Source organism: Sylvia atricapilla, chromosome 9 (genome assembly GCF_009819655.1).
Source record: "Sylvia atricapilla isolate bSylAtr1 chromosome 9, bSylAtr1.pri, whole genome shotgun sequence".
NCBI lineage: Eukaryota > Metazoa > Chordata > Aves > Passeriformes > Sylviidae > Sylvia > Sylvia atricapilla.
The window spans coordinates 10,058,688-10,278,989 of NC_089148.1; the positions used below are offsets into that span (position 1 = coordinate 10,058,688).

A 220,302-nucleotide genomic window follows, 5' to 3' on the forward strand; every position below is an offset into this window, starting at 1 on the left:
CTCCTCCTTTTGCAGAAGGGCTCCTTCTTGTGTCTTTGCAGGGGAAACTTCCACATTCACAAAACCCTGATGGTGATGGGGAGCAGGGTGAGCTGAGGGGGATCTGCTCTGCCCAGTCATGTAGGATCTGCTGACTTGCTCTGAATCCCTGCCTCTCCCACCATCTCTCTTTCCCTTGAAATAGCAGCCAGGAATCTCACTGGGAATGGTGCTTTGGGGTGGCCTGGACTTGGAAGTGTCTTCTCCCATGCTTCCAGGACATGGGAAAGGCAACTTGGGCTGCCAGGGGGCCAGGGAGAGAAGGGAATCACCTGTATCTCAATTAAATGATACTGACATGATATAAAGCAACTCAGCTGGTGTAGCTGAAAGGAGGATGGTGATGAGAAGGTGATATAAGGAACTCTTGGCGTTTCTCTGGTTTTTCCTGCCTCCCCTTCTCTGTAGCAGTGAGGAGTGCCCTGAGGGTGCTCCAAGTCCTGGGAGCTTCTCTGTGCAGCACTGGAAACGTAGCAGAGAGGAGCCATTCGCCCCAGGGGGATCATTTTCCTGCTTGCAGATCACAAACTGTGAGTGGGGTGTTGTGGGGATGGGATGGGGGGAGTTGTTGTGGGGTGCTGCTTGGTTGGAGAAGGGGATGTTTTGGGAATTCTGCCTGGGCTCCTTTTGCTCTGGTCCATGATGCTTGACTAGTGTTTTCCAAGCATGTGATATTATCCTCCTTGCCTGTTTGAAACTGTTGGCTTCCCTGCTCAGAGGTGGAAGAGCATTTGGTGTAATTCATGTTTCTCTGGTTGGGAGCAGTGTGTGAGCCTGCTTTGCTGGAACTGGGCTGGGCAATAGGGGCTGCTTTAGCTGAGGCTTTGAGACCCCCAGAGTGGAGGAGCAGCTCAGATTCGGAATGGAGAAGGGCAGAACCGACCTGGTTTGCCAGGTCAGCTCCAGGATTTTATCACTGCTGCTCCCCACAGGCAGGCTACAATGTGAGAGGCTGGTTTCCCATTTCTCTCCCATCCCAGTTCTGCTCACCCAGCTGCCAGCGGACACCTGGGAGAACCTTGTCACCACAAGTGGCTTTGGTCACCTCCTCTGGTGGCTCCTGGAGGAAAAGGCAACACATTTTTTGGTTGTTCAATCATTTTGCGTGACCATCATAGAGGGGTCGCTGCTGTCTCGTGTCCCTCCTGTGGTGGGAGGCTCTGTCCTAGTGCCATTTGTCTTCCATACATTCCATTTATCTCCGGTGAGAAGCTTCAGGCCCAAACCATCTTAAGTGATCTCCAAAAGACAGTGATAAGTACCTTCCCCCATCATTACGGCTCCATTTTATCACGGTGGTGATAGCAATAATGGCGGTTGTAACCCCCATCAAGTCCACTTAACATGGTTCATTTTCAAAAGTCACTCAATGCCTCCTGACAGTCCGGCTGGGCGGTATGAAAAGATCATTTAACCCTGATGATCCGAGGGAGCCGGTGAGCGGGGAAAGGAGCCCCGGCAGCTGGAGAGGAGCCGGCATGGGGCGGGCAAGGGAAGACCATTGATTTTGTGACAAGGGGCAAAACCACTGTCAGTGCAGAGCAGCGCGGTGCAGGGGGACGTTTCAATTAGCGCTGCCGGGAGAAATCCCAGAGAAAGCAGAAAAGCCTGAGCCGCCTCACCTACTATTTTAATTTTTTTTTTTTTAACGGCACAAAACGAACCCAAAATTAGAATCCCTATTAACAATTAGCGTAATTAAAGGCGACACGTTGTAATTTCAGCAGAAAGGCGCTTTCTGATGGCACGGTGGCCTGAGATAATTGCAGCCAGCACTCTGCTGAGGCGCGCGGTAAATGGACGGCGCGCTGGCCCACCTGCCACTCAGGCAGCCCTGCTATTATCCTGCCTGATGCTGCCTCACCATCCAAAGTAAAGCCATCCTCTGGTGATCTCGGAGCCACTGGGAAATTGCCCTTGGAGCATGCTGGGTTCCAGAGGGTGGGCAGGGGAAGGAGCGCTCTGCTTTGCAAAGGAGGTGCCCCAGTGGTGGTTGCTGCCACTTGGGCTGTGCCCATGGCCGGGTTTGCAGCTGTGGAGGAGACTCCAGGGCAGAGATGAGCTTCCCTTCTTCCTCCCCCACATGGCTATGACTCGCCGCCATGCTCAGCGCAAGCTTCTCCATCCAGCCCTCTCGCCAAATCTCAGCCCCAGCATTGCTCCCTGTGCGTGCTGTTCTTCCCCAAACAAAGAGGGGGTAAAGCCAAGCCCTAGGTTATGAGCTGTTCCTCTTTTCCTTGTCTCTCCCCAGGCCCCCACTGCCCACCAGGGACAACTTGGGGACAATGGCAGCTGTCACCTGTGGCGGGGGAAGCGTCTACCAGTGCTTTGAGAGCAAAGTCGCTCAGATTTGGCAAAGGACTTGCTCACGCTCTCGCTTTCAGGTTAGCTTATCTGAATAATTACATGAGCGAAGCTATCCCAGAGTGTCTTGGAATATGCAGAAATACATTCCATCTGTGTATGCCACAGCATCAAAGTCAAAGAGCTCTTCGAAAGGAGGTCAGTCTCACTAACATCTTTATTCGGGGTGGAGAATGGGGGAAGAAACACTAAAAATCAGAATTATATGCTGCCAAAATGACCCATTTGGGTCTAGGCCCAAAAGCTTGAATTTATTTTGGATTATAGTTTACACAAGACAATGCGACGCTTGAAAGTGTTCAGCTGGAAGCAGAGCTGTCAATTGTGTGGCAAAGAAGTGCTTTGATCACGGGGAGAGGAATCGTTAGGAGTTTTTCCTCTACTGCAGATCTAGAACTTGCCGGGGAGGTTTCACCCCCTGTTAGGAGGGTAGTCAGGAGAGTGGAATTTTGCAGCCCCCGAGTCTGTAGTCGCCTTCCCTGGGCTGCAGGAGGATAAATACTGGAGCTCACAGGAGAATCACTGACAGCAGCACCTCTGCATGCCGGGGTGGGGAGTGGGACCGTGCTGGGGCTGCAGCAGTTTGCTCCTGATGGAAGGCAGTTACTGGCAATTTACAGCATGTTCGAGGAAGTCCCTCGGAAGAGGGCTTAAGAGTTGTTGAGTCAACACGAAACAATATATCAGTTAATGAAGCTTAATAGCACTGAGTAAGAACTGCACTGCGGCTCTGGGATCCTCTTGCAAATGCAGTTACGTTCTGGAAAAGCGAGGCTGGGAAAGCAGTCCCTTGCTCCTGTCCATATGTTGTTCCCTCCGTGCTTTGCAACTCAGATGCCTTTAATCACAAGCCAGTCCCACAGAGGTGATAACAGGAGCTGGCTGGCATCTCTCCTGCTCCTGCAGCATCAGCAGGATGATGAGCCCTGGGCATTTCAGCCAGGCCTTCTTCAAATTAGTTCCAAACCCCAGCTTTCCCAACTGTAAGGCCCAGGGCGGGGCTCTGATCTCTTCTCTTTAATCCCTCTGGAAGTCTTTGAGTTTTGCAGGAAAGGGATTTTTGTGGAATTGAGGTTTCCCCCAAACATGTGCACTCGGGAATGAAGGGTTTGGCATCACAGAGATTTGCTGGTGCTGGTGGTAATTTCTTCTTCTTCTTTTTTTTTTTTTTTTTTTTTTTATATAATCTAAAAATATCTTGGGACACCTGGAAAACTAGGGAATGGGAGGAGAGGAGAAAGAGAGAGACTACAAAAAAACTACAACAGCATTCCCAGGATGGCAGACCCTTTCTCTATGTCCCATACCCTTGCCCTGGGCTGTCCTACACAGCTGCTGACTGCCACGATACCAAAGGAATGGGCTGGGTGGCACCAGCTGGGGTAGGAGGGCAGGGATGAGCCTTAAGCACAGCCTCGGAGTTTTCCAATTTAATTTTTTATTTTGATCTACAGTAAAGTGATAAACAGCAAAGGGGTTTTGGAGTGTGTTGGACTGTGGAGCTGGGCAGGAAGGGAGTGTTCCTGCAGGCCATGTTTCTGGGACTTGCTGGGTAGGCAGTGCCTCTCCTGGAAGCACCAGCCTTCCTTGGAGCATCTCTGGCTGCAGAGAGGAAGAGTTTATCACATCCCCTCTCCCCCTGCTCCATTGTGTCTGGCTTTCCTGATGGCAGAGCCCTGCCATCCCTGCTCACCTCCCACCCTTGCTGGGATGCTGCTCCAGGAGCACGGAGCTCCTGTCTTTAGACAATCCTGACTCAGTTTTTTCTGGAGCACTGGGAGGCAGGACATTTCAGGAGTGCTGTGTCCCTGCCAAGCTCCTCTGCCAGCCTGAGCACCTTCTGGGCTTCAGAAATCCCATCAAGAATTTGTGTGGCTTGAGGAGGGCATTGCCTCTCCCAGCCTGGCCTTGGCTATGGCAGGACTGGGCTGTTCCTGCAAGAAATGCAACCAAAAATACCCCATGTCAGGCAGGTCTAGTGGGGGTGGGAAAGCCACGAGGAATGTTTTGGGTTGCTCTGGTTTTGGGAGCACCTGGGACTCGCATGCATGCAGGTGCTCTTTCCAAAGTCTGTAGCTTGTCCTGAAGTTCTTTTTTCCCTCTCATTGCTCCTGTTCTCTGCTCTGTGATCTCCCTCAGAAGGAAAACTGGGCCTGGTTCATCACATCTCTGTTCAAGAGCTGGGGAGGTGATGGTGACAAGGCCATGATGGTGACAAAGCCAGTCCCCTGAGCAGTGTCCCTGCTTGGGAAATGCTGACTGAGCAGGTGCTTGCAGGGGCTCACAGGAGGTGCCCAGCACCCTGGGCAGGGCAGGAGCTGACTCTGCTGCTGCCCTCGGGGTGTGGATGAGAGCAGCACCTGCTCCAGCACCTCCTTGTACCAGGGGTTCCAAAGTCACCTGGCCATCCCCTGATCACCAGGACAAGGAGCCACCTCCAAACTCACCTGGCCGTGACCTTGACCCTACTCTGTCTTGTGAAATACCTGCAGTGGGTATTGCAAACTGGCAAATACCTGCAACTGGCACCGGTCTGGAAGGCAGGGTGGGAAACCCAAGAGGGCTGAAAGGCCCTGGATGTGTTTTGCTGGTGCTGCATGGGCTGTGAGAGCGTGGCAGAGCTGAGGGAGGCTGTGGCACATCCAGCAAACCCATGGATCAGAGGGGGAAAACACCCTCTGGCGCTCTCAAAGTTCAAATATTGAGAATAAATGATGCCTGACCCTTTCTCCCTCTCTTCCCTTCCCTCTCTCGCCTTCCCCAGTGCCAGTTCCCAGTAACCCAGGTCCAATAATTCGGTCGTAATAAAATGTGACTGCTGGGGCTATTTTTACGGAGCTGGCACTCATTTGCATGCCGGCTCTGTGTGGGGCCCCAGGCAATCTTTTTTTTCCCTCTCTCTTCCCCCTCCCCTTCCCCCCCACTTCCCTCACCCCGCTGGCATCCCTCTGATCAGAAGTGACAACAGAAACACAGCCGTATTTCCCGGAGATTTACAGAGTTAGACGATGAAAGCTCAGAGGAGCAGTTACAATAGGAAGGGGGACGCGAAGGAAAGCAGCGGGGGAAGTTCCTAAACTGATCGTTTTCAAATGTCAACTCTGCTCTCGGGGGCTGTGGCGGCTCCGGGAGCCAGCCTGTGGCTCCAGGAAATGCCAGGAGGAACCTGAGGTAGAGGGATGAGGATGGAGGAGACCAGTGTGGATGGAGCAGGCCAGCGCAGTCTTACTCATTCCCCGGGGCTGGAGAGCCACTGCTCCCTCTGGTGGGGTTTTATCCTTGCCCCTGTGCTGGTGTTGCCACCCCATTTTTGGGGGGTCACTGGGTGCTTCTGGGGCTGCTGCCCCTCTTCCTTTGGATCAATAGATCTTCCTCTGGATCTGTCAAACAGCGAGGAGCAGCTCCTTGCTTGGGAGCTCTGGCCTCCCTCCCTCTTCTCAGCTCTGGGGTGTCCCCTGGGCCCTGGAGGAAGGAGAGGGGTGGGGACCAGGAGGGAACACAGCAGGAGCAGAAGCTACAGGATGGACAATGGCTGATTTTTTTGAGAAATTTACAGTTCGCTGTGATTTCTTCCCTCCCAGCCTGGACAAGCCTCTTGGGCTGGGAACCAAATAATGCCCAGGTAGGCTTGGGAGATAAGTGCTACTACTCTCCTGATGCCCAAAGCATCTTGGAGCAGGGCTTCAAATCCACATGTGAAGGTGCCAAGAGGCTCCCTGAGGTGTTGCTGTCACTGGGCTGCAGGAGGTGAGAGGTGGGGAGGCATTTTGGGGGTCCTTGATGAGGACTGTGGCCAGGAACCAGCTGTGGTGGCCAAAGACTGCTGGTAAACGGGGCCCTGGGCACACAGTGCTGGGGATCCTGGAGGAATGGGAGCACGGTGGGATAGCCATGCCCTCTCCTTCCACCCCTCCAGCTGCACATGGGCACCCAGCACCCTCACACCGGCTGTTCTAGCAAGCAGCTCCACTGGAGATCGGGACAAGTGGGACCTTCCCAGCTGGGGGCTGCAGTACAGGTGCTTGGTCTCCCCATCCTCTGGCCTGTCCTCGCCCCCTCTCTGCCTCCCTCCCTCTCTCTCTCTCTCCTCTCTGTTTCTCTCCTCAGCGCCACTGTCAAGCAACTTGATCACCTGCCAACCCGTATTGATTTTTGCTTCCCAATCTCCAAGCTGGATGGAAGGAAAAGATTAAAAACAGTTTGTCAGTTTGAAGTTGAATAAGAATTCAGCACAAGGGATATCACAGCGGTTTTGGGGGGGCCCCGAGGGGTCAAGGCCAAGGATGGTGTTGGGGAGGGTGTAACCCTTTGGCACCTTGTGCTCCAGAGGGGACCTGATCCAGCATTCCTGACACCTGGATGTGACCTCTTGCCTGCTGCTGGGGGGCTGCCTGCATGCCTTGCCCTCCAGGTGTTTTTCTGGGGGTGCTAGCAGCCCCCAGAGCAGCATGTGGGCTGCCTCTCCCTCCTGGTGTCCCTGCTGCTCCGCCGGCAGTGCCCAGCCCCGGCACTCCAGTCCCCACGTGTCCCCTCCGCCGCTGCCATTAGTATTCATGTGGTGGGTCCCCTGCTGTCCTTGTCAAGACTGAGTGGGCAGAGTGAGGAAATTTGCCCTTCAAAAAATGAGAATCATTTGAGTCAGGGAAGCTCTTCCCTGGTGCGTGTGGTTTCTTTGCCAGCCCTGGGGATGACGAATGGTTCGCAGACATCACTTGGTGGGGATTGGGAAGGGTTGGGGGTGCCCTGGGGTGGTTGGACTGTGGCAAAGGGACAGTTGGTGCTTGCCCAGGGTGTGACACTGCAGCACGTGATGAAGAATGCTCTGAGGCAAGAGAACCTCTTGGCTGCTTGGTTTCCACAGGCTCAGGGCTGCACTTCTTGCCAGAAATCTCCTGAAAATTCCCCACGGGGTGGGACAAGGTTGGCAGGTGAGGCAGGAGGTGCAGTCCTTGCTGATGTCCAGACAGCCACAAGCGTGTGCTGCTGCCCTGGGTGAGGGCTGCTTGCCCCATCACTGCTTTTCCTCCCTGCTTCTTTAAGGGAAGGTCAGAGCTGGAGGCTCAGGACTGTCATTGCTGCTACTATTTCTGGTCAGTGTCCAGCAAGGAGCTGCTGAGATGTATTTGCCTACTTCAAAAGTAGGGTGGATTTACCTCCATTTATACCTGCAGGTGTATTTCCTTACCTAAATAATAGATGGTGATGTCCTCAGGATCAGCAGAGCTGTGCTGGCTGACATCCAAAGGAGAGGGCCTGGTCCTTCCGAGGGGGATGTGCAGAAGCTGTGTAGAGGGAGCATGGAAAGGAAGGTGGGCCTGTTCCCAGAGGTCTGGATTGTAGCTCCTGCCTCTGTCGCAGAAGACATGGGGACAAGTTACCTCAGCCAAAGCTGTGCTCTGCACCTCATGATGGAAGAGCTTAATTTGGTAGACAATGAGCAGAAACTGGCACCTCCTGCAGGCCCTTCTGCCTGCTCTGGGTGGTGTGGGAGCTGGGGAAGCTGCTGGCAGTCGCCTCTTGGTCTTTTGGTCAGAGAGCACTGCTTTTCTCTCTGACTAAGTCGAGGCGGTCTTTGGGGAGCTTGGGACAATGGTCCTGAGAACAAGTTCTCCCCTGGTCCCATCTCTTCCCTGGAACCCCTGGATCTGTCACCCACCTCCTCAGATCTGAGTCCCAAGGACACTGTGGCATCTCCTGGGCAGGGTGAGAGCAAAGGAGAAGCCCTGCTCTTGCCAGCATCCCAGGTGAGCACGTCAGCTGATGTGCACTGACAGGCTGAGGGATGCTTTGGCCAGGGGGAGCTGCAGGGCATCCTCAGCACTCAGTGCTGGCACCTGGGAAGAGGCAGCTGGACCTGCTGCTGGCCTTGGCCACCCTCTGCCCCTCTGCCTGCAAACCAGGGTGCTGTGCAGGCTGGCTGATGGCCAGGAATGGCCGGGGGACACCAGCTGGGCTCAGGCTGTGCTGGGGAAGGCAAGCAGTGAGGTGGTGGCCACCTGGCCCTGGAGTAAGAATGCACTGGATCACGGAGGTTGGCTCATCCTCCCTGTGCTGCTGGCAGCCCACAGGTAAAGCTGGACCCCAAAAAGCCAGGAGTGGCCTTGGTGGATGGAGCCTGTGCTTCCCCTTCTCCTCAGGGTGAGGACAAGGTGCTCTAGGGGAGCGGCAGGCAGGAGATGCCAGAACAAGTGAAGCACGAGAGGCTCACAGGGAAAGGTCATGGGAAGTTTTAAGTAGAAATGTCACTGCTGCTCTGTCACAAGGATCAGGGAGCCAGGGCGCATGCGGCCCAGTGGCTGAGGGCAGGCTCACCCAGCTGTGCTTCCCTGCCCCTGGGGAAGGGCTGGCTCGGATCCCCTCCACCCATCACCTCCCTGACTATGAGCTCCCTTTGCCCTCTTTTCCTTCTCTCTTTACCCAGTGCTCATCAGCTCATCACTTTCCACTCTGGTACCATCGAAGGTGAGATTGTGGCACCTCACAAGCAGGTGGAAGGGCAAAGGGGAAATCCTGCATTTCTTAATGCCAGCCAGGCTGTGCCTCGAATTTCTGCCCGTGCAAAGCATGGCCAAGTGAGCCACTGCCCTTTGCTGTGGTTGTGGCTGCAGGTGCCAGCCTTTGCCCATCCCTCTGCCTGTCCTGGAGCCCTCTGTGTGAGAAGATGCCATCATCCCACCACCCAACGGCAAGGATGGAGCTGTGGAGCTGCCACATGGCCAGCACCAGCTCTGGAGCCTGCTTCTGATTTTTTTTTTAAATTTATTTTTTTTCCCCAGCCTTAATTACTGAATTTCCATATCATCAATTCCCTGCGAGTCAGCACTTGACAGGGAAGGCTGTGGCTACTGTCCTTGCTGCTGCCATCAGAGAGCACCCGCTCCGTCCAGGGGACAGCTCTCAAAACGTTATTTTTATCTCTGTCTCATAAAGCCTGTTCTGTATAAATATATTTTAATTAATTAATAAATGGGATGTAATGAATTCTGGCAGGGTGACATTTGAGCATAAAGCAAGGCTTAAACAGATCCTGACATGTGTTAGCTGGGAAAACACAACACACCCCCATGTGCACCACACACACACACAAAAAATATATATATATATAATTTTTTTTTTTACTCATCGGGATGGTTATGCAATGTAGAGGTTTGTGAGGGTCACTTTTGGGTGAGAGGTGAGAGTCACACCTCCTTCCTCTGCTAAAGAACCACGTAGACAGTCCCCTGGGTTGCCTCTGTCCTGAGCTGGAGAGGAGGAGGGAATAGATTGCTTCTTCTCCCAGAGACTGATGTCTCCAAAGAATATAGCAAAAGCTGGAAAAACCCTGTCTCATCCAGCCTGTGCCATTGACTCTGGAGGGCCTTGTGCCTCTGCTGCACACTGGAGGAGAGAGGACCTAAATTTGTGACAATATCTTGGATAGGATCCTTGGGTTCTTGCTGGCTTGTCACACTCCAACCCAAGCCATAAATAAAACCAAGTGCTGCCACATTTGCCTGGGGAGGTGATGATGATGATGCTGTGGTACACTGTTGAGTTTGGGGTGGTCTTGTTTCTCTAAAAGAGTATTTTGATAAAGAAGACAATATAGATAGGACAAGGAGTAACAGATTCAAATAGGAAGAGAGAAAATTCAGGTTGGATATATGGCAGAAATTCTTGGCTGTGAGGGTGGTGAAGCTCCAGCACAGGCTGTCCAGAGAATCTGTGGCTGCCCCATCCCTGAAAAAAATACTAGTCTGGATGAGACTCTGAGCAGCCTGGCTTAGTGCAAGGTGTGCTGACCCACGGCAGGGAAGTGGGAACAAGATAATCTTTCAGGTCCCCTCCAACCCAAACCATTCCATGATTGTATGAATACAAGGAAAAGCACAGAGCTATGCTGGGGCTCCCTGCCAGCTCTGGCACTGATGGGAATTTCTTATGGATCTGAGGGGTGGGGGGCACTCCAAGGGTGGCCCTGTTTTGGACCAGGGATTAGAAACTTGAAAGAATAAGGATGATCCCATGACTGGCTTGGTGTTTCAGGCCTAACTTGGTTCTAGTGGCACCATCTGGGGGAAACATCCATCCCAAGAAGTCCTGTGCTTGCAGGATGGGTACAGGATTGTGACATGGTGGAGTAATGAAAACTTCACCCCTTTCCTTCCAGTACCTCTGTGCATTTAGAGGCCGCATTCCTGTTCCACTGAGATGCAGGTCTGGATCCAAAAGTGAAGGATCTTCTCAAAGCCAGTCACTGCCATCTGAGTACAGCCCACCTGGAGGAAGAGTAGGGTCTAATGGTGAACAATTTCCAGTCTCAGATCTTTACAACAGGAATCTTCTCCCTTCCTAAATTTGAGGCTGTGAATTTATGGCCCTGCTCTGCTGTAGCTCAGGTCAGAAAATTATGTTAGTCCCGATCACGTGTGCTCTAAAACAAAAGGTTACACATACGTATATCAGAGTATGTGAGAAGGCAAATGCAATGCAGAGAAATCCTCCAGCAGCACAGAGGAGTTGCCCAAAGACCCATAATCCTTATAAAGCTCACAATCCCTTAGGATTGTCCCTCTCCATGCAGCTGCTCTTGGTTATGGCCAGCGACTGTCCCCACTGGCTTTTCCTTCCTCTGCCCAACCCACCAGGACCCACAGTGGGCTTTTCTCAACTCTGCTCGAGGCTTTGCAGCAACTTCCCTCCACCCTGGGTTATCCCAGTGCCATATCTGCATCCTGATCTGCCTTTGGGGAATTTTGGGTGATGAAAGGGCACATCCAGGACACCTCGACCTACTACAGTTGCATATGTACACGTATTTGGTCAAATAAGAAGGGCTTGCTGTTTGCTCTTCAGCTTTAGTTACGAGTTTGGCTGCTAGAAAGATCACAGGGAATCAGATTTGAGGCTGGTCTCCATGTGGGAGGGAGTGGGTGGGTAGACTGGGGGATTTTAGTGCTTTTCCTCCATGGAACGGGTCAATATTCCTCCTCTCTCCCTCGAGTAGCTAATAATATAGTGGTTGGCTCTTCTTCGCCCAGCAGGGTTATTGTCATCCTTGCTAAAGTTTGACATTTTACACTTTAGCTAAGCACAGCCTTAGGCAAGAAGCTGCTAAGAGACAGATTTCCTTATTAAAAGAAGATGTCACCAAAAGAGCAAGTCAACAAATATGCCACTGCCCAGAAACAGCCCTGCGACTGGGAGAGCCGAGGAGGGCAGAAAGCACAGGCAGGGTGGGTGAGGGGCTGTGAAGAGACAGCCAGAGCCATCTGGGGACACAAGGGGCCTTCACCCACTGCTTGAGACTCCCCATGCAGTGGCACCTATCTGCAGTGAGGCTCTGGGGACCTCATGCAGAGCAAACCATTCCCACCATGGTCTTTTAGCTCCAGGGTGTTCATCCGGGTGTCTTTCTGAGTCTGAAAACATTTGCTGGGATTTTTTTCTCAATATTGCAGTCACAAAAATGCCAGGCACACATAGAAAGCTGCAGGCAGTTCCTTCTTGGTTTGGTTTTTTTTTTTTTTAGTGTATAATCTGAGCATGCCTGGTCATGTGCCTCTTTCCCTATGCTGCTGACAATGGGTTTTTTTTCTCCCCTTTATGGAGTTTAAGGATAACACACTTAATAGCAGTTAGTGATGTCAGTGCTCTTTGGTATAGCAAATCTCTGGTGTGAGATAATCTTAGTTAATGATCAGCATAAAACAGGTAGAGGTCAGTATTTTAGTGTCGCTATAAATCCCACGTTTGCTGTGATCCAGTCAGAAGGGGATGATCCCATTAACCTTTCCATTGTATTGACAGGATGTGCATCCCACCCTGGTCACTCGGGGTGGAGGAGCTGCCTGCTTCAGCCTTGTGGATCTGCTGCCATCCTCCTCCTCCTGCAAGGCTCAGGATGGTGTCCAGGGGGCGGCTGCCCCGTCGACCTCTGCAGCCTTATTTAGGGTGTGGCCTGATTTGGGAAGACAGGTGACTGCCAGGGAAAGCTGGACCTTCCCTTGGAATGGAGAATGTAAACCCTCTGCCTCCAAATTATTATAATTTTGCAATTAAGGGGGCTTTTCAGGCAAATATTTGGGAATGGGAATAACAGTTCTTTACTAGGAATATTTTGTGCTACAAATGTAGTACAAAAAAACAAAACAAAAAAAAAAACAAACAAAAAATCCTAGAAACACTGACAGAGCCAGAAATACAACCTGACACCCTGTTAGTCAGGGTGGTGGGAGCAGTCCAAAATGAGTCCTCCTGGAGTCACAGGTCTGGTTCTGTTGGAGTAGAGATGATCCTGTAGAAGGGTCCAGTGGTGGTCAGATGGGTCCAGCCTTCCTCTGGGAATCCAGTGGAAAACAGGCTGTCCTGGTGTTCTGAATGGCAGGTTTTATCCAGGTAGGAATGCTTGGCTCCTCCCCCTGGGCAGAGCATCTCCCAATGGGATGATGTAATTGTATCAGCCCTGCAGTGAGCCTCGATGGCCCATTAACAGCAGATACCCCTGAGGGAGGATGGGTTGTGGAAGAGATAAAGAACACTGCCCCAGCTGGTCTGAACAGCTGCCCATGAGCAGAAGGCACCTGCCCCCTTCCCCTGGAGTTATGAGGAATGGGTTATACAAGAGATAAAGAAAACACCTCCAAAAATGGTTTCAACAGATGGCAAACAGAACACACACTTTTGGTGACATATTGCAACCCAAGACAGGGTGACACCATGTGATGACACCAGCCTCTGCCACAGAAGGAGAGGGCAGAAAGGTGCTGGTAGCTTTTACCCTCTGCAGGTAGGAAAGAACAATGGGCACCCAAGCCAGGCACAGGGGTGGGGGGAGCCCCTCTGGTGCCAAAACCCTGAGATGATTCTGGATCACCACCCAGTTTGGCAGCCCCAGTGGGCTTGGGTGGGTCTGGGCAGCTGTGAGCCCACCCCGGTGCCATGCTCCGATAACCAGGAGATCCAGACAGTGTGGAGGAGGAAAAATAAGATAAAAAAAGTCAATGAAGCATCATGGTTAAGAATCAAGTTGCACAGAAGTCAGGAAATAAAATATTTAAAGGCTCCTACAGGACTGTTAAATCGGTGAACGCTACATTTTTGTACACGGGCACAGTTTTCCCTTGGTGTGGGCCTGATGGGCAGGGCCTGGGGTGAACCTCCTGCTCCAGGCACCACTGCCAACCTTGGGGTCTGTTGTGGTGTTCCCCCACACCCCAGCAGGTGTTCCCATATCAAGAAAAGAGCTTAAGCCTCACCTCCTGAACTTTTAAGGGAGAAGAACAGGAAACGTTCATGCTTTTCTCACTGTAATTGGCCCAGTGCCAGGACAAAAGGCACTCTTTGGACCCCTGAGCTGTTCCTCAAGGAATGTGGAAGATATTCCAAGCTATTTTCTATTGGGCAGCATACAAAAAACCTCTCCTAGATAGTTAATTACTTAAAAGAGAGCACAGAGATTCTCAGGGCTTTTTCAGGTGCAGGGGACTTTCTTTCTTTTGTTTTGTATAGTTTTTCTAGTTTGTATAGCTTTTATATCTTTTAGGGCTTTTGTTCTGTATAGTTTGTTATTTTCTCCTTAATTAAAACCTTTTTGCTTTTTCAAAACCCCTCCGATCAGCTGCCAATTATCTTAAGCCATTTCTGAGAGGCTGTTGGTCAACCTTCAGGGCTTGATACACTTTTGTGAAGCTAAAACCACTCTGGCCTCACACAGAACTGTATCAGGAGGGCTCGGGGGAGGACGGAAAAGCCCTGTGCGAGGATGGAGGGATGGCCAGGAGGGTCCACCACAGGTTCCCTGTGGCACCGTCCCCTCGCAAGCCCCATCCTGCCCCTCCATCCTTCTCTGCTCCCAGTTAACAGCGAGGGTTTGTCTTGCTATGTTACTCAGAGAGCCAGGGTTTTTGCTGCCCTCCAGACCACACCTTCTCCCCGCCGTCCTTGATTAGTTACCTTGGTTGTAGGGTAGCTCTAATTTGATCAGCCTTGGAAATCAGTGCAGGGCTGGAACCTTTTTCCCTGTCTCTCAACTGAATGGATAGAGAGGGCAGAAATAAAGGCTCCCTCGGGTTCTGGTTCATATGTCACCATGAACTGCATTAATGAATCACTGGTCCCAGAGCACATTTGCGGCTTGTTACCAGCAGATAATCCTGCACTGTGACCCAATTGCTACTTGGCTGCCCAAGAGGAGATCTTTCTCCAAGGCCCTGAGGAGCAAAGATGGGCTGGGCTGGAAGTCGCCTTCAGCTTTGGAGCTGGAGCTGATGCATTCATTAGGGAGGGTTTTCCTGGCTAGTGCTTGGCTTTGGTGGGGCAGGTTTTTTTTTGTTTGGTGGGGGTTTTTTTGGTTTTCATTTTGGTGGTTTTTTGTGGGTTGTTTTTGGGGTGGTTTTTTTTTTTTTTTTTTTTTTTTTTTTTTTTTTTTTTTTTTTTTTTTTTTTTTTTTTTTTTTTTTTTTTTTTTTTTCTTTGCTTTTATATTTTATTTTATTTTTAATGAAGAAAGCTTGGAAAAACACCCCTGGAAAACTTGGTGCTATACCATCCTGCCACAGGAGGATGTCCTCAGCTTTGCTGGATGTCTCATGCCTTTGCTCAGCCACTGAGAGACTCTCCAGTGCTCCCAGTTGCTTCAGGCTTCTGTGGCATGGGGCTGGCACAGGAGGGGGACACCAAGCACAGGAGGGAGATGGAGGTGGTGAGGATGCTGAGGTGAGGAGACCACGGGTCATTTGAACCCCAGAGGAGCTGAGGGGACACCAGCAATGGCAACACAGCTCACCCGAGCTGTCTCCAGACTGTTTTGCTTGTGAGAGAGCTGCCATGCCTGGTGGCATGTGCCCAAACAAATGTGCTCTGGTCCCTGAGAGCTGGCAGATAATCCAAGGCAAGTCTGAGTGCTGCTCCTCCTCCCTGCCCTCCAAAAACCAGCCACACACATTCTCCACAGAAAAGAGACCATGTTTTCAGCTTAGGCATTTCTAATCCCGTAATTAGATGTTTTTATCTGGCTCCTTATTTTGCTGGGAAGGATGATGCTATCTGCAGTGCACTTCCCAGGCCTCAGGCTCCTTCTCTGACCTTGAGCAAGGTCACTTCAGCTCCTCTCACCCCAGTGCCCAGCCTGAGAAAAGAAAAGGGGCCGTGGATGCTTTATCTATAATATTTATAATATATATTTATTTATAATATATATTTATTTATAAATATATCCAGCCTGGCTGATCCATGGGCTGCCCATAAACTAATGCACCTGGCCTGTGGTGGCCATGGCTCAGAGCAAGCTCCTCCAAACCCTGTAGCCTCCCTTCAGCCAACCTCATCAGCAGGAGCTGGTGACAGGTTCCTTCTGAAGCCTCCAGGGAGGAGACTTGTCCAAGGAGACTCCTAGTCCACTAAAACCAGAGGAGCTGTGAGGAGATAAAGGTGAACAAGTGAAGATTCACTCACTGGCAGGTAAGTTAATGTTTTCTTTTATAAGAAACACCTTTGTGAGTGTTTTCTCCATGCGTGGTGGAAGTGACTGTGCAGGTCAGGAAAGTCACCAGGAGTCAGCAAATATGAGCAGTGCTCATTTACTGGAAAGTTTATCTCTGCCATTGAATTTTCACCACAGAGGGTTTCATTAGGCCCACCAGACTGGTATAAATGGGGTGCTGGAACAGAGTTTCTCACAAGTCCAGAGCTAATTTCTCACTCTGGTTTTTTGTTCCCGTTGTTCTCACACTGGTGCTGCCAAGTGCAGTGAGAGCGAAGCCTGTATTCAAGTCAGATTTTTTTTTTTATTTCCTGCATTTGAACAGGCCAGAATTTATACTGCTCGGGTCTCCTTAAATTAGTCCAAGAGGATTTCATTTTACAGGCCTGCTTGACTGGGATCCTTTTGGCACGATGGGCTCAGCTTTGTGTACAACTGAGATTCATATTTTATGTGTGTATAAAAATCCTAGCCATGAATCTAGCAGCTTAAAACTTCACCTTCATTCTTTACAGCTCAATTCAGAGCACTCTGCACATTTCCAGCCATTTGGTCTTGCAGTTGGCTGAGCTGCAGGAAAGTGGCCGGAGATGTGGAGAAGGCTCCAAAGGGATGCTTTGCTCTCCTTGGTCACCAAATGTGGCCTGAGAGCCCCAAAAGCCTCCAGCTACAGCAGGTCTGCAGTTTATAATGATGCCTTCCCTCTTTTGGAAATCCAGTTCCAAATCTGAAGTGAGACCTAGGGGATATTCTGGGGAATTAGGGACAGAGCAGCAATTTAACACTCCAGGGAGTTCCAGGGTTTCATCTGTGTCTTTGCTCCACTGGGGAACGTGTGGAGATCATCTGGAGCTGTTGTTCTTTGTTGGTGCTTGTAGCAAATACCTTGTAATCGCCTGTGACCCACCAGAGCTGGATGTGGGTGGTGCAGCAATGCAGGTGCTGGTCTGCAGAGTCCAAGCACCAAATCCCAGCCAGGGTCAACAGGCCAGGCTGGATGTCGTGCGTGGGAAGAGCGAGGTTCTCTACTGCCTGGGGCCATGGATGGCTGGAAAAATGAAGGTGCAGAGGAAATGGATGGTGGGAAGCACCAGGCTGAGATATTTGTGTAGTTGTGTGTGGACCTAAATGCTGCTGGGCTGGTCCCAGCAGAGCTGGCTGCTTTGGGCTGAAGGCAGCCAGGCTGTGCCCAGCCAGCACCCCCCTGCAATGCTGAACTCTGGGGAAGCTGCACCAGAGCAAACAGCAGCTGGACTGTTGCCAGCTGCATCTGGTACTGCATGGGTGGCCTTGGTCCCTGTTTCCCTGCTCTCCTGGTGCTTGGATCCACACAGAGGGTGCCTCTACCTTCCCCCTGCCTGAGCCCAGTGGTGCAGCTGGGCCAGGCTGGTAGTGGTGGCTCACCTCTGGAATGATGTGGCACGGCTAACTGGATTGGGGAGCAGCAGTGAGCTTAGTGTGGGGATGGCAAAGTTCCTTCTGTGTGCAGACAGCAAGGATCTGCAGGATCTGTTGGGATACAGTGATGCTCCAAGTCTGCCTGTGTATGGGATAATAGGGTGCTATGGGATGCTGCTCCACAGCTCCTGCTGCAGAGATGGGAAGAGATGAGTTCTCATCAGTCATTCTCTTAGAGGTTTTCCTCTTGGCTGTGACTTCCAGCAGGGTTCAGAGGAATTAAATTTTAAAGAAGATAGGATTTAAGAATATGGATGTCCAAATGTTGGGTTTTACTTCAGGCTTTTTTGGCAGTACCTGGTCTGCATTTGGTTGGCAAGCTTCTCTGTGAGGCTGCGCTGCCTTCCGGAGTCAGCCTGGTTTGGCTTGGGAGGTGTGAATCCCCTCAGGCTCTCGTCAGCCTCGGCAGATCCCTCCTGGTCCTGAGAGACTGCAAAGAAAACTGGAATAAGAGCGAGAAAGGGAGAGGCAGCAGGTCCCTGGCTTTGCCTTGCTGGGTGTAGGATGGCTGTAACAGGAATATTGCTGCCATGTGCTCTGGGGCCAAGCAGCTGATGGCCTAGGAGCATTTCTCCACCACGAGTGCAACATGCTGCCTCTTGGGTTGAGAATCCAAAGCACAACCACTCCCTCCTCAACCCATGTTTGGTTTTCCAGTGGTTGGGTTTTATCGAGCAGTTCTTTATTGGATTTATCATGCCAGTTGTTAAAGCTTCCAGCTGCTTAAATTTACTTTCTTGTTTTCTCATTTTCTCATCAGTCTTTTCTGTGTTCTTTACAACAAAATCCACACGGCCCCCTATATCATTAACTCCACGGGCAAGTTAATCAAATTTACTGTCAGGCTCTGCTATAGCTGCTGGAATGTTTCTAATTTCTTCAGAGGGGGATATTGGGCTTGCAAAGAATCAGACAGCGCCTCCATTTCTTTCTCCATGAGGCACCCCAATTCCCAAGCCAGCTCAGACACTCTGCTTCCCACTGTGGTCCCTCCTGTTTTTCTGGTCTCTCCACACCACAGCTGACTCAGTCCAGATTTGAGGGTTGTATGTTTTTCCACGGATGCCACATCTTGGTTGGGGTGATCCAGAAGAGTGTCCAAACTAAGGACCAACTTTGGAGTGGGAGGGCTGGGAGGTTTATCCAAACCAGAACAACCTCTTTGGGTGGAGGGAGACTCTCCAGCACTCATCCTGGGCTAACACTTGCTGTGCAGTGGCTGCATGAGGAGCACCATCGCATAATCCCCATGGCATCCTTGGGACTGCCATATTTATAGGTCACAGTGGGATCCAGAGGTGGAATGGAGACTGTCTGGAATGCTTGGCTGTTTGCTGCTTGCCTGCCCTCAGCATCCCAAGGAGTGAGGACCTGTTTGGGTGTTGTGGCAGTCACAGAAAACATGGGGACTGCTACCAAGGGGGCCTCACCCTGCTGCTGCTGCAGACTGCACCTCCCTGGGGGATCCTGGGGGTGGCTGCTGGTGTTGGGGAGGGAAATGTGCTCCTGCACTAAAGCTCAGCAGCGATTTGGGCAGTGCTGTTTTACAGAGCATGGCTGACATGGTGGTGCCTCACTGAAAGATGCTTGGGAGGCTTTCTGTACCTGAGGCTGCTGCCCAGGAGAAGGTTACTTTGAACTCACATCTGCAAAGGTGGTGGTTCTGTCCAGACAACGGGGCAGGAGCTGTGTGGTTTGGCTGGAGCTGACCAGGCTGCTGGACTCTCACAGCCCTTGGTGGTCAGCCCCCATGGAGGGGCCATCAGTCCCCAAGCCAAACCCCATCCCTGAGAGAACCCAAGCCAGGGAAAGTCTCTTTGAGTGTGAGGGCTGTGAGGTTTGAGTGGGGCTGAGGTGCCCTATGCACGGGTGGAAATGACACAGCTCTCATGCTGTGGGAGACTCTGGTGCATCTCCTACGTGTTTGAGGTGTGAAACAGCTGCTGCAGGAGTGACACCCCGGGCTCGCCTCCCAAATCACCACAGGACAGTGGGCAAGGGAGGAGCGCAGGAGGAAAGGGAGATGGGCTGGGAGTGGGTGAAGGAAGAGGAGGAGGAGGGAGAGAGGGAAGGGGGAGCATGAGAGAGAGGGCAAGGGGAGGAGGGACGGGGAGAGAGAAGTAAACAGGGATGAAATTGCAGGTAAAAATAAAGCCGAGGAAGCCCAGGTGGAATTCATGCAAAGTCTCCTCATCAACACTGCGACTCCCTCCTGTCACGGGAACTGTCATCCGGGCTCGGCTCGTAATGAAAGGGAAAATATTTTATTCAGATTTATTAATTTGAAAATGAAGCCCGCCTGTCGAGAGGGGGACAGTTCTTCTCAATCTGTCATCGTTGAACCACACGCTCCTGACACCGGGATTCATTTGTCTTGTCGGCTCTGACAGTCGGATTCTCCCAGAGCTGTTCCTGGTGGATCGCCCTGGGATTTTAAACCGGATGAAACACATTCCGACAAGGAACAGCCTCTTTATTAATGCAAATTACACGAGGAGGAAAGAGCGTAAGGGAGGGAGAGAAGGAGGGAGGGTGACGCCAGCAGACGCTCTGGTTCCTCTCCCCGTATCAGTCATTTGTTATTTACATTTATACACATTTTTCAGGTTTAATAAAAGGAGATCGGGATTTTCAGTGACATTTATGGATGGATTATTTGGGGGGAGGGAAAAAAAAGAAAAAGAAGAAAAGGGGGTATCGTCACTAGAAATGCGTGCCAAAAAAAAAAAAAAAAATTAAAAATCCAAGTATGTATATATATTCAGAGAGGCATGTGTGCAAGCTCTGTCTCCCATGGGCAGAGCTGGATTCGGACAGGGAGAGCACGTGGGCTCTCCCAGGGTGCAGGAGAGGTTGGCTCTGAGCTGGGGACGAGATGTGTGGCAGTGCCATCGGTCTGGTGGCGCTGCCGAGGTGGCCGATGGCAGGGCTGTGGCATCTCCCGGCGTATCCGTAGGACCCACCCTCGCCTCCTGGTGGGACTGACTGGTTGGAAAGAGCATTTTTGGGCTTTGTGGGGCAGGGAGTGCTGCCCATGTCTGTGCATGCAGGGCAGAGGCTGGAGGCAAGGCTCCCTTACATTATCCATGGGGATGTCTGGGGAGATATCACTGGTGGGACTGTTGCTCCTGGGCATCAGAGTGACCTTCCAGGGCATGGCTGTCCCTCCGAGCACTGCTGCTGCACTTCCATGGGGAAGACAACACTCCCCAAACAGCAGCATCTTCCAAAACCCTCTTGCCTGTCTCCTATAGGCAGCCTCAGGGCCTCCAGGACAGGATTTTGCCCCTAAGGATCCCAGCTGTGCTGAAGTGGGCTGGCTCCAGCCCCACCCTCAGGTCCCTTCAGCTCCTTGGAGCTGCATAAAACAAACGCCAGAGCGGGGAGTGTGGAGAGCCTGAATGTATGTGTGTAATGATGTCTCCACAGTCTATAGAATGAATATTTAATAGCGCTTGTCAGCAAGATCTTATACAGGGATTTCTGTCCTAAAATGCTTGTTAACTCTCACCATTTCCACGGCAGCCTCAGTGTTTATGGTGGCTTCTGGCTGGTTGGTCACCTTCTCCCTGGACTCACCATCCCTCCTCAGCCAGGGCTCAGCAAAGACCCCCACTGTCACCGTTGTCAACCTCAGCAGTCCCACCACTGGTGAAGACAGAGATGTGAGGCAGCAAATGGGAGAGCTGATGGATGCCTTTCTCCCCAAGGGCAGGCGGGACCCCCTGGTTTTGTGTCCCAAAGTCTCTAAGGTGACTTTGTGTGTCCTGCAGCCCCCCCATGGGTCCAAGACCCCTGCCCCCAAAATTCCCCCACCCTGCTAAATCTCTATCAGAGAGACGTTCAGGCTTGACTTGAGGGCTGCAAGTGATGGAGAATCTACCACGTCGTTAGGCAAATTGTTCTGCTGGTTAATTAGCTTCACTTTTAATGTGCTTGGAGCAATGAGAACAGTAATTCACGGTAGGAACAGGGATGTGCAGTGAGGGCCTGGAAAGGTGTGGGAGAGGAGAATGGAAAGCCAGAGAAAAAGGACCCAAATTAGAGCAGAGACATTTTTCAATGAATCTTTAGTCTGTGAGAAGAACAATGAGAAAAGAGAGGAGGAAAAAGAAAAGTGAAGAGAAAAGAAGGAACCCTTTCAGAGGCATCAGTGTTATTTTTGAATTTGGGTTGAGTTTTGTGAATGCTATTTTTATGACAGAAAACTAAAGAGTAGAAATAACAAAATGCCATTTGGTAGCATCCTAGAAATGCACTCATGCACTTTTTGATGTGGAATGGAAAGTTTTGAAATCTAAATCTTGGTCTAAAAACATTTTAATTTAAGGAAATGGGGGGGAGACAGTCACTTGATGCTTGAACCTCGATGCTTGAAACCTTCCTCAAAGGTTTTACCAGGGTCAGTGGACGACTCTTTTTGGCTTGCCTACCTCTTGCTTGAAATGAAGCATGCGTCTGCCCAAAGAGGAGCCCATAACAAAGAGCTTCTGCAAGTTTCTTTCTTCAGGCGGACCCACAAGTTGCTCTGAGAACAAACTCGGGGTTAATCCTCATTGTAAAGGCACACTAACCCAGCATGGTGGCCACAGAAAAACAGATCTTGCTGCCTGGGGAGCACAGGGACATGCTGGTGCCCAGAAAACAGAACGGATGTGTTTGGTGATATGTCCCCAGAGCTGCTCACTTGCAGGAGAGACCAAAGCTGGGGGTAGGGAAATGTTTCTGCAGCTGCCATGAGCCTGGGCTCACCTGCACTCAGCTGTCAGAGGTGACAGGGACATGACACCAAGGACAACCTTGGGAGCACCTTGAGGAGCCACCTGGAGCCCTGGCCCGTGCCTCAGCCCAGTCAGAGCACCTCTAGGTACTGGTTTCAAGGACCTCCCCACCTGGTCTGTGGGGACTGGCTGAAAAATCACTTCTGTCCTTGAATTCCTATTTCCTTGCAAACCCCATGGCTAGGGATCAGCCCTGGTGTAATAGGCATCTGCTTGTAGTAATCTCAACACCCCTCCCCAAACCTACTTATAAAATACTGTACCTTGCACCAATTTTATCTGTGACATCGCATAAAAAAAAAAAATCCATTAAAAGAAATAAAAGCAGGTGCAGCCTGGTGCTGCAAACACTCCTTCACTCTCATTCTCTCCCCTTCGTTCTCCCTCTCCTTCACTCCCGGTGTTTGCTAGTTTGTATGATTAATTTTATCAATTTTCCTGACCTGCTTTGCCACTGAAATAAATATGACAGCTGCAGTGCTGCCTCAATTCGTTCTCTTGCCAAGTGAGCTGCTGAGATGTGTTTTCTTGTTGATCGCAGACTTTGGTAAATATCAAGTAAATAGACTGAAGAGGATTCATTTCAGCAGCTTGGATTGTCAGGACTTCAGCCCAAGAGCACATCCTTCACCGGGGAGACAAAGGGAGAAGGAAAGCTCCTGTCCCTCCCCAAAAAAGCAATCAAGAAACCCTCGTGGTGCACCAGGCTGCTGCCAGCCAGGCCCATAATTAGCAATGTCAGCAGATGTCTTGGAGGAGACTCCTGAAGTCTAGGTCCTGAAAAGGAGCCCCATGGCTAGTCAGCCCCTGTGGGGTGTGTGGGTCAGGGTGGCAGCAGAGATGGATGTGTTAGCCACTGCCATCCCTGTCCTTTTCTCCATCTCAGAACTATCATGGAGAAAAGTCCCTCACCAGATTTTCCACCCTGGTACTGTCTCCTGTCCGTCCTCAGCAGAAGGTGGCCCAATGGACCATAGGTTTAGGGAGCACCAAAATCCTGGCTGGTGTGGGTTATGTGAGCAGGGAATTTCAGTGACATGGGGATGACCTGGCCTTGCAACCTACCTTCAAATGAATGGGCACTGTCCAGTACCCTGGTTTGTCTCTACCAGTGAAATTCACCCAGGAGTGAGCTGAAGGCTTCCTACCTTCCAAGGAGTCTCTCCTGGAGATCTCTTTCCATGGTGAGGCTGGGAGTGTGGTCGAAGCAAGTCTTCCTCCCTAGGCAGATGTTACCTGTGAGCACACACCCAGCACTGAATCCTGAACAGGGCACTGAACCCTGACTCTTGCTGCCCTTGCATGTGGCTTTTCACAGGGAGCTCTGATTGCTGCAGGGCTCTGCTGGCATGGCAGGACCCAGGCTCTCTTGAAGTCCAGGGGACCCTCATTGTTGGTTATACATATGGTGCATTGTTGTGCACGTGGAGAATTTAAAACATTAGGAGGGAAATGGTTGTGCTAGCAAATCCACCATATGGCCTGTTTAGTTGTTGTGGCAGGAGAGAGAAAGGGAAGGACTGAAATATCACTGCTCAGTGCTAGTCTTTCAGCCAGCAGTGTCTCTGATGCCACCATCTCAGTGATGGTGGTCTTTGCTCTCAGGAATTTTAGGTGCCTTTCAGAGAGATTTGGGATCAATCTCAAATCCAACCTCAAAGCATCTGCGTCTTCCCTAAATGGTGGTTGTGCATTTTTTTGGGCAGGACTCCCCTGTGTGAGTGCCTGGAGCACCAGAAGAAGATAGGGCCAGAGCATCCAACCAGATTAGAGCAATAAGGATGTGGCATGGGTTTAGTTTCTGGAGCAATTCCTAATGGTGATGAGGACAGGAGTGATGCTGCTGGGGCAGCATTCAAGCACTTTGTGCTCTGCCCTGTTTGAGCGGCTTTGGCTCTTTGAAAGTATTTAAGGCTATGCCTGTGGAAGAAGTAGTCATCCTTCCTTAGGCATAGCCTTAAATACTTCCAAAGTAGTGCTGGAGAAGAGTGCTGAGCAGAATTTACTAGTATGGAAATCCTTACCAACACTGTCTAAGCATTCAACTGCCCCAGAAGTCCCTCAGTGGGATAATGCTCCCAGTGTCACCTGCCCCACCTGTACAAAAGCCTCGAGTGTGCCTACTCTTCCCCAAGAAATTGGAATACTGTCATGACTTAGGGACATCAGAATGAATTCCAGGGGCTGTTTTGTGCCTATGCAGACTTTGGCTGCAGTTTATATATAAGCTTTATTGCTATAAACAAAAGCCTTTTGCTGATTTCTAACAGTCCTGTATCTTTAGAGACCCTACAAGCAAGGAGTGCTGCACAGAAGGTTTTGCAGTCTGGTGGAAGATGAAGATGATCCAGTGATCAGTAATTAAGCAGCACAGCCCACGGCCCAGCCCTCTGTCCGCTGCAGATCTCAGCAAAGCTGCCTTCAGTTGTCACATCCAAACACAGGGAGAGAGGGGAAAAAATAGAAACTCCCAGCCTCCAAAACCAAAAAGAGAACTTGTAAATGTGACCCAGATAAACACGATGCAGAATGGCATCTTTGAGTCAGCAGAGAGCCTCAAACACCTGCTCATGGACCTTCTCCACCCTGGCATGCTGCAGGAGGCTGCAAAGGCTGGGTTGCTGCTGCAGCATCCCAAAATCGTTCCCCCAAAACTGCCACAGCCTCCAGCCTGGCTGTGAGTTGCTGAGCTTTGGCTCAAGAGCTTGAAACCAGGGGGCAGGACAAAGGGAGCATCATAAAATACCTTTAACTGAATATAAACCCAGAGACACAGGGCTCCCCTGCTGCCTCTGCTCCAATTTCCTGCAGATTGACTGTGCTCCCATAGCTTTACCTTTTGGAATTATTGCATTATTACCATTACTAAGGTGATAATTTTTATTAACGACTTCCTGCTGGAGGCTGCAGAGTCCAGGTCTTTCCATCACAACAAAGGTCTGGCTGGCTGTAGGGACTCCCCTCTCCTTGGGGACTCTCCAGGTGGTGCACTCAGGAACCAGGAGCCAGTGAAAAACATTTCATTTGTTTGAAATGCATTTGCTGCCCTTGGATGGGGCTCCAGACACGTGGGTAAAGTGGTGTCACGCTGCTGTCACTCCTTGCATGGATTGCTCTTGGAAACTCTGGTGCAGTGTTTTGTGCAGGGGTCTGTGCTGCTGCCAGACCAGGGCTGGCCCTGGTAAAGACACTCTGTTAAGGAACAATTTTTTGGGAGCAGATGCTACAGCTCACTGCCAGGAGTGGTTGGGCCCAGGTGGGGTGAGCTGCTTTGGGAATTGTGCTGTTGTTTTCCTTGACTGTGTTATTTCATAGAATCATTTAGGTTGGACCTAAATAGAATCATTTAGGACCCCTAAAATCATCAAGTCCAACCAATAACCTCATACTGCCAGGCCCACCACTAAACCATGTCCCTAAACACCACATCTATGTGTTTTCCCATCACTTCCAAGGATAGTGAATCCACCACTTCCCTGGGTAGCCTGTTCCACTGCTTGACCAGCCTTTCAGTGAAGAGTTTTATCCTAATACCAAATCTAAATGTACCCTGGCATAACTTGAAGCCATTTCCTATTTAATCCAGCCAGGTGAGTGCTGCCCAGACCAGCCCAGCATGGAGCTCACACTCAGTGTGCCTGTGCCAAAGGTCTCCAGGCCAGCTCCAAATTTCCCCAGGCCCTGTGAGCTCCAGGGGTCCCTTTTGGCTCTAGTGGAGCAGCACAAGTGATGGTGGCACCATGGTGTGGTGTGTCCCAGGATGGATCAGCAACACTGGCCCTGCTGCCAATGCAGTGGGCTGGGATGACCTGACGGAGCTGGGATCATGAGTGCCTGGAAACATCACCACTCCACCAGGGAGCAAAGGGCAGCAGCGCTCCCCTCCTTCCCACCAAGATGTTCTGATGGCTGCTGTGTTGACTGGGCATATTTTTTACTGATGCGGATCACCTTGGTCCAGCGAGGAGCTCCAGCAGCAGCCGCTCCTCATCAATTCAGATACCCCCCTCCCCTCTTCTCAAGGACTTGTGAGAGCAAAAGGCTTGTGGCTACAAAGATTTACACCCCTCAGCAAGGGTTAACCTCATCTGGCAGCCACTATTGTCTCAGGACAACTTGTCAGTCTGTGAGAACGTGCCGTAATGGATTTGAAGTGGATTGCTTAGCCCACGGAGAGGGTGATGCTGTATTTATTGAATAGACATTAAAAAGAACATTTCTCAATTTCTCAGCACTGAACTCGAGGTCAATGGATCTTTTTGGCACTGACATGCTGAGTCAACTCCTAGCTTAAAGCTTTTAGAAGGACCAGGGTTAGATGAAAGGATTAGACTCCGTCTTTAGCGTTTCCCTGGCAAAATCGTTGGGTGCTAAATCATTTATGTTGCTTTGCTGTGCTCGGCTTGGCCTCTCGCTGTTACCTTGGAAAAGAAAAAAGAAAATCCCTTTTTTTTGTATTGAAATGACACAAGTTGGTTATTTCCCCTGAGATGAGGTGGATACAAAGTGAGTTTGGCTCCTAATGCTGTTGGGCAGCTGCTGAAGGGGCTGCAGAACCCTTTTACTGGAGAAGGAGGTGGATGTGAGGCGAGATGTGGTGCCAGCCCACCTACCTGATGTTGAGAGGGCCCGTGGCTCTCTGAGTGAAAACAAATTCCCTGTTCACCAGCAAGACAGGATTTTAATAATGAACCAGGGATTGATCACATCAGCCCTGCCAGCGGGGCTGGCCTGGCAGTCGGTCCAGAGCTGATCCCTGTGGGAGGATCCCTCCAGCCCTGCCTGTGGGGCAGGATCCAGCCAGGGCTCCCTCAGTGGCAGGGAGCTTTTGCCTGAGTGCCAGGCAGCAAACAGGATTAACTCCAAGGGGTTTGAAGAGGAGGGGATGAGGCTGTGCCCTCCTCACAGTGACGGTGAGGTGAGTCTGGAGCGTGGCACTGGCTGCGGGAGGTGTTTCCATAGATTCCAACCTCCCTGGTGTCATGCACATCTCTGCTGTTCCCCGTGGCTTCAAGCAATTTTGTTTAGGCCCATTAGTGTCACACTAAGGGCAGTGCTGGACAGGTGGGTTTGGACAAGCCTGTCTAGCCTGAGAAAGCCTTGGGAAAGGCATTTTTGGAAAGGGTGCCAGCCACAGTGGTGAGTGATAAGAAGCTGCTGCTGTGCTCCTGCTGTGCATCCCTTGTCAATCACACTGACTGCTGGGGAGAGACACGCTCCTGCATCGATTCCAGTTCCTCTCAGCAGGAGATGGGAGGACCACGGGGTGAATGGAGCAGCATTTCCTGCAGCACAAGAGGAAGGCAGCCCTCTGCCAAAGCACTGCCAGATCCAGCTCAAGGTGTCCCTGCCCATGGCAGGGGGGTTGGACTAGGTGACCTTTAAAGGTTCCTTGCAACCCAAGCCATTCTGTAATTCTCTGATTCTACCTTCTCCTGCAGCCTTTCTGCTTGCAGACAGTATACCCCATGCTGGCAGCTTGTCCATACTCCACAGAGCCCATCCCACAGCCCTTTTCCCAGGCCAAATCCCTCTTGCAACCAGCACTTCCCGATGTTCCAGGCCTTCTGGTAGCGGTGCAGCAAATAAAATGCAATCCGCCTGTATCATAAAGTCCAATAAAAATGAAACTGAACATCCACTTTGCAGACAGCAAGTACACTGTAAATTTATGAGATCATATCTCGTGGAGGACAGGGTACTTAAGGGGGGAAGGAAGGGGCTGGCAAAAATGGGAGAGAGCGGCCGAGGGGTAGTAAATATGTTTTCAATAATGAAGAGGCCCGATTACCCTCTTTGCAATAAAAACGTGCACAAGGCAGCGCTGCCGTAAAAATTACTCCCGAGCAGCCTGGCGTATTTGCACCTTGTCATCTTGTCAGCTCCGTGCAAATTTCCAAGGCGCCGGCAGCGGGTCGGCTCTGCGGGGCTCCTCCCTCCCAAAAAAACAAAACAAAACAAAAAGAAAAACAAAACAAAACAACAACAAAAAAGAAAATGAAAAAAAAAAAAAAAAAACAAAACAAAAAAAGAAAAAGAAAAGGGAAAAAAAAAGCGCCAGTTCCTTGACAGCCCCGGCATCACAGGTCCTGTCCACCGGCCCCTCCCGCCCCACCGAACGCACAGGTTCGCCCGTAACCGTGGCAACCAGCGGGATGCAGGGATGGAGGGATGCAGGGATGGAGGGAAGGATCCCCCGGGTGCCACGTGTCCTGAGTTTCTCTCCAACCAGACGAGGGTTGGTGGGAAGCACAGCGGGATTGGGGATGTGGCTCCTTGTGGGCTCCACGGTGCGTGGCCAAGAGCCCTGGTCATGTCAGCAGGTGACATTTCACTTTTTGGGGATGCTTTTCGCAGCTTCCCCATGGTGGATGGCACCACGTGCTTTCCAGGGCACACCAACAGCACTGGTGTCACTGAGATCCACGTATTTAAAAGAAAAAAATAAGCATTTTGTCTTGTGCCAAGACAAACCAGAGCGAAGGCTGAGGCCTGACTTCTTTCAGAGCACTTTCTCAAGAGGTGAGTGTTTAAACTTACTGAAAGGAGGGGATACAAACAGCTCAGGAGCAGCTTCAAGTAGTCTGAAAATCATCCTGAGCTGTCCTCAAATAAACCACTGCTGGGCCCAGAAGAAAGCAATTACACAGGGGCTTAGCTGAGCTGATTTAACAAAGCTGCAGTAATTAAACCTCATACACTTCAGGCAGGGGATTCAGCTCCGAGTGCTATCAGGATCTTGTCTCAGAAGGTAAATCTTTTTGGTGTGAGCAGCCGAGAGGATTTAAACCAAGGTAATTCTCCTTTCCCTCTTTCCTGCCTCTTGGCTGAGACACTGCCCTGGTGGCTGCCAGTGGGGTTAGCAAGGATTTCTTTTGTGGAGCAAAGACAGAGGAGAACAGAACTCCCAGCCTGGACACACAGCCTGGAGCTGCTTTAGAGCACCCAGCAGGCACCTGACTGCCGAGGACAATTTACTGACTCCATCCCGCAGCCTCAGTGTAGAAAATCCCATCCTTTGGGGTTCACGACCCCGACCGGGAGCTCGCTGAAGCTAATGGGAGCCTTTCTCCGGCCTTCAATGGGCTTTGAACCGTGCTGCTGAGGCAGAGAGAAAGTGTCGAGTGTCAAGGCCCCTCTGGGGACAGGGGGTGGCCGGGGCTCGATGCTTCCCCACCGAGGTGGCCCCTCTGGGGAGCACCAGCCCTGACCCGCTGCTGGAGGCACTGTCCGGCGTGCCGTGCATCCCCAGCGGAGCCACGGGCTGTGCGGATGGAAAAAAGGAACCGTGGTCGTGTAGCTTGACCTCTCCTATTCAGAGCGACATCAAAGGAGGTCCAAGAAAGAGCAGAGGAGGCTGTTGTGCCCAGGAGCTGAATGGAAGATGAATGGGGAAGGGGTGGGGGGGAGCTGGGGGCCTGGGGTTGCAACAAAGCCGCGGGATTCAATTAGCAGGAGGAGTTGTTTCTGGGCTCATGGCACTACAGGGATGCAGGGAAGGCAGGCAAGGGGAATCAGGGAGAAGGGATGTTCTCCATGTCAAGGGTGCAAGTGTTTGCATGGAGGGGCAGGAAATGGTAGGATTAGGGTTCCTGAAAGTCTCCAGCTGGTGGTTAAAAGGGAAATGCTGGTGTGTCTCAAGGACACTGGGTAAAGCAGGATTTAGTGAGCAGCTGGCGTATCATTGGGTTAATGTGGAGTATCTGTTTCTGGGGAAAGAGGAGTCTTGGAGGTGTGTGGGTGACCCATCTCCATCACCAAGGATGAGAGAAGAGGGGAGAGCCTGTTTCTCATGGTTACTCCTGCAGTAGAAGCTGGCCAGAGATGTAGAAGGTGCCCTGTTAGAGTTGCTGGGAAATGACTGAACTAGTGCAGAGGGTCAGGAGGAAGGAAGGAGAGCCCTGGATCTATGCAGAGGTTCCTGGACTCCAGCACTGCCTGACCCTGCCCAGGTAAGGCCCCCAGGGACGCTGATCTTGAGGGAGAAAAATCTGTTAATGAGGGGAGAGCCTGTCACAACTTCTTGCAGGCACAGCTCAGACCACGGTGCTGCAGGAGAAAGGGAGCACAAGAAAAGAGCTCAGATCTGAGAAAGAAACCTGGGGGAGATGAAAAGTAGGTCAGGCCATGAAGATCAAGTACAGAAGTGCAGTGTGCACATGCAGAGACAAGATCAGAGAAGCCAAGGCACATGGTGAGATGCAATTAGCAGGGGACATCAAGTGTAACGAGAGGCTGCTCTAGCAGTACCTCAGCAGTTGCTAGAGAACCACAGAGGTGTTGGTTTGGTATTTGGGGACAGGGAGAGTGTTCAGCAGATGAGGCCAAACAAGCAGCATCACATTTGTTTTCCCCTAAGAAGGTCGGCTCTGATCCTAATTAAGTACTAAGGAATAATACACTTCTCTGTAGAAAGGGAGAGAAGTAGAAAAGGGACGATTAAGAAGATTTCAGTCTAACTGCAGTTCCTAGAAAAGTACTGGGGCCTGTAGTCAAACTTATAAAAAACCTCGGAGAAAACAAGGCTATGAGAACAGGTAACATGTGTGGCTTCAAAGGAAATTGTGTCAGCCCAGTAGGCTCTCCTTGCCTTTGTCCAGAGAAGCTGTGGCTGCCCCATCCCTGGAAGCGTTCAAGGCCAGGCTGGATGGGGCTCTGAGCCACCTGGGATGGTGGAAGGTGTCCCTGCCCATGGCAGGGGTTTGCAGTGAGGTGATCTTTCATGTCCCTTCTGACCCAAACCATTCTGTGATTCTGAGTAGCAGGTCTGAGAGAGAAGGCAAACAGCAGAAGCTGAGCATCCTGGGTTTGCCAGATGTTACTGGCAGGGTGGTCTCATAACTTTCTCATCATGAAATTCTAGAGGCTAAAAAAAACATCCAGAAATTCAGACTAGGACTCGCACTGAAAGGATTTGTTGAACAAGTGCGCACAGGGTAACTCTGGTATCTGCTGGTGCTCCATGTCTTCATTTGTGACCCAGGATGATGGAATGGGACTGCAGTTGTTTCCAGCTGACACAAGCCTATCTGAGCTGGAGAACCAGACCAACAGGCAAATAAATGAGACAGAGGGCCTGGGGGAAAAAGGATGTGACTGGAGCAGTGTTGGTTTGGGGCTTTTAGACATAAGCCTAGTGGAAAGTTTGGTCTGGCAGAATAGGGGCTGCTTCCATGTAGGTGAGCAGAATGAGATGATGGACTGAAATACATAGAGGGGGAGGCTGGCTGGCAGAGAAAGAGGATTCTGTAGGGAGAGAAGAGCAGGTGAGAATGGACACGGTCAGCTAGCAAACAGGACAAGGAAAATGGCTCAAATATCCCACTTCAGGAAGGACTGGGGCAAAGAGGTGAAAAACATGCAGAGCATTAGGAAACGTTCAGCAGGTTATGCCTCATACTGGAGCTGCAAAAGCCTGGGCCAGGGGAGCTCTGACATTTTCTCAAGGTACCAAGGTGGTACAAGGTTAAGGGGTGGAATTCTCCCCTTTCCCATCCTGCCCTTGTCAAGTGCAGGTCCACCAGAACAGATGGAGACACTGTAGTGTAAATCTAAATCTGGGAGTGAATGCCCCCAGGAGCACTTTGGAAGGAGAAGGAGGGGAGGAGGAGGAGAAGGGGAAGAAAGAGAATAAAGAGGAGGAGAAGAAAGAGGAAGAGGAGGAGAAGGAGAAGAAGGCAGCAGCAAAAGGTTACTGAGGTGGAAGGAACAGCTTTGTGATGGGCCATGTTGGCATCTGGGCTGTGTCCCTGCTAGGTCACTGATCTCCTGCAGAGCCTTGACCTCATCCCCTGGTGTTTTCCAGTCCCCCTGCCCAAGCAAACAAGGGCATCTCCTTGCAGGGAGGAAAGGACCTGGTGTGAGGTCATCCCTTGCTTGTGGTGCACCTGGAACCAGAGGGGTCTCAGCCCCTTCTCAGGCTTTTCATTCTTAATGTGGAGGGAGCCCCAAACCCCACATTGTGGCAGAGCCTGGAGGAGCAGTTTCCACCAGGACACAGCTACTGCCCCCGTTACAGGGAGAATATTTAATTTCAAAGCCCAACAGATCAAATGCAGCTGGGGCGGAGTGGAGCTGTGCTTATCTCTCGCCTTGTCCAGAAGTTGGAACAGCAGAAGAAATGATCTGATGGTGGTTTTTATCGTGCTTCTCCCCTTCCCCTCCACCAGGCAGCCATAAAGCAGGGATAATCTGTAATTCTCCCTGCCTAATTGTGCTGCCCGGCCACCTGAGCGAGGAAATGCCTTCCCTGTTCCCGGCCCTCCGGTGCCGGCAGGGACACGGGGCCAGCGCCGGCTGCCTTCGCAGCTGGCTGCCAAATCCTGAGATCCAAGTGTTCCCCGAGGTAATCATTTGCTGGGATGCTAACTGGGCCGTCCACAGAGTGAATTAAAAGGACATTCCTCCATCGGCTCCGAAGCTGTGGGAATCCTGTGGCTGTGCCCAAAGGGAAGGGGGGGAAATCACAGAGAAGTAACTGGAGCCTGGGAGCCTGTTTGTAAGGAAATTAAACTAAAAATGTGTAGAAAAACAGCCGTGGGGCTTCACATTTCAAACTCAGAGTGGTATCCAGTAGGTCTGAAAAGCTGTTTAGCATGTGAGCTCTGGCTAACAGAGTGCAGAATCTTATTTTTGCTAAAATATTAGAGCTCTTCCCCACTTCATTATAACAAAATGAAATGGAAAAGTGACCATTCGCTTGATTCAATTCAACTAAAAACCAATTGCAAGCACCCAGTGCTAGGCAAGGCATTTCTTCCCCACTCCTTTTCTCCTCCTCTCACAAAACGTCCATTTTCAATAGGTTTAACCCAGAGCTGACTGTTTGGCTATAGGTGGCAGGGGAAAAAAAAAAAAAAAAAAAAAGCCCACCAAACCAAAGCCAACTTCCAAACCACAAGAACTTTAAAATCAATACTTTATAATGTCTGGGAATTTTTTTTAATTTTTTTTTTCCTAAGCTCAACACTTTTGATGAAAAGGTGTCAGCCCTGCCCAGCTCCCCGAGGAAGCTCCCTCTACGGGCGATGCTGCGGCAGCGTTGCTCCAGCTCCACGCCACATCCTGCTCCAGAATCCCGTGGGTCAGCCCTGCACAGTGGGCACTAACACTGCAGGGGACTTCCAGACTGAGAAACTTTTAAATTAAATCCTCTCTCTCTCTCTTTTTTTTTTTTTTTTTTCTATATAATAAGGTAAAAAAAAAACCCAAACCACCAAACACTTGCATTTTCACCTGAAGCAATAGGATGCTCTGGTGCCAGCAGAATTGGTATCAGCATGGGTGCCTGGGGCTGTGCAAAGAGGTGGAAGTGCTCAGCTCTGAATAAAAATTTGCATCTTGTGATGAAAATCCACCTTATTGCTTTGGGAAAGTGCTTCTGTATTTCTGCTCATAAAGGAAAAGGGGTTTGTTGCCTTGGTGGGGAAAGCAAAGCCATTTGCACATTTTGGTGTCCCTGTTCAGTCAAAATTTAACAGACTCATGTGGAATACACTGAATTTTCCACCTCAGGTGCTCCTGTGAGCTCTGTTAGTACAGCTGCTTGCTAGGCTGTGATGGAAAATGTTGGATTTTAACCCCATATAATGAAAACACTTTTACTCAACAAAGCCAAAGTTTTCAGAGCCACCATCAGAATGGGCATAAAATGCTATAAAGACATTTTGATTCTGAAATATTGGCACATCCTTAGAGTAAGTTCAGGGTCAAAAGGAGATATGCTGTAGCTGTGAAATCAAAAATTCCCCTGCCTTTGTGGAAGGTTTGGAGTTTGCCAGGGGCAGATGTGCCAGAGAGCACTTTGCAGTGCAGAGCTGAGGCTCAGCAAGCTGGAGCAAAACTGCTGGTGCTGGGAGCAGAGGCTTGGTCCTTCAGGGAAAAGAAACAGTTCATAGGTTTGATGGTTCTGAAGAGAAAATTGGTGTGTTTTCCTGGTTTGTTATCCTTCTCCAAAAAATTATGTGACAGCATGGGCTGGACCAGAGCTCCTCTGAAGGGTAAAACCTGAGTGTAGACCACTGCAGGAAGTGAAATAAATCCGTGACTGCCAGTCCAAATCTCCCCAAAGTTCCTGGGGTGTTAAGGGATGGGGGCTGAACCCCAGAACTGCCATAAAAATTCTTGTCATCCACTGTGGTGGGTGGTCTGTGGCCCTGGAGGTGGCAGGACAGACCAGAGTGTGTCAGGGCTCAGAGATGACAACTCTGCAAAGCTGAGTTATGTGGAGTCGTCACGTAACGTACAGCCAGGGAGAAAGACAGGAGAAATACTGCCAGGCACAGATCCATATTTTTCTCCACAGAGTAAAATACTGTGTAATTTTATCTAGTTACTATAAAACAGTTTATACTCCTTGTTTATAAAAAAAAAGAGGTGGGTGTGGGGGAAGTCCCCCATATTTCACTTCCTCTACCGACAGGCTATGGAGGAAAAAAATAGATGGCTTCTTCTGCATTTAATATTTCAAACCAAGTAGACCCAAAAGAAAAGGCAGCAATTAACCACAAGTACCAGCAATGTGTTCCTTGCCTTTCTTCTCTCTGGATCTGGCTACAAGAATCCATTTAATACAAACTTATTTCCAGTCATATTAAAGCTTTTAGCAATAATTTTCCAAGCTAGGCAGGAGAGCAGTGCAGCCATGCTTGTCTTCCAGACTTCTGAGATGGGACCTACATCTCACATTTGCTCAGGATTTAAAATCCTTTACAGGATGGCTAGGGAATGGTCAACACATATCTGACCATATGTTAGAGTAAGCTTATGCACATACGCAGGGAAGGAAATTTATAAGCCTGGCAGAACCCAAAAAAAAGGGGCCAAATGGTAAAATGGGCATTGACTGTGATGCAGGTTCTCTACCTGTGGACATCCATATTTGTGCTTGTACATGCAAGGTGATGTATTTTCCCTCTTCCTTCTGTAAATTCCACATAAGCTCTGCCCTGTGGCTCCGTGGCAGGAGGAGAGATTAAGTGAAATAACCTGAGGCTGGAGTCAGGAGACAGCTGAGGATCACCCCACCCACATCTGAACCACTTTGTCATCACTGTTGGGTTCCTTGATACCTAAAGAGCAGGGCTAGCTGAACCCTCATCAGTTATGCAGCAACGACACGGAGTTCCTTGCCTTCTTTCTCCACACAGCCTGCACCCAGAGCTGGCAGCATCCTGTGACTAACTCTTCTAGACTGGATTTCTCCAAGGGACGACGGGCGCTTAATTCGGCTGACTCCGCGCTCTGCGGGAGCTCTCATCCGTGCCAGCTTGAGTCCTCGCAAAAACCCATCATCATTAGCCCTCCAAAGGCACAGCTCGGATATTCTCCACCCCCGTTCCTGCAGGCTGGGCTGCTCTGTGCCTTCCCACAGACCGAAATTCCCCTGGTGGGCTCAATTACAGCAATCAGCCTTCATGCTCTTTTCCATGGCACCGCTGCCTCCCGCTCCGCACGGACACCCTGCTGGAGCAGCAGCTTTCCCACAGGTGTCAGGGGAGATGACACTGCTCATGCAGCTACACCAGGCCTGTGGGCAGGCTCTGTGGTCTTTGGGGGCTTGTCCCTGAGGGAGTTGTCCTAATTGGAGCCATTTAGGATGTACCCTGACTCTGTACTCTGAGGAGCTGGTTGGAGCAGAGTGCCGAGCACGGGGCTCTCCTTGGGCAGGGTCTTTGATCCAGCTTGCAGGAGATTTTTTTCTGGTGCAAGGCAGGGCTGGGCTGGGGAGGATCTGGCCAGTGTGCATTTCTCTTTGCTAACACTTTGGCAGCCTCTCAATGAACAACCACTAGAAAACAAATCTGGAGCAGCCCTTGGCTGTGGTGGCCAGACCTCGGCTGTTAACTGGGCTGAAGAGTACCAGCTGCTCTGCTCCTGCCCCAGGGAGGAGAGGCCCTTCTGCTGTGGTCTGGGGACAAGAAACATGCCTGAACCAGCTCCTGCAAACTGGGATGGCTTTTAGATTCCCACTCTGGATCCAAATCTAAATTTCATGGTTTTACATGCTGCCTGAACCAATGTCTTGCCTCCAAATATCTCTCTGCTCTAAAAGGGTAAATAATACGGTGGCGACAAACTCTTTTTCTGCCCTTGGCTCTGTGTAATGCTGACTTTGAGGTGTTCTGGCTTGGGCTTCCCCAGCTGCATTACTGCAGCCAGGACAGTGCTTGAACTGAATTCCCTTTTTCCACCCCTCTGGCAGTGGGTGCTGACCAAGCAAAGGGACCTGCCTGGATTTGTGCCTCGAGCTGGGGACGTGTGAATCGTGTTGCTTGAGCCATGGGGGCTGCTGTGCCCAAGGTGGACACACCCTCTCTGGTTGGGGATGGGGAGCCAGGATGGCTTTCCCAGCTTTCCCTGCATTGCCCATCTGAGCACTTTATCCCCACTCCCCTCCTATGCCTGTGGACCCCTTCCCACACCTTGCTGATGCTCTGTTCCTAAGCTTGGCTCCCTCCCAATCCCTACAACTTGTGTCTGTCAAGCCTGAGGATGTTGTGGAGCCAGCCTATGAGGAGATGGTTTCTGGTTTGGAAGAGCTGTGTGTAGGGTCGGTAATGCTGGGGGCTCCACTCCCATGAGGGGCTTGGCAAGGAGGAATAAGGACAGAGGAGGGAAGGTGTTATTTTGGGTCTTGCAGGGCACTAACTATCCTTTCTCAGAAAAGGACTGAGCCTGGAAAACCCCTTGCTCTCCCTGTGTTTTCTAGCAGTGCTTGTGCAACAGCAGGATAATGCTGGTGCTCAGACACCAGCTGTGGTCATGCAGGGCTCTGCATCTGCTGGGTGAAAGAAGAGATATCCCTGCTATGAATGGGAAAGATTTGGTGGAAGAAAGGTATTTTCCTATTTGAATAAACTTTACTGGTGTTTCATAGTTCAAAGGGCATCGCCCGTCTTTGCCGTGGGTTGAAGAGTGAGGGAGGAAACTACACTTTGTGTCACACAAGATCTTCTCCATCCTCTTCAAATGGGAAACACTGGGTGAGCTGCTCAGCAGCTTTGCCCTTTGTGCTAGTGGCTGGAGTGGTCCCCAGCCCTTGCTGGGCTGTGATAAGCAGCAAGAAACATCCAGGGTGCCACAACACCCCTTTCTGTCCCCTGTGGCTGGGGACATGGCCATCCCTGGACAAAAGGGTCCAGCAGCACGGAGCCATGGCAGGGTATATATTACAGATGTGCTGCAAAATCCATGGGTGGGGAAGGAGATGGGTCAGCTGAAATCCTGACCAGTCCTCAGCAGCACCTCTGAGGGGCCACCATGACCCCAAAACTGTTTTGGGAGGTGGGCTTGCCCCTTGAGCTGAGTTCCCTGATTTGGTGCTCAGCTCCCACCCTGCTGCTGTCTCCCACCTCTTCTCTCCTCCTAGGATTCCCCTCCTGAAGCCGCCTCAACCTGCTGTGGCACCTTCTGTCAAACGCTTCACACGTTTGTCACCAAAATGTTTTGGCAGCAGCAGCATCTCTAGGTTTTGACATAATCCCGACAGGAGACTTTCTCAATTATTACTAATGGAACATTATGCTCCTCTTTGGGAACTCCTGCATGAATAAAAAGGGTCATTAATGACATCTGCGCAGAGCCCGGAAATTATTAGTCAATGCTGATACAGTTTTATTTTATTTTTTTTTAATTTTTACATATATATTTTCTTAAGCTCCTGCTAATTTCCCACCTTGCCTCCCACCCCCTTCTCCAAAGTCTCCCGTGCAAAGTGGAGCCGAGTGGGTTATTGTCAACGTTCTTGCTTTTGTGCAGGTAAATGCTCTTCCCCTCCCACCCTTCCTTCCCTTTTATTCCCTCTTGGCTTCTTTAAAGACTGTAGCTCTTGTTTCAGTCCCAAGAGATCCCATCACACCTTTCTCTGGGCTAGATTTTATTGCCAGTCATGCTCAAATATTTCTTGGACTTGGAGAAATCAATACTGCCCCTGTCCTACCAAGGCAGTGCTGGAGAAGGAGCAGTAGCCTGTGTCCTGCTGCCTGTGGACCTCAGGGTGGCCTGTCCCCATCCCTGCAGAGTGCTGGTGGCACACAAAAGATGCTGGGAGAGGGGCTGGAGGTGTCCCCGTGTGCCACACAGCATCATGCAACAGCTCAGCTTCGATTGCCTTAGAGGACTTTCTAGACAGACAAACAAGTCATGGGGGTTTTTTCTGTCCTTCTGCCAAGTACTCCACATCCTCTGCTTAATACCCCTAGAAGTTACCCAGAGAAGGCTTTTTCTTTACTTTTCCCCCCAGATTTCTGCAGCAATTTGAGGAACTGTGACAGAGCCCTATAGAGATGTGACAGAGCCCTATAGAGATGTGACAAACAAAAGGTGTCTCTGCCCTGAGCCATTTCAAATGGCTCTCCAAGTCACAACTGCTGAGGAGGTGACAGGTGCATCTGTCCTGTGATGATAGCAACATGTGGGTCTGAGCTCTGGGCTGATGGCAGGAGCATGTCCAGCAGGACAAATCCCTGGGGTCATTCCTCTTGCTATATCACTCTGCCAGCACAGGAGGTTTGGAGGCACATGTAGGGTTGGGGTTTATTCCCAAAAAGAGGAAAGGGGAGGTTTGGGAGGATAGAGCTTTTGGTGGGATCTCTTACGGCATGTAGAAGAGGAGGAAACTGATGTCTTCACTGACTCAAAGTTAGTTTTTCTTTCCTGGGTTGGTATCAGTCAAACACTCAGCACAGAGGCTGAAGATGGTGTTGATCTCTACCCAGAAAGGAGGATCTCAGTGTCCTGAAGCCAGCTACAAGATTCCCAATTCTACATTGGGTGTTTCCAGTTCTTCCCAACCCATCAGCTGTGACCTCGGGGGATGTGGCTGCTGTGGGGCTGTGCTTGCCCATCAAGGCACACAAGAAGCACCAGCTGGGCAATGGGTTTGGGTGGGAGATGCAACAGCTGTCCTTTGGGGCCTGGACTCATTGCAGAGCTGCTGCATGCCCCTGGGGAAGGCCAAGCAGGGAATGCCAGCACCCATTCACACCTGGCACCTGGGTTAAAAGGTCAGTGCAGTAACTCTAAAAAGGAAACAACTAAACAAGAAATAGACTACTTCAAAAGGGGAAAAAAAAGGGAAAAAAGTCCCTGAGAGAAAAGGTATTTCAACCCCTTTTTGATTTATGAGCTACTATAGGATATTGAGACGTTATTTACAATCGATATCCGCTCCTGCAAGGCTCCCGCTGGAGCCATAGACCCCTCCTGCTGGAGTGGAGACCGGTCAGCCTGCTCCACTGGAAGGGCCAGCCATGTCCTGCTGGAGCAGGCTATAAAGCTGGAGGCAGCTGTATATCTTTCAGAAAATGGACCTGGTTACACGTGTCTTTGGGCAGCTGACACAGGGATATAGTTTAGGGCAGAGACAGCAGTTCAGTAGCAGAAATCAGCATTCCTCAGTCTGGCCAATAACAAAATCTCTTGTGCAACGTAGAGCACTCCGTGGCCTTAAAAGGTGCAAAATGGAGTTGTTCACTTGACTTATAATGGAACCAGGCCAGTTTCAGAGCAAGAGCTGGGTTTTATTCTGGGATTTTATCTTTAAAGGGGGATTTGCAAACACTTTAAGGAGGATGTGGGGGAAAAAAAATTCATTCAGCATAAAATTGCATCCTGGCCAAATTCCAGTTTGGGTAATTACATTCTCTCTCTGTAGTGGCTGCAGGACAAAGGGCCATTCATCACGCTCCAAAGTGCTGCAAAGGGCTCCCATGTTCCACCGAAGAAGTGCCCGCGCTTGAATCCAAGCGAGAAAGTTTTCTTCCCGTGCTCCGGGCCACTGTGGAGGGTAATGGAGCTTGGCACTGCTTTTTAGGATCCTTTTGGGTGAGATAGAGGGGCAAGGACCTTGTCAGGAGCCGCTCAGGCTCCAGCAAATCTGGGTAAGTAGGGCGCTGAGCAAAATAGATTCCTCGCAGCCTCCCGTGGCTCGCCTTTCACCCCAAGGACATGTTTGTCTTTGCAGAGTGCCACCAGAGCTCCAGGGGATCCCTCTGGAGCAGAGGAGCTGGATTTCCTCTCTGCAAACCTCCCGTTTTGGAAATGCCAATAAGCAAGAAACTGGGTCGCATCCAGCCGAGCAGGGCTCAAGGACTTGGGGTGTGTTCAGAAGTGGTGCAAGGGAGCCTGGAAGGACGTAGATGCTCTGCCACCTTCTTCCCAGGTTTCCATACAAACAGAGAAAAAATATTTGCAACTCTTCCCCCTGCCTTCCAGCTAGAGATGGTTATGCTTAAGTAGTGGACCACAGTTTTCAGTGGAGCACTGGATATCGGGAAAGAATTCTCAACTTTGAGGGTGGCGAGACACTAGCACAGGTTTCCCAGAGAAGCTGTGGCTGCCCCATCCCTGGAAGTGTCCCAGGCCAGGCTGGACAGGACTTGGAGAAACCTGGTCTAGTGGAAGGCGTCCCTTCCCATGGCAAGGGGGCTGGACTAGATGATCTTTAAGACACCTTCCAGCACAGACCTATGATTCCCGGACTCCTCAGCTCCCTGCTAGCTCTCTTTGCAGCCACTCCCTGTCCAGGCAGAGTGAGGCCCCACAGTGGCAGCCCCAGTGCTCAGAGAGAGGCCAGGTGAGGAGACAGCAGCAGGAGCAGCAGCATCTCCACAGGGTGAAGGAGCTTTGTCTGCATGCCCTCCACCAGCTGACCTGCCAGGGAGCATCCTTGGCCTATGTGCCTTGAGAGTGTCCCTTTAAAGCAATTTGTAGATTGTTATCCTGTATCATTAACCTAATTAGTGTAATTGCCGCCATTTATGTAATGAGTATAAATACTGGAGGAATCCCATAATTAGGAGATGTAATTAGGTAATTAATAGATGACATGGTAACAAAAATCCAGGGGAAACTTTACAAGGTGGACAGTGCCTGCATGCATTTTGTGCATGCGTGTGTGGCTGTTCTTGTCAGGGTCTGTCACAGATGTCTGTCACAGGGTCAGCCTCAGCCTGGAGCCCCTCCATATCCAAAAGGGATCTTCAGGAGATGTGAGAAGGCTCTCCTGGAGCTCTACAGACCTTGCAGAGGGGCTCTGGAGAGCCAGGATTCGCTTAAGGGGAAGAGCAGAGCTGTAGCCATTGCCTTGCCATAGGGACACAATTTGCTCTTGGCTCCAAGGTGAATTTAGCAAGGTCTGAGACGTTCCTGAGCCTCACTGGAAGGTGGCTTGAAGTCCCATTTGTCCCACAGTGTCTCTCTGCCACGAGCACTGCTGGAAATAGCATGACAGCCAGCTCCTGCACCAACAGCCCGACCAGAGGGATGATAAGGAGCCCCAGGGTGCGCTCAGCTGCCTGATAAAGTCTCATTTTAGTTCTCCTGTGGGTTTGGCTTAGAAAAGAGATTGGAGCTGGCAATTGTGTTTGTGCTGTGAAGAGCTGATAAAGTTCCTGCTGCTCCTGAAGAGCATTTTTTAGAGCGTTGTGGGCTGTGAGTGCTTGAGCTGGTTGTTGAAATGTTGACTTTTTCCTGCCGCTTTGTTTCTTGCTCCTCCCAGCCTGTTCACACTTCTACAGAACTTACATGTCCAGATGTATTCCAAGAAAATAAGTTGCAGATAAGGAAAGTTTTTGCTTTGTTGTTTTTTGGTGTGTTGTTGTTTTTGATCATCTGTTTGGCACCTGCCAGGAGCAGTCACTATCACCAGATTTCAGTACCTAAAGGGGGCCTGGAAAAACAACTGGAGGGACTTTTGGCAAGGAGCAAAAGGGGCAAGTGGTGATGGCTTCAAACTGGCAGAGAGCAGGGTTGGATTGGATATTGGGAATAAATTCTTTAGTCTGAGGATGGTGCAGTACTGGAACAGGTTTCCCAGAGAAGCTGTGTATGACCCATCCCTGGAACAGCTGAAGACCAGGTTAGATGGGGTAGTGGAAGCCTCCCCACAGCAGAGGCTTGTAACAAGCTGATAGTTAAGATCCCTTCCAATCCAAACTGTTCTGTGATAAGCCATAAGTATCTTGGTGTAGGACGTCTCCCCTGCAGAGGGTCCTGGGCTCTGCACCTTGACCAGTGTACACTGGCTTATTTAGAAGAAGCCACCGACTTTGTGGCTTTTACTCTTGGCCTCTCCATCTCCCTTCTGCAGTATGTTCTCTCCAAAGGATGAGCTATTTTGTACTTCTTGGAGGAGCACTGCAGCCAGCAGGAAGCGACCCAAAGACGTGCATCACTGGAAGTCACTGCATCACTCCCCTCTTGCAGGAGAGGTCAGAGTTTGTGCAAGCTTTGGGTGGTCAAAGGCTGTGGAGTCCCTGGGACCAGCAGCTAGAGGGAGATATGACCTCACGCTGAGGGCCAGCCTTGCCTATGCCGTGGATTCCTGTCGTGATGCCAAAGAAAATCCTCCCCGCTTTTGAGTGTTCAGGGCCCATGTAATGAACAGCCATAATGCAGACTTCATTACATAGCACAAGTAATTCTCGGGATTAAAGACTTCTGAAATGGCTGCTGCTGCACTTTCTGCCAAAGTATTTCTTAGTCCCTGTCTACCTGGGAAGTTTTATCAGGTGTATCATGATCAGTGGATGTAGGTCCAGTTACACCAGAAAGGGTCTGTCTAGACATTTTAATTCCAGTATATAAAGGGCCTTTCTTTCCTTTAGCTTGGATTTGCTTGCACATGCCCTTCACAAAATCAGGGCCTACTTCATCAGTGGAAAAGCCTCCACATTTTGTTTAAATATCTACCCTGGACTCCATCAAAGCCCCCTCTGCCCCAAGGTCAGCAGTTCCTGCTCCTGCAGTTTCCCTGGCTCAGGGATGGGGAACTGGATTGGTGCTTGGCTGCTGCTGGGCTGGAGGTGGCTCTCTGTGTCCCATGGTCTTGCAGGACACTTCCACAGTCTTTCAGCTCAACCTTCCTCTGCCCCACTCTGCTTCCCAGTCCCTTATTCTGTGCTCCCCAACCTCCCACTCCAACGGGATGTGTCCCATGGGGCACCAATAGCTGAAGTCTGATCCTCCTCCTTTGCCGGGTTTGGGGATTTGCCTACTGAGATACAAATTTGCAAGAACAGTGTTGTGTTTTGGCTCGTTTTCCACATAGTGAGCTCGGAGACCCATGTGATCTCAGCTTTAAACCTGTTTTGAGGCCATGCAGCCCCTTGCTGTCTGCAGAGCTGAGTGAAGGTGCCACGACTCCTACCCTGTGATCACGGAGGGTGACTCGGCTGCTGGCTCTCAAAGGGATGCACTGTGAGGAATATCTGCCTCCCTCTGCCCTGGACCATCCTATGGGTGAGGATTGTTGCTATTTCTACATTTTGCCCTTGTCTTTGCCCTCGCCAGGCACCAAGCACTGATTTATTCTTGTTGCCGGTCCAGCACTACTTTAACACAGACCTCCACTGTGGGTGCCGAGCAGCCATGCTTTCTGTTGCTCTCCTTTCATGAGAAAACCCCTTTTTGCTGTGTTTCTGTCTCCCCTTCAAGGTCTAACTCTGCCTGAGTCCAGCCAACTTTCATTTTGTTCCTGCATTTCTTGATTTCAGATGTGTCTTCCTTGGCTGATCTCTTCCCCCACCTCATCTTTTTTCCTTTGTAGTCCTGATGATGTGTGAACACACTTTTCCTATCAAACATTGCTCCAGGCTCAAAGCCTTGTTTGAGTGGTTGTCCCACCTGGGTTTCACACTAAAAAAAAAAAAAAAAAATTAGATTTCCTCCATGTTCAAACCCTTAATCTCTTCAGTTGTGCTGAGTGCATTAATAGTACTGCCGTTCTGCCCTAACTTTGTGCATCTTCTCTAGTGAGCTTCATTTCTCTCTCCAGGATCAATCTGAAGTTGTCTTCTAGGAATGACAGATGTTCTCCAAAGCTGTGGCCAAACAGGCATCCATGGAAAGCCACAGATGTGAGTAGAGACCTGGGTGTAAGTCACCTACTGGGAGCAGTTGTCTGGAAGAGGAAGATGGAGCAAAGCTTTAACTGGGAGCAGTAAATTATGATTCTCTTAAGATTTGTCCTGGTTCAAAGAAAAATGGATCCAAGGAAGTCACGTGGTTCATGTTAGGCAAGAAGATTCTAATGCTGTAAATTTTTTTTCCCTTCCTAACCATCTCTGTCTACAGATTTATTGGATTACAGGTTGCCAGGACAGTGTTACCAAATAATTATCCTGTGCCTCCTTAGAGTAACCTCTGCAAGAAAGTGTTTAGATAGGAAAGCCACGTGAAGTAGTCATTAATATCTTATAGGTCAGAGTTACGGATGTTGCATTGTGATGAAATATGTATTTCTTCCTATTTCTTAGGAAAATGGGCTTGTGAGACAGAGAAAGATTTATGATGATCTTAATTAGTTATTTCCTAGCTTTCAAAATGTTTGGGTTTGAGAGATGATATGATAGATAATTAACTTGTTGTCAGACAGCGACTTCAAAAATGAAATGTTTGTTCTCAAAATATTATTTATCTCAATATGCATTGTATGCATGCCATAGAGCACACACACAGGTACCTATAGATTAACATGTGGATATTTATCTGTGCAGGGATATGTGCATCCCTGCAGCTAGAGGAGTTGGGAACATGGGTTAATGCTTCCATGGAGGGCATCATTCCTGGTTCCCTATCAACCTGAGCGAAGCACGCAGGAGCCCCAGCCCTTCCATGGGGGTTGCTGCTCTTCCTGCTGTGCTTGTCCTCACCCTCCCCGCTGGAAAGGTGACCCACAGAGAGTAAAGGAACTCTTGTCCTGCCCTGCCCTTTCCTGTGTGGGGTTATGGGCTAGGGTGAAGGCCAGAGGGGTTTTCACAGCCTGAGAGATTTGGGGTTGTTCATCCTGGAGAAGGCTCCACAGAGAATTTAGAACTCCTTCCAGTACCTAAAGGGGCTAATAAAGAGCTGGAGAGAGAAACTGGGAGTGACAGGACAAGGCCAAATGGCTTAAAGCTGACAGAGGCTAGAGTTAAATTAGATATAAGGAAGAAATTTTTTCCTATGAGAGTGCTGAAGCCCTGGAACTGGTTGCCTAGAGAAGCTTTGGAAGTGTCCAAGGCCATGATAGACAGAGCTTTGAGCAACCTGGTCCAGTGGAAAGTGTCCCCACCCATGGAAAGAGGGCATGGAAAGAGATGATCTTTCAAGTCCCTTCCAACCCAAATAATTCTATGTACCTATGATAAGTCCTCCAAACCAGTAAGTTCCCGGGACAACTGCCAGTAACATGGTGCTTGTTAAGAGGTGGGAGTCTTGTGATATTTTTTGCTAAACAACTAAAGCTTAAATGAAGGGAATTATATCCTTCGTTGCTATATCCCTGAAGGACAGAGAAAGGGCTGGAGAGAACCTTCAGGGAAGGCAGAGGGCAGGATTGCATTGACCCCAAAGGATGCTGGATGTGGTCCCTGAAGCCGTGGTTGCTGCGATGCCTCGTTGCTGCGGGGGAGCAGAGCTGCTGCAGAAGAAAAGAGGTCACCTGGAAGTTGATTTATGGTTTTTTTTTTTTTCTTTCTCTTTCTTTTGCATTTTTTCACCAGAGCTTTATAAATAACAGACAAAACCCCTGGGGAAAAACCTCCCAACCAGCTGCCTGTTGCAAACACTCCAGGAAATGGGAGGTGGCGGGGGAAGAGGGAAGGAAGGCTAAATTTGGTGCCTTTTATTTTTAACGAGGGCTATTTCAATTGGCTTCAAACCCATGTAGAGAAAAAAAAATAATAAAAAAAAAAAAAACAAAAAAACCGCCCCAGAGCCATGACAAACTTTTGCCAGCACCAGAGGGGCCCGTGGAGCTGAGTACTCACTCTGGTCAGCGCAGCACAGACACGGGGTCTGTGCCAGCCCTTGCTCCAGAACTTGACAGCTCAGACATTGCCAAGGCCATCACAGGGACAGGGAGCTCAGCGACAGAGATGAGGAGATATGTTTCAAGGCAAGATTTCTCCAGCAAAGCCAAGAGAGGCTCAAAACTTTCCAAAGCAACCAAAGGAGGAATCTGCAAGTCCTATCTTTTCTGCAGGACTGCTGTACTTGGGTCCCTGGTGCAGCACAGCAAAGCTGAAGTTAATGAACCCAAACAGTCAAGCAGAAAGCAAATCCTTTCTCTTATTTTGCTTTTACAAAAAAATTCTGTGTCAACCCTTTCCCTCCATACGGGCCCTTGCTAAATCTTGCTGTTTGCAACACCTGAAGTCGAGGTATATAAAATGATTTGGCAGCATCCCTCTGACGTTCCCCTGGCACTCTTGGGAGAGCAAAGGTGTTAACCTTGGTGTCCTGGCTGCATGCCAGGGTAAGTAATTACATTCGGCCTCTATAAATTAACCCATGCTCGCAGCCAGGGAGCCACAGCACCATTTCCTCCTGCCTGTGCCATGCCCGACACGCTCCACCCGGGCACCGGTTGCATCTCAGTGGAGGACAGGCACGGGGAGCAACGTGAGCTTGCTCATGCTGATTCTCCCTTAAATTGTTCTGAGGTTACAGGTCTGGATTTTCATGCTCCTGCTCCTGTGCTAGGAAAGGAGAGCGCAGAGCTGAGCGGGATCGGGCTCGCCACCCCAACAGGGTGACCTGATAAATTGCCACCAGTCAGCTGAACCTCAGTAACAGCCTCTCGGCTCGCAGCTAAAATTAGCTGAAATGGCATGAAGAGAATTGCTGAAACCTCCACGAAAGTGATTTAAGGCGAAGCACGTGACCTTGCATTTGTCACGGGCCGGAGCACGCGCAGGCTGCTGGCACAGCGCAGGTGATGTGCAGGAGCCTGTTCAGCCCTCTAAGTCCTGAGCTGTGACTCCGTGGTTGGATCACAGGCTCCTCCTGTGACCTCGTCCCACTGTTCCCCTGCACTGACTTAGCTTAACCCCTTCTGCTGGGACCCAGCTTTAGGGGTCTACAGCTGGTGGCTGGTTATAGCTTTGGAGTGGACTTCGGAGCAGAGTTAATTTTTTTTTTTCCCCCCAGAATGAACTAGGTTGGAAAAGACCTTTTGAGATCATCAAGTCTAACCTATGATTTAACACCTCCTGATCAACTAAATCATGGCAGTGTGTGCCACATGCAGTCTCTTTTTAAACACATCCAGGGATGGTGACTCCACAACCTCCCTGGGCAAAGAATACCTAATTTAAGGTTAGGTACAATGTGTTGGTCAGCTGTGTGTATTTCCCACTGCAGACACCAAGATAACCTTGTCCAGTCTGGGCTGAGATGGAGTGTGCCTACATGGGGGAGATGATAAAGCAAACAGGGCTGGAAGGTCGAAGCAGGAGGAGATGTGGTGCCACATTCCAGACGTGTCATCATCCCTTTCAAAGGTTTTCTGCCTGGTCTTTAATTTCTGAGAAACTGCTGGATTATGCACCTGAGATGAGGCAACCCTGGATGTAGGGACAGACTAGGGAGTGAGATGAGGGAAAGCAGTGCTGCAGAGAAGGACTTGCAGGTCCTGGTCAGTGGGAAGCTGAATGTGAGTCAGCAGTGCCCTGGCAGCCAGGAGGGTCAACTGTGTCCTGGGGGGCATCAGACAAAGGCTGGGCCAGGAAGGGCATTGTCCTGCTCTGCTCTGCACTGGCACAGCCTCACCTTGAACATTCAGTGCCACAATATATGAAGGATATTAGGTGGTCGAGAGCCTCCAGAGCAGGGCAATGAAGATGGTGTAGGGCCTTGAGGGGAAGCCATATGAGGAACAGCTGAGGGCACTTGGTCTGTTCAGCTGGAGGAGACTAAAGGGAGCCCTTATCACAGTCTACAACTTCCTTGTGAGGGAAAGAGGAGGGGCAAGCACTGATCTCTTCTCTGGGGGGACCAGTGACAGGAGCTGAGGAAATGACCTGAGGTTGTGGCAGGGGGGAGGTTTAAGTCAATATTAGAAAAAGGTTTTTCTGGTTGGGCTTCTGGAACAGGCTCCCCATGGTCACAGCACAAAGCTGACAGAGCTCAAGATATATTTGGGCAATACTTTTGGGGATGGTCCTGTGCAGGGCCAGGAGTTGGACTCTGTGATCCTTGTGGGTGTCTTCCAATGCAGGATATTCTGTGATTCTGTACTCCCTGTGGCTCCTCTCCCTTGGCTGCAGCTGCCCCAGCGTGTGTGCCCTTTCCAGGCTGGCAGCACAGGCTGTGGCTCCCGTGGTTGCCCTTGGTGGAGCAGCTCCACCTCTGCGTGGCTGTTCTGTGTGTGGGGAAGGATTTCAAGAAACAATTGACCAAATGAAACCTCCGTAATGCTTCTAAATACTCAAACACATTAGACATGCCTGCCCAGCTCAGAGATAAATTAGAGCTATTATCACTAGAGCCCAGACAAACAAACGGAGGGCTCTCTCCAAACAAGCCATTCACTCAAGAGACTGGATTTACAAGGGTCATGGAAGCAGCTTGAGCTGCAGGCACCTGCTTTCTGTGGAAACCTGTTTAAATTGGCCATATTGACTGGTGCAAAAGGAGAGCAGAGAGCACACCTCTGCCCTTTGGGGTGTGGGGAGTCACCTCCAAGCAGGGACTGTGGTGCTGTGGGGTACTAACTGGCATTTTGCTGTCTTCAGTCAATGCTGGAAGTCAGAGACTGATCCATTTTGCTTTTCTCCCATGGGATGGCTGGGAGATCAAGGTGTGCAGGAGCACATCAGGGATGCCAAGGCCGCTTTGCTTTGCCCTTGGATTTTTGTGTCTGCTTCCAAGGAGGAATGGGGAGCCAAGCTGGTAGTAAGGTGGCATTGAGAGAGAGGTCAGTTCAAATCAGCATCTTGTGCATCAGGAGACTGCCTGAAAGGGTAAATGGAAGACAGAGTGTGTATTTCGGGCTGGGGTTTGCACAGCAGCTACAGGAAAAAAGAGGCAGATGCAGGGCAGAAAAAGGAGTAAGAAAAGAGATAATTATTCTGGTTGCTGGCTTTGATGGGCAGGCAGTGCCCTGGAGCAGGGTGGCCAGCACAGCTTGCCACAGTGGCCAGGAGCCCCACGCTGGGGCTGAGCGTGACTGAGGCTGTGACTCGGAGCCTGGCCCAGGCAGGGTGTCTGGAGAAGGGCCATGGTCAGTGCAGGGTTTCAGGGCTTGGCTGGGCCCCCAAACCAGCCTGGGGGAGCCTGGGGGAGCCTGGGGGAGCCTGGCTGGGAGGAGAGGCCGGGCTGTGACCGCAGCACCTCACCAGCTCTCCTGACAGTTCCAGGCAGCCACCCACGGAGGCTGCGATGAAGGTGGAATTCTCTCCTGAGGGATGCTCTTGAACACAAAAACTTGTTCCTTGACCAGAGTGTTGCTTTTTGGAAGACATCCAGTCCCCATGAGCGACCTCTGACTGATGATGAATTTGCCATTTCCCTTGGTAACTGGACCTCCTGATTAACTATCCTCTCTGCTCAAAATTGTCTTTTATTTCCCATGCAAGGTTCCCTCGCTCAGTGTTGTCAAGTCTCACTATTTATTTTGGGTTTTGCTGCTTACTGTGCCTTTTACCTGTGAGCCTAACGAACATGCCAATCTCAGCTATTTTCACTCTGTGGGTATCTGGGATCAAGTCACGACGAAGATTTTCTTTGACTGCTGAGCAGACAGAGCCCTTTCAGTCTTTTGCAGGGTTGAGCACAGGCAGAGCAGAAGCTGTGCTCGCCACTGCCTTGAGCATCTCCCAGTGCGTGGGATTTTATTTAAAGTCCCAGCCTCTGGACTTGCACCGTTACAAGGATCTTCCTTTTCTTTCTCTCTCTCTTTTTTTTTTTTTTTTCAGAAATCAGAAAACTCAACCTAAAAGATGAACAAAAATAATAATAATAATTTGGGTTTTTTGGTGGTTTTTTTTTTTAGGGCATCAGGAGATCTGTGTTGTTTTAGCTAATTGTGAGCAGAAGAGGGGGTAGACGCTGGCTTGGTGAGTAATTTACAAAGATGCAAACTTGCTGAGGAGACACCATGGGGCTCAGGGGTGTCTGCTTCCATCCTGTGTAGTTCCTGCAGGCAAGGCAAACACTGACCTGAAATTCCCACAGCTCTTCTATCTGCACAGTACCAGGGTAGGTTGAGTTAATGTCGGGGGCCTATATGGCCTTGACAGCTCTGAATTTTGAGCCTTCATCATCTGCAGCTTATTCTGTGTTGCTGGGCAGGCAGAAAGGCACAAGTGGCCTCACCATCAGCGCTGTGCACATGGAGAGAGATGGAGTTTATTTTCTGGCTTCCTTTGAGGGTCAGAGGTCCACTGCAGTGTGTCAGCCTCTCTCAACTGAGCTAATCTGCCTCAGCAATCCCATGGATTCGGCTTTCTTTGTCTTCCACTATGTTTGTCACCCTCCCCATGGGTGCCACCCACCCTCCTGGCACTCCTGGTATAAACCAGGAATGTTTCACACTGAAGCAGCAAGATGTCTTGTCTAAGAATATTGAAATTATGTGTTCTTCCTAAATTCCTTCCTCTCTTTATACATCTTCACTGGAAAGAAATTCATGAAGCTGGATTGAGAGCAATAGTAGCTTTGGTGGCTGAACCAAGCTGGTTTCCTGTTGATTTAAAGCAAGTCCTCCTAATAGGAGCCTGTCCCTCTTAAATTTCTCCAGCCTTTGCATTGAAGATCTACACCATTCACCATTTCCAAACTTCAAGATTTGGGTACCCTTATCTGTCATTTCTGCTTCTAAAAGGACCCAGGAGACTGGGAGTTTGGGAGCATTCTCCAACCCCCTATAGATTTTGTTATGTGTTATCCCTCCCGTAAAAGAATCAAGGTGGTGCTCAGGCCCTGAAATCTTCATTATTTACTGAATGAAACAAAAAGCTGCAGCAAAGAAGGCTTGTTGATGTCTTAGGGCCTGGAAAAAAGAGGGAAGGATGTGTGTCCATATGTCCCACACGAATAGAGGAAAGCCCTGTTCGTAGCATACACCTGTGGTTATTGTATTTGCTTCAAACTTATCACGAGGCCTAAATGAAGGTGTCAATAAAATATTCGAGGGTGGGCATGTAAGACAGCAGTGACTTGTGTTTTATGAAATGATCCAAGGAGCAGAGGGGAGATGGGTTGTGTCCATCTGGCACGCCTTGATGAACCACGGAGAGGCTGCTTTGCCCTCATTTTCAGAGAGGAATGCTTCAAGATGCCCAGCTCTGCTCCTGTCCTGGTACCCAGGTGCTAAGGGGCAGGAGAGACACTGGTAGGGGCTCAGCTCCTTGGAAAATTATCTTGCTTATTTATGTGATGGCAAGGGAGAAGTTTGTGTTTAGAGGCCAGTGAATTAATTAATCAGAACATAAAGAATCAAACTTGTGTTCATTATTTTCTGTAAAACAAACACAGTCTTGGATTCCATTTACTGCAGAAGCGTTTGAGAGGTTATACCAGCAGAGATCAGAGCTCCAGCCAGCGAAACCCTGTAAGAAAGAGTCCGTGCCTCAAGGCAGGAGACAGGCAGACACAGAGCAAGGCAAACAGAAGCAGTGACTGGTATTCGAGCACATTTAAAGGAGCTGGGACCGCGGGGCCAGCCCTGGGAACCCCAGGCCATAGAACAGCCCTCCTCCTTCCCATAGCAATGCTCTTAACATTGACCAAGACACGATCGTGCATTTGTTGCCCCTGGAGTCAGCGGCTGAAAAGCACTTTATGAGGCAGCAGAAACACAATGGGCTATTATTTTTAGGCTGGAGCCATTCACACATTTTCTCTGCAAAATGAGTACCCTCCCTCTTTGTTGTCTTTAGTTGTTTGTGCTCGCCTGATATTCCCTGCCCACCCGGCATCTAACAAAATGAGATGCTGATCTTGTCTGGGGAGGTAAAATAGTGCAAATTACCCTCATCTGGAAACCCTTTGGGTCTGAACCTGAGCGCAGGGCTTCTGCTGTAGCTCGGTGTCCAAAGCAGTGGAGCTAATGACCTGAGGCTGCGGGGAAGTTTGGACCCACACAGCAGCTCCTTCTCCCAGCAATGCTCTCCTCAATGGATTAGAAGAAGCTTCCCTGGCAAACTGGGAAGGAGTCCAAGCTGGGGAGCTGGTGTGATAGGAACTCACAGGGCTGGAAATTTGATTTCTGACTCTTTGTGCGTGTATTTCTTGTGAAAGAAGAGGGAGAGGGAGCCAGGGGTACTTTGAATCCTGCAATCATTAAAACCAATTCCACTTTTCCTGCCCCTGCCCACCTCCTGATATGTGTGTGAAACAATCTTTACAGCTACACAGCCATCAGATGGTATCGACCCTGCGGTGGAAATTGCTATTGACTGCTGCTGGTGCTGCTCTCTGCACTTCCGTGGCTTTTAAAGCGACACTCTTCAGGTGATTTCACTTTGCACTTGATACAGCCCGAGAAGCACTGCCTGAAACGGGATGGGAAGAGCCTGTGTGGGATTTGTGTGTGCGACAAACCCGTCACCACCCCTTGGCCACAGGGTGTTTGAGCAAGTGGGAAGAGATGCTCCTGCAGAAGCACTTGTCTAATGGGAAGATTCAGAAATTTGATTCCCCCCCCCCCCCCTTTAGTCCATCATGAAAGGATTCCTGTGTCTCACTACAGTTTGGCGTGTTTTTTTTTTTTCTGCTGCAATGCTAACACAAAGCCAGGACCATTCTCTTTCACCCCTGTGAAGGATCCATCCAGTTCCACATCAGCTGAGGACTAGATACATTGATTTCTTGTTTTAAGGGGTACTCTGATTCCATATTACAAATTCTTTCTCGTCTGCTCTGTGTTCCAATGAAAAAAATTGGAAATAATAATAATAATTGCCTTTGATGCAAGTGTTTTGTGCAGCTTAAAGAGCTCCTCTCTCTCACAAAGCTCTGCCTTTGCTCCCTGGCTTCAACCACAGGCATTGCCCAGGAGCAGCAGCTGGCCAGATGTGTCCAGTGCCTGTGTACAAGGAGTTCCCTTTCTTGTTATCTGGAACAGTGACTGCCTAAAGCTTCCGAGCCAGCCCCTTAGCTTGAATGCAAATAACCACCGCTATTAGCTCTGAGCACTCCCTGACAGCCTTGATTTCAGGTCACAAGACTGGCAGGCTGCTGAGGTGTCAGGAGACGTGCCTGGCATTTCCCCACTCTCCAGTCCATGCCCTAGGAGCTGCTCTCATTGCTTTACACTGAGCCTTGATGTTCATGTGGGGAGTGTGACTCTTCTCAGCCTGGCTCTGAATGGGAGGACGAGGTGGGAATAGAAAGGGATGGATTTTGAGAGCATTTCTTGGTGAGATTGTTTGTATTCCGAGGCCCAAGCACTGAGCAGGCTGGGAAGGGAGATGGGGTTGACTGGAATTCAGCAGACGTGGGCAGAGCTCAGAGATTTGCTGTAGAGGCAGTAAAAGGCCTGGCCTAGGAAGGGTTTAACATACCAAACACTGCCCTGCATGCCTGGGGAGAAAGTACAGGACACTTGGGGTGAGCACACGACCCTTGGCTGCTTTTACATCTGCTGCTCACCCCGGGATGGCCACAGGTCAGGCATGTCAGCTGTGAGAGGGACTGACGACCTTTGCCTCTCTCATGGCAGGTTGCATCTCCCAGCACACTGCTTCCATTTCTCTCCTCCCACCCTATTCCCATCCAGCTCCTGGAAGCCTGGTACTGCCTGTTCCATGGAAACAGTAGGGACCTGGGATGACTCTTCTCCTCCCTGCTCCTCCTTGGACTCTGTCACTGTCTTCCTCTCTGTCCAGATTCTTGTTTTGCTCCAGACCCAGACTATCCAACCAGGGAAAGAACATTTAGCTGGGAGACGGGGCTGGAACACAGGAGTTGTTTCAGCTCTTTGATTTGAGGCCAGGGCAATGTGAGCCAAGTGGGATCTTCCTGGCCTGGACCTTGAAATCCAGGTCTTCTGTGAGTTAAATTGGGACTCCTAAAAATTAGAAAGCCAGGCCTTTACTGTGAGTTATATTGGTACAGCTTCAAATGAGATTTATTAATCTACATCCTTTGAGGACCTTCCCCAGTATGAGACTGGGGAAAAAGCAGCATGTAAGAATTGCCAGTAGCTTTTTGTTGTTATGTGTCCTTTTGTCTTCCCAGAACCAGTTTGCCAGAACCACAATGCCACCATTGTTTCTCCAGCCCTCTGTCCCCATCCCTTGGACACCTTGACTTTTGTGCTTGCTAAATGGAGGCTGGGAAAGCTGAAGCTGCTGGTAAATAGGCCAGTTTGGGAGGCTGAAGTCTCGTTCCAGAGCAGTGTCCAACAGTTCCACTTCCTTTGGTTCAACAGGACCTCCTTCCAAAGCCACAATCCCAGTGAATTTGCCTTTCCATTTTGTGGCTGTGGCTTTTCCTGCCCAGCAGGTACTGAGCTGATGGGGCTGCTGTGCCCCTCCTGGAACGTGAGTGTAGATGGCTTTGGGCTCACTGCAAGATGTGAACAGTGTTTGCTCTGCAGGCTTTGCTCTGCTTCAGAGGCGGTGACAACAACCTGTCCCTTTCTGGCTTCCCCTCTGGAGAACAGTGCCTAGGAAAGGCGAGCTGCTCCCCCAGCCCAGCTTCCAGGTCCACATGTCCCACAGTAACCAGGTGCTGCTGGAGTGTACGTGTGTCCTTATCAAACAAGCAGCCTTTGATAGTTTCTCTTTCTTCCGGGCTTAACCTGCCCAAGTCTTTTTGGGGTGAGATACGATATGTGACTTGACAGCAATTCGAGGTGAGATTTTTTCCTCCTGGGAAAGCATGGCAAGAAATTAAGCTTTGCAGGTTTGCTGCCCAGTCGACCAAGCAAAGAAAAGTCCTTGGTGAACTTGGGTTGGGTCTGGGGACAGGAGAGCTACTGCTGTAATTTGTGGTTGTTCTCTCTGCAGCACTGCCTCCGTAGTCACAAGTGAGAGGCAAGTCGTTTTGACACCTCTTTACAACCTGGGCGCCACAGGGAAGTAGTGGTGACTTGTGTTCCAGAAAGACAAGGTCATTGACAAGGGTGGTGCAAGCAGCTTTGGTTAGTCTGACCATGCTAGAATCCAAATATTTTCAATTCATGGGAATTAAAGTGAACATCCTAGTTTTAGGCTGCTGGGTATTTGAAAGTGGGTGCTTCCCAAAGCGGTGTACAATACAGGGACGTCACAGGGAAAGCTGTTGATAAAAGCAACAGTGAAAATGGATGTCTGGTTTGAAGCCTATCTGTCCTACAACCTTCAGGGCCTGCCAGGGGACGTGTTTCCTGGGCTGTGAAAAACCAATATGGGACACAATCATATATCAGTGATTATATCGATCACTGTCTCAGACCCATTCAGTCCAAGGACACCAGCACCTTTTGGAGAGGAGGTGTCTCTCCTGCTCTGCGAGTCTAGGGAGGGTGTGGAATGCCTGGCAGCGATGGTGTGTGAGGGGAGGTGACTCCTTTAGGGAATGCTGGGTCCATGCTCAAACCAATTAGTAGAATGGAGCTGAGTGAAGTACAGAAGGGACCTGACTGATAATAAGCAAAACGCTCAAATATGGGAAGTTGGGGAAGAAGCCAAATGAAAATGAAATGAAAGGCTAAGGTCCAACTACAGCAGTTGTGCAAAAAGGATGGGACAGCTGATAATAGGAAAGCCTGCAGGAACAATGGGTCAACCCCCCAGCAGAGAGACTGAAGGAATCTGTGAACAAGCCAAGCAGGGACGGGGGAAGTTTATGGAAAAGTGTTTCAGCAAATTGGAGCTGGTGGCTTGCTTACCACCACGGAGACCTGCATCTCTCCCTGTGACCTCTTTGCTCAGAGCTTTGTGGTGATGGCCAGCTTGAGAGGAGCATTGAGAGGATAGCAGGGCCCTGACTCAGGGAGCAGCAAGGGGCTCCTTGGCAGACCTTTGCATGGGAGGACACTTCTCACCAAATGTAGGGCTGTGGAGGGGCTGACAGTGTTGGCTCCATCCCTCAGCTCAGGGCTGGTGAGAACTGTCTTTGGGGGCAGCCTTAGACCCCCTTTTTATGAAGGTGATACCAGAAACCTGTGCCTGAACCTCTTCAAAGGCAGCCTTCCTTCGTCTGGGAAATCCACAGAAAACTCAGGAGAGGAAAACCAACTTCTGACTGCAGATGAACTCCATGAAGACCATTTGAAGGGAGATAGTGTGGTGGAAAATATTCCAAAAACCATGAGTCTGCATCTGAGATGCAAAGAAAGTCATTCTGGTTAGCTCTAATTCACATGAGGCAGCAGGGATTTCTTTTACAAGACACTGTGACTGAGGCAGGTATTCCATGAGACCTTGGAGTGAGAACCTTGGCTCTTTCTGGTGGTTCCCAGAGGTAAGGCCCTTCTTTCTCTTGGCTTTCCATGTCCCTGTCTGTACAAGGCGGGTGGGGATAAACCTTCTCAGTAAATCACCTGAAAACAGGCTTCCCACAAAAGAGAGCCCGCCCTGATGGAGGTGAAGAGGTCTCGAGGTCTCATTAGGAAGCTTGACTTGTGAGAGCTCATGGAGAAGCTGTGGAATACAGTCATGTGTTTCTACCTCTAATGTGGCTTTTTCCCTTTCTTTAAGCACTGCGCAAATGTGAGACTCTCTAGATAAAAGTGAATTTAACAGCTATTTATATCCTTTGAGGAACATCAGTACTGGTTGAAAGCAGGTAAAAGACCTTTTTTGTTGAGTCTGGAATGGACCTGCTTTTATTGGAGGACTCTATGACTGTTTTTGTTGCTATTTCCACTGATGGCTTTTACCTGACTTGTTTTCAAAATCCTTGTTGGATTCTTCTTTCCTGCCTTGAAAAACTGCATTTTCTTGCTGAAATTCAAGTTTGGAGTCTAGAAAAAATGTCCAAAATTATTTTGCAGATGGCTTGCTGTGATATAGAAGTCCCAGAAACAGGACATTCTCTAGGGGAAGTCACCTGTTTATTTCCACGAGGGTAGACAATTTATTTTAAACAATGCCATTTTCTTTTCAATTATAGACGTTTCTGTGGAAAAAAATTGCAGCAGTCTCTAAGAAAAAGCACGTGACCACAATTAAAGGATGTGCTGTGCTCTATCAGAAGGTAGCATTTAAACCAGGGAAAGTCTGAATATTGGCTATAACTCATTGTAATTATACCATCTATTTCAAACATGTAAATATGTTTGGTAGCACTTACATGTTTATGTCAGCTATTGGGAAAAGACGTTTTTCTTTTTGGTAAACTTCTGGTGGTAGAAATTTTGTTTCTTGCATTTGAATAAGTAACAAACAATTTATATATCACGAATTTTTGTGTGAATAAGATTTGTTCCCCTCTCTTGTGGTCACAGGATTTTGTCTGTGGTCAGGTTATTTATGATAATTTCATGAATAGGTAATATTAATAAGCAATGTATTAATTAAGACACGTATTTCTTAATAGAACAGACCATGATCATGGCAGAGTTGATGCAACACACAGGTTGAAGATGAGGCTGGGTTGAGTGGGAATATATTTCTCTTCCCATCTTTACTGGGATCAGTGGCATTCAGCTCATTTTGAAAGGGCTTTGAGATTCCCAGGGTGAGATCCCTCCAGAAGGCCTGAAGACTAACACACAAACCCTGCAAAAAAACCCTGAAGGCTGATTTAACCTGGCACCTGGAGTGAAGCCATGTCTCTGCTCAAACTGATGAGAAAACTCCCTTTGCTTCTTGGGGACTGGGATCCTTCACCAGGGGAAATCATTCTGAGCCTATTTCCTGTGCCTTTGACATTTTCTGTCTTATCAAAAGCCAAAGGAGTAAGGAAGAAGGTTAATGACTAAATTGACAAATAAACAATCAGTTCAAAGCAACAAGACATTTCCAGGAAAATTTTAGACTTTCCTCTGAAAACCAGTTAGGGATGTAAACACTGCCACACTTCAGTGTAAAGGAGACCATCTATACGGCGCTCAGTGGGTTACAGGGACTGTGGCTCTCTGGGAAATAGAAAGGGCCTTGCGTTTTCCATGGAAAATTTTATGTTAGAAGAAAATTGCAGAAGAGGGAGGAAAATTATTTTGGTCTTGGTGAATGAAAAAGGGCATGACTCAAGCGGTGTCTCAGGTAGAGCCCCTCTGACGGTATGAGGTATGATCTGTGCATTGTCTAGTTCTGGGAGGTCAGGTTTGGGGCAGCAAAGCAAAGGAGTCTCTCTTCAGCAAAAATGAAATGTTTAAGGAGTCCCAGGCCAGGAAGCCACTTCTCATCCCGGGGGCTTTGCGAGTGTTGAGCGATGGTGACAGTGGGATGCTTCCCTCATGCTCGAGAACAAGAGAGTGTGTTTGGCCTTCCTTTCCAAGGGCTCCACTTTGCCACAGTAATGGTGCATTAACAACAGCTTGATATTCATTTAATAAATAATAGGAATTACGCTGTGACGCAGCCAAGATTTTAAACAAGAGGCTCCCATAAACATTTTCTGCAGGAATCTGTGATAAACCAAAGATAGCGTACGACGTACTCGGGGGGAGTGGGGACGCCAGACTTGGACGCTGTCCATCTGCTACGCCATTGAAACAAAACCACTTTATAATAACCACAGAGGAGAGGAAGCGAGGCAGCTTGGCACATACACTTACACTATGTGTGGTGGAAATGTTTATTCTTTATTTCAGAAAGATTTAGTGGGTGTAGAGATAATAGAGCATAGTGCTCACTTGTGTCTTGGGGAAGGAGGGGTGATGGTGTTTGGGTTTTAAGGGAGTCCAGTGTCGGCTCCCATGGGGAATATTTTCGGTAATACCTATTGCAATCTCATGCACTTGGAAGGCAGGAGGAGACAGAGGAATGAAATGTGCCTTTCAGGAGAGGTGTTGTAAAGGCCCCAGGATTAGTTATCTCTGACAGGAAGGATTTTACAGACTTCAGCAGATGGCAGAGGCAGAATCCTGGCCATTTCTGCACTGGCACATAGATCCTCCAAGGTCCTGTGCTGAGATGCTTCCCTTGGAGCAGCTTGGAGAGTTTCCTGGCTCCTGCTTTCTCCAACCTGATGTGCTGAGGCATCACACTGCAACTCTGAAAACAGGGAAGGATCTTCAAAACAAGAGCCAGGAGGGTCAGCAGGCCGCTGCATCCCAGAGTCCCCAGTGTCCCTGTCATCGCGCTCCCTTTCCTGCTGTGCACGCTCAGCTCTGCTGCACTGCCTGTCCTTGGAGCGGCTCAAACTCAAATCCAAAAGACCCCAGGCTGACCCGTGGGGGTGAGAGAGTCCCTGCCAGGGCTTGAGACAGCAAATGTCTAGACTTGGTATGTGAGCAAGCAAGTGAAGGGATGACTAAGTGTCTGAAAGTTTGGACCTTTGGAGAGGAGTCCCTCAGCTCTTTGTTTCTTGGATACAGTTCTGCTTCCTGTGGAGCCATGGAGATAATAATATTTTTTCTTCCTTTTTTTTTCTTTTTTTTTTTTTTCAGGAAAGTAAAAAATATACAGATAAGTCTTGGGCGAGAAAGCAGAAACCTTCGAAAAATTTTGGCAAATCAAGACACATGAAGAACGTGTTGAGTGAAACATTTCAGAGCGACAAAAATCAAAACATCTCACTGCGCCTTCAACCACTTTAAAACATTTTAATGGTTCGAAAGGAAATTTCAAAATGAAAAGTCATGTTTTGCTTAAAACACTGGAAAGTGTTTCATTAAAAAGGAAGAGCGGAAGCAAAACAGTTGCCTTACGTATTTTTTTCTCTCCAGTGAACCTGACGGGTCTTTCCCCAGCCAGTGCTGAAGTCAGGAGCTGGGACTAGACACATCTTCTGTTCTGCCTGGAGCTGGCATCCTTGGATCTGATAAAGGGACAATCTGATGAAGCTATTTGCCATGCAAGGAATTCTTGAATCACCCTAACTTTTTTATTTATTCATTTTAAGATGCAAATTTGCAGGCCAGCCCAGTCCCAGGGCCATACCTGCTGACCAGCTGATGCCTACAGAGATCCTTCCAGACACAGGACAGATTCAGATGCCAGGGAATGAAGAAAGGGGCTGGGGAAGCTCTTCCTTGCCAAACATGTAGGTTGGAATGGTGGTCTTGGTGGCCTTAGGATCTCTGCTGGCTGCTGCTGTCCTGTTTGGGCAGCTGAGGGGCCATCAAGCATGAGATGCGGCACTGCTGGCCTGCCTAATGTGCTTGGACAGGCTCCGCACCGGGAAAGGAATCACAGAAGCAGTGCTAAACTGGAAGGGACCACAGTGGGCCGTCTGGTCCAAGGTTTAGAGGGAGAAACAGCAGCATGCAAGACATGCTGGTGGCTGAAAGGATCTCACCTGGGGCCCACGGTGGCCGGGGGAACCCAGCTCGTTCCTGGGAGATCTGGGGACAGCGTGGGGAGTCAGAGCCGGCTGGATGGCCTAGAGGGGCAGCGTGGAGGCACAGAGGGTGCCTGGGGGGCCGAGGGGATGGGGAAGGCCCACCGGAGGGGAGGAAGGCTAAGGGGAGGTGGGATGGCTGGCTAAAGGCACACAAGGAAGGAGAGCTGAGAGGAGATGGAGAAGGCTGAGGGGAGGCAGAGCGGCTGAGGGGAGGTGGGGAGCAGAGGGGAGCCTGAGCAGCAGCCGGGGGCCCGCGGCGCTGCCGGGGGGAGGCGGAAAGGCTGAGGCAGCGCTGGGAGGGGCGGGGAGCGCGGGCCGGGGCCCGGGCAGGGGATGAAGGCCGGCGGGGGCCCCACAGCCCGGGCCCGGGCCGCCCCTTCCCCCTGCGGCGCCGCGCTCGGTCGGGCTCGGTCGCTTTAAGGCGCGGGCGGGGCGCGGCCCCGTCCCACCTCTGAACCCGGAGATTGACGGGCGGGCGCGCAGGGGGCGGCGCGGCCCGCGGGCCGTCCCTCCCGCCGCCGCCGCCGCCAATGGGGCCGGGGGGGCGGGCGGCGCCGCTGCCCCTTCCTCCCCCCGCCCCCGGGCTCCTCCGTGCCAGTTTGAGGAGTCCGGAGCCGAACAAAAGCAGGCGGCGAGGGCCGGAACGGTGCGCGCAGGCCCGGCGCAGGGGGGCCCGGCCAGCCCTGAGCGCGGCCCCAGGGTGGGGGAAAGTTTGGAGCCCTCCCCCGGTGCGCGGGGGTTCCGCCGCGCTCGGGCCGCGGTAGCTCCGGCGCTGCCATCGCGGGCGGCCGCTCCGCCGCGCCTCACCGCTGCCGCCTCCGCCTCCTCCTCCCCGGGCGCAGCCCCTGCCCCCGGCCCGCCCGCTGGCTCGGCGGCGCGGGGCTGAGCTGCCCTGCTTTTGGAGTCGCCGCCGTTTCCCCTCCCTTCCCCGGAACCCCCCCTCCTTCCCTCCCTCCTCCTTCCCTCCCTCCTCCCTCCTCCTCCTCCTCCTCCGGCAGCCAAAGGGATTTTTTCCCCTTTCTTTTTTCTCTCTCTTTTTTTTTTTTCTTCCCCCCCCCTCCTTCATTTTTCTCCTCCTCCTCTTCCTCCCCGCCGCGGAGCCGGGCGCCAGCGTGAAGGATAAATAAAAAGCGAAGAGGAAGAGGCTGGGGAGGAGGAGGAGGAGGAGGAGGAAGGGGGGGGAGGAAAGAAGAAGAAGAAAGCGAGCAAGAAAAGAAAGCGAGGAGCCAGGCGGCCAGCCCAGCCGCGCCGCTCCCGGCAGCCAGGGCAGGAGGCGGCGGCGGAGCGGGGCCGGCGGCCGGCGATGGATGACCAGCCGCGGCTGATGCACACGCACAGCGGGGTGGGGATGCCGGGGCACCCGGGCCTGTCCCAGCACATGCAGGATGGACCAGGCGGGGCGGAGGGGGAGGCAGGCAGGAAGCAGGACATCGGAGACATCTTACAGCAGATCATGACCATCACGGACCAGAGTTTGGACGAGGCGCAGGCCAGGTGAGAGCGGCGGGGAGCGGCTGGGGGGGCAGGTGCCGGGAAGTTTCCCCCGCGCCCCGGCCCGGCCTTTGTTGTCCGGCGGGGGCCGCGGGCGCATCGGGGGACTGGGGTCCTGCTGCGGAGAAATGTGGCTGGGAAGGGAGGGAAAAGAGAGGGGACCGCTTAATACCTCCCCACCCTTTATTATTTCCAATCTTTCTCTCACCTCCCAACTTCGTGGCGGTTTCGAGGGGTCGCAGCCTCCCCCTCCTTCCATCCATAAACTGGGCCTGGCTTTTCCCAGCCTTTTTGGGGTGTGGGTTTAGCTGCGGAGGGCGGCGGTGGTTGGGGCTCCGCTCCGGGCTCCTCCGAAAGAGCCACGAAGTGCTGCCCCGCTTTTAGGGCTGCTAATAATGTTCTTTCTTAGGCCCCTGTAGTGGTGGTATTTTTTCAGCTCATTTCTGCGCTTCGAAGATGCTCATAGAAGCTTTGCCCTTTTTTGGGGGTTGCTTTATTGTTGTTTGTTTTTTTTTTTTTTTTTTTCCCTTCTTAATTGCAGATGTATTAAAAAAGGAAAAAATAAGGGTATAAGACTCGGTATCTTCATTTCCTTGAGCTTCGGGGAGTGCGAACCCAATGCGCACCTTCAAAGGCACTACCAAAAGTTCAGGGAGGGTAGAAAGGAAAAACCTCAAATGAAGGAATTACAATAAAAAAGTTGCCCTGAATAGTCTGGGTTACACTTGATATTTCTTCTGGGCTGCAAAGCCGCTTGGTGTGTTGTCCTTCCTCCTGATATTTGTGCCCCGAGTTGAAGCAGATTGCTAGAATACATTGTTCCTGGAAAAACGCACCGCACAGCCCCAAAACTCGCTTAAGAACTTGCAGAAGGATAAAAGTACCCCCAAATCTCAGCTTTTGTCCTCCTTGCCTCCACAGCTTCTATAGAATTCTCGCCTACCAAAAAGGCTGGTTATAGGGTTGATCTTACTCATTTTCTTATGTTCTTGCAGGGGCAGAGTAGCTGTGAGGAGGAGGAGGAAATCATTCACTTTCTCCTCGGCCAGACCCGGGGCAGTGAGGGGCTCTTCCTTTGGAAAGTTGCAGGAATCATGTGTGTTCCTGCCTGGATAATTTAGTGTAGTTAATCAAATCAATAAAACCAAAGCAGAACGGAGCTAGGAGAAGGCTTTATGGGTTTGCCTTGCTAGTCTATTTCAGCTGCTTCCTCACAGCAGTTCTTTTTTTTTTTGTTTTTTTTGTAAATTATTATTATTTTTAATTCTGAGCTGGCAAACACGCCCTGTTTATCAATAACATTTGACTTTGCGTTTCCTCCTTCCGTCCTACTATTGCACGATTGTTTTGCTGCCTTTTTTTTTGTTTGTTAGTTTTTTCTTCTTCTTTTTTTTTTTAATTAAGTTTTGGGAAGATGCAAAGTGCCAGCAGTATTTGTAAGAGGGCCCTTACAGCATATGTACGTGATTTGCCTATACCCAAATGTCTGTGCCCATCTGGGTGTGCTGATAAGGGAACGCTGTGGTTCTGCAAGGGTATATACCTTTGAGAGACTTCATCAGATATATAAATCTTTTTAACATGTTGTGGGTGGTGGGGTAAGTAGTGTGAATGTTTGCCAGATGTTCACATCGTCTTTCGCATGTAATTTTGGTTGGTAAACAGAAATCCCCGTAACCCGGCGCCTGATAGCAACAGCCCTGTGTGCAACTGAACCCTTGGCTAAATCACCCTGTGGCTCAAGAGAAAAAAATGAAATCGCGCTGTTTCTTTGCCCCAGCGGGCGCGTGGTGGGTTTTGAAACCAGCCAATTAAAATGCCCCCTCCCCAAAGTCTCTCCTCAAAACCCACAGGAGAATGGTCAGCTCTGGAATAACAGCAGCCGAAAGGAGCGGCGTTGAATAGCGCTCCCTCCCTTTCCCAGAAGCAGCCGGCTGTGATTTTTAATGTGTTTACTGTCCCAATTGTAAAGAATTAAATTTTAACACCTGCAAATAAGCTGGATGTAAGTAGCATGGAAGCAGAGGAATGGGGTTGTCTCTCCATACGTCTTTCTATGCTCCAAGTTGGGCGCTGAAATTCCCTGAATTGACAGCTCTAAGCAGAGGATGTTTCCAGCACTGGGGCAAGGAGGAGTTTATTTCCCCTCTGCCTCACAGGACGAGGCTAATAAAGCACATGGCCTGGTGTGGTATTGGAGGTGGGGGACGGGGAGAGCCTGGTGCTGTGTCTGTATTGAACAAGAGAGTTGATCCGAGCTTGGCTCCCAAAAGATGCTGGCTTTGCCGTGGAGCATCGCCTGCCTTGCGCTGGCTGTGGAGCTGCTCGGTGGCAAAGGCCATTTGTCTGCCATTCCTAAACTGGTGACATTCATCTCCCTTGCCTTGGGTAGGTGGCTGTTGGCAGTACTGGGGGCTCAAACCTGCCCTCCCTACGCCAGCCAGCAGGAATTTGGAAAGTTGTTCCTCATGGTGACATCCTGAGCTCATCCTCCCCTCTTTTCTTTTCTCTCCAGGAAACATGCTTTGAACTGCCACAGGATGAAGCCGGCGCTTTTTAATGTCTTGTGTGAAATCAAAGAAAAAACAGGTAGGCAATTGATGCTGTTGGTCCTGTACTGTTCTTCTTTTTGCTCTTTGGGGATTTTATTCCCCCAAGTTTGTACCCCCCACCCCATGCAGTAGTATTTAAGTGGGGAGAAATAATTCGTTGGTATTTAATGCTTCTGGCGGTGGATTTGCATGATGTGGTTTGTGTCTAGGAGAGAAAATATCGTGGTTTAATTTCCATTGTATAGCCTTTCTGTATTTAGTGCTTTTTCTGGGGAGAAAAAAACAATCAACCCCCTTGCAATTTCTGTCTTGCTCTGGTTTCTTCTTTAAGACATGACACTGCTTAAAAAACAAAATAAAATCTGAATGCAGAGTGGATGTGTAGGAAATAATCCAAATGAAACTGCGCAGTTTTATTACCATTAGTGTTCAGGTAAACACAAAGGTTTCTTACTTTTTTTTTAAGGAAAGGGTTAAAATGCTCTTGTCTGCCAATCATCCAGGCTAGCTCATGAAAGAGCGAGTTGTCAGTTGCCTTTAGTGAAAGCAATATATTAGATTGTTAGTTACTTTAGGGTACTGTTGTTTTATGGCATGGGGTGTTCTCAGGCTTCTTTAGAAGCTAATGGCATGAGAGCGTTGGTTCTGCTGTTTCCCACTTTCCAGACCTCCTACCATGTACTAACACACTTATAACACATCCCAGGGGGGCATTTAAATTTTAAAAGCAACAATTAAAAAATAGCAGTCATCAATCAAGGGTGATCTTAAACAACAGATGCTCAGGGAAGGACATTTAGCAACATGCACCACTTATTTATGTATTTGTTGGAATCTCTTTTTTTTTTTTTTTTTTCTTTAATGTAAAACAAAAAAATGGGGGGGGATGATGGAAATTTGGGAGGTAGTTCATCTCTCCTGTTGGCTTTCTGAGCTGACCAGAGTTGATCTGTGGATTTTCCCATGCCGGTGTAGCTGCCTTGTTTTAGCACACTGCAAAGTACTTGACTTTTCCCCCCCTTCCCCCCTCTTTACAACAAGGACCGAAACAGTCAATAATTCATATCTAAGCCATATAAGCAAGGGCATGACATGAATGAAAGTGACAATAAATATGATTGCACACCCAGTTGATATACATTGATAGTTACACATAAAGGGGAACAGCTTTCAGAAACCTCAACTGGGTCTTATTTTTCTTTTTTTTTTTTTTTCCATTCGTAAATATATATATATATATGTATAAAAAACCTCCCAGCATGAGCAGCTGATTGAAAATACAGTTACTTGACTCCTGCAGTATATATAAAATGACTAAGAGGGCCCTTTGTTAAGCGTTGTTTGTGCAGCGTGTAGCCCAGACAAAGCACCTACCGATGGCATTCGGCTCTCTGGAGTCCTCGCGGCTGCGGGGCCGCCTCTGACCTTCCCGAGGAGTCCTTCCCTACAGACTTCCCATAATAACCAGCAGTGGGTTTGGTATGGGAACCTCCAGACTGTTCTTACGCTGTAACGTGAGAGAGCGTACGTAGAGATAAACGTTTTGGGATTTTACAGCGTTCCCCCGCGTGCCTCCGCAAAAAAAAACGGAGCCACCGAGTTCCTTTCCCTCTTCTGTCTTTCTCCTTCAATTCTGTGTGAGCCAAAGAACCTTTGCTTCCCTCTTCTCCGATGGTGTTTGATGCTGTATTTGATGCGCCGTGTGTTGCTTGCGCAGGGAGTAGTTGTTTAATCCCAGCTCAGCTTCGCTATCAGCCCAGTGGCAAAGTTAGGGAACGAGGAATCTGCTGGGACCAAACTTGGTGGGAAAAGCCAGGTGAGCTCAGGGATGCTGTGAGGTCCTGGTGAGCTGGGGAGGGATGAAGAACTGTGGCATTGCCACAGTGACGGGGTGTGATAATTTCTGTCTGCTAAGGAGAATAGGAAGAGATGGTACAGAGTGAAGCATGCTGCTGGAAATCAGGATATTCAGGTGTGAAATGGGGCTCTTTTACATTTTTATAAATGCTGTTTGTTGGGGTTGTGCCTGGGTTCTGTGGCTTACGGGGTCGTGTTGTGGAGATCGTCAAAGAGGTTGACTTGAGGTGGCTTTTGGAGCGTTGTTTATCTACCCTTGGATATGTTTGCGGTGAATTCTTTCACTTTGCAAATTCAAAGACCTCCTCCCCTCTCCCCTCATCCAAGTCCCCAAAAGTCACACTTCATAAGAAAGCGAACAGCCAGATGGTTTCGGTTTATTTTTATTTTTTTTTTAATTATTGCTTTGTGGGCCCAGTGCTAGGAGGAAGTTTGCCTTGTTTTTTTCTGGGGCCGAGGGTACCGCCTGCATCTGTTTGCTTACCCCTTCCTTGCAGGCAGCGGCGTGAAAGTTGAGCCAACTTCTCACTTCCCATTTACCATATAGCTTCCCAGATTTTTGCACGTGTGGTGTTTGAAATCCTGGTGATTGTTTGTGGTCACTGGTGGGTGTTTGAAAGTGTGTGCCTACATCTTCCCCCTCGGCGTTATGATGTGCAGAAATGTGCGTTCGGTTACCCCGCTGCCTGATTTAAGTGACTCCAGAGCCTTACAGAGACTTTACCACCATCTCTTGCAACATTGTGGCTACTATTTCATAGTGTAAACCTTGTCTTGAGCAAACCCAAAGTGTCCGTAAAGTTCTTAGAAAAATAGGTCATCTCTGCTGGCCAAAAAGTTGCCTTTTGCGTTTGGGCTCTTTAGTTATTTTAAAGTATTTACTATCACTTTTAAAAATTATTGTGATTAAAAAAAAAAAAAAAGCTCGGGATTGCCTTTTGTCTGCAAACCTGGGGATTGCTGCTTTTGGGGTGATGTCTGTTGAAAAGTAGTAAAAGTTGAGAGGTCAGGAGTATGTAGGGGAGGAAAAAAAATTGCTGCTTAAATATACATCGAAGTTGTCGGCGTTCATTTGGTGTGTTTTCACTTGCTGTTGGTCGCTTTGTTGCGAGGGAAGGGGCAGGACTGCCTTCAAATGGCTGGCTGGCTGGCTTTTTGGAATAATAATTATGGAAATGGGAGGCATTGTTGTCCTAAATACAATTGATTCTTCCATCAATAGGGATTGAAATCGGAAATTGCATTCCTGATTTAGAAAAAGTTTGAAGGCAGGGGTAGGGGCTCTGCCTTTATGGCTGGTTTGTTGGGGTTTTTTTCCCTTGGTTTTTTTTTTTTTTTTTTTTCCCTCTCTCATGGTATTTTTTTTTTTAAGCTGTTCTCTGCATGAGCAGAATAGCTAAGCAGAAGAATCAGGCAAGGCATACGCAGACGTGGGGTCCTTGGATGGCAAACTGGAAAATATCTGCTGTCAAAATGCAGCAGCATCTATTTCAGCTGTGAGCCTTTCCCAACTCCCATCTCGTTCGGCAGGGACCGGCGGGGAGAGGCTGAGCACAGGATATATGACCATTTAATCTGATTCCTCCTCCTTAAGAGCTTTTCCCATCGTTTCACTTTCTCTGCTCATTTGGGGGAGGTGAGGGCATCGGGCAAATTCTGCTTCTTAAAAAGACTCTGACTTTGCATTTGAAATCCCACAATTTTTATTTTCTTACCCTCCTCTCTCTCCCGTGTTTAAGGAATTCAGGATGAAAAGAAAAATGTACATAGCACCAATGGGGATTTACAAAGTGGAATATTTATAGACAGCACTGATTAGCCGTGCAATTGTTGTTGAATAATAGGTTTGTTGTGTTTTGGTGTGGGTTTTTTTTTTTTTGGGTTACAGAGCATAATAGCTATATAAGGTGTCTCTTAGCTACCTTTCCTTGTGCATTATCTTTCCCAAACTTAACTCAAATCAGATCTTTGGAGGAGGTAGGATTTTTCCCCTTCTTCTCTTCCTTAACACCCCTTTGTTCTCTCCAGCTCTGTGTTCAATTAACACCCCCATTGCAGAACTGTAGTCTTTTTTTTTTTTTTTTTTTTTGTCTGTTACTGTATTTCACTTCTGACACCTCTCTTATTATTCTTGCTGCTATTTCTCTTTAATATAGCAATTATGATACGGGATTTCTTTTTCTCTCTCCCTCCCTTCTCCTCCCTGAGAAAAACCCCACCAGGAGCAGCATGGGGAGAAGAGGGGCAGATGTGTGTGCAGTGCTGGGGTTTTTGGGGTGTGGGGCAGAGCTTTAAGAAGGGTACAGTGGCAAGCCTAGTGCCCCTTGGCTCAAGCGTTCTTCCCAGAAGGATGGGGCAGCTTGTTTTCCTTCCCCCCAGCCCTTCCCCAGGGTATCAAATCCTGTCCTCCTGCTTATCCTTCGTTTTCACTAGGAGGTTTCCCAAGGCGCAGGGGAGAGTTCAACACCCCGATTTGAATTTCAATGCAGTTCTTGCACCTAAGGCATCATTCTGCTGCTTCGAAAGAAAGCTCATCAGGAAAGTGCTCAGTGCTCCAGCCCTGCAGGATCCGGGTCCCTGCTCAGCTTTGGGCAGGTCCAGCCCTTGCCTGGCTGCTCTCCCTCCTGCGCTTCAAAGGGGAGGAAGCCTTTGCTATGGTATTTGTTATTGCTATATTTTTTTCTTCCACCTGAAAGGCTTTGAAGGCAAAAGTGATGCTTCTCTCTCCATGCCAGGCAGAGTCTGCAGGGTCCCTGGTGTGGCTGCCCTGGGGAGAAGTGAAACATTTTGGGAGAGCAGGGCCTCCAGTCCGATCCATGCTGCCTGAGGAAGCCTTGCTGTAACTCACAATTAAATTGCTTCCAGAAACCTGATGTCTTCAGGGGAAAGGAGGGGAGGGAATATGCAAGGGACTGGAAGATAGGAATGGTTTGGTAGACCTTGTCTTGGTGGAGGACTGAATTAGCACAAGAGCAATGCCTACCTCTGGGACTGGCTGGCAGGGAATGGAAACCAGTCATCCTGATGGGAGGTGGGACATGTCCCAGTAGGTCTTGGTAGCTGGGAGGAGTAGGGTCTTAAGAGCTGGACCTGTCTCTAAAACAAGTCTGTTTTCTGGGCTTTTGTCTTCTGGTATGGTGGTGTCCATCAGGGATCTGCTGGGGATGGATGGCTTTGGAGGAGCGTGCTTGTGGGGAGACTTCTCTTTTTTCCTTGTAATTTCGTATTTTCTTCTTCTCCCCTGGTAGCATGTGGTTGGAGCTTTTTGAATGGAGCAGGCTTAATTAGTTTAATCAAAATTGGCCTCCTGCAATCCTCCTGGGGGGGAGGTGGGAAGAACAGGACTGCCAGTGGGCTCTGCTTCCCACCTCCTCCCCCTCAGCCCTGACATCAAAGCAGAGAAACCAGGCCTGGCTCTGGCTTAGCATTCCTGCTCCTGAGGGACACCCCACGATTTGGGATGTACAGGAGCAAACCTGCTTGCTTTTTATTTCAAGGCTTGATTTTTGTGGGTGCCTGATGTTAAGCAAACTTTGTTGTGATTGCAGCAGAGCAGGAAGGTGCTCTCGGAGGGTCTGCTGTGTCCTGTTGCTCCCAGCCCTGTCTGTTTGCTCCTGGGGGATGGATGAGCCAGTCTTCCAGTTCTTGATCCCCATGCTCCCAAGTTTCCAAGCCTTTGCTTGCACTGGCCTCCCCAGGTTTTGAGTAGCTTTAGGTCCAGGAAGGAGGATTCCTGGAAGGTGCCATGCCAGCAGCCCACTCCTTGGGTAATTCTTGCTGACAGCACTGGAGGAGAACAGATCTGTGTTCGTTATTAATGCATGCTGGAAAAATACCTGTATTAACTAGATGTGGACATAAACAGCAGCTAACCAGAGCATTCTACTCCATGAATGTTCAGTGTCTTCCCTGCTGCCAAAGGGCTCTCTCCAGTCCATCTCCCCTTGTCTCTGCATGATCTTGGCAGCAGTCAGTTTGTGGGTGAGTCCAGGGAGGAGATCTTGTTATTGGGCCTTGTAGCTCCAAATGAGAAACTCAGAAGATCTTTCAGGCCTAAATTTCTCCTGGGAAAAGTGGTTCAAGTTCCCTTATTTGAGACCTGCAGAGGGATTTCCTCCTTGGAGCACTGAGTGTCTGTAAGCGGAGCTTTTCTAAATGCTCTCAAATGTGAGATTTATTCCTGTTAGCAGGACTTGTGCCGGCCCTGGGTTTGAGGGCAGTGGTTGTAAACAAAACACAGAAAAAACTCTGAGACAATTTCATCATGGGTTTTTTTTTTTTGTTTTGTTTGTTTGGTGGTTTTTTTTTTTGTTTGTTTTTTTTCCCTTCACAAGGAAATTACTGCATGCAGCAATCCTTGAGGGGAGTAGGGTGGTGGTTTAAACATAAATGGGTTTGTTTGCAGTGAGATATAGTAGGCTGTGCTGCTGGTGGTGCTTCTGCTGAATCAGAGCTGTGGATTTTGGCAGGGAGAAGGGAGGAAAACAGGATTCCTCCTCTGCCTTTGGTTCGCCACCTTATTCCCCAGCTCCTCCTTTAATCCAGGAGCTGCTGCCTTCTCTGCTAATGAAGCTCTGCAAAGGGTTTCGTGATCTCTTGGAAATCTGCTGGGAAGCATTTTATTACTACCTTTTTTTCCTTCCTGTGCTTGGAGTTGGGGTGCTTTGGGAGACAGGAGATCCTGTCTTGTCTGCCCTGTGCACTACAGGGGTGGTTTGCAGTTAATGCAAAAGATGAGGATCCCAATAGGAGAAGGGGGTGAGTTTTCCCCTGAAGATGTGATATTCTCTATTTTCCACCTTTTTTATAATTTGTAATTTTTTTTCTTCCTGCTTTGCATTCCCGTGGCAGTTTCCCTATGCAGTGAGTTTCTCTTGCTAACATGTTTTGCTTTGGGAGTTGCTGTGGGGAAGGTGGGCTGCACAGAACTGGTTCCATGGCCCCCAGAGCAGGATGCCCATGCCAGGCTCCACACTTTCGGGCTGAGTCTTTGGGCATTTGGGTGCCGTGCAGGGAGAAGTGATGCTCCCTTGTCATGCAAGGATTTGCCCTGTACAGCGCCTAGCACAGGGGGACTCCGTGCTGGGTCAGGGTTTGGAAGGAGGTAATGTGATTTACAGCAATGGATCTGGTTAATAATCTCCAGCAGCTTCTGTATACTCAGGGGCTGCTCGTATTCCCAGCCAGGTGTTTGCAGACCAGATCAATATGGCCCTATTTGCATGGGGCTGTCCGTAATCTAATAAACCAACCTCAGTCTCCATCCTTCGCTTTCCCCAAACATCAGCCACATCCCGATCTGCTCGGTGTGGCGAGTGTTCCCCGTGGTGGGAGAAGGTGTTTGTGAGCGCTGCCTGGCTCCTGGGCTGCCAGCCTGGGGTCACACGAGGCAGCCCAACACTGCACCCTCTGCCAGAGCCTGGGCTGTGCGAGCACCCAGGGTTTTTGGGGGTGCTGGGTGCCTGTAGGTGCTGCCTGGTGCTTTGCTGATGACCACCTCCCCCAGTGTGCTCCAGAGGCGGTGCTGTGAAATCCACATTGCTTTTGGGGCGCATCTGCTGGGAGCTCCCTTGGAAACCAAAACTGGTGGTTTTGTGGGCTGGGTGGTCAGCAGCTTCTGCTCCAAACTGCCTCGAAGAGGTGCAGCATCCCCCGGTAACTTAAATAATCCAGGGTAGCGGGTGCTATAGGGATAAATTACAGAAAGCTGTGGCCTGAGGAGGCTGTGGGCTGAATACATTAGCGTGTGTTATCAGGCCAGGCTCAGGAGGGACTCAGGTGATGCTTTCTCCCAGTGCTGGGAATCACTTGGCCTGGAATTATTGATTTGCAGCTGTGTCAAGTAAAAAAACAAGGAATAATAATATCTCTTGGCCTTGTATTTGTGAGCTGTGCCCCTGTATGTGTGTATATATATATTTTTTTTTTTTTTTTTTTTTTTTTTGCGCTGGAACAGAACGCCACTTCTCCTGGCTCCTTTTCCTGGTGGGGAAGGCAAGGCAGCCAGAGAATGGGCAGCCTAGTGGAGGGTTTGGCTGCCAGGGAAGCCATGCCTGCCGAGGAACAGAGTGCTGCTGGTGATGCTCTGTGTTCTGGGGAGGTAGCCACCATGGATAATAGAAATCCCCAGTGACACCTTGAGGGAGCCGTACATTGTCACTGTCCCCTCCCTTCCCAGCCTTTTATTTATAGGAGAAGCCTTACCCAAAATAGCTTTTCTGCTTGCCCTAAGCTGATGGGCTCTTTCCACCCCCCTGCCCTTTTTTTTTTTTCCCTAAATCTACTGACAAATGGAAAACCCTCAGAAGAGCCAGTGCTGTGAGGAGCTGCTCTAATCTAAAATGATAACTTTGCCATTTTACTTCAGCCTTATTGAAAAACATGCAGAGCTGCCTTTGCAAGTGGGATCAGCCTGCTTAAACGCTGGTTCCTGGATTTTGTTTCTTGCCTGAGTACAGGCCTGGAAACTCAGTTCATCGTTTCCACGTCCCGTTTTTGGTTTCGCACAACCCGGCTGGCCTGCCCATCCTCGTTACCGAAGAGGATAGAAGAGGAAAATCAAGTTTCTCTCCTAGCTGGATAACATTTCCAAATTCCAGAGTGATGTCGATTAGCAGAATTAGCAGTGGCAGGTTACCCGGTAGAAATACCCTTCCAGTTGTGAAGCGTTCCTTGCTGGTTGCTGCTTCTTTCCCAAATCCAGCAGTCCCAATCTCAGATATGTCTCCAGCACATGGGGATTTTTCTCTCTTAAGTCAGCGCAGTTTTTTCCTTTTGACATTTGATATTTACAAGGCTGGAGCCAAACTGAAAGTGAATCTGCCCATAACTCTACTAAATGTGCTTTTCTAATTTCAACATTAATGTTTCAAAACCCAAGCTGCTAGTGGGTGTACCTTTGCTTGTTTACACACATAATTTTTTTTATTTTTCCCCTGTGCAGTGATTCTCTGGTGAAGCATTAGGAATGATACAATATATATGATACCTGAAGCCTCTGCATGGATTGCTATCTGGCTTTTAGCTGTAAATTTGCCTTTTAACCCCTAAGTCTCTAATTTTAAAAGGTTGCAAGCGTTTTAAGTTAGGTTTTTTTTTTTTTTTTTTTTGGAGAAGCCTGCTTATATGCAAAATTATGATAAATGTATGATTCATGTCAATAATATTGCAAGAATTTTCGATAGTATGATTGATTGCAGTATTGCAATAAATTGCAAAAATATTATTTCAAATACTGCGATAATGTGATGAATTTGCAATACTCGGATTATTGCAAATCTCTAGACAAAAGGCTAGAGATTGCAGTTCACAGGGTAAAAAGAATTAGCTGGAAAGAGTTGTGGCTGTCAATCCTGACTTGACAGCACAGGACACGGGACTCCCCCAGTGGGTTTGGTGTGAAGCTAGGGCTTTCCAGAAGGGAGCTTGTTCACATTTAGGGAAGTTGCAGGCAGTGGGACATGCTCCACTGGTTGGCAGTGTGTTTTGGGGGGTTTATGACCCTTGCTTTGAAGGGATCACCTGTTTATTTCTGGCTTCATGATGCTTCTGGCTGCAGCATAGTGCTATGCCTGTGCCTGCAGAGAGCGAGGAGCCGCTCCCGGAGCGGTTGCATGGTTGAGGGGAGCAGGTGGCAGGAACGGTGTTTTCACTGAATGTCTTATTCCCCCGGAAAATCCTGGCTGTTAGATCTGGTCAGCAGATGTGAAGTGTCGATTGGTATCGGCGCTGGGAAGGGGCTGGCAATACACTTTGCTAATGGAGAAGAACCCGAGGAGCAGTTCCCTGATTTACGCTTTCAGCGATGTGAAATGAAACCGTCTGAAGCGCTTTGCTCAGCGAGCTCTTAGCAGACCACTTCTTTCTCCTTACTTCATGCAGATTTTTCCAAAGAGGCTGTTTCTTGGCTCCATTGCTGGATGGACAGCGGTGGCTGGGAGGCATGGACCCCTTAAATGCATCTGGAGGCACAAAGCATCCAGCATGGGAGCAGGGAGCAAGCAGCAACCGCTGTAGCTCGCTCCAAAGCCCCGGTGCAATTCTGTCCCCAAGTGGCTGAAAAGGTCATTTAGCACAAGAGCAAACGTTGGCTTTTTTTTTTTTTTTTTCACTCCGTCAAATAGTCAAATTAGCATCCTTCCTCTGCCACAGGAGCTGCTGGAGGGGGCATCCTGAGAAGGATTATAGGTAGGAGTGCCTGGGCCTGGGCTGTTCCTCTCCCGAAGGTCCTTGGCTGCTATTTGCACATCCCAGTGTCTGACTGCGGCTGGCATTTCCCCCGTTTGCTGGAATTTACTTTCTGCCTGGCGAGGGCATTGGGTAACATTTGCACACCTGGGCTGCTTAAGCTGTGGAGGGGCTGGAGGGATGTGTCGGAGAAGGTCAGGGGTCTCTGCTTTCCTCATGGGCAGGAGGGAGCAGGGAGAGCAGCTGCTGGTACTGTGTCCTCTCCAGAGGCAGCAAGCAGGAGGGGCAAGATGGTGTTGTGTAATGCCACAATACCTGTGCAACCATCTGGACCTGCTCTGATGTTGGGTGGACGCAGGGTCGGCCATGGCTCTGGAGAGCTCAGACCCTGCTCTGTTTCCTTTTGTGGATGGATCCATGGGGCAGTGGGTGCCTGGTTGGTTTTTGTTGTGGTGGAGGGGGCTGTGTTTCCTTTTGGAGAGGATTGCAGTGCACGTCTGGCAGGTGCACAGCCTGGGGTGCGAATTTGCCTTAGCAATAGCTCTTCTGCATCCAGGCCTAGAAAGTCATGGGATCCTTGCTTGTGAGTTCTTGAGGGTAAGTATGTGCAGCGCATGATGGCATGGCTGGAGGTTTAGTGAGACTATCCCAAGGGCAGACTGGAACTGTTTACCATGAAAAACTCACAAGTAGTATAGAAGGAAGTGAAGCCCAGCAGAGGGTGGTGGTAGGGGATATCCTTGGTCTTTCCATGTGTCCTGAGGCAAAGTCCACATGGGTAGAAGGACAGATTTTTATTTCCCTTTTTTTGGTATGTTTGGTTAGACCTTGCAGGAGTCATTCTGCAAAGGCAGCATATCCAGGAGTCTGAGAGCCAGGGGCCAGGACAGAAAGTGAGGCCATGGTGCCACAGTGCTCCAAGACCCTGTTGGGAGCAATGGGCACAGTTGGTGGAGGACACCTGTGCTGTGGGCAAGGGCTGCCAGTGGACCTGCTGCATCATCCTGGGCTGGGATTGGGAAAGGAGCTGTGCAATTAGGAGAGGTCCCTGCAGTTTATGTTTGAAAGGAGCTCTGTCAGGGTAATTTTTAAGCTGCTGTTTAATCAGAAGGCTGTCTGCTAATAGAGAGGGAAATGCTGGGTGGACTTGTGCTGTATCCCCTCTTCCTGGTTCCTTTTGCTTGTTTTTAATTGCTTTTGCTTCACCCTTTGGGAATGTTACCCCAGAGGCACCCAGGTGCTCATCAGCACCATTGGGTAGCACTTTCCAAGGATTTCCTTGGCCTCTTGCCTATTGTCTGTAGTTGTATCCTGCTGCCTTCCTCTTGCTGCACCTCCTCCCTGTGCATAGGCACTGATCCTGATCAGTGATTGCCCTTGCAGGCTCTTGAGGGTCCTGATGGCCCCATGGAGCGCTCCTAGGAGTTGGCAAGGAACATGGAAGAGACCTAAACGAAGAACAAATGAGAACTATATAGAGACAAATGGGAATCAGATTTAGGAAGCAGTTGAGACAACCCTTTGGAAGGGGCAGGGAGTATGTTTGCTTTAATCAATTGCCTTGGGTTTCAAGCAATAATAAAGTAGATTTGTTTTCTTTTACCTTTGTTTTGCTCTTCTCAAAACAGCCCTGGATTCAGCGGCACCAACATCTGCTTCCCAAGCTCCCACTCTGCAAATAGGATTGCTGGCCAATCCAGTCAACATCCTGTCCATTTTTTCCCCTTCCTTCTATCTGGTTCATGCTGGTGGGAGCTTATTGCCTTGAGACAGACTACCTTGGCTGAGCTGCTGGGTGCAGGTCCCTCCCACTGCCAGATGAACTTTTGGGAGTTTCTGAAGCGAGCAGGGGAACAAACTCTTCCAAATTTGCTGCGGTTTTCTGCGTGGAGTCGATCTGCCCTGGCACGCTCTGCTGTGTGCTTTAAAGGCGGTCCCCAGGGGTTGGCTGTGCTTGGAGGAGATCAAAGTTTCTCCATCAGAGGTCTTGGGCAATGCCTCTGAGATGCTTGAGTGACCTCCTCCCATGTGCTCCTCTGGGATATGGTGGTGGTGGCTGCAGGGGAGGACCCTGCTTTCCCAGCCTGCACAGGCAGCTTGGTTCCCTGCAGAAATGTGCTTCCTTCCCCTTTTTCTTTCATTTTTCCCTGGTCATTGTCTTGGTGCAGAGCACAGGTGGATCTTGGGAGGGCTGGGGCCATGCGTAGCTGTGAGTCAGTGAAGCTGAGCCTTTGATCTGTTCCACTTTCTGGTTCTGGTGGTGAGTTATTACCTTTCCAAATAGAGAGGCCAGATTGGAGCTGGGGTTAGTGGTCTGCAGCTCTCCTCTGCTGGGCACCACAGAAGGGATGAGATTTCTCCCACCCTGAAAGGGAGCGTGGCCCCTGCCTGCTGCTGTGTGCCTGGCTGGGGAGATCTCACCAGTGCCTTCTGCTGGGCTGCTGTGTGTGTTTTCCAGGGAGAGCTTTCTTGTGCAGGGCTGTTTTTCTATTTGCTGGTGTTTAGTTGAGGGATAAAGCATCCAGGGTTATCTCCAGCATGTTCCAGTATATTGCTTTCAAGTGTTCTCCTAGGTTTTGTAACTCATATAGTCTCTGTCTAATGTAGGCTTCCCCGTCCTGGAGAGTGAATTCACCCAGTCTACTGGGATTTGCAGGGAAGGCTGGTGGTGAGCAGCCTCCAGTGTGTCCCTCGGATTCCCAACTGCTTGTGCCTCAGGCAGAGACTTGCAAGGTGGCAGAGCTGGTGTTCCCAGCCAGCCTGTGGGGCTGAGGGTCCCCTCCGGAGTTCAGTGGGTGCAGCATGGTGGGGTGGTTTTTCTGGGACACCTTCACCCCCAGCACTCAGAAGGTCTCTCAGGAGCACTGCGGAGTTGCAATTGTTTTCCTGCCTGGCTTAGCACATCTTGTGCCAAGGCTCTGCTGGTCAATAATCTGTGTCCCATCCCAGGCAGGCATCTTGGCTGCTGGGCAAGGGCCATTCAGGAGGAAGTGTGAGGTGGCTCTGCTGCCCAGGAGGGGCTGGTTTACCTCATATCTGCAAGACTGCCACAGGGCTTTCCAAGTGGCAAACTGGTTTGGCTTAACCCTGAAAAACGGAGTGAAGCAAAGGATCCAAGTGTGCCCTGTGGTGGCTTTTCCAGGTCCCAGAGGTCGGCATGAGAGAAATCACTTCTGCCCCAATGCAGCCTGAGCCTCCTCCCTTGCTCAGAGCAGAAGAAATCGTGGTTGTAAGCCTTCACCCCAGTACGTGACTGTGCTGTAGGCAGTGTTCTCTCCCAGCTCTCCGGGTGGGTGCCAGGGGAGCTCACGGGTGCTTTGGTGCCCTGGCCCTGGCTGCATCCCAAAACTCCCTGCCCTGAACTGTGTTTCATCTTCCCATGCTTCCAGAGAGGTCTGTGTGCGAAATACTTCATGTTGCTGCCAGCAAGTTTCCCTTTACCCGTGCCACGGTGGAGCTTTTTAAAAAATTTTATTTTATTAGGAAATTCCCATTTGGTTTCTTTAAAAAGCAAGCCCTTGTGGCTGGCCCCTGGCCCGCTGCTAACAGATTTGTTTGAGAAAAGGCTGCGTTGGCATCCTGCTTTATTGAACATGCCTCCTGGGAAGGCGGTTTGAATATCCTTCTGTCTCCTCGGAGCAGGGAGCTCTCAGGACTGCCTGCCGCCATGGGGATGGGGAATGCTCTCCTCTCCCTTTCCCTCCCACCCCTTCCCCTTGTTCAAGCCTCCCTTTTTTTTTTTTTTTTTTTTTTTTTTTTTTGAGGAGAGAGAGCGCTGTGCACGGTGCGTCCCGCTCCATGCGGCTTTTCTCTTTCCCCACGGAGTTCATCCAAAGTTCGTATCCAGACGATGAACAAAGTAGCTCAGACCTTTTCCTGACTCCTCACCCTTTGTCCTCATCACTTAGTGACAGACAGGAATCAAATGCCACAGACAGGCTGACGGGACAGGGCTGTGTGAAAGTCCTTGGAGGAGGAGGAGTGGAGCAGTGCTGGCTAAATGGGGGACTCATGTTTAAGCTCATCTCCCCTCCCTGGGGAAAGACCAGAGCTACTTTTACTTTGAAGGGCAGAGAGGAGTGCAGTTATATATATATATATATATATATATATATTTTTTTTTGTCAGAAACCGGATAAATTTTTAGGGACAATAGACGTAGGGAAGGAGGACCGGATGGAGTTAGGCTCAGTGTTTAGCACTGGGTGTGCCTCCCGTTGGGAGTAGGGGAAGGAGGGGGCTGCAGGCCATTATGGATCGGAGGGATGGAGGCTGCTGGTCTGCCTGCATCGCCTCTCTGCTGGAGCAGCTTTGCCCTAGGGAGGAGAGGGTGCATGGCACTACAGCCTGACTGTTCCTAAAGGCTGGCTTGGTTTTCATTTCCTGAAGCTTTGGGGCTCTTCTCTGGGTGGTGGGTGGTACCCCACCAAGCGGGCAGGGAGCTGGGGTTTAGTGCTGGGGACCTCCCTGTGATGGAGTAGCATGTCCAGGCTGGTGTAGCTGGGCAGCTGCACAGGGTGGGCTTCTCACTGCTACCAAATCTGGCAAGGGACCAGACTTGGTGTTCTGGGTGCTCTGCAAACTTGCTTTGGCCTGTCAGGAAGGGAGAGGAGCAATTTAGCCTTTTTGTTCATTGGCACTTGTCTAACTCATTCAGCTGTCAGAACTGGGATGACTCCTGATAGGTATTTACCCATCTTCCAGATGTCCTCTCCAGAGTTAACTTTTTAAAAATGAGAAGTAATAACAAGGCCCCAGACAAGGAAAGGATGCAAGCCCCTTACAGCAGAGATTTTATGGAAGCTGGGTTGACTGTAGCCCAAGTCTGGCAGAGTTTTGGAGGATAAGACTCTCAAGCCTCCAGGGAGAGGAGGTCTCCACAAAATATGTACTGACTCTTTGTTCAGATGTGTTCCTCGTGAGGTGCTGTGATCCAGCAGATGTGCTGCTGGTGTAGAGGACACTCTCTTGTCAGGGAGATGTCAATGTCCCTTTCATAAACCAGCTCCGTGGTATGAGGCATGAGTGTGTCATTGGAAGGGAGGGGAAACTGCTGTCAGAAAAGGACTTTGAAAAGACCATTTACATTTGGTCCTTAAATCCTGGGAAGTGCTGTGGGTGAGAGGAAGTTCTCCTGAGTTGTTTGCATGTGGAGAGAGACTGCTCATGGCTTAAATAAGCAAGGTTTGTCTTCCTGTGTTGGCAGAGGAGAAACAAAATTGCTGATCAAACCCCAGGACTATGTTCCTTAGGGAAGTGAGGTGACCACGTTCTTGCCCCAAGGCATAGCAGGTTGAGTCTTTGTCCCAAGCCTGGCTGCAGCATTCCACATGCCTCTGGCTGCTCTCCTCAAGCCCACGCTTGTGGGGGTCATCTTGGAGGCAGCAGGAAGGGGCAGGGTGGTCCAGGTTTTGCCTTCTTTTGTTTGCTGATGTTGCAGAGCTTGCTGATCTGGGCCCTGGCCAGCTCGGCTGACTCACAGGGATCCTCTCACAAGTCTCCTACACCCTCCATTACCTGATCTGAGTGCTTCCTGGCGTGAAGGGAGCTGTGCATTTGTGCAGCTCGTGTCCGCCGCAGGCTGCTCCGGGCGGGGACCACAGCCTGGCTGGCCCTGTCACCCTTTGCAGTGCTCTCTCCCATCAGTAGTGACCATCTTCCTGACCCCGCAGACAGTCCCTAAGTGTCTTTACAGAGGCATTTGCTGTGCTTGAGGGGTCAAAGGAGAGACCTCCTTGCTCGTTTAGGAGGTATGTGTGTGTGTGTGAGGGGGGTGTCTAAGTGCCTCTTTGGCTTTTGTAGGGCTGCTGCTTTTCTGTTCATCAATTGAACGAGTCAGACATAGAGGAGGATTGTAGCAATGAGGGAATTTTTAGTATCCACAGGCTCCTTCCAGCACTCCCTATCTCTGGTAAATGGTCAAATCGAGTCAAAATTCCCACGTTTTGGTGCTGCAGATGCTGCAGTCCCGGTTGAGCAAAGGCGGGTGTGAGACGCTTGCAAATCCCCTACCTTGCAAGCTGGGGAGTCTCCTGGAGTTCCTGCCTTGCCAGTCGTGCCGTGAAGGTTTTTGCACGCAGCTTTACCTTCTCAGGGAAGCGGCTGGGGCATGTTCCCATCTGAAGCTGTACCCCTGTGAGGTGCTTGGGTTGGCAAAGCGCTGCTGTTGCATCAGGCTGGGCCATGCCCAGTGAGCGCGGGGGGAAGGTTCTCATGCCTGTGGCAGGAGCATCGCTCAAAATAGTTCCATATTGTGCTCCTCCAGGGGCTTGGGGAGGTCTGTGGGTTTGTGGCTTGTTTACATGTGCCACACATGAGTTTTTGTCCCATGGGTCCTGCTGAGTTGCGAGATTTGGGTGTTTGGTGGCTTTCTGGCCTGTGGCTGCCAAGTTGTGTGTGATGTTGTGCAAGTGGTTTGCATCTTGCGTGGAGTTTGCAGGCGCTTTGTGCAGAGCTGGACGACAGGAGGGTGCTGGTTTGGTACCATCAGGGAGTCACATCCCCACTGAACTGTGGAGCAAATCTCTGTGTGCCAAGGGGCAGCCTGACCTGGTACAGTGGCGGGGAGGCATTTTTGGGGTCTGGTGTGCCACATTCAGGGATGTGTGACACATCCTGTTGTGTGACGGGGCCATCGAGGGGCCTCACTTGACTATCCCTCACAGAAAGGAGAGTCCTGGATGTCCCTGGGTGCCAGAGGAGTGGGAGCAGCCTTATGCAGGACTGGAGGCTGGAGAAGCAGTGCTCTCGACTTTTGTGATGAGGTTATGCCCGTGGTGGGGTGCACTCCTCTAGGACAGTGGCTGAGGTTTAGGTCTCCCCTAGCCTGAGCTTCCCACTATGTGGAGCCTTGGTGCAGCCTGTTGATTAAAGGGGAAGGCAAAGTCCTGAAAATGCCCTCCTTGGTGATTTAAACACTGAGGTTTTATCACCTTTTCAGCAGAGCTGGAGTCCCACTGCTGGTAAAAATTAGCCACTTGTTCAAGGTTGTGGGCTCTCCTTTTGGCAGAAGTCTGTGCATGGGTACAGAAGGGGGTTTGGGGTATTGCAGGGGAGCACTGCTGTGTGCCTTGATAGATTCCCTATTCTGCATCCTAGCGAGTGCAGCGTGGTTCCCCAAGGCATGTGATGGGCTGCTGAACCAGCCCCGGGCAGAGCTGTGCTGCCATGTCCCCTGTCTCCACTCTCCTCCTCGGCGGCAGAGCCTTTGTCAGCCGGCCAGGACCCGCAGCGCACAGCCAGCCTCCCTGAAGTGCCAGCCATGCGGTGCTCGGGTCCTGGCCCCCCTCCTCGCCTCTGCCGCAGCATTTATCAGCAACCTCCCTTCCCTCCCAGCCGCCAAATTCTTTCTCCGTGCCGTCATCCTCCGGCCAGAAGCCGCCCCGTCCCACTCTCTCTCCCTCCCTCCCTCCGAAACCAGCCCAGAACTGCTAGGCAAACATTTTGCCTGTTGTTATTACAGTATTCCCATCTGCATACTTAGTCATAAACCCCTTTTAATTCCAGCCTTTTTCTAGGGCGGGGTTAAGAGTTCAAACCCATCATTTTTCTTTTGGGGCTGGAGGCTTACAAAAGCAGCCCGTGGTGAGATTGTTCAGTAGGCTGGGGCCGAGAGTGAGTTTAGGGAAAGGGGTGGGGGAGGAGGAGGGTTGCACACAGCAGTACTGGCTGTGCAGTCCCTCATCCCCAGGGAAGGCTTTGGACGAAGTTTATGTGGGGCTGGCTGGGGGCAGGGGGTGCTCTCTGCCAGCCCCCCTCCTTTTCCCCTTCCAGCAGCTCCAAGCCAGAGATGGATGGGGCTGGCCTCTTGGCGGGGAGGCGTCAAGTCGTGCTGCTGCTGGTCTTGCCTCCTTTGCTGGAGTCTTTGGATAATGGAATGCCAAAAGGAGAATTACTGACTGCAGAGAGAGGAACGGCCCTGGAACCTGTGCAAAGGTCTCTCCAGGAGAGCTCCCCAAGAGCAAGTGGATGCTGCTGATCGTTTAGTTATGTCAGAGGATGCTGTCAGACTCCCTCTGCCCAGCTCTCCATGCCCTTACTTTAAAGGGCTGTGCCCTCCTCGCTGGGGTTAGAGAGAGTCCTGCTCCACACACACTCTGGCTGCTGCTGTGCTCACCTCCCACCCTGTGTGGACACCTCCAGGCTGGATGAACCCAGATATTCCTCCATGTCTCCCAAAAAACCCCATTTGAGTCCATTGCTTGTGAGCCTACCTGGACTTACTAGGTGGCTGCAGTAACAGTTCCCTATTGCCTTTGGGGTGTGGTTGCTTTTAATTCCCTCTGTGGCAAGGGTTCCTAGGTGCTGGCACTTCCCACCAGCCCAGTGCTACCCCATGGTAAGGAATTCCTGCCCTCTGTCTCCTTCCCTGGGACCTGGGTGGTGTGGGTAAGGCAGCAGGAGGCAGAGAGCTCCTAAGGGCTGTGATTAATTCCTGTGCAAGGTTTGGTGCCTGCATCCTGCCCCTGTAGCTGCTGTTGGACCCCTAGACTGGCTGCCGACCTGGGTCTGGTGGGAGATAATCCCTTCTTCCTCTTGCCTGTGACAGATACAATGCTGCATCCCTGTGGGATGGGATATGCACCAGTTATTGGTTTGGGGCTTGAGAGGCATTGGCATCTCCCTCTCTTTGGGCAGGATAAGGTCTTGCCCTGCCCCCCTCCAAATTAAAAGGTCTTAAGGAGGCAAAGATATAAGAATGCGCATTTGGGTTGACAGAAATGTTGTACACATTTGTGCAGCTCAATTTCCCAACATGTTTCAGTAAAGAAGAATCTCCTGCTTGGATTTTGAGAAGCATTAAAAAAGATGGACACATCTCATATTTACATATTTGAAATTAAGCTTTTCCTTCTTTATTAGAAGTATTTCACTGAAATTTGACTTCAGTTTTAAATTACAAGTACTCTTAATGACAAATCCATCTCTCAAGTGAGGCTGTTGAAAACAAGTCCTGAAAGAATAGGTATTTGGGCAATTCTGTTGGAAAGTTTCTCAAAGGCAGGAGTGCAGAAACAGCTTCCACTTCTCTCTGCATATTCCACCATTCCATCTGTGGTTGTTACCCCACATGGATTATATGATGGCTTCTCATTGTAGTTTTCCTGCCCCCTCCACTGGTTTTCTTAGATGGAGGGTTTTATCCATGACCCTGTGGTTATTGACCAGCCACAGGAAAATAATCTAAACAACATGCCCTGATTTTTAGAGGATCAGGTAGGAGCTTTCTTAAAAAGCACTGCGATCTTGCAGCTCCACCCAGGTGGTGGATCCCTGGCAGGATGAGTGGTCCAAATTTGCATCGAAATTATCTCTACTGCTTGATCCCCTAAATTGCACTTCTAGGTGGAGATATTTTTTTTCTACGTGGGTGCTGAATGCTTATTAAGCTGCTGTAGAGAGAAGGAAGCTTGTCACAGGAGAAATTTGGTTTTAGTCCCCATTAATCTCTCAGACATTCATTCTGCTGGGCTGAACACTTGGGTCCCTTGATGTGATATGCCTCAGCATGTGTTAGATCTGCACTTTTCTCTTTGCAAGTGCAAGGGTGGAAGGGGAAAGGCGCTGCTGCGAGCCGAAGCAGCCTGTGAGCCTTTCCGCACGCCCATGCCTGTGCGGGGAGCAGGAGTGGGGGCTGGATGGCTCCTTCCAGCTACAAGCACGCCCGGGATTGTGTGCTCGGAGCTCTGCCTGCCTGCCCTCAGCATGCCTGGCAAGCCACGGCTTGCAAGGCTTGGCCAGGTCGTGCACACAGCCTGCCTCACTCGCTGCAGCCTCGCCCGGCTTTGGAGGGGAGCTGGCCGGCTCACAGCCTGCCACCCACTTCTTGGCCTTCCTGAAAGGGTGCTGCTCTTTCCCTGCTGCTGCGTGGAGTTTTGGGAAGCAGCTTTCCTCTCCACAAGCTGCGCTGAGCTGCGCTGACTGCTCAGAGATATCAGAGGAGAGGCTCTGCAAGGTGCACGCAGCGTTTATTAGACCTGTTTAACAGGAAGCTTGCATCTCGGAAAAGGACTGGCCAGGCTGCCTGGTGCAGGGCAGGAGAGCGGCTCAGCCCTTGTGCAGGAGCCAAAAGAGGTGTAGGTTTGGTTTCTGGGCATGCCGTGCTGTTGAGTGATACTGGTCAGGTCACTTTGCTCCCATGCTGGCTGGCCTGTGCGGCAGGGACATCTGTATCTGCAGGTCTTACGGCTCTTTGATCATTTAAAGCAGAGGAGGGAGCCCGCCTCTGCCTGCAGCCTTGCCTTGTACAGTGAGGGTTTTCTGGCAGGATACTGGGCAGGAGGGGGGCACTGATGGAGTTGGTTCTGAGTTTTCCTCATGGAGACAGAGACCACTGATCCCAGAGGTGTTTGAAACCTTTTCTGTCTTCCACATCTCCATCCTCAAGGTAGATGCATCCTCAGGATTTGGATACCTGTGGGTGCTGCTCCTTGCAGGTGCCAGCAGGGACATTGCAACACCATGTCCTGCCTCTCACACAGAACCGTTCCAGCAAGAGGGGAGCTGGTGCCCCAGTGGAAGGGCACTAGGGTTACATGATCTGTGTTTGAAGATTTCATTAAATCAGGATTAATTTAGAGCTGTTTCTTTGTACAGTTTGACATTCTTCTGCAAACGGGCACCTTGCCTGTGCCAGGAATTGGAAATGTAGAGTATGCACACCCCTCCTCTTCATCTCCCTTTATTTGTGAGAATGAGAGCATGTATGAGATTTTCTCCCCCCACTCTGTGTTCACCTGTGCCTTTTGCCTTTCTGCTGCCCAGTGCCTTAATTACAGCTGAGGAAATGACGTGCTGATGGATCTTGGGAAGAGGTTGGCCCTGGCACATGCCAGCCCTGGGACGTGGCCGCGCCATCCTGGCTCCAGCTCCCTCCCAACCATGAGCACGTTTCCATCACTGCTCCTTCAAGCTCTCTCCCTCTCTCCTTAACGTGCTGCTTGTGTAATTGTTGGCTGTTTGTCCGCTAATGATTATAAATTAGCGGCCGAGTGTATAAAAAGTTAATGAAGTTCTGTTGGTGGAACCATTACGCCTTCCCAGGCTGGCACGTACAGGTCGGCCGAGCCGGTAAGAAAAGCCAGACACCAAGTCCGGCCTTTCAGGGGATCAGGTTTCAGCTCGCTTGCTCTTTCCTGCTGTGTTTTTTCTTGCTGGATGGAGCCAAAGTTAAGCGCTGGGAATGCCAAAAGGTGGCAGGTGATATTTTCTCTGCTGTGGAGCGCAAAAAATCACCACAGTGCTCGGATTCTCCTGCCATCACTTATTTCCAGGCCTCTTGTTCCGCTGTCCCAAGGGCACATCCTCTACTTGTCTCCTTCCTGGCTATTTCAGGCCAGCGGTCTGAGGATACCCTGAACTCCTCAGTTCTGGCCTATAGCAGATTTCTGCACATAAGCTGCTTGGGTTGAACCCAACTATTTCAGACCCCTTTAGCTTCTGCTGCTTTGCTTCTTGAGCATTTAACCATGATGTGGCAGTAACAGCTTCTTTCATTGCAGAGCTCATGTACAAGGTGTAAGACGGGTGTTGGAGGATATGGCATGATTGTACAGGTATAAATCTACCTGCTGTAAACCGCCCACCCCCTTAGTTTTTTTCCTCAACACTCAGAACTTGGCAGGACTTTAACTGTGTGCACTGGCATTTCTCTGGGTGGAGGCAGGCTTGGCATAGGGCTTGCTAAAATGAGCCCAGTGGTTTAGGGAAAAAAGTGCTGATAAAAAAAGGTGTCCTCCTTGCTGTGGTGCGATTTTTGGAGGTGTCTCTTGGGCTCTGGCACCCCTTCTCTAAAAAAGCTGTGGAAACTTGGCAGTAGGACTGTCTTGTGTCATCCTCATGAAAATTCAGTTGAATTGGGAGGAGATACTTGTCTGCTCGGCAGGTCTCCGAGGAGCCCGCACAACATTTTGGCAGCCAAACCCTAGAGAGTGGCTGCCAGCCCCATGAAGCTGCAGGCTAGGGGTCCCCTCTGGTCATTCCTCAGTGGAATGTTTTCGCAGCAGCCACTGTCTGGGAAAATGCAGCTCATGTAGCTAGCTCCTTGGAGACAGAACAAGGTCTGCAGGGCCAGAGAGACGGTGGGATCCTGCCACTGTGAATGCATGACCTGTGGTGTGGCTGTGCCATGTGGTGCCTGAGTGCCTTGGAGAAGGTGCCATCTTTTCTACCAGACTCTGGTTTTTTCCCAGATGAGATGATCTGTGCTCTTGTGGTGCTCAAAGTGTGAACACCAGTCTCCTGGCCTTCTTCCAGACTGAATGATCGCTTTCAGCATCTCTTGTTTTTCCCCTGCTGGGCTGTGCTCAGCAGGGCTCCTTCCCGGGCCTGGTGGGCTTCCCTCCTCCTTCTCCCAAGGAATGTAGTTACAAAGGTGCTGGAAGGATGGCAGGAGGAGCATGAGCCTTGCCAGACCTCCACAGGGTGTTTTGGGGTGGGCTGGAGCCACTGGCCAAGCTGCCAGTGTCGATAGCCAGCACAGGGCTGGGGAGAAGCTCCCTGCAGTCAGCAGGAGCCTTCCCTTTGACTTGGCCAGGGCTCAGATAGGCCCCTGGATTTTGGGAAGGACTCAGCGAACCTCTGTGTCCAGCTGCTGGCATGGGGATTAGCAGCAGGAGGTGTGGGTGAAATCTGGAGCTGAGAGTGGTGTGGCAGCAGCCCGGTGGCCTCGGGCACGTGGTGGGGATTATGGGCAAGAGTCCTCCCCGCCGGCTGCAGCCCTGCTGCTGGCTGGCTCTCTGGGGCTGGGCTGGGGGTTTTAGGGTCTACACATCCCTCCCTCAGCAGAGGAGACCCATGGAACTCTGGGCTTGGTTGGAAAACGCTCCTCCCGTGAAGGAGATGCCAGCCGGGAGCTGCTGCTTGTTGCTGGGCAGCTGCCAGTGGTGAGGAGGGGTGACTGGGAGAACCCCCAGCCCCTGCTCCCAGGGCCGATGCCTGCCTCTGCCCAGGGCTGGTTTTCGGGGGCGCAGGCATTCCAGGAATTTGTAAGGAATTAGGAAGCGGGTGGGGAAGAGCGGGAAGGCTCCTGCAACATGAACCATCTGGCCTCTTCAGTCTCTGCGCGCGGCAGTGTCTGGGATAAAGGAACTGATCGAAAACAGACATTGTTTGAGACAATAAAACCGTATTACACGTTAATGAGAAAATACATTGGAGAGCCGAGGGCCTGGGGCAAGCTGGGTGTTCTCCTCCCTCTCCCCTCGACCCGTGCATGGCCTGGTGCTGTGCTGCCCACAGGCAGTGGCAGCTCCTTCTCCTCTGCTGTGGGTTTGCTCAGCAAGGCAGAGTGCTGCAAGCGAGCAGGGTTCAGGCAAGGCATGCTTGGCTGGGCTGCATTGCCCCTGTGTCCCTGTCTTGGAGGGCAAAGCATGATCCCAGCAGGTAGGCAAAAGGCAACCCTGCATTATGCATAGTCCAAAGAGGGGTTCTGTCTGCACCTCCTTCACTCCTACTTGCATCAGGCTCCTGCAGTTCTTCTCTCCAAGTAAATGGAGTGGGTCAAGGCTTGTTCCCTTGCAGTGGGGCGAGTGGCACAGCCTGCCTTCCATCTACCTGGATTACACTCCCTGAGTGCTGCAGGAGAGCCGCACAGCCTGTGCCTGGCCCTGCTGAATTCACAATCTCGGGGAGCCTAGCACTGTGCTGGTTATTAGGTCCTACAGGCCCCGATTTCCTTCCTGCTCTTCATCAGCTCATGCCTTTTCCTGTGGGGTGGGCAAACGCTCTCTGCCTCAGGATGTGAGGGTTCACTTGAGTGTCCATGGCTTGGCAGAGCCCCTGTCAGGCTCCTTTCTCACTCTTCAGGTCCTGGGCTCCCTGTGTTTTTCCATGCTGGAGCTGGGCGTGGGTTTCTCCATGTCCTGTGCTCCACATACCCTCCTGTGAGGGTGTTAGGTACCCTTGGGAAGAAAGTCGGGATGGATCCTCACCTGGAGGAAGCTATTTACTCATCCTGGCTTAAAGTCAGGCTTTAGTGATCCAGTGGCTGGGCTTTCAGGCTTCCTGCCACCTTTTTTTTTTTTTTTTTTTTTTCCTCCCCCTCTCATCCTAGTAATGGCAGAAATTTATAAGCAAGGGAGAAGCAGGAGTTTTGAAGGTAGGGATGGTGAAGCAGAGGGGTTTTGGGAGGTTACATGTCTGGACTCTGTACCTCCCAGCCGAACATTTTTGGAGATCTTTCTTCACCTCAGGCAGGAGCGGGAAGCTGATGGTCCATGACAAAGGCCCCTTTTCTTCTCAGGGCTGGTGTTTTCATAGTGTTGGGTTACATCCCCCTCACTTTGGGGGTGGGTGGGAAGGGGGCATTGATAGAACCTGACACAGCTACATGATGTAATGTTATTTTTTCGGTACCAAAACGAGGCAATTTTTCACTCAAGGTCAGCAGAATTTATGTCAAGCCCTGCTGGAGGGGGGGAGCCAGGGCTGGGGCTACAGGATGGGGTGTCTGACCCAACCCTGCACCCCGACCCCCCCTCTAGCCCTGCCACAAACACTGCTGCAGAGATAACAAGGACATCACCCCCAGACTTTTCCCCACTCCCCCTACCCCTCGCCTCGTGCTTGAGCTAAAATATTTTAATTAAAATGGATTCTGTTGGGAGCATGGAGCCAGGGAAGCCCACTGCAGACCCTGCTTTTGGTCACTGGGCCCTCAACATCTGTTTCCTATTGAAAGCTCCTATGGAAAGGAGAGCTGGCCCCTCCTCCCATCCCCAGTTTCAGTCCCTTTGGAGACCAACATGCAGCCCAGCTTTCTAAGGCTTTGTCCCCTACACAGCCTTCTTTAAACCCAGCTTAGCTGAAGTTTTGCTTAAATAAAAATAAACACGCAGAGTTGATTGCGGGCAGCAGGGAGTCTCGTGTCCTGTTGCATGTGTGAAGCATTACCAACATGATCCACCCCCCAGTGTTGCTGGGGGTGAAAATGGGGTCTCCACACTCTCCACGCAGCAAAGAGGGGAAAAAATCAGTAGCTTTGATGCTGGGGGACTGAAAAAGCAGGGTTGGTTGGATGAGGTGAGGATGTGTGGATTGTGGGAAAAGCTCTTTGTGTCCTATGAACAAGAGCTCTGCCTGTTCTTCCAGCTGGAGCAAATGATGCCAGTAGGGTGAGCATTTTTGCTTGTTGGTGTGGTGCCTGGCCCTGGTTTGCATTTTGGGCATCAGTTAAACTTTGTTTGCTCTTTCCAGCTGAGATGGTTCCAAGACAGGGAGAGCTCTGGAGCAGCTGTGGTCTGGGTGGGGAAGTCCCACCCAGACTGGGAAAACAGTCCCAAGTGGTTGCAGTGGTTGGTTGTGAGCCCTGCTGGCATGAGGTCTCCTGTTCCTCAGGACCATCACTGCAGTCTTCCAGCAGTGTTTTAAAACTGTTGGTGTTTTGGGAGCTGTGGCTGTGTGAATTGTGGGGAAAATCGGCTCACATAGGGGAGGGAGCACTTGGACCCCCATATGGAGGAATATGATGTGGTATCAATGACCATCTGGTTTGGCCCATATGTGGCTTGGAAAGGCAGAGCATGGACCACCTCATGCTGAACTGTCTGGGGGAGGCTGAGGCTGTGTCAAGCACTGTTTTGTTCAACAACCTGGTGAGATCTGGTGGACTTGGTGCAGCACAAGAAGGAAGAAGTCACCTAGGCTTTTCCAGAGCTCCATCAGAGATGGTCGTGGGTCTATAACCCCTTCCTGAAGGATGTACTGGTAAAGGTACTCTGCAGGGGTATAGGATTTGAATGGATTTGTTGATGTTGGTGCTATTTGCTTTAGTTATTTCTATGTCCGGCCAGTTTGTAGTCTGGATCCTCTTCTCCTTGACCTCACTTCTATCTCCTGAGCAAAACCACCCTGGATTGGGGCCTGTGGGAGCTGTAAAGGCCAGGCCTGTCAGGAGGAGCACCCCATGTGAGATAGTGCCATGTCCCCAGTGTGGCTGGGATGGAGTTCAGCAGAGGGACAGGAGATGGGTGGGTCGGAGAAGGGAGGTCAGAGGACCATGATTCCGGGAAGGTCACTGCACTGCCGGCGTTCGCCCTTGAAAGCCGGAGGTTGCAGGCATGTCCAGATGTGGAGAGGTCAACCCAGAGCCCTCCTGCACAAGGAGGGGAAAGGTTCCTCCCTGGCCATTTTAGTGGAGTGCTGCTGCCATTTGGAAGTGTGGGAGAGGAAGGTAAAGATGGTTGGAAAACTAAAGGGAAAAAGTATAAACCTGTAACCTGTGAGAGCTGATTCTCATCACATTAAAGGGTTTTAAAAAAGGTTGTTTCTCTTCCCTTTCCTGGAACTTTCTGCTGACCTCTCTCAAATTGAAAAGCTTTATCAAATGTTAGTGGTTTTTTTTTTTTTGTGATTGTTGCATTTGACTTGAAAGGCAGGAAGCCAACAAAAGCAGTTTGTGCTGTGCTGACTGCCATAACCCTCTCTCCCAAAACAGTGAATGCTTTCCAGTGTCCATATTTGAATGCAGTGTTCTGGTTGGGGTGGCAGGGCAGGGAGTCTGCTTGGGAGCGAACAAATACATCTGCTTGTTTAGGGAGACCTCCTGGTCATTCTCTGGAGTGTGGCTGACCTCCTTGCAAAATCCCTGGATGCGGGTGGTACCCAGTTGTGTGGTGACAGCAAAAGGGAGATCTGGCTGAAATGATGTCTTGGTTCTCTGATGCCATTCCATCTCCCAGCACAGGTCAGGCACCTCTAATGCTCTCCTGATTGGCAAAAGATGAGCACAGACACGCTGTGACTTTCCCAGAACTGTTCCCAGACAGGAGTGGTAGGGAACGAAGCCCCTTCCCTAGGATTCCTGTTCCTATAGGCTACCATCCTGCACTCTGCTACCCTGTATTTTATCTTCTTGGTGATAGTTTCCTGGCTGTGATGCTCCTCTGATATCGAGACCAGCTGCTGCGTGAAGGCGCGCGCATGTGCGGGATGCAAAGGTTGTGTGTATGAATGAGTAAAAACTTGGAAAGGGTCTCAACACTGCCTTTATCTCATGGAAGAGGAATTTTTTGATGAAGACTCGCAAAATCATCCATCTTCCCCCTGTTGTTTTGGCAGCGGTGTTGCCCACGAGGATGCGTTCTACCCGTTCCTTAGGGACCCGTGGGGGTCTCTCCAGATGAGCGCGTAAAAGCCCCCAGGCTGCCTTTGCTGAGTTTGTTTTATGTCTCTGTTCTAATGAAAGTTGTGTGCTGCTTCCCATTTCCAAGCTGTTGCTGCGGTGGTGGTGGTGTTTGCTCTCAGCAGCTGAAGAAAAGCTCTTGGTTGTTTCCTCCCCCCCACCTTTGCATTAACATCTGGACAAAGATAAATGCATATGCGGGCTGTTTTCACTTGCTTCGGCGTCTTCGCAGCTTTAATGAAAAGATCATTTCTACCATGGAGGAGCAGTGGCTCAGATTGCAGTGGGGTTTGCTCCCCACCTCTCCCAGACAGCGAGCAAGCAGTGTGTTGGGAACAAACTCTGCAAACTTGGCACAGGCGGGGGGAGTGTAAGTGAAAGCTAATTGGAAGCAGCCCTGACTTGCACTCTGCTGGAGCTATTTACAATATCTTTCATGTGGTGACTTATTGAGTTATTCTCTCAAAGGAAAAAAAAAAAAAAACGAAAAAAAACCTGCTTATTTATAGCAACGGTGGTAACCACTGATACATGAGCTGGCTTGGGCATGGAAGCATCTGTCCTGGTCAAAGCTTTGCTTGTTAATTCACATCTTTACCCCTCGATGCATTGGAGCACCTATGCAAATACTGCTGTCTGGGAGTCCCATTTGGTTACTGGAGATCTCTCAGGCTTTTCTTTTTGTTCTTGACCAAGGTCTTTGTGCTGCTGTATCATCCCAGGCTGTTGCATCCAGCACCTTTCATCTCCTGATGTGTAATGCTGGTGGGTGGTGGTTTTCCATCCTCAGGTTACCTGGTGTGATTGCTCAGTTTTGTGTAGTGTGAGGTGCTGGGGTGAGGCTGGTGCTTGGCATTGCCTCGGACTGGTTTTATCTTGGGGCTGGGGAGAGGGAGAGCTTAATGTTGTTTTCTGGAGGGAGGAACGTGGCTGTCTTGCACTGGGTTTTGGATGCAGGGTATCGTTGCAGGGAGCAGGGCTGGCCTGAATAGGTGTGAGGGGAGTCCTGGAGTCAGCCAGACAGGAAGGGTTCAGCTGGGGCCACAGATCTGTGCCCTGGGGCTCCTGTGGACTCTGGCCATTGATCCCATTTTACCCAGATCCTGATGGTAATGCTTCAGGTCTGTGAACCTGTCTCATCCTTGTACCTGTGCTGTATCGAGATCATGGTAATGTTACCTTAGTCTGTGAAAGACACGCAGTGTGTGTGAAGCATCTGCCTGCCTAGAGAGGCTTGTTTCACCTTCCACATCACCCTGGTTTCCCAGCAATTGGCTTCTGCCCCTGCTTCTCGCTGATCTTGTTGTTATTTTTTTTAAAGCCCGGCACTGATGCTTTTGATGTTCCCAGCCTCCTATCTCTGCACGGCTCCTGCAGTACCAGCCTCGTGCCTTTCATTACCGCATTAACAAACTCGAGTCGTGCCTAACGAGGACGCCTCATACGTTATGCTAATGATCAAGAGACATGTTAATGATATTTTAGAAGCCTAATTAGTGGAATATATAACTATATGCAATTTGGTAATGGACTGTGACAAGAAGTTGTTAAAAGGGGGCTTGACAAATCCAGTTGCATGTGGCCTCAGACAAACAGTTGCTGAGAATAGATGAAGAGGAGCGGGGTCTCTGCATGCGTGCGGGTGCTTGCGTCTCGCTTCCCCATGCTAAGGGGTGTGTTTCTTGGCGCCTGTGCTCGTCAGCCTGACTGACACAAGCTGGTTTCTTGGCTCTAAATTTTCTATTCTGCTTCTTGAACTGACGTGACCAAAGCTTCAATTTATGGGCACAGTAATTTTCTCTCTCCATCTGTCGATATCTGCACGCATACGTGTAAAATACAGTCAGTCTGTCTGCACAGGGAGGCTGCGCTGAGGACAGCCAGAGCTGTGGTTCTTCACCACTTAGGAGGAGGCAGAGGAGTTGTCAGAGCAGATCTCGTGTGCTGTATGTGGACCTTCATTTAGTGACAGCTCTTCCCAAGATGGGTACACAGCCGGGCTTGAGGGTACGTGACTGGTGGGCCATCTGAGAGACCCACAAGTTGTGCGCGACTTGGGTCAGGCAGGTCCTGGAAGCACCACCTTTGATGTGAACCTTAGCAGGAGGTGGGCTCCTTGGTTTCTCTTCCCTGAACAGTGGAGAGAGTAGTCTGGCTGAGAGTAGTCTCTCCATGGGCAATGGAAATACTCCTCAGGTGGTTTTGGCTGATGTGCTTTGTACCAACTTTGAAAGCTGGTTGCCTGCTTCAAGGCCAATGCTGAGTGTTTGGAGATCTGATGTTCAGTCTTGGCTGAACCAAACGCAGTTTGAACCTTTAAAAAAGTCAGTGTGGCTTTTTGTTTTGAAGAAGTGCTACCTGGAAGGTGTGATTTGGTGGCATCTCTGAAAACTGGATTATGGGGCCTGTCCAGTGGGGATGTGAAAAACACAAATCTGTGTGTCATGCTCTCTGTGTGTTGTGGATGGGAGCAGAGATGACAGCCAAGTAGTTGTTATCCATCCCATTTCAGGCTTGCTGAGGTTGCAGACTGTTTCTTTGTGTGTTGGACATCTCTTCTGCTTAGCAGAAAAGGAGCTGCCTTCCTGCATCCCATGGGAGAGGTGAAACCTGGTTTCTCTTCCAGCCTCTGCTCCATCACTGCCGCATGACCTGTGGCAACTCGTGTTGCTGCTGTGCTGGAGCCTCTTGTGTGGGGAGGAGGTGGCTGTCCTTGTCTGACAGCAATAGGGCAAAGGGTTAACGGTATTAATTCCCATTGCTTATGAAACAGTGCCAATTATTAGACCTTATTTCATGATACCAAGGCTAATTTTTGTCTGTCCTTAATGACTTCCCAGTTTTCCCAGCTGTATCCTGAGACCTGCACCATTTCATTACTTTGTGCCTCTTCACATGTATGAGTTATGTACCTGCCCTAAAATCAAGGCTTTAATAAGATTAAATTCCCATTAAAACTCTCACTTTCTTATTATGTGAATATATGCACTGTGCCTCTCTCTGAAAGGAGGTGGTGAATTGAAGGGACAGGAGAAGATGTACGTGGCCTCTCAAAGGATTTTCCAAGTGGAAGGCTGGGTGAGAGGAGTGGTGGGATCACATGGTCCTGCTCTGTGTGGAGACGTGCTCCCATCCCAGGTGTCTGTCTGGTCTGTGGTGTGGAGGACACTGTCTGTTCCACCCAGGAACAAACGGATCTGCGATGGGAATCTGACCCCAGAGCAGCTTACTGCCAATGGGGCTGCCTGAAACACTTGAATCGAGAATTCACAGTGGCTTTGAAGCTCAGAGAGAACTTTCATCCAGTTGGTTTTTCTCCTCCCTTTAAAATACATTTTTTAAAAAAAGATGTTAAATTTCTTTTACTTATTTGGTTTCTTTTCCCCCTGCTAATAACTAAATTATAATGAGACTCCCAGTGGGATTTAAAAATATTAAGGAAAAAAAAAAACCCACAAAAAAAAAAAAAGAAAAAAAAAAAAGAACCCTGCAGAAATTATTCCCCCCCTTTTTTTCTTTCCAGTGCAATTCGTTCTGCATAATAGCTCTTTGTCTGGCTGGCAGATAGGCACGGGGGAGGCCAGGAGCTGCGGCGACGCAGCGGTGGTGTACAGAAGAGTTCCGTGCCGTCCTCGGCCAAATGGCACAAAGTTCCCTTTGGGGGGACAGCGCCAACTCTGCACCCCCAGAGTGCAGCCATGGAGGGTTTGTGCCCCAGTACCACCCTGCCTAGTCCGTGCTGGGGCTCGGATGAGCTGACCTCACCCAACATTCCTGCCACGAGACAGGTATAATAAAGCAGGAGAATCTTTACACTCCGCAATTTCATTCCACGGATCAAAGATCAAAGCAGAGGAATACACAGTGACCATAAAATTAACTGCTTTTTCAATTTTACAATGCTTTCGGTGATAAAGAATCATATAAATTTAATATTAATTAAACACTTAGCTTTTAACCTCCTCCTGCATCTACTTTTGGCTCCTTGTTGGGGAAAAATTAATTGGGCATCTTAAATCTTGCGTTACTAAATGCTTTGACAGGGGGTTTCAAAAGCACTTAGAACTCGAGCAAAATGTATTTGCTCCATTCGTCCTTCCACTCACTTAATTGAAAATCTTAGAGGGGAAAGGGAGGGGGCAGGGACGAAGAAAGGGAAAAAGTACCATTTTATGGGTTTGTTTCTTGAAAGGCAAAAAAAAAAAAGGAGGGAAGGAGAAAGGCATAACTTATAGCTGCTCTTACGTTCTTGGCTTCAATTCAATCCCCGTCACACTTAACACCTTGCAAAATGGAAGCGATTGATCTCCTATTGCAGATGGCCTATTGATCGGGAGCTGCTGCTTGCTGCTGAGGCTTCCTTCCCTCCATCCCCAAATTCTCCTCTGCAGTAACCTCTCCGTGTGGCACATGGGTTGTGTGGGCAAGACATGAACGTAATTCCGTGCCTCTCCCTGCCTCGCGGTGTGGGAATGTGTATGATCAGCTCCCGACCATCGCAGCGCAGCTGCCTTTGGGGGAGGGCCCAGCAAGTGGCTTTTTAGTGGCAAACGGCAACACTTCATGAATGTGTGAGGAATGAATTGCAAAATACTACCCTCACGATCCAAACCGGAAAGATTCGGTGGGAGGAAAGCCCTTGGAAATCAGTAATGTTGCAAAAGACCTAAGGAGCACAGCGGAGAGCAAATTAGATGTGTTACTTGCAGTGTGGTTTGGCAAAAAGGGTAGCAGTGGGCTTTCTGGGCTGCAGAGGCCACACTTGATAGAGCAGGAGAGATCTTAGTTCCTTTTCCTTACTGGGTATGGCATGTGTCTCCAGACGTCTTATTAATGCAACGATACTGGTGAAATGAAGGGAGTTTCAAGAGCTCCAGATGTACGGAATCAGAGCTGGGAAGTTACGGAGAGCAATTCTCCCTTCATGGTGGAGTCTCATTAATTTCTATGGCAGGGCAGGAGACCCATCAACAGCCACTCTCCGAGGGGATATGAGGTGTTTGCATCTGGTAGGAAGCACCTGGATCAAGAGAACCCAAGAAAATCGATTAATGAGCAACAGGATGTTGAGTAGAAGCTCATTGGACAAATAATGTTTTACCTGTTTGTACTGATTCTTTGCACAGCACCAGAGTTTCATAGGATTTTTTGTGTAAGCAGAAGAGTAACAGCAACAGAAAACCTTCTTACAGGAATCTCTCTCACTGCAGATTATGGTCTTGGCTGCAGATTATGGAGAGTCTCTGAGTGCACATTCATGGAGCTGCACAACCATGATGCAGTAGTTTGTACTCTATTTGGGATTCTCCATCTGAGTTTTAACCCAAAATGCCCCCTTGATATTGGGGATGCTTGAAGAATTTTTTTTTTCCAAGACAAGAAGCCCCCCTCTTGCCAAGTTCAAGGAGCAAATACTGCTGGTTTACTTCTCCCTGGATGAACTTGATGGAGTGTCAGATGGTGAGGAATTACTAAATGAGTAACAGACCTACCCCTGGACTAGGAACTGGGCAGTGAAATTCTGGATGGACAAGGAATGAATTGAAAAATGGAGGCGGAAACAGAGTCTGAGTAGAATTGCTGGGTATTATACTGTGGGGGGCAGAAGCTGTGAGGGGCTGCAGATACTTTGCAGCACACTGTGTGGTTGGCACTGTTCTATGTAGCTCCTCTTCCTCAAGATCCCAATTCCTGGCAAGGTTCATTTTAAACTAGGGAAATGGAGGGAAACAGAATAACATGGTGCAGATCACCATGGACATATCCCAGGAGGATGACCTGTTTTTTATTTTTTCTCTCTCTCTCTTTTTTAATTGTTACTAAATTTCTTTGAGCATTTCCCCATCCCATGGTTGTATATTTTTGAGAGGGGAGGGTCTCATGCTTGATGCTGAGAACCATGGGATCCAGCAGAGCAATTTAAGAACTCATCATTTAAAGTGGGCAAGGCTCTTCACTGGAAGGTTGAAGCCTCTGCATCTGGCAGCATTCAGCTAGCAAGGCAGGGCCAACAGGATCTCTTCTCTTGTTGGAAAAACCACCTAAATCATGGCACTGGTTCTTTGTGGCCAAGCAGTGCCCTCTTGCCTCTCTCCCAGGCGATACACCTTGGAGAATAGGAACTGCACCTCTTTCCCCTGCTGGCTCCCTCAGTTCAGCCCTGGGAGAATGAGCTGTGATGTGTGTGTGGACTTCCCCTGACAGGGTCTCACCCTTTACTCGAGTGAAAGGGCTGACGGTCGGACTCAGTGTTTTGATGGATTGATTTACTCTAAGAAATGTCTTAGGTTAGATGGAAGGCATGAGTGAAAGACTGGGGAGTGTAGATGTTGCAGTTGAGTTCTCACAGAACGTGTTTGGGAGGGATAAGGGACATTCCCATCTCGAGGTGTGTGAGACAGTCTGAGGCTTTACGTATTTGGGATGTAGGAGTCACTCCTTACTTGCAGGCTGATTGTTGGTCTGTTTAGTAAACACGTTGCGACTGAGCATGTGTTTTCAAGCAGGAGGAGATGAAGAGTGTGCCAAAGGCACCTCTGAAGTTTGGTGCTAAGCATCCCATGTCACCGTGGGCCCTTGGTTGCTTTTGTCTTTACCCTAAAAACTACCAGTGCTGGGTTAGAGGCTGCAGTTGCTTAAATAAAAGGCTTAGGTTACCCTGGCTCTCTGTATGCAAGCTGTGGAAATGCTTTGATATGTCTTACCCTCCAGGATCCATAAGAAAAGTCATTGAGAAACAGCATTGCTCCAGCGAGGCTTTTCTAAGTAGTCCTTTGTGCTTCAGAGTGTAAGATAACGTTAAGGGGAGAACTCGGAGCAGCGCTCGGCTGCTGTCCCCAGCAGCAGCAGCAGTGAATAGAGGATAGTGCTGCTGGGCCCTGCTGCTTACCTCTCCCCAAAGGCTCCAGTTTTAAAGGTTTTCATGTCTTTAGGATTGCTGGCAGCAGAGAAAGGTCTCTCTGCTGGATTAGAGGTGACCTCAGGGCATGGGTGAACACCTTGCTGTACCCTGCTGTGGCATAGAAAATATGAAAGAACCTGGCAGGATGGCACAGCTTGTGTGGGAGCTTTGCAATGGTCAGAGGGGCAATACTGGAAAGGAGATGGCAAAATACAGTGGGGAATTGACAGTGGCCTTAAACTAGGCTATTCCTGCTGGTGGTGGAGTAGCTCTACCCATTTATACCACCTGGGACTCATCTTGTTTTTGTGCCATGTGCCCGCAGCTGCATGTGGAGCATCAGGTGCAGAACTCTTGGGCTTGGCTTGTGTTTAAACCCCTTTGGTAATGTTCTTGGATTTCCCAAGTCTTGCTCTTGGGAGAAGCTGAGAAGCTGCATTCCTAGCCAGCTTTAAAAAGGAGGCTTGGGGTCTTGAACAGCTCAAATGCTTTAAAAAATGTTGATGTTTCTTCAGGATTTTAATTCTTGAACAGAGGTGTGCAGAGTGCATGCCTATAGCGTGCCTATGTGCACGTGCAGCCTGTGGTGGATGTAACTCAAGCCTAGTAAAGATGATTTCATGCTTTAACAAAACTTTGACTAATTCAGAGTTTGTTAAGAAGAGGAAACATTTCAGCTTTGGTTGGCGCCTGAGGCAAAGCAGCTTTGGGCGGTGGATTGCTGCGGTGCCAAAGAGGCTGTGAACAGCATGGAGATGTTCAGGGTATGTTTGCAGATGCAAAAAAGGTAGACTGCAGTAAGGTTTATTAAAAACCCCCAAACCATTAGAGTTCAGCAGGAGCAGGACATAGACCAAGCCTAAACCTTCTCATCCTGTTGATCCCATGGCATGCAGTGCTCGGGATCAGTGTTTGAAAAGATGGCATGGATCACCCTCACCTTGGCCATCCTGCCAAGCTCTCCTGGCTCAACATATCCCCCCATTTTCATTCTGGGGGGCTATAATGAACCCTCAAGTGTTGAGTTTCTGCCTGCTGTGTTCAGATTCTCATCACTGCAGCACAGCAAGGGCCCAAATGCAGCTACGGCTCAGCGCCGGTCACTTTGCCAGTGCTGGCAGGAGGAAGAAAGTGTTTGAATTTGGGTCAGTCACTCAGCAGTGCTCCTCAGGGAGGCTCTGGTTTCTTGTTCCTTAGAGAGTGGGATTGCCTGGTTGTGTTCAGAAAAGCTTGGGAAACGTGCAGAAGTTCTTGTTACCTGCTCCAGCCATGGAAAATTAACTCTGCGCATGCATTTTGCTCTGGGGAACTTTGCAGTCTTTTGCTCTTAATTTATGGTATTTTTGCTGGCTTCCCCCTCTAGTCCCTTTTCTATAAAAGTAAGTAAAAGAAAAAGGAAGGCAGGCAGTGGAGAGGAGAAGGTGGCCTCGAAAAGGCTGATCCACCAGCAAGGGCCATAAACCTGTTTGTCAAGCCCTCGGTCCTGCTGAGGGCTTGAATGGGCTGTTCAGCTTTCAAAAGGGAGTTGAAACCACCCTTGTCCCAGCCCTGCCCCTTGGCTGTTCTGCATTTCCATCCCCATCCACCCGAGGCCCATTTCTCTGTGGCCCCAACACGTGCAGCATCATGTCCCTCTTGTGTTCCCATGCCTTTGTAAGGGTGTAAAAAGCTCTGTTCTGTGACCACGCACATGGAGAGGAAAGGAGACCCTGCCACCCTTCTTGGGCAGCTCATGGGGAGGTCATCTGGCCTCCCCCGTCCTCTTCTTGCCCACCCCCCTCCCCCCTTCCTGCCATCGGAAGGAGGGAAAGAAAAGGAGAAACAACCATATGAAAAAAATGTTAATTTATTAATCACGGAATATATAGCAGTTCATCTGAAATGCTGTTGCTATGCCAACACCCTGGGAGTTTATTTTCTTAATCCAGGAGCGAAGCGTTTGGTCCCCCGCTCTCCTGCTGAGCTATTTGAATATGTTGCTGCTGCCGCCATATCTGTTTAAAAGGGAGAAGGAGGGAAAAAAGGAGGAAAAAAAAAATAAAGTAGGCTAAACCACCAAAGCAGTCAGATGCAAAGCAGTAAGAAGCCTTTCTCAGTACGACTTAGTAAAAATGACACAAATTAATATACTCTACTTAAACCAGACCAAGATTAATGCTTCTCTTTCAGAGCAGCTTAGTCCAACTGTCACTCGACAAGCGTTCGTCGGACAAAATCAACACTAATCAACATTTATTCCTCTCTTGCCCTTGGGTCTGAGGAGCGTAGAGCGGGCTGCGCCATTCTCCGGCTCGTCTCGCCACGCTTTTCACCCTCCATCCAGCTTCGCCATATATCACCCTTCCTCTCTGTGCTTCTGCTTGTACGGATCCACACGCTCAGCTATCAGGCTACATTAGAGGCATGATAGATTTTCTGTTTTAATTTACATCTATTATATTACAACATAACAGATCTTGATTCAGTGGAGACCAGTATCTTCTATAACCAGACTCTTTGAGGAGGTTTTCTCATGAACTTTTTAAGGCCGGTTGCAAAGTGGCTTCAGGTGGACACTTCTTCCTCTTCTCACTTGTGAGCGCTGAGTGAAGGTGGTGTGCACCCCTGCTCAGGGAAACCTGTGGCTGTGTTGGCTGGCTTGTCATGTTGCTGGGAGGTGATTGCTTTGGAGGGGACAGGTAGTTGAGCACTGGATCCTTCTTTTTCTGTGAGCTGGCTGTCAGGCTGCTCTGTAACTGGAGCCTGGAGGAGCATTTGCTGATGCCCTGTGCCACAGACCCCCTAATGGGGCGGAGGGGAAGAGGCTTGAACCCAGCTGTTGATGTTGGGAGAATGAGGTCACAGCATACCCATAGGGCATCTTCCCATTCCCTGTGCAGGGGTGCTGAAGCCATGAGTGTCTGGCACACTAGGGTGGCAGGGTTTTGTGAAGATTCATGGCTCATTTCTGGTCACCAAGGTACTTTGGAGCAGGGAAAGGACAGATCTGACCTGAAGTCTGTGTGATTTCTCAAGGTGTTGGTGGGGTAGTGTTCCAGCTGGCTTTGCTGTTGAGCATTGGTCTTCTCTGGTTGTCTGGGGGGTCTATGGGGAAGAGAAAAAGGCAGAAGAGTGGAAGAAACTGGAGCATGTTGTATTCATTTCCTCTCTGATGAGCGGAAAACCGGTGAAGGTCGTGATGCTGCTGTGCCCAGCTCAGTGTGATTTTTGAAGACCTCTTCCTGTCCTTGCAGCATTGGGTTATTAAAATGGGAGGAAGGGAATCCCTCTTTCAACTTCCCACTTCCACATTTTGTGTTCAGTGCTCTCTTTTTTTTTTTTTTTTTTTTTTTTTTTTTTTCCCTGATTTGTTTCATAGAGCACTCATTTGGGGTTTGGGTGGTCTATATTTGACTTTTTCCAGGGCCACATAGCTGCAGGCTTGGACAAGACTTTGTCTTACAGTCACCTAGATGAGAGCATGTGAGGCTCCTGGGCAGAATAAAATCAAGATGGTTCTTGCTCTCCTTAGTAACCTCTTCTTCAGGTCTTGTGCAAGTGTAAATTCGTCTGGGAAGCTGGTAGACTCAGCTTTCCAATGGACGTCTAGTAACAGTTTAAAATATCTGTCAAGGATCATCCTGCTCCAGTGGTAGATAAAGAATCACTCCCCAGGTGTCTGCTCCAGCCCTTCGACTGCTGATTTGAGGTGTGAGGGGCCAGTGTGGTGTTCGGCCTCCTAGTCAGCCAGTGCTGATGCGGTTTCCATCCATTCTGCTCCAGCTAGTCGTGGGTAACATGCTGAGGTTGCCCTTTATATGAGTGGTGTTAAGGGTAACCCTAAGTCTTAAGGTTGCTCTTTTGGATTCTTTGTCTGGGGGTCCAACACATAATGTCTTGATTGCTATGGCTGAGCTTGTCTCCATAGCATGTTATAGATGATGGATCAGCAGTGTGAGGGATGGGATCCATTTAGGAAGTTGCTGTCAGTCTCCCACATCAAAGCAGAGCTCGATGATCTTGCTGGGAATTCCATGTCCCTCTCCTGCTGTAGGCCCTTTATACCCTGTTGCTAAAACTAGTTTGGAAAGTTGTGATTTCTCCTTTTTCCCTGGGAACACTTAGGTCTTTGCAGGCTGTGACACAGAGGTTTCTGCTGCTCATTTCTGCCCTTGTGGCCTTGAGCAGAGGCTGCTGGCTAGCAAAGCATTGGAGCGCGCTCCTTCCCAGCCTGGCTGGACTCAAGGCCAGGCTCAGGGAGCTGGTGGGATCTCTCTCTGCCTTTTCCCCTCTCTCTCTCTCTGCTGGTGTGAATGAAGATTTGATTAATGCGGGCACTTTAGCACAAGTGCCATTTTCCAGGCTGTAGCTCTTGGCACGGGGAGTGCTGCCGGACCGGAGCAGAGGAGAACTGCAGGCAGCATCTGCGCACGCCGGGCGCTTTACAGCGTGCTTGGAGGGGAGTGCCCTGCTTCCCTCCCTGCTCCTCATTGCTGAGCAGTAAAGTAAATGATGCTTGGTATAACTTTGCACTTACAGGACTGCAACTTAATTTAAAAACAACCCCAAACTCCAGGAACAGGAGGGGGCTCTGTAGCTGGCTCATCTGCAAACCCACCTCGTTAATTTTAATGGTGGGAGAAACTCTCCAGCCAGGGAGAGGCGAGGCAGAGATGCTGAACTTGGAGTGCCAGCAGCCCTCAGGGATGGGAGGACAGCAGTAAGCCCCAGCCCATGGGAGATTGGCCAGCGACAGACTTCTCTGTCAAGTTCTGGCTCTTCTGATGACTTATAAATTATCCAGGCTCCCACTCCAGCTCCAAACAATGGTCTGAAGCAAAGGCACGGTGGGAGCCTGGATGGTGGGACCACGAGCTTGCATGGGGGATTGCTTGCTCCAAGGCTGCTCCAGGCTGTGGGGCTTTGCCAGCTCCTCAGGGAGGTTTTGGAATGGAGTTAACATGTGTAGGAATTAATGCTGTTTGTGAAGCACTTGGAAGATGGGAAGAGCTATAGGAGAGCTGTAATTAATAGAGGCTGGCTAATTTAATGTTCTGCCTTGACATCATCTCAGCTGATATATATGTAAGGAAAAGCACCTCCATTAGTGCTGGGGAAAATCATTCCCCCTCCAGTGCCAAGGCTAAAACAACCAGATTTATTTCTCTTTATTGTCTCCAGGAACCAAAATCCACACATCTGAGTCTTGGAAAAGGCTGTGCCTGTGAGACAGCAAAGCTTTGCAGAACGTTTTTGCTTTGGACAGATGCCCAAGTGCCCTGTGGCTGAGGTGCTGCCACTGCAGTGGCAGAGGACAGCCCAAGTCAGGTCTGGGGGAGAAGTTTGGGGTAAGCATAATCAGTAAGCTGCATGGGTCTGGAACAAACTAGTTCTTTACTGGGAAGAGGGGACAAGTTTGTTAGGGAGGATGGCTCTGTGCCATCAGGCCAGGATGGCCACAGAAGTGAGCACTTTATTTGGGTCCTGGAGACACTGAGGAAGAGGGCATTTCCTTGGTGGCAGCATATGAGGTATCAGCTGAGCGATGATGTTTCTGCTACCCTTAGTGGGATACCCAAGGAGAGTTGGAGGCAACCGGTATGAAATGAGTGAAAGGAAATTGATCCTGTCTGCTGTGCATTAATTATTGTTGTTGCAAAACTGAAAGATTTGGGTGTTGGTTCTTTCCTTCCTGGCTGTCTTGTGTTAAGCCAGATCTGGGCTGTTGTGAATGCCTGATGCTGCAGTACGCTTACTGAGAGCTGTGGTGTTTAGTGACATATTTATACTGCAGAAAGTCGTGCTTTTGTTTTGTTTGAGGATCTAGTGTAAGCTGCATCTCTTTAATCCATGCTCTAATTTACTTTGCTGCACTGGAATGGGGTGAAGTGGAGGAAATCTCCACTTCTTGCTTTTGCTTTTAACTGCTGTAAACCCATTATCTAGTTTTCTGGTAGCATGTCCCCTGTAGCTGTGTCTCAAGAGTGCTGGTCAGCACAACACTCCCACCCTCTTCTCCCAGGGTAAGCCAGACTGGACTCAGAATCCATATATAGCTCTTGGAGAGGCTTTCTGTGATGCTGGCTGGTTTCTGTCCAGCTTTGGATGTGCTAGGCTCATCGGGAAGCCAGGCTATGCCCTGCGCCTGAATATGGCATTGGAGCCTGCCCAAGGCTGAAGCCATTGGCCTTATATGCATAGAACAGGCAGCTTCTATATAAATATTTTTATAAGGGCTGTAAACCATAGTGCTTTGAAGTGTGAGCCAAGCTGTGCACACTGAGCTTGGAAGAAACTTCCCTGTGAGCATCTCATCCCGAGCTCCTTCTCCATCGGGCTTGCTGTGATGGCATATGCAAACTGGAGAGCTGCCTGCACCAGTTCTGGGGTGGCAGGAGTGGGCAGAGGGGATGGGGCAAGGCTTGCCCCACTCCTGCTGGGTGCTGTTGGCTTAGGAAGCAGCCCCGAAGGAGCCGGGGTGTGAAACAAGACACTTCGCCTGGAAAGTTTGTGGGTGTCTCTGTGTGTGTGCACATGGCCATGGCCCCCCCAAGGGCATCAGCTCGCTCAGTAAGTGACCTTCTCCCAGGTCACTGCCTGCCAGGGTCACTTGGCAGCTCAGCTGCGTGTCAGGGATGCTTTTCCCTGCTGCTGAAAGAGCAAAGGAGAGATTCTGCTGGAGGAGGGGAGGGCTGGCATCCCCCATGGGCCGGCTGTGTCTGGACCTGGCCCAGAGGAGGTGTGAGAAGAGCTGGGGAAGGGGGGTGGCTGTGCAGCAATCAGACTGGTCAGTGCAGCATTTCACGAGCATGAGCTGGCCCCCAGGGCTGCCTGTGCCTCAGTTTCCCCAAATGTAAAGCCAGTGATCTTGCAAGCCAACTCACCCCTTTTTCTTGGTGCAGAACACTATTGAGACTTAGCTGAAAAGTACCAAGGGAGCCTGTGCAACACATAAGCCATGAGTGATGGTCTAGATCCAGAGCCTAGTTGCCAAGGCTGACTTTTTCCTGATGGGGATGCAAAGCCACTGCTGGAGCAGGTCTCCCTGCAGGAGGCAGTCTGACCCATCTGTGTTTAATGGGGACCACACAACACGGCAGCTGGCCCTGGGCCCAGAGATATTCTTGTAAGTTAATAGCGCCCTGCAGAGTCAAACAGTGCTGTAAAGGGGGTACAGATATTTTAAAAGGTATTTAGAAGCCCGGGGCTACGGAGAGGGGTCCTGTGGACTGTTTAAAAGCTGTATGCTGCCCACCTTGGTCGTCTTTATATATATTCCTGAGCCACTGGGATCATGTTCCTGCAGTGAGTGCCTGGCTCGAGCCTGCAGGGGTAACAGGTGCTGTCCTCTGCTGGGGCCTTGCCTCCAGGCAGGGATGACTCAGACCCAAAAGCTCTCCAAATGAATTGAAGTGATTCGGGGCTTGTGATCTAGGGTTTCCAGCAGGACAGGCACTTGTCTTAAGGGCTCCACGTTGGATGATTTTGTGTAAGGTGGATAGAGGGTCTTGGCCCTACACAAGGTCTTCTCCACAGCAAGCATACCATGTGTGATCTTGGAAAAAGGGGGTGATCCGTGGGGGACATTGCTCACTGCCATGCGTTTCTTCTTTTTGGTAAAGCAGAGTAGGGGAACAAGCAACTTCCTTGGCAAAGGGATCAAGAGGGTTTAACAGTGCTCCAAAGTGTGATTGGGGTATGGAGGGGAGCTGACTCTGCCTGGTGGCCCAGCACAGCTGCTGCAGGCCCTGTCCCCTGTGTGTGAAGGGGTAAGCTCTTGGGAGGAGCTGGAAGGAGATATGCCCAGCCTGCCAGGTGGATGTGTGGAGTGCTGGGGCTGGGAGCTGCAGGGACATCCATCACCCTGCCCAGCTGGCTGCTGGAGAGGTGTCAGAAGGCAACAGCTTTCTGTCGCCACTGACCTGGACTGGGGTTGAACTTCTGACCTGGAGATAAAAGCCTTTCCCCTCCCTCCCTGGCTCCTGTGCCCTTTCCCTCAAATTGCCCAGGCTTTCCAACCCGCATCCTACCAGGCTTACAATGGACAAAGGTCACTTACTGTGCTGCTGCCCCTCTGCATCCCATTCCCCCAGTACCTTCACCGTGAGACCATCTGGCTCTACGAAAGCCTACCTGCCTCCTGCTTTTCTTCCTCATCCTCTGCTTGCCACGGCTTTAGCACTCGTTTCACAGAAGCTTCACAGCAGATGCAGTGTGCCAAGGTGAAGAGAGAGAGGTTGGTGGTCCTTTGGCTCTGGTGGGAGCTGTTGGAGAGCGCTGATGGACGGCGTAGTTCCATGCTGCAGAGGCAACTTCGTGAAATCTGCAAGAGATTTTGGCTTTCGTTGGGTCCTCAGAGCCCACAGAGTGGACAGGTGCAGGCATGAAGCTGGGAGAGGTCTGCCTGTGCTTCCTCTCCCTCCCCATCCTGCAGAAGGAAGAGATGAGCTGGGGAGTGAGAAACAAGGTCCATGCAAATGTGTGTTGTGTCTGCCGCTAATTCTGTGATAGGAAACGAAGCAACAAAGGGAGGTGGTGCAGCGTGAGGATGGTTTAACCTTGATAAAACAGTGATTTCACCAAGGATGATGTTCCCCCATCTATCTTCATCCATCAAGGCGCTGCTGAAATATGCTGATGAAGCCTGTGGATAGGAGTACAGTGCAGTTAAATGGGGCGTTGCAAACGCTCTCTGTACCCCCGTGACAAGGTGGCGTTACTTACTGTCCAAATGTAGTGCTGGGAACAGCACGATCCACTGCCTCTTGCTCCATGGGCTGGGGTGGGATGCAGCCAGGGCTGTGTCCCTTCTGAGAAGAGTCAGAGATGGCAGTGGCATCTCAGCTCATGGCTTAATTCCTTCCTTTACTTTAGTGCCACAGAGAGTCAAGAGCGCAAGAGCAGTAAACAAATTCAGCTTCACTGTAAAAATGCCTTCCCCTCCCTAGCAGAGGGAAGTATTTGCTCATGAGCGATAGCAGGGGTGCAGGTAAGGCAGGCAGTGGTCCTGTTGGCTTCAGTTGAACATTAAGTGGTGGGTCTGGTCTGCGGGGGAGTCAGGAAATCCCGGGGCTTTGCTGTTTGTTCGGCTACCACGCATTTCGCCTGCGTGTGCTGTGTCGGAGTAGCAGCAATTAAGCTTTATTTATATGGGGTTTCCCAGCTTGCCGGGTGGGAAGTGGTGGTACGTGGGTGTGAGCGCTGTGTGTGAACTTCTCCTCAAGTTTGGGGATTAGCAGCACGAGCCAAGTGCCACAGTCTTTTTTGGTCAGGTATCTGGGGGTGGTTTGCTGGCCATGTGCGAGTGTAAATGTCAATAGGTCAGTGGTAAGCTGAGCCCTGTAAGCCAAGCTGCTGCTGTGCCCAGTCCCTCTGGGACTATGGCCATGGATGTGGCCTCAGCACTTCCAGCTTGGGTTTCAGCAGTGGTGTCCCCGTGTCCGAGCTGGGCTGTGCCAATGCTGAAGTGAGCTGGGATCTCCTTGCCTTGGGAACGTGGAGCTGGCAGGGGGAGAGTTGCTCCATTCCTGCCATGCTGCGCAAAAATCATCTGGTGCTGCTGGTGGCATGGGCCCATCCTGAGTCCAGGAGGAACTGAGGGCTCAGTCCTCTCTGGGTGCAGGCATGGCTCATCTCCAGCCACCTTCTCCTTTTGCAACTGGGTCTATCTTCCTAGGTTCTGCTTCCAGGAGCTGGCAGGGTGTGAGTGCTACCTCCAGGCCTCCTTCCAGACTTGAGCTTGCAGGGAGGTAAAGCTATGTGCAATGCTTCTGCAATCAGCAGGGCTCTGACACTGCTCCAGAGCTCTCCTCCATAAATAACCCAGACAGGCGGATGCCTCCTTACAGACCAGACATGTGGTGAAGGCTGGAGAGCTGGCTCTGTACCTGGAGAAGGGACATGTCCCTCCAGAACGTCACAAGGCCAGCATAACCTGCCATGAGAGGGCAGAGAGCCTGAGCAGAGCTGCCACCCCCACTGAGGCAGCGATCAGAATGCTGATTTCACACTTCCAAGTTCCCTCCATCTTGGATCTTTTGGGCATCCTGGTTTCCCTGCTCCATGCCAGCCTTGGACTGTTCTTTGAGCTCTCAGTTGCTACTCAGAATGCTGCCCAGCTACACTGAGACCATCCTCACCCTGATTACCTCCAGGTACACACAACAACATGGACACAGCAAAGACTTTCAGCACACAAGGTCTTTATCCCACCAGCAAACTCACTGCTTGTTGGTAGTGCAGACTTTGTGGTGGCCTCCCTCCTCCTCAGACATCTCGTGAGACACTTTGGGAATTGGAGTGATGTGCTGGTCAGCTCTAAGCAAGGCTGTTTCTTCCCCTCCTCAGCCTCTTGTGTTCCCATTCTCCTATTGCTGCTTCCACTCCTGATGCTTTCGGGAGCATTTGGGGGAGAAAAAAAAGTTGACAAAAGAAATGAATTATGCATAAGGAATTAATTTCCTTGATGAATAGGGACTTACAAACTCAATTGCCATTCGCTTTCAAGGAATGCTTGGAGGAGGGGGGGTGGGGGGAATAAAAGCAGGGGATGGAGCAGTGGCTCAGTGGCTGAGCCTGGAAGTGTTCCTGGCCTTTAAGTGGACTTTGGGAAACAGCCCTAGGTCATTTAAACCATATGATGGGTCTTGCATTCCCATCAACGTGGGGGGTTCTTAGCTGGAGTGAAAATCAGGGTGGCAAAGATGCAGTAAATCTAGCGGTGCATCTGTTGGTGAGTGCATTTTTGCTGTGGAATAAAAGGAGAAGAGGAACAGATGAGGATTTAGATATTTTAATAGATGGGGAAACTGAGTCAGGTGTGCACATGTGACTTGTTCAGATTGGGTACAGGCCAACAGCCAATACAGGAGTGGTACTCAGTGCTCTTGTTTTCCAGAATCTTGCCTTTTTTCCCTCGTGTGCCCTTCCCTTCTGCATGCTGCTGTGTCCTGGGAGCAGAGCCAACAACTGGGAGCACTAAAAGCAGTGGAGTGAAAATGCTGTAAAAGAGCCTTCTGGAAACTTTGCCCAGCCAGAAAAACTTGCCCTCAAACTCAAGCAGAAAATTCAGATTCCTGATGGGAAGAGAGCATCTGTCAACCCAAGTGATCTGCTGGGCATCAAGCTCTTGTGCTGCCTGTCCGTGTTCATGGGAAGCGCAGAGGGATGGGGCAGGTCAGTGCTTTGGAGGAAAGGAAACCTCTGTGTTGCTCTTGGGCTGAGAAGTATTTCACCTTCAGAGGCAGAGCATCAGAGGCATTGCAGGAAAGTCAGACCTGGCAGTTGTGCTGGCTGATTGGAAAAGTGATGGGCAGAGCAAAGGCATGAAGAGGAGCTGTGCTGGGCCCTGAGCTACAGAGAGATCCTTCTTCTAGATCCTGGAGCTTTCCTGCCCTTTGCAACTTGCATATTGCCCCTCAAACATTACAGTCTCATCAGGAATGATGTACCTGAGTAGTAATGGACTTGGGATAAGGGTTTGCAAGTGAGCAAAGTAAGGTGTTGCTGGCTGCCTGCAGCAAGAGGGCAGTGAGTGTTGGCAGAAGCTGTGCCAGAGCCATGGATTCCTGTAGCCAGGACACCGACCCTGTGACACACTGGAGCTTGCTCCTCTCGCCCTTGGTTGCTGCTGTGATGACCCCTGGGGGATTTGTGCAGTACTTGTTTCATCCTGTTTGCCCTTTCCCTGTGCTGTTTGAAGGAGGGAGAAGTGTTGCCCAGGCACAGATAGCATCCCCAGAGCCCCCCACCCAGGGACCAGGCACAGAGTTTGGGATAGTGCGGGCCAGCTGGGTGGAGGTGCAACTGCCTGGGGAAGGGTGGTTTAACCATGGGAAAGGCGGTTTAATTGTTGCTTTTCTTTTCCATCCCCTTCTCAGCCGCCCTCCCCTTTCCCCAGGCTTCGGGCAGAGGGGATCCGTGGGCAAGGGGGTTTGGAAGCTGTCGCTTTTCATTGCGCGGCTGGGGAAAGGTCTCTACCTGCCTTATTTTGCCCCTTTTGCTGTCAGTGCTGACAGTGCTCATGTTTATTTCATCCTGCGTGGCGGCTGTCTCGTTTCCCTATCCTCCGATGTCATTAGCGCGCCGAGAGCGGGCCCTGCAGTGCTCAGCCTAATGAATTCCGCTGTGGCTCCTCTCTCCCCACCTCGTTACCAAAGCTCAAGGTGTCAAATTAAACCTGGCCAGGGAAAGGGGAGAGGGAACAAGGCGCCGAAGGAGAAGGGGAGGGGGAGAGTGTGTATTCTAGGGGTTCCTTTGATTCCAGGGTTTCCTCTTTTTCCAGCTATTTTTCCTTTTAAGCTGCTTCCCTTGCAGCTGGGGTTTCTCTTAGAGGCTGGATGTGTCGTCACACCAGAGGTGGTGACTTTTTGTCCTTGGTCCTGGGTCCTCTTCTGTGTGGATGGGAGGAGGGATGGCCCCCTCTGCAGAGTACATCTTGGCTTTGAGCAGCCTGGTCTAGTGGAATGTGTCCCTGCCTGTGGCAGGGGACAAGATGATCTTTAAAGTCTCTTCCAACCAAAACCATTCTATGATTCCTCAGCCTCTACTCTGTCTTGTCTACACAGGAGACAGCACTGGGTGTCAGAGTGCTGTTTTAAAAACCAAGTGGCTGTTTCTCAGCTCCTGCTCCACCTCCTGGGCTGTGCCCTCAAGCTGGGATGAGTTTTGCAAGTGGTTTTAAATGAAAGCTGCCATTCCCTATCTTTGAGAGCTGTTGAATTTGAAGTGAGCTCCTGTCTGCCTTAAGAGTGGGGGTACTAAAAGCCACACTGGCAGTCTCCCATCAGCTCTGAGGCCATGCTCTGTTGGACCATGTTTCACTTTTCTTTAGTATTACTCATCTCTGCTTTGCCCAGCCTCTGGCACAGAAAGCTTGGGGATTCCCTGACTTCCCTAACCAGGCAGTCCAGCCCTTTGGAGATGGCTGGACCTGGAGTGATGGCAGCCTGTCCCCAGCACCCCCCTGCCCCATCCATCTTGGCTCTCATTGATTTAAAATAGTTTTGTAATATAATTATCTCCTCATGGATGGGCTTTCTCATTATATTGGCTGCTTCAGCTGTGGGGAGCATATTAATATGGGATTAGTGCCATGGTGGAGCATGTGTCAGCAGGGGCAGGGAGGGACAGCCGTCTCCACTGTGACTGTTCCTGGTGTCCCCCCAAAACTTGGGGTGACCTCAGGCTGTGCTGAGTTTGGGATCTGTTGGGGACAGAGGAGCAGAGCAAGAGCCAAAGGGGACAGGGCCTTTCTAGGATATTGGGAAGCTGGGGCCCTTTTGCAACCCAGATTTGGCTTCTCAGGACCACTGGTGGATGCTGCTGGGAAGATTTGGCTCGGACGACACCAGCTTGGGTGACAGAGTGGCCCTGGGGTCCCTCCAGTGACCTGTTGACCTGGTGCCCTCGCTGGGTGTGAAGCTGTGATAGTTTGTGGCATTTGTTTTTGCTTTGCCTTGTTTGCTGGAAGGGGAGCACGTGGTGAGAGGGGACAACAGGTTTGTCCCTCAGCGTGGGATGGAGCGCTGTCACTGCTTGCCTGGGGAACCTGGATCTTGGTCCCCCAGCCTGGAGAACAGAGGAGGGACCCCAAACCTACTCCACTGCCTACAGTAGCAAATTTTGGGTGAAAGGAAGAAGGCTCAGAGTGGGGACAAGGCAGAAGTGTGTGTCTCTGTCCTCACAGCCTGCTGGACACAGGCCTGTTTGAACTGACAGGCTCAGTAGCCACAGCCTGTCAGTTGGCTTGTGGCTTTTAACCCTGTGCTGGTGTGCAGGGCACAGCTGGGTGTGCCGGGAGGTGAGGAGCAATTTCACATACAATTGGAACTGCAAAGGGAGAGTGGAGGGAGGTGTGATTTAATCACCTCAGCTGGCCCTGGGCCAAGACCACCAAGGTTCAAACACCTCTCCGTGGCAGGAGAAGCCAGGGGAGTATTAATTGGCATAATTCATCAACTCTTTGGCACCTCTTGGTGTGTTGTCCTCTCAGTGTCCACGTGCTCTGGGCTCGGGGGAGCAGTTTGGGGAGCTTTGGCACTGTTCTGGAAAGCAGGTGAAGGTAAGTGGCCTGGGCAGCTCCTGAGGCCACCACGTGGTGCTCAGGGGTCAGTGGAAGGTTCTCCAAAGCTGCCTGCTGCCGAGGAAGGTATTCTGGGATGTATTGGTCTGTGGCTCCTGGTACACTGGGCACTTCTTCAGCAGCTTGGTTCAGAAGCTGAATGGACCATTCAAGCCTGGCTCAGACTCTCCCCATGCTTGCTTCTTGAGAATGATTTGGACCAAAGATGCTGAGGAGGCCAGACAAGCCCCTGTGGCAGTGCCTGGCTTGCCAGCTGCCATGTTTAGTTAGCATGGGCCTTGACGGGCTCCCTGGTGGTATGGAGTGGTATGAAGATCTGAAGAGGAGTTAAGTGATGTAAAAACTTGCAGAAAAGGCAGTCTGAGATAACACAGAAGTGTTTTCCCTTCACAACCGTAAGAAAAGGCAAGAGAAAAACAGATGCAAGCATTCCGTCTGATACGCCTCTCTGGTTGAAGCCTCAGTCACAGATCGTGTGAACGTACCCCTTTTTACTGTGCAGCCAGAAGGGGTAAGTGTGGCCTAAACTGGACTCAGCATGACTATCAGCCTGGTACGTGGAGGTATTGCTGCTTTTCCAGGCCACGGGAGGCACTGAAATGCAGCCAAGTCATCTTGATTTGAGTAGTTCACATTGTGTCCTCTCAGCTGGCTGGTAATGGTGCAACTGTCTCCTCTTCCTCTGAAGACCTGGGAGAGCAAAGGCTCACAGGGTCTGAATAGGATGACTTTTCTGGGAAAGCGTGAAGGTGTTGCATGGCAGGTACCTGTGTGGTGTGAGCATCTCAGGGTAGCTGTTCCGGGCCAGGCTGAAGGTGTACCCAGCTGTGCCAAAGCCTGATGGCAGCTGCTGGGGGAAAGACCATAAAAGGACAGAGCCAGAGTAAAGTACTCCTTTGCTGGTGTCCCAAATCCCAGCAGTGAGCAGCAATGTGTTCAGTGATGCTCAGCACAAATACCCTCACCCAGCTTGGGTGGCTTTTGTTTTGCTCTGTGTGTAAACCTTCTTGTGTGGCTGGGGACAGGTCCCCCTGCAACATGCCTCACTTTCCCTGTCTGGGCAGGGTTTGCTTCTGCTCTGGAGTGCAGTGGAGACAAGTTCAGTGAAGCACTTTGAAGTTCTCTGATGAAAAGCACTGGAGAAGGACAGAGGCTTATTAATTGTTGTTGAGAATTATCTGTCAGTCCCATGTGAGGAACTGCTGGCTGAATTTCTGCTGTCTGCTCTTCCTAGCAGAAGGTAGTGACAGTAGTGAGACGATGAGAGTGGGTCTGTCATTCTTACAGAAATCAGTTCTGAAGGCTGAAAACCTCCAGGTTTCTGGGAGCAGTATGTCCAGGTTGTGAAGGTAGATGTGGCTTTGTCCTGGCATACCACTGTGAAGGCTTGGCCAGCATTTCCTTTCAGGTACCAGTGGAGTCATGAAGACACAGGCACTGTTTGGCTGTTAGTGGCCTTCCTCTTCTGGGCTGGAGCTCCTGCCTGGCTTTTGGGTGCTTGGCATTTGTGTTGGCACCAGCCCATGGGAGACTTAGACGCAGATCTGTTGGCAAAAACAGGGAGTTGACATTGTGAGTGGAAAACTGATGGTTCTTTGGAAGGCTGGATTTGTGCCCGACTCAGTGACCTGATAAGCCTCTCCAGAGTATTAAAACACAGCATTCTCTGCAGCTGTGAGACCCCGTGCTGGAGCAGTGATGAACAAACCTCTTGGCTGTCTCACACTCTGGTTGGATCCACGTGGTTTCAGAGTCTGCAGTGTTGCTGGATGGGCGGTTGGGGTGCAAGCTGCAGGTGCTGTGTCCTCATTGATGATGCTGTCCAAAGAGCCTGTCCCTCACACCTTGGGGAAGGAGGCACAGACTCCTCTTGGAGAGCCATGGAGGAGATTGCTAGGGGACAGAAGGCCCTGCTTCCCTCAAGCCAGCTCATCATTGCTTTTACTCATTTGAAAGGTTGGAACATTGGCTTGGCTTGCAGAGTTCTGACCTTTCCAATGGGATGGGTTGTCTTCCTCAGCCCAGAGGGAATTTGGAGCTGGAACTTGACTGTTGCAGGTGATGTATCCTGTAGTTTGGAAGCAGGGAGATCTCCATGCTCAGAAGCTGAGACAGACAGGGAAGAGCAGAAGTATGCCCTGGTGACAAATCTTGGTAGGACAGTGCAGCCCCTGGCAGTGAAGGCCATGGAGAACTGGCTGGCCTCAAACATGATGTGCGTGGGTAAGTACTGATGTTGCTGTGATCAGAGCCTGGACGGTCCCCCTGGCTCTGCTGAAGCACCAGCTCCCTCCCTGGCTGTGGTGGTGCCAATGTGCATTCCCATCCACCCACTCGAGCCAGGCCCAGGGGTGCTCTTCTGCTGCAGACTGGGATCTCCCAAACCTGTCTGTTCCTTGCGATCTGTCTCCTTTCCCCTGCCCTGTCCTGTGCTTTCACACCCCTGCCATGACTCTGAACATCTTTCTCATGGATGAGTTTGGCAGTGCCAGGCCCAGCTTTCTTGCCAGTGTGGCAACAGACACGGCTCTCAGCTTGTTAGACTGAAAGAATGTGCCGTTTTAATTAATGATATGTAAATATCCTTGAATGGGCCGCATTTGCATATTAAGAGAGATTTGCGGAATCTGCGGAGTAATATATTTTAATTAAGGATTAATTAAAAATAATGGGAATTTCATTTCGCCTGGCAGAATCCGTTTAGATCTTCGCACACGTCTGCTCGGGAGCCCGGCCGGCGCACGCCGCCGGTGCCGCGGTCGGTCCGCAGCTGGGGCCGGATGCCGGTGCTGCTCCGCGCCGGGCCCCGGCACCGCCGGCACAGCCCGTGGCCCACGGTCCCCTCGGCCGGGCTTGTGCCTTTTCGGGCTGTTTTCTGATATTCTTTATGGCAAAATAAGCAAATGGCTGTGAGACACGGAACACTGGTTGTGTTGGCAATTATGTTAATAGCATGCTATTAGGCTATGATTCTATATGAGCAATTGGGGAGAAGAAATGCCTTACTGAGAGAGAATGATACAACAGACGTCTGTCTTATTGATATAGCTCCAGAGGAGCTTTCTGCGTAATTACACTCGGCCACTTTTCGGAGGTGGGAGAGAGGCTGTGGCCACAGGGTGGAGAGGAGAGTGGCCCCCTGCGTGTGCCCACATCCGACGCAGAGATGCATTGGGATGCCCTCATGATGCGTCCAGGAGGGATTTGTTACTCAGCTGCAGTGGGCTGGGTGTCCAGGTGTCCAGTGGGCTGCTTGGCGTTTTGCTCTGGATCGTCTTGCAGAAAGGATTTTGTCCTGCATGGCCAAAGGGTCACCAGAGAGCTCTGGGGACCTTGTCTGGACCCTGCAGCTTGCTTGTTTGAGCCATGGCGATGGAAAGCATCAATGGGGGACCTCGTGGCTTCTTCGGAAAAGTTGGCTGCCAAGCCAGGCAGATAGACAGTAGCTTTAGTGGGGCTGGCAAGGAGCAGGGTGGCTCTTGAGGGCTTGAGGTGGGTGGAGAGAGCAGGGAATGGCGGGGGTGCTGTTCCCTCCATCCCACCCGCCTTTTCCCGACGCTAAGCCGGCTGCAGCATATCGAATGCAAATGGAGAAAATGCAGTTTGTGGTAAGTGTCCGCTAATAAATAACCTCCAAGTCTTCTCCCTATCAGGCAGTGACATCCTGCATTTCTCTTCCCCGCCGCACCAGCCCAAGACATTTAATGATGTGGTGCTCCTTACGGGATGTGCCGCCCATGCTAAATATCTCCAGCCTTCACAAAATGGTGGGCAGGGAGGCCAGCCCGGCCCCGCGCCGCTCCCCCGCCGCCCTGGGCACAAAGGTCAGCGGTGGTGGCCCCGCAGCCCCCTCCTGTCCCCGGCGCCGCTGCCGACTCCTCCGCCGCGCTCGCCCGCGGTCGCTGGAGGATTTCATTAACTGCACCAAGTAAAAAATAATCAATTTCAGATGTTCCCAGTGTTTGTGGTAATGGTCTCTCTAACCATTCTGATTAGCCGAGTGAAATGGAATTTTTCTTTTAAATTACAGCGCGTTGACATTAAATATAGGGAAACTTTGTGTGTGCAGGGGGAGGGGACAGGCTTTCTACATTCATCCCTGTCCTTCTCCCTGCTCTTCCATCACTCTCCTTATCTCTCCATCACCCCCACCCCAATCATGCCGAAATCTCCAGCGACTTCTTTCTGCTGCCCAACAGACTGGATTGTTTTTCTACACTGGGCTTTGTGAAACGTTTTCTGGTATTTCAAACTGATAGGAGTGCATTTTCCCCTTTTTTAGACATGTATCTTCTTAATTTTTTAAAATATTTTCCACAATGCTTTTGGGCCTGGGGCCAGTGCCACCAGCAGGCTGGGCTTCTTCCCTCCATCCTCCTGGCTTCTTCCCTCCATCCCCTGGGCTGCACAACACGGTGTTGCTTCACTGTTGCTGCTCTCCCTTTTCGCTTTCCAGTTTCCTTTTGGATCCTGAGCAGTGCAGTCCAGAGTGAAACAGGGAGAGCCCTGGCTGTGTGCCTTGGGCATGACGCTGGGCTCCCTCCTCCTTGCCTCCCCTCCCTGCACCCCTTCTCTTGCCCCAGGCTGCATTTTTCAGACTCCAACCAAGCCTGCAGCAGCCCTTCCATTATTAATTCTGTTTTTTTAAATTTATTTTTCATGCCTTTTGCCCCCACCTCCCTCTGCTGGCCCTGTGGCCAGCACATGGTGGACGTCGGTGTGGCGGGGCTTTGGACTTCCCCTTTTGATAAGCTGTCATCCCCCAGCCTCGCGTGGGAATTTGATCAGAGCACTCTCTCGACCCCGTAGAAGACATTAAACACCCTCCCAGACCCTTTTCTCTGTCTCCATCTCTGAACCTTTCACTCTCCTTTAATGAGAATTTCTCCTAATTATTTCAGTGGCTGCAGCACAGGGACCGCAGTGTAGTTAGATCTTGATACTGGGACGTGACTGTTATGCTGATAAAGGCAAAAGATCAATAATTTAGGCCCTAGCATTAATGGCAGAGCTGAGAGCTTAAGTGTCTGTATTCAGGTTTAGTTCTGAAGGTTCCTGGAGTATTAATGATTTCCAGAGGAATTTCCCCCCTTCCCCTTTCCCTGTGCTGCTCTTGCTTTTTCCCTACTCCTCATTTGAAACCCCCTTTCTCCTCATATTTTTATTTAGTTTTGGTTTGTTTTTTCTCATTGTTTTCTCTGCTCTGCAGCCATTCAGCTTTACTTTCAGGTCACCCCTTTACCCCTTTCACAGTTTATCTGGGGACATGGCAGTGTGTTAGGAAACCAAGGGAAGGGGGGGGACCTGGGTGAGGAGGAAGCTTTGGAGAGGGATAAAAAAAATATCCATTCCTTTCTGTTTTGCTTTGGAGACTGCATCATTGCCTAATGGAGGTCTCTGTGATGGAGGTGGTGGTGCAGGTGGGGTTCTGTCTTCTTGCTTGCTGGATTTTCTCCCCCAGGCCTGCATGTCTGAGCAGATCCAGAGCTGAATAGAAGTGTTTGGAGGCCCATGGTGGAAGGGGGGAAGTCTGACAAGAGAGAGGGGTAGGAAACACTAACCAGTTTTCTAGTGGTTCATAAACACTTTCCTCATAGCTTTTTTTTTTTTTTTTTTTTTTTTTTTTTTTTTTTTTTTTTTTTTTCCCAGCCTGTTAGTACTTGAGAATTCAGGAAATACTGAGTTGATCTGAAGAAAGATGACAAATGATGAGGGGAGATTGGGGAATAAAGACTGTAACTTAGCCATGAGGAGCCCTGGCTGGGAAACACTGCTACATGCATTAGCTGGTTAATAGGAATTTTGCCTGGGTTATCTCCATCCTGATTAGGGAAGTAAGACTTAAGAGTGTGTGGGTGTTGTGGCTTTTTGGTCTGTTTGGTGCCCTGGGGTGTCCTTTGCTGCAAAAAGAATGGGAAGGCTTTCTCGAGAGTTGCAGAGCATCTCTCTTCTGCAGTTCTCCAGGCCTCTCCTGAGGACCCTCTGCTCCTTGCCAGTCCTCCACTGCCATCCCCAGTCCAAGATCTGGGCAGGAAGTGGCAGAGCTTCCTCTGTCCCAGCAGTGTCAAGAAGCATCTCGTATGTCCTGAGTGCCACAAACCAGACTCCCCAGAGGAGTTGGAAATACTAGTTTGTGTTTTCTAGGGATATCTTATAGGCTACAGGGAAAACCTCACTGCTGAGGCCTGCTCTTTCCTGAGGATCAGCACTGCTCTGTGTTATGCTTTCTTTTCTGATACTATGCGTTGTGATTCTCATGGAGCTTCGAGAAGGTAAATAAAAAGTCCAAAAATGCAAGTACTGCACTGAAGCTGGCAGCGCTGCCAATGCCACTGAGCTCTTCCTTCCAGCTGCAGAGCTGGTATCTTCTCTGGCTTGTTCCCTTTCTCCTGGCTGGCAGCTGAAGGGTCACGCTGGCATCCTGGGCACTCAATGCTCCTTTGCATACCCATGAACAAGCAGAGCAGGCTGGGCCTTGCTAAGCACTCCTGCAGCTCCACCGTCCAGCTGGCTCCTCCTCACCCGCTCGTCTTGGCAGGGCAAGCCAGAGTATAAATTAGTCTCAACTTACTGTAGTCACTGAAGTATAGAAATATTGCTGGGGACATGCGGGGAAAACATCTGGGCAGTGCAGAAGGGCTTGTTGGCTTTTATGGGACGGCATTAGTTGGGGCTGGGAGTGAGTAACCTCAACAGCAGATTTTTTTTCAAAGAGCAAAGAAGTGTTTGAGTGCTGCCTGGTTCCGTGCTGCTCACAAAACCCCATTTATGTATGGGTATATCTGTCTGTGCACACTTGTAATTGCGTGTGTAGGAATACTAACGTGGAATTACAGGAATATGAGCTGTTGGCCTGGTGTATAAGAGGCCGTGTTGTAGATGTGTTCCAGGGAGTAAAGGGACCTCATGCAGGGTATGTTGTAACAGAGATGTTGCATTTCTTCATGGGAGAGTAAGGGATGATGTGTCCTCATCCCAGATCCTTCCTTTGATTACTGATAAAAGGGAGACTGACTTAATTGGGAATGTGGCCACCAGGGCCAGCTCCCTGGTGTCACAGGAGGTCATCTCCTTTCTGATGATGACCTGTTATCCAGACAAGAAACTTGAACACCGTCTTTAGTGTCACCTTGTATTTCCTTCTTGCTTTTTTTAGCAAGTCCCCATTCATCCTCCTGGACAGGAGATTCAGCAGCCATCTGATGTTCCTGCTTGAGTTTCCTGGTTGAATTATGTGTTTACATCTGGATGTTGGGAAGCCAGATTTGGTTGACTTCTGTAAGACCTTCCTTATCTTAGGCTGCCCAAGGTGTGTGTTGGATTTGCCAGGCTCACTTGGGAGGTTGATTTCTGGGTGCTCTGGCATCAAGAGCCAGAGTATTTGAGTATTTGCAGAGCTCTTGCAGTCTCTTTGGAGAGGAGAGTACTTTTAGGGAAAATATGTGTAGCTGTAGATTTTCTGAGTCACCAAACTGGTGGTGAAGTAGGGGAGGGTTGCCCAAAGCTCTGCTGATATTTGTGGTGGGTAGCCCTGGGGAGCAGGTATTTGTATCAGAAATGTTAATAGAGAGGCTGAATTGAATCATGTGTGCTGTCGGGGGAGCAGTAAAAACCATTTACAAAAGAAGCCAAGAGAAGATCAGTAGAAATGCACACAAACCCTAAAAATCCCAATGTGACGCCTGAATAATCGACCATTTGTCTGGGGAAAGAGATTAATCCAGCCAGGGTTCAGTTTAACAGGATTATTGAATGGGGTGGGAGGGAAACAGAGGGAAAAAGGCTCTGGGATTTTTCCATATGCCTTCAGACCATGGATCTTTCTTTTCCAATGGCCCCAGCAGGATGGGGAAGTGTCAGGAGCTGGGGTGGCTTTGCTAGATGTCAGTGGGTGAGCTGTGGTGGGACAGTTGAGATCATGGAGGTCTGGCCTGGTCCTTCCCTCCATGTTGCCTCACTGGCTAGTTTGGAGCTCTTTGGGGGTGCCTGATGGACTATGCTCCTTGTGAGGAGCTGAAATTGGCAATTCAGCAGGTTTTAACCCTGCCATGAAGAAATACATATTTTATCCAACCAAGAGCATGAAGTCCAGCTGTGTCTCTGTGGGGGCTGCCATCAGGTCATTTGTGTCCTTTGCAATGCTACTGAAAATGTCTGTCTTTGGGGCAGTCAGGACAGGGAAATGGGGGGAATTTTTGGGAGGGACATAAACCTTAATTGTCGTCTGCTGAAGGGTATGGAAGGGGCTTCTGATAGGGCTGGAGTAGCCATTCAGTCACCAAGGGACCATCCTGCCTCCTGACCCACCTGGTGCTGATGAGAACCCTTTCACTGGGATCAGGTCCCACCTAGAAGGTGTTTGGGAACAAGATGTTTTCTGTCTGTCAGTTCTTGGCTGCCTTGTGCCCCTGATCATGGCAATGCTCCTGTCATAGGCTCCTTTCTAGGCATTAATGTGTTTTCTTCTTAAAGCAGCTTTTTACCCTTAAAAACAGAGAGATGCGTGGATGGAAGGAGGGAGACAGTGCTGCTGCCTCCATAATGTCCCCACAAAGCAGATCACACAAAATAGAGCAAAAGGAGAAATGTTCTTGTGTCATTGCCCACATTTATATGTGTGTTTGTGTGTCTCTGTGCATGCTTCATATTAAACAACTGCAATTGCTCTACAGTGCTCCCAGAGAGCTGTTGATGTGTATCAGGTACTGAAACTTCTTTAAAGCCTACCTTATGTGTAGGATATCTGGCATATTTGATGATCAGAAAAAGAAACAGGAGAATAAAAGTGGGAGAAAAAACAAGGGGGCACGTCTGGTCCCCTGTCGTGCAGTATCTTCCTCCCTGCCCTCCCCACCTTGGCTCTTCAGGTGAATACCGTTTGTTTGGGATCTCTGGTTTTTGAAAGAGGGAGAGCTGTGCTGCAGCTCCCATCTTTTGGGTAGTGATGGGTGTGTTCAGGCTGGGGTGGGATAGGCAAGTTCCATGGCACTCACATGAACAGCACCTCACTGTTTCCTAAAGGCACAGTTTTCCCATTTTCCTGTTTCCGTGCATCTTAATCCACAGCTTTGTTTTTCAAAAGTCTTTCTGCAAGCAGCATCGCCTCTTACAGATGTGTGAGGGGAATAACATGGTGTTGTCTTCCAACCACTCTTTCTTCAGCCTGTCCTGCTCTCCTGTGCTGTGCAGAAGAACCCTGTGTCCTTTTCCAGGCCATACTTGCTTCTCATTTTTCCTGCTCCCAGGTGTTCCCACTCCCCATGCTCTCCTTGCTCCCTCCACTGCTCAGTTTCTGCCACTCCATTTATTCATGGGTATGCAGCCATGCCTGCAAGGAGCTGAGAGCTGGGCATGGAGAGAAGATGCAGGCATCTGCATCCATATCTGCATTTCCCTGGGAACGCTGTGAGCATTTTCTCAGAGTGTAGCCTGTGTCTCCAGAACCCCACTGAGGGCTGCAGGCCACAAATCTGCCCAAATGCTTGAAGCTGGGTGAGGTGTTCCCCCAGAACAGTGATTGTTCTGGAAGGAGATACGTGTGATGGAGCCTCAGCAGCACATCTGGTGCCCTGTCCTTGCAAGGCAAGCCTTGTGGGCTGGGAAGGATGTTTGCTTTTGGTACCACACCGAGAATCCTCTGTCTTCAAGATGGGGATAGAGAGTTGGAAGGCTGAGGGATCCTGGAAGATTCAGGAGTCTTCCAGCACCAATATTGTCCTTCCATCTCTGGCACATCCCATGGTTCAGTAGTTCCTAATACTCTTCAGAGCCTCTTTCTGAGGAACGGTGTTCCCCTGCCTAGGCTGGGAGCTTTCCTTTGATGGTCCTGTGGGATGGCTGAAGGCTGTACCCCAAGGCAGGCAGCCAGGTAGGACTGCCTCTTTCCTAATGTCTGGTCCTTCTTAAGTCATTTAAATAGCAAATGAACTCCAGTAGGCTCTGCAGAAGGGTGAGGTTGAGGCTCTGCTTGTCCGTTTTTTTTTCCCCATGCCAGGGATGTGCTGAGCCAGGGATGAATGATTGGGAATCAACAAGGTGTTTAAACACCAGAATTGAAATTAATGTCCCCTCATTGCTGGTGAGGTTGCCAATACATTACAGCAAGCACCTTCCCAAAGTGAAATGAATGTTTGTTTATCCTCATGAAATATATATCAAAACATGTTGGTGGGAGAGGCTGCTAACGAGAACCGGACAGCTCACCCTTAATTCCCATCTGGGAGCAGGCACTGCTCCTCTCCTTTCCTTTCCTTTCCTCTCTGGGCCTGAGTTTTGAAGCCTAAGCCATCCACAGCTGTGTATCCAAAAGCATTAATACGGCTATAATGAAAATTCTGGTTGATCTGTCCAAAGATATTGATGAGTGGTCCTCAATCGTATTAATCTTCTCATTGCGGGAGGAAATGAAGGCAGCGAGCAGGGCCAGCAGGTGCTGCTGGAAGAGGAGGGTGAGCCGGGAGCAGGGATGGTCACGGTCAGCCTGGCCCTGCCTCCAGGCCTGCACCTTCTCCTGCTTCTGCCTGGCTTTTTAAAATATTTTTGGTTCTCTTAGAAACTGGAAATGAAGGGTGGACTGCACGACGCAATTCCAGGCCGGTACTTAACATTCAAATCATTAAATTTCCACCAATAAATCCATTACTGTTAATTATATTGAAGGGGCTAATGATCCGTCGACAGTATTCCACCATTGATTCCCATTCTTGTCCAATGGCGACCTCACCTCCAGCCCCTGCCAGGGTGTGGTTTTGGGGGGTTCCCCCCCTGCTTTGCAGCTTTCTCCGCGGCGTGGTGCTCCTGCCATCCCCTTCTCCCCGAGCGCAGGCTGCTCCTCGATAGGAACACGCTACACTTCTTTATGGCTTATGGCAAACTGCCTTGATTACTTCTACTGTTGTACCCATTATGTGAATTAAATATGTATTCAGTTGCATGCTGCTTGCGTTGTTATTGCAGGGTGACATATGGTAGTGACTCAATTAGAATGAAACTAGCATTAGATAACCCTTCTGATTACATGCATCCCAGCCCGCTCGGCAGCCTGGCTGCTGCCGCCACTGTCGCTGCCTCGCCTGAGCTCCCGTTAGCGCCCGGCTGCAGGTCCCATTAGCCATCAGCACATCCAGAGGTGGGCTTTAGGCAGCAGGAGCAGGCCGTGTGGGATGAGGCCGTGGTGCGTGGGTGCTGTTGTGTTGCCTGCAGCAAGAGGGATGCTGGCGCTGATGCTCGCAACAGTGCAGCGGCGCATTGTTTGCACGCTGAGCTTTCCCTGTGGGTTTCCATCCCAACCCACTTTACCTGTCCTTGGCAGTAGTGCCTAGGTGTTTCAGAACCCAGAAATTCCCAAGCACAGGGACCATCCACTGATGGGAAGCAGTGCCACCCTTTGCAAGCACCTGCTGGCAGCAGGATGAAGCTCCCAATGTTTGTCCTCAAAGCACTGCCAGAAAGCACCTAAGTTTAGTTTGCTACACAGCTGCTTGTGGCTGCTGAATGGCACCAAGCTTTCTGTAAAGGAAAGGGATCAAATGGTCGGTGGTGGTGTTGTTTTCCTGCCCTCTCTCTCTTGGTGAGAGTGCCTGGTCAGAACGACTTGGTGGAAGCAGGGTGTTTGGGGCTTTCAGCAGGGCAGCGCTGGGTTTGGCACTGCTGCCCTCTGGTGCCACACTGGCTGCTCCCTGGGGAGCCCTGGTAGGCCTTCATTGGAACTAGAGCATCTTCTGCTTCCTCAGTTTCCTTCTGCCCTGCAAAAAACAGCCTGAATCATGCATTTCTTGAAGCTGGGAAGGCTGGGTTTCCCTGAACGCTGCTTCCATCGCTTCTGTCCATTGGAGGGCTCTGCTGCTGGCACAGCAGAGGATGCTGCTGGTCCTGCAGGCAAGTCTCCAGCCTTGAGTTCTGGTAACCATAACCTGGAACATTTGGCTATTCCACACAACACTCAATCTGACTGTGTCTATCCACAGGGCATTAGGTCTCCCCAGAGCTTGGGGACTGAATAAAGCAAGTTGTGAGCCCTCCCTGTTGCTCCAAACCCACTGATTTTGCTTTATAGCTCTGCAGATTGTTTGTCAGCAAATCCTGATGCAAAAGTAAATAGGAAATGGATTAATTGTATAAGCATGTGTGGGTTTCAGAAACAAATCTCAGCCTGTGAGCTGTTTGCAAACATTTCTCTCCAGGGGTTGCTCTCTGGTTAGTCCCAGCGCCCAGTTTCCCCTCTCATGGGCAAAGGAAGGGCTTTTTTTTTTATTATTTTTTATTTTTTTTAATAAAGCAAATAATGGCAGCAATCAACGAGCAAATAACATACTTCCCAGTGACAGGACTGAGCTAAATACAAATTTTATCTGGGTACATACATAGCTATTGAGAGGGATGTTTATGAATGGGAAATAATACAGCTCGACAAAAAAACCCCAAACATTTGTGCGTTTTTCCACATCACAGCTCAAGAGTTTGGTTTGCACCTTTCATTGCGCCTTCATTCTTTGTATTTCTCGTGCCTGTTCCCTGTGAGCCTGTGTGGGGGTGTGTGTACACAGGGGCTGCATGCACATTATGCTGTCAGACCACTGCGGGAAGCTTCATTCTTGCTTTTGCCAAGTGGGAAGTTTCTTTTCGCAGCGGAATAAAGGCCTTTCCCAGCAGAGAACCAGGAGTCTGTGGTAAGGTGGTTGTTCCTGGAGTCCTAGTCCTTTAGCTCATTTCAGACAGGAACCCAAATCCCATTAGCATCCTTTGAGACTCAGGGTTTTTCTGAGCAGCTCGGGGGGCTTTGCAGCATAGCCCAGCTTGTGGTGCAGAGGACAGGCAGGGTCTGGGCTGTGAATCAGAACTGTAGTGGGTGCTGCTTGAGCCCCCTCAGCCCTGAGGGAATCGTGGAGAGGGTGCTCATGTGCAAACATTGCTTCTGTTTGAGCTCTTCAAATTTTGGATGCTCAGCAGAGCTTGGTGCTGGTGTTGTTCTGGGGTCTTGCTCTCCTTTACCAGGAGTCAGAGCACCGGCTTCAGTTTCCAAACCCGAAGCCTCTCTGGTTTCTGGGCGTGTTTTCCTCCCCAGGCAGAGGAGGTGGCAGGGTGAGCTGGGGGTGATATGGGGCTCTCAGTGCAGGATCCATCCCGTTATTGCTTGCCTTGCTATTGCTTGGGTTGCTTTGGGCTAGAAAACCGTCAGTTCATACAAATGACTGACAGCAGCCAGCGTCAGCCCTTGGCAGGTATGTAAACAAAAGAGGGAACCGTTTTCTGCTTGCTCTTTTCTTTTTTCCTTTTTTTTTTTTTTTTTTTTTTTGTTTGTTTTTGTTTTTGTTTACTTGAAAGTGATGTGGGGGTGATGTCACCCTGTGTGTATCCCCATTCAGCGCTGATGAGGGCCTTGCCTGAGGTCAAGCTGCACAGTATCAGCTTGATTTTAAAGCTGCTTTACACAAAGGAGTTGGACAAGCAGATAACTGAGGGGCTGCAGGGATGGTTACCTGCTGCCTATGTTTTCTGAGCCCTCCAAACCTCCCTCTCCTCTGAGCATCCCCTCCAGCCTCATCCTTCTGACTGCTGACGGGTGCATCCCTGCTGGTTTCTGTAAAGCTGCCTGGTGAGCACTGCTCCTGGATCTGCAGGCTGTCAAGGGCTGTGTCTCTCTCCAATTGATTGGAAAAGTTCTTGTGCATATAATTATTTTAAAATTCTTTTTTTCCCAGTGAAGAGCACCACCTGAGCAGGTCTCTGTCAGTCCTGCGTGGCTTGTGCAGAAGGGAGGTGAGCTTGCAAATAGGGACTTAAAATGAGCATTGATGCAGTCCTATCAAGGAAAAGCAAAAATTCTGAAAAAAGTGCATTTTTTTCTGCTGGACTTTTGCCTTCTAAAGTGCTAGGCAGTTTCTTAAGGCGGTGTTTATTATTTTTGGGTTTGTTGTTATAGGCTGGCAATACTTACTTGGGTGGGTTCCCCCTTGCCCTCCCTACTGCTGGGTGCTGGGGTCACCTGTGCAGCTGCAGACGGGAGCAGGCAAACCCCTGGCATGGCAGCCTGATTTCAACCCCAGGGAATTCCACAGGAGTGAAAGGAGATGAAAACTACTGTGTGGCCACTAAGCCACGAGCTGGAGTGGATCATCTAAGTGGATTAGGGATTCCTGACTGGGGCCGGTGTGGAGCAGATGGGGTTTTGCCTGGTGCTGCTGTGAGGTTATGGTGGCCAGTGGTAGCCTGAATCCTCCATCTCTGATATCTACAACCCCTCTCCCACTTGCTGCCAAAGCTCCATGCTCCCAAATAGCTTCTGTGACTGCTGCCCAGGCCATTCCTGCCCTTGGGTGTGGGAAGCTGCCTGCAGTCACTCACACTCAGCTGGTGTTGTTCAGTATGGTCCTCTGTCCCCCTTTTTTAAGCCATTGTGTCCCCAGGGAATCTGGGCACAGGGTGCAGGCAGTGGGCTCCCTGTTCCTTTGCACTGGAAGCACCGTGCTCATCTGTGAGGCTCTTTTAGGTGGGAAGGAAACTCAGGCTTGTCTCTCTCCACATGTAACAATGCCTGCACTTTTTTCCCCTTTTTTTTTCTCGCTCTCCTATTTTTTCCCTTTCTCAAAAAAAATAAATAAAAAAAAAATAAACTAAACCCCCAGCAGAAAGCAAGCTGTGATACTGTCGGGCCTGGCGTTGATGTTATTTATTTTCCTCAGTTGCTGCTCTGGAAGCCTGGAGTTGACAGAGCGGTTTTGTAGAATAGAAACATTATAGACTGTTACTGTCAGAGTGTTAAATGTGATGGATAGAGAAATACAGGGGAGGGAGGGGACTTTACACTAGCCATGTCTGCCAGCGAGGGTGCTCATGGGAGAATAAACCATCCGCATATAAGAAATGAATGAGGTAATGTGGCGGGAGGTAATGGACTCTTGCAACAGAGATGCGCCTTGCCGGCTGGACTTAACCCTCGCCACGCCACTGGTGGCACGGGGTGGCGTGGGGCTGCCTGCCCTGCTCGCCTGTGGCCTTGAGATCCAGCCAGTTTCGGGCCAGCATGCCAGGATGTGGTGGGAAGAGCTGGGTTGTCCCTGTGGAGCAAGGGGAGCACTGCCTAAATCCATGCAGACGCCAGTTCCTCACAGCAGCGCTTGCTGGGCTTGTCACAAGCCCAGGGTGGGGAATCTTTGGTGAGCACCAGTAGATGTGTTGGTCACCCATTATCAAGGAAACCTATGCTGCTCGGGAGGTGCAGAGAATGCAGCTGTCGGTCAGCAGCAGCCCAGTGGCTCCCTTGGGGTATATCTGGGCTTGGAGTCCTCCTGAGGGTGGATTTGGAGGTCTTGGAGTACAGTCAGCAAAGTGAAGAGCACTATGAAGGGGAGGAGAACAGGTAGCCCTTCACTGTTTTGTCAGTGGTGAGGTGCAGAGAAGCTGAGGGGCTTCACCTGCAGTCGTGGCTGGTTGTGCAGAGTGCTAAGTGGGGATCCAGAACCAAAATGTTTGCTTGTGTTTGAAATGAAAACCCATGATGTTTGTTTGTGTTTGAAATGTCATTTCTTGGGTTTGGAGGGTTGGGTTGGGTGGGCAGAACCTGTGGTGCTTGGTGCCCTCCAGCTCTGTGGTTACATCATGGGAGAGAGGGCAGGTTGTGTGTATCTCCAGCCTCTTTTTCTGGTTCACACTGATGATTTTTCCAGCCATCCAGTTAACTGACAAATTGTGTTTTGAAGGCTAATGAGTGCTTGGTGCCTGTTTCCATTGCTCCTTCTCACAGAGTCTTTCCTTAGTTTTCCCCATGAGAAGATCCCATGGATGGCATTGCCTCCTGCCTCAGGACCACAGACACAGAGTGGTCTGGGTTGGAGAAAAGACCTTGAAGATCATGTCATTCTAAGCCCCCCACCATGGGCAGGGACGCTTTCCAGGAGATCAGTCTGCTCAAAGCCCCATCTAACCTGGCCTTGAAGAGTTCCAGGGATGGAACATCCACAGCTTCTCTGGGCAACCTGTGCCAGGGCGTCCCCACCCTCACAGTGAAAAATTTCTTCCCAGTACTTAATCTAAACCTACCCTCTGTCAGTCTGAAGCCATTCCCTGTTGTCCCAGCACTGCAGGCCCTGGAATAAAGTCTGTCTTTCTTACAAGGCTGCTGGGCTTGCAGGGGGTGAGGAGCCTCAGGGCGGGGGCAGCCCTGGCAGCTCTCACTGCCCCTTCCCTTCACGCTCGGCTGGACGTCCGGCCTGACTGCGCAAAGTTTGTCGTAGTCAGTGCGTGTGAGTAATCGAATTACTTCTTTGTGCATTTTACCCTCGCTGACACCATCTTATCTCCAGCTCATGGAGCTTCATTCATGTCCTTGGAGGAGGCCCTCAGCCTTCGGGAGTCCTTGCTAACCCCCCGTTGCTCATGTTCTCGTCAAACCCAGTGCTGCTCATGCTCTGCTCCTGGAAATAAACTTATCAAGCAGCAGCGGGCAAACCTCCCACATCCCTGGTCTTGTTGAAAAAACCATTTATTTCTACTCTCTGCTGCCTCTTAACCAACCTTTAGTCCTTGCTTTTTCTAAAAGGAGGCTTAAATTTGCTAACTGATGAAACTTTGGGGGACTCCAAATGATGCCAGTGATGCTTCGTGCCTCCTGTTGCTGGGTGCACAGCCACTGTAATAGATTAGCCAGGTACATTTCTTCTTCCTTATGGGCAGTGCTAGTTAATCTCGGTGGTATCATGTCCATCTCAAGGCTTTATCCTATCTATTTATCATCTTAGCCTGTACTGAAGTGAGACTCACAAGTCGGTGAATCTGTGGCTCATCTCACTCCATTTTTTAAAAATAGGGTATGACACTTTGTGTCCTCTAGTGTAATGAGAGATTGAGCTGCTAATGAAAATATGCAATCATTTTATTTCTGAGTCCCTGCAGAACTCTAAGGCAGGTATTATCTGGTCCTGGTGACTCCTCATTTTTCATTTTCCAAACGTGCTTCACCATCACTTCTTTTGACATCTCAATCTCTGATTGAGCCTCATCTTTGCCACCTGAAAGATGGCTCACGATTGTGGATCACATGATGTTGGGCTGCTGAAGGCCAAGGGCTGGGTTCTCCTGCATCCTTGTACCCAGTGATCATTGCCAAAGCCACTCCTGCAGCAATAGGCCCTACATGGATGATGCCAAGGTCCAGCCTTGCTGTCGGTTTTTTGGCAAAATTTATCCTCATCTTCGTTTGTGAGCTCCTAGCTAGTTAAAGAGTTAAAATTTGTTGAAGAGCCAAAATTGGTTAAAGAGTAAAACCAACAGCATCATCTGTTTGGGATATGGGTGAGTTTGAGGAAATCCCTTGTATTTGCTTGCTACTTCTTTGGGGTCTGGATCAGATTTCTTGGGGGTCCAGTAGGAATCCCCAGAACACTTCTGTCCAGGAGGTGTCTGTATACTCTGGCTGCAACTACTTGAACCTGGGGATACTGGTGCTGGACCTGCCCTTGCCTTCAGATGGTGGCAGAGAGGCAGGAGGAGCTGACCTCAACCCAAAGTGTCTTTCTTGTGAAGGGGCTGTGGGAACTGCCTGCCCTAGGGGTGCAGTTTCAATGGGAGCCTCAGGGACCCCACTTCACCATCCCTTGTTGGATTGCAGCTGTTCTTACCTCAACATCTTGACAACCAGTGCGTTTTTTTGGTTTTGGTTTTTTTTGAGCTTTGCTCTCCAAATCAGCTTGATTTGGCAAAAGGCTTCCATTGCAGCACGTCACAGGTAATTTATTCCCGGGTGCTGTAATCTGAAGGAAAGCAGAGTGAGGGACCTCCAGTCGCAGCCGCGTGCGCACGCAAAAAGTTAAGTATTCTTGCTTTCGCTGACAGTACAAAGGTGTCATATACGAGAAGGATTGACACAGACCAAAGGGTCTTGTGGGAAATATGATAATAACTATAAAGAAGACAGATTATTCCCCAGTTGCCAACATTCAAACCTTTTTACAGTCAGTTCAAACATATAAAACTTTATTGCTGTAGCAGAAAGGGGAACAATTTCTGGTTGCACAGCTTTCCCAGGGCTGGGTTTATACTGTCTGTGTTATTGCTCTATAGTGGCATTTTAAAGTTTATTGAACAAGACTTTTACAATTGAAGGAAGTATATAAAACTGTAAATTTATTAGATTTTTCAGGATAAGTGCCCTTTCTAGTTGTGCTCAAGAATTCGGAGCTACAAGAAACTGCTAGTTACAAGACTTATTAATATTAAAGACTGAGAGAGCGCACATTTTATACCTTAACTGATCTAAAAAATAATATTATGATATTACTGAAAATCTGAGCTGTCACCGAGCAGGGTGCATGGAGCATTTGTATGGTTTGTGTATGTATAAATAGTTGCTACCTACATGCAGATAGAGAGGGGTGTGTGTCTGTCTGGATACACCTCCGGGGGTGTCCGTGCTCCAGGAGGGTGTGTGCACACACCACGTAGAAGCACACAAGTGCCTGTGTGTGTTTGAGCATATATGTCTTTATAAATCTGTGTATTTCTGTGCAATATTTTATTTTTATATGGGTTTGTTCCCATATCCTGTAGCACTTTCCACTATGGAGTCTTGGTGTGCACGTAAGGCTTTAGGTGGTGCATAAACACAATTAATGAGGTGCCTGTGTGGGTGTGATGGTTATATTATGCTTGGTTGATGTGGTGTTCACGGGCATCTCTGTGTAACTCAGGGATGAAGGCCTCTAGTATGTAAAACTACACAATTTATAGCATGTTCAACCGTTCACCTGGTCTTTCGTGCCTAAAATTAGTGAGTACACAAGTGGAAGTTGAGACAGTGTGCTCCTGAAGGAATGCCTGCCCCCATCCCTTCTCCTTTGGGCTGTGGCTGAGTAACGCTGATCATAAATTTGCAGGGCCTGGATTCTCTGGTCTGCACATTTGCTTGGGGCTGCTTATGCAGCAAATCTGGGCTGCAGTGCTGCTGGAGACAACCCTCGGAGAGCTCACCTGCCTGCAGTCTGAGGGGAAGTCTGGTCTTGAGGGGTTCCTGCTGTAAGCTTGCTTCTTTCAGCTTGGAGATGATCCCACCTAAATGTGCGGCTCAAATTAAAATAAGTCGTGAATCTGCTCTTCTGCCTGTGGTGCATCAGCTGCCCACTGTGGTGGCCAGTGCTGCTGGGGTGGCCATGGGGACATCTAAGAGGAGTTTGTTGTGGCCTGGGGATGCCGCTTTACCTGCTGGGACAAAAACCCTCTTTTAGGTGCCTCTCTCCAGGGCTTGGGGCTGGGAATACCTCTCCTCTCGGGAGCAGAGCTTTCCTCCCCTGCTCTGCACAGAAATAGATGTCTTCAACTTTGGCATCTGTGATGGCAACTTGCAAGGGGCAGCGGGTGCTCTGGAGGCTGAGCAGGAGCAGAAGCACCATGAACTGGCAGTGGAGGCAAGGAAGTCAATAAGCCCTGAATCTTTTATGAGACCTTGGATATTCTGATCACAGCTCTGCTGGCACTGAGATAGGAATACAGATTATCTGAGAAAGCGTCCGTGACTTGAAGCTCAGTCCTGGGTCTTCCTAAGGTTTTTAGCTTGTCTCCACGTATTAACATTTTGCTGTCAAGTTGGCTATTTTCTTTTTTTAGGGTGTTTATTTTTTAAGGGAGGGGGATTCTCCTTTTCTCCTGCTTTTTCCTGTAGGAGGAATGGGGCTCAGGTGTGATTTCTGGAAGCTAGGCCTGGCTGGAGAAGAAAAGAAGGTTAGTGTGGCTAATGGGGCTAAGAGTGCTATCTCTGAGTATTGTTAATAACAAAAGTGAGCAGCAGCACCGCACGCCGGGAATTGGAAGAAAAGGAAAACCCTTGGATCCCTTGTAATCCCGCACTGCACAGCGCGACGGTGCTGGAATTGCAAGGGCTCTCACTGAATTCATTTCAGGTTTGGAGAGAAAAGAAGGGAGGAAAAGAAGGAGGATGGGGAGGGAAAAAAAAAAAAAAAAGACCCCTGCACTGAGATGAATTTATGCCTAAGCTTGTCTTGGGAATGCAAATGTGTTTAAGACTCTCTGAGCTAAACCACCCCTTTTGGGAAGAGGGAGGGAGGAAAGGGGGGAAAAAAAAAAAAGAAGTATGACACAGAAGGGACACTGGGAGAATATGAAATGAGGGTTTGCTGCCCCTCCTCCCATGCCCTGCTGCCGAGCTGGCACACGGGCAGGCAGCAGGAAACGCTGGGATGCGGCACCCAGAGGGGATCCAGGCCCGTGGGTGCTGTGCTCTGACCTCCATCCCCGTGGAGAGGTGGGCAGAGAGGTGTCACCCCACCATCACAGCAGCCTCATGCCTCTTGCTGCCTGCTCCCACCAGCCCGGCTGTGAGGTGACACGGCCGCGCTGGTGCCACCACAGAGGTGAGGGTGCTGCCCGTGGTGCCCCACGGGAACCAGGCAGGGCACTGCCACCCTTTCCAGAGCTGCTCCTCCAGGCTCTGCACAGGCCAGGGGAGGAGCAGGGCAGCAGGGAGAGGAGCAAAGCGACAGCAAGCGGGAGGGAGGAGGGCTGCAGGAGGAGATGGAGCCCACTGCCAATTGGGCAGTTGTGTGTGTTGTCTGGAGGCTGCTGCTAACCACTCGTTACAATTAAAATGAAGTGTCCGTCAGCGGCTATCTTCGCTGTGTGGCCCATATGTTTCTGAGCTGATACTGTCCGGATTATTCTGTTTGGGAGAACGATAACGGCTGTTTATAACCTTGGCAAAGACTGAGCCCTAATCAGGCTGGAGCACATTTTCACCGACTGGCTGATAACGGGCTGTTAGCTGCCTTATCGCTGGGGAGAGATAGGCCAAAATAAGCAGATCTGTGAGCACAGGAGCCCAACCAAGAGGCACATACCCTGGCCTGGCCTTTATTTTTAGATGCTCTTTTCTCTTTTTTTTCCTTTTTTTTTTCTTTTTTTTTTTCCCCTGGCTGATTTCAGAGAGAAGAGGAGATTATTTCAGCAGAAGGGGAGGGAGGTGATGGGTTTTGTTCACTTCGGTAAATGAGGTGGCAAGAAAGGCATGAAAAAATAACACAGGGGTTTTGTATGGCTTTCCATGCGCCCCTCAATTACCTTGTGGTGCCCCCAAGCCCCTGAGGGAATCTCCTTCTTTGGAAATTAAGAGTGGAGCACATCCTTCCTTGCAGCATCCCTCCTTCCCTTGCTTTCTGATTGCTTCATCCGCTTTTCTCTGGAGCTGCCTCTCCCAGATGGAGCAATGGGCTGGTTTTGGGGTGGAATCAGTTTTGTGTGGAGGAAAGGCAAGTTGAAAGAGGGCAATTCTGCTGAGTTTTTCCCTGAAACAGGCTTATGCATAAAAGATGATTCATAGCAGCAAGACCTGGGCATTCCTGCTGCAGACACCACGTTCGACCAGAGCATCTTGAAATCACGGGTGGTTGGATACCTAAAGAGCCCAATTTCCCTGAAGGAATCCTCATGTTGAGGCTGGCTGGAGCATCTTCCCAGTCTGCACTGGCTATTCCCAGCAGCTGGATTAACCCAGTGCTGTTTGTGGGGCAGGTGCTTTATCCCAACCATGCCATCCTTTTCCTTGGCATTGTCCGAGTCTTGCTCCATCGCACCTGTGTCACTGCTCTCGAATCTTCCAAGGAAAACAGTCCAGATCTCCCAGTGCTGCTCCTCCCTCCTCCTTCCACTGCTCAGGCTCCATTCTCTGCCTTGAAGTCTCAGGCAGGTGTTCAAATAAATAATGCAGCTAAAAATACCTTTTGGCAGCAGCTGGGAGTTGTTGCGAGCAGCGCTGCCGGAGTGGTGGGAATACAGCATCCTGGCTCCACGGGCAGGTGTGTCTGTGTGCTCCGGAAAAAACGAGAGCAGGCGCTGCAGGGACCAGGCTCCCTTGCCTCCTGGGCCCCACTGACAAGGAGGTGGCATCACCTTCACCAGGGTTGGCTTCCAGTGGAAGGAGGAGACCCACCAGCTCCATCCCAGCACCTCGACAAGTGTCACACCAGCCCTGTGCTCTGGCTGTGTCAGGAAAGGATAATTTGCACAGTGGTAGCATCTCAAACCTTTTCCCCTTTGAGGAGCACTTAGGAAGCTGGATCATGCATCTGCCTCCAGGGAAGGGTGCTGAGCCCTTCCCAGTTGCCTCCAGGTGCTGAGAGACAACCAGCACCTCAGGCTTTCAGTCTGGTTTTCTGAAATTGGCTGTTTAAAAACCTTCCCCCAAAACTCTTTGTTGGCTGCATTTTGCTGGGGAGTCATCCCAGCTGAATGTAGCTGCTGGTGGCTTTTCCTCTGCCCTTCACCTGCCTGGACCTTGATCTGGCAGCCCAGGGGGTACAGAGGACTCCCATGTCCACCAGCGCTCATCTCCTGGCACTGCTTGGAGACGTTTTGAGAACTGCCCTGGCAGCAAATTGTTGGACGACAGATTTAATTATTGCAACAGAAATGTTGCTGGGGGCAGTTGGCCACAAACAAAACTGACCTTGGTTTTTCCTCTTGCCCAGCTGATAACAAATCCTTCACTGCTCCCGAAGGCCAGAGCTCCTCCCGCTCTGATGCGCAGAGGAGGAGGGATGCTTGGCTGTGATGTCCCTGTGCCCATGCCTTTTTGGCGAGGGCTGGCTGCTTTCTGCACCAGTTGTGGGCCTTTTGGTAGGTCGTCCTTGTGCTTCTCATTTTGTGAGAGCAAAGTGGCGTGTTAGTGAATCCCAGAGCAATCGTGTAGGAGCGCAAGGACAGGGATTGGCAAAGCTGGGGTGCTCCTGAGTTTCACGGTGCACCTTGAGGGCTGAGACCTGTTCCTGACCACCCTTCAGAACTTGCAAGTGCCCTTGCTTTTCTAGAAGCAGGGGAGCTGCTGGTGAGGCTGACGTGGTGTCTGAAGGTCACTGGTGGTCTGGGCAGTGCTGGAGTGATGCTTGAGTCCCGCAGTGCTGCCGCCTCATTGCGACTTTGGCCACAGCTCCTTTTGAGATCTGAGAAGATGAAGCCAAATGGCGTGTTGGAAAACCTTCCCAACTCTGAGGGAGTTGCTGTCTAGGAATTGCTGGCTGCTTTTCCATGCTTCTCCATGCTTTTTGGGTGTATTTGACCTGTTGTGACAGCAGAAATGCAATCCCAGTGCAAAATCAGATCAGGATTGGCCAACTTTTGTAGGGAAAACATGGTCTAGCTGTGGCATGGTGACCCAGCTGTGGTGTGGTGGTCCAGTGTGTGCCCCCTCAGACCCGTCTGCTGTGACTTATCTCAGTCCCCAGGGCTAGGGGGTTTGCTGTGGCTCTCCAGCCTGCTGCTGGCCCATGAAATGCAGTCAGAGCTCCGCAGATGCCACGAGCCAGGGCAAGCTGACTCTTCCCATCTCATCGTGCAGAGAACAAACAGAGCTCAAGGTAAAGCGCTGAAATTTCACCGTGACCTTTTCTTAAAGCATTATAATCAAGTTGAACGTTTCCAGTTGTCCCACTAATGTTTGCCCCATGGGAGAAGGCGTCCTGCTTTGAGGGAGGATGTTTGTGGCGATGAGCGTGCCGGCCCCGGGAGCTCGTGGCGCTGGATGCCAAGTGCCTGCTGGGGCTTGGGAGGCGGGGGGCAGAGGGCCGGGGCTGCTCCCTGCCTCCCGCTGTAATGCAGCCAGGGGAGGGAATCTGCTGAACGCTCTGCATCTGCTACAGCCTTCGCTCAGGGCTCTCCGACACATGGATTGTAAAACACGCAGCGCCTGGCGTGTCGCCGGGCACCCGCCGGGCCTCCCACGTGTGATTCCTGGGCTCGGGCTCGGGGCTTGGCAGCTCCTGCCTGGGGGGCAGGTTGGGATTGGCTTAGGGGCACCTGGAGCTGATCTGGCTCACTTCAAGAATGTGAGGGCAGAGAGAGCCTTCAGAGTCCAGTTTGGACAACAGAGGAAGTGTTTCAGGGGGGAAGGTGTGAGCTGTGTTCATGCTGCTGTGTCTGCTAGACCTGTCTTTCTTGTGGGGTCGTGGGCTCTTTCTGCTGGTGTTTTGTAGTTCTGGGTCTCGGGATACAGCATTCAACCTTCAACTTGAGCAGGCAGCAGCCCTTCCTGTGTCCCCTGGTCCGTGTGACTTGAGTGGCACAGACACTGGGGTCTCAGTGTCCCAGAAGTGAAGAAGGTGATGCTGTCTTTCCTCGATGATGACGTGTCCCAGAGTGACATAAAGGGTGACCCAAGTGCTCCATGAAGGTTGCCCTCCCAAGCACAGCAGTACGTTTCCTATACAGTTGGAAAGAGAATCCAGCTCGCACTGTGGGGGGAAGATGTTTTTGCAGACCCCATCCAGGATTCTCTCCATTTTGAGTTTGGCTCAAAACACCCATGACCACCTGGAATGTTTTTCTTGTCCCCACCTAATTTTTGAAAGATACTTGAGGGACAAAGGATGGAGACAGTCATCCCACGTGCGTGGGAGTGGTGGTGGTTTGAGCAGCAGCACCAGGGCAGTTGCACAGGGACTTCCAGACCCATCCAGGCACTCGTGGGGCTGCAGACTGCCCTTGGCTGGCACCGTGCTTCGGCCTCACCAGCCTCTCCAGCTTGCAGCTGCCTCCCAAAGCCACTGGGTGCCCACAGCCACATCCCTGCGTGGGGTGAGCCCTTCCCTCCCCTCCACCGGCCGGTCTGTGCCTGCCATATCCCAAAGCACCTCCCTTTGTCCTGGGTCCCCTCTGGCTGCGCTGGCTCCGCTGACATTTAGCTTGCAACCATGCATATGGATGAGGAGCAGGCGGGAGGGTGATGGGGGCTGGCCCCGTGACCCCGCAGACACGAAGCTGCTGCTGCTGCATGTGGCTCCGGGGGCTTTGGTCTTATTTCTAAATTCTCTCTTTGAAATGTTCCAACAATCCCGGTTCAGATTTGGCCAGGAAGGAAGGCAGGCTGGCTGGGTGGGGTGCTGCTGCATCCCAGGGGCTTCCTCCAGGCAGCAGCTCTGTTCACACAAGGCATTGGATGCAGCTGTAGTGTTCCCAGCAAAGCTCTGTTTTAAGCATGGAAAATCGAGTTCACCACACTGTTGAAGTCTTGTCTGAACCAGCTGCCATGCAGTTTTGTGGGATTTTGTGGTCTGGACGATGCTTGGGACCTTTGGAGCAGCATTATCCTGTCTGGTTGGTCCCAAATGGTGGCTCCTGAGGTGCTAGTGTTGGGGACTGTGTGGTGGGGGGGTTTCAGAGTGACATCTCCTGGGTGATGTTGCTTTCTTCCCCTCCTGTGCATACCCAGAGTGTCTGAAGACATGATCATGCCCTACTTGTTTCCTTCTAGAGGGTGGGTGGTGCTCCTGAACACAGCATTCCCTGCTGCTGCCCTTGGAGGAGAGTCCAGCCTGGCTTTCAGAGGCAGGTAGCTTCCCATCCTGGAGCTAGGCTGTGGGCACAGCAACTTGGGAAGCTGCTGCCATGCCTCAGATGCAGTCACCTCATGGGAGATGGGATGGTTGGGAAACCAAAGCTTGGGGCTGCTAGAGTTGAAAGCAGTGAGAGCCCACAGCAGGGCAGGGAGGTGAAGCGTGCCCTGGAGAACCCTGTGACAAGCAGGCAGGTCTGCTCTGTGTGTGTGTGCCTGCTTGGGTTGTTCCTCACTCCCAGCCATTAATTGCTGATGGAGCGGCCTCTCAGGCCAGTGCCTCCTCCCCACATCCCTGCCAGTCCCTGATGTGGCTCTGGGTGCCTTCCTCCCTGAGGTGACACCACTCCCTCCTCCTGGGCAGGTCTCCCTTGCACAAAATGGCTCCCTCCGAGCTCCCCCTGCTTCGCCTTCCTCCCCTTCCCCAAAAGTTTCTTGCTCTGGGGTTCGCCGCAGAGCTGTCCTCCGTCTCAGTTGTTCCCGGCTGTCAGAGGTTATATATATCTGCTCTGCTCATGCTCATCCTCTGTAACCATTTTCTGCTACAGAATCTTCTGGCTGCTCGTTGAAGCCTTAATCCGTAATGCAGCGATCAATGGGTGTGCGCCTTTACCACTCGGATGCTCATTTTTTAATCCCCACTGCCTCCTTCAATGTCATCCCTTCCCATTTTTCTTTATAGAATTTCAGGTCTACTGTACCTGCTGATTACTTAGCGGAGACCGCTGGACATCTCCCTTAATTAATTCCATCGATTTCTCAAATCCCACAAGGTTTGGGGTCCTTAGATTTCTGAAGCAGCTAAATGGAATGTCTAAATTCCGACATTTTCCCTCTATAAATTGTTTTGCCAGGGAGACGCTGGGAGGCAGCGCTCCAGCTTTATTTATTTGGAGGCAATGTTAGCCCCGGAGCCCTCCCCGTCCTTGCTGCGGGCACCGAGGAGGGCGTTGGGAGGGGGATGCTGCTCACCCCCATCACTGACTGTGCCCCCCATCCCCAGGGTGTTCCTGCAGACCCCAGTCCTCTCCTGCTGTGCATCCCAGCCAGAGCATCCTTCCAGTGAAAGGAGCGGGGTGGGACTAGCCTCGGGAAGGGAATAAAGCTCCTGGAAAGGGCCTATTAACCAGTTGGGCCCTCGCCGCGTGCGGCTGGGGAAGACTCTGTTGCTATGCGCAGGGAGCTTAATTTTATTATTACTCTCTGCTATTTAATGTCTGTCTCTCAGGCAGCTGGTGATGTTTTAATGAAGCTGGAATTGCGTAGTCTGTAGCGCTGGATAATCGTAAGCTGCCGAGTCAGAATCAAATTAATAATTCATGAAATTAAAGTGTATAATTAATTCGAACCGTGCAGATGAGGAGGGACCCGAATGCTCGGCCTGAAAGGAGCACACACATGTCTGTGAAACGTGCATGTGTTGGTCTGCAACGAGGGGCAGATCTGTCACCTCTCACCTCCCCAGCCCAAGTCCTTGGGCCGTGCTGCCCTCCTGGCCTGTATGGCAGTTTTAGCTGGTTTTATTTGGGAGCTTCCCCACATAACACATTTTATATTCAAGTTAAAATTTCTACACTAGTGTTTGGTCCAAAAAAAGGGTGGTTATTGATGTCTGGGGAATGTCAGTGGGTATGGCTGCATCTCCCATCCCCTGGAGAGGAGGAGCAAGATGTGCCTCTCGGCTTTCTTAGTATTTCTGTGATTGTATTTGTTTTCTCTGGAAATGGAGCAATCACTGGGTTGCTTTTTGAAGGGCTCCTGCAGCGAAAAGCCCCAAGGCACTGTTTGGGGTTGAAAAGATGGAGAGGGTCAACTCAGTGGAGTTCACAGTTACCTCAACACAGCAGGGATGTTTCCCATGGTGGTTTCCCAGGAATTTGTAGTGCAAAGAGTAGCCATGTGTGTTCCCAACACCTTAAGTAAAAGCCAAAGGGACTCACAGGGCCACCATGAAGAATGTAGGCTGGGAATTTTGGAATGTACCAGTTGCAAGCATGTTGGGGCAACTGGGCTGGATTTTGGCACTGGATTTTGGATGCTTTTTGACTCTGTGTTAAGTTGAATTCAGTGGCAGTGTTGTTGATCCATCTTGCAGGAGGCACTGACCCAGTCCTCACATTCCTGCGTGTCTTTGCTGGCACCGAGAAGAGCTTTACCCATGCTGTCCACTGGAGAGAGGGGTCTCGTTGCATCCTGGTCCAACATAGTTCATAATTGTCTTGGGAGCCATTTCTCTTGAGCCTCCCAGTGCACAGGGAAGGTTTTTCCTTGTGTGTTCAGGGCACCGAGTGAAACTGGAGGAAATTTGGATGTAGGACATGCGCAAGCTGAAACGGAATGTCTGCTTGGGTCTGAAATGCCAGTCTTTCCATGAGCATTGAGTTGTTCATGCACTGAAAACTTGATTATTCATCCAAGCTGAGATGTTAAATATTTTGCAGCTTTGAAGGCTGCACTTATAGCACCTGTGGTCTGAGGAGAAACAGGCCCAGCCAGGCTCTCCTGCCTCTACTATTCAATCATCCAAGGTCATCATCACTTCTGTAGCAGAGCAATGTACTGCTCTCTTTCTGCCTGGCCAGAGCAAGCTTTGCCCATTCAGTTACAGCTTCCCAATTTATGTTATTTTTGTGCAAGGCAAAATGTTGGCATTGTGGATTTGGGGCATGAATTTCTTGAAGACATTTGTGAGGTAATCTTTTATTCATACGAATTTAAATTTTTTTTAAGCCAAAAATCTGGCTGCAGCAAGATAATGTGATTTGCTGTAAATGCCATGGCTGTGAAGGATCTCAAGCACAAAGCTGATTGAATATCCACTTAGAAAACTATTGAACGAGAGCAAAATTGCACTGGGAGGATGGTGTGAGTCCATTTTGGAGATGTGAATCAGGACCCTTCCCCACTTTTTTAAGTTTGCTGCAAAATCTTTTTCCCCCTGGTAGGCACACATTGTTCTTGCTCCAGGCACAGCCATCTTGAGCAGTATCCATGTCTAGGGACCTGCCTGGGTTGGGAAGGGGAGATTTGGTGCAGCATCACTTTAGTTTGCTTAATCTTTCCTGCTCCGTTTGGCAGCTGGCGGCCCTGGCAGCTGAGGGACGTCATGTTTCTTCTTCTTGAGATAGGAGGAAAGCTGTGAATTCCCCTTTAATGCTGTGAATTCCCTTTTCTCCAACCTAAACAGGGACAGCAACGTGTATTTCTGTCCAGGCTGTTGGTAGACACTGACTGGTTCGTAGCTGTTCCAGCACAGTGGTACAGGGCAATCGTGCTCAGTGCAGAGTAAAAGCAGAGGTAGAGAAACCTTTCCTTCCTTTCTTCTTTCTTTCTTTCTTTCTTTCTTCTTTCTTTCTTCTTTCTTTCTTTCTTTCTTCTTTCTTTCTTTCTCTCTTTCTCTCTTTTCTCTCTTTCTCTCTTTCTCTCTTTCTCTCTTTCTCTCTTTCTCTCTTTCTCTCTTTCTCTCTTTCTCTCTCTTTCTCTCTTTCTCTCTTTCTCTCTTTCTCTCTTCTCTCTTTCTCTCTCTCTCTCTTTCTCTCTTTCTCTCTTTCTCTCTTTCTTTCTTTCTCTCTTTCTCTCTTTCTCTCTTTCTTTCTCTCTTTCTTTCTTCCTCTCTTCCTCTCTTCCTCTCTTCCTCTCTTTCTCTCTTTCTCTCCTTCTTTTTTTTTTTTTTTTTCTCTTCTCCTAGGCTCTTCTAGGAAGGCAGGAAATTCAAAAGGCTGCTTTTATTTTGCAGTCAGAAGTGAATGTAAGTGTTCTTCATGTTTCATTAAATGAAGTTCTTCTGATCATTTCCAGGGCCTGTTGCAGCTGTTGGCTTTGGCAATCCTGAATGGTTTTAGTTGCAGAGCAGAGACAATATTTCAGTATTGAAGGGGTTTTTAACACTCCCCGTCTAGGTTTCCTGAGCCTGGATACACCAGCCATGCACCCTGTACTGTATGATGGAAAGGCAAGATACACAGGACCTTCATGCTCATTAATTGCATGCAATTAAGCCCTGAAGCTTTTGCAATACCTATTGAAATCAGGCAATTGCTTTTGGACCGTCATGGTTGCAGTTTTGCCTTTGAAATCCCATTGGCATCTCGTGCCTTGATGGAAATCCCAGGGTTTGGGGTGCTGGTGTGTCGCACAGTTTGAGGACAAGGAGTGTATAAGATATTTTTATGAGTTTTCCTCAGTATTTTTCTAATAGCTCAGAGTCAGCCGCATGTCCTGGCCATGTGGGAGGAAGGCATGAAACCAAGTCAGGCCACCACAACTTGCTCCCTGAGCTTTTGTTTCAGTGTTCCAGCACAATAAGCTGTAGCCTGTTTCACCTCTCTGTCTTGTGCTTTCTCCATTGTAGGAAGAAAGGAAAGGGCAGGATTTCCCCTCTCCCTGTGAGCATGGCTAAACATCAGCAAAGGCACTGGGTAAATGCTGAGTGGTATTAATAATACCCTGCCCCTTTTTGCTAATGTGCTCCCCTTTGGAGTTCTGGTCTTTGTATTATTATTGTTGTTATTATTATTATTATTATTATTACTGTAGCTGTTCCAACACAAGATGCAGGGAAGCTGAGGAGTGGAGCTGGCTGACTCCATCTCTCTTGCCCCATCCTGCTCCATCTCTCTGCCTCCATCCTGCTCCGTCATCTGCTGCCTGTGGAGTGGGTGGTTTATGTACCAAGCCCTGAACAGTTCCTGCTCCCTGGAGGGTGTGAGGGAGCCCGGCAGTTCCCTGGCCCCATGCCGGCTTATCCCCACGAGGTGGGGATGGTGGGAGACCCTCGGCTCTTGGCTCAGAGCTGCTGCCTCCTGCTCGCAGATCCAGGCAGCTCTGCGGGGGCAGGTGGGGAGGTAGAAGGGGGCAGGGGGAGTGAGTGTGGGAGGGGTGCCCGGCAGAAGGGGTTAGTGCCAAACACAAACAAAAACAAAAACACGATGCAAATGAGCTGCTTGCAACAGGTAGCCTTAATCAGATGCTGTCAGATGAATTCAGCATCTCTCCGATTGTCGCCTGCACTAGCCTCCCGTTCGGAAGCCCTCATCTGCTCCAGATGTGGTTTAATTTACTGCGACTTGGCTAATTACTGTAATTAAGGATTAATTACTGTTAATTACTTTCACATAAACTCAACGCCAGTCAAAGAGCGGAGCCTTATGAAGCCTGCCACAGCAGCGAACACAACCACGGCAGCTTGGGTGGGCCCGCCGGCTCCTCGGGGCCACCCCGAGCTGGTGCCCAGTGCCCACCTGGCCCCTGCCCTTGGCCCTGGCCCCACGGATCACCCCCTGCCCAGCCCTCCCGAGGTGGGCTGGCATGGCAGGGCTCCAGATGGCATCCAGCAAGCCAGCCACCGTTATTATCGTTAATAATTAGATCGAGCAGGGATTTGCTGCGCAAACCCTGGTTAGGAAGGGGAGGCCAGCGGCGTCTCTGGCAGGCTCTGGAAAGATGCAACAGTTTAATACCTTTCCCATCCTTGGCCTTTTCCAATGCTTCCACCTGCCATGCCCTTCACCACCTTGTCCCCAGCCAGGGACTTCCCTTCCTGAAGTCCCTTAATATGTAGGAGATGCAAAACTGTTATGCTTCCCCCAGCATCACGCAAGCAAAAGGTGCTTTAGCAAAAAAAGAGAAGAAACCAGCCCTGTATCTAAGGGAACAGGAAAAACCTGTGGTGGGTGCGGGAAGGAGCGCCAAAATGATTCATGGACAGTGCGGTGTGTAGCATTCCCGTGGGGAACAAGTGTCTGCTGGTGGCGCAGGGCCTGCCCTGCCTTTCTAGCTCCCTTAGACTTGTTAGGCTCCATATCTATCGGCCTTATTAGTTTTAGAAGTCCTGGGGCTTTTTCCATCACAGCAGAGGGAGGAAAAGCCTTGGAAGGGGGGGATGTGAGGTGCGATGGTGGCAGCAAAGGCAGGGGTGGGCTGTGCCCCATCTTCACCCATCGCCTGCAGCTCTGGCCTGGTCTCGTGGCCACGCGTGTAATATGAAGGCAGGATGGGAGAGAAAAATCGGCATGATTAGATGGGTATTGTTCTATTAGATCTCTGCCTGCTTGCTCTTGTGTCTCAGCATTTGAAGATGAAACATATTCATTTAGCTCCCAGGATGAATGGTTTTAATAAGGGGAGCAAGATGAGGTGGGGTAGTCCTGATGACTTCAGAGACCCATCAGCTCTCCCCCTAAGGGCATTTCGGTGATGACATGGGCCACACGACCATTAACGCTGCAATCAGGACAAGTTTTCCGTGTCCATGCGAATCCTTCAGCTGGGAAGAGCGTGTTTTGGAGCCCAGGAGGAGATGTGTATCAGCAGTAATCGGATTGAGCCTGCAGGGAGGGCAGGCAGGGGGTGAAGCAGGGGCTCCCTGGATGTGCTTCCTGGGGGCAGGCAGTGGGAAGCAGAGGTGCAGGCAGACCACCCAGCTAGTGTCTGCTGGATTTCCACCTTCCCAGCATCCCAGCACTCTACTGATGCCATCCTGATTAGGAGCCGAGACCTTGCAGTGCTCATTAGCTCTTTCAGCAGCACCCAGCTCCTCCCTGTGCCATCCCACCCGGCCCCAGCCGCTCCACTGCCATCCGCCTCCAGGCTGGCTGTGGCCTGCTTAAGCCCCAAATGAAGATAATTCCCATTATCGGGAGCATCTCTGGGGGCAGGGCAAGGGACACCAGGCCGCTGCCGGTGCCCGCGCGGCCCGGCCGAGCCGGGGGTGTGCGGGGGAAGCACGCTCCGGTGAGCGAGACAGGGAAGCCAGCCGGCGCTCCGGCTGTCAGCTCTGCTCAGCCCGCCTGTCAGGCACAGGGATGCCCAGGCCCTCATTGCTTTAATTGACACCTTCCTTTGGCATCCCACGCTCGGCCGTCCCAGCCACATCCCGGCTTTCGTCTTCCTTCTCCTCTCCAGGAGGAAGCTGGGGTGTGGTCCAGCCCTCTGTGCCCCTGGAGCCAAGGCTGGGGGAGAAGTGAGGAGAGCGAGGGTTGGACCAAGATGGGTTCAGGAGCGTGGCCGCCATCCCTCGCATGACAGTTTTGTGTGTGCTGATCTTCCCAAAGGTTGGAACATCCCCCAAGGATTTTCTTACCCCTTTCCTTTACCATGGCACTGCAAAAATGTCTTGTGGCAGCACTCTCAGGTAATTGCTGCCCATGGAAGGACCAGAACCTGAAGAAGACCCATAGGATCTCTGGTCATGCTTTGCTGTTTTGGAGATATCTGTGCACTCATAAGCGAGGAGGAGCAAGGGCTGATTGCTCTGTGAAGCATATTCTGCTGCAAGACCTTGTGAAGCACACAGGAGGGGAGGAAAGATGGGGGTGGAGGAGCTGGTAGGATGGCTTCCATCTTCCCCAGTCATTTCTGATGCAGATCATGCCAGACACCCCTGGTTGTCCTGCTGAAGGCCAGGAGAGTTGGCCACTTTCTGGGCCAGGAGAGGGGCAGATGGCCACGAGGTGCTGGTGGTTTGGGGCTGGTGTCCCTTTCCTGAAGGGGACAACAAAGGCATCTTCTCTTGCCCAAATGAGCAGGAAGCAGCGGAGCTCATGTTTCATCAGGAGCTTCGGGCACAGCCTGTGACTCTGCTTGAACAGGACAAAGGCCTCCTCTAGAAAGCTGCTGTTCAGGGGGGTAGTACCTGTCTGGAAAATGCCATCTCCGAAGCTCCAGGTGCAATGGGTACATTAGTTCTGGGAAAAATGAGGTGTGCAATGTCTGGAACTGGTGCTTGGATCAACTGTGATGGCAGCCACTACTGTTAGGTGTGCGCCAGTGAGTTCTGTCCCATCCTTTTCCACAACTTGACCTTGGTCTCTCTACCCCAGTGCCCCACAGCTTGCCTACCTCAGACAGCAGACTCCACAGCTGGTCCTTCTGTTGAATGGAGGCTTCAGAAAGCTTTTCTGGGACCACAGTTGTTTCTGCAAGGACCAGCCCCAGCTCTTTGCCCAGGCCTCTTGGGAGCCTGCCATGCAAATAAAAGCTCTGCCCCTCTTCCCCATTTGTCCTCACTGGGGGGGTTCTTGTGAACTCAGGTACCTCCAGAGTTCCTCCCAGGCACCCCGTGCAGGCAACAGGGAGAGATCTCCCGTGAACTGCTCCATCTTTGCTCTCTGTATTAAAGTTGGAAGCCCTTTGATGTCTGCCTTTGCAGCTCAGATTCTGCCAGGAGGCTCAGAGCAGCCTGTGTAATTAGCCCAGAAAAATGCCGCTTTCATGTGGGTCGGGGGACCCAAGCAGAGAAGAGATTTCCAAGGGCTTTGTTCTGCTGCAGGGAAATGTTCAGGCTTTGGTGGGTTTCAACAGAGCTCTTCTCGCCCTTCCCTTTTTTTCCTACTGTGGGGTGGAGCTCAGGGTTTTGGCAGGGAAAGCACACGTGGCAAGCCACTGCTCCACGGGAGACAGGCCCTTTGGTGCTGGGCTGGAGTTTGGGTACATCCAGAAGCAAGGGATCAGCCAGAGCCGTGCTCCAGCTGGCCCAGGGGAGGAGTAAAAACAACCCAGAGATATTGCAGGATTGCTTCCCACAGCTTCAGTTTTCTTCCTTATTTGCCCTCAGAAGTGCTCAAGGCAGGCACTGTTCTCCCAAGCCCTGGTGGTCCCTGCCTGCAGGCATTGCTGCTGCACCAGTGCAGGGGCGTAAATCACAGGGGTGTAAATCAGAAAGGATGTAAATCAGAGCAAGGTGATCACTCTCTGGCACTGGGTTCCTGCTCGTGATCAGCTCTCAAGCCGGTTTTTGCCAGAGGTGGGTGGTGGTCGAGGATGGCAGTTCCATGTCTGCTGCCCTGCTGGGGTGGGGAGAGCCACCACGGCTGTGCTGTGACTCCAGACATCCTTTCTCACACCAGGAGTTTGCTAAAACATAGGAGACCCTTTAGGGTTGCCTTGGCACAACAGGTTGCAGTTTTCAGCCTCATCTTTTACCTGCCTTTCCCTCTGCCCATCAGCGGCAAACATGCCATGGGCTTTCCTCTCACTTTCTGGTGCAGGTAGGGCACCTCACTGCCTCCAACATACCTTTTAGCCTCGTGCATCATCCTGGATGGTTCTGGATGTGTCAGACTAAGAAGCACCTTCCTGCAGCTGCTGCTGCCCTGGATGTGCTTTTGCCTCTTTCCTGCCTTTTTTTTTTATTTTTTTTTTTTCTTGAAGGGAGGAAAGTACATTGCTTTTCACACCATTTATGGGACCTGTCCAGGTTGCAACAGGAGCAGCAAAGAGGGACCAGAGATGCTCTGGCAGCAAAGGTGATGCCCTCCTGTTTTAGGAGGGGGATTTGTTGGCAAAGTGGTTTTCAGGATCCTGAGGACTTGGCTTCAGAATATATGCCTATATCAAGGTGATAGTGAGGGTGTGCTCTAATCTCCCTCATGTGACAGGATCTCCCCACTCTAACAGCAGCAAAAGGCACAGACATACTGAAAACTGAGCAGTGAATGGATTTTGTTCTCCCCCTGCATTTCCTCCCTTGAGGCTTAAAGCAACCCCAGCCCACTTCACCCAACAAACCCCAAACCAACGGATTTCTCCTCAGACCAGGTCTGTGCCATCTGCTGTGGCCGAGATCTTACCTTCCCCTGGTTATTTCTCATGTATCTCTTGCTTAAAGACCTTGTGCCGTGTTCCTGCCTAGAAGGGAGCCGTGGGGCCTCCCTGGGGATCCTCCTCCCCTTCTTGGGTCTGATTTCTTTCAGCTTTTACTTGGGGATGAATGGATGCAATGGAGCCCCCTGCTCGTGGGGTCCTGGCACTGTGCATGTGAACGTATAGGGTGTGGGTTATATATGGGATGATGGTATTTAGATCACATTAATGAGCATACAGGAGAGCAGGGAAAATGGATCATTTATGGTTGCGATCTGGCTGCTGTCAAAATAGGGTGTTATTTTGATGGTTGCTTTGTCTTTGCTCTCTGAGCAATATGAAGATAGTTTCTTAGCAACAAAACTGTGTTCACAAACAACACCGGTGAAAAACAACCCCCCAGAAAAAAAGGAGGCAGCCTTAAAAGCACTGCTCCTTGTGTGTGTCCGCTGGCCACACAGCATCCATTCATTGAGTGCAGAATGTCCTACTGGACAGAAGGTGCTTGTCCATGGTTGTGATGTCATGCCCTGGCCCCTGCTGGTGTAGGTTGCTTGGGGTGTTACCATAGTTCTTTTTGCAGAAGGGTAAACTGAGGCAGCTTGGGAAGAGCAGTACAGGGTGGTCTTTAGGCAACATAGGAGGGTTTCAGCCTCTGCTGAGTGCTGCTTGCCACGTGGTAGGTGGCAGGCACTGCCTTGGACCTTTCTTGGTCAAAGTCTTCTCCAGGGTCTTGTGCCTGCATCTCAGATGGATTCCAGGGAGGGAGCAGCCTGTGAGCCGTTTTGGCAGCGGTTCCCCCATGCAATTTGGAGTGTCTCTCCTTTGAAGGAGGCGCTGGGCCTGGTGTCTGTGCTGACGTTGGAGTCCATGAGAGCAAGCAGCTCCTCCAGCCAAGTATCTGCCAGGCTGTGTCGGGAGAACTTTTATCATTTCTGTCACAGACATCACAACTCGCTTGTCTTACCATACATCTTCCTAAATGTGACAGAATATTCAGCTGTTATTAATTGAATACTCTCTAATTTAACTGCTTAGCAGGACAGAGAGCGACTGGTTTGTCTCAGCACTGAGAGCTGCTGTCAGGCACGCAGGCGGTTTTGGGGTGCAGGGAAGTTATTTGGGGAGTGAAATGGGGCTTGTTGTTTTAGTATCCCCCCCTCCAGTGCCACCTTGTGTGGGACTGATCCTCATCCTGCCAGGGAGGGGCTCCAGCATCTGCTGTGGTTACTGGTCCTGGGGCACATGGCCAAACCCAGGATGGAGATACTGAGGACATCGCTGCTTCTGCATCCTATCGTGGCATCACCATCCAGAGTTAGAAAGGAAGGGACATGCTGGGAGCATGGCCAGGAGCTGGTGATGCTCCCTAGGTGCCCAGGATGGAAGAGTGATTTGGACTGGCTTGTCCCAATCTCCATTCAGGTGGGTAAATAGCTTCTCCTGTGGGGAGCTGCTGGAAGCAAAGCTCAGTCCTTCAGTGTTCTCTTTGATGGAGTCACATGCCCATCATGCCTGACCATCCCCCCAGTCCCTCACAAATCCCAGTTAAAACTGCTTGTCTTCTTCCTCCTCCTCTTCCTCCTCCTCCTCCTCCTCCTCCTCCTCCTCCTCCTCCTTCTTTACATCCATATCCAGAAGTGCCAGAGATGTCCCATATGCAGACTGGATGTCATGCTAGGGTTGCTGAGAAGCTGGGATCATTTGGAGGATGCAGGAGGCAGCTCTCCTTGCTGTCACGTGGGCAGTAGGCTGGTGGGGGACCGTCCCCTCCAGCCCCCCAAGCCCATGCCTGCTTGCACACACGTGTTCACATCTCTCTGCTGCTCTCCCAGAAAGTTCAAACCCAGAGTCAAGTTTATTGTTTCTATCTCGTTTATTTTAAGTATAGTTTTACACTTTATTATATGCTGTGACATCTTAAATGGAGCCTGTCACTCTATCTTGACTACTGCTAGGGGCTACAGCCACTTACTGTGTCAGGCTTTTCGGCAGCCCTGATTAACGATATCAAAACGAATGGATCCCAGCACAGGCACAAGCACAAAAATCAAGGGGTGATTTGCATACTCAAATGGTGCAACACATTAAAAGGCTGCAGCCTGTGCAGGTATTGCACTGACATAGCCCAGGGATGCACATTCCTGCTGTCCCTCATCCCTGTGTACAGGACCTGTACGTGCTGGTAAGTGCTGTGCACACCTAAGTCTATTTATTCAGTGTCTTCAGCCTAAAGGAAAAGCCTTGCCCTTTTTAACAGGAGTTTTTTCATCTCCCTGGACAACATGTCAATTAGGATAGTGAAATGGAATAATTTTTTTTTTTTTCTCGTGTGCCTGTTGGGATATGTTGCAGAATTACCCAAAAGCAAATGCCTTTTTTTTTTTCCTGAAAGTAACATTTTGTTAGGTTAATTCATGCACTGCAGAAACAAACTTTCTGTTCTTCCAGTCCAATCTCCACTTACAAGTCAGGTTTTTGTAACCCTGTCATTGAAATGCGAGGTAGCCTACAGTAATTTGAATATTTCATTCTGCCGGCTGCTAATGCACTCTGCATTACAGATGGTACTTGCTCCATCCTTCTGGACTGGGTTCAATTATAAATGAAAGTAGGGAGCTGAGATTTGTCTTTTTGTCTGTGCTTAGTTGGAATAACACAATAAAGCTTGATGGGTAAGAATTCCTCAAGCTGCCTCTTCTTTGCCCGCGACGTCTCCGGTGTAGCTTTCTTCTCTCGATAGCGGGTCCCTCTCGCCTTTCAAGTCGAGCTTGGAGTATTAGGGTTGGCAGTGGTGGGGTTTTTCACAAGGAATTTTTGGCTCAGATGTCCCTTTTTTGGAAGTGCTTAGCTCAGTCCTCTTTCTAGCTGTTTATTTACCAGGCTCTGTATCCCCCTTTGCATCCCGAGCCAGGAGCGGTGCTAGGAGCAGCCTGCTTAGGCTGGGCAAGGAGGGTTGTGCATGGCTTTTGGGCTGGTGGGGTTGTCTTCCCTCCAAGTGTGTCCCTGTTGACAGGGTCACCAGCCTGGTCTGCAGCCACAGAGGAGCAATGGGCATGCAGAGCAGCCCTCCTTCATCCCAGGGCTGCTGCCATGGACTCTTCCCAAAGGCCCTAGGAATAAAAGGGCCCCTAGAGATCCAAAGAAAACATTTACCTCTGCTTGGTGATTAACAGAAAGGGGGGTTGGAAGCCTCCAGCCCAGCTGCACGGGGGCTCTCTATTACATACAGATGCCTTTTGCGAGCTCCTTGGCCATCCCAGCCGGTAAAAGCAATATTGCCGAGGGAGTCGGAGGAGGTGAGGGCAGGGCTTTCAATTTGGTTTTACATTTACAAGGACCAGATGGCCTCGCTGGAGATGATCTTTGATCTGGGACTCAGCCGGAGTTGGGCAAAGATTTTTTTTTTTTCTTTTTTGCTCCCTTTTTAATCTCCTCGCTGGTTCTGGCGGGGCCTCTCCCGCAGGAGCAGGGGGAGCTGCGTGTCCGTGTGTCTGGCTGGTGGGGCTGAGTGTGAGCCCCCCCATGCCCGTGGGGATGGGTGAGCTCGCTGGTGAAGCCTTGGGCAGGGTTGTCCGAGGTGGAAGGCAGAGCTGGATCCCATTACACCACCGCCCCACAGCACGGAAATCTGCGTCAACAGCCTCTTGCATGGAATATAATTAAACACACACAGGCGCCTCGAAACAGAAATGCCACTAATTGATTATTTTTAAATTTTTTCCCCGTTTTTTCTGGCGTCTCGCGCTCTCCCAGCCGTGGGGACGTGTCGGGGGTTCTCTCCTCCTGTCTTGCCTTGCTAGTTTTGGGTTTCTTTCTTCCCCCCACATGTTTTGAATGGAGCAGGAGCGAAGGCAGCTGATCCTATTTCACAAGCGCTTGGACTTGCAGCACTCTCCCTCCTGTCCAAACAGATCGTTTACAGAAGGGGCCTCTATTTAAAGAAGGAACTGAACGTTCAGAGCTGTTTTCTGGCCTTAAAACGCTGCCGACCGGCTGTTGCCTCTCAAAGAGTCGGGCTTTGTCTGGCACGCTCGAGGACCGGGTTTGACGCCAGGCTCAGCAGGTCAGCACGGTGGCACGAGGGACCCAGCATCGTGCAGAAAATGTGCTCCTTTGTTTACTGCCATCACTGGATCGCAGCAGAGTTGGGTTCAGGATGGCACCTTATCCATGGGAGCTTGATGAGGTGTTTAGGTTTGGGCAAACCTCGCCTCCCTGTGGTGGTGTGGGTGGGATGAGCTTGGAAACCAAGTGATTGGAAAAGAAGCACTCGGATGGGTTTTGGTGGGATCTGTGTATGGCATGGAGAGAGAGACCCAGGATCGTAGAATCATTGAGGTTGGAAAAGACCTTCAGGATCATTGAGTCCATCTGTTTACCTAGCATTGCCAATTCCACCACTAAACCCTGCCCCTAAGAGCCACATCTGCCTGTCTTCTGCCTGTCTTCTGAATACCTCTAGGGATGGTGACTCTTGTGTGTAAGGGGAATCTGCAAGGAGTTAAAAGGAACATGTAGTTCTGAAGAGCTGTGATGCTTCAAAACCACCCAGGAGTGACACAAATCCAGCTCCAGGGAAGCTGGGTCTGGTCCTGTCATCTTGGTGTCATCTGTAACACTGAAAGTGGGTGCCTGAAATTGTCCAGTGGTGAATATGTTGCATGTAAATGGATGCAGCAGGAGTTGGGATGAGATTTCTGATGGCTTTGGTTGTGGTTGCTTCTCTTGCTTTGCACTTGACCTATCATAGGTCTTTATAACTTACTTTCAAATTATTCGTGGAGAAGGCTTTGAATTGCCTGTTGCCATGGCTGGCAAGAGGTGCACGCATGGAGGGATGGTTTCTAATGCCTCTGGAACAGGAGACCCTGTCTGTCAGGGATCAGCAGTGTCCAGCCTCCACCAGGCAGAGACCCTGGCCCGTGGCTGAACCCCACAGGAGACTGTGACCTGTGGTAGCACTTCTGAGCCACTCCTACTCAGCCGTGATTGCCATCTCTCCTTGGCCAGGGCTGTAAGTTTCCTACTGCAAAGCCCATCCTTGAGGTTTTACGCTGGGTGGAGAATCCTTTCTTGATATTTCCCCCTTCTCCTTTGTTTCCCTCTTGTTCCCATTCACTAAAAAAAAAAAAAAAAAAAAAAAAAAAAAAAAGGATATATGCTCCTCAAAGGGATAGCCACATGCTTTGAGCACCAGGGAATGAGGCTGCCTTCAACTGAGCCAAAGAGCGACAAGGGCCACGCTGAGCTCTGGTGATGCATTAGAAGGTTGCTGCTGGAAATGGGAAGGTGTTTCTGGGCAGAAAACATGCCTGTAAGTGGGAGGTGGGAAGGTGCCTTGGCTGCAGAGGGACAGGATGTGGCCACAGGGCGCTCTGCAGTGGAAACAGTTCCCCTGTCTGTCCCCAGCTTTTGTAAAGATGTCTGTCGTGGTTCTGTGCTGCCCACTTTGGGAGAGAGAAAGGGAGGGAAGAGTGTAGTCCATGCAATAGCTTGTCTCCAAGACCTGGAAGATCTTTCCTATATTGCACAAAAACCTGAATCCGGCCCATGGCAAGGCCATCAACTTGGCAGCAGAGTGGCAGCACTCTTGTTAGTGTAATGGGCAGCAAGAGTATTTAGCAAACCTGAAACTTGAGTGGGACATTGCCATCTGATGAGCTCCAAGCCAGCTTTCCTTGGATGGAGTCTCTTGGGTTATCTTTTTTGAAGGATGGCAGGAGAAAGGGAATCTGAAATGCAGCTTTTCAACCTGGGCTTCTGCCAGTCTTTTCACTTAGGACTTTCATGCCCCAGCCACTATGTGCATCCAGCAGCCTTTTGCAGACAGTCTGTCCAGGGAAGATGACCTTTGGAGAGGAGAGCAGGCTGGAAAGGCAGCTTCCTTCTGGGAGAAAACTTCTCTTTGTTTGTTCTCAGGTTTCAGGGCTTGGCCTGGGGCGGTTGAAGTGGGACCCCTGTCCTCAGAGGAGCTCTGGAGGCCCCAGCTTCTCATTAACAGATTCAGCTCATTCAGAGAACCCATTTCTTTTCAGCGAGGAGAATTCATATGCAAAGCACCAAGCAGATCCCAGCCCAACTCTCTGTTGAGAAGGGAGGGGGTTTATAGCTGGACCTGACCTGGGAGCAGTCCTGTCCTTTGTTTTCTGATTTGTTCCTGCAGGGTTTAGGCAGCCCTAAGTCCATGCCTGGGATGCAGCTCCAGGCATGAGGAGCACACCAGGTCCTCCTCACGTCCTTAAATGAGGACAGTGGCTTACTCTGTCCCTCAGTGACCATTTGTTCTCTTGGTGCTGCAGTGGGGACTCTAGTGCCTCTCCCAAACTCCCCCAGGAAAAGGTGAAGTCCTGGCACAGGCTGTCTTGGAGGGGACTGAAGCTTTTCTCCATGGTTTGTGCTGCTCCCCTGAGCCAGGCCAGACCGTGGTCAGTGAGCTGGGTCACATCTGCTCAGATCTGGCCCAGCAGCAGAGCAGTGGTGTAAAAGCACGTCTGCTTTCCTTTAACTCCAGCCACTGCTGCTCTGAGCAGCTGGAATTTGGTCCTGGCTGTGGTGAGGTGGAGGAGGGTGGGTGAAGATGGCCATGCACCATCTTTCCCTAATGGTGTGGTCAGTGCAGCTGGGGAGTTTGAGAGGTACTGGGTTTGCCCATGCAGATAAGGGATTGATTGTGATTCAGGGCTCTGACTGAGCCTTCTAATCCTGCCCTGCTTAGGAAAGGGAAAACTGCTTTGTGAGATTGCTCCAGTCGGCTTCAGCATTGCTCCCCACCATCAGCATGCTTCCTCAGACCGTGAGCCTGGCCTGGGCATTTGTGAGGTGCTCAGTGGGGTTGGAAGGTGGAAGGACCTGTGCATGGGCAGAATTTATCCCTGCTCTTCCAAGGACGGAGTGTGCCAGTGAGACAGTGTTGAGCCCTCTGAGCTCAGTTTGGCTCTGGGGTGATGGGTTGTTTGCAGTACTGGGGGAAGCTGATGCGCTTAATTAGGTGGAGTTGTGAGGGTTTGTGCTTTGTAGCACATGACAGAAGCAGGCTTGAAGCTGCTGTGAGTGGGAAGGGAGGAGGTGGTTTGTCCACTGGTAGGGTGTTGGGCTCTGGTTGCCTTGTCTTTAATGTGTGGAAGCACTTCCAGCCTGCTTTCTGCTGCTAAATGCTCTGCTCAGCTATCTGTGTGTGGCGCAGGAGATGCTACCTGTCCCCTGATATCAGCTTTGAAAGTTCCAGCTGTGGAGCCTTGCTGCCCAAGCCCACCAGCCTGCAGCAAAGCATCCACGAGGAAATATGGATTTTGGTGTCAGGACAGCAAGGAGAAAACCAGAAAATATTAAAATTTGAACCACAACCAACCAGAGCAATAACTGGGCGTATGGGGCTGGTGTCAGAAGTTTCCATACCAGGCTCAGCTACTGGCCATGAGCTAAACTGGTCAGCAGGAGCAGGATCCAGGGAAGGACTGGAAAGACGAGCTCATCTGTGTTCATTCAGCTTCCCCACGGAGTCACATTTCACAAGAATCTGGTTTTCAGTAATCACAGCAACATTGTGCTTTATTTTTTTTTGGCTATTTTGGATCATTGTCCAGTTGCGGGTGGGGATATTTTTTCCACAGAATATGTTAGTAATAATCTTCCAGATCTTTTGATTATTTTCCTGCCAGATCCTCGCTATGGCAACTCATTTGGCATTTGGGATGGGGTTAGGAGAAAACTGGTGCAGACTCTTTGCCAGCACTATGAAATAAGCGTCTTTCTTCTGCAGCTTCCGTGGCACATCCAAGCTGCATCCTCCTGAAGTGATGGAGAGCTGCTGCTGGGAGCTGAGAAACTTTTTGGCATGTGATAAATTCCCTTCTCCTCTTTCTTACACCCCAGAATTAAGGTTTGAGGGAAATGCAGGCTGTTGTTTTTTGATTTTATTAAATTTATGTTGGAACGAGCAAATAATTTGGACAATTCCACCCCAGAAAGATGGGAAGTTGCTATTTTTCAAACTTAAATTTTTAAAGCCATTTAATTGGTTTGAAATCGACCCAAATTTTTATTTAAACAAGAAAGAGAGAGAGAGAGAGGAAATTGATGAAATTAAGTGGGAGGAGATTTCATTTTTGATTCAGGAAGCATTTTTGATTGATCTGAATTTGAGTTGTGATGCATGTTTCCAAACTGGTGATGGGTAGGAGAGATCTGGGGGAAGTGCTGCTGCCCTGAGCATCTGATGCTTCTGTTGTTGGCCTTGTCTCAGTCTCCACTTGGGCTTGTTGGCCATGGCTGGAGTTGACTTCTAGGACTACATGGGCCATTAGTCTGAGCTGATGTGACTTGCTCCTGTCTCTGTAGGAGTATCTTATCACAGTTTTATGGACGACAGGAACATTTCTCCACATATAAAAGCATCTCTCTGCTTTGTTTCCAAAGAGCCCTGGAGGACATTTCTGTGTTGGGAGAAGAGGTGGGTTTACAATGATCCAGGGTGGCTTTGCAGTGCTTATGGGTACAAGCCTCTCTCTTGATTTGTTGCTGGGATTTTTTTGTTTATTTTATGGCTTTAGACAGTGAAAATTGGTGACAGAAACAGCCCATCAGTTTCACAGAGTTCCTCCTTTTGCTGGAAAATAAATAAATAAGTAGATGCACAAAAAGCCATTTTGCCAGCTGAATTTTTCCATGCCTCATCTCACGGCAGCCTGTTTTGGAAAATTTGAGCAAAAATCTGTTCATCCATTTGTAAGTTTTGGAAAGGTTGAAGTGAGGAGGGGAACTTTAATGTCAATTGTAAGAAAAAAACACATGAGCTTCTCTTAATTCCTGCTCCCCGGAAGGGCGTGTGTCTGTGTATTTAGAAATTCCAGCTTCTAGTTATGTTGGAAATAGGTAATTGCATTTTGACGTTGATTTTCTTCAGTGGCTTTATGTAAACCTGATGAATATTTTCAACCAAGGTTTAAAACTCCTGTGATTACTTGACATTGGTGGGCTCCACCTTTGTTATGAAGACTGTAGTTCCCATTTAAGATGGGCACTGTGTGCTTTGCCAAGAAGGGATTTCTGTTGTGTCACATGGACCTTTGACCTGGCAGTGTGAAGACCCAGCTAGGGGTGCTTTGGAGACCTCCACAAAGCTCTGAGAGTTCATCTCTTCTGAGCACTGGATACTGAAGCCAGTTTTTTGTTTAAAGAGAGCACTGTGAGGGTGGTGAGGCCCTGGCACAGGCTGGACAAGGCTTGGAGCAACCTGAGGCAGTGGAAGGTGTCCCTCCTCATAGCAGGGGGTTGGAATGAGGTGGTCTTTAAGATCTCTTCCAGCCTAAACCATTCCAGGATTCTGTGGTAGGATCCAAGACTGGTTTTTCCTTGCTGTGAGTGATTTGCTGTTTCAGGAGAAAGTAGGCTGCATATACACTTGGATAGGAGAAAAACCCGAGAGTTTAGGTAGGTGCGTGGAGTCTGGCGACTTCTTTGCACAGAGAAAGTTTGGGAAGAGCAACTCAAGCCTGTGTCATCATGGATCAGCCAAGGACACAAACCCCAGCTCTCCTGACTTGGTTGCATCTACACCTTACAAGTATGAGGAAGATGCAATCCCTGAACGTGTAATTGTCCTCAGACATGAGGCAGGTGGGAGTATTCTTGTCCCAAGTTCAGTCTTCTGATCCTCAGCCTTCACAAATGTAGTCTCAGGCTCCAGGGAATATTGAGATAGGCTTAAAATAAGGTGATTAGTTACTGGTTTTGTTAGGAGAGGCATTTGCTGGCATTGCAGCTCTCCCTGCGTTTGCTTGGCTTTTGTTTAGACCTGGAGCTGTAAAAAAATATGTTTAAAAAACTCAACATTTTCCGTTGAGCTTGTGTGACTCCTGAAGCTGGATCTCCCCAAGGAAATGTTGCCAAATTTAAATCTCAAAAAGCTGGAAGAGAGCTGTGTCCCAGGTGTGTTTTAAAGCCGGGCTGTTTGCTGCATGGGCATGTGTAGGAGTTTTGGGGTTCCCAGGGAGAAACTGCCACATCTTCCTTGTCTGTACCCCCCTCACGGGCAGCCACTGCTCCAGAAGAGGATTTGTCTACACCTTGGTCTCTGGGTTGGGTGTTGTTGGGGCAGGTGAGTGCCTTGGTGGGGGAGGAGGCATGCTCACCCATTTGAGAGGACAGAGAGAGTAGCCAGAAGTGTTCCACCAGCAGTGGACATCTCTGGTTTCCCCCTGAGAAAGCGACACCTACGGCCCCCTCACAGCCTGACAAGAGGAATTGTCTGTCCACCTCCCCCAAAACCCCATTGTTGGGTGGGTTGTTCCTGCCTCCCTGTACATCTTAGGCACAGTGGAGGCAGGAAAGAAAACCCTTCTGAAAATCACAACGTAATTACTCCCATCTGCTCCGGCACTGCTTCCCATTTCTGCCTGCCAGGATGCTTGTCTCTGATGCTAAGTAGCACATTATTTTCGATAAGTTGCAATCATTTGCTTGAAACCTCCTTCTCCTTTAAAATGTCCCCCTGGAAAGGCAATTCAGCAACTTGGGAATGGGCAGAAACAACCATGATAAAACCCATACAGAAGCAGCTGAGCTCGGCCGGGAGGGCAAGCACTCCTCCCAAACTCATTAAAACCACCCAGCAGGTTTCTTTGTAGGGTGGGTTTGTTTAAATGCCCAGCCACCGGGTCCAGCCCTTGGCTGGTGGTGTCAGCAAATGGGGCTGCAGAGGAACTGCCAGCTCATGTCATCAGAGGGAATCTTAACCAGGCAGTCACAGAAATTCCGCAGGACCTTGCTTTTGACTGCTGAAGTCAGCAGAGAAAAAGCTGCTCTGGGGGACTGATTCCTTTGTCATCACAACCTGGGTTGGCATCGTGTCTCACCACCTGTATCCTCTTGTGAGGGGATACATGGAGTCTGGCCCTGCTTCCCACATCTCCTCAGCTTGAAGACACTGACCACAGTGGGACAGATTGCTCTTTCTAGAAGATGGAGCCAGAAGATCCTTTGCTCTTGTCACTGCTAAGCCACAGTCTCCTGCTTAGCTTCTGCCGTCACCCCCAGGATGTTTGATTGCCTTTGTGATGTAGTTCTGTCTCTGTTGCCTGCACACCACTAATTTGGAGGGTTTGGAAGGGGTGAAGAAGAAAAGAATTGCTGAGTGGAAGTATTTTGGCGTGGCCTTGGAGAAGAGAGATGACTGTGTGCTCAGCTCCTGTGCTTTTCAGATTCCTTTGGAAAAATGCTCCCAGGAAAATGGAATAAATAAGATTGGGGATGGTGGCATGGAGTACCAGAGGAGTCTGGTACTCTCCTTTGTGGATATCTCAGGTGTCTTCACAGCCCCAGGCCATCCCCAGAATGGTGTCTGTTCTGGCAAGTGCTCTTTCTCCTGCCCCGTGCCTCTCAATGTGGCTTTACCTCAGATTGCATGACCTGAGGGGACACGAGGCACGGGTGCCAAGGTGTGGGGACATGTGGGGTGCTGGCTGCTCATCTCCTGTGAGCATGGAGCTGACTGCTTTGCAGGTGCTCCTTGGAGATAGTTGTGGGAAAGCATCTTGGAACATCTGGAAGCTTTTGTGGCTCAAGGCACTTTCTGTCCTGTGTCCCTGAATCGCAGGGCAGGCAAAGAGCCAAGCAGCAGGTTTTGGCTTTGTCTTCTCACTTGGGGAGAAGTCAATCACCTCTCACCTCTGTGGTCAGTCCTGCCACCACTTCCCATGTCCTGCACTCCAGGCCTGGAGTGTGCCAATGTCCTCTGCATCCTGTGGCTCTGATCCCTTCCTCAAGAAGGGAGAAAGGAGCAAGTGTGGGAGCTGGGAGCCATTCTCCAGCTGCTGGAGTGGATCTCTGTGACCCTGGTGGTGACCATGCCTGGACTGCAGGCTGGTGGCTCTGTGGTGCCCTGGTGCTCCTACTGCTGCCATCGGGGATGGTGACCCTGTGACAGCCACGTTTGAGCTGGACGGTGCAAGCAGGGACAGGGCACGTGCCTTGGGTTTAATTTTAAATCACACCCGTATATATATAACACACACACCCCCCACACATATATGTATAATTGTGTATATATTTACATCTAAAAATGCATTTTGATCAGCAGGGGACCTGGGCGAGGGCTGAGCACCATCTAGTGGCAAGCACCACAGCTCAGGAGGCTGCCAAGCCAGCAGGAAAGCAGCCAAGGACAGAAAGTCTTGAAGGAATTTTCCTCCCCCCCAGCTGCTAGTCGCTATCTTTATTTTTGTTCTTCTTTTTTGCCCCCTTTCTTTAATCAGGAGCAGCAAATGGAGGTCCTGAGGATGCCTATATGCCTGTAGCCCCATGGACCACTTAGGATCATTCTGCTTCATTTATTCTTTTTTAATTTGGTGGGAGAGCAGGGTTCTTTTGCCCACCAGCTGCCCAGGCACTACCGGCTGGATGCTACCATCCCAAACCCCCTCAGCCAGCAAAGCCTTATCCCATCACAGGGGGCAGTTTGGAGAGTAGAAGCTGCCAAGGAGTCCAACATCCCAGGCATCCTGGCAGGAGGTGTGTCAGAGCTGGGTCCAGCACTGGGAAGATAAAAAAGGAGCTTTTAAATAATCATTTTGTCTTCTCCTCGGCTGAGCACAGCCTTTCAGGGATAAATAAGCAGCATCAGTCCTGCTTAGACACGTCGGCCTTTCCATTTATTTACTCCCGGGCTTTATTCTGAGTGAGCAGCCAAGCCCAGACTGGGTTCAGGTCTCTGCTGTGGGGGACACATCCCCTCCATCGGGTGCTGGTCTCTGCGTGTGGCACAGGAATAAAGCTCCCAGGAATACACAGAACTTTTCATCAGGAAGCAGCTCTCTAAACATAAACTAATTAATCACTCGTGCCTACCTGTCAGGTCAATGATTCCTGAGATTTTTAATCTAAAAATATTTCCCTTTTGAAATCCAGATACGCCTGTTTTGGCAACTTTGCTTTTGATTTGTTTATTTGAGGTGTTTTTTTAATTTTTTTTTTAACCTGTGTTGCTTTCCTTTTTGTATTTGGGCTTTTGATGTGCTTTAATTGACTCGTTTTTATTTATTTTTTTGTCCCGGAAAAATAGGAATTTGTTCTCTTTATTTTCATGACAAGTCTCTCTCCCTGCTGCATCCTGTCAACTTTCCTGTTCTCTTTTTAAGGGATTTGGCTACTTTTGCCTGATGTTCTTGTTTATGGATCATAGACCCCAAACCATTTTCTTGATGAAATCTGTCCTCTCTCCTTGGATCTATTTATCATGGCTGGGTGCCATGGGAAGCCTCCCGTGGTGGGGGGAGATGCTGGTCCTGTCTCCTGAGGGTTCAGCTTCAAATTTGGCACTCTGCCCTCATTCCTCCATATAGAAATGATCCTCCCTAGCGTGGAGTTCTTTATTATTAGTTCCAGTTTTACTGTTCTTGGGCTTTTTTCTGCCCACCTTCCCACCTTTGTTGACAGTGCACATTTTAATCGCAAAAAAATGCCAATAAATGCATGAATGAATAACTTCATGATCCAAATGTATGAATAAAATTAAATGAATGAGTGAAATGTCCTGAAAATAGTAATTTCAGTAGGCTTTGAGGCTTTTTAAAAAAGCTCTTTTTAGTCTTAACCAAACCTCTCAACAGGGTCTTTTACTTCAATTTTATACTGATAATAGCTGTATCTTTAACTTATTGCAAGGTGGGGAAGACCATACCCGATGGTTGCTGGGGATTTTTTAGCTGCTATGATTTTATTTCTTGTTGCTAACAGATCTTCCACTACTTTTTTTTTATTTTATTTTAAATGACAGGAATAATCACTTGCTCTTGTTTGTGCCGTGAATTGGGAGGGGGTCAAATTCATCTCAGGTGTCAGCAGGCACAGCTTTATCAAAACCCACACAACATTTCCCAGCTCTGGATGTGCAAAGAGTTTGTGCTCATGGGGTGGTGTGTGTGCTCTGAGCCCCTGTGCCGGATGAGTTGGGGAAATACGATTGTTTTCCCTTAGGAAATGCCCTTTTTTATTCGCTCATCAAAGATTTATTTTATTTATGTTGTTTATTATGCAACTCTGTGCGTGTGCATGTGGAAATCTCCACGTTACTGTTTTGTGTTCAAGCACAGACCTTGGAGGGGGACATTGGGGGAGCACATAGGGTGGGTACCTCCATATTTCAGACACAGGACATCCCAAGCGGTTGGGATGCTCCCGTGTTGTTTTTCCAGGAAAGCCTTCACAGAAGAACTTTAACTTGGAGCAGTAATTTAGGCAGGGAGCACAAAGATGAGAGGAAGATTCTCTTTTTGAAAAGTCATTCTGGGAGGATTAATTCAGTGTTGCTCCTTTTCTCAGCATGTTTTAAACATCAGTGGAACGACTGGATTCTTAAAAGGAAGGCCTTTTTCCAAGAATAAAGTTTATTTCATACATTTTTTTGTGTGTGTTCCCAGTGCATGGCTAAAAGCATGGACTTCAAGCCCTCTCCACAGTCTGTATTGCAAGATGTGGAAACCAAGGCACAGTAGCCCTGGGCTCTGTGCGTCTTTCTCTGCCATCTGGGGTTGATGTAAATGACATGTTGGGTGACAGGAGAGGACCCCTGAGCAAGATGAGATCAGGGCTAGAGACTTCCAACTTCCCATCTCATGCCTGAGTCAGGATATGGTCCCTATTGCTTCTGGCAGCAGGCAGGGGTACATTTATTGGGTTTTTTTGGTTGCTGTTGCTAGGAGTTTTGCTGCTTGTTTGAGCAGAAAGTGTTAGGTCTGTGGTGTGCTCGCTGCCAGTTCTGCCCTACTTCTGTCCTGAGGGAAGGAGGAGAAGATAGGGAGAGGAGCAGGGAGCTGGAGTGCCCCTGGAAGCCAAGCAGCGATGAGTGAAACCAAGCTTGGTGATCAGTTGGAGCATCAGGATGCCTGTTGGGGAACCTGTCGGGAAGGAAGAAAACTGCTGCTGACGGGGTCAGTCCAGCTTGGGATGAGCTTCCCTGAGTTAAACCCCAGGAGTGACTGAGGCTTTCCTGTCCCCATTGTGTCTCCTGCAGTGCTGAGCATCCGGGGGGCGCAGGAGGAGGAGCCCACGGACCCGCAGCTGATGAGGTTAGACAACATGCTCCTGGCCGAGGGGGTGGCGGGCCCCGAGAAAGGAGGGGGCTCGGCCGCCGCTGCCGCCGCCGCCGCCGCGTCCGGAGGAGCCGGCTCCGACAACTCGGTGGAGCACTCTGACTACAGAGCCAAACTCTCCCAGATCCGACAGATCTACCACACGGAGCTGGAGAAGTACGAGCAGGTAACAGGCTCCTTCGTGGCGGTGCTGGTGGGAGCAGAGCAGCGGGAGAGCGGTGCCGGGATCTGCGCAGTCCCCATCGCTGCTGACATCCCCTGTTAGGCAGTGTAGGGGCAAAGGGGTGCTGGAGTAATGACACCGTGCTTTTTTTAGGGTTGGGAGGGTCGGGGTTTTATGCTGGGACATGGCATGAGAATAGTCTTGGCATGGGTTGTCCCTTGGATTTTTTCACTTTTCACTCCTTCCCTGATATCTCACCCAGAATTGGCCCTATGGAGGAAAAGGCCTCTCTAACATGCTGGCCTCTGATGCTGGACAGTGATGACAACTGTCCAAGCAAGACTTGAATCAGAATCTTCCGTGAATATATTTTCTGCTTGAAAAGTGTTTTTTCCAGGGAAAACCAATCTTTTTTCTTGTAGTAAATTACTCTCAAAAGACAAAAACTACTTGGGTCATGAACACAGCTATTGGTAACATTGACAATTGCATGAAGAGCTTTGCAGGCCAGCGCTCAAAAACAGTTCCTTTCAAGTGCTTCCAGATGTTTTGCAGACCTCTCTTGGCTGCTGTGCACCTTGCCCTTGTGGTTTCTACCCCAAGGTTATGGCTTATGGATGTGGGCAAGAAGGCATCACCTCTTTGGGTGCAGGACAAGCTCCACTGCCAGGGGCCAGGTGGGCTTTCAGATCTCTGGTTTAGAGCCAGTAAACGCCTCCATTTTTCCTGGCTAGCTGGATGTGTGGTGGGGCTGTGTCACCCCCATGGCCACATTGGCCAAGCTGAGGGAAGGGTGCCCCAGGGTTAGAGCTGGAGTCAGGGTGGGCTCTGGTAATGGAGCAGCCAAGCAGAATCATGCCATGAGAGGCATTTTGGCAGAGCCTTAGGGCATGCAGGGAGTAGGAAGAGGGCTGCTTGGAAGGATGACCTTTGGTGGCTGTCTTCAGCCCTTGTTATCACTCCTTGAGGCACAGAGACAGGAAGGAGCCTCAGCCATCCCACATGGGTGAGAGTGGGGAGCACATCATGTTTCAGGCTGAAGTGGGGTCATGAGAGACCTCATGTCCTCTGCTACCCAAGTCCAAGGAGAGGCCCTTGGCACACTCAGGGACAGGCTTCAGGGAAGGACCTTCTGCTTCTTCCTCCACTTGACCAGAAGTTTTGTTAGTTTGATATTCTGATTCTGGTTTTGCTTCGCTTTTGCTACTCAAAGAGACACCCTGGTGAGAGCAGCCTTTAGCCTTTAGCCACATCTTTCTTCCTCAGAACCCACTGACAGGGTTTGGTTCTGCCACTGAGTGGCTTTGCAAGTGATTGTGCTGGTCCCAATCTCTCGTGCCATCACCCACAGTCCTGCAAGGCTCAGGGATTTTCCACCTCCTTCCCACTCTTTCCAATCCAGCTATTGGGAGCTCAGCCCTGGCTTCTCAGTCTGGCTGCTGCTGGGTCAGCACGGCACTCAGTGGTGATTTTGCCTTTATTGCTCTTTATTTCATGCCAAGAGGAGATGATCTGAAATTGCTGGGGTGTCTGGGAGCAATGAGAGGCCCAGCTGAGAGCTGTGACAGCCAGCACTCACGCTGAGAGATGGGAGTCAGCAGTTGGACTTGGGATGGGCAGTTGGAGGGGCTCTCCTGGCCTTGGGGATATCTCCTTGTTGGCTCTGAGCCATGGTGGGAATTCAGCTTGGAAGGGTGGGGTAAGACACAGCAAGTCAAGCCCATGTCACCAGTCCACAAATCCAGTGTTTCTTTCCCCTGCCAGCTCCTTTTTCCCCATCATGGGGTGGGAGCTGCAGACACTGTCCCCAGAGCAGCCACTCACATCCTAGGAGCACCAAAGTCTTCTCCAGCCGTCGCTGTCCAAGTGCTGCCCCTGGTTTTTGGGGCTTGGTTCTGGGAATCAGAGGATTCCATCACGTCAGTGAGTTGCTCGTGGGGATGAAGGAGAGGGAAGTGACGTGGCCTTGTTCTAGCCTCAAAATCCCTCCCTTGTGCCCTGGCTCTTCTCGCTGCCCTGTCCTCACAGCACAGCATGGGGACAGCAGGAGCAGCCAGACAGTGCTGTGCCAGCAGCAAACTAATTGGGGTTGTTACCTGCTTGCCCTTATTTGTCAGAGCTCCTGCCTCACTCAGGCTTAATTATTACCCTTATTTACTTCTTACCTGATGTGCCAAGAGCACGGAGCAGGGCCATGTCTGTCTGGGAGCTGCTCCTGTGAAGCGCAAGGGGCTCTGCAGGACACATGGTGGGGCTGCAGGAGGAGGGGCAGTGGGTCATAAGGTTCATGGTCCTTCTTCGATAAACCTATGGCTCCTCCTGTCACAACTAAGAAAACAGTGGCTGGGACTCATGCTTTACATGAATCCTAAGGCTTCATCTACCCCAGCTCCATCCATGATCCTCCTGAGAGCAAAGAAATCAGCTCCTGTCTTTACCAGCATGTTTGTTGGGAGTCTCTCCCGCCCTGTGCTTGGCAGACCAGCAAAATTTCTCTGTCTGATGCCTGTTTCAGGCTTAGCTAGAAACAGAGGCCAGACAAAGTTAAAAGGATAAAAGCAGATATATTTAATGAAGTGCCTTCAGGTACATTAAGGACAGATGAAGCCTCCCCAAAGGGCTGCGCCCAAAATGGCCCATGGTCACGAATTTTTCAGATATAAATTTGGTCTTTTTGCATGTCAGGGGTTAATTCTCCAGCTGCAGCTTCAGGTAGTGAAGTCATATACCCCCAGTTTGCTACCTTCCCAATTCACTTTTGTATATACTTTCTGGGGCCTGAGGCAGAGGATATCCTTGGATCTCAGGCCTAGAGGGGTTGTTTTGTCTGACCAAAATGTGAAGAGAGCTTACTAACACTCTATATGGAGTTCAGAGTTACACACTAATGCAGTACATGATCTGAAAAATATGAAAGTAGAAATCTTCAGACATCATCCCCTGAGCACCAGCACATTCTTGCTCTGAAAAACCCCAGCCAGTGAGGCCTGCCCTCACATCTCTGTCCCGTCCTTGACGCCGCCGAATGACCTTCCCATCCCGGGGTTTCTTTTGCTTTTCCTGCCATCCCAGGCATGCAACGAGTTCACCACCCACGTGATGAACCTTCTGCGTGAGCAGAGCCGGACCCGGCCCATCTCGCCCAAGGAGATCGAGCGGATGGTGAGCATCATCCACCGCAAGTTCAGCTCCATCCAGATGCAGCTGAAGCAGAGCACGTGCGAAGCCGTCATGATCCTGCGCTCACGGTTCCTGGACGCACGGTGAGCCCGCCACTCCGAACCTTCCCGCGGTGTCCTGAGGGTCTGGGAGGGGTGCTGCTTGGCCTTGTTGGTGCTGGAGTAAGCTGAGGGCCAGCTGAAGGGCCATGTCTTGAGCCAGAGGGGGTTTTTGCCATCTTTATCTCTTAGTTGTCTGTGGCTCAGCGAGGGAGGGGACTGCGGTTCAAACCATCTGTACCTTGAGAGTTGCACATCCTGGTTTTGCTGTGGCAGAGGGAAGTCCTGTGGCATATTGCAACAAGCCTCTGTGGTGAAAACATGCACTTCAGTTAGGGATAAAAGTTTATCCTCCAGGCCATCCTGTCCCCTCTAGACTCACATTTTTTCCCCACTGTTTTTATTGTCCCAGATTTTCAAATTGCTGTATAATTATTTCGTTTCCCAAGCTGGTTAGGTGCAGACTGCGACTTGGGCTGTAGCTTGCAATGGGGAGGAGAGGCAGCTACATCAGGGGTACAAGGAAAGAGATGGCAGACAAGTAATAATGCCTAGGTGTGAATGGAACAGACTTCTCCAAGGATTTATCCAGCTCTGCTTCCTCAGCACAGAGCTTTGCAGAGCAGCACTGATGTCTTTGGTCATGACAGCCAGGTGTCAGGAGTCACCTTCCCAGGTGGAGGAGCTGGATGCCAGTTTTCAGGCTCAGCTGTAAGCTGGAGGACACAGTGATATATTTGAGATGCAGACTTGCTTGCTTTGAAAGGTGCTGAGAGAGCAGTCACCAGCAAGGGGCAGATAAGAAGCTTCTAGCCATGAGTCTTACTCCATGCTCAGAGAAGCAGAGGGGGGAGGGAGGAACGTGGGAAACTCAAGAGTATCTAAAATTGCATTCTATTTCTGGATCCCTGGTGCTCATTCCCTTTCCTTTTCCTTCTATTTTCCCTTCTTTCTTCACATGAAGGCGGAAGAGACGAAACTTCAATAAGCAAGCCACGGAAATCCTGAATGAGTATTTCTATTCCCATCTCAGCAACCCTTATCCCAGTGAGGAAGCCAAAGAAGAGCTAGCCAAGAAATGCGGCATCACAGTCTCACAGGTGAGAGAGCCCAAAGCCTGGGCTGGTGGGAGACCTCAGCGTGGGGATGGGTATTCCAGACCTCAGACCAGTCAGCCATGTCCAGTGTTCAGCGTTTAATTATCAAATCAGTTTAGTGCAAGTTAGTGAGAGTGGGTGGGAGTGCAGATGGCACTTGCAGATTGAAACCATGGATGGAAAAAGGGAAGTCTGAGAGCAGATTTAGGAGGTATGAAGGCTCCATGGAGCAGTGTGTGCAGCCAAGGTGTTGACAACACAGAAATGATGTGGCAGCATTCAGAGGGGCAAAGTCTCCTCAAGGAATTAGTGCTGGCCTGGCCTGCAAGAAAAGCTTGTTTGATCTGAAAGCCCTTTCTTCAAGGGATTAAAAGCAGTAGGAAGAGTTGTGCAGGTTTTTGCTTGATAAGATAGAATGGACAAGTCCTCGTGGGAAGGATCTGGGTATAACTGTTACAGTTTGTGCTCAGTGAGGGTGGAATTTCTCAGGGTCGTTTCTCTCAGTCATTACCCTTGTGCTGCAGAACATGACATCTCCCTGACTTGCACATCCCTCAGAACATGGTGGTTAGTAAAGACAAAATGAATGATTTCCATATGTTCAAGGAAGCCACATAGTTCCTGGAGTCTGCAGGTTTGACCTGGGAGCTGCTGTGATTTGTGAGGAGCGCAGTCAGCCCTTGAAATGTTCTGCCATACATTGCTCAAACCTGCCCTTCTTTATTTCCTCTCTTTTTGGAGCAAGCTGTGTGATTGAGAGCCAGTCTCTGTGGCCTGTGGTAGGCTTGTCCTCACATGGGCTTAGCAGCCCCTCTAGGCTTCCGTGGCATTCCCTGTCTTGGGCTGTTTCCCAGCCCCAGGCACATGCCTGCTCGTCACTTGAGTAAACTGCAGACAGCAGTAGCATCTGGTGTCCTTGTGGGAGCGTGTCTGCCTTCAGCAGGAGCAGCAGCATCCAGGGGTAGGTGTCATCACCGTGCTGAGTGCCTGCTGAGTGACTCCAACCGCCTCCCCTGGGCTGGAAGACCCAAACGCTGCTTCTTCCCAGAGTTACCTACAGGAGACAGCACATATTGGCTTAAGTAAAGCTCCAGCTGTCCCAGTGCATCCCCTCTCACTTCTAATTCATCTGTTCACACTTACAACTTCTCCTTTGCAAAGACAAAATGCCCAGGAGGAATGCTGCGCCTAGGAGGTGTTTCTGAGCGTGCTGCATCGAGGCTGCTTTGTGCCTGTCTCCAGGATCTGCCTCCCTTCTTCATCCAAATAAGGCAGAAACAAACACACATCCAGGTCTGAGACTGAGTGGAAGCACAGGTCCCATGCGTGTAAGTCATGAGCAGAGTTGATGTGAACTCAGAGTTCTGACCAGATTAGGCAGGTGCTTCACAGATTTTAAAATGCAGATAGGTTGTGGTGGCTGTTTATTCCAGCCCCCTGCCCTGTGGTGCTCAGAGTGCACCCAGGTTGTGAAGCCAGAAGAGCAGTCATGAGGAGATGTCCGTGTGGAAAGATCATGAAGGGGCACATGGTCACTAGTGAGAAAGCTGTACCAAGAGGTAGAATGGAGCTCCTTGCCAACAGCACCAGCCCCTGGTGGTGGCATCAAAATGTTTGCTCCCAGATCTGGGCTGGGTGCTGAGCTGATCTAAGCCTCTACAGGTTGTATTTTCTCTTTCCTGCTCTGTAGGGTTAGATATCTGGAGCTCAATACTCATTAAATTGGTGGATAAAGCCACTTCTGTGTGGAAGTTGCTGAATGCTCTAATAGCACTGCAAATAGAAAGCTGCACAGGAATAAAAGCTCATGGGTTTCAGTTATCAACACGCAAGCCCAAGCAATTTCCCTAAGATAAGGAAAAAATCATGAGCTTCAAAGGATGAACATCCATTATTGTTTTCTGTGTCTTTGGTGCTTGCTCAGTTTATTTGGAAGAGGGAGCGCTCATGTTCTTGCTCACCAGCAAAGGTGAGAATGTCCTTGGAATCTCACTGAAGGGGTTTGTCTTGCTATCTCAAAATTGCAGCTCCAAGCAATTCTAGGAGTGTTGGAGCTTTTCTGGAGAGCTGCAGCATCCTCCCCATTTGCCTATTTCCTTTATCCTGATAAGCTCTCAAACAAAATCATTAGTGGCTGGAAGTTGTCTCCTGCTTGGAGTCGTGTACAGACATTACCCTGATTGTCTGTCTTCAGTGCTGATGAAAAAGGAGCTGAGAGTTGCTTCTCAAGCTGTAGGGTTGAATCTTTGAAATTGTCTTCTCTGAAATAGTTCAGTGTGAGGTAGTACCCATGAGTGAACAGGAATATCAACAGCATGTCTCTGGGCAAACACAGTGGAAACATCTTCTACCCCTTCCCAAGGCACACACTTCTTTGCTGGGACCAAAGTTGGGTTTCGGGACAGGTTTGTGCTCCTTCTCCATCCTTCCCCTGAAGTTCCTGGTTCATGCAGTGGCTCGTGCTAAACCTTGCAAAGCTGAGCTCAGCCGGGTGAAGAGCATTCACTTCTGGTTTTGTGCCCTGATTCCCCTCAGATGGATCGAAAGAGAGCTTTGGTGATACTGTGACAGTTTTGCGTGTCATCCAGGCCCAGTCTGTTCCCCAAGTGTTCTCCCTCAGAGCTGTGGTGGTAATCAGGGCATCTGTCCCATCAAAGGGATACTGGGGAGGAGGCAAGTGAAAATGACACATACCTGTTCTGAAATTGTACAATTTCAGGGTCATTTGACTTGGTCAAATGTTTGAATCCATCTTAAGATTGTCATGTTCATTTGAATCCATCTTAAGATTTTTGTGGGGTCTAGTGGTTCCTGTGGAGGATCCCATCTATAGCAGAACCAGCTACACCCACACAAACACAGTGCTCCCAAGGGGGTTCCCATCACCCTTCCTGGGCTTGGTGTAGCACACACCTTGGGTGGAAGGTGCTAGGAAAACTGGGGAGTGGGAAAGAATCTGCACTGCTTCAGCTGACCTAATCCACCTTCCTCACGCAGGTGCACTTGGCAAAGCTGAAACCTTAATGTCCTTGTCTTCTCTTGAACTCACTCTAGGTATCAAACTGGTTTGGAAATAAGAGAATCCGGTACAAGAAGAACATAGGTAAATTTCAAGAGGAAGCCAATATTTATGCTGCCAAAACGGCTGTCACGGCTACCAATGTGTCAGCCCATGGAAGCCAGGCTAACTCACCCTCAACTCCCAATTCAGCTGGTTAGTTTTTATTTTTCTTTTATTTTGGGTTGTTAGTGTTCGTTTTTTTGTTTGTTCTCCTAATCTCTCTCTTGTTTTCTCCCTCTGGTTATTTCGAGTTTTATTCTCTGGGTCTCGTTTGCTCACTTTTGTGGTCTTAAAAAAAAGGAAAAAGGGTTTGGTTTGGTGGGTTTTTCGGGGGGTGATACTTTATTTACTTTGCTTTTTTCTCCCTATTTTCTCCTGTTTTTTTTCCTTCTTCCCCTCCCTGTTCTGATTTTTGTTGGAAAAAAGGATGTGATCAGACCTTGTGACTGGTGGTACTGTGGTGGGGCTTATATGCATGGTCGGTAAACACAGAACCAGAAAAGTGGTCCACAAACCGTTGCTTGCTTTTCGGGGGGGAGAAGAAAAAAGTAATAGAAAAGTTATTGTGTAATGATTTTATTTCAATGGGGCTAGAAGCATGAGTGATCCTAATGGATAAACCCCAGCATTTCTGAGATATCCTAGCTCATGCCATTTTGGGGGTTGTTTTGGGTAAATTTTTATCCTTTGATTTTCTTTCTGTTGTGGTTATCTCTTTGATTGCTTACATGACAGTGTCTGGATCACATGCTAGAGTGTGCTGTGTGTGAATTTTATTTTCCTTTTGTGTCAGTGCAATCCAGAGAAATTAATGGGTCATTCCCTTCCCTTTCCCCTTACCTTCCCATTTGCTGTGGTTTCCATTTGTTTGTTTTGAGAGTCAAAGGCACAGAGCACTTTGCCCAGATTTCAACTCCTCTGCTAGAGAATGATGCTCAGTTCATGCGTGGTGCCTGCTGCAAGGTTGGCCAACCCGAAAATGGTCAGGGGCTGTGGATCCAAGAGCAATGGAAAATTGGGATTTGTTTGCAAGGAGAGGGAAAAAATAACTTAATGGGTGCCATTTGTAATCCATTCAAATATCTGTGTGCCTGTTTTCTTTTTAGGGGTGGAAGGGAGAATGGGAATGTGCCACTCTTGAGCCTTTGTGCTGAGTGTCTGCTCACAGTGCCCTTCCCTGGGAATGGGATGCTTGGTGTTTTCAGAGAGGCAGAAAAGGAGCAAAGAGGATGGTGGGCAGCAGGATGTTACACAGACCATGCAGATGCTGGCTGCCATCAGGACATGCCTCTGTAGTGAGCACAACCCTGCCTCTGTGGATATCAGAGGAATCACACTCCAGAAACACCCCTGGCTTTGAAGGAGTTGAGTGGAAGGTGGAGAGCCATGGGTCAAACAAAGGGAGGAAGCAGTGACATGGGTCTCTGGCTGGAACAATCTCTCCCACTTCCTCTTTGCCCAAGGCTGTCTGCTCTGGCTCAGGTGCTCTGAGGGCTTTGGTGGATGCAGCAGAAATCTGCAGAAACAGTCTGCAGCAGTTTTGTTTGTTTGGTTTTTTTTTTGGTTTGGGGATTTTTGTTCCCTTCCCGTTCTCTCAACTGATGAAGATTTAACTGCATTTTCAAAAATGTCGTTCTTTCCAAAGAGCTCACACAAAATACATGGTCAGGTGGGCTCTCCTGATGTTAACAGCCCCTGTAGAAAAGGCTATAAGAAATTTTGCTGGAGAGGGCAGAACTGTGTGTGTTGAGGGAGAGGCCTGCTGCCTTGTGATGCTGATGTGCAGCCCACATCAGTCTGGACCAAAGAGATGCAGTTTTCCTTCTTTTCCTCTTTCTTCAGCTGGAGTCAGATCCAAAGGTCTGGAATAGCAAGGGAACAGCTTCAAATTGCCTGAGTGGGTTTGGATCTGGGCTGCATGTAGGAGAACAAGCATTTTCTCAGTGCCTGACCAGTTAAATAGTGCTCCAGAGCAAGGCTGTTTCCTCGTCTTCCCCACAGGCAGTAACATGGTTGTTTCAGAGATAAATTGGCCAGTGCCCTGCAGTTAACAGCTGAGATAATCCCTGGATAACACTGCGCTTTCAAGAAAGGACAAACAGTCCTGTTATTAACAGGGAAAACTTGAGCTCCTGGGTCCTCTTTGTGGCTCTCTTGTCTGCAGTCTGGAGTCATTGACCTCTTTTCACGTGCCTGAAGTGTCAGCGGTGCTAAAGCAGTGTGAGGGGAGCTTGCAGACCACAGAGATCCTTCTTCTCCTTAGAAATAAAGTGTTCCTAGCCTGGCCCCGTTCCCACACCCTGCCTGTAATGCTGCAACAGTGGCAGAGCAGCAGGGAGGCCCCAGTTGCTCTGGGTCAGCTGATATGGGTGTCCTGGTAGGTCCTCTCCTGAGAAGACAACTGGAATTGCGTGAGATTTTTATCTCCTGACAGTTGAGATCCTCCCAGCTGAACCACACAGATGTAACAGCTCAGTCAAGTGTCCCTGCACTGGCACATTTTGGGACAAAGACAAGTCCTGAGGACATCATGTGGTCTCCCCTGCTTCAGGTCATCCTGTAGGTCCCAGCAGCAAGAAGCACATCTGTACATACTAGGTCTGAAATACCTGTCTGAGAGAGATTGGGACAGTTGTGTCCAGGACCATGAGCCATCAGATGTGCTGAATTCTCCAGGGACAATCATGGAAGCTGATGAAGAGGTGAAGAACTAAGATGGCCAATGTCTCTCCTTTTACACCATGGACTTCTTTCTGTTCCCAGATCATTGGCTGAAGCTTTGGTGAGGAAGTAGTCTGAACAAAGATAGGACTTTCTGGGAATTTGTAGGACTTTCTGGTTTAAATACATTATAGGGCGTGTGGAAAGAAAGTACACTGAGGACAGGTCACAAGAAAGAAATGGCCAGCAGTGTAGTCCCTGGAGGGCCGTGATGTTGGAAGAGGAGGTGGAACTGGATGCAATGAGACCTGGGACAGGAGCTAAATTCATTTCTGCTGTGGCTATGCAGGCCCATCTGTTCTCTCATTGATGCCCATGTTGCTGGAGATTGGTGAATGGCTACAGTCAGTCAAAGAGATTGGCCACACATTGACAAGGGCAAGGATTGCATCTGTCTGACCATCTGGCACGTTCAGAGCAGGGTCTCCCATCCTCAGTCACCCAGGCCTGAATGTCAAACACCTTTTCAACTGGAATACGCGTGGTTGGGCTTTATCAGCCAGATGTTCAAATCAGCTGAGAAGTCTGGCTTGTTTGGGCTAACAACTTCCCGTCTTCACTTTGATTTCCTGGACAATCTCAGCACAAAACCAAATGGCCAATGAAAGCTGTTTCATGTGGACAGATCCTTTTGCCAACCAGAGTCCTCAAGGGCCACACACAGTGATGGCATCCAGAGAAATCTTAAATGCAGAGCAGCCAAGATTGTCCTGAGTTGTTGGTTTTTTTTTTTACCTGCTCACCCTTTTGTTTTGTAAAAATCATCTTGTGAAGCTGCTGCTTGGAAATGTACTTCATCAGGCACAGGTGTCTTCTCTGCCTTCCTTCATTTGTGTCTAGAACACACTGCTGGAGAGGACTCTGCTTCAGCAGAGACTGTTCTAGTCATGGCTTCGCTGTCCTCAATGTTGCTTGGCAAGTGAAAAAGAAAAAAAATGTCCTGCTGGCTCATCCCTGGCTTTTGGACCTGCCTTGTGGCTTTGTCCAGCTCAAGAGCTACATAGTCCATCAGCACATTGTTGCCTCATTTTTGGCCATGGTAAAGACACCACAAAAAGTCACAGGAGGTATAAATCTTGTGCTCTCAATGCGTGTGTGTCGTTGCTGTTGATTTCAACTAGGAATCTTGTAGACATGACCGAAGTTACTTCAGAGGTTGTGTGCTGGATCTGTTTTGTTGATGGTATGAGGCAGCAGATGAGAATGGCTTGATTTCACCTCCAGTAGTGAACACCTTGTTTGTTTATTCATGGTACCATTTGAATTGTCAGATACTTTAGAGAAAAGTACTTACTAGAGGTCTTGGAAAATTGGAGGTGCAAGTCGAGACTTGAGGAACCCCAGACCAAATTACAACCACTAAAAGCCCGTGGTGTGTTCAGGAAAAAGAGCATTTCAGAGGGACAGGTTATATTTATGACGGGGCCTCCTCTAGTTGGAAGGATTTGCATTCCTGGATTTTGTCTCCATGGAAGACACCTGAGTCTGAATTTTCAGGGCTCTTCACACTGCTGCCCACTCTCCCAGCTGGGTGCATCAGTCCCTCTTCACTGTGTCTCTGAGACTTTGTGCTTTTGGGGCGTGGTGAGCGCTGAAGCAGCAGCGCGGTGGTGCAGAGGGCTCTGCAATTACGGCTCTGATCCAAATGCATCCATACATGCGGGGCCATTGGTATGCGCATATTTATCTCTGCATCCACATCAGCAGCAAGACATATTTACCGTTTAGATATGCACATATATTGTAAAAACACCCCTTGCCAATAGCAGTGTATATCTTGTAAGTGACATTTCCAGCGCTCCTCATGATTTCCAAGACACCGTCGCTCTTCTGAACTAGAGTTTGTGGCTGTTTGTTTATTTTTATTTCCTCCCTCCCAGTCTCAATTTTATGGCCAGGTTTGTTAAGTTTCAATAAAGCATCAGTTAAGTTTATGGCATTTTTATTTGTTATTGTTGTTACAATTTTCTTTTGGTAGGGGAAGGTGGGATGAAATGTTGCTCAGCTGGGGACAGACCGATAGCAGTGCCATGCCAGGTGCTTAGGGATTCCAGAGTCCTCTTTGCAGCTCTGCCACTGATTATTTGTGTGATCTCAAAGATTCCTGCTCACCTCAAAAGAGGAGGGAAATATTCTCTGCTTCTTGTGAGCAGTAGCTGCAGAGTCTTTTGGTTCTCAGCCACTGTGGGAGTACAAAGCTGCATTACTGCCCTGTGCTTTTATTAAGGTGGTCAAGGCAATCACTCAGAAAATGGGGTTGGAAGCATCTTCGTGTGTGTGAAACGTGCCTATCTTCACGCTTCAAGTCGAGCACTGTCAGGGTGGGCTGGCCCCAGTCTGCCAGCTCATTTCCCTGGGATTTTTGCCTTCAAAATAGCAAGTAACCTGAGAGGTTGGGAAGTGACAGGAGCCCTTTGCCAGCTGAGCAGAGGAGGTGATGGTTACAGCTGCCTCCTGACTAGTCCCGGTTATTTTACGAAGCGCTGTGGGATTGCTCTCTGGAACAGGTTGGGCAGGTTGACAGTGAGCACAGACAATGAGCTATTCCTGGCTTCGCTCTTTTCAGGCACCAGTGGGAGGGTCCTGATCCAAGGCTCACTGTGCTCAAGATGAGTTTTTCTCTTGACTGTCTTGGGTGTTGTATCTAGCAGTGATGTTTCTGCTTTCCTTTGATTCTGAGAGCTGCCAGCACCTGACAAAAGAGCCGGTCACTAAGAGAGCAGCAGAGAATGTAGTGAACGTGAAGTCTCCTGCACAGACCTCCCACCTGCTCCCTGATCTTTGTCAGAGGTGGCTTCCTTCAGAGGAGCCTTCCTGGTCCACCTCCGGGGCACAGCTGGGATCTGTCTCTGTTTCTTCCCTCTCCAGCAAAGGGAGGGGAATTGCCAGGCTTTTCTCAGAGCGTACGCATGAGCCATAGTTGGGCAATTCCACCAGGACTGTGGTTGCCAGTCTTCCAAGCTGGAAATGGCAGTGTAGATGATGAAAGTGTATTTGGGACTGGAGCTGAAAGCGTAGCTGACCTGGGCCCCTGAAGTCTCTCCTTTCCAAGGCTAACGTCATGTATAACTAAACCTTGCACGTTGAGCTGTCTCACACTTAACGCGCTGATCTGCACGATAAATTCTGAAATAATCCCATAAAACCTTTTTATTTATTTTTAACCCCCTTGCTGCCTTCCCTGCCTTCCAGTTACATGATGGGTTTGTTTCTTCTGTTAGGTGGTTGAGGAGGTGCTCAGATATCTCAAAGCTGGAAGCATAAAACCTTTATTTCTGCTGCAAAGGCGGGATTTTTTTTTTTTTCATTTGTTTTGTTTGGGTTGTTTTTTTTTATCCTAATCTCACCCAGTTGTCCTCACCGTTACAATTTTTTAGTGTAACATTGACGACTAGTGCATGCAGTGGGGAATCTTCTTACAGAGCTTGTTCTTCTGGGGCAGCTGGTCCAGGAGAGCTGTGACACCCTTGTGTTCTCTCACGGGCCATCACAATGAAAGACTTTTGCCAGCATGATGGGCCCTGGGAGTCTAACCCAGGTGCCTTCATGTTTTTGTGAGCTTTGCTCCTGGTGCTCTGCAGTTCCCACCGGTGATGGGTTCCTGATGTCCCGAAGGCAAACCCCAAGCACCACTCCCTCGCAGAGCCCCCTGTGTCTCAGCCAAAGCTCCAGTCGTGGGGCTGGATGGGCTCTGGATGTCTCACCCTGCAGGGAGCAGTACAGGCTAGAATTACCCACCCTGTTCTGAGCATGGGCTTGGTTGGCCTGCTGCAAAGGCTTCTGCTCCTGATAGCAGAGCTTGTCTGGGTAGTTCTGGTCTCCAGTGCAGTCTGCTGGGTGGACACCTCCAACAACTGAGATCCTTCAGAACTGTCTGAAGGATTCTGATGCTGTCCAAATCCTCTAGGCTGTGTTTTGTTTGTCTAAGTCAAAAGCATGAAGAATCCTTCCTCCAGCTGAGGAGCTGTTGAAGAATGTTCTTGGCATTGAGCTGTAACAACATGTGGCTTTGAATAACCTCAAGAGTGCATCCTTTTTTTTTTTTTTTTTTTGCTTGCTCTGTTCTTCATACTACTAACCTGACTGTGTGTTTTGTTTTTGTGGTTGCTTTGCATGTCGTTCCTTCCTCTTGGCTGAGAGTCATGGGGTGGATCTTTTTCCTTTCTGTGATTCAGGTGCCTCACTCTTTCCTTTCCAGGTTCTTCCAGTTCTTTTAACATGTCAAACTCTGGAGATTTGTTCATGAGCGTGCAGTCTCTCAATGGGGATTCTTACCAAGGGGCCCAGGTTGGAGCCAACGTGCAGTCACAGGTAGGGACCCATCCGATGTACTGCCAGCGAATGCATTAGTGTTGGAGGAGCCTTTGATTGTATTGGCACTTCTCCCTCCCGTCTGAAAAGAGCAAATCTCAACCAGCACAAATCAACCAACCAACACTTAAAAAAAGGCAAACCAAACTGAAAAACTAACCAACCAAAACAAAACAAAAAGGCAACAGGAACAACCACCAAAAAAAAAGAAAAACAAAAAACCAAACCAAAAAACAATCCAAAAGAAACGAAAACCAAACACCCAACCAAACCAACAACCATGGTCTTGAGGAGACTTGCCCACACTTTGTGAATGCATTTGGCTCTGGCTTGATAGTCGTGCTAGGAGGAGAGAAGGTGTAAAAGAATAGGCACAAAGTCAAACAAAAGCAGCTCAGGTTTAGGTTCTGCTTGCTTTATTCTTCCAAGGGAATGGGCCAGCTGTTTGGACTGGTGTCTCGTTTTACAAGACTTCCACTTACTCCTTTTGATGCCAAACCAGGTGTCTGCTGAAAGGCAATAAATGTTCAAATATGTAGATAATTTTTTAATTAATTTTTTTATAATTAAAAGCCACCTTTGACCATCTCCCCAGCCTCCCCAAAGCACAGGCACCCACACCACCCCTGTACATACCAGGAGGAGAGAGCAAGGGAGCTTTAAGCAGCATTGCTGAAACGTCAACCCATGCTTGGGGCAAAAAGAAAGAATATTTAAAATAGCCACGATCTCACTGAGGTCTCCCGCCTCCCATCCGATGTCCAGATATTCCATGAGTCCCCTCTCTGGCATCTAAGGCTCTGTTCTGTGCTGAGAGACAACAGCCACTCTGACACTTCTGCACTGGGCAAGGAGAGCTCTCTAGAGCTGAGGCTGCTCCCCCGTGGGGCTGGACATGGAGCACACATCATCCATGGGCGGTGAGATGTGCTCACCACAAGTGCCACTGCTGGGGCTGAGCTAGGGGTGTGGGGGAGAGGAACAGGGCACTCAGAGGAGAGCTGCTGGTGCCTTTGCCATGGTAGGTATATTTCCTTTCTGGGTCCTCCACAGTGAAGGCGCTCAGCCAACTCCAAAGTTTCCTTCTGCTGCCGTGAGCAGTATTTGGTGTCAGGGGTGGAAGTAAGGGGTAGGGGTAGGAAGGTGGGTCCTTCAGCACGGTGGTGGAGATGGCTGCAGTGATGTGCTCCAGGAGATGCCACCCCACACATGTCACGCTGTTCTCCCTCCCCACTCTTTTTGTCCAAGGACATGGGGACCGAGGAGAGTGTGCCAGGGCTGCTGGGGCGGGCAGGGGATGGTGAGGGAGTCAGGAGAGGTCCTCTGGCTCATCTCTCTCCACAAGACCAACTGCGTCTCTCTTTTATCCCTCTTCGAATATATACCTTTAATTTTGTTACGGTGATGACCACGATTATTGTTATTACTGTTTGTTTGCTTTTATCTTGCCAAAGATGAACGGAAGCAGCTTTGGCCGCTAACCTTGCCTTCCCTCTAATTTGTGTCTTTGTTGTTGTTGGTCTGTTTAGGTGGATACCCTTCGCCATGTTATCAGCCAGACAGGAGGATACAGTGACGGACTCGCGGCAAGTCAGATGTATAGTCCGCAGGGCATCAGTGTAAGGAAAAAAACCAGGCTCGGGTCCTGGTCTTTTGGGTTTTTTTTTTCATTTTTTTTGTTCTCTCACTGCCAATTATTTCAAAGCCATAGGGCTCAGAATGCCACTTAGTAGGACTTGTCTTTGCTTTTACGGTCACCTAGTTTATTGCTTCTGTATCGGTCACGCCAGCGGCGGAGCTTTGCCCACAAAAAAAGTGGCGCCGGGGCAGGCTGTGTGCAGGCAGCTGGCGTCTCGGACTGTCACAGCCCATCAGCGTTCGCGTGGCACCTGCGGCCACGCGTGCTCGGCCGGCAGGAGCTGCTAAACAGGTGACACCTCGTGTAGCCACGGTGGGGAATGGCACCGCAAACGCTCCGGCCCCAGAGGTGGCTCCATCTTGGTGGCACCGTCCTGGAGCCACTGGATAAAAATAACCCGTCCCCGGCCAGCGTCCGAGAGCGCGGCGGCGATGGGGTTGGCAGCGATGGCGGTTGTGAATAAAAAGGAGGAAAAAAACCCACAAAGCCAACCAACGTCAACCCAAGAAAACCTCGCCCAGGCGGGCTGGGGGAGGATGCGAGGGGGAGGGCGGTCTCTGGAGCATCTTCTCCTTGTTCTTGGGTGCGCTGGCGGGTTCTGACTAGCATGAAAATTCGTAGCGACAAGCTGTGTCGCACAGGGGGAAATCGATCAGACACACACAAGGAGAACCCAGTGTAGATTCGGGACAGCAATCCAACTTCATTTCTCAGATCAATCGTCCACCATCTCAGCAGCGGTGACAGCAAGCTGGGAGAGGAGGGCAGCCTGGAAAAGGAGGCTGTGAGCACTGAGTGGGTGGTGGCAGTGGTGTCCGGGGTGGCACAGAGCAGGAGGCAGCTGGCCCTGGACATGGGGATACGGATGGTTGAGATAGGGTGGTCTTGAACCGGTCAGAGAGGTGATGATCCTCTGGGTGGGATGGTGACCCTGCAGCCGAGAGCCCAGCACGGTGCACCAGCCATTCCCATCACCCTCCAGGCCATTTGTCACCTGGTGTGTGACTCTCTTGCAGGACGGCCACCACCAGCACGCAGAGAGGGGTGCCCTGGGACGGGGGGCTCTGCTCCCCTCTCCTGTGGGCGCCAGGGCTTAGTGGGCGGCTTGACGTCAGGAGGCAGAGGCAGGGAGGATTTGTGAAGTAATGTAATTGAACATGTGCAGATAATTATGTCTCATTACATAAGCCCCTTGCAAAAACGGCACTTGGAAATGCCACATGAAAGAGCCTATCGTTCCGCATTAATTTCTCCGTGCGCTGAATTTATTCCCTTTCTGGCTTTTTAATACTTGGAGAGTAAATGAATCGCAGGCTGATCATGATAAGAGATGATACTTTTGTATAAATTAAAATACCCCCAAGGAAAGAGGCTGAGCTGATTACAGTTGCAGTTGGCTTGGAAAATAACAGTGGGCTGGGTTAAGCCAAAATTTGGGGGCGGGGGGGAGGGTTGCTGCTGGGGATTGTGAGGCAGGGAGGGGGTGACTGGGGAGAGGAGAAGGAGGAGAGAGTGAAAACTCAAAAGCTGAATAGGACAAGGAGGGCTGGGTTGATGTTTCTGGCTGTGGTTCTCTGTGCGAGAACCAATGTTCCCATGAGTAGCAATGAGAACTGGTGAACTGGGAGTGGCAGGGGCTTGGTGGCTCCCTCTGTGCGACCCAAACGGGGACCCAGCATGTTTAGCATCTGTTGTCTTCTCAGGCTGGTTTTCAGGGAGGACAGGAGCCCAAACTGACCCCTGTTGGTTGTTGTCAAGAGAGGGGTGGATTGGCAAAGGGACTGCATTGTGTGGGTGACTCCTCAATTCCCCATAAAGCTGTGGTAGGCATGGGGAATGAGGCAGGGAGTCCAGAGCTGAGCAGACAGTTTAGGAAGCACCTTCTGGATTGCCTGTTTTTCTCTCCTCTATCCCAGTCAGTGTGCTCCAGCCTGATTGTCACTTAGTGTCTTCCCATCCAGTGAGGTCCCTTGATGGATCCCAGTTTGTCCAGCCTGAAGTGTGGCTGCCCTTTTGGAAGCATTGGTGCTGAGGAACTCCTCAGTGCAGGCAGGGTGACCGTCTCCAACAGCCAGGGTTTGCCTGCCTTTTCCTGAACCCTTTCATGGTGAGGAGGGGCTGCGGATTGCAGAGCAAAGCTGATTGTGACACAGAAAGCTGCCGTCCCCACATCACCCGAGCGTCCCCGTGAGCTGCTGGAAGGAGATGAGCCGAAACCTAGTCAAGAGCCCTGTCACAATGATGTCTGCACGGGGCTGAGGTTAAGTCATCCCTGGAGCCCGTCAGCACCGGGAAGTCAGCGGCAGGTTGCCCGGCTCCACTGCTGGAAACCTTGGCAGGGGAGACAACGCTCGGGGTTTGCCTTCCTTGATGGAGGATGAATTTTTAAGTGCATGTAAGTCATGACAGCTGAGAAGAGAGATCTACCCAAAGCCCAGTTCCCTGCGTGGCTCTGCTGCCGTGGCTGACAGGCGGCTCCGCGGGGCGGGAAGGGCTGGAGTCGGTTCTGCATCGTTAGCAGGATAATGGGCAATGTCCCAGCCGTGGCCAGCTCTGTGACCCACGGCTGAGGGAGAACAGAGCCTTCTCCTGCACAGGTGGGGACAGCGCCAGTCCCAGCCAGGGATGAGGACGCTCTGACAATGGAGACAGGAACTGTCCTGAGGATACCCAGCCTTGGGTCACACTGAGAAGAAGCAGGGGCCTCCCCTCCTTTCAGGAGGTTTGGGGTGTGAGCCACCACTTTTGGCAAACTTTGAGGCTGTAGGGTTTTGCACCATGAAGTGAGAGCTGTTAAATGTCTAGGCTGTCTGGACGGTGTTTGTTCATGGAAGTCCATCCACGTGTATCCAGGAAGTCCTCTGAGACCGGGGATTTTGAAGCATTTAGGAAAGCTCAGGTTCTGTTGGGTTCCAGTAGAAGTTGGATCTTTACTGCCACAGTCCTCCAGAGGGTCTCACCCTGAAACATCACCTTTCCTGCCGCTGCCCTATGGCTGTAAAAACACCCAGTGTTTTACTTCCCCCATATGCTAATGAAAGAGTGAGCTGTGGTCATCTTAAAGCCTTTTCAGAAATTTGGTTTTGGACTTCATTCAATTTACAGATGATTTAAACGTGTGAAATGACAAGCTGTTCTTGAAGTTCGTCAGAGAGTGAAGGTTTTGATTTAAAGCTGCTGCTTTGCTGGCCTGTGCCTGGTCGCGGAGCAGTGCATCTGTGTGACCTAGATGGTAGGGAATGGAACCTAGATACCAGTGGCAAGGAGTGACAGAGAATTTTGGATCCACTCTCATCAGCAAGAATTGGCACAGGAAGAGCTGAGAGCTCTTTACTTGACCTGAGATATTTTGTTCTAAAAAAGTTGAGCCTTCAGAAAAAAGTTGTTGCTCTGTTCCTCAGCCATCTGCAGTTCACCATCAGAGTCAAGTTTTGGTCCATGGTCATGGCCACTAGCTGGGATATGGAAGTTGGTCTGGAAGGGCTTTAGTGCACAAGCTCCACCCATAAGGAATGCCTTGGTGTGTTCTGATGGCCAGGGATCTCTGGCCATGATCCTTGGGAAGGGATGTCCTGACAAGGCTGGATTCTCTGGTGTGTGATAAGACCTTCAGGGCATATTTTAAGGAGGCCCTGATAAAATCTCTGGTAAGCTCAGATGAAAAGGCTTTAAGGCTACTCTGCCAGACTGGCCTGTAACTGGTGTGTTTGGAGGCTGACCTGACACCCTGTGCCATTGTTGGTGGGGCAAGGATTTGGGCACAGGAGGTGGAGTGCTGAGACAGCCTCCATGCTAAGCAGAAAGCACCTTCAGAAATTGGCAGAAAGTTATCTTCCAGCCCCATGTAGGAGGCCCGGGCAGGGAGCCAGCCAGACTTGCTGGAGGTGACAAAAATGCTGAGACCTGTGGAAATGGGCATCAAAACCAGATGCTTCAGCAGTCTTTCACTGGGGCTCCCGATTTTGACAGTCACCAAGGCTTTGCCTGTGCTTTGGCACTAGAAGGTGACATCTGAAGAGATGTTCTGGAGACCACTGCTCTGTCTTTGGCATCTGCCCCTCCTGAAGAAGTCACAGCCGTATGCAGGGGCTCTGCAAGGAGCAGCAGCCTCCTCAAAAGACTCCCTTGTCTTTGAGGGAGATCCCAACTGATTTACTGCAGTAAAACCAAGGGGATCTCCTTGCTTGGAAGAGGTAGAACCATCTGGCTGGAATTGTATGAATCCCACATTCGGCTTGGTCCATGCAGCAATGGAGTGAACTCCAGGATGAGTGGGGATGGTGCCTGCATGCCCTCTGCCTGGGGGAGGATCCTCATGGAGGACTTTTCCATACCAAAGGGTAGTGTCAAGATGTCACAGCCTACCTTGGGTTCTCCTTTCCATCACCTGACCCACAACTTACGGCCTTCCCAGGCCACACTGGCCTCTCACCCAACATTCTCTTGACTTCCCACTGGCTGTCTTCAGCCACACAAATTCCTCAAGCACAGGAAGGCTCATTCCCAATCTGCGGTACCTTCCAAGGATTTTTGGGGTGCTGAACATGAAGCTACTGCTCAACTGCTTCTGTGGCTGGCAGGCAAAAGCCTCTCTAAAAATAGTTGAGCACAATAGGGCCAGAGCCCTACTCCGTGCGGCCCCCGCCGCTCTCCCCCCTCCTGCTCGCCGTAACGACCCTGCAAACACTAAATGGCATCTGAGTGCATTAAGCAGCAAACTCTCCGGTGACATAGCAATTACGGCTCTGAAATAGATTTGGTGCGTCACGGAAGATAAGGGTTTTGAAAGTTTCTGTTGTGATTATAGCTTGTAACTCCAACAAATAACAGGCTTGGTAATAAGAGGCTGCCAGCACAGCTATTGTGGTTCTCTCTCACTGATGGCACGTAAATTGCTATTAATGTCCTAAGTGTACTTGAATATGCCAGTCTCGGGGCGGCGGAGTTGGCTCTGTGTCTCTCTTTACGTGGCCTGTCATTGTCGGGCTGATAATCTACAGTAATTGCTGCCTCTTGCAGCAGTCCAAGATGTGTAAGGGTGGATATTGCATCTCGGGGAGCACAGGGATGGTGGGTCAGGGCCTGGCTGTGGATGGGAGCTGGTGGGGGCAGTGGGCCTGAGGTACACAGGGCTGGTGGTGCTCGTCTGTTGTCTGGTGTCACACTTGCACCCAAGGTGGAGCAGAGTGGGGTTTGCTAACCTGTGAGCAAGCTGAGGTTGTGATCCTGCTTTCCTTGCTGTTGCCTGTCCTCCTTTGCTCCCATGCACGTGTGGAAGAGCACACAGGCTCGGCAAGGGGTGTACACACACCCCTTGTCTTTTTTGCATCATGCGTGTCTCGCTGTGAGGTGTTCTGACTCCTCAAATGTGGGCTCTCGTGCCTGTCAGCTCCTTGCTCCCATCACAGCAGCCTCTCGGGCAGGCAGGAGCTGCAAAGCAGCACCTCAGGGTGGGGAGTTTCCCCACCCTCAGCCCTCTGAGGTGTGCAGGGTCCCAGCTGGCAGGACCAGCGTTGGATGATGCAGCATGAGGATGAGGCAGTGGGACAGGCAGCCAGAGTGGGCAGAGCAGCCCGGGCGTGTGTAAAGCGGGACAGCGACTGCTGCCAACTGGAGCTTGGGCAGCGCTTGGGAAGGATTAATTAGCCAAGCACTGAATCAATGTCAGAGCAAGCAGAGGAGGTTGGGTGCGACATCTGCTCCTCTCCGAAGGGGATGGCAGCCGCAGAGGAGCAGCTTCTGTGCGCTGCCGGCTCCTGCCCGCGGCAGCCGGGGCCCTCCGGTAGCTCAGCTCTCAAGCGCCTGGAGAATTTGCCTCTGCATCTGTTTGTAGGAGAAGAAACAAGTTGTCTGCCGTGGTTGCTGCATGAGCCCTCGGATGGGATACAGTGGGGGCTCCTCTGTTATGCCGTGGCTGGGTTTCCCTTGATGAGATTGGGACGTGGAGCTTTTCTGGGGGTCTCGGCACAACTCAGCAGTTCCGTGGGACCCGTTGCTTGTTCTGCATGTTCACAACACTTGGGTTCGGATAATATTCAGGCTGCTGGTTCTGGACTGAGTTGTTCGCCATTTTCTTTCTTTCTTATGAGGAAGAAATTAATCTTCATAATCGGGGGTTAAAAAACCCAAAAAACCATAGCTCAGGGTTCTGGAGAAATACTTTGGGTTTTTTTAAGGGATGAACTTCCCATGAACACTTGCAGTTTATCAGAATCCGTTTTGAACAGAAATGTCTCTGCCCTTCATCACTGATGGAGCCCTGTGGTCTGGGGTGGGATGGGGGGGAGTCAGAGGGGGCCATCTTTGCCTACTACACAGGTCGCAGCTGAGGGAGAAGCGAGGGGGGTGGCCTGAGGTGGCTGGGTGCCGTGGGTGGGGCTGTTTGTGCCTTGCCATCGGGTGACTGATGTCTCTGCGTGTCCCTTCCTTCAGGCTAATGGAGGTTGGCAAGACGCTACTACCCCATCGTCGGTGACCTCCCCCACAGAAGGCCCTGGCAGCGTTCACTCTGATACCTCCAACTGATCTCCCAGCAAATTGCATCCCTGGCTGAGCCGGCCCCGGCGGGGGCGGGAGGGGAGGGGGCCTCTCCTAACACCGCAGCAGTCAGACTGGAGGTGAACCCAATCAGCACACACAAGAAGACTCCTTCTCTTCTCTTCTCTTCGTCGGGATGCTTTTTTCAGCCAATCTGGACACTTCTTTATACTCTCTTCCCTTTCTTTTCTGGGTAGAAGCCGCTCTTCCCCCTCCCCGCCACCGCCACAACACCGCTCCCTTTCCCACTTCCCACCCAAGGCAGAAGGATTTTAAGGAGGAAAAGCAAAAATCAACTACCACCACACAAACCGAGCCCAGAGCAGTGTACAGCCTCCTGCTGGGTGTCTTTCTGAGGAGCTACAAATGTACCTCAGTCACGTCTCGCTCTCTGGCTAGCAGGCAGCCCCTTGCCCCCTTCCTTTCACGCTACCTCTCCGTAGGGAATTGCCACCGTAGGGAATCTGCTCCCGCCTCATCTCCGCAGCCTCCCGCGCTCAGCCCTGCCCCAGTGAGCTGTCCCTCATGTGCTGCAGGGACAGGGCAAGGTGGCACAGACCCCGTCCACATGGAAGGAGCCAGCGTGCTCCCCCTCGCTTCCAGAAGGTACTGTTCCCATTCCCAGCCCCAGGGGAACTTCCCAGTCCCAGCCCTACTGGGCCGAGCATCCCTCCTGCTGGCTGCTGTGGTCTGGTTGAGCCATGAAACCCTGCTGTCCTGCCTGCCTGTTGCTGGAGGGGAGAAGAGGAGGGAAGGAAGGGAGGCGGAGGCAGGTGAGGGACAGCTGTCTCTGGTAACAGAGGTGCTGACACCTCCACGGAGCTGTGTGGGATCAGGCATGGATGGCTGATGGGACACCAGCAGCTCTCACAGCACCTAGAGAGGCTGGTGGTGCAGTTCTCCTGCTCAGGGCAGTGTCACAGGGTGTTGGCTCCTGTTTGCAGGAGGAGCTGGGTTCCCCAGTTCAGGCAGGACCCACAGAGGTTTGTGCCACCCCCTGCCTTCCCAAAGCCCTGCCAAGCCAGCAGTGAGGGGTGGGCAGCAGAATGCCAGGGGCTGGAAGTGCTGGGGTGAGTGTCGGGTGTTTTTGGTAGCACTTCACACCACAAGTTTGCTCTGTAGGATGGGTGGCTGCCCCACTGGGGGATGTCTGTGTGCTGAATCTGCTGGTTTTACCCCAGGAGCTACCTGGGCAGTGGCCATGGAAGAACTCATGGGACTTTCTGCCCAGCTTTTCTGGTCCACTGTTGGGACAAGCAGTGGTGGCTGGCAAGCAAGGCTTCATCCTGCCCCTTCAGGCTGATGCTGGGAGGACATGGCTTTCATGGAAGAGCAGGAAGAGGCAGCACCAGTTTCCCTGGGCAGCGGGCTGAGCTTTGTGCCAGGGTGGGACTTCTGGCCATCGGTTCTTTCAGTGGGCACGAGGAGGCTGAGCCAGCCTGCATCAAGACCCTGAGTGTAGTGGACACTGGTGTGGGTGCAGGATGTCTGGCACCTCGTGATGGATCCCAGGATCCCATGGGATCAATACCTCACACTGTTGAATGTCCATGCCCACCCTGCTTGTGCTGGTCTCGAGGTGGGAACTGCCAGAACGGAGCAGCATCGAGCAGAAACCATTTAAAATGAGAGCTCTGCCAAAAATATTTCCACCCTTCTGCTGGAAAAAATAATGGTCCTTGGCCTGCAGGGCACGGTGGTGGTGTGGCCACAGCTCCAGCACACTGTCACCTTGCAGCGCAGGGGCGTCGTGTCCAGCAGTGGCATGTCCTGCTCCTTTCACATCCATGCCAGGAGTGGGGACCCTGTGGCAGAGCAGGATGTGACACGAGGGGCCTAGGGCTGCCTCCCAGCTGTGTGTTAAGAGCATGGAGAAGGTTGTTTTCCTGCAAGGACAGTCGGGAGGTGCTGCCCACCTTCCCCAGCTCAGCACCTTCCCACTCTCCTCCTCCTCTTTCCATGGTCTCCCTCAGCGCTGCCTTTTGTCCACTTCCAGCTTATTTTACATGAACCACTTCTGGCAGAGCATTCCAGGGACACAGGACTGGGTCAGGCCTCTTCTCCCGAGCGGCAGAGTGCCGTGCCTGCAGGAATGCCACCGTCCCTCTTGGAAACCAACTGGGAATGAGCCGAAAGCACGGCCTGCTGGAGCCAGCCCAGGCTGGGGCTGCCCTCCCTGCCCTGCTGTTCCTCCTGCCCGTCCCCCTGCCCAGGCTGGGCCCGCGCTCCTCCACGGTACTCTGCAAATCCCCTCCTGGGTTCCCCAGTTTGGTCTCTCCAGTTTGTGTTGGCATAGCTGCTTGCTTGCCTTTTTCTTTTTTTTTCCTTTTTTTTTTTTCTTTTGTTTTTTTTTTTGGGGGGGGGGGGGGTTGTTGGTGTTTCCCTTCCCCGTTCTCCTCCCCTGCTCCAGCCCCAAGTGTTGTGGGTTTTTTTCTTCTTCTTTTTTTTTTTTTTTAGTATTATTTTTCTTTTCTGCCCAGAAAAACCTGACTTCGATACCAAAAAAAACAAAACAAAACAAAAAAACCACAAAAAAACACAAACAAAAAAAAAAACCTGCAGAAACTCAAAAAAAAATAAAAATGAAAAAAAACCACAAAAAAAAAAAAAAAACTCGACGATTCTTTCAGCTTTATTAACATTTTCCATTGTTTCTTGCGATTTGTGTCTCGTTCTTTGTAGTATTGATGATAACGAACATTTGATAATGAATGTTCTTGTATATTCAGATAAAGGAGAAAAAAAAAACCAAAAACGCAGTCGGAATTTAATAGTGTTTATAATAAAAGAATAAAAAATGACCCTCTTAGCACGCAAAATTGAACAGGGGGAAGGTCCCATCCCTGTTCTTTCTGTGGCAACAAGCGCTTCATTCCTGTATAGTTTATAACATCAAACTACCTACATTCATCCTCCTTTTTTTTTGTTTGTTTTTTTCCCATGGTTTGGTTTTTTTTTCCATTTTCTCGCATTTGTGAATTAGTTCAAGAATGCTAGAAAAGTGTAGAGTTGTGCACACTCATTTCTTCTTACACAATGTTTAAAAAGTGACGGTAATTCATTTTGTAAAACTTTAAAAAGAAAAAAATGGTTGGAATAGTGAGCATTAATAGGTACAGTCTAACACTTTATGTTTCTTAACGTTGAGACCCAGAAATGAACTTTTTTTTTTTTTTTTTTCGTTATTTGGGATGGGGGGAGGGGGCTTTGATGATGATGATGATGATGATGATTTTATTTTGACCTTTCTGAGACGATGGCCTTGGCACTTCCTACGTGCTTTTGAGCTGTGACCAGAGTGATGTGAAAAGTGATGGTGGTGTTTTTGGGGGGAGCGTTTCTCCCCACTCCTTCCAGATCCCAGCTCCAGAAGATCCTTGTGTGGCTGCTCTGGGGCTGAGCAGTGGGATTGCGTCTCTGAAAAGAGATGGAGTTCCGAGGGGTTTTGGGGAGGAGATGGGGAGTAAAGTCCTGTGAGTGTCCATTCTAGGGGTGTTTCTGAGCTGCCTGGAAGTGATGAAAGGGCAGGAATCCTTCCCAAAATGTGTAGATGATTTGGTTTCTTCCCCGAATCCCAGTGTCCCAAAATGGAAGGATTTCAAGCAAGGAATGTTCCAACCTCATCTGGCCCTGAGCCCTGGCTGCATCCCCGTGCTGAGGTGGGACAAGGGGTGGGATGTGGCCAAAATGTCCCCAAATCCAGCCCCAAATCCCAGTGACTGCAGAGTGGGGTTCAAGGAGAAGCACTGAGGAAGGTGCTGCTTGGCATCGCTTCAGTTTTCTCCTAAAACGTTTTCCTGCTCCTCCCCAAAAAATCCTGAGCTTTTCACATCACTGAGCGGTTTAGGGTTTGGGCTGTTACTTTTAATCCCAAGGTTTCCTGTTTGTTTTCCCCAAGGTTTGTTTTTGTACACCTTTATTATTATTATTATTTTATTACTATTAAGAGGATGTAAATCAGACATTGCCTGGGGGGTTGGTTTTGTCGGTTTGCTTTTTTGTTCTTACAAAGCCCTTTCTATCCCTTGTAAAGGTGATCCAGTTCTGAGTTGCTTTTTCTTTTCTATTTTTTCCCCCATCTTTTTTTTTCTCTCTTCCTAATGGATTCCAAATATTAAAAAAAAAAAAAAGAAAGAAAAAAAAAAGGAAAAAAAGAAAAACCCTTTTAACAAAAAAAGGAAAAAAAAAAAAAAAACAAACTCTCTGTTCCAACCTGGTTTTGAAACTTTAAGCTTTTCTGCTTCTGTAAAGAAAAAAAAAAAAAAAAAGGCCTCTGTCTTTCTGATCCCAATTGAAACTTTTATGTTCTATGACGATACTAACAAGGTGTAGGTTTTACAGTTTCCTGATTTGTACTGGTAATGCATATTCCAAATAAATAGTTTCTTTTGTTGCAAAAAAAAAAAAAAAAATCAAAAAAAAACCAAAACCCTGAAACCAAACCTGGTGTATTTTTTTGGGGAAATAAAAAAGACAAGGAGATACCCTGGGGATTTCCCCATGAGGTGCTGGGGGCAGGAAGGGTTTGGGGTGCAGAGGTGGGGGCGAACAAAGGCAGTAAATACCCTGATGCTGGGCTGCTGTGAGCCACAGGGATGTGATTTGGGATTCTGCCGGAGGCACTGCCCCCCTGGTGCCTTCCCCCTTGCCTCAGTTTCCCTGGGCAGAAGGAGGCGAATTCTCCAGGATACATGGATTTGTCCATGGGGAAAAAAAAAAAAAAACACCAACAACCTTTTTCTGCTTTTTTGGACTTGTTAAGTGCACTGCTTTCCAAAATAAGCTAGAAAAGGGCATTTTCCTTATCTCACACCAAGGTCTGGGGCAGGGCTGGGAAGCAGGGGAAGGCCTGAGAGCCTCTGCTGTTTTCCTCGGGGAGGCAGGAGGTTAGTTTAAGAAGAAAGGGGAAAAAAAATCCGAAAACGCTTCTGGGAAGAAAAAGAAGTCATTTTAAATTTAAAATTAATTTGCAATTTTAAAAAGAGCTCACGCGTGGGACGAAAACCAGGACAAGCTCTGCCTTGTCCCTAGATATTTTAGATGGAATAGGGGGCGGCTGGAGGGGGTGGCCGTGATTCCCAAGCTGGAGGAAGGCTGGATCTGTGCCACGAACACCTCTGTCCCCCCACGGGGACCCTGAGCGGACGGCAAGAAAGAATCCCCTCGGGAAGAATCCCCTCGGGAAGGCAGCGCAGGGATGATGCTGGAGCTACCGCCCCGCTCCCCCCATGGATTTCTTGTCAATGATTATTCAATCTCCAGCCTGACCTTTCTCTTCTAAATAACACGGCAATATCAGCTCGGGCCAGCCTCCAGCTCGGGCTGCAAATTAACTGTATCGCTCTCCGGCAGAGCCCCCCGGAGCTCCCGGCGCCCGCCCCAGGAATTATCTCCCTCCGCCGCCTCTCTCCTAATACCAGTTTAAATATCAGCCTGCTCCCAGCTGTTCCCTTCTCATAAGCGCTCATCCCGGCTCCAAACACAGAAATGTTAAGTCTCGCCGGGCCCCGGGGAGGGGACGGCCCCAGCGAGGTTGGGGGGGATGCTTTTGGGGCTGGGGGGCTCCTGTCACACGTCTTTTGGCGACCAAGGTGGCCTTCGGCACCCGGATCCTCTCCCAGCTCGTGGCTCTGCCGCTCTCTGCCAAAACCAGGCGGTTGAAGGTGGGGAAAAAGGGACAAGCATCCTCCTGGAGCCAGGCTGGGTGCAGCATCCTTCCCTTCCTCCCTCTATTCCACCTCGCTGGTTGCTGGTGGATGAAAGGGAAACTCACAGATTCCAAATTATTTGCCTCTTCCTTGCCGTCTCTGTCCCCCTTCTCTGCATCCACATTTTCCCTTTCTCCCCCTGCCACTCACTTTTCTGTAGGATTTTTTTTTTTTTTTCCCTTCTGTTTCCCTAGTTTCGGGCAGCCAAGTTCATCACACCCCGAGGTGCAAGTCCTGCACTTTTCCATTTCACACTGCAATATTTTAGACCAAAAATTGCAGGGAATGAAAAAAAAAAAAAAAAAAAAATGAAAAGAAAAAAAAAAAAAAAAAAAAAAGGAACGGCACACAGCGAGCCCCACGGAATTCCTACAGCAGAAGAAGCTCCGAGAGGCTCTTGGTGAGCAGATCCCGATGGTTCGGTGGCAAACCCACACCCACGTAATTAATAATCCTTCCCTCCTAACCGAGGGGCCGGGAGGTGTAAAAGTTACAGTTGGCAGTAAAGCCCCGTGCGCTGGCAGGAGAATTTAATATACGGCAGAAGTTTCGCCTATAAAAGGCCAGGGTTATGTTTTCCTCCAGTTCACCGGGAGTCTATAACTTACGACCTCCATAAATGTGAGTGGGTCTCACAAGTCAGCCCATCACTCTTTGGAGTAATTCTGCTTTGTAGTAAAATATTTTATTGTGCCTCAGATGCAGGCAGCCCCCGCTGCCCTGCTTGGAGTGGGTGAGAGGTGGTGGCTGTCCCCACGTCCCTTCTCTGCCAGCACCCGTGGGGATGGGGAGGAGGGCCTAAAAACTAGAATTGGATTTCAAAAAATTAATAAAGTTAAATGAAATTAAATAAAATTACGATGCAGTCAAAGAAGAGGATAAAAGATATGATAAGATTAAAAAAATACAGGTAAAACAAAGTGAATATCAAAAAAATTTAAATTGAGTGGGGATGGGGATGGGGAGGGGATGGAGAGAATGGGGAGGAGGGCCTAAAAATAAACTTGGATTTCAAAAAAATTAATAAAATAAAGTTAAATGAAATGAAATAAAATAACAGCATGGTAAAAGAAGAGGATAAAAATATGATAAAATAAAAAAAATACAGGTAAAACAAAATGAATATCAGAAAAATTTAAATTGAGTGGGGATGGGGATGGGGAGGGGATGGAGAGAATGGGGAGGAGGGCCTAAAAATAAACTTGGATTTTAAAAAATTAATAAAATAAAGTTAAATGAGATGAAATAAAATTACAATGCGGTAAAAGAAGAGGATAAAAGATATAAGATTTAAAAAAAATACAGGTAAAACAAAGTGAATATCAGAAAAAATTAAATTAAGCAAAATAAACACCAAACCAGAATAATGAAATTAAAATAGAATAAAATTAAAACCAGATAGAATAAATTTAAATTAAATTGAAATAGAATAAAATAAAGTAATAAAAATAAAATAAAATGAAATAAAATGAAATAAACCAAAATAAAATAAATGTCCTGCCCGGAAAATAAAATAAATATATATCCTGCCCCCCTGGGCATGAGCTATTGAGAATGTGCGCTGCACCTTTTAATTATTGCTAATGAGGTAGAATTTTAATAGCTTTACATGGGAATTGTGGCATCATCTCTGTGTGCTGGCAGTGCCGGGGGAACCCAGGGCTAAGCGGTGTGGAGAGTGTGCTCGATGATGGGAGAGGAGGAGAACGGCGAAGGGGGCAGATGGACGGCACAAAGGCAGGGCTGGACCAAGCTGAAGCAGAAGAAAAAAATATATCCAAAACCAGGGGAAAAAAAATGAAAGAAAAAAAAAGAATGTCATCACTGCTTTACCAGCTCGCCCATCCTCTAGGGTGCCAAAATCCTTCTTTCAGCCTCAATCCCGTTGCCTGCAGCCATCGCTGACCCCAGGCAGGGCAGCGGAGGGAGAGCCCGGCTAATTAAAAATGCAAATGAAGGCTGGGGCTCTGCCGGCGCCTTCCGAAGGTGCAAATTACAGCAGGGGTTTATGGGCTCGCTCCGAGCGGGGTCCTGTGCCCCCGGCAGCGCCTGGCTCGGTCTTTCCTCTGCTTCCAGGGACCTCCAGAGCAGAGAAAAGGTGGCAGGAAAAAGGATGGAAGAAAAGCAAGATCGTTTTAAAAGAAAAGAAAGAAGTTCCTCTGGTTTTTGTTTTGTTGGGTTTTGTGGTGTTTGGGGTTGTTTTTTTTGTTTTGTTTTGTTTTTTCCCTTTTGTTTTCTTCCCAGCGTTTTGTGGGGGAAATGATTCTTTAGAATGTAAAGGAAAGAAACGTAATGAGAAGTAAATAGTCCCTAAAAAAAATTTCCGCAGGGGCTGAAGCAGCCCAGTCCCTGCCACAGACCCCTCAGTCCTGCTCCATCCCGGCTTGGTGGCACTGCCCCTAAATATTCAATGTACGCTTGGAAACGCCACAAAATCCCAGCTGCGGCACCCTCAGCATGGAGAATAAAGGTGGCTTTGGGGGTGCCGCACGTGGGCCGTGTCCAGACAAGAGCCCAAAGTGAGGCAGATCGGCCCCGGCCCTTCCAAAACCACGGGGGTTTTGCCGGATTCTCGTGGGTTTGGGGCCGGTTTGGCAGCGGACGGAGGCGATGGCAGTGACCGCCCCAGCGATTCTCGCTCTCGCTGACTCAGCTCCAGCACAGCTCCCTCGTCCTGCTGCTAATTAGGCTCCAGCCTCTCATCTCGTTAATAAGCTTCCAGTTCATTTGCATACAAAAAAAAAAAAAATCACAAAACAAAACGGAGCGGGGGGGTGGGGGAAGAATGAAAGCAAGCAGCTCGTTTTACCTTCAACATGTGGCTAATGCTTATTAAAATATTTAACCTTTTATTATGGCACTGAAGCATCTGTTCCAGCAGATCCCGGGGCTTTTCCTGCCTGCCAGCCTCTCCCAGCGAGACTGCCCCGCTGGAAGGGACACTTTATGGCGGGTCCCCACCCCTGCAAGCCCCCGGGGGATGAGGAGAAATACCGAGAATTTCAGCTCCTCAGGTCGGTGTTTGCGGTTTGCAGCATTTCCAGAGCCTGGAAATGGGGCATTGAGTGGGTAAATCCCACGGAGCAGCCCCAAAACTCATTCTTTGCAGGTGTTAAACATGAAGGGCCCTGCTAGTAAGAGCCTGCTCCTGCCCAGACCCCTCTCCTATCCAGAACCCATCCCTGACTGAAATGCTCCCACTGAGACCCTTCCTCTCCTCCCAAGACCCTCTCTCCTATCAAAACCCACCTCCATCGAGACTCTTCCCCCCTTACTGAGACCCTCCTCTCCTTTCCTACTGAGATCTCCCTTTCCTATTGAAACCCCCCTTCAAGCTCTCCCTCTCTCGCTGAGATCCCGTCCCTCTCCCAGTGAAACCCTTCCCTCCGGGGCCACATTTGGGAGCCCGGCACCGCACGGAGGAGCCACGGTGAAGGTGAAGTTGCTGTCCCAGCTGCGGTGGCCACGCAGGTTATTTGATGGCAATTAATGAACCTGAGGCTGAGAGGTTTGTGAGGGTCAGCCGGGAGCGCTGCCCGGGATTGGTGTGGGCACGGAGGGCTCTGAGAAACCAACCCTGCTTCCAAAAGTCTGCTGTGCTCCAGGGCTGGCAGCTGCACAGCTGTGCCCCCTGCATCCAACAGGAAGTATAAATAGAACCATCTCTAGGATGTGTTTGTGCACATCTGTACAGATTTGGGCCGATTTGGACTTATGGATCTCTACTGCTGAGGCCACGGGATGAGTTTTGTGCTTGGAAATACAGGGAGGAAAACACTGGAGGAGCTGGCACTGTGAAAGAGCTCTGGGTGCCAGCAGTGCTGGGGTGTCAGTCCCAGTGTCACCCTTGGGGGCCACACTCCCTCCTGTGCCTGCCACAGCAGCCCCAGTGCTCTGCAGAGCTGCTGGCACGGGACAAACCCTGCTGCAGCCTCCAGAGGAAAGATTCGATATAAGGGACACACTGGGCTTGGGAAGGCTGTGGCTGAGAGGTTTTGGTCACACACGGGGGAAATGAGGAGGGACAGGCACAATCTGCAGCCTCTTTCACCTCAGCCTGGTTCCTCCATCCCCCTCTTTACAGGCAGTGCTGGTGGCACTGAGAGACGATGTCCCCGTGTGTCCCGGGGAGGCATCTGACATCTCTGGGTGTCACAATGCAGTTCTGATGCTTCCAACAGAGCTTGGGCTCACAAAGTGCTTCTGCAGCTCCTCCCCACCAGACCAGCAGTGACATTGCAGCCTCTGGGGTCACCCTCAGCTTGGTGGCACTTTCCTGCATGGGACAATCCAGCCATGCTCTCTCTCCCCACCCTCCCACATTTGTACCCTTGTCTCAAGACATATTTTCCTCCCAATTGGAGAAAAAGGCATTCAAGGGGCCACCCTGGCTCAATGAAAAACAAAATAATTGAGCTTTTTTTGTTTATTAGTGGAGACAGCCTTATTAGAGACATTTGGCGCTAATGACATGCGTGTACTCTGCTCCCATGGAAAACTGCCTTGAAATAAATGGAAATACAGCTCAGCTGCTGCCATGCCTTTAAACAGCACTTCCCTCGCATTATACAAACTTAATTGGCTCTAAAGTCCTGCTTGTTTTTCGCTTTCTGACATTTACTGACATAAACACCCCCTCCCCTTCATTTGGTCCAGGGCACTTACTCCTCTCCAGCCCTCTGTGGGGAGCTGAACATGGGGATGATGAGGCTTCCCTTGCCCTTGCTGACACCCCCCCAAGGGGAATTTGAGCCGGTTTAAACACAGAGAGCAGAAGTCAAGCTAGGAGGTTGTTTCTGCTTGTCTGCAAGTGGTTTCTCTCCACAGCATGAGGATTCCCTCAAAAACCTTCACTCCTGGGGCAAGAGGCAGCACAAGGACACGACTCTCGGATCCTGGTGCTCCAGAGCTGCTGCTGCTCATGTTGGTTCTTCAGGCTCCAGGGATAACTCTTATCCTTAGTGACAGAAGGTTTTGATCAGGTAATAGGAAAGACTTCTTCCCTGTGAGGGTGGGGAGGCCCTGGCATAGAGTCCCCAGAGAAGCTGTGGCTGCCCCATCCCTGGAAGTGTCCAAGGTCAAACTAGATGGGAATTGCAGCCCCCTGGTCTAGTGCAAGGTGTCCCTGCCCATGGCAGGGGTATGGGATCTTTAAGGTGATCTTTAAGGTCCCTTCCAGCCCAAGCCATTCCACGATTCTATGATACAGTCAGCAGATCCTGAGCCATGGCCTCAGGGTGAGCCCCCCCAGCTCAGCCCCCTGTGTCTTTAGTGCCATCGCCTCAGTCTCCATTCCCTGGTTCTCACAGGCAGGTTCCTTGCTGAGCTGTGGCTGTCAGGCAGAGCCTGGCAAATGAAGCTTTGCAGGGACATATCCAAACTCCAACACCAGGCTGGGTGCTGGCGCCTCACAGCAGCTCAGCGCCGGCAACAGCCTCGCCTTTGTCTCCTTTCAGAGACCTGAGAGCTTGACATGTGCTGGGAGGATAAAAATCCCACCCGGGCCAGGGGCTGCTGAGGAGACTTTGAAGCTGATAGCGGCTGAAGGCTTGTGGGGAGCATCCCGGGAGGCTCCCGCTGCGCTGGCCAGGTGCAGGGGCGCCTGCAGGCGTACCTGTCTGGGGAGATCAGGGCTCTGGCCTGTCTGCTGCACGTCCTGTGAAGGTCACCCGGGCTGTCCCTGTCCTCGGGCTCTCTCCTGGCTGTGCAGACGCTGCCTTTTGTTGGGAGGTAATAGCTGGTGTGTGACTGCAGCAATAACTCTTCCCTCGCTGGCCGCGCTTTCCCGGCGGGATGGCTGCGGCCGGCTCTGCTGCTCCGTGTGCTCCAGCTGCCTGACCATCACACCCGGCCTTCCCCACCACTCCTGATGATGGGGGGGTGATGCCCCATCCCGCTGGAAAAGCAGCACTGGGAGAACCGCCGTGCCCAGCAACAATGAGGTGGGAAGCAGCTGGAAACGGGAGCACGGAGCCAAATGCCAACCAGGACCACGGTGGCACTGCTGCAGAGCAGAGGAACAGCCTGTGCCCTGCTGTGGCCCCTGGGGACGGGAGAAGCAGGAAGGGACACCTTGCACCATGCCACTCATGGTGCAGCGCAGTCAGCAAGGGGGGTGCTGGGCCCTGAGCTGCTGGCAGCACCCAAAAAACCAACCCCACCATGCCAAACCGCTAAACCTCTGGGACTGGCCAGGCTGGGCTCTCATCCAGCTCTTCCCTCGACTCTTGGTAGGTGCCCGGCAGAATCCTGGCCAGGGCACGGGAGGGTACAGACAAAGAAAGGGACAGGTTGGTACCCCCAGGGCTGCACATCCAAGATCCAGCCCCACATCCTGGTTTGTCACACCTGGGCTGCTGCCCTTTGGCAGAGCACAGCGGCCACGGGTCTGATAGCAGCATGAGCCCTCCCAACCCATACCAGAGTAAAGCTTCAAAGCCAAAGAGAATCCTCTGCAGGGCTTCTAAGACAGACCAGCACCCTCAGCTCAGGCGCTCCTGCACTGCCCCTGCAGTGGCAGGATGGTTTTTTGGTCACGCTGCCATCACCCCTGTGCCGGGCACCTGCCTCTCCCACCCTGGGCAGCAGCGGGACGGCCGCTCCCCCTGCCCTTTGATCCTCGCCATCAGTGACAGCTTCCCCGAGGATGTTTTGTTGGTGGTGTCACCCTTGACCATTAGCTCTTCACGCATGACTATAACGTGACATCTCTGATGCGGTGCCGCCAGCAGCCCGCGACTTGAGGGAGCAATTAAAGCCGAGTGAGTCACTGCGGGCGGGAGCAGTTTTGACCACACGTCCCCATCGCCCTCCCAGCCCCAGCCCCACGCCTCCCCCTCTGCCCAAAGTGCCCCGGAACACCCTTTGCCCACCTCTGGGGTCGAGGTAGCCCGAGGCAGGGAAGGGCTGTGGGATGGGTCAGATGGATTCAGGAGCCGGCTCCAGCACCAGCAGAAGGTGACCCATCCTTGGCCGTGGCGTTTTCAGGGGCATCCCGAAGGCTCTGTCCTTGGGAACATCCATCCTGGTGGGCTCCATCAAGACATTCCCTGCTCCTGCGCCGTCATTATTTCAAGACCAGGGAGGCCCAGGCAGTGGGGCTTTTATGCGATTAGCTGCTGAGATGAACGTTAATTAGTTTTCAATTTCCATAAAGTACCCCACTGACAGAAAGATTAGTTAAACCTGCTCACGACTGCAGAGGATCACTCAGAAATTGGGAAGGGGTGGAGGAGGGGAGAAGGCGCAGGTAGAGGGGGGAGGATGGAAAAAGAGGCTCTGAGCTGCATCACTGAGCCTTGCAGGGGTCGAGAAGGCAGCTGGACTCTGCTGGCTGCCCATGAGAAATATGAGGGATAGAGATATGTGGTAAGTGGAAAAATAAAATCCAGGGATATTTCTGGGGCCAGACCTCACAGAAATGGTGAGTTCCTCTGCCAGGTCTCTGCTGACCCACTCTGAGAGGGGAGGCTGAGCCACCTCACCTGGCCACAGCAAACACAGCCCCCGAGCCCGGGGGAAGGGGCAGTCGTGTTTTGATGCTCTTGTGCATGTCCCCCCCCTTCCCAAAACCCCTCCAAAGCAGCACCCCCTGTGTGAGCCGGCGCAACCTGGGGGTGCTGCAGATCCGCCACGTGACGGCGATGGAAGGCAATTGCAAATGACATTTCATTAACGGCTTGAATAAAGCTGTTTTCCCTCTTTTCTGCTGTGCCCAAAAGCGACGCAATCTTTTGCACAAAGTGCTCTCCAAACCCCAAACCGAGCCAGCCGAGCTGGGGGGCTCTTATGGGAGGGGGTTTGCCCCTCCTGATTTCTCCCCGTCCGTTTCCAGCTTTTGGGGCGGAGCAAAAGCTGTGGGATGGAGCAAAAGCAAAGCTTTTGGAACGGACCTTGCAAAGGGAAAGGAAAACGGAGGGTGCGGAGGTGCAGATGACCCAGGAGGCGTGTCTGCGCTCCGGAGCGAGGCAGAAGGATGCCTAAACGCTTTTGGGCTCCCAAAAGGGAGGGAGAGTGTCCCGACCTGGCAGAAGGTGTTCAGAGCTTGGGGCAGGCCGGGGAAGCACGGCCGAGGAGCAGCCAGGTGCTGCCAGGGGCGCTCCGCACGCGTTCAGAGCCCGAGCCCGGGCGGAGGGAGCGGGGACACGGCGGCCGCAGCGGGACCGCAGCATCCCCGGGAAGGAGGGGACAGTGGCAGGCTGCGGGGGCCGTGCCCAGCTGCCGGGGGTGGCAGGGAGGGCCGCGGTGCCCTTGCAGCGCGCAGCTGTGCCCCCTTCCCACGCCAGCTGCCACCGCGGGCACCCGCGTCTGCGGCGGGAGGAGCGGCTGCCCGGCCCCATCGCACGGCTCCCACCCGAAACGCCCCACCGACACCCGCCGTGGGGCCCCTGCAGCCACCAGAGAGGTTTTCCCCCCTCGCAGGACCCGCTCTCCGGGACCCACGAGGCCGGGCGGGGCCGGGGCCTCTGTCAGGGCGAGCGGCTCCCGGTGCCCGCTGCCGCCTTTGACGTTATTCGGCTGGACAGAGGGATGTCTGCGCGAATCATTTTCAACGCTCTTCCATATTCATAATGGGCTAAATATAGGGGAGCAAAGTTGGGACCTGGCGGGCAAAGCCCTCCCCGTGGTCAGAGCCGATGATTTCTCCGCCGAGATGAAATGCTGGCGTCAGCCCCGCCGCGGCCCCGGGGCCACGGGAGCCGCACCCCGCCAGCCCCCCGACCACGGCGCAGTTGTTCGGGGGGGGGGGGTATTATTTTTTTTTTTTTTTTTTTTTTTTTTTTTCGTCTTTTAGCTGCCGGTGGGCAAATTCAAAATCACGTTTTTGAGCGGGTCGTGGGAGTCGGAGGAGCAGCCCGGGAGGGGATCTGGCAGCCCCGGCACCCCCCGCCCTCCCCCCGGTCCTCTTCTTCATTAAGCGAGAAGGTTAATGATTTCAATTAGGGAGGAGGCAAGCAGCTAAATGAGTATAAATAAAGCTTTTTCTGAGCCGCGGCGGGGAATGGGCAGGGAGCGTGTGCGAGAAAGTGAGGGTTTGGGGGCCAGAGTGGGGCTCCCACAGAAAAATACCCACAGCAGGAGAAAGTGCTGCCTGCCCCACTGTGCTGGGCCCTTCACCAATCCCAGGCTGAAGTGCTTACAAAAACATCAAGGAAGTGGTGACTTCTGCCTCCCCTCCTGACATTCCCCAAGGAATAAAGTCTCCACGAGTAGGGAACCTGGCTCTCCTTCAGCCCTGGCAGAGCCCCACTTGCTCGCTGGCTCCAGCAGTCCTCAGCCATGCCTGTGGCCAAAGCTGTCCTCAGCTTGATGAGCACTAAGATAAAATACTGTAGAAAGTTAGAAGTAGCCCCCACGTTATGGGAAAAGGTACAGGTTTCCTGAAGTTTCCACAGGGCCTTGGCAGCTGTAGTGAAACTGGCATTTACTGTGCACAGAAAAGACCGTGGATGTCATCAAGGCTGGCAAACAGAATTTGCGGTATTGTGGATAACTTCTAATAAAGTTTATTCCAGAGTAAATCTACTGGTCCCCCTCACCGAGGTGTTCCTGCCAGTTTGTGATGAGGGCTGGGAAGGTGAGCCAGGGGCAGAGCACCTCAGGGAACTCCCATGGAAGGGACTTGGGGGCTGCCCCTCCCTGTTCCCACTGGATTGAATACTGCCAGGTTTCCCGGTTCAGCTCCCAGGATGGGTTTTTCGGCAGGTGCCCACAAGCCTGTGACATCTGCTGGGTGTGATGGCTCCCGGGGATGGTGGGAAAGCCCAGGCTGCAGCAGAGGTGTGTGGCTGAGTCCTGGGTAAAGTCACATTCAGGGGTATGACCATGGGAAGCAGGTTCATTTTCCTCCCCTGCTGTGAGTTTGCAATTCAGCGTGAGACAAGGCGAGAAAAGGAACGGAGGGGGTTGGTGTTCTGGGGCTTGAATTAACATATTTTGGGGCACCTGGTGTTCAAACAGCAAAGCCTGTCCCTTCCAGCACAAACAGACCAGCTGCTGCACTGGGCTGCTTTAGCAGAAACTCGGAGTTTGAGCTTAATGCCAGCAGTTCCACTGAATGCAGGGCAGAAAAGGTACAGGAGGTTGTGTGTGTGTGTCTCCCCCGTGCCACAGCACAGAAACACAGCCACAATTGCCCCAACCTGATGGAACCAGCCCATCAGCCCATCCACTCAGTGCAGACGCATCTGTTGATGTCTCAGGGAGCCCAGAGCATCTCTGCCCTCTCTCATCCAACCCCAAATCCCCAGCAGTGGTGAGTAGCTCCTGGTCTAGAGATGAGGAACACCTCGGGTTCATCTCAGCAGCTGGTCCATGAGGCTGGCATTGGCCAGGGCTGCAGGATTCCAGTGTCAGGAGGATGATGGTGCTGCTCAGCTGCTGCAATGACAAGTCGTGCCCTTGGCGTCCTCCAGGACATTTTGCCTTTGTGAGAAACTCAGCAGTATCTTTTCCCTGAAAAAAAAGGAAAAGTATTGCTACTTCCATTCCGTGACTCATGGAAAAGGTAAGATAAAATACAGCCCCCACACTCGAATAGATATGTAGCTATTTTAATAGATGAGGCAATAAATAAAACCTGGTAGAGATTTTTCAAGTTTTCATTCATTTTTGATAGAAAGAAATTACTCCTTTTCCTCCATAAATATAAAAAAAGTTCTCACCAGGGAGCTGGGAGCTCCCAGCACAATTTCCAGGTCGCCCAGTTTCACCCTAAGGCACCTGAAATGCCTTCTAAAGCCGCAGCTCTGGGAACTGAGACCTTAGGTGTCAGATAGTACCCATGACAAAGTTTCCAGGTGCCTTGGAGGGAAGCCAGGCACCCTAAAAGCTCAGCCCTGGGAGGATTTATATCAGTGAGCCCATTTATGCCATGCAGAGTTTAAAAACAAGCATTTTAGGCTGATCCCCCCATCTCAGAAAGGCCGAGTTTGGCAGCACGGGGTGGCTGTGCCTGTCCCCCCGTTAAGTGTCAAACACAAGGATGTCTCCAGAGGCTCAGGGAAGGCAGATTCTCTTCTCTGCCAGCAAGAACCTTCTCAGGGTCAGCCTCAGCACGGCAGAGTCCCAAAACTCAGCCCTGGACCTCCCAAACGCCTTTGAGTTCACCTCTGAGATACATTTAGTAACTCGCCTTAATATTGATGCCCTCCACACACGGAAGGACTCTCGGCCTTGGCCAGCATAATGATGTGTTCAATATTAACAGTCTCCATCTGTCAAAGCTCCCTGGTGCCTGCCCGTCCTCAGCCCGGCCAGAGCTCCTCCTCTCCCAAACTCCAGCCCCTGGAGAGGAACCAAGGTGGGCTTTGAGACCATCTCCAAGCAGTTCAGGGGCCAGGCTGAAACAGCAGGAGGTGCTCACCCAGTTCCTCTCCATTCATCAGTCTCTTCCTGCCTGGAGCACCGAGGGGGCTTTGGCCAGGCCAAACGAGGGTGACACTTGGTGGCCACAAGTCCTGACCAAGGAGGATGATGCAGCCTGAGGCAACATCTCACATGGCATCAGGGAACTATCATCAGGAGCTCCCTGATGTGGCATACTGCAGGCTTGGGACACTTTTGTGGGGCTGCAGATGGCCCCAGCCATGCACTCCCAAATTTCTTTTTCCCCAATACCACAGGGAACTCGTTTGTTTGTACACACACAAGTCCACACGATTGAGCTGGGTGATGTAGTGGCCACAGAGAGGGGCCCAAGGGCTCTCTCTCCATCCTGTGCACGAAGCTCTGGTGTCACACAGAGCTGTGCAGTGACCTTGTGCAGGGAAGTCACACCATCCCCATCAGCAAGCCACGGCCAGACTGGTGACATGAGCGTTCCCTTTGGCAGCCAGGACCCCCACTCTGCAGAGTGCCCAGGCAGCCCCTGGAACAACAGTGTCTGTGAGGATGGCAAGGCAAGATAAAAGGGCTTTTCCTAGTTGATCCTTTCTTCTATTAGGGCCTTTTCCTCTGGGTAAGCATGAAGTCTGCCTCTTTCCTGGCTGTTATTAAAACTCAGGGCTAAAATCCCTTTGGGAATGGGGAAGGCAGATAATCCTCACTCTTTCTGACCTTCTTTCCCTTCTCGCTTTGCAGGCTTATTGCAACTCCCCGGGAGTACCTGCTCTATTTGTTGTACTCCTTCTCCTCCTCCTCCTCCTCCTCCAAAAAGAAAAAAAAAAAAAAAAAAAAAAAAAAAAAAAAAAAAAAAAAAAAAAAAAAAAAGACCCTCAAAGGAAGCATTTGCACCGGGGATCAGCCAGAAGGGTCCCAGCAGCTGGAACCAGCTCCCCCCCAAGCATCCCGTCACCCACCCGGGTGATGCCTTCCATAAACAGCAGCTACAGAGTCAGCTGGCAATATACATCTTAAACCTACTAGAAGGGCAAAAAGGAAGGGGAAAAGAAATTTAAAAAAAAAAAAAATATAAAAATAAAAAGGCCCTAAACCACCAAACTCCTCTGCTGTTCCTCCTCTGCAGAATAAACAGCTCAGAGCAGTTTACTCTTCCCTTGCACAGAGTGGCAGACATCTGTCCCCAAGGCTGCGGAGCCGCGTGATGAACTGCAGCAGTGGGAGCGGGGGATGTCTGCCTCTGCTTTTCCAAAAGCCCCCAAACTCCGGGATTTTCCACCAAGAAAGCGCTGTGAAGCAGCTCTGGAGCGCAGGGTCTGGGAGAGGAGGCGCGGCGGGCAGGGGGAGCTGCGGAGCGAGCCCCTCCTGCGCCTGGATGCGAGCCTTTAATGGCAGGTTAATCATCGCTCCCATCGCCCTGCTTTGGGGCTGGGAATGTGGAAATCCCAGCGCTGCCGGGCGGGTTGTGCGGGGCTCCAGCTACCTCTAGTGGAAAGCAAAGAGAAGCGGCTGCGCATCCCCCTGCCTGCGAGTCCCACCGCAACACCTCCCAGCCAAAAAATCCCGACTTTACCCCCGTTATTCTGAGCCCGAGCACAGATTATCTGACTGCCTGTAGCCATCAATCGCTGTGGATTTGGGTGGCTTTTGTCTTCCAGAAAGACCCAGGACCTGCTCATCCCACAAGGCTGGGCTGGCTGCAGGAGCTCCACGGTGTTTCGGAGCTCAGTGAGCTGCTCCCAACAGGGATTTTGCAGGACCGCAAACGGGATCAGAGACCCGTTTTTCCCGGGGTGACCGGCTTGGCAGGGCTCTGGGACCTCCCTGTGAGGACACCCAGAGGGGCTGGGAGCAGAAGGATGAAGAAGGATGGGCACCTTTCTCCTGGTGTCACCAGCCACCGAGACACATCCTCAATTAGCACTGAAACCTGGATATAAATCAGGAAAAGCAGTGTTCAGTGCAGGAACTTTTCACTGTCAGCACTGCAATAAGCAGGCTGCAGAGGTGGATGGTGGCAAGAAGCTGCCAAAAACACTCCTCGTGATGAGCAGGACAAGCCTTCCTCTGCATTTCAGTGGCATATCAGTGCCCAGGAAAAGGGCCCTTTCACTGGATTTTCTGGCTGTAACCCCACGGAGACCAAATCCACTTCTCATTTCCTTCTAGCCTCAAAACCTACTGTATTTTGCACAAGCACGACAGTGATTTTATTTCAAAAAAGAAAGTTACTTACTTATTCCCATGAATTCAGAAGCTGATGCTTTCCAAAAGGTCCCCACATTGATTGCCCTTGACAACAGCAGAGCAGCAAGAGGAGGCAGCAGCCGCAGGCCCTCGACTCCACAGCCCCACAGGATCCTGCACCCAGGAACAATTGCTGTACACATGGCCTTCAAAATTATATGTACAAATGAAATTATAAAGAAATGGGAATATTTTACCTCCAGTAAGCTCTGGCTTTGCTTAGAAGACACTTTGTTTTGTGTTTTTTTTTTTTTTTTTTAAATAAAGGTGGGCCAGGGAGATGGAAAGAGTGTCAGCCAGTGGCACCTGAAACAGAAACCACTTCTTCATGCTGTTGTTTGCACTGGCAAAGACAAGGAAAGGAGGCTGTGCCATTCCCCCTCACCCCAGGTCCAGAAGTCCCAAAAAACCATTGCAAAAAAATGGTTAACAAGCTCCAAAAGTGTCAGGGACAAGTGGGGCTGATGGGAAGGATTAGACATTAATGAGAGCCATCTTCCAAAGCATCCATCACTCCGCCTTCATGGGTTTCTTAATGTGGTGGGAGCTCTGCCATAGCTGGATTCTTTTTATTTAAAGCAGAGATAAAAAGCTGGAGAGATATTAATATTAATTAAGAGACAGACATTCGCAGAAACTTTCTTTACCCTACATCACACCCAGCTCTCAGTCCCACTTCAGGGAACAACCAGATTTTTTCCAGAAAGAACTAAATTGTTCTACTCTAAATGAGCTTCTGTCACTTCTGCTGGGACTTTCATCCCACAGGGCAGGAAGCAAAGGCTGCACCAGATGAAAGCTGCTCACGACCCAATTCTCTGTCCTGGGGTGCTTTGTGAATATTTCCACTTTTCTTGAAATTCCCCGTGGAATTTCTGAACTGGGGAGGGAAAGAATAATCTTTGTGCTGATGCTGAAATAAGTTCTTAAATTTTGAAAAGTGGGAAGGAAATGCCGTGGGTTTGCACATTTCCCTCATTAGGGAAGAGAGCTGAGGGGTTTAAGTGACAAAACTGCTGGATGCTGTGAGGCAGAGCTGATGCCTGGATCAGTTGAAGCAGTTGGAACGAGGATCAGGCTGGGAGAGAAGCAAAGACAGAAGCAGCTCATTTGAAATAGGGAAAGTGAGGCACACAGGCCTTCCTCACCCATCCCACTCCCTCCATGTAGAAGGCATGAGAGAGCAGGAATGTTAGAGGACACCAGGCTGGTGAATATAAGGGATAAATCCTGCCCAGGCACAGCCCTGCTCCTGATGCCCTCACCAAGGGCCAGCAGAGCCCAAGGGGATGGGAGAGCAGGGCTGGGGGAGGTCACTTCTCTTGTCCCGCAGCCGTGGACCAGCACCCCAAGGAAGCCCCACTGCCTAAATTTACCCTGCTGCCTCCTTGGTTGCCTCGAGCTCAGTTTCAAGATAGAAATAAAAAAAAATTCAGAATTTTTATTACTGCTTCAGAAATAAAAATTGTAAGGGGAAAAAAAAAATCATATATAAAGCCTTGTATCCTTCTGGAAAACTTCTGACTGATGAAGTAACGCACACAGAGAAGAGATCAAGGGTGATAAGTAAAAATATGCAGCTCAGCTCGTGGGGACTCCAGGAATTTGCAGTGGGGGAAAGGTAATTCTGTGGTCAGTGATGAATACCAGGGCTGTGGGCCGGGGGACTGCTCTGCCCCGCAGGTGAGGACACGGCCCCTGGTCCCAGCCCTGCTTGTCCCCTGTCTGTCGTTCGGGTCTCGGCCACGAGATGGAGGCTTCTGCCCGCAGAGAGGAGCAGGGCAGCGCTGCAGAGGCCCCAGAGGTCTCCAGCCAGTTCTGGGTCCCCAGCTGCTGTCCCCAGCCCCTGGGAACACTGCCCAGGCACCGCGGTGCTTTGGGGATGGATGATCTGGCCCAAGAGCGTTCCCAAAGGCGATGGTTGCATCCTGATCCTCTCTTCCTGAAGCCGGGTCACCACCGGGGTTTGCTGCAAAACCTCCTGGCCCAACCTGGTAGACAGCTGGAGTAAACAGGAGAGGGATTATTCGCCCCCTTCCCCACAGCACTGCTCCCTTAGAGCCCGAGAACGGCTGTGAGGGCAAAACGGGGCTGGAGTGACCTCACAGGATGCTCCTGGCTGGGAGAAAATTGTCAGGAATTTCAGTCAGACATCCCCAGCAAAAAATTATAATGTTTCAGAAAAATTGCGACACTCTCCACTTGGTTGGTTTTGGTTCGGTTTTTTTTTTTTTTTTTTCATCTGGCTAGCAGGGAAATTGGGAAGAAGCAGTCGGGTGGGTGCCTGAGGTTCTGGTTGGCGAGCTGAACTGGAGCAGCAGCACGTGGCTGTGCCAGAGCGAGCAGGACAACACCCCCAAAAGAAAACGAGACCGGCTCCCGGTGTAATTTAGAAAGTGCAGATCTTTCCAGGGGGAAAGGAATTCCCCTTACCTGCCTGTCTGAGCCCCTCACAGCTCAAGCACAGGCGCTGTGTGTCCCTGTCCCCCCGGGGTGCCCCATTCCCCCTGGATGCTCAGGCCACGGTGATGCCACAAGTAATGATCCCACTGATTTATAGGGTGGCTGTGCCTGTGTGAGGGGTGGCAGTGAAGCTTTTCCAGCCTCTTTCTTGCAGTAGCCAAAACCTGAGCGCATTAAGTCCCGCTGGCAGAGTGACCCAGGTGGCAGCGGGGGTTTGTCCCCAGTGTGGCTCGAAGGGGACAGACCGGGGACAAACCCCCAGTGCCACCTGAGCAGTGGCACCCCGGCGGGGCAGGGCGCTGCGGCGGAGGTGATTAATTAGCGGCGTGGCGGCGGCCAACGCGTGTCGGCCTCCACATCTGCCCCTCGCCAGCAGGGCACCGTCAGCGAGGTTGTCACCGCGGTGTCACCGCCTTGCCGCTCACCTCCTTCCCCGACGTGATCGGCCGCGACACCCGCGCCAGCTGCTCCGACGGCCGGGACTGTGTCCCCACGGTCACTGCGGGGACAGGGGCACCCGCTGGCACCTGCGTGTCCCCTCCCTGCCGCTCCCAGATGCCGTGAGCAGCCGCCGCTCCGCATCCCGCCTCGCAAACCTTTGGATGTCGGAGGGCTCTGGGAGCACGCGGGTTTCTCGTGCTGCATTAGTAATTAATGCAATCGTTAATGGCGTGCTGGGGGTGATTGGCTCAGCAAAGGCGCTTGCAGCTGCTCTTGGTTGAGGTGGGACGACGACAAGCGTTTGGAGCCTCTGAACCAGCGCTCTGCAGGTAGAGACGGGGGGACACAGCTGGCACACACCACGCTGCCCTGGTGGCTGGCACAAACACGGATGGGCTTTTTATCCTTAAGGAATTTTTAAAGAGCTCATGCGCCTTCCTTGTCCACATGCGAGCTCCTTTTTGGGATGCTGTTCTGGGATCTCGCTGTTCCCGGGTGTGCCGTCTCAAGTCTCATCCCTTCCCCCGGCAGACCCAGCCTTGGAAAACCCCTGTCCAGCATCATTCCAAGCCAGGTGCCAGGAATTGCTTCCCACAAACACGGCGGCCGCCGTTTCCTGCCTCAGCCTTCCCCCTGCAAAGCCCTCACCGCATTCCCTCTCCTCCGCCTGCCTCTTCTCACAAAACTTGTAGGAACTTAATTATCTCTGAGACTTCTCCCCCCTGTCAAAGTAGGGCCAGCAGCCTTCAAGAGATAATAACAGGGACGGACAGGCGGCGAGCACGGGAGCGCCGCATCCTCTGCGAGCAAGGTCAAAAGCATCCCTCCATCTCTCCCTGCCGCCGAAGCCCGGGCCAAACCCAAGCGTGAGGGCAGGGCCATCCATCCCTTCCTTCCTCGCCGCTCCCGCAGCCACAAGTGGGAATTGGGAGGACGAGGAGGCGAGAGATGCTGGTGCCGGCCGTCCAGCAGCGGGCCCGTAATAACCTCATGATGAGGCTGGAGACGGCGGGCAGGGGGAGGCAGGTGCCGTCCTTCTGCTGCCCACGCTCCGGCGGCAGCTTTGCGGAGCCAGAGAGTTGTCAGGCTGTCTCCTGCCTCTCACCTTGCTTCTCATTAGCTCCCCGCCGTGCTGCCGGGCGGGCAGATGGGGCAGGGCCCCACCGCCGTGCCGGGCGTGCTGAGGGCACCGCACAGATCCCCGACACAGCCCCTCTGCCTGCCCCGCGGGGACGAGATGCTGGCCCCAGGGCCGGCTGCGGGCATGGCCGGTGTGTCCCAGGGGGAGGATGGGTGCCTCTGCTCGCCAGCTGCCCGGCCCAGACCATTCCTGAGCGTCCCAGGGGTGATGTGTCTGTCAGGAGGGTGAGCTAGAAGGAGGAGAGCTCTCCTGGCTCTGTGCATCACCACAGCCTCCGTGAGGGCCATGTCCTCCTAGGAGAAGGGGACAGCCTGGTGCTGTGCTTGGGGTGTCCAGGGGGCTGAGTTCAACAAGTCACCCCGGGGACATACCTTGGGGTAGTCCCAGGATGCATTCCCTGCCAAAGCAAGGCACACATCTCCCGGCAAGAGCAGTCAGAGCTCTGGGATGCTGCCTGGGCAGCCTCCGAAGCAGGAGAGGAACCAAGAGGAATATAAGTGACCAGCAAGGACCAAGACAGAAAGAACAAGCACAAGCTGAGGGAAAGGGATGGGAATGGTTGGTCAATTCCTTCTTGATCCCATCTCCAGGAAAGGGGTTCCTACACACTTCTCCCGTATTCCACACTTCTGCTATGTTTCCAGGGCAAGAGATCTATCTGGAAACACAACCCTGGGCTTTTCACAAGAACAAAGCAAAGCGCAAGGCCCTGCATTTGCCCAGAATAAGTGACATTTCCAGGATGAACAGATATTCCCAGCCAGAGCAAAGTTATCCAACAGTATGGCAAGAGCTGAGCCCACTATTGAGAGCAAGGGCTCCCTGCCATTTATTGCCTAAGGATCAAATTGCTTGAGCATCTCCAGCAAGCCAGCTCCAGCAGGAGCATCACCGGCTGCGGGGGAGTCACTGGTGGGGGCCACAGGCCACCAGCACCAGAGGGGGAACAACACACTGCAGATGCTCTGCCTAGGGGACATGTGAGGCCCCCAGAAACGCCACGGGAATGAGAACCTGGAGAATGCATGGATGCCCTCCCAAGCTGAAGCCCCCCCGTGGTGCTTTTTCCTCACCTTTGAGGACTGTCTCTGGTGATCTGAAGGAAGGGCTCTGTGAGCCCTGGGCAGGAGGGAGCTGCCGGAGGGCAGTGGTGGTGCCATCTCAGATTGGGAGGAGATGACCCAGTGTATTCCTCTTATCCAAGAGCCTGATCAGGATATCCAGCCACCCTGACCCCATCTTCGATCCTGGCTACCCAGCAGCACCTGGATCAGCAGCACCAAAGCACTGAATTAAGGGAGGGTGGGAGGAAACTCTCTACACCCTTGCACTTTGCCAGCCTTTGTACCTTCTGCTGTGCCTAGCTTTGTCCGCCAGTCCTCACCAGAAATGTTGAGCTGTCTTTCTAATGATTTCCCCGTCTCCCTGGGGGGATTTGTGTGCTGCTCCCACTGCAGTGACCCACAGAACCTACAGCAGTTTCTCCTGGCCATGCTGGGGGTGGCCTTGCTCTTGCTGCAACCATGGTGATAGTCACACCACCGAGAGTCACGGCCCCAAACAGGCCTCCTCAAGCTAATATTTGCCCAAAGCAGCATTCAAGATCACCATGGATGAGCCTTCTCAGTTGTCCTAAAACAAACCAGGACACCTCTGCACCGAAACCACAGAGGCCCCAACAGCAGCCATCTGCCAAGCTGTGACTGTTCACATCAGGGGAGAACCTGGCCACGGAAATAGGATTTTTTTTTTTTCTCATGTTACCCTGCACTTGAATAAAGCGTATTTTGGAGGAGCGGCACGAATGCCCCCTCAGTGCCCTCCAATTCCCCCACATGCAGGCCAAGAAGTTGGCTCAGCCCTGCCAGCCCTTCACCTCCCACAGGCCACCACAGGGACGCCCCAGCCACCAGCAGAGCTGAGAAAACACCTCTGCCCCAGAGCCACCACCTTCATTGAGGTCCACAACCCCACGGAGGAGACGGCGTGGGGGGCTCCTGATTCAGCCCAAGGCTCCCAGCCTCACACCAGCAGCACTCACTGGGGCAGGATGAGACCTTTTTTCCTTCCTTTTGTCCAGGCAGGCTGCAGTGGCAGGGAAGGAGCTTTGAAGGCACGCGGTACCTGTGCGGAGCAGAGGGGGCGGGGGCGGGGGTGCCAGCGTACAGAGCTATTAATTAAAATTGCTCAGTCAGATGCTATAGAGAGATTAGTTGTCACATTGTGTTAATGGCAAGCTTGGCAACGCCGCGAGAAGGGGCAGGACTGCCCGCCGTCCCCTCAGCTGTTCAAGTGCCACGTTTATACCCAGCCAGAATGACTAATTGGCAGGTTTTGTCGAACAGAAGCCCCCTTGTTATTGGGAAGAGATCAGCGCCTTAATGAAGGAGACGGAGGAAAGGGGACATGCGGGTACAGAGAAGCTGCAGCCACCTCTGGGGCAGTGGTTCCCCGGGAGGCAGAGCTGCTGTCCTGTCCTTGTGGCACAGGGAGGCTGGAAAAGCCCAGAGCCGTGGAATGGCACAACAGTGGGTTCTTCAACAGTGCACCAAACCCACAGTCATCCCCAGAGCAGGGTGCCTACGAAGAGATGGAAATATTTTTCTGGACCCTCCTGACTCAGGGTTTGATCATAGGGCAGGACACCCCCAGCTCTGCACTTCATCCTCCTTCTCAGGTGTCAGATTCTCTCTCCTCGTTTGTGTTCCTCGCCTCCTTTTTCTTGCTGCAGGGAGAAAGAAAGCACAGAAGAAGGCTTGGGGAAGCTCCCAAATGGCAGCTGCAGGAGAGCATCACAGCCTTGGCTACTGGGGGATACTCAGTGCAGGCTAGGCAAGCACAGAGCCCACCCAGCCTTGCCTCAGGGCACGGGGTAGGAGGCCCCTGCTGCCTATTCTAGCTGTAATTTTGCCCCTTCTTTCCCACTGAGGTGCCCTTCCAAATTTCTGGGCCCAAATTAACTCGTTTTTGACATGGAAAGAGCTCCTGATCTGGGCCTTCTTGTCCTCACCAGCTGAGACAGAGATGTGCTGAGCTCTGTGCCTGGGCACAGTCCATGGAAAAGCTTTCGGTGAGCACAGATATCAGAGACACAGAAAGAAAAGAACAGAGTAGTTCAGGTATTAGCCCTGCAACCTTCCAAAGGGGCAATGGGCGATGTTTCTGCCCTCTGATGGACAACCATCCCCTGAAGGAGGAGGAATAGGGGGGGAAATGCTCTTGTCCCCATTTGACAGAACGAAATTCAGGTGTGAGGTCAGAAAGCTCTACAGCTGTCCAGCACACCCAGAGCCTGCATCATTGATGTACCTTGAATTTTGTCCTAGTTGGTCTGACAAGGTTGGTTTCTCCCTCAGAAAAGTGACGGGTGTCAAACTGAGGTACAGCATGGCTGTGCCACCCACTCCAGGGCCTTGCCCAGATACCCCCACCCAGGTGTTTCCCTGAGGTTTTCAAACTGACCAGCCTGTTTAGCCTGACCAACACTGATCCCACAGGCCTGATTCTGCCTGGAATAATTGGTTCTCTCCCACCTCAAATTCACCCTTATTTTGTGGATTCTGGCCATGCTGGAGTGCAACAGGGAGCACATGCAGATGCTGACGTAGAGCAGCAAGGCTTTTCTTCTCCTCCAGGCACTAGATTGAGAAACTAGTTGAAACTCATTGAAAATGAGCCTTGTATGAGGGGTTTCAGTAAGTTTCCAAGCTGCCCTGCTGCCCCAAGATGGGACCCTCTGATTGCCATGGAGAAGACAGGTGTACCCCCAGTGCTGCCTAACAACACCAAGCACATTCGTGTGCAGTGGACACCCAAGGAGGGGTGGAGGGGTTGTCATCCCTCTGCCACTTCCAGGTAGCCCCAGGCCAACAGCAACTTGCCTCAAGAGGCTTGGGGGTGCCAAGAGTTCAGCAGTAACCTCAGGTGGGAAGCAGCTTTTTACTTGGATTAAACTGCGTGGCTCCGGGGTGGGGTGGAAAGCTGCTGAGGCACGTTGTGTGCACAGCAAAGCTGTAATTTCTTCACAGTAGCTAGTCTGAAGGTAAAGCTGCTCACGAATTGAATGTAAAGCCATGGGCAGTGGAGTCATTTAGCCCAAATCCAAGCTCTGTGCTTCCATACCTGTTTATGGCTGCCCAGCTGGGCTGTCTTGAAGCCAGCTCAATCACATCCCCCCTCCAACCATCAGGCATCTCAGCTGCTTTCACAGCCACCACTGCAACCTGAACCTGTCACCAGCCCCCAGGCTGTCTGTGGATGGAGGTGAGGCAGACAGGTCACCATCAACACCATTTCCTCCCTGAGGCCAGATTTTGGGGGAGGCTGATGTGACAGCTGGACATGCAGAAATTCCCACAGCACAATACACATGTTCACACCTTCAAGCAGCCTGTCCCTAAACAGCTTTTTGGAAGGTCACTGAATAATACCTTTAAGCAGTCCTGGGTCCCCATTGGCCCCAGGGTGTACCTGGAGATGACCAATCAACCTGGTGTCTCATTCCTGAGCCCCGCTCCAAGACAGACCAGAACAGAATGCCAACCTTCTCCCTGTACTTCCTCCTACTGATGGTTTCCCGTTGTTTTACTTTTTTTTCCAACTTCACCATTTCACAAGTCCTTATGAAGCAAATTTCTGCAAGCTCCTCATTGCCTGTCAGGAGGGACAAGACAGGGTTGTGTCCTGAAGACTTTGCTTCCTTTGCAAGCCAGACTTGCACAAACTTTATACCTTTTTTGTACTTAGTGCTTTGTTCCCAAGATGTGAGACTGACCAAACTAGAGCCAAGCAAGGAAAGCATAGCATTGCATTGCACTGAAAAAAAAAAAAAAACAAAAACCGCCAAACCAACATAAACAAGTGTTGGACCTAAACTTTTCCTTTGTTCTCTGCTTTTGGCCACTCCAAGCCACTCACTGCCATCCCCCATGCAGCAGTTACCTGTCACAGAAGACACTTTGTTCATGTGTTTGAGGCCAAGTTCTAATCACTGAACGTAATAGGGCAAGATGAGTGATAGATTGACACAATTAATTTCCATGTTCTCACTAGTAACATTGATTTTAGGGCACTCAGTCTTTACAAGTCACTGAATGCAAGGGAAAACTTGGCTCTGATCTGTTCAGTAAAGGTCAAAAAGGTGCTCAGGTCTTTGTATGGGAGCTCAGCTGCTCAAATGCCCTTCAGGGTTTTGATGTCTGCCCCAGTCCTGAAGCCAGGAATTGCCTCTGGCTGCATTGCTGAGGAAGGGCTCCCTGAGAAGGTTGTGTGAACATATCTGTGGTACTGCTTGGACACTCAAGGCTTCCCTGAGCCTGTCCATCTACAGAGCACAAGTAGGGGTTGAGTTCCACTGGCTGTTGATCTTCTAAAGACTGGTTCCAGTGCCCAATCCTCTTCCATCTTTCCTAACCAGGAGCTGATGCTGGCCAGCCCTGTGATTTGTTCCTGCTGTAATGGCTCTTGCAGCTCACACCAGCAGAGTCAGGAGAGGAACATTCCTGTCCTAACCGAGCTGGAAGAACACAGGTCCCGTGAGAGCAGTCATGAACAACCAGTCCATGTGGTCGAGAGAAGAGGGGGAGAGAGGTCCCACTGGGACTTTACACTGCTGGGAGACAGGAATTCTAGCCCTGCTTGTGGCTACACTGTTTGTGTACTGGTCTATCGTTTGGGGACTCCACGGTGGGATCTGGCCTGATTCTTCTTCTTGCAGAGAACTCTGCAGTACCCTGAGTGGTGCTGTTAACGCAGCCTATCCAGTGAGTTAGAGCAGCCTATGAAGCCTGGTTTCATGGCCCATTTTGGGGGAAACTGGCATTCTTTAGACACCTCAGCAGATTTAACATAGAGAGAGGACTATTTTCAAATCCAGCCTGGATCCTTTCTCGGGGCATCCAACACAAGGCCCTGAGCTCACCAAATCCCTGACTCTGTATTCTCCCAGACCTCTCCCCGTCCTCAGGCTGCCCCACCCTTTGCCCTGCACCCCTCCAGGATGCCCTGCCATGGAACAAAGCCTGTCCTAGGAGAGCCACCCCGCGCAGGTGAGCGCGGCCAAGGCAGCCGTGCTATGCGCGGCATCCCCGCAGCCCAGCCAAGCCGGGAGATTCACCTGTGCGGCCCAGACAGTGAAGAATTGTTTGGAGCAAAACACTGTGCAATCAAGTGGAGATAGCAGAGGCAATGGGGTCAGGCAGGCTGCCTGGGGCATCTTTCATCTCCAGCTTGGGGAGGTGGGGTGTAAAGTGCGTGCTGGCTGGGCCCAAGGCGGGCTCAAAGGCAGCCTTGTTCTGCCAGCTATCTGCCATCTCTCTGATGTCACACGTTTCATTTGGGCAGCTCACTTCAAAGGCCCCCTTCTCGTGCTGCCTCCCTCCCTTTCTCCCTTCTGGTTTGGATTTTGCTATTGGAGGGATAATAGCCCAGCTTTCCAAAAACGCATATTGCCATACAATTAAAAAAAAATTAAAAATCGAAGATTCTTAAAGAGCAGCTGCTCAAGTTAACCCAGTTCAAGCAGGGCACGGCTAGGACAGTCACCAGGAAACCAAGGTCTCTCATTCTACTTCCCAGCAGAAAATCCAAACTTACCCTGCCTCTCCAGCACCCCAAATCCTCCTCCACTGACAAGAGGCTCCCCTTTATATCCACATCCACCAGACATTTGGTGCAGGTCCCTTTGTGTCCTGGCTCCCGCCAGCCACACGTGCAGCCCCTGTCAGAGGTCCAGTTTTGGCTGGAGTTTCTAACAACCCCTGCTTGAACCACAATCAAACAGCACCTCAGCAGAGCCATGGCATCAGGACACAGCATCCAGCTCCACAGCCCCTGCTGGGTGCCTTGAGGCACGTCCTGCAGGCGGGAGGCCAAAATACCAGCCAGAATAGCAGCCACGATGTGTTGGCCATGCCAAGACAAGACATCTTGCTCAGCTGCAGCCTCTTGTTGAACAACTGTCTCTCTGCCAAGCTACACAAACTTGTCCAACGCCGCACAAGAGAAAGATGGCATTTCAGAGGGCTAATAAGGCTCTGGATGCAAACTGCCTACTGGGGAAAGTGTGCATCCCAGTAAGTGAAGCCTAAAGAGCAGAGCACATCCAGACACAGTCAGCAGCACCCTGGCCAAAATAAGTACCAGGTGAATTCTGGTTTTTGAGTTTAGAGAGTTTGCCGAGGGCAATTTAAAGGTTTGGGGGTTTTTCCCACAACCGGAAGCTATCCAGTATAGCCAATATATTCCTGCACACACCATGCTTCCAGAAGCTGGAGATTTAATAGGTGGGGGGAAAAAGCTGTGAGAGGGAAGGAGTGAAGGGTGTGCTGGTGCCCAGCAGAGCCCCAGAGATGCTGGACAGAAGCCGTTTGAGCTGCACCACATCAGCACACCCACTGCCACACACCACCCCTTCACATGGCAGCCAATCCACCACATGGACATCTGGCAGCTGCTCCTTGGCTCACCTCTGCACAGAGGCTGTCTCAGTTTTGGGGACAGCAGTGGGAAAGGATGCATCAACATCCAAATGAAAATAGGAGAAATTCAGTAGATGGAGGAAAAAAAAATCACGTCAACTGTAGACCCATCAGCCTGCTGACCTGTACAAGGGTCCCAGGTTATGCCTGGGCCACAGGGCAAACTTTTCTAGATGAAGCCAAGCCTGCCTCAAGGGCAGCTGGCAGCTTGTCTCAGGGGGTGTTCTGGTCCCTTGCTGCCAGTCTTCAGCCCCTGAGGGTCCCCCAAATCTCCCTGGCTTCTGCTGACACCCCAGCACTCTGCCCTGGACAGGCAGGAGTTGAAATGTGCTGCTGCTCCTCCTCTGCCTTGAGCCTGCTGGGGCAACTCCAGCTCCACCCTGGGCATCACCTCGCCCCACAAGGAGAGGGGATACAGTTTGCATCCAGAAAGCCGTTCTGAGACCTCGGGTAATGTCATGGAGAAATCCCTCGAGGCCATTCCTTAATGCTGACAGCTGGGAGGGGGGCAGAGGTACCCTGAATGCTGGCAGTGTAAGCAGCAGCCTTTGCTCCCCAAACTGAGCATCCACAGGAGCATTTAAAGGACTCACAGAACTTACTGGCAGGTATTAAAAGTTCACTGGGGCTGTAATAGCAATCTGTCAGCCTGCTGCTAATCCATCTTGACAGAAACTTTATAAGAAGCTGAAGCGTGTTAAATAGTCCTGGAGTTTAGGCAGAGCAAACACAAGGAGGGTGGTTTAAAGCAAAGGGTGTTTTCCATGGACCTCTGACCAAAAGCCCGTGGGCCAGCTCAGGATTTGACTCCTTAAATGTCTTCTCTGGAGGAGATAAAGGAGAGACATGAAAAAGGAGAGACATTTTTAGAAGACAACCGGCCAAGAGCGCCCTGAGCAGCTGAGGTGCTGTCCCACGGGCAGCTGGGGCACGGGCACAATAGCGGCTCTGTGCGCCCGGGGGCCGGGGACAGCACGCGGAGGGGTGCTCAGGGCCACCATCTGATGCACCTGCGCTCACCTCTGAGTCAAGAATGCGAGTCATTCACATCTGCAAATCCTGGGAAACCCATTAGTGCTGAAATGGGATCCGCTCAGCCCACGAGGGAAGTGTGCCGGCGCATCGCTGCAGTTTCGGGGACGGCGGCGTCAGCTGGGTGTGACAGAGCCCTCAGCCTGGGTTGTGCCACACAGGTGGCATGTGGAGAGCCTGTTTTGTGTCCTCCAGTCCACAGATGTTAACAGACAGGACAACCAGGGGCTTTTCTATCCTCCTGGAAAAGCAGCTCGTGGAGGAGTCTCCTAGGACAGCCAGCCTGCTGCGGAGGTGCCACACCAGTGACACGCCAGGGCAAACCACACCGAAAAACTTAGGAAAAAATGTTTCTTACAGAAGGGGTAATAAATCATTGGAATGGTCTTCCTTGGGAGGTGGTGGATTTACTGTCTCTGGATGTGTTTAAGAAAAGACTGGATGTGGCACTTGGTGCCATGATTTAGTTGTGGTTAGGGTTCATTTGGGCTCGGTGATCTTGGAGTTGTCTTCCAACCTAATGATTCTGTGAATTCTGTGAAAGCACAGCTCAAAATATTAGGACTGCACTGAAGGACAGCTTCCCATCACCCTCCAACAGAAAGGTGAGGCTTCCAGGTGCACTGTAGGTTTTATTAGGGACCAGCAGCTGAGATGCCACCTCCAGTAGGTTCCTTCACCAGCAGGACTGCAAACATTGCTGGGGCAAGTTTGTGTGTGTTGGCACTGCTCTTAACATTCCCTGCAGTAGGTTTGCTCTGGAGCAGATGGCAAAGTTTCATCACTGTCTCTGTCTTTCACTGCTCTGTTTCCCACAGACCTCCTAAGACTTTTTTTGCCTTTTAGCTGAGTGTCCTGCCCCTTCACTGAAGCATCCCACACCCCACCAGGAACAGTTACTATTAGGGTATCTCAGGACTTGCTCACAGGAAGAGTTTTGCACACTGTTAGACTCTCAGTGAGAGCCTCCGGAGGTTTTTTCAGCTTCACATTTGCTACAGCTTGCTGCTGAAAGAGGGATGGAGAGCAAGACTTCCAGCTAGAAAGAAATTGAAGGACTTTTAGCACCCTGCCAAGATACAGGGACCTGGATCAGAGGCGAATAGATCTAATAAATAATAGCACATCTAGTATGGAGCCAGTAGAGAAAAGTGAGCAGTAGCAGTAACACTCCTCCACACTCCAGCACACCACGTGTACTCATGGGTCCCAAATCAGCTGAGCAAAACTCCTGGGGTTCCTCCAGCAGAGAAACTTGTTGGCCAGAAGGACTCAGTAGCAGCCTAGCCACTGGGAAGCCTGGTCTGCCATGGCTTTGTGAATCTCTCTGGTGAGCAGCCACAACCCTTTCCTCACACCTCACCTGCTGGTGTGACATCGTAGTGGTGCTCGCCAAGGCAATTCCGGCAATCCAGCAAGGGATGTGCTCCCACTGAAAACTCCCCATAGAGCAGGAGGGAACTGGAGGACAGATTTATAAATCTCTTCAGCATCCCTTTATGCAAGACCCAGAGAAACTTAACCCCCAAATTATTTTGGCAAGAAACTGACAGTTGCATAAACCTTGCCTGAGCAGAAAACGCAAAGTAGAAACATTTGCTGGGAAAGAAAAGAGAAACACCTCTCGCCTTGCTGCGAATGCACAGTGGGACCTGTGCACAGTAGCTAAAGAGGGAATGCGTGTATTTGGGTCAAAGTCTGAGTAAACTCAAACATCATGACAGATGTCAGGAGGAGCAGGGAGATGCAGACCAGGTAATCCACTGTAAAGGCCTGAACACTCACCGACTTCTTACTAAAGGAAGCACCTTGAAACAGTCCCAGAGGAATCCACAAGTGTGTGTCTTTTTTTTTTTTTTTCTTTTTTTCTCTTCCCCCCCCCCCCACCTCCCCTCCCCAAGCCCTCTTCCTCTCAGCACGTTGTCATCATCTTCCCCAGGAGCAGAGCTGCTCCCAGGAAACCAGATCCCCCCAGGCACAAAGCGCCCACTGTTCTGGCCCCGATGCTATCGGGAGGGGCTGGCCCGGTGCGCGCGGTCAGGCAGCACCTAAGCTCGGGTGGCCCCGGGTTTTGGGATGAAACAAGACTCCTCCTCCTCCTCCCCCAGCACGCCACAGCTTTGAGGCCATCGTGGGGAGGACTGAAAGCGCAGCATCTCTTTTGCTTATTCGTATTTCACGGGGAAGCTCCGGCCCTGGCTGGCACAACTCTCCACCAGGCGCTTCTGTCAATCCCTCCACGAAAGCCATCAGTGCCACAAACGTTTTTGAGCTCCTCACGAGCTCCTGGCTGGAGGTGAGCTGGCCATATAAGCAGCAGATTTTTATTTCGAGGGAAGGAAAAAGTAAGCAAGTCACGGAAACAGCTGTTAAACTGCAGGAATAATCAATTAGGAGGCAATTTCATCATTTTGAATAAGCTTGCTGATAATTAAAAGCCTTCTGAAGGAAGTGATTATGCTCTAATTGATGGGAACTGTAAAGCCCAGGGAAGAGGCAGAGCAATGGTTTGTACAACCATTTCTAGGGCATGGAATAGGCTGCAGGTCCCACCACTGCTGCCCAGCACATCACAGTGCTTTCAAGGATGTCACCTGCCCTCGGGCTTCTTCATGGCTCTAGCTCCTTGTCAAAGACTCACTGACGTTTTTCTCTGGATTCGTTGCCCTTTTTCCTCCTCACACTCCCAGGTAGCCCAGCCTGACACAGGAAAGCCACTGGTCAAACACCAGCCACACTGCCCTCCTTCCCTGCCACTGCCTGCAGATGGCTGGCCAGGCTCAGCCAGCTGGTGCTGAGAATTGGCCCCATTTCTCACAGCTTGAATCTGAGGATCCAAACAGGCTTTCAGGTGGTTCACAGTGCCTCTGCTTAGGCCTCCTAGTCAGCCATGGTGGGACTGCTCCTTTTATCTAACAGGGAAGTGACCACCTCATCTTGCCCCCAACCACCCTGCTCACAGCTGACATCCCCTTTTTTATCTCTGCCACATTTGGCACTGTCCTGGAACCACCACATCCTGCCTGAGCTTCCCATCCTGTCTCCAGCTCTGACACCCTGGCCCTTGTTGAAAAAGCAGTTTTGGCCCCATGGGATTAGGCTTTATGTGCCCCAGCCCCCAGGTCTTCTGCTGGGATGTCACCGCTCCTTCCTCAGCCCTCCGCCTACTCCAGGAGACAGAGCAGCCAACAGTCAGTTATAGCTTCTGGCAGGCTCCAGCTAATCCTTTTGGAAGAGTTTCACCAGCCTTCTCTCCCCAAACTCCTCAGGGGTTCTCT

The 220,302-nt window shown here is 50.6% G+C and overlaps 1 protein-coding gene and 1 long non-coding RNA gene across 4 annotated transcripts; both read left to right on the plus strand.

The window, feature by feature from the left end:
• Nucleotides 1–60,864: 60,864 nt before the first annotated feature.
• PBX1 (PBX homeobox 1) lies at nucleotides 60,865–187,929 on the plus strand. 3 transcript variants are annotated; one of them, XM_066324774.1, is made up of 9 exons: nucleotides 60,865–61,751; nucleotides 64,264–64,337; nucleotides 162,349–162,593; nucleotides 165,663–165,853; nucleotides 166,773–166,908; nucleotides 169,960–170,119; nucleotides 176,886–176,998; nucleotides 178,528–178,617; nucleotides 185,070–187,929. In XM_066324774.1, exons 1-9 carry the CDS (start codon nucleotides 61,561–61,563, stop codon nucleotides 185,160–185,162), a joined length of 1,293 nt encoding a protein of 430 aa, XP_066180871.1. In that variant the 5' UTR covers nucleotides 60,865–61,560; the 3' UTR covers nucleotides 185,163–187,929. The 3 variants fall into 3 exon arrangements, with proteins under 3 accessions (XP_066180871.1, XP_066180873.1, XP_066180872.1); XM_066324775.1 differs by lacking the exon at nucleotides 176,886–176,998 and having other exon boundaries at nucleotides 60,867–61,751; XM_066324776.1 differs by lacking the exons at nucleotides 176,886–176,998; nucleotides 178,528–178,617 and having other exon boundaries at nucleotides 60,866–61,751.
• Nucleotides 130,748–134,147, plus strand: LOC136364750 (uncharacterized). The gene is made up of 2 exons (XR_010744206.1): nucleotides 130,748–132,139; nucleotides 133,726–134,147. It is a non-coding gene; the product is annotated as an uncharacterized lncRNA (long non-coding RNA).
• Nucleotides 187,930–220,302: the final 32,373 nt, after the last annotated feature.

Coding starts and splice junctions, on each gene's coding strand:
- PBX1 (XM_066324774.1), top strand. CDS start 61,561: ATGGATGACCAGCCGCGGCTGATGCACACGCACAGCGGGGTGGGGATG. Junction 64,338..162,348: donor TGAAATCAAAGAAAAAACAG/GTAGGCAATTGA, acceptor TGTCTCCTGCAG/TGCTGAGCATCCGGGGGGCG. Junction 170,120..176,885: donor CTCAACTCCCAATTCAGCTG/GTTAGTTTTTAT, acceptor TTTCCTTTCCAG/GTTCTTCCAGTTCTTTTAAC.